Source organism: Uloborus diversus, chromosome 6 (assembly GCF_026930045.1).
Source record: "Uloborus diversus isolate 005 chromosome 6, Udiv.v.3.1, whole genome shotgun sequence".
Taxonomy (NCBI): Eukaryota; Metazoa; Arthropoda; class Arachnida; order Araneae; family Uloboridae; genus Uloborus; species Uloborus diversus.
In genome coordinates this window covers 168,020,313-168,227,641 of record NC_072736.1, presented here as the reverse complement: position 1 = coordinate 168,227,641, position 207,329 = coordinate 168,020,313, and the positions used below count along the sequence as shown (strand labels likewise).

The 207,329-nt window shown below is 33.5% G+C and overlaps 4 protein-coding genes across 4 annotated transcripts; 1 reads left to right on the top strand and 3 right to left on the bottom strand.

Moving 5' to 3' along the window:
- Positions 1-72,350: 72,350 nt before the first annotated feature.
- On the bottom strand, positions 72,351-121,397 carry LOC129225065 (TBC1 domain family member 1-like). The gene is made up of 9 exons (XM_054859613.1): positions 121,295-121,397; positions 106,852-106,998; positions 105,359-105,508; positions 102,532-102,683; positions 102,178-102,270; positions 100,682-100,841; positions 96,951-97,120; positions 82,593-82,772; positions 72,351-72,590 (listed from the first exon to the last, which is right to left on the bottom strand). Exons 1-9 carry the CDS (start codon positions 121,395-121,397, stop codon positions 72,351-72,353), a joined length of 1,395 nt encoding a protein of 464 aa, XP_054715588.1.
- A 2-nt stretch (positions 121,398-121,399) lies between these two features.
- On the bottom strand, positions 121,400-156,992 carry LOC129225075 (TBC1 domain family member 4-like). The gene is made up of 11 exons (XM_054859624.1): positions 156,499-156,992; positions 152,306-152,446; positions 150,156-150,368; positions 147,505-147,966; positions 145,460-145,564; positions 141,349-141,493; positions 136,428-136,519; positions 132,481-132,597; positions 126,702-126,782; positions 122,742-122,881; positions 121,400-121,477 (listed from the first exon to the last, which is right to left on the bottom strand). Exons 1-10 carry the CDS (start codon positions 156,871-156,873, stop codon positions 122,819-122,821), a joined length of 1,794 nt encoding a protein of 597 aa, XP_054715599.1. The 5' UTR covers positions 156,874-156,992; the 3' UTR covers positions 121,400-121,477; positions 122,742-122,818.
- A 4,688-nt stretch (positions 156,993-161,680) lies between these two features.
- On the bottom strand, positions 161,681-184,146 carry LOC129225106 (peroxiredoxin 1-like). Its single transcript, XM_054859664.1, has 6 exons — positions 184,020-184,146; positions 181,083-181,215; positions 180,893-181,009; positions 173,599-173,721; positions 171,678-171,808; positions 161,681-161,930 (listed from the first exon to the last, which is right to left on the bottom strand). The coding sequence occupies exons 2-6, from the start codon at positions 181,208-181,210 to the stop codon at positions 161,848-161,850; spliced, it is 582 nt and encodes a 193-aa protein (XP_054715639.1). The 5' UTR covers positions 181,211-181,215; positions 184,020-184,146; the 3' UTR covers positions 161,681-161,847.
- A 94-nt stretch (positions 184,147-184,240) lies between these two features.
- Positions 184,241-206,399, top strand: LOC129225107 (U6 snRNA-associated Sm-like protein LSm3). The gene is made up of 4 exons (XM_054859666.1): positions 184,241-184,444; positions 184,567-184,674; positions 193,568-193,663; positions 206,265-206,399. Exons 1-4 carry the CDS (start codon positions 184,424-184,426, stop codon positions 206,346-206,348), a joined length of 309 nt encoding a protein of 102 aa, XP_054715641.1. The 5' UTR covers positions 184,241-184,423; the 3' UTR covers positions 206,349-206,399.
- The last annotated feature ends 930 nt before the right edge of the window (positions 206,400-207,329 follow it).

Below are 207,329 nucleotides of genomic sequence, written 5' to 3'. Positions count from 1 at the left end.
GTCGAATGATGATCATTTTGCCGAATGGAACTCCAAACTTTGTCGAATGATGGTCATTTTGCCGAATGGAACTCCAAACTTTGTCGAATGATGATCATTTTGCCGAATGGAACTCCAAACTTCGTCGAATGATGGTCATTTTGCCGAATGGAGCTCCAAACTTCGTCGAATGATGATCATTTTGCCGAATGGAACTCCAAACTTCGCCGAATCGTCAAACAAAATTTGCCGAATAAGGAAATGATTGAGAGGTCATAAAGACCTCCCATCGAGGCGCCTGAGAGTCAGGTGTATTTTTTGTGCCACTGTGCAATGGGAAATAAGTTTGATTCGTTCGAACACGCTATTATACACATCATTTCTACTAAACCATTCAGTTGACAAAAAGCTTATTTAATTGACTCACACCAATTTTGCGCTGAAAAAATGACGCTCTATTCTTTAAACTTATGACATCACCTTTTACACGTTATTCGTTGTTTAATGAAATAGGCGGAGTCAGATCCGTAAATGAGCAGGGATGTGTTTGAGAGGCGATCAAGCTTTTTTTTTTTTTTTTTTTTGCAATGAATAATACATTCTTTTCCGTTTAAAAATATATATATGTGCCACGCTTTGGAGAAGAGTAATTGTTATTCTCTAAAAAAAAAACACAAACAAAAAAAAAGTGAATACATATACATAATTATCGTGAGGAAATAATTTTAAGGAAAAACCGGCGGTAACCTTGTAAACCCTGACGAAACTCGTTCTGTAAAGCACGGATCCAAATCGAGGATAATCAACTTCTAACTTCTCGGCACGTTTTGTGGTCTTCGTGATCTCTCACATCAAGAAATTAAGACATCCCTTTGTCGGTGTTAATTAAATCAAGAACAAGTCGGTTTTACTGGAGGGGTAACTCCCTGCCAAACAACTTTTGAGGGAAGCGTCTTATTCGAATCAAATTGTTTAGTGTTTGTAAGTTCTTGGCCTGGAAACCACATTCTTGTGTTTCATTTATAGTCTTTTTTTTTTTTTAATTAAGGCAACTTTTTGTTCACGTTTGAACAATTAAAAAAAATGTTAACATTGGAATCTGCATGGAAATTTAAATCTGTACAAATCCTCGTCTAGCAGGTGGATTTTCCTTTGAAAATCCTTTTGCGGAAAGGTTTTTTTTTTCCTTAGAATTTGAAGAAAAAGGCCTTTTTTTAAAAAAATTTAATTGCTTCCACGTTTTCTTCCTTCCTTTTTTTTTATTTTTTCATCAAATGAAATTATGGGCTCGGGTCTTGGGGTCTTGGGGGGGGGGGGAGGGAAGCGACGACACTGAAGCAAAAAAAAAGAAAGAAAAGAAGGAAAGAAAGAAAAAAAAAGAAATGAAGAAAGAAAAGAAGGGGGGGGGGGGGCTCCGAACAAAAGAAAACGTAAAGACTACGTAAAATTTACTCTTTTGGTATTTTCTGTTGTGGTACTTACAATAGAGCTAATTTTGTTTTAGTAAGCAGTTTTGATTCCCCCCCACTCCCCTTTTTTTCCTTCTTCTTTCCCTTTTATTTGCACCCCTCTCTTTTCTTCTTTTCCCCTTGTCTTTTCTTTTTTTCTTCTTTTTTTTTGAGCGGGGGGGGGGGGGCGGTAAGGGACCGGCGACATAACTGACAAGGGGCACGCCTTGACTCTCTGCGATTCTGATTGCAGCGCCCTCCTCCTCTCGAAATAATCGGCGAAAAAAATTTAGCTTTAGTCATAAAACTTCTAAACTTTTTTTCGTTTTCTTCAAGTATGACTTTCTTTTTCTTCATCATTGATTTAATATGAATGAATATTTTGTATGCAGTTGATCGAGAATCGACAAAAAAATCGCGATGCACGCAGAAAATGCGATATATCGCACTTCTTGGGGGAGCAACAAAAAAGTGGGATGTATATCGGAAACGTGATAAAATAGTCATTAAAAGTATCGTTTCACCTAACGTCCTATTCAGAATAGTTAAATGGTTTTTCAGTAAAATAAGAATCCAAAGCTGAAACTCGTTTGTACTGCAGCGAAAACTGATGAATTAAAAATATATTTTTCTTTTTTTTCCCCCGTTGCCAGAAATAGAATAAATAAATTTCAACGGATGGAAAACAAAAACAAATCATATCAACAATCATTATATCACAGAAAAAACCTACCCTTTGTGGAGTCGGAGTCGGGGGAATTGGACTGATTTTGAGGTAAAGAAGACGGAAGTCGGGAGTTGAAGGTTTAAAATTCCAAGAGTCGGAATCGTACACTTTTCCCCAGGGCCGATCCTAGGGTGTTGGCCGCCCGCGTGCAAAGACCTGATGTGCCGCCCCTCAAGAGTAATTTGCATATTTTGACTAATCTTTAACGTCTATATAAATCTTTCTTCAAATTTCTGTACCAAGTTCTAATTTATAAAAGAAAGGACAAAAAAAAAAAAAACGAAGAAGGTGTGAACTTATAAAAAGGAAGAAAAATTTTTATAATAAGAAACTCCTTAGGTACAATTTATATCTTTGAAGAAAGTAATAGATACCGAAATTTACTAATCTTAAAAACACATTTTATAGTCTGTCCTTCGGTGACATCAGAGGAAGGACAGAGGAGGGGGAAGCGGGGGGGGGGGGGGGGAGAGCTCCGAGATAATTATCGAAATTGGGGTATGAAAAATAGTTTTAGTTAATCTTTGGTTGTGTGTTCGGTTGCAAGGACAAAAGAGTCGAGTATATTCAGGGTGCATGGGAGAAATTTTCGAAATTGACGTCAAATACCGCAATTTTAGGAAGTTTTTCGAGACTTCAGGTAATAGTAATGTTGGAGTTCTTTCCTAAAATTCTTTCAAAATTGAAATCAGTTTGAAGCTATTTTTGTGACCATAGCGTAGGAAGGATCGGCGCTCTTCCCGAAAATTTTCCGAAACTGAAGTTTTAAACACGCAATTTTGGGTTACCTTTGTTGACGTTGCTAGAGGGAGGGAGATTCAATCGTCTCCCATCGAAAGTTTTCGAAATTGAAGTTCGCAAATTTAGGCTGTCTTTGGTGACGGTAGGATAGCGGCTTTCCTCCGTTAATTTCTCGGCACTATTGTTTCAAAAACCCAATTTTGGTTATATTTGAAAACAATAGGGGGGTACGTGAAAATATTCCGAACCGAAATATTTTTCAGAACTAAAATCCATTTTAGGCTATTTTTAGAAGGAAGGGTTTTGAGGCTCCCAAGCGGATGTTTCTAAAACCGCAATTTTATGTACTATCTTTGGTGACGTTAACGAAACTGGGACGCTTCGGCGGATCTTAACGACTGTTTTTTGATATTAATATGGGAAAAATACAATTATAGACTTTTGTCTACCTCACCTCGACGACTGATGGGTATGCCCTATCGCGGTAGAAAGTTACATAAGCCAAACAGTTCTCCTCCGGAATTTTTTAGAAATTTTTTGGAAGTCTCAAAAAGGGCCGTGGTAGCCCGATCAGTAGAGTGTCGGATTCGGGGCCGGAGGGTCCTGAGTTCGAACCTCGATGGTCGAAAATCCACCGTCGTCATTAAAGGGGACTGGGCGACGTTAAATATGCTCGTGATCTCAATGTCCTCCAAGTGAAACGATACCTCTGGGGGTGCTAGCACCAGGTAGCTATTAACTCCTGGACTAGTTCTAAATTCTCATTAACTGTTCGATCCGGTGATGGTGCTGCCATCTATCGGTATATGAAATAATGGAGGCAAGGCACTTAGTATGCAGTCCTCGACATAAATACAGTTGTAGTCAGTTGTGACTCGGAATCGGAAGTCTCAAAAACTTATTTTAGGCATTGTTTGATAACGATGGGACTAAGAGCGGGCGGGGGTTCAGTGTGCCCTCACGAACTGTTTTTTGAAACTGAAGTCAATTTCCGGCTAGTTTAGGCAGTAAGGGTTTTGTGGCTCCACGGAGCCGTCTAAAAACGAAATTTTGAGGTATAGTGATTGCATTGGGAAAAAGGAGGATCCGGGGTCCTTCCCCGAAAGTTCGTGAAACTGGTGTTTGAAAAATGCAATTTTAGTTTGTTTTTCAATAAATTAAGTGAGAGGGGATGGGATTAGAGGCCTCTGTAAAGACGCTAATTGAGACTGTCTTTGGTAGTAATCGCAAAAAGTCCATCGCAAAAATTTCGGAAAAAGAAATCCGAAAAATGTCATTAAGTAATTTTTGATGACAGTAGAAAGGACTGTCCTCTAAAAACACATTTTGGATTTTGGAGTCAGCATTTTTAGGCTATGTTTGATTAAGTTAAGGTGGAAGGGGTGAATCAAAGATTTAATAAATAATTTTAATTGTGAAGCAGAGACTTAAGATCAGTGGTTCAACCAGCGAAATTTTCCGAAATTAAAGTCCTAGAAACGCAATTTTAAGCCATCTTTAGTCTCGTCAAGGAGGCCATGGCATCCTTTTGGATCTTCGTTTTGGAGCTTCGTTTAAATTTGCTACCCGAGGCAAGAGCCCTGTCCTCCTACCTGATCTGAAACTGGGCAGTTCATTCGGGATTATAATAAGAAAAAATTGCCGTAAATGTGGGGGGTGGAAATTACAAAATTTTAGTTTGTCATTCATATGTTTGACTCTCAAAGTTGTCGCAATTTTCCACTTTCTTTCCACGCATCCAAGATTGTTGAACACAGAATTTGTTGTTTGAAATGCTTGCGAGAGTATCTAATCAGTATAGCTTTTTTTTTATAAATAAAATATGTCTTCATTGTGTTTAAGTCTATAAAAGCTTGGGGGTAAACATTAGTGGTCGCCCTCGGTGCTCCTTTTAGAAGGCACCCTTTCATGCTTCAGGAGAGGGCCATTTCCCCTGCCCTGTATCCATGCCTGATTACCGGTTCTGTCACAAATTTTGCAACCAAATGAAGCATTTGTGTAAAGAGTAAATATTAATGGTTAACAAACCAACACAATGTTCCCAAACATTCTATTTTTCTTAAACTATGCTATGCTGTCGTGAAATCGACACTTACTTTGATAATTGAACATTTAGAATTCAGCATATTTATTCGACTTATTATAAGTTATCTTGTGAGAAATTCTTGAGGAATTTTTCTTGCTTATAAGAACTACATGATGCGGTCTGCAGCCGCCCCTTGCTTTGGCCGGCCTTGTGCGGTGCACACTCTGCACACCTGCTAGGATCGGCCCTGTTTTCCCCAAAGTCCGCAACTCTGCTAGTGGCTTGAGGAGTAGGAGTCGGAATGATTTTGCGGTAAAGGAGTAGGAGTCAGAGTCAAAAGCTCTGAAATTCCCCTAGTCGGAGCCGGTCACTTTCCCTCCGACTCCGCAGTCATGGGAAAAAAACTGCTTCAGTCATCTCAAATTTAAAGCAAGAATTTATTACTTTAAATTTTTCGAGGGAGGGAGGAAAAACTCGATAGTGTATCCAAATGAGCTATTTGTCGAAGACGTAACGATAGTAACAACAACGGAATAACTCCGTGCCGTTTCGCCCCCTTTCATGCAATTGTAGTTGTTATGTATTTCTTCTCTCTTATGATTCGACTGATTTTCACCCTTCATACAGTTTTCCTGTTTTTCACATTCATACAATTTTCCGTTTTGCGTCACTCGCAGCTTCTGAATTTTTCACCTTTCCCATTTTTCACTATTCATTTAGTTTCCCTTCAGCACCCTGAAGCAAAAGTTACAAAACTTATAAAATCAGGATCGCCCAGATGGGAGGTCACTGTGACCTCTCAAAATTTTCTTTATTCGGCAAATTTTGTCTTAAGATTCAGCAAAATTATCATCCTACGGCGAAATTTGGAGGTCTATTCGGCAAAATTATCATCATTCGGCGAAATTTGGAGTTTCATTCGGCAAAATTATCATCATTTGACGAAATTCAGAGCTCCATTCCGCAAAATTACCATCATTCGACGAAGTTTGGAGTTCCATCAGGTAAAATTATCATCATTTGACAAAATTTGGAGTTTCATTCGGCAAAATTAACATCATTCGATGAAGTTTCGAGTTTCATTCGGCAAAATTATCATCATTCGATGAAGTTTCGAGTTCCATTCCGCAAAATTATCATCATTCGACGAAGTTTGGAGTTCCATTAGGTAAAATTATCATCATTCGACGAAGTTTGGAGTTCCAATAGGTAAAATTATCATCATTCGACGAAATTCAATGTTCATTCGGCAAAATTATCATCATTCGTTTAAATTTGGAGTTTGATTGGGCAAATTGAGAATTTTCGCCCTTACAAAAATTTACGATTCGAAGCGCCCCTATGTTACAAAAAAGAGAAAATTTAGTACACCTCAGCTTCTCCAACGTTATTTTTTAAATTTTGCTAAATCAATTTCATAAGAAAAAGTAACTTCATAAGTTACATGATTTATCATCATAATAAAACTTATTAAAAAAACAGCGAAAATCCCTAGTTTCGCAAGTAGCATTCTAAACCATATTGGAAACGGTAGGTAAACTGGGGAAAATAGGGGTGGAGTCGTTTGATCGATGGAGTAACAGATGGTCTGAAAAATGGAGGGAAAGTGAGCACAGATGGCAGAGCAGTCTTTAATGTTTCTAAGTTCAGTCGAAGCAGCACTTTTTTCTCTCATGAGTTTGAACATTTTATAAGAACATCTGAATATCATCATAAAAACTTGAATGGAGTAGAACAGCAGCACCCTAGTACCCGACCTTCGGCCCACGAAACTTCATCGTGTGACCCATTGTTTTCAATGATTAAAATTTGAAAAACCACGTTCGAAACCTTCCAAAACAGCGAAACCGTACACCCAGGGCCTGATTACCGCACAGGCCTACTAGGCCTGGGTCTGGGGCCCCCTCTTCCTAAGGGGCCCTAAATTACTTAAAGAACTACGCATAGCATTACAACTATACAAAAATACATACATTTTTAAAATAATAGCCTTCGGGGGGGCCTCCAAATTATTGTGGGCCTTGGGCCTCACTTTTAGTTAGTCGGGCCTTGCGTACACCGGCAGCCTCCCCCAATGCCCAAGTCACACGGAATTAAAAATCCCTTCTCTTCTTCACTACTGCTGGGATTCCCCACCACCCTTTACTTTTGTAAGGAAAATAGTCACGATTTTCCTAACTTGGAGCTAAATGTTCAGAAAGTAGTTTCTGAATACGCGCTAGTTTCAGACTACGCACTAATAGTTAGTACATTCCTTTTCCATGTTTTCCCGAGGTTACCTAGAAAAATAGTAAAATATATTTAAAGTTTATATGCATTTTAGATCGCAAAAGATTCATCTCAATATATGAGATGCGATCATTGAAAACGAGTCGATATGTGCATCGCATGACTTCCTTGTATTCCAATTTAATGTCATTTCCCCATTATTGACAATTTTAATGTGATTCAATAATTTACTCTCTAAATATAACCAACAGTGGCCAAATTGAAATCAGATTTAAAAAAAAAAAATCAGATTAAAAAATTTATTTTTTACTTGGCCAAGTTTTGTCGCCAAGTTGGCGACAAAACTTGGCAAAAAAAAACACTGGCGATATATCGCCAAGTATTCGCCAAATTATAACACCACTCGAGTTTGCATCGAAATTAACGATGATTTCCACCCAAAAAGGGGCAAAAGACCCCTTTAGAAACACTCGAATGCAACCAAAAAGGGAAGTGCACAACTGGAACTCACTAGGAGTCCGCGTACCAAATTTCAACTTTCTAGGACATATACCGTTCTTGAGTTATGCGAGATACAGACACACATACGCACGTACATACAGACGTCACGAGCAAACTCGTTGTAATTAACTCGGGAATCGTGAAAATGGATATTTCGCGTGTCTATACGTTCTTAGGTCTTAATCCACGTGTGGGCGAGTCGAAAAAAAATTTTTGGCAATTTTATGTGATTCAATAGTATCAAATTATGTGATTCAATAGATCTCTAAATATCACCAACAGTGGCCAAATTGAAACCAAATTTTAAAAAAAAAATCGCCAAATTTGCCGCTAAGTTGGCGACAAAACTTGGCGACCAAAAGACTGGCGATGTATCGCCAGGTGTCCGACAAATTATAACACCACTTGAGTTTACATCGAAATTAACAACGATTTCTCCCCAAAAGGGGGCAAAAGACCCCTTAGGAACATTCGAATACAACGAAAAGGGAAGGTGCAAAACTAGACCCCACTAGGAGTCTATGTACCAAATTTCAACTTTCTAGGACATACTGTTTTTGAGTTATGCGAGATACATACGCACATACATACGTACATACGGACGTCACGAGAAAATTCATTGTAATTAACTCGGAGCGGGTCGTCAAAATGGATATTTCGGGTGTCTGTACGTTCCTAGGCATATATCCACGTGTGGTCGGGTCGAAAAAAAATTCAACATTCATTCGGGGGTGAGAAAAATGGAAATTAAGGTCGATTTTCGAGTGAAAATTTTTTCGCGAATACAATACAGTAGTACCTCCAGTAAGGGACACCTCCAAATAAGGGACACCTCTATTTAAGGGACATTTTTTCTGGCCCCAGTCCCTTTGAATTGGGGCCTCCATGTATTTGCCTCTCAATAAGGGACACTCTATTTAAGGGACAGTTACAGAGAAAACGTAAAACAATTAGTGTATAAATGCATCATACAAAATATCGAATTTACTGGAATTTAAGAATCTAAAATTCAACTAGTTGACATTATTATCCTGTACAAATATGACGTATTGTGAAGTTCTTGCTAAAATTTGCATGCATATTTTCTCCTCTTAGTATTTTTTTCAGTAGGCTAACAGCCAAAGGATAACCAACGGTCCATGAATAGCTTCGTGTAAAGAAATTAAAAGGTGAACACTGATTGAAATTTAAGTCATATTAAATTTTAAATTCGATGAAATCGAACAAGTTCATGCACATTCATGGAATTGCTTCAAAATAATTCATGTATGTTACAAATCCATACCATTGACAAATTTTTAATTAAATTTTAATAATTAAAAGAATTACATTAAAAATTTAATTACATTTGAATTTCATTCAGTATAAATCATTTTTAGCATTTTATCTTAAATGCTAATAGTTTATGTTTAGTACGAAATCATACCGAGGTAATATAATGCATGCATCATTTCATATACCTCCGAAGAAGGGACACCTCCATTTAAGGGACAGATTTTTCGGTCCCTTTAGTGTCCCTTATTGAGAGGTTCTACTGTACTTCCTTTTTTGTAAAAGGAAGTAAAAAGGGTTGGATATCCCTGTTAAGGAACGCATTGCTGTTAAGACGATTAAAATCTAAAAATACGGAATTAAAGGATGCATATGATAATCAATGCGTTCTGTGGGTAGTGCTGTCTGAAGATGGAAAAAGTGCTCTCTTCCGTGTCTTGTAGTTGTAAGCGACATACTTCGATTTATCAAAGGTGAAAATGCTTAAGAAAGGATAAAGGAAACCAGGAAATAAAGAATGGTCTGACCAGTAATTAACACACTTAATCACAATTTCATTAACAGAAATTCATAACATCTTTAACAAACTACAGCTTATGGTTCATGTGATTAAAAATATTTTAAATTGATATGTGTTATTATTACCAAGCACGGGATTACTCTTTTTTTTAACATACCGGGTGATGAGAAAATGAGTATACATGTGAAAATTTAATGATACACGGAATAATGTATGTAGATAGGTGAAAATTGACACACATGCTTGAATTGACGTGGAGTTTTATTGTAACCACAAAAGAAAAAACAAATATTTTGAGACTTTGGCGTTGGATGTTAACTTTTACCATCCTTATTGATGTCGGTCAATCGCGGTAGACTGTTGACTTCAGGTATCTCCAGAGCCAATAATCACACGGAGTGAGATTTGGGAACCTGGGTCGCGATCATCACCAAACGACGTGCACAAGAGATTTTTCACACGTCTAGCAGTATGGGGTGGAGCGTCATCCTGCATAAAAATCCTGCGGTTTTTTTTTTTTTTTTGTTTTTTTTTCCGTGGTTACAAAAAAAAATTCCATATGATATCAAACATATGTGTCAAACTTATCTACATATACTATTGTGAATTATTTTTTCAAATGTAAACTCATTTTTTGATTACCCGGTACATAAAAAATGGTGCATGAACCTGGTAAATAAACGTATTTAACCAGTATTCAAACACCAACTTCTCTAGTCGTTTTTCTTTTAGGAATTGTATAGAAGGGGCATATGTTTAAGGACAAACATATTGCGTTCAAATTGTTCAAATCACTATCTGCAGGTACTTCATAGCCAACGGCACCCCAAACTTAAGTGTTTGGGAGGGCGGAAATTCTTAATTTGCCGAATGGGACTCCAAATGTCGCCGAATAATGATAATTTTGAAGAATCGTCAGACAAGATTTGACGAATAAAAAAAAAAATGGAAGGTCACTGTGCATGATCTTCCGTGTCCTCCCATCGGGGCGACCCTGTTCATAGCTGCAATGTATATAGCAGATTTTTAGAATCAGTTTCTAAGTGATAATAGCTATGAAAATAACAAAGTATTCGCAAATAATTTATCAAATTGTGATTTTAATATAGTAACTATTATAAATCAATGTTTGCTGATTTCGTCTCTTTCACAAAATTTAAGAGTCGATCTTCGCTTAGAAATCAAAGTTTTGACTACTAGCCTAGGTACACTAGCTGGCTTACAGGTACAGCAATGTCTTGTACCTAGAATACCCTTAAAGAACTTTAAAGCAACCTTTTATTTATTTATTTTTTTTTTTTTTCAGTGTTATAACTAATCTAAATTTCTAAGCAGAATGATGATTTCAATAGCAATACTTGCATTCCAGTTTTACGTTTTTAAACAAGTCAGTTGATTTTTTTTTTTTTTTTTTTTTTTTAGCAATCACGATTGCTTATTGTTCTCACTTGACCGTTTTTGATGTCCGTGCCTTTTTCAGCTTGGACCAGGGGCCTCTGCAGCACCACCGCCCACCGTCCTCAGCAGGCGCGGCTCCGAGCGCTGCCTCCTGGAATCAGTTTCTCCTGGTCGGTGGTGTCCATGTCCTACACGCACGCACGTTCATACACACACACGCTCATACACGCTCATACACAAGCCTTTACACATAGACACACACGCATACGTGCATACACACACGTCTACGCACACAAACAAGCCTACACATAAGCGCACACGCGCCTACACACACACACAATTATACACACGTAACCGCCCAGGACGCGGGGCAGGCTTGGGGGGGACAGGAGCCGTTTCTAGAAACTATAGCCCCCAATGAGCAGGGTCCTGTTGCAATTCGTGATTGCGAAAAACATAATTTGAATTCAAAATTTCAAAATTCAAGGTTTTTTTTTTTTTTTTTTTTTTTTTTGTGCAGTGAAAAAAAAAAAAAAAAAACAGCTTACACAGGTTCCCCTTTTCATCAAAATACTTTTTCTTACATTTTACCACCTTCTGTTTCTCTATGCGCCTTTTTGCAGTTTGTTGTTGCTATTGCAAGAGCGAAGTCAAAGTTGAGGCGCCTCGACCGGAGGTCACTGTGACCAAAATGTCCATGTTCGGCAAATTTGGAGTTCCATTCGGAAAAATTATCATCATTCGGCTAAATTAGGAGATCCATTCGGCATAGTGAGAAATTCCGCTCTCCCAAAAGTTTAAGTTTGGGGCGTCAGATGAAATTGTACGTGTTTTCATAATGACGTTTCTTTTCTTTAATGGTAACATAGAGATATTTTTGTCCCCAGTTGTATGTTGTTAAAATATCCCTACTGGATCATCAAGCATCAGGGGACGAATCACGATCACGATTTTTTTTTTTTTTTTTTGAGCAATCACGATTGCTTATTGCTTTCATTTGACTGTTTTTGGCGTCCTATGATTTTATTTTCCCACCTGGAGCGAAAACCGTCTCCAGGTTGCATCAATATCCTACACTTACACGCATACATACACAACTACACACACACACGCACACATACACACACGTATAGATACAGACACCTACACATACATACACAAACACATACACACACGCATACATACAAACACCTACACACACACACATACACACACCACTACCCACACACACATACACACACCACTACCCACACATTCATGCCTGCATGCAGACACAAACACATATGCCGACACCACACATAAACATACCCCCCCCCCCCCCCACACACACACATTCATAAGCACAACTACCCACACACTTATGCCAGCACACAGACACACATGCCTACACACACACATACACATACCCCCTACACACAAACACACATACCCCCCCCCACACACACAAACACACATGCCTACATACACACACTCGTGCATGCGAAAAACATAATTTGAATTCAAGATGTCAAAATTCAAATTAATGTTTTTTTTTTTTCCTTAATATCATCGAAACGAGTGAGCAAAGTTCATCCTTCCACACAGACCTCCGAGACCACCCGTACAAGAAAATTATGGATTGTTATGAGCAAACTCTCCCCCCCCCCCCCTCACCCCACTTGACACGAAGAAAGTTTTTGCCGCGCTAATGAGTCTGTCCATGGAAAGGAGCATGCGCCACTGATATAAAAATAAAAAGGGAAGAAAAAAAATGGTTTGAAATTATATGAGATCCTTCGAACGCACTTGAAGGAAACCAGTCTCGTCTCTTTCCCTGCCGATTAGAACATATGCAGATTCATGAAAAAGTGGATGCATATTCATGAGGCTGTGGCATAGACTAATAATAAGAATAGACCGAGCTATGGCAACCCTTTTGCTGCTCATAAACCAAACCATGTGACTGGTGGATATCCTAGCAACAGCGGGCGTTGATCGTAGCAGACGATCAGAAATAAAATAAATAGAATTGATGGAACACGGAAGAATGATCTTTTATGGAGTCCGATTTGCAAATTTGTTATTCTAAGTTGTAAATATTTTTTTAATACAGTGAGTTTTTCGTTTAGATAGTACTGTGCATTTTCTTTAGTTAATTTCAATAACTCTCTAAGCAATTAAAGATGCAAGTGCCCAAAAAGAATCGGCAAACGGTAAGATTTTTACCTACAATTTCAATTTAAGATACCGATTAGTACATTTTTGCGTTAACGCAAAACGTTTACTCCATTACATTCACGCCAACGCTGACGTAGCAGTTCCGAATGAAATAAAAGTTACTGAAAACTGTGATCAAAAACTAATTACTAATGTCAAAATATTGCATAACTAAAAGAAAACCAGTTCAATCTCTGCACCTGGAAAAAAATTATAATGAAAGCATATTACGTCTTAAAATACATGTCGAGTGCCAAACTATAGATAATCCTGCCATCTAGCAACCATGCTGCCAAAGTTTTCGCCAAGCCTCCCACCAGTCACATGATGTATCCATGAACCAATTTTTTCATCAGCGAGTCTGGGAAAGCTCGGTCTACTCTTATTATTAGTCTATGGGCTGTGGTAAGAAAAAGAAGAAAGATTGGAGTTAAAGTTGAAGTTAAAAGAAGCCGAGTTTTAAATCATGTTTTACAGCCTGAAAAAAATTATCTGTTTTGTGGCATGTCCCGGACTGAAATTTATTCGAACATGTACATGAGTTATCGTGGTGGAAAATTAACTGAGTTTAGGATTCAACTACAGCCGAGCCCGATAAGTGGAATAGCGAATTAGCCGAGAAAAATTATTCTAACAAACGCGACATTCCTTTATCCGGGATCAGCATACCACCGCCCATAATGTTTCAAGTTACAGTTTAGCAAGAAAGCTGTTACGAATTACTTCACGACAGGCATATCTAATTTAAAAGCAATTTGTTAGTTGAAAGTTGGAGACACTAATTTAGAAATTAAATTTAAAAAAATGAACTAATTTCATAAAAAAACACATCTTACACTCAATTTTAGGAAAGATATTACAAAATTACTCTTTTGAATACCAAAGAAGTCTTGTATTTTGCACTGTTAACTGTTCTATATATGCATCAAATCTGTCAGTAGTTCAAATCTTTTTTAAAAAATTTAATGGATTTGAAACTTAAGATTAAGAAGCAGTCAAGAGATCAGAGCTGCCACTAAGTTATGGTCCCAAAAGTAGTCGTTTTAGTAGCCTCTTATAAGAAAAAGTCTGCAAAATAGTGGCCAAAGAAGGAAAATAGCATTTAAAATAGCCTCCTATTATTTTTAAAAGTGTATAAACATTAAATCAGACATGTCTCAGCTGCATGGTGCATCCCCCCCCCAAAAAAAACAAGAGCCCCATAAAGGAAAAAATATACCTCAAAACACCCCCCCCCCCCAAAAAAAAAAAGTTTCCAATGGCTCCCCAAGGTGTGCACCCCTGCTTATTTCAATGATAAGAATGAAAGTTATGCACTCATTAGAGATATTTAAAAATCAGTGAAAACATCATGACAGCCGGCAATTACTTTTTTGAAATGTCTCACAACATAAAAGTGAAAAAAGGTTAAAAAAAAAAAATACCAGCCACTTTTCTCCTTACAAACTTTTATATTAAAAAAAAATCACCAAACTCTGTTATTAAATATGTTTTTGTCTTAATTTTGGCTAAAATATTCGTCATCCGTCATAGTCGCCAACTCTTCAAAATAGTCAATACTCGCTTTTTTAGTCGCCAGTGTCAACCCTGAGAGATTAAGCAAGAGTGACATTTTATTATGCATGTAACATTTTGTAAAATATCGTCCTACTGCTTTTTTTAAAAAATGATTGTTAAAAGATGTGGCATCATGCACAATGTTAACGTTTCATTTGAACAAACGAATACAATGCCATTTTACAATTCTTGAAATACTTCGATTGCTTTTTGGATTCAAAAAAAAAAGAGAGCGGAAAAAAAAAAAAAAAACAAAGTCATTTAGTTCTGCGGGAAAATATTTTCTTTCCCACGGATTTTCGTGAAAAATAAGAATAAGGCGAATAAAAATTTCAAATGACTTCAAAACACTGTGTTCCATAAATGTTAGTTCTAATAATTAAACATACAATTTCGTTATTGATAGAAATCTTTCGCTAGATGTAAGCCCACGCGCAATTTGGGTTTTCCGGGGCGTAGCCAGGCTAAATAATGACTCATTCTCTTTATTCAGCATTAGTTTGTGATTAGAAACATGAAACAAAGAGAAGCTTTTTGTTAAAAGAAGAAAAATTTGCTGAAAATAAATGCAGGATTCGATTTTTTAAAGCCATTCATTTCGGTCAGAGGCTTATTTGACCAAATAAACTAGATATTAACCTTTACTTATTCTCTTCAAAATATATTATTAAACGTTAAGAATTTACCGGTTTTACATTTAAAAAATATATTTGAAATTTTTTTTAAGATTATTTTTTCAAGCACTTATACGTTTCTTAATAATTGAGTTTCAATTTAAGAGGAACTATCGACGAATGAGAGTGTCGATACGTTATCGACAGTAGCGCAGCCAGAAAGTCCTTTTGAGTGAAGATTTTGATCATAACAGCTCTGACATCTGTATATTACGATTGGCAATAAGTGTTGAGACAAAAGGTTCTGGGGTGTTGCCCCCCCCCCCCCCACCGTGGCCGTGCCACTGGCTATCGATTCCGATTATATAGACTAAGAGCTGGCTGGCTACGTAAAAAAGTGATTATAAGGTACATTTAGAAAAAGTTCATGAGAAGAGACCTCTTATACAGCCAATTAATTACCGCCCTGTCGGCCAGGCAGGGGGGTGTAGTCAAATAAAGCAAGTTTTCTGCAGATGTTTTTCAGATTTTTGCAGGTGTTTTTTAATGCTGATTCAATAACATTAATTACATTGACGCAGTTATATACGCCCGTATCAGAATGTGTTTCAGCAGACTGCGACGCAGATCAAGAACCAAAAAAATAGTCTGCAAGATAAACCGACATTAGATTAATCGTAAAACTGAAATCGACACCAAGAAGTTTTCAAAGAAAACTAGTATGTTGTGGCCATCACGAAACTTTCTTCTATATTTTTCTTTTTTTTTTTTCTGATCCCTCCCCATGCTTGACGAGGAAGCAATATTCCCAACAAAAACAAAATTACGCATGCAAAAACTTGACGACTATCCCAATGTCTGAATTATTGCAAGAGCAAAGCAAAGAGCGAAAATTGAAAGTTATTTTAAAAGCCTTGCTTGAATTAATTACAAATATTTTATTTGTTAACAAACATAAGATGGCAACAGTTAAAAATTTTAAATCATTGAGATAATATTTCCTATTATTTCCATACAATTAAAATCACGAGAAATACGCAGACGACAATCTATTACGATTTATCTTTCTTATTGTTGCATTAATAAAGCTATTTTTATTCAAAAAAAAAAAAAAAAATCAACACCTCCTTTAGCGATTGGCGTCAAAATTGAACCAAAGCCTGTTTACATATGGATTCACATATATTCCAAATTTCAACCAGAACGTAGCATTACTTCTTGAGATAGGGCACTCACAATGGAAAAAAAGAACGGGCGATTGCGCTACCCCCTTTTTAGCTGTTGACACCAAAATAAAATCAGTTCTTATACCCACTAAGGGCTACTTGCCGATAAATTTTTCTTTCATTCCGTTCATTATTTCTTGAGATACAGCAGTCACAATTGACGACAAAAAACGTTCTATAGCTCAACCCCCGTTTGAGTTATTGACACCAAAATTGAATCAACACCTGTTCCTGTTAATGGCAACATATGGACCAAATTTTGTTTGATTCCGCCAGTTACTTCCTGAGGAATAGCAAGCAACTCAAAAAACGTCCCATTGCTCCACCCCCTTGGAGGAATTCGCGCCAAAAACCAATGGGCACAAGTTCACATAGGGGCACATATGTGTACCAAATTTCGTTCGATTTCATGCGGTAGTTTTTGCTGTAGAGCGGTCACAAAAAACTGGTCACACACAGACGTGACACACACATATACACACGCGGACACACATACACACAGACAGACAGACATTTTCCAAAAATGGTCGAAATGCACACCTCGAAACATTCAAATCCGTCAAAATTCGAAATTCGAAAATTTGCACGAATCCAATACTTTCTTCTATATATTAGATATAGAAGAAAGTAAAAAAAACTGCTAATGACTGGGGGATGGCACAAACTGCAGAACTGAAGCTTTCAGACGATGGGGGGGGGGGATTTTAGAGGGTGCTGATCTCCTTTTAGGGGTGTTCCTCGGGGGGTAGGAACATAGCGTTTGACGGAGGTACGGCATCGCCTTCAGGGCAGCCTTGGATACAATATACTTTGGCAATATGCCCTTGATTCCCGCCCCCCCCCCCCCTCGAAAATTGGAATGACGCGTTTAACTTTTTCTCATCTTGCACAGTTGGTGAACATAGTCAGGGATTCCTAACCCCCTAAGAGCAAAGGCCTCGCCCTCCAAATATCGCGAAGACACTCCAAAAGCGAAAGTTCCTCACCCAGGGCCTGATTAACGCACGGTCCGGCGGGTCCACGGACCTGGGCACCACAAATTTAGGGGCACCAAAATAACCTAGCCTAAATTCACTTACTTACTTCCTTTTTTTTAAAGCTCATTTTACTTTTTCTCAACTTTAAGGGAGGGGGGGGGCTCAAAATTTTTTAAAAATCACCTCAAAAACTCATAAAGTTAAAAAAAATTCGCGTAAAGAAGTCGTTCTCTCTTAGCTCTGGAATTTAAAAAAAAATTACTCGGATGACATAGATGAACATTTTCCAGAAGAATTAACACACTTTCAAATTTTTGCAAAAGGTAACCCTTCTACTGGAGAATGTTTTAAAAGGATAAGATCAGTAAACATTACACCTACATTTCCGAATGTGGATTCACTCCTGCAGCTTCTTCTTACCTTGCCTATCAGCAGCTGTTCCAGTGAATGTTTCTTTTCATTTTTGAAAAGAATCGAAAATTATTTGAGAAGCTGCGTTTCTCAGGATAATTTATACAGGTGTTTTCCTTATTGACCATTGAAAATTCTGTGACATCAAACATAGATTTCGATTATTTGATCGACACATTTGCCTCTGTTAAAGTCAGAAAGAAGCCTTTTTAAAGCTTGATGTCAGAATTAGTAAGATTTTTTTTTTCAGTTTTTAATTGTTTTTTAACTCTTTTTCGCCTTAAGAGGCAATTTTAACTGTGATTAGTTTGGTGACTATCAAGTGTTTGGTATTCAAATCCGAGGTTTCCTTTTAAATGTAGTAATGTTCCTTTAAAATGTAGTTTCTAGTATATTAGGCTACTAGTATGAAACATTGACTTTAAAATTGTACGGATTTTCTCATGGTTGGGGGGGGGGCACCAAATTCTACTCAGGACCTGGACACCAGTTTGGCTTGATCGGGCCCTGTCCTCACCCCAAACAAATTTTAAAATACCCCTCAAAACAGTCCCCTCCCTTAAAAATTCCAATGACGCAGTCTGCGAATTGACCCCCTCCCCCTAGGTTGGCACCCCTGACATAGTACAATCACCGTACTGAACTCAAAATTTATGCGTTCAAAATAATCCAGGAGTGACAATCCATTTTAGAGCTTTTGACTCCGATTCTTGGAATTTTCTACTTTCGACTCCCGACTCCTTTATCCCAAAATCAGCCCGACTCCGATTCCACAGCCCTGTTTTTATCTACAAATATCTCCTATATATAAGGTTGACAGACGTCCCGGATTGATCGGGACTGTCCGGGTTTTTAAACAAAATCCCTGTGTCCCGGCCAGATTTACTTCACGTCCCGAAAAAAGATAAATTTGATTACAAATGACCAAAAAGGTCCATAAATAGTTAACTGTGAATGATTATGTCTAACGTAATATAAAATGAAGTCTAAAAAAGGGTCTGTTTGTTTCAACGCACAAAACTCGAGAACTACCCGGCCGATTTCGCTGAAATTTTCACAGTATCTTTCTTTCGGCACCGGAAAGGTTTGCAGACCGGTTCGGAAAAAAATTCGACGAGTAGTTCTTTTTTTATTAAAATTTAGACCCAATTTTCACATAAATTCCCAAATATGGGGGTGAAAAATTATTTGCATATATTAATATTACATATTGTTGGAAAGGGTAGAATTTTCCGCGTTTTACCCATTTTGTGTCAATGCTCTAACTTAATTACGGCGGGAGTTATTTGCGTTTTTAGCTCGAATTTTTTTACGCTTAACTGAAATTTAGTTACTACTTTCTTCATTAAATTTATCAACGAAAAGTGAAGGAATTGTCCCACAGTTTTCTTTTTGACATCATTGGAAAGAGCTGCTTTTTTTACTCCAAATCTAACTTGACCTACGGTCGAAAGTTTAACCCTCTACCCCCATTAGAAAAAAAGTTACAAGCGAATTAAATGAAGTTCAAAAATCTGTTCTCTATTCAAGTTTTAAACCATTTTATTTTGCGTTTCCACGGTAACGCTTTCTGAATCCATTGTTGATTTAGATCTTTCTCATTTTCAATTCTTAAACTTGTTTTATTTTGTGTTTCCATGGTTACGCTTTTTAAATCCATCTTTCTCATTTCATTTTAATTTCTCAAAAGTATTTTAATATCTGTCGTCATTGTTTAGAGGAGAAATTTTGCATGATGTTTTTTTTTTCCTTTATTCAAAAGCCTGATTGTTGAATATACGTCACTTGACACAATATTTATTTTCAAAGTAGACCGGGCAAAGCCGGGCAACGCAGCTAGTTTAGGATAATTACTTTATCATTTCTATGATTGACTTGTAAAATTAATACCGGATTAGCTTGCGAGGATTTTTACAAGATTAAAACCAAAAAAGACTCTAATAAAGTCTTATAAAATGAAAAGTACATCTAAATATTGTTAATTTTTTATCCCTCAATCAAAGTGTTTTTTCTAACTGAAATAAATTGTAAATATTTACATCTCGGAAGTGAAAAGTACAAATTTTATCTGCTTATTTCCAGGGCCCGATCAAGCCAAACTGGTGCCCAGGTCCTGAGTAGAATTTGGTGCCCCTCCCCATGAGAAAATCCGCGCAATTTTAAAGTCAATGTTTCATACTAGAAACTACATTTTAAAGGAACATTACTACATTTAAAAAAGGAAACCTGGGATTTGAATACCAAACACTTGATAGTCACCAAACTAATCACAGTTAAAATTGCCTCTTAAGGCGAAAAAGAGTTGAAAAACAATTTAAAACTGCAAAACAAAAAAATCTTACTAATTCTGACAGCGAGCTTTAAAAAGGCTTCTTTCTGGCTTTAACAGAGGCAAATATGTCGGTCAAATAATCGAAATCTATGTTTGATGTCACAGAATTTTCAATGGTCAATAAGGAAAACACCTGTAAATTATCCTGAGAAATGCAGCTTCTCAAATGATTTTTGATTCTTTTCAAAATTGAAAAAGAACGTTCACTGGAACAGCTGCTGATAGGCAAGGTAAGAAGAAACTGCAAGGGTGAATCCACATTCGGAAATGTATGTGTAATGTTTAGTGATCTTATCCTTTTAAAACATTCTCCAGGAGAAGGGTTACGTTTGCAAAAATTTGAAAATGTGTTAATTCTTCTGGAAAATGTTCATCTATGTCATCCGAGTATTTTTTTTTGAAATTCCAGAGCTAAGGAACAACGGCTTCTTTACGCGAAATTTTTTTAACTTTATGAGTTTTTGAGCTGATTTTTAAAAAATTTTGAGCCCCTTCTCACTTAAAGTTGAGAAAAAATAAAATAAGCTTCTTTTTTTTTAAAAAAGGAAGTAAGTAAATGAATTCAGGCTAGGCCATTTTGGTGCCCCTAAATTTGTGGTGCCCAGGTCCGCGGACCCGCCGGACCGTGCGTTAATCAGGCCCTGCTTATTTCATTTTTTCTTATCCCTGTTTTAGGTTCATAATTAGTAACCATTAATTCATAGCATTGAGAATAAGCTGTGCTATAAAACGCTCCAAAAATCACCCAGGGGTGTCGGGTGTGTACCCCTTTGAATACTAACAACGCGGGGGGGGGGGGGGCATTTTAGTGTTCTGGTTGAACATTTCAGAAATCTGGCACGCCTACCTATCACGTTCTTTATTTTTGTCAGGGTTTGAAAATATCATGATATTATCGAAAATATCCCATATTTTGATAAATATCGGATATTTTGATATATGTATATCCGATATTTTCAATCAGCACAAACTAAAGTCTTCAAAATAGTAAATGCATCCTCAAATTGCACTTTATTTTCGTACATTATTATTACAATATGTAGACTTAAAATTAAGGTTTTTCTCATTATTTACATCTAATATTTCATTTTTCATTTTTGTCAGTTTTTATGAAGTTAATTTAGCATTAGCTGTTTTACTCATTTTTCTTCTGTTAGCTACTTTTACACTGTTTTATTGATTCAGAAATAAAAAATATGCATTATTTGATGCACAGCACAGTCATAAGACATTTTCTTTTTTTTTTTCTGACCAACGTTTAATATTTAATTAGGCACTTTTACTATCACTTAAAATTGTTACATAACTAATAATAAAAATGAATATAAAACAAAAAAGAAATATTACATTACTTTGCTGCATTAATGATGTATTAATACATCATAAAAATATAGTGCGTAACTTTTTGTTTATTTAAAATAATAAATGAATAATATTATTATGATCCATATAATTTTATATTGGAAATACTGTGGTTGAAAAATAAATATCGAAAATATCAAAATAACATGATATTTTCAAAATAAATATCGGAAATATATCATGATACATAGAGTGGCTCCCAAAAGTGTTCGTACACTTTGAAATTTTTTACCAAAACCAAAATAACGCGAAACTGAATTCGAATATGAAGTTCAATATTTTTTCACATCATTCCTATGTCATTTTAAATAAAACCCTGTAGGTTTTTTTTTTTTTTTTTTTTTTTAATATTGACGGATCTTCTTTTTGAAATGGACCAAAAAACGAAGAGACAGAGAAATAATACGCCACAAAAGTCATCGTACACTCAAATATTTTCGAATAAATTCATGATTAAAATTATCATAAGTCGTATTTTTTTATTATTTTTGCATTGTGTTGTTCCTTAAAAGTCATTTGGCTTTGTTTATTTATTCCTTAATATTGTGCTTATTACTTTAAAATGGCTAATATTCGTAAAAAACCCCAAACACCATTCAAAATTTGAATTTTTTCCTCACAGTAGCAGTAAATTGGTTTGAAATGTCTCTAAATTAGTTGATTTATTCCATTCTATAGTAGAGTGCTTGATAAAAGGCTTTAAAGAAAAGAATCGGACCGAAAACAAGGTGAGAAAAGGTCAACCGGCAGAGTTGACCAAACGTGATCGGAGATTAAAACATTTATGAAAAATACACATTTGAGTGCTGTAAAAGTTCCTGCGGAGTTAAATGAAAATTTTTACATTTAATTTTCACCCAAAATTATTCGCCAAGTTTTCTTATTAGCTGGATTAAATGGGACCTCTTCCCGCAGAAATTTTCTTGGCCGTGCGAAAAACAGAAAGCTTACGCTTATCGTCGCAAAATCAATGATAAATAAGGTCAAAATGTTTCGGGATTACGTCTTACTTACAGTTAAAAATGAATTCAACATTTTTGGTTGAAATGTTGTATAATTGTAAATAGAAAAAAGAATAGGAAGTTAATCTTAAGAACTAAGTTGGACCTGTTAATCAGGACGGAGAAGGTGTTCTTGTGTGAGGATGCATATCAGCATCAGGACTTAGTAGTTCGGAATTTTTTGATGAAATAGTAAATCATGTTGTTCATTTAAATACTTTAAAAACCAATTTTAAACTCTTAGCCAAAAATTTGGTTATCGGAAACAACTTTGTTTTTTATCAAGATAACGGGAAGAAGCACACGGGTTTCAACGTTTGCGTCTAGTGCCTCAAAAATTGTCCTAAAAAGTTTAGAAAATACCTCTTCAGTCTCCAGATTTGAACTTAATGTAACATATTTAGAGATGTTTGGAGGCTAGATTACGAAAATACGGCTTTGAAACAAAAATAGAGCTAGAAACAGTAAGACTCGAAATGTAGTAAAACACTTACTCAGAAATTACGCAAAAAAAAAAAAAGAGAAGAAAGAAAGAAAGAAAGAAAAAAGAATGAAATCTATTCCCATACAAAGGTGTTGTTGATACTGCATGATATTCTACTAAATATTTAATTAGTAAAAAGTTAGATTATTCAATATTGTATAGACATTTGTTAAAGTGCACGAAGACTTTTGTGAGATAAAATTTCCGGCACTTTTTGGTTTTTTAAAAATTAAATTTAAATATTTTTTTTTTTAATGTCATGTAGTTTTGTTGAAAATTGATCATAGATCTTATAATTAAATACCCGTTCCGATTCCGAAATTTTAATTCTAACCAATGGATTAGGGTCCTATTTCATTGAAAGTAGTAGGTGTGCGAACACTTTTGGGAGCCACTGTATCATGATATATATCGACGAACCTTGATTTTTGTAGATAACGACTTGTAAAGCCGCAATCCACAAAATTTGTTGCACGATTGTTTGTTTCCAAATTTCACAAATGGAGTCCAGTTGCTCATCCCAGGACGTGTTTCCATTAATTTCCTTCTTGATGGTGTAACTGAGCACTTCCTGGGTCAAATAGCATCATCAATGGCTGAATTTCCTTGTTTGCGGCTAAGTTTTCTTCTTATGCCTGGATGGTTTTCACAAGTGTAATGATGATGTTAAACAACAGACGGGAAAGAAAAGTCCGAATTATGTTCTTGTTTTTAAATTTTGACTTAACTAATATTTCTTAATTGGTAGTTTTTTTTTTTTTTTCTTTTCTTTTTTTTTCCCGCCCTCTTCTTCGATTTCATATTTTTTCTCCGTTGTGTTGTAGGTAGTTTGGCGCACACAAGGGGAGGGTCCAGGGGGTGCGGACCCCTCCCATTGCCCTTGAGTTTTTTTGTTTGATTATAATTCTTTGTATGCAGTACGTAAAATACCAAGCAAACGTATCAATAATTTCAGATTTAGTATAAATGAAAAAAATAAATTTTTTTTTTCTTTTTTCCCCTGCAGCCTCGCACTGTATGTGAACATAAATTGTTCTAGAATGATGATTTTGCTTCGCTGTTTTTACTTTTAATTATGAGAAAAGTAAATACTTTCATTTTTGTGCTTTCTGGTATTTTAATTAAGTATTTGTTACTAAAAAATTAATTTTAATGCTAAGTAATAATTCAATACTTTGTAAAATGTTTTTTGTTCCCGAAAATGGATAAAATCAAAAGAACATGTTTGGATGCGTGTTGGAGTTAAATATGAGAATGTGGACCTTCGATCCTGGACCCCCTCTTTGAAAAATTCATGTGTGCGTCACTGGTTACCCTACATAAAATCTTGTGTTTTCTAGTATTTCAATAATGGCATATTATTACTGTTTGATATTTTAAACCGCGACCTTCCTCGAATTTGCGCATGCGTCAGGTTGCTTCTGATTTTATCAAAATAGGGGAGATATTGATAAGAGAGATAACGAATGTGAGAGGATTTATTTTGTATTTTATTTATTTTTTCTTTTTTGTTTGGTTTTGTTTTCCGTTGGATTCGTTTATTAAAGGTGTTGGTTTGAGTTGAGGCCTTTTTTTTTTAAATTTATTCCTCTTCCTTATCAGTAAGGCAGAAAAGCTGCCATGTTGCATTTTCTTAATAAAACTCTCACCCCTTTTTAAAATAGAACCGTTCAACGGTGCTAGTCGCGGCTTTCGAGGTCGGACAGTATTAATGTTTTAAAATTATTATGTCGTTATAAATAATTAAAATGTAAGAAAATTATTAATGATTTATTTCATTATTAATGCCAATTATTGAATCAAAATTTTGCTTTTTATTGTTTTTTGTACCCGACAATCGACAAAATTAAATGAATATGTTTGGCGGCGTATTGGAGTATGGTTTGAGAACGGGACTTTAAACCTGGACCCTCCCCTTGAAAAATTCCTGTGTGCGCCACTGAGTTATTATAATGTCTTTCTTTATTACTTTTTTCTGCCTTTACGTTTCCATTTCATGTTTCATTTTGTATGCTTGTTTTACCTTTTTGTTGTTTTCTAACATCTTTCTGTTTTCCCGAATTATGTTTATTCTTCCTTTCGCTAAATGAGACAGGTTCGTAGCAAAAATTTTTCTAACATGAAATTTATTGCTAATTTATTAGTGAGCGGTTTCATTTTGACAGCAAAATGTAATTTATGGATCTTTTTACAGAAATTTACCTTTAACCTTCAAAATTTTCGACTTTCTGGAAAAAATAAATGTTATGCATATTTTAATTCTGAACAATTTGATACCTTATATACTACCATACGACAAAAACTTTTCAAGTTATCGTAAAAATGCGTTAACTTTCCCCATAGAGATTTATGTTAATAGCAGCTGTTTAAGCCTCTTTTTCTCAGGTACCGGTTTCTTCGGTTTTCTCGTTTTGCGCGCATGATATCTCAGAAAGTTTCTTATATATTTCCATAAAACTTTTTATACATGTTTTTCCGGTATATATTTATGATCTGAACCTAAATTTTAAAAATGAAAGGTAATACTAAAAAATATATATTTTTTTGCCCAAAATTTTGGAAATTTTTGATTATGACTTGTAAAATTTCAAAAAATAAATAAATAATTTTTAAACAATTAAACAAATTTAGGTTCAGGTCATAAATATAAACCAGACAAACAAGTATGAAAAGTTTTACGGAAATATATAAGAAGCTTTCTGAGATATTATGCGCGCAAAATGAGAAAACCGAAGAAACCGGCATCTGAGCAAAAGAGGCTTAAACAGCTGCTGTTAACATAAATCTCTATGGGGAAAGTTTACGCATTTTTACGATAACTTGAAAAGTTTTTGTCGTATGGTAGTAAATAAGGTATCAAATTGTTCAGAATTAAAATATGCATAACATATATTTTTTCCAGAAAGTCGAAAATTTTGAAGGTTAAAGGTCCTTAGACCCCTAAGGGTTCTCTCTGGGAGGGAATCATGCAATAATTCTGGCTTTGAGTTCCATTTTGTCTTGTTTGGCTTTTGTCAATTGCTTATTTTAATATTTAAGCTGTCTGCTGTCCATTTTCATTGCTTTTACTGGATGTCTTTACACCTAGAAGCTCACACCTTTGAATTGAAAATGGGATTCCTTGAAACCTCGAAACACGTGTACTCTGGTAATCTGTTTATTTATACTGAACAACGTTGGATATTTCCTGTTATTCCTCGGCACAAAGGTATTTATTTATTGCTTAATCTCAGAAGATGTTTAAAATAATAGGTAAAATAAAATAATTCAGGACCTTCATTTGAAAATTTAAAACAATATTTAGTGGGCAAACAAAAAAATAAATAAATAAATAAATCAGAAAGGCATTTTATATTAAACTAGGCAGTCTGTGCCTTATGTCAAACCCAGATCAGTCATCTTTAAACATTGTCGGCTCATAGAACTCTTAGAATTATAAATTTTGTTCAGCAAGTCCTATCCCATCTTTAGAAAATTACGTCATAAAATAATATTCAATCATCATTTACCTTTTAATGCAAAAAAACTTCGATTGACTCTGCCCAGCTTTTTTTCGTCCGCCAATCGACACAGTGGCTTAAACAGAATACACTTGCTCTCAATTTAGAAAAAAAAAGTGTTTTTATATTTTTAACCTCAAAGGGTTAAATGCATATTGGTGTAGCAGGTGATCTGCTGCTCTAATTATCTAGCTACCCAATAGATGGCGTTATTTAAACTATCTCTAAAACACATTTGAATTCAGTGGCGACATCTGTTGTATAACTAGAGCGGTAGACCGCCTGCTACACAGATACCGATTAATGATTTGTAATGGTCTGAAACCTTATTTCATCTCTATTCTCATCTGTGAATCCGATCGCTCCTTGTTGGTTGAATCACTCTGGTTTGGCATCACTAACTTAGATTTTGATAGAATTTGGGACAGAGATAGAGTTTGTGAAGACGGAAAACATCAATCTTTTTAAGAAAATACATCAGCTCGTTTGGAAAATACAGCACTAATATGAACAAATTTGCAAAAATTAGTCAAAAAATATTGATGACTCAAATATTTTAATAAAATCAAAATTGAAATTGGTTTTTTTCAAGTGGCGCTTTGAAAAATTTCAGATTTTTTTTTTTAAGTTTAAATGATATCATTAATGATATCCTACTTTTTTAAACAAATTTGACACCCTCTCCCTGAGTCACACTTCGCCGTACTCTCTCCCCCCACCCCTTGTCACATGTCACGCTGTTTTTCATAAGCACATTGGTATTTGAAAAATGAGTGATGTCATACTGCCGTGCTAAGCACAGATGTGGTATCTGCAGTAGAGCTCAAAATGAGAAATCGACGATTAAAGTTTTACAACTCATTTCTTTGATTTATGACTTAATTAAATGCTCAACTTGCGGTAGTTGCTCCGTAAATATATTATCTAAAAACTGTAAGAGAGTATTTTTGTAAAATTCTTAATTTAAAATTAATAAATGTAGTTACGATACATTTTCTTTTCAAAACCTTTTCATATACTAAGCTATTTTCACCGTAAGTGACAATTACTAAGCATTTTTAGGGGTATCTGCAAAGATACGACAAAAATAGCTTAGTAAAACGTGCTCAAGGTATCATTAAATAATACTGAAAACATCTGCTTTCTTTGGAGTTAGCTGTTTCGCTTTATTTTGTTAATGCAAATCTAACAGAATCAACCTTATGAAAGATACCATTTTCAAAACTCCGGACAGTTAAAACTGTAATCCATAACAATTTTCTGTTTTTATATTCAAAGAATGTGTTTTTTATAATGTTTTATTTTCTAGTGTTATAATAAACTGCTACATTATTAAATATGCTGCTTTACTAAGGCATAAAAGTCGTATCTACAAAAAATACTAAGGAAAAAAGTGGTAACTGCGCAGATACCACTTTAAAGGCTTAGTATTTGTCACTTACGTTCAAAAATTGCCTTAACAAACTAAGCAAATTTGCAGTTACGACTTTTTTCTTAAAGCTTTTTTTAATACTTCGCGTTCACAAATCGCCAAAAAACTTGAGATTTAGGTAAATTAAATTACTAACGACCACCTGGTGACAATAACTCAATTTTGATAAAATGTACAGATACCACATCTGTGCTTAGCACGGCAGCATACTTCTTGTGACCCCTCCCTCCCCATAGGGACAAACTATCACAACTTCACGACGCCCCCCCCCCCCCCCCCCCCCCCCCCCCCCCCCCGCCGCCAAAAAAGCCTGACATCATTTGTGGACTGCACTCCAGTACTGAAATGGTTCTATGAATTTAAAAGTGGAACCACGATGGGTCGTGTTAAAATATTTCATTCATTAAAATATTATTATCTGTTAATTTCTAATCATCTATCTTAGCTGGCTTTACACGGACAAAACGAAATCAACACCAACCTATAAAAATACATAATAAGCCTATGTACAGCCCCCTGCTGGACAGACGAAGCGTGTAATCTAATCACATGGGTTGGATACTGCAACAAAAAGGGTGCCTCACAGGAAATGCAAACGAGGAGGGGAACGTGAACACCCTAGAACACCCCCAGTCGGTGGGTTCTTCGTGATTAAAAGCGCTGGGGTGGGGAGACGACAGATTTATCCCCATGGTAGGTGCGGTTCGGGTCCAAATTCCAAGAAGTCTCTTGTTTTGTCTCTTTCGGTCGGGAATTTTCGACCATCTGCATTTTTCTAGTCGCGAAAGACGGATAGATGTTTCTAATTTCAGCTTCAACACTGAATTTGCATGGGAGCTCACGCAGGGATGCACGGAACTTAAATTTTTGGGAAGGGGGAAATTCTCAATTGGACGAATGGAACTCAACATTTTGCCGAATGATAAAAAAAGGGTATTCCATGTGTCCCAAAATATACCGAATCAGTGGACAAATTTTGCCAAATCAGAAATTTTTTCGGAGGTCACAGTGCCCTCCCGTGACCTCTCATGAGGACATGGACGCCACCGCCCAGAAGTGGATTCCGGGGGACAGTGCTCAGGACGGTGGGGATAGATGTTTCTAATTTCAGCTTCAACACTGAATTTGCATGGGAGCTCACGCAGGGATGCACGGAACTTAAATTTTTGGGAAGGGGGAAATTCTCAATTGGACGAATGGAACTCAACATTTTGCCGAATGATAAAAAAAAGGGTATTCAATGTGTCTCAAAATATACCGAATCAGTGGACAAATTTTGCCAAATTAGAAATTTTTTCGGAGGTCACAGTGCCCTCCCGTGACCTCTCATGAGGACATGGACGCCACCGCCCAGAAGCGGATTCCGGGGGACAGTGCTCAGGACCAGAGGATGCAGAGGCCGGCGGGCGTTGGTACTGCCCCTGGTCCAAGCTGAAAAAGGAACCGGACATCAAAGACGGTCAAATGAGAACAATAAGCAATCGTGATTGCTCAAAAAAACACGTCTTGTTTTTCAGCTTCCTGCATTGTTCTTATATGGGATACTGAACATAAAAAAAAAAAAGAAAGTAGGATGTCAAATTTTATAAATTGTTGAGTACATATTTTAGCAAGAAATTTCAAATTTCTCAATTTTTCCGAGTGGAAATAAACCAGTCGGGAAAAACTCCCCCCCCCCCCTCATCCATGATTTTTTTTCTTTTTCTTTTCTGACCATTTCCATCCCATTTTTTGAGCAATCCTGAATTGCTTATTATCTTCACTTGGCCGAAGTTGATGTTGCTCTGATTTATCTGATTACCATGATCATGGTTGTTTTTAATATTTCTTTAGATAGCGAAAGTTTCGTCGTCATACTTACAAATCGTCTACGGTTTGATTTTATTCATATTTTTTTCAGGGCTTAACTAATGCAGACTTGATATTTAAAAAAAAAGCGCTTTCCGGGGAAAAAAAAAACACCTTACACCTATATAAATGAACTTAAACTACAAAACTTCATCTAAATACCAAATTTCCAGATCACTGACTCTTATCATTTTAGAATGATAAGAAAAAAAAATACGTGACGTTATGCACTATAATAATCTTTAAGATAAGTGAACTGTTTGATATAAGCCATAAAAGCTTTATCTCTATCACCTTCACCCCATATCCTAGTCACCATTTCTTATTTTATGGCTATGCCTGGAATAACTTATTCTAGAAAATCACCAGTCATAACATGGCGGGTGCGAATTTCCTTGTCATTTCCGGAAAAATTCCATTTGTAGAAACAAGAAACCCAACGAGCAGGGTCCTATCGCGATTCGTGATTGCGAAAAACATCATTTGAATTCAAGACGTCAAAATTCAAATGAATGCCAGATGTCATCAGTTTTTCATTTTTGGGGGTGATGAAGGTTCTGTTTCAACATCACTCGGAAATAAAGCTATAAACTTTTAAGTTGGCATTCGGCGATTTAGCCTCAGTTTGGCGAGATTCTCGTCCCATATAACTAGGCTTGCCAGATTTCTGAAATGTTCAATCAGGACGCCGGAAGCCCCCCCCCCCTCCCCGCGTCGCTAGTATTCAAAAGGGTACAATCTTGTTGCTGATTTTTGGAGTCTTTTATAGGGCAGTTTATTCTCAATGCTATGAATAAATGAACCTAAAACAGGAGTAATAAAAAATGACACAAACAGATAAAATTGGAACATTTAACTTTTTAGCTGTAAATATTTACAATTTATTTTAGTTCGAAAAAACACTTTGAATGAGGAATAAAAAATTGAACAATATTTAGATAGACTTTTCATTTTGTAGAACTTTTTTAGAATCTTTTTTGGTTTCAATCTTGTTGTAAAAATCCTCACAAGCTAATCCGGTATTAATTTTACAAGTCAATCATTCAAATGATAAAGTAATTATCCTAAACTAGCTGCGTTGCCTGGCTTTGCCCGGTCTACATTGAAAATAAACATTGTGTCAAGTGACGTATATTCAACAATCAGGCTTTTAAAAAAAAGAAAAAAAAGAAAAAACATCAAGCAAAATTTCTCTTCCAAACAATGATGACAGATATTAAAATACTTTTGAGAAATTAAAATAAAATGAGAAAGATGGATTTAAAAAGCGTAACCATGGAAACACAAAATAAAATAAGTTTAAGAATTGAAAATGAGAAAGATGGAAATGAACAATGGATTCAGAAAACGTTACCGTGGAAACGCAAAATAAAATGGTTTAAAACTTGAATAGAAAACAAATTTTTGAACTTCATTTAATTCGCTTGTATTTTTTTTGCTTTTTTTTTTTTTTTTTTTGTAAATGATGAAGTAATTATCCTAAATAATCCTTCACAGTTTATTATTTTTAGACCGTTTTGGTTATTTGTAATCAAATTTGTCTTTTTCCGAGACGTGAAGTAAACCGGCCGGGACACAGAGATTTTGTATGCAAACCGGGACTGTCCCGGTCAAACCAGGACGTCTGGCAAGCCTACGTGTCTGTAAAACAATCTTTTCTGCATACCTTTGAAGCATCGAAGGACTACTAGCACTTCAAATGCATGGCAAACTTCACTGAAGATTTTTCTTCACAATTTAATCAATGGCTAATGTGTTTAACTTATTTAAATTATGAAATTACAGTAACATTAAACTTCACCATAATATTTTTTTTTTGAAATTAAATTTTAAAATTATTAATAATTTTTAAATAATTCATACTAATTAATATTTATTAATATTTTTTTTTAATTATCAATAATTTTTAAAAATAATAATTTTTTTTTCAACGTTTGCAATGGGGTCGTTTCCAAAATTTTAAAAGTATTTTTTTTCTGAAAGAGCATGCTTAAAAACATAGGATCTGACCATTTTTTAAATAATTTGATTAACTTTAATATTTTTAAAAAACTACTTAAATCGGTGCGCTTTCATTGTTTAAGCTTCTGTCGTGTGACGTCACAAATGATGAAATGCCATTTAGTGTTGCCATTCACAGCTCAAATTATTAAACTCGCATCTTTACTCACGTGTATTGGCAACGATAGGGTTGATAGCAAGCGTAGAGAGCAATTTTAATTCGCTTCTTGATTATCATAACGTGGAAACGCGGTGAAAAATGCGCCAAAGGACATCATTTGTGACGTCATCAAGACCACGTCTTGTTTTCAAAATCAGACATTTTAAAAAAATTAATTAAAAAATAACTGTTGGGAAAATTAAAGTATTTTCTGGGTCCATGTTATATTTTTTTTTTTACTCATTCTATCCATTTCAGTGACTAAAAGTAGTAGTTTTGACTGAAGGAAACAGCCCCATTATTTGTTGAAAGCATACTACAATTCCCATTTCGGGGACTTGATATTACCTGAAATAGAATCTTAGTTGATCTTTGAAATCGACAGTATTACACTGAGCATCGGTCGGACCGACTAAAACGAATATACCTTCGGTTATAACGTATATTATTCAATTAAAGGGGTATTTTAATGTGCGGGAAAAGATTTTACCTTACCAAACTGATAACACTTGTCGTTGAAACGTAATAATAAGTTACTTAAAAGTAGTAATGAATGTTAATGCAAAAAAGTTTTTGAAATGGGATCAATAAATAACAAAACACTATAAAACTAAACAAACAGAAGAAATTTAAAAACTACCCCTAGTCTACTTAAATTTCAAAATAAGTTAAAGTAAATAAAAATAAATAAATAAACATGTAATCTTCAATGCAAAAAATAAAGAGAAATTCAAAAAGCACTTTTGTATCTAGTTTCAGAATGGAAAGCACAACATTAAAATATCAAAGTTCTGGACTGCTTTAACCCGAGTCATTGTGAAAACAATTATTCCAAATCGATAAAATACACGAACATTGTAGCTACGCAGAATGGAGCTTCGAATCGACTTTGAAAAAATAACTAAACATGCAGTCTTTATACCAAAAAAAAAAAATTTAAATTAATTTGAATTTTGACATCTTGAATTCAAATTATGTTTTTCGCAATCACGAGTGTGTGTATGTAGGCGTGTGTGTTTGTGTGTGTGGGGGGTATGTGTGTTTGTGTGTAGGGGTATGTGTATGTGTGTGTAGGCATGTGTGTTTGTGTCTGTGTGCTGGCATACGTGTGTGGGTAGTTGTGTATATGAATGTGTGTGTGGGGGAGGGGTATATGTATGTGTGTGTAGGCATATGTGTTTGTGTCTGTGTGCAGGCATGAATGTGTGGGTAGTTGTGTGTGTATGTGTGTGTGTGTAGGACATGGACGCAACCTGGAGACGGCTTTCGCTATAGGAGCAGCATCGTGAGGAGCCCGTCGACAGTGATGGTGCGGAGGGTGGCGGTGGGAAAAATCAAAAGACGCCAAAAACAGTCAAGTGAGAACAATAAGCAATCGTGATTGCTCAAAAAAAAAAAAAAAAAAAAAACATTCAAAAGTACCTGTTAATCTTCTTTTAGAACAAAAAGCAAGAAATTAAAATATAAAATTTTTGGACATTTTAACTCAAAATATGCATTGAAAGAATTTCAAAATTCAACCAGATTAATTACTTACAAGGGACCTTCGAACCATTTTTTTAATAAAATAATTATATAGACAAAAAGTAAAAAAAACAAGAAATTTAAAAACTACCTCTAATCTACTTAAATTCTAAAATAAGTAAAATTCAAAAAAATAAAATAAAATAAATAAACATTTAATCTTCAATGAAAAAAATAAAAAGAAATTCAAAAAACACTTTTGTATCTATAGTTTCAGAACAGAAAGCACAGCATTAAATACCTGAACTGCTTCAACCCGAATCATCATAAAAACAATTATTCGATTCAATCAAATCGATTAAATACCAACATTTTAATTACGCGGAGTGGATCTTCGAACCGACTTTTAAAAAACAAATAAACATGCAGTCATTATACAAAGAAAACATTCAAAAATACCCATTCATCTTCTTTTAGAACAAAAAGCAAAAATTAAACTAGGACATTTCTTTGAACATTTTAACTCTAAATATGTATTATCAAAACAGTTCCAAATTGAAAGAATTCCAAAACTTAGCCAGGATCATTACGCAGAAGAGAGCTTCGAACTATTTATTTTTTAAAACAAAAGATAGCAACAAAAAATACATAAACAAAAGAAATTTAAAAACCACCCCTTGTCTACTTAAATTCAAAAATGAGTGTATTTTACTAATTCAAAATATAAATAAACCTTTAATCTTTTATAGAAAACAAAAAGAGAGAAAGAAATTCAAAAACCACCCCTTGTGTGTCTACGTAAATTCCAAAATAAGTATTTTATTAATTAAAAATATAAATAAACCTTTAATTTTTAATACAAAAAAAAAAGGAAAGAATGAAAGAAATTCAAAAAGCACCATCAAAAATCTATTTTAGAACAGAAAGCATAACATTAGAATACGAAAGTTCTGGGGTACTCTAACCCCAAACATTATCAAAATAATAATTCCAAATCGAAAGAATCCCAAAATTCTAACTACGCCGAATGGATCTTCGAGCCGGCTTTCGCGCCAAAATGCAAAACAAATCGCGCTGTAAATCACGCCTGTAAGCTACCGTATCCTCAACAACACAAGAAGCCGAGTTTTAGCACAGATACGAGCCTGTAAAAGGGAACAGCTATAGAAGATGCGTTTTCTTACCTTGATTGGACGTCCATTGGTGTGTTTGGAAGAAGCTCGGTGTGCGACCTTGACACCACAGCCATATTGATTACCCGGCCACACCCAACATCCGGGCTACCGGTGGCTTCTAATTAGATACGACTCCCGCGCTTATACTCCGGATGTTCTTTTTTGTCCCTCCTCGATGGAAATTAAGATCCCGGGAGGGATTGATGTCGTAAACCAATTAGGCTACTTTAAAATGGCCAATTTTCTATGATTTATTTTAAAGGTCGTGCGTGAAATCGAGTGGAGTTGTGTGGAATGTTGAAAATATATTCATCTGTTACAGCTGAATTCTTATGAAGTTGTATAGTTCCATTTTTCTGGAAATTAAATACCTGAGCATTCAGTAATTCAGGCATTTAGGGTACTTTTGATCACTGCACTTCATATAGTTTTAACTACGCCACTCCTAGTGTTATTGTATTTATTGGCGTAAAACTGACGAAGTACAACTAAACTTTTAAATATTTATCCAAAATTAGGAAATATTGTATCCTGCGTAGAGCATGGAAATGCAGTTGCCCCCCCCCCCCCCCTCCTTTTTCTAAAATAAAAAAGAGAGAGAGAGAGAGAAATTTCAAAAAATTGATTAATCGAGCCAGGTTCAAATCTGCGCCATTGGGTGTAAGAGACCAGTGCCTAAACTACTGATTCTGTAAAATTTTAGTAGAAAACTGATATGGTAACTTTGTCAGCGGAGTATAGAATTGGGCTTGCTACAATTTGTTTTAAAGTCATGCTGCAAAACATGAAAAGTGATGCAAAGTTAGCCCGCATGGCTCTGACTGAACGTAATGTATCTTGTATCTATGCCATTTAGCATTGCCAAACTACTTTCTGCGGGATTGACCACAACAGTCCTTACATGTACAGTCGGACCTCCATATATCGAAGTAGCAAATTGCCGGAAAAAAATTCGATATATAGAAACGATCTTATTTTATCATAAAAAATCTCTTAAAACATTAAAATTAAAGCTAATTTTCGGGCATGAAACTCAATTTCTAATTTATACAAGCATAGGATTAAACGAAAGTTAATAACTGAAAAATTTACAGAAATTACACTTTTGTGCCTTCATACATCTTTATTCTTCGGAAGTTCAACTTGATTGGCAACATGAGGGGATTTTCGTTTTGACAATGTAATCGAGAGAAAAGTAAAAAATCAATCTATTTAACTTGAATGATTTTTACTGAAGCTAAAAAGACTAGGAATGATAATCGACAGACAAAAAGGATTACTTGAAACTGATTTTACAGTGTTACTGGTTGCAACTAAGATTTGAAATAAACTTGAGGGAATTTAAGAACTCCAGAACGAAACAACGACCCATTTACACAGCCCTCAAACCCAGATTTCTTATGAGTTTCTTAGCAACCTTTAGTAAACATAATTTTCTCCCCTAACCTTCATTTTTCATGAGACAAACAGTCTAAAGTGGAAAAAAAAATCTACGAATGTCTCGAAAAAAATTTCGATATAAAGAGATTTTTTTCGATATATAGAAACAATTTTTCTATGTAATGAACATTGAAATGTGCTGGGATTTCGATATATAGAAAAATTTCGATATGTGGAAGTTCGATATATGGAGGCTCGACTGTATATAGACTACCGTACTAAGATTGGTGTAGTTTTAAAAATCATAAGTTCTGGAGGATCCTCCCTCCCCTATCACTGCGGACCTGATCTATTTCGCTTGGATATTATGTCGTAAAGGGTGTGTTGGAACATTTTCGTTCGAAGGTCTTCTCTAAACAGTAAAACAAAAGCAAATTTAAGATAAATTACTTTTTAAAAAAATGAATTTTTGGCATCTTCAATTCAAATTATGCTTTCCGTAATCACGAGTGTGTTTATGTGTGTGTGTATGTAGGTGTGTGTGAGTAGTAAAAACATGGGGCTACGGCGCCGTGGAGTTACTCCGACCACGCCCACCCTACCGACTCCACAGGGTGGATGTGGTCGGAGTAACTCCACAGCTTTGTGGAGGGGTGTTTTTTGTAAATTTTCACATACGTCATAGTCATCCAATAATATGTTAAATTTAGCTTTATTGAAAATGTACCAAGAGATGGTGTACTTAATTTAAAAAAAAAAAAAAAATCATCTGCTGAAGCGACGCTTATCAGTATTACTTCACTTTCATTATTTATTTAAGGTGTTTCAATAAAGCTTTTTATTTTTAAATACTTTCTACGATTGCGTTTAATGCATTACACTCACGATTTTAAATGAACTCTGTTGTTATCTCACGCATTTAGGCATTTTCATCGAATAATAGAACTTAGTAAATATTCAACACAATTGATTTACAGAATATTGTTCCGCGAATTTAACGTTTGTTTTTTTTCATTCACACTTATTTAAAGTTACGAATATCTCGTTTAATATTTTGAAAACAATTATTTCAGCATTTGGCATTTTTCAGAACATTTCACAGTTCATTTTCGTATGCATTATTATGAAACAAAGATTTTAAAAATAAATAAGAATACAACATAACATTTATTGGACAAGCTATTCAAGAAGCAAGTTCATATACAAATCATTAATCAACTATTCCTACATATTACCTTTTCCCTTAGAATTTTTCATTACATATGATAGAGAATTTATTTCGCTTATGCATCATTGCAAATGTTGATATAAAGAAATATATATATTTATACTCTTAATCTTTTAAATTCAGAAAAAAATATCCAACATATGTTTTTACATATAGATGAATCAAATCTTTTAACGATACTTTTAATCACTATTTTTTTTTACTTTTCAGGAACTTAGAGTTCCAACGAATGCAATCTCAGTCTCTGATATTTAACGTTTTATTAAAAGAAAATAAATCGTAATTGAAATTGTGATATTAATTTTAATTCATAGAAATTATCCAACAAGCAGATTTATACTTGTATATTGTAACCATAAATACGAGTTTTCTTACATTACCGCATAGGTTTAACTTTTATCTGTTTTATTATCCTGGTTATTGTAATTGCTTACTATATTGATTATCTATACGCTATGAAATTGTAGAGAACATTCAGGAATATTTCAAATTGACCCACTGAGTTAAAACAATCACTACTTTTGTCATTAAAACATAAATGTACGAATGCTAAAGAGGTTTAAGTATTAATTTGCAAAGATTAGGAACAATTAATTTACAGAAAACATTAAGAAAATTAACAAAAAAGTTCTAAAAATGTTAAACAGGAATGTTTATTGAATAGTTCACTGTTTCACGCAAGGGAAATCATGCAAAAGTTTGCTAAATTTGGAAAATCAACATCAGTCAAATGATAAAGTAATGAATTCTTAGGGATTTTATAATTTCTATCCTTCCATAATACGCTAGAAAGTACAAACATACATACCTTGTTACATCATCACATACCTAAAGTTTTAGAAAATTAAATCAGAAAAAATTATAAACTTCCACGTGGAAAAAACTTGAAAACAAAAAAACTTATAAACTAGAAAGCTTACTAGCATAAAATCTTAAAAAACTTATAAAACTGGCATATCTTCACTTGCTAAAAATTCTTTTTTTAAATAACATTCTTGAAACTTATAAATTTTGAACTTTCAGTTACAATATACAAATTTTAGAACTTTATAAAGTTAAAAAATAAATGCAAATAAATAAAAATAACTTGCAAACTTCGAAACAGAAAATCTTACAAGCCCTAAAATTTTGAAAACAGTAAAGTGAATTGTTTTTTGAAAAACTAACAAACTGTTAAATAAAAAATAAGAGGAAAAAAAAACTTTTTGAAAACTTCAAAGGAAAAAATCTTTTGAATTTTGAGACACAAAGCAAGCGAACTTAAAAACCTTTAAAATTTTAAAACGACAGAAACAACGAAACAGAAAACTTAGTGGGGAAAAAATGTTTTGAAAACTTAACAGGGAAAAACTAAAAATTTTAAAAACGGAAAAACTTGCGAACTTGAAAAAATTGGAAACAGAAAAAAATGAAAAACAACAATACAGGGGAAAAAAACTTAAAACTTTTTTCACAAAAAAAATAAAGCTTGAAACTCCTCATTAACTTAAAAAACGTATTTCATGACAAAATTTTAAACTCTTATTAAGCTTCGAAAAAACTTTAGCTTCGAAACAGAATAAACTTCAGATTTGAAACGGAAAATATTCGAGACTATATAAACTTGAAAACACCGAAGCAGAAAAACTTTATAAACTGGAAAAAGTATATGAACAGAAAAAATTAAAATAGAATTACATACAAATTTTGCAAACAGAAAATAATCTTGGAAATTAAAAAAGAAAAATTGAAACGGAAAAAAACTAGAAAAGACAACAAAAACCTAAAAAAGAAAAAATATATATATTTTTTTAAAAAAAACGTAATAACTTTAAAGATTTCTCAGATACTTAAAGACATATTCCTTCATAAACTTAGAGAGAGAGAAAAACTGTTACAACGAAACAGAAAATCTTGTACAGTCTAAAATTTTGAGACAAAAAACCCTGAAAATAATTAAAAACCTAAAAATAGAGAAAAATTCAAACCTCTTAGAAGAAAAGAAAAATATATAAAGTCGAAAATGAATGTCTTGAAAACCTTGAAAGTAGAAAAATTCGAAAAACTATGCATAGGAGTATTATAAAAATTAAAAAACTTGGAGAAAAAAGCATGAAAACTTAAAAACATAAAATATTTAATAATGGAAATAAAACTACCATTCAAACAAGAAGTATGAATTCTTGTAAACTTGAAATTTTAGGCTGTACAAGATTTTCTGTTTCGTTGTAACAGTTTTTCTCTCTCTAAGTTTATGAAGGAATATGTCTTCAAGTATCAGAGAAATCTTTAAAGTTATTACGTTTTTTTTTTTTTTTATAAATATTATTATTTTTTTCTTTTTTAGGTTTTTGTTGTTTTTTCTAGTTTTTTCCGTTTCAATTTTTCTTTTTTAATTTCCAAGATTATTTTCTGTTTGAAAAATTTGTATGTAGTTCTATTTTAATTTTTTCTGCTCATATACTTTTTCCAGTTTATAAAGTTTTTCTGCTTCGGTGTTTTCAAGTTTATATAGTCTCGAATATTTTCCGTTTCAAATCTGAAGTTTATTCTGTTTCGAAGCTAAAGTTTTTTCGAAGCTTAATAAGAGTTTCAAATTTTGTCATGAAATACGTTTTTTAAGTTAATGAGGAGTTTCAAGTTTTATTTTTTTGTGAAAAAAGTTTTAAGTTTTTTTTTTCCCCTGTATTGTTGTTTTTCATTTTTTTCTGTTTCCAATTTTTTCAAGTTCGCAAGTTTTTCCGTTTTAAAAATTTTTAGTTTTTCCCTGTTAAGTTTTCAAAACATTTTTTCCCCACTAAGTTTTCTGTTTCGTTGTTTCTGTCGTTTTAAAATTTTAAAGGTTTTTAAGTTCGCTTGCTTTGTGTCTCAAAATTCAAAAGATTTTTTCCTTTGAAGTTTTCAAAAAGTTTTTTTTTTCCCCTTATTTTTTATTTTACAGTTTGTTAGTTTTTCTCAAAAAACAATTCACTTTACTGTTTTCAAAATTTTAGGGCTTGTAAGATTTTCTGTTTCGAAGTTTGCAAGTTATTTTTATTTATTTGCATTTATTTTTTAACTTTATAAAGTTCTAAAATTTGTATATTTGTAACTGAAAGTTCAAAATTTATAAGTTTCAAGAATGTTATTTAAAAAAAAAATTTTGAAAAAAAAATAGAACCGACTTCAAAATTGCTCTAAAAAGTGAAAAATAATTTTATTCTTTAAACACCATCGATAATACTTTTAAACATAATTTTTGAAGTTGGCGCAAAAAAGATCGATAAAATCATTCACAGCCATAACTCAACTACAAGTATAAATTTAACCACGTCTAGTTTCTTCACTACCACATGCATTACGCATTGATGACAGCATATTTGAGTAACGATATAAATGTTTCGTTCCTAAGTTTGGATGATTTTTTGATAAAAATATGAACGAAGCATGGTTACAATGGATTTTACTTTTTGTTTTTGCGCCAACTTCAAAAATTATGTTTAAAAGTATTATCGATGGTGTTTAAAGAATAAAATTATTTTTCACTTTTTAGAGCAATTTTGAAGTCGGTTCTATTTTTTTTTCAAAATTTTTTTATTTCATTCTTTTTAGTGTAAATGTAGATATTTCAGTAAAAGTAAGAAGTTGCCTAGTAAGAAGTGCGGCTCTATATCACTGTATTGCTTTAGAAAAGCCTTTATTCAAAATTATCATTACAATTACTATTAATGTTACAGTTATATGGCACCAAACTTTTATAACAATGAGTTTCATATTGTCGCGTAGATGAAGATAGCGAAGACAATGTGAAAGCCAAATGAAGCGAATACTCGTTAGTCTCAACTCGAGATCTTTATTCAGAACCACGAATGAACGTTATATCTCCTTATATACAACTTGAAAAAGTACTGGAACTTTCCAGACTTGAAAAGATACAGAAATTAATAGAACATTCGAGAAAATACGGAAAACAGTAGAAACGAAATTTTAGTAAAATTCACTTTGTCCTAGTCGGGATTTGAACCCGGGTTGCTCGTGTGGGAGACGAGAATTCTACCACTGAGCCACCGTTATCCACGGATGAAAAGTGCGAACTTCGCTACAATATCATTTTAATCATTTAATAGGGAAATTTACTGTTTTTTGCCCATAACTTTTTTTCTAAAGAACAAATATGGTCAAACAAAGTAATGGGACCTAAGTTGAGCCATCCTCTATCCATTAAAAAAAGAATCATCAAAATCGGTTCACTAGGTGAGACGCTATGAGTGGACAAACAAAAAAAAAACATACATACGGTACGAACTGATAACCGCCTCCTTTTTGAAGTCGGTTAAAAAAGAATTTTTAGCAAGTGAAGATATGCCAGTTTTATAAGTTTTTTAAGATTTTATGCTAGTAAGCTTTCTAGTTTATAAGTTTTTTTGTTTCCAAGTTTTTTCCACGTGGAAGTTTATAATTTTTTTCTGATTTAATTTTCTAAAACTTTAGGTACGTGATGATGTAACAAGGTATGTACGTTTGTATTTTCTAGCGTATTATGGAAGGATAGAAATTATAAAATCCCTAAGAATTCATTACTTTATCATTTGACTGATGTTGATTTTTCAAATTTAGCAAACTTTTGCATGATTTCCCTTGCGTGAAACAGTGAACTATTCAATAAACATTCCTGTTTAACATTTTTAGAACTTTTTTGTTAATTTTCTTAATGTTTTCTGTAAATTAATTGTTCCTAATCTTTGCAAATTAATACTTAAACCTCTTTAGCATTATGTTTTAATGACAAAAGTAGTGATTGTTTTAACTCAGTGGGTCAATTTGAAATATTCCTGAATGTTCTCTTCAATTTCATAGCGTATAGATAATCAATATAGTAAGCAATTACAATAGCCAGGATAATAAAACAGATAAAAGTTAAACCTATGCGGTAATGTAAGAAAACTCGTATTTATGGTTACAATATACAAGTATAAATCTGCTTGTTGGATAATTTCTATGAATTAAAATTAATATCACAATTTCAATTACGATTTATTTTCTTTTAATAAAACGTTAAATATCAGAGACTGAGATTGCATTCGTTGGAACTCTAAGTTCCTGAAAAGTAAAAAAAAAATAGTGATTAAAAGTATCGTTAAAAGATTTGATTCATCTATATGTAAAAACATATGTTGGATATTTTTTTCTGAATTTAAAAGATTAAGAGTATAAATATATATATTTCTTTATATCAACATTTGCAATGATGCATAAGCGAAATAAATTCTCTATCATATGTAATGAAAAATTCTAAGGGAAAAGGTAATATGTAGGAATAGTTGATTAATGATTTGTATATGAACTTGCTTCTTGAATAGCTTGTCCAATAAATGTTATGTTGTATTCTTATTTATTTTTAAAATCTTTGTTTCATAATAATGCATACGAAAATGAACTGTGAAATGTTCTGAAAAATGCCAAATGCTGAAATAATTGTTTTCAAAATATTAAACGAGATATTCGTAACTTTAAATAAGTGTGAATGAAAAAAAAAACAAACGTTAAATTCGCGGAACAATATTCTGTAAATCAATTGTGTTGAATATTTACTAAGTTCTATTATTCGATGAAAATGCCTAAATGCGTGAGATAACAACAGAGTTCATTTAAAATCGTGAGTGTAATGCATTAAACGCAATCGTAGAAAGTATTTAAAAATAAAAAGCTTTATTGAAACACCTTAAATAAATAATGAAAGTGAAGTAATACTGATAAGCGTCGCTTCAGCAGATGATTTTTTTTTTTTTTTTTTAAATTAAGTACACCATCTCTTGGTACATTTTCAATAAAGCTAAATTTAACATATTATTGGATGACGTATGTGAAAATTTACAAAAAACACCCCTCCACAAAGCTCGTAGTAGTAGAAACATGGGGACTACGGCGCTGTGGAGTTACTCCGACCACATCCACCCTGTGGAGTCGGTAGGGTGGGCGTGGTCGGAGTAACTCCACGGCGCCGTAGCCCCAAGTTTCTACTACTTGTGTGTGTATGTAGGTGTGTGTGTGTAACTGGGTTTGTGTAGACTTGAGTGTGCGTATGTAGTCGTATGTATAAGCAGGGCCGGCTCTAGTAGTTCTGCCGCCCCAGGCGATATTGACAAGTGCCTCTCCCTCCCCCCATTGAATAATAATATAAAATAATAATATATTAATGACATAAAAATAATAGTAAAGTGCTTAAAATAAAAGTGAGTTTCTAGTTAAATTCCAAACTAGTACATCTTTTAAATTATCTTTTTTTAACATTTAAGTAGTGCATCTTATGGACTGAAATAAATATTAATATTTTCAAAAGAGTTTTAAACCACGCAATTTTCCGCCTCTAAAATTAAATTTGATTTCTAGTTAAATTTCGAACTATATATTTTGCATATCCAAGCAATGGTACACACCTTAAACCATTTTTTAGCATTGAAGCAGTGAACCTGACGGCGCTGAAACAGATACTCATGCTTTAAAAAAAATGTTAAACTTTGAAATTCGCCGCCCCTAAACTCTGCCGCCTACCCTAGGAGTCGGGCCTGTGTGCAGATGTATGTGTTGTGTGTGTATGTCTGTAGGCGTGCTTGTGTGTACGATATGAACGCCACCGCCCAGGAGGAGTGGATTCCGGTGGACAGTGCAACTGACGGAGGCCCAGGACCATAGGAGCCGCACCTGAAGACTGGAGATAATGGTGCTCGCATCATAGGACCCCGGGGGCAAGAATTAAAAGACGCGGACGGACGCTGACATCATTCAACGGTCATGTGAAAACAATAAGCAATTCGTAATCGCTCAAAAAAAAAAAAAACCTCTAATTATGTCTGTTTTGATGCAGAGAATTTTCAGCTGTTAAAGTGAATTATTGGTACGTATCCAAAATTTTCACATTACATTTTTTTTGTTGAAGCAAGACATGGAACTGTGGGGTACAAGGAATGTGGTAAAATTCTTTTAGATTTCTATTGCAAAGAAATTGAGAAAACTTTTTCGAATTTTGCCGAGAAGATTTCCTCTCTCTCTAATTCTGCTCTCAAAAATCGAAAGATATTTTCTTTGCAGTCCATTGCAACTCGATTGTGGCCATGGGAACATATTCTCTACATTCTTCAAGATAAAGAAAGTTCCACGCAGTAGGGTCATTAAGGTATCTGAGAAGACATCTGTGTCGAAAAAAAGAACGAAACAAACAAACAAACCCCCTTCAGAATCTGCCCTTCCCTGAGCTGTTCATCACTCATTTCCAGACACACCCTGCAGTTGAGCACCAAACCTAGACGCATAAAGTAAGCACGTCTTTTTAATGATGAGCGTCGGCCCATCCCTGCCCCCCGGTTACGGTTACAGACGACCGGCTTCTGGAGTTACCCCCGAGAGGAGGAAGTCGGGGGACAGTCAACTAATTCAGTCGAGTGAGACAGAACTGGTTCCACCAGAGAGTTCACTGAGGAGGTGCCACAGATGATGAGTCTGCTGGATGATCTTGGATTTCATTAATTGGGATTCCGTGTAGATTTTTTTTTTTTTCAGTTTATAAAGAGAGTTTTTTCTCTACCTTAAATAAGCAGTGGTTTTCAAAGGCAGGAGGAAAATGAAAAACAAATCTATTTTGCGGTTTTTAAATTCATTCTGCATTTGTGGCTCGCCATGGGTGGTCCGTAGATTCATTCGAAAGGGGTTGTTTCCTTCAGTCAAAAGTAGTACTTTTTGTCACTGAAATTGATAGAATAAGCAAAAAAAAAAAAGAAAAAAGAAAGAAAGAAAAATTAATTTGAATTTTGTCATCTCGAATTCAAATTATGTTTTTCGCAATCACGAGCGTGTGTGTGTATGTAGGCGTGTGTGTTTGTGTGTGGGTGGGGGTATGTGTGTGTAGGGGGTATGTGTCTGTGTGTGTAGGCATGTGTGTTTGTGTCTGTGTGCAAGCATGAGTGTGTGGGTAGTTGTGTGTATGTGAGTGTGTAGGTGTGTGTGTGTGTGGGGGGTATGTGTCTGTGTGTGTAGGCATGTGTGTTTGTGTCTGTGTGCAAGCATGAGTGTGTGGGTAGTTGTATGTATGTGAGTGTGTAGGTGTGTGTGTGTGTTTGTGTATGTGCGTAGGTGTATCTATGACTGTGTTTGTGTGTGTAGGTGTATATATGTATATCTGTGTGTGTGTGTAGGTGTATATATGTATATCTGTGTGTGTGTGTAGGTGCGTGTAGGTATGCGTGTAAGTGTAGGATATTGACACAACCTGGAGACGGTTTTCGCTATAGGAGCAGCATCGTGAGGAGCCGGTAGACGGTGATGCTGCGGAGGGTGGCGGGAGGAAAATAAAATCATAGGACATCAAAACAGTCAAATGAAAGCAATAAGCAATCGTGATTGCTCAAAAAAAAAAAAACATGGATCCAGAAAATACTTTCATTTTCCCAACAATCATTTTTTGATGAACTTTTTAAAATGTCCGATTTTTCAAACAAGGCGTGGTCTTGAGGACGTCACAAATGATGCTCTTTGGCGCATCTCTCTACCGCGTTTCCAATCAAGAAGCGAAAGACATTAAACCCAATACATTAAAATTGTGGCATCTGAAACGACGTATCACTCTTAATTTCTGTCTGTTTGATTTGATTTTTGTAATAAAGAAATTCTAAATCTATCTCAGAAGAAATACTACCTATACTTAGTGTTTCTTTTTTTTAATAGTAATGTTCCCTTTAATTTGTAATGGTTAATTTAATTAAGTTCAATTAACTCTACAAGTATCTATCAACTCTAATGACAGGAGTTTGCACTAAAAATTGGTCCAGGAAAAGGATCCGCCGGCTTTTCAGTTTAGGAAGCTTTACGGAATTCCAAAGTATATGTAATTTCTCGCCGACTGATTCTCTCTCCGAGAAGTGCTTTATCACCCGTTTTGGATTTTCATATATATTTTTGTATTGTTGACATTCGACTATTTTGACTACTATCTTTGCCGATTACGATCAGTGATTCAGCAGAAAGAAAAATCCCCATTTCTCCCCTATAAAGGTAGGGGAGACTGGGGATACTTGATTCCCACTTTTGTTTTCAATTTTTTTCTCTGCTGCAAATTATCAGTTTTTTTTTTTTTTTTTTTTTTTTTTTTAAGTACGTGAGCAAAGATAATTTTCCCCTCTATCTGACAGTATTTTTTTAGTTGAGATTAAACAGATAGTTTTGGTACAATAATTTTTTTTTAACAATTTCATAAAGGGATCATGTATCCCCACATCAAGGGATACATGATCTCTTCATGAGGGATACTTGATCCCACAAAGAAAATACATACTTTTCATTAGATCAGCAATTTACTTATGGATTTTAGTTTCGTAGATAATGCTTCTAAAAAATAACGCTATTTCTAATTTTCTTTAATAGATTGTAATAATGTGAACACAAAAAAACATTGTTTAAAATTCCACTTAGACATTTGTAAAAAAAATGTATACAACTTTAAGGAACTTATGATGCTTTTGAGCAGTTACTTATTCTCCAGTAAAGTTGTGAAAAACAAAATATATTTTATAAATAAAACTAACAATTTTTTTTAAAGTAGCGTAGCGAAGCTAAAATTACAGCAAGTAAAAAAAGTAGGGTGACTAGCACAAAAATCAACTTATTTGCTTCTTGTCTTGCAATCATAAAATTAAGAGTTATATCAATTGAATTAATTTTAAAAAAGAGGGAAGAAAAATGTAAGTATTGGTGTACTTATAAAAAAAGTTTATTTTCCCTTGACACATTCAGACCAGGGTTGCCAGACGTCCCGGATTTCAAGGGACAGTCCCGTATTTTGAAAAATTGTCCCGCGTCCCGGGGAACTTCCATACGGGATGGCTAAAGTCCCGTATTCTAACTAATAACAATATTTATCAAAACGAGACATTATTTTAAGGGAAACTAGTATGTTGTGGCCATCACGAAACTTTCTTCTATATTTTTCCTTTTTCTGATCCCTCCCCATGCTTGACGAGGAAGCAATATTCCTAACAAAAACAAAATTACACATGCAAAAACTTGACAACCATCCCAATGTCTGAATTATTGCAAAAGCAAAGCAAAGAGCGAAAATTGAAAGTTTTTTTAAAAGCCTTGCTTGAATTAATTACAAATATTTTATTTGTTAACAAACATAAGATGGCAACAGTTAAAAATTTTAAATCATTGAGATAATATTTCCGATCATTTCCATACAATTAAAATCACGAGAAATACGCAGACGACAATCTATTACGATTTATCTTTCTTATTGTTGCATTAATTAAACTATTTTTATTCGCAAAAAAAAAAAAAAAAAAAATCAACACCTCTTGGAGCGATTTGAGTCAAAATTGAACCAAAGCCTGTTTACGTATGGATTCACATATATTCCAAATTTCAACCAGAACGTAGCATTACTTCTTGAGATAGGGCACTCACAATGGAAAAAAAAGAACGGGCCGATTGCGCTACCCCCTTTTTAGCTGTTGACACCAAAATAAAATCAGCTCTTATACCCACTAAGGGCTACTTGTCAAAAATTTTTGTTTGATTCCGTTCGTTATTTCTTGAGATACAGCAGTCACAATTGACGACAAAAAACGTTCTATAACTCAACCCCCGTTTGAGCTATTGACACCAAAATTGAATCAGCACCTGCTCCTGTTAGGGGCAACATATGGACCAAATTTTGTTTGATTCCGCCAGTTACTTCCTGAGGAATAGCAAGCACGCGTAACTCAAAAAACGTCCCATTGCTCCACCCCCCTTGGAGGAATTCGCGCCAAAAACCAATGGCACAAGTTCACATAGGGGCACATATGTGTACCAAATTTCGTTCCATTTCATGCGGTAGTTTTTGCTGTAGAGCGGCCACAAAAAACTGGTCACACACAGACGTGACACACACACACACATACACACACACAGACAGACAGACATTTTCCAAAAATAGTCGAAATGGACTCGGCACACCTCAAAACGTTCGAATCCGTCAAATCTCGAAATTCGAAAATTTGCACGAATCCAATACTTTCTTCTATATATTAGATATAGAAGAAAGTAAAAATTAAGTAAAGCAAAAAATGTGGAATAAAGAGTAAAAAGAAAAGCATGTGGCAGCAAACACAAAAAAATTATTTTCGTTTCAATTTGGCTTTTGTTTTAACATATGCGGCAGACCATGAGTAACCAAATGATTACTTCCTATTTGCTCATTGACTAATGTTGGAAATATACCTCTGCGCATGCGTCGGCAATCGCAATGAAAACGATTTTTATACTTTGATCGGCGACCTTTTGTAAGGTTTAATGCTTTGATACGATTGGATTTTGCAGATTTTTCATGAAGAAACGTTCTACGTCGGAAAGCACCCCTTAAAAGTACACCATATCCAGTAATTGCCCTCAACCTTAAAAAAATATCCCTCCCCCCCCCCTTTCACTCCTAGAAGCCTGTCCCGTATTTACTGTTCTAAAATCTGGCAACCCTGATTCAGACGATCATTTCCTGAGCTAAAACAAAATGGCTGAAAAAAAAAAAACAAAGTGTTGCCAGTTTTTAAGTACAGTATACCTTTAACATAATTGTCAGGTTTCAAATCTCTACTTAATGATTTTGGTACAGTTTTGGCTGTGGGATCATGTATCCCTAGGGATCAAGTACCCCCCAGTCTCCCCTACCTGTTAATATTGATTTCCTGCAAGGATATTCTCTATGCCAGGGTTTCTCAAGCTGAGTGCCGCGACACACTTGGGTGCCGTGGGAAGAGATGAGGTGTGCCACGAAGTGTCCATAGTATCAATAAGTATTTAAGCTGGGTGTGCGAAATAAAGTCATTTTCACCAATAATTTCATCTCCTCGTTGGTGTAGCACAGTAAAAATTTGCTAGATCGTGACTTCATCGTCATCAGAAACATTAACTGATGATAAAGTGTTATCAACAAGCAGTTTCTAATTACCAAGCAACCCTGATTACTGCTCTGTGTTCCGTAGTGAACTAATAGCCATTGATGAAGCCCTAGACTCTCTGGAGCTTTTTCACCACGGAACCGAAATTTGGATTCTATCCGATAGCAGAAGTGCAATACAGCACCTGACCCGATGGCAAAGTGTGAGAGATAGTGTAGGAGTTACAATACTTAACAAACTAAAACAACTTTCCTTCTCTCATCAAATTCACATGCAGTGGATCCCTTCCCATGTGGAAATAGAGGATAATGAGATCGTGGATACCTTGGCGAAAGCCGGTGCTGCTGAGGTCTCAGAGCCAACGGCATCACTCACCTTTCAGGGGATCCACTCAAAGATTAAACACAGGGATAATATCACTTGGATTGTCCATCCAGAACACCATTGGTACAGATGTTCACGACCTGGTGGCTCCCTGACCCCTGGGTTTGACAGACAGCAACAGACAACTCTTGCCCGTTTCCGTAGTGGACATCTTAAAACTTTAAAATTTTCGGAGGGGTCGAAGACCTTTCAGACTTGTTCCAAGTGTTCCGTTGAGCAGCCCTCGCCTGACCATATACTGTCGTGCCTGGGGCTCTCCAGGAGGGATCTGACTGAAGACCCAGTGACGGTGTTGGATTTTTTGAGGGTAAACAAACTCATGGACCTGGTCTAGCTCTGCTGACCATGGGGGCATGCAACAACAACAATTACGAAGCAACAGAAACAAGGTAAGAAAAGTTATTACAGAAGAGTGAGGTCAAAACTACCTGACCTTATTTTCAGTAAGTTTCGTTTCTACGTGGATCACTGATGGTTATTAGTATGGAAAAAAGTTAATTATTGTTCTTGAAGACTAGTGTTCCTAACAAAGCTAAACTGTCTTTGCTTGTTCAAACTTCCGGAAAACATTATTAAAACTTAAATTTTCCCTTGTTTATTTTTTTCTCTCAGTTTTTGTGAGTCATCTGATGACCATGCAAAAGAGCTGGAGCCAACTCAAACACAAGATAATAGGTTATGAACCTCTGGGTGATCTTGTTACTCGACGTTAAATCCCGGTTATCACAAATTTGCCATTTCAACCATAGACTAATAATAAGAGTAGACCGAGCTATGGCAACCCTTTGGCTGCTCATAAACCAAACCATGTGACTGGTGGATATCCTAGCAACAGCGGGCGTTAATCGTAGCAGACGATCAACGCCAGCGCGAAATAAAATAAATTGAATTGATGGAACACGGAAGAATGATCTTTTATGGAGTCCGATTTGTAAATTTGTTATTCTAAGTTGTAAATATTTTGTTAATATAGTGAGTTTTTCGTTAAAATAGTATTGTGCATTTTCTTTAGTCAATTTCAATAACTCTCTAAGCAATAAAAGATGCAAGCGACCAAGAAGAATCGGCAAACGGTAAGATTTTTACCTACAGTTTCAATTTAAGATACCGATTAGTACATTTTTGCGTTAACGCAAAACGTTTACGCCATTTCGTTCACGCCAACGCTGACAGCTCCAAATGAAATAAAAGTTACCGAAAACTGATCAAAAACTATTACTAATGTCAAAATAATACATAACTAAAAGAAAAACAGTTCAATCTCTACACCTGGAAGTTTTTTTTAATGAAAACACATTGTCTTAAAATACATGTCGAGTGCCAAACTATAGATAATGCTGCCATCTAGCAACCATGCTGCCAAAGTCTTCGCCAAGCCCTTCCACTAGTCACATGATACATCTCTGAACCAATTTTCTTCATCAGCAAGAATGAGAAAGCTCGGTCTACTCTTATTATTAGTCTATGATTTCAACTGCGCTTGCGCGCGGACTTAGCTTTTTGGGCTTTCTGTTTTAAGATTTCGTTTGTTTGTTTATATTTAGGCTGAGCGAGAGTCCAACCAAATTAATGAATGCGTTAGAATATTTTCACAGCGATTTCGTGATATATTATATGAAACTACGGATATGAATAACTGATAATCTTAATAGAAAAGTGACACTTCAATATTTATTAGTTTGGAAACATTTATTTACCATAAATGTAAAATACGTTGTGTACTTCAAAAATGATTGGGGATATTAGTACAGAAATCCGTCTTTTGCGGATATTTTACGTTAGGCGTAAATAACTTAGTATTATACATTTTTATTTAGAAGTGATGCTGCAATTCTAGTACGCTCTTCTGAGGTTAAAAATTTGGTCCTGAAAAGGGACAGACAAATCAGACACCGAATCCATTAATAATTAAGACGCAAAATTCAATCTTTACCGAGGCCTAAAAACTAAATCAGAGAAAACTTTGGGATTTCTAATTTTTATCTGTTGCTATCTCATATTTATTACCAAACTTAAAATGTTTGTAATTAATTTTAGCAAGATTTTTGAAATCAGCTAAGTCCGCGCGCAAGCGCAGTTGAAATGGCAAATTTGTGATAACCGGGATTTAACGTCGAGTGATCTTGTTTGGTGCACGTACCTAAAAAATGGCGATGGACTGGGGTGCCGTGAGAAAGTTCTAATTCTTCAAAGGGTGCCGCAAGTCGAAAGAGTTCGAGAACCCCTGCTCTACACTACACAATAAGCATAATTTACATATTTCTAAATTACGCTGTTTCACTCACCACTCCAGTTTTTCGGAACTCTAAAGAGAAACGTGTTATGGTTTTGGGATTTTTCAAATGCGCGTGTATATATTTATATCGCCGACATTCAAATATTTTGACTAATGTCTGTGCTAATCACTGATACAGTACTAAGAGAATTTTAATTTCCCTCTATAAAGGTGCCTGTCAATCATGTTTTGCTGCGAGGGTACTTTCTATGCAGCAAAGCATGACTTACAGATTTCTTAATTGCGGTTTTTCACTCAACGCTCCGGTTTTTTTTATCTCTAAGTGATATGTTTTATGGGTTTGGGATCCTCGAAACATTAGTATACATTTTTTGTATTTGTGACAGCCGACTATTTTGATAACCGTCTTTGCCGGCCAGTAGTTAGTCACCAAGATAAAGCCCAATTTATTCATCTCCTGTAAAGATGCCTGTAAATCGTTATTTCCAGCGAGGGTACTTTTTATGCAGCAAAGCACAATATACAAAATGTTTTTTCACTCACTGTTTTTTTTTTTTTTTTGGATCTTTAAGTGAAATGTTTTATGGGTTTGAAATTCTAAAAAAAAAAAAGTACATATTTTTGTATTCTTGACATTTGACTCTTTTGACTACTGTCTTTGCCGATCTGTGTTTTAAAAAGGCCAATTTTCCCCCTCTAAATATTGATTTCGTGCTGGGGCACTTTCTATGCAATAAAGCATAGTTCATGGATTTCTGAACCATGTTATTGAAAAACACATCTTCAGTATTTTCGGAAAAGAGATGTGTTTTAAGGGTTTAATAATATCAGAGTTTAAATTTAAAAAAAAAAAAAAAAAAAAAAAAAAAAAAAAAAAAAAAAAAAAACGCAGTTTTATTGCTGACATTTTGATTTTCGATAAAAAGAAAAGTTTTATTTTTTCACTATAAAGATGCCTGTACAATTGATTTCCAACGTAGGTACTTCCCATGCTGTAAAGCAGGGCTTCCCGAACCGAACTGTTTAGCCAGCGAACCCCTTTCATAGGCCAATCATACAGTAGTCCTGTCATTAGAGTAAACAGATACTTGTAGTTAATTGAGCTTAATTAAACTAACCATTCATAATTAGAAGGGAACATTACTACAGTAAAACCTGTAAAGTTGACCACCCTTGTAAGTTGACCACCTGTCTATGTTGACCGCTTTTGTTAGGAACGGAATTAGCCCTATCTCATATAATGAAAAAAACCTCTGTAACTTGACCACCTCTCTATCTTGACCACCTGTCCATCTTGACCACTAATGTATGCCAAATTCGGTCCGGAGTATTATAAAAAAAAACTTTGTAAGTTGACCACTTGGTTTATTTTATAAAACTTTTTTCAGCATATTATTTTGTTTTATTATTTATTTATTTATTTATAATAATAATAATAATAATAATAATAATATATATATATATATATATATATATATATATATATATATATATATATATATTTTTTTTTTGATAGCTTTCAAAGAATGTTTTTAATGCTTTCATGACATACTAGCATTTTACTAACTAAACAGCAGCATAAAGCTTATGCTGCTCTTTATTCTCCAAACTTGTTTTTCATTTGTTGTTCTATTTGAGATTGCTTTTTGTACTCTGTTCAATGAAAATAGGTGTTAGTAGAAAAGTTCAAAATCTTTTCTTTCGGTTGCAATATGTTGTGGCAACAAAGGAATTCTTCTAAAAAGAGCAGGCCCGGATCTATACATTTTGGCCCCCCCCCCTGCAACAAAATATATAGATCCCCTCCCTAGGGGCCAGCAGTGTCTATTTGTAAAGCGAATAAGCCTTAGTGCTAGTTTTTTTTTTTTTTTCTATTTTTTCTTCAATTTTCAGGGCCGTTAGCCCCTTCAAGGACGCCGGCCCCTCGCACTGCGGGTATGCAGATCTGGACTTGCTAATGAGTAAAGTCACATGTTTCTGGTGCAAGGAATTAAGAGATAGGACCTTTTAATTTTGCCTTTATGAAATAGGAGAGTCGAGCTTGTTGCTCTTTGTGCTATAAGTTTTACATAAAAAGGCTTCAAAAAGAAAGTTAGTGGAACTTGAGATTAATAAAAAGTATGAAATATTAAAAATATTTGAAAATGGAGAAAGCCAGAGAAAATTAGCTGGCATATATGGAATTTCGAAAACTACAGTGTCTAATATAGTTAAAAACAAGGGGAAAATAGCAAAAGTATTTGAATAGTATTTTTAATTATTGTTTCACTTTCAATAATGTTAAATAATGAAAGCGGAGTTGAACGGAAAGAGTAAGGGTGAATTCCCCAAAAAAATGAATACATGGTGCACGAAATAAAAAAAAAAATATCGCCCTTTATAGGTTGACCACCTGTCTAAGTTGACCGCCAAAGTACTGCACCGCGAGTGGTCAACTTAAACAGGTTTCACTGTACCTCTTTTATCAGCCACAGGCTGGAGACGGCAGCGCCTTCTATAATTTATATATAACTTGTCTTCTATTTTTTAGTACTGCTCCTTCAAACGGCAAAAATAATCGCTTAACGATTTTTGTTCGATTTGAGTAACAACTTTCTCACTGACTACTTATGTAAAAGTGCATTTTTTACAAGATTTTCCTTGTTGGTATAAACTACATATTACGACCTTCCAATGGAAAGGCGAAAACTTGTCATTGATTGATTTCTTTGTATGCAAATGTTAAATGATTTTTGTGTTAAGTTTTTTTTTTCCCCCACAGCTCATAGCAATTGAATGTCTTGTCGGAACTTCAAGGCTGAAAGTTATATAAGTTATTCAAAAGTATTCTTCGGAAACGAATTAAAAATGAAAATACCACAGACAGAAAGAAACAAAAATACATCGAGGTTAAAACAAATCCAACAGTTCTGACGCAGTTCGATAAAATCAACAACACCACACCAGAAACAGTATCTAGTTTAGTGTTGATTTAATGGTTTAGCTCGTTTGTTTGGTAGATTTTTTTTTTTTTTTTCAGTTTAACGAAACAACTTACTTAATGGATTGCTTTACATAAAAACTGAACATTAAATACAAAATTTCAAAAATATTGATTTTGGTACGACATTTGACGAGGAACAAATAAACGCTTTGTTGTTTTGACCAGCTTGGTGAAAAACTTTGAAAATGAGCCGTGACATATCTGTAAAGGGAAAAGTGCCACCCTTATCACCCTTTTTTCATGCTTTTGATAGCTTACGAGGTTTCTTCTTTTTATTTTGGCTGAAATTGATCCTTTCAATTTAATACAATGCGAACATAACTTTGAAAAGATTTATGTGATACGATGCATTAAGAATTTGGGTTTTAAAAGTTTTTTTTTTTCTTCCAATTATCAATTTAATGAACGTACCACGAAACCAATACTACAAAAATACTTTGTTCTCATATCTGTTCAATGACAAAGAAAAAATTTCAATGGTTGAAATTTCTGTCCGGGGATGGGTTGGTAAACAACATTCCTGACATGTGTCACAACAGTCTTAACATACACAGACTGGCAATATCACCAAGGGTTTTGCGGGTTTAATTCTTAATCTCCACTGATCGCTGCACCCCTGATTGTTGACATATAAAGTCGATCTGAATGGTAGACAACTTGGTGGGTCCCACTCTAGAGCTTGTTTGGTAGCGAAAATGGAATGCTCTTTCATCGACGAGGGCACGATACTCAATCCCAGGACTCATGAAGCAGTGAGAAGAGCGGATTTCTTTATATTTTGAGTTTCAGGGGGGGGGGTGTTTTGAGGGATGTTTTTCTGATTGGGGAGGGGGTCTACGCGATATTTAAGGGGGTGTGTCCTTGATCTTAGGGGGCTGGGCACTCCTGAATACAGCCTGTAAGGCAGCACTTCCCAGGGTTGGAATTCAAGGGTCTTGCCCCAGTATTTCCCTAACTATTTCAAGCCGTAGCACTTTTAAGAGCTAAAATTTTCTCCCGGCACCCAAGATAGATAAAAAACAGAGGAGATAGACAGATATATATAGAGAGAGATACATATTCATCATGTTTGCATATTTGTATGATTTTGTGGAAAAAACCCGGCGGGTATACAGAAACAGGTTTCACTTTCATTACTTGTTAGCAGAAATAAAGCCCCTGTACTTTTAAGATAGAAAATGGTGCCATTCTATTATTTTTTTTTGAAGTAAAATATCTGACATCAGGTGTGATTTTCATAAGAACAATAACATTTTTTGTTTCATTAACAACAACACTTTGATGCCATGGACACTTTGTGGCACCCTACGCCTCTCCCTATGGTACCCTGGGTACCGCGGCCCCCACTTTGGAAAATCCTATTTTGTCCCAAAGCAGAAGAGTTTTTCCCATCATGTGTACTAGTTATCTCCAAATTTTAACCCTAGCACTTGCACCTCCATTTGCTTCTAGAAGCTTCACATCTTCAAAACGGAATGGGAACCAGAAAAGAAAAATTCGACGGGCGTGTGCCACTTTCTACTAAACTTGAACCTGGGTACATTTGTCGCCGTGAGAGAACGACCCGAAAGCTGGTCCACACACAGAAATATCGTCAACACTACTCTCCGACGAGATCTTCTTTTCGTTTTTGGAAGTCGACCTCAAACCTCCCATAATCGGCATGCAAAGGAACAACCAGCTGCTAAGACACACCCAACATACCGACGAGAAGATCGTCTTAATGACAGAGGACAACTCCCTGACTGCCAGCGGAGAAGACACACGGATGAATCTGCTCAAGGCAAGTCTTGTTCCACTTTTCTCTCGATTCAACACGATCGAGTCGTGTTAGAACACAGGTTGAAGATTGCCTCAGAGGATGAACCCTTTCAGAGCATCACTAATCGATTAGGTCCGAAGGAAGGAATTGAAAGCTTCGATTCGATTCGCTGATTAGTTTTTGCCATTTTAATGGCGCGACTAGATCTCAGGGGGACCGGAAAATAATGTTTTTTTTTTTCAAGCAAATAACTTTTTTACCAAGTCTGTTTGTTTTTTTTCTTAATGATGTAATTACCTTCTCGTTGACAACATTCTTTCGCCATCCAATAAGCAAATTTCTAATCCCGTAGCAATAAAAACCAACTGATTTAGGAGCAAAATGTCTGGAGATTGCATTTTGGATATTAGTCAAATTTTTAAAGCTTTAGTCAGTTAGTGAGGTGCTGATCAAGGGCGGATCCAGAAAATGTTCAAGGAGGGGGCTATTGTTTTTTACATTTTACTCTTTGGAACTTCTAAAACTTTCAAAGGAGTGTCCTGAGCCCCATCGCTTTACCCTTATATAATTAAAGGTGTTCTACAGTTGCGTTTCTTTCCATAAATATCCAGGGTGACCCTTGGAACCTGTCCATAATATCATCTAAGTTCGTCTAAAATTGAGATTTTGGACCTTCAATTTCGAAAAAAATCCTGAAGAAAGTTCTGGTTTCATATCCCCAGAGTAATAAGAGATGGGCGACGATTCCATTTCCAAGACTTCAATACCGGAAGAATTCCGAGGATGAGCTAACTTTCTTCTAATACCATCGAAGATTATGTAAAATTGAATTTTAATTTTTTTTGAATCGTTTTAATCGTTTTTTGAATTTTAATATCGAATATATACCTGAAGAAAGTTCATGTATCTCGGCTCAAGGAGGGGGCGATCGCCCCCCCCCCTGTATCTGTCCCTGGGTGCTGTAGCGATGGGAACGAAGGGAACTCAGACATTGCTATATCGGGGGAATATATTCTACCTGGTTCTCATCAGAAAAGGCGCGATTCCGATACATAATTAATCAAAACCCCATTGCTCAAACCAAACCCTGGAAAAATTAATGAATATTGGTGGGCTGCCTCACCCACCATACTCACCAGATATTGCATCACCTTAATTCCCTTTTTTTTTTTCAATCTCTGTGTGGCAAAACAACACGAAAGTTTGATTGATATCCGAATGCCAGCTTCAGATGTTTCGCTCCAAAACCTATTGATTTTTATCTATCCTGGATAGAAAATTGTTACGCTACATGGCAAAATGTTGTCGATAATGAAGAAAATTCCATCATTAAATAAAACCTGATAAAAATTTGTTTTAAAAACAAGTCTTTTCGGTACCCCTAACATCTAGCCTGCAGCAAAATTAGTGAAATCTTGAATTTTTACCATTGCTTTTGTTTAAAAGGGTAAACTTACCGTTCTTTAGTAAAAACATTTTAAACTCTATCCCACAAAAGGATACGAATCACAAGTATCTACGACATACTCCTCATTAATTGTTTTCTAAAGCTTAATTTTGAGAATAGTGGCAAATGTGGGTGGAGGTAATGTTACTACACCCGCGACATCCTTAACTGACACGTGCCCCGCGTGGTGCTAATTGAGTAACGGCTGCGTGCATGGGCGTTGCCAAGATTCACGCTAAGGAGGGGCAAGGAGAGGCGCAAGACAGTTTTAGAGGTCCACCCTCCCTCGGTGCCGGATATTTGATTTTTCCGAGGCGAGGCAGCGTCTGCCGCCCTTACCTAACTTCCTTCACGTTTCTATACCGAGTTCCAATAGGCGGGGGGGGGGGGGGGGGGGGTTTGGAATCGGGGGTATTTGTAAGACGTTAGAAGAATCTAATACTAGGAAGTTATGTGCAATTCATTGCTTTCAGGGAAACATGTATCAAAAGTTGCACTAGTTCTAGAAATGCAATTTTAAGCTGTAAAAATTAATTTTAAGCAGAAAAAACGGAGGTCAGTGGTGCAGCGAGGGGGGGGGCAATGCAGCACCCAGAGGCTTTGTTTTTAACATTGTTGCAAATCCTAATCTGTGTATGCAGGAAGACATGTGGGCAAAAGCGCCCATATGGGGGGGGGCAAGTGGGGCTCAAGCCCCCCCCCTAGAATTTAGAAATTCCTTGCTTTTAGTACTTTTTTCTTTGCAAAAACGTAAAAGCATTTCTTCTTCAGCCGTTAATGAATAAGTTATTAAAAATGTCAAATTAGACAAAATGGAACAATAGACGGTGGAGCTCGTAAAGTTGCGGGTTGAAAAATCAAAGGATTATACGTCCCGGTTTTTTTTTTTTAATTATTCTTTTTAACGGGAGTAGAAACACCTCCTATTCCATCTCAGAGCAGTGGCGCAGCCAGCAGCCACGGGAGGGGTTTTGGGGTTAGAACCCCTCCTAGAACTCGAACACTTTCATTTCCTCCGTACAAATCAAGGGAAAAAAACAGCATTTCAACTTTTCCAAGAGTGACAGATTCAAAAACAGATTTAACTACTTTAAATGATCGGGAAGCAGAAACAAATTGCTTTCCAATTCTTAAACATACCATTTATATTTCATGATAAGCACCTCTATGGGTATAAGAGAGCTGAAATGGAGCACAATAAAGAGCAACGTGGTATGGTCAACACTTCCAGCACTAAACAAATCCTTTTTAGGGGTTCCTTCGTATTTCTCATTGAAATATGAAAACCGTTATTGGTTTGCATTTGACGTTCAAAAAGAAATTGATGTATCTGAAGACGAAAGAGGAAATTTTCAATTTTCAAAACCCCTCCGATAAAAATTTTCTGGCTGCGCCACTGTCTCAGAGGATCAAGCTGTCACGTATGCATGAAAAATGTTCGCCAAACTTTCATTCAAAAATAATTGTTGATTATACACAAGTAAACTCATAAAAATCAAACCCAAGCCACGGACATTACGCCGAATAAAAAATTAATACCTGCAAGAAAAAATAAACTGAAATAGTTCCGATTAAATGCACAAATGCTTGCCTGTTCCAGGTTACAAGTGCTTTTGTAACATGAGAGACGACTCTTAACAAGTGTTCTTCTTATAACCTTAACAAGGGAACTTTTATGTGCGAAAGAAGTATTAAAACACATAATGAACTTTCAAGCTACAGAAACTACTAGTCGGATTGATTATTCAAGTTTCCAGTCGGTAAATTTTCATTCCTCCACAAGCATTTTCAATGTGTATTTGAAGTAAATTTTACATTTCCAATTGTGCTTGCAAAGCATGTTTTTTTTTTTTTTTTTTTTTTTTTTTTTTTTTTTTTTTGAGCAATCAAAGAGATTGTTATTAAGCCTGACGTTTATATTTCCTGCCGTGTTGAATTCTGTTGAATTTGCAACAATCCGCAAGTGACAAGATGCGCAGTTCCCAGTTCGCTTTTCATGCCGATTACCTTTTTACGCCAAGAAAAAAAGCCTTCGGCGACTGCTTGAATAAATTCAGCGGCAATATTTATCAATCTATTTGCGTCCACCAAAAAATATGTTAATAAAACATTTCTATCGATATTAAATAAAACATTTCAGCTTATCTCTCTCTATCTTATCCATCTATAATGCATATCTGTCAGTCTAGATCTCTATTTTAACCTAATCTCCGATTCTATTCCATAACAAAAAAAAAAAAAAAAAAAAAACGTGCGGTTTATCTATTTAATTAAAATAGAAAAAAAAAATGCTGTCTCTGTGTCTACCGAAAAATATGTACGGAAATAGTTTTCAAAAGAAAAAAAATCATTGCTTTTATTGAAGTAAAATCTGTAAATATTTAATCCAAAACAAATATAAAAAAAGTCCGTGGGGTGGGGTGACAAAAGAAAGAAATGAAATCCCTAAAAAGAAAAGGTGAAAATATGAGAAAAAAGCAAGCGAATCCAGTTAGATCACGTGGGAGTGACTTCAGGGCCGACGAGAGTCTATATCAGCCTAGTCGGAAACTAGGGGCCCGGCCCTTGAAGGGGACTGATTTGGGGCTAAGAGTACAAGTTGTGCAAATTTCATAAATTTTATGGGGGAGGGGGGAAGGGGGGGGGCTAGAAACCACAGTGACATGGGCCCGCCTTGGCTCTCGGCAACTTTGAGTGCCATCATGGAAAGATCCAGAATCGTTTTCGGCAATGCTTGTGTCTTGTTTCGCGCTTAAAAAATTGTAAAAAAAAATAATTAATTTGAATTTTGACATCTTGAATTCAAATTATGTTTCTCGCAATCACGAGTGTGTGTATGTAGGCGTGTGTTTGTGTGTACGGGTTATGTGTATGTGTGTGTAGGCATGTGTGTTTGTGTCGGTGGTGGGGTGTAGGCATATGTGTTTGTGTCTGTGTGCAGGCATGAATGTGTGGGTAGTTGTGTGTATGTGTGGGTGTCTGTATGTATGCGTGTGTGTATGTGTGTGTGTATGTGTTTGTGTGCGTGCATGTGTGTAGTGTATGTATGCGTGTGTGTGTAGGACATGGATGCAACCTGGAGACGGCTTTCGCTAGAGGAGCAGCATCGTGAGGTCGACGGTGACGCTGCGGAGGGTGGCGGTAGGAAAAATCAAAGGAACGTCAAAAACAGTCAAGTGAGAACAATAAGCAATCGTAATTGCTCAAAAAAAAACCACTATTAATATATTTTATATAACTTTAATATTTCGAAAGAGGGCGAAATGTTTTCGCTATTATATTAGTTAAGAAAACAAGGCTTTTATACTTTTCACGGAAATGAACTCACGGAATGAGTTCAGAAAAAAATAATAAAGACAGGAAAAATGCGTAATAAAGGTTTTTCAAAAATCATAAAAAATATACAAAATGGCTCTATCATCGAAGTTTTTTTCCCCATCATAATTGAATCTAAATTTCCTACACTCGAATGAAAAAAAATATTTCCGTGATGCAATTTGTCCGGCGTCAGTGGGGTAAAACATGCTAAAAATTTCCAAAAATCTCACATTAAATAACTTTACACATTAAAAAACCTAAAAAAACTTTTTTTTCTAATTAACTTGTACAAAATCGAGCTCTGAGGTTCACAATAAGATAGGTCATAAAAATGCATGGTTTATTTTCAATTCGGAACGTCCATTTTCCTATGTATTTACAAATTTTGAGTTGTTTGGGAAAGCAATTTTAGCTACGAGGAAAACACAATTTACATACAATTCCGGGATTCCATTCAAAAACTCCAAATACAAATGCTTAAAATTTTTGTTCTAATACCATTCAAATGTTTCCTTATAACACTCTTTATGATTAATAACATCCTTTTACAGATTTTAGTTCGCGCATAAGCCGTAAGGTTTCGTGAAATTAACCAAAACTCAATTTTTTTGCTTTTTTTGCACATTGCAATATTTCTTCCTTTATAGTCCAGTTAGAACTTTTTCCGTAATAAATGTGCACTCTGCAGTTTTTTGATGGAAATGCAACTACATTTTATCATATCAACAACCCAGCACCCACCACAAGGAGGGCGTTGCATTTTGTGTTTCATCCTGCACTTCCCATCCACCGAGCCAAGTTATTTACTTATTAACAATTACTATATGACTTTACACACGCTTCTATTTTTGAATACAGGTTGGAAGTTGGACTCTGACTCATTTTTTGGAATTTTTGTTGTTGTTGTTGTTATTATTTAGTATTAAGGAAGCCCCTACAATTTTTTTTAAAAAAATCTTACGTTGTTTATGATAATACGATTTATCATGTTAGAATAACTATTTTCTTTTCTGATTTTAATGCAACAACACAACTGTAGTTCAGAATCTTGTAATGAATTTTGGAAACTTGGAAATTAGGATCAGACTTCATGCAAAGAAATAAATGTCATTCAAAAATGGCACTGGATGAGTTGGATCCACTGCCTTCGCATTATTAGCATGGCGTTCTAAACAACTCAGCTAAGGAACTCGGACTCGAATGATATACATTAACATAATGTGTAAAAAAGTATCAAAATAAACAGAAAAAGATGACAATTTCTGAAAAATATTTTTAAAAAGAAATATTGTGATTTACCATGTAGAAATCAATATCTTCTTTTCCGATTTTAATATACAACATAACTGTGGTTCAAAATCTTGTAGATAGTTCAAACATTATACATTCATGAAAATTTGAAGTAGAATTCTACAGAATAAAATAAGTCATTCAAAAATGATTTTCTGACCCAACGGGGATTGAACTAATGACCTTTGTGTTACTCTCCCAACGCTCTAACCAACTGAGTTAATAAGGCTTTCCTCGCGGGATGCTATACATTAAAGCAATACTTAATAAAAACAAAATAAGTTGATTTTTTCGAAAAACTGCCACAATGTGGAGTTTTATTTTTAGCCAAAAGCAGTGAAAAAAATCTTCAAAATGATGCCTTACTTATGAAGTTTGATGAATCATTACGGAAGTTATGGGCCCCCCCCCCCCCACAAAAAAAAAAAAAAAATATATATATATATATATATATATATATATATACATTTGGGAAATAATATACATGATTTTTCCATTTCATTTCATAGCCCTACATTACCCTACTTTTTCAAACTTGAAATCAAGTTAAAGAGACAAAGCAAAACTGTTGGAAATTCATAAATACAGTGCTGGTAAAAAAATTGCATCACCTTCGCATTTTCACAACAACGGGATTATGTGAGAAATTTTGGTCGACCGATTAACGATGAATGTATGTGAAATTCTGCAAAACTTATAAAATAAACAACAGCAGGAATCCGATAATTGTTCACGTAGAATGGGGCTGTTTCCGGGCCAAGGCAGACTACTGACCCCATGCTCATTTTTCCATTTCTGAACCTGCGTGTGAGTTTAGAGAAAAAAAAATTACTTAACCCCATGTCAATTTAAGTCTAATGGCAGGTTAAAGGTTTTTAAATTGTTACTTACCAGTTTTGCCCTATGGCACGGAGCAGAATCATCCTGGAAAGTGACGTTTGGCACTGAAGTAAAGTGATCTCGGACAGTAGGAAGCAATTTCTCCTCCAAAATGCCAATATACACCTGAGCGTTTACTGTTCCTTGCACAAGGTGAAGCCCACCAACTCCTTGATCGGAAATGCATCCCCAAATCATCTGGGATACGGGATGCTTGACTGTGTGTTGAATGCAGTCGGGATGATATTCCTCTCCATTGCGGCGCGGGTTATAAAATTTTTTTATACCACCACTGTAATGAAGTAAGGCATCATGCTTGTAACCACACGGTAAACGCAATTCAGAAACATTTCCTGGAAAGTAATGGGCAGCTAATGTGTCCAATTTCTGCCAGCAACATATCTCATCAAGAACAACGGGAATGTTTCCTGCTAAAAGTCAAAACCTTGCTGAAATTATCCTTCAAACTCTCTAAATAATACAGAAATCTCTAAATAGTACTCCCTGGTTAAAGCCGGTTATGGTAATAGAACATTCAAAGAAAGCTTTAAAGGTTTTAAGTAATAGCTTGGCGCCCCCTCTGATTTACCAATAAAGCTCCAAAAACATTTCTGAAAACGTGGCCAAAGCTAAGACAGAATTGCAATAAGTACCATGCATCTCATTTGCACGCAATTCTTGCAAAGAAGGGGAATCTAAAGATTTATTCGCTCACATTGGGAGCAGAGTTAATCTGGATGGGCCATAATCAAGCTGAAGCCGATACACTTAATAATTAATGATCAGTTAATCTTTAAACTGGTAGCTAAAAATATTTTCCACAACAGTGAAAAGTCTGCATTTGTGCAACGTGTAAGCAACCCAGGACACTTTTGACAAAGATACTTAATTTTCACAAGAAATTTGTTAAAACATGTAAAATCCTGAAATGTTCCATTGGATATAACAAATACGGTTGGCTCTCTGTTTAACGACTTTCAAGGGACCACAAAAAATTGTCCTTAAATAGAATGCTTTTAACACTAAAGTGGTCCATCTGGGACCATGAAAAGCCGTCCTTAAATAGAGAAAGTCGTTAAATAGAGCATCGTTAAACAGAGAGCCAACTGTAATCAGTGATGTTTCAGAATTTTTTTCATGTAAATCTAGTTGTTTGTTCAATTTCGTCAGTCAGCTATGCTCCACAGACAACTAATTTTTCTATGTTCATAATACATTTATTTTTGCAATATATCTATTTCTTTACATCATATTTTACACGCTATGATTCATAACAAAATAATAATTATTTTCAAATTTACGAAAATAGTGAAGAAATAATGCATCTTCGTACACATTACAAACATTACACTGACTGAAGATATCGATGTTATTCAAAATTAATTGGTTCTGACTGTTTATGCATACAACACAATATTACGTTGCAAAGCATAATATATTTCTACAATTAAAAATTGAAAATATACTGCAGAACTGCTATAAACTGATTCCCAAGAAGCAGACATACAGTGAGGAAGAATTTAGTTAGAGTTCTAGTCAACTCTCTGAATTATTGAGAACAAACAGTGAACAGTTCTTGAGGTAAGAACTTGAGGGGGGGGGGGGATGGAGAATGGGGTTAAGTAGTCGAGGCTTCAGGAGCATAGGGAATTAAATAAACCAAGTTTTAAAATATTACTTTTTCGAATGAGGCTTCCAAAAAATGACGATTCTTTAGCAAAGTCTCCAATTGCCAAGGAATTTCCGCAGTTGCTACAGAAATTGGTCTAATTCAAGATGGTTAAATGCTAAAAATAATTTGGAAATACCGGCACTACAATGATTTGAAATTTTATTTTATCCATAGTTGGAAAAGTTTTTTTTTTTTTTTTTTTTTTTTTTTTTTTTTAAGGTCCCAGTCGTGTTTATATTATGCCAGTTGTAGTACGGTAAGTGCTAGGGATGTCTGGAAGGTCAATGTTGGAGGGTATGCGTTGGGATACATTTTAAGATCATTATTAGCTTTTATTATCCTTGTGCTGCCGTTGGTTGGGGGGGGGGGAGGTTGTAATGATCGGGATTATCAATAGATCTATTTCTAACAAATCTAAGAAGGTTCTTCTGCCCTTATATAGGAGTTTAGTAAGACCTCATTTGGAGTATGCTGTTCAGTTTTGGTCGCCTTATCTGAAGAAAGATATTTTTGTATTGGAAAGGGTTCAAAGAAGGGTAACTAAATTAGTAAGGGGACTCTCCGATTCAGATTATGATACCAGACTTAATAGGCTTAACATGTATAGCCTGGAGCAAAGGAGAGTCAGAGGGGACATGATTCGATCAATTAAATTTATCAAAATGAAAGATGTTAATGGGTTAAATTTTTGCATTGAAAGCAGGACGAGGGGTCATTCTTTTAAGCTATTCAAATCTCAGGCTAACCTGGAAATACAGAAAAACTACTACTTTAGTAGGGTCGTGGGCACTTGGAACAGCTTACGGGAAGAGGTGGTAATGAGCAAGGGGGTGGATAGCTTTAAGAGGGCTATTGATCTTCATTGGGGACTAATAAATTGACTAGGACCAGCCTAGCTGGACCAAGAGCCTGTTGCTGGTCGTCACACTTGCATTTGTATTGCCAAAAACAAAAATTAAAAACGGTAATTATAAAGTTAATTTTATTAACAAAGTTAACAAATTAACCATAAACTTCAGTAAGCACAAATGTGTGAATTTATGATGTTTGAAACTTTTTAAATGACACATTTTTTCAAAGCTTTCTTTAACTTGCGTCATCAGCTTAAAAGCGTTTTTAAAAACTTCTTAATTTCTAAATTCTTTCCAAAACATGAATGTCTGCTACTTGGTAGATTCATTTGAAAAAAAAAAAAAAACACTATATAGTGTTTTTTACTTTAGGTAACTTTGTAAAATACAACAAATTTAGACCACATACTTATGAATTAATTGCATGTAGCTGTTTCAAGTCTTGTGCTTTAAATGTTTTTTCCAAAAATATAACTTGTCACACTCGTTTTAAAAATTGAAAAGCGAAGAAATAACAGGATCTTTCCCAGCTTCAATGGTGCAGAACAGCGTCATAATATGGATAGATTCTTAGTTCCAATTCAAATCTTCCATTTACACTGCTTTTTCATGAACATTGGTAAATGCTTTCCACATATATTTACAAAATTCAACAACATACATCATTTTTCTATGTTAGTCACATAAGCACAAATGTGTTATTTTAAATATCAAATCCAACAGAAAATTTTCATTGTTCTGTACAATCTGGACTTTGCATTTACACAATTTATGCAACAACAAATTGTGATTCACATTTTAAAAAATTAAATAAAAAAATTTTACAGAACAAAAAAAAAGGTTGAAAGTATAAAAGTTTAAAATATAAAATTAAAATCCTTACCTTGAACGAACAAGTCTCATTGTTTGTTTCTTAAATAATGTACAACTTTGAATATTTTTACCAATAGGAACAAAGATATACAAATGGGTGAGAGAGTATATAAAATTAAATAAATATGCTCACATGCAAAAAAATCATAACGATGTAATTTGAAATATAATGGAAAGGAAATGTAGAGAAGAAAATGTTTTCAATAAAACAGGATGAAAATAATGCTGAATATTCAAAGGAAATTTTTTGTTTAATTCCTTAAACAAATGTCGAGGTTTGACCAATATAAATACCAAATGACAAAAACAAGTATTAAAAATCAGAACAACCATTGACAAAAAAATAAATAAATAAATAAGTAAATAAAATAAAACAACAGGAATATACAAAAAAAAAAGAAAAATCTTCAACATATGGCAATATTTAGAAAATAGAGAAATTTGCCATGCATCCAACAGAATGAAGCAAACTGGAAATATTTTTTATCCTATCAAATCTTTAAATATCAAATCAAACACTGAATTAAGAATGTTTCAACTATAAATTTCAACGTTTTAACCAACTGCTAACTGTAGTTAAGGGAAAAACCCACAAAATTAAGTCATTATGGCAATAGAAAATTATAAAACAGAATTTAGCTATAAATCTAGTTAATATGTAATACTGTTTTTAAGGCAAACTATGAAGTTTTTAGGGTTGTGCAATTACAAAACTATATTTCCCCCTCCGAAAATACTATAAGAAGATTGGATATCAACAGTAATATGAAAAAAACTTTCCCAGTATGATAAAAAATACTAAAATATTATCTGCATCATTTTGTTGGCTAACAAACTCAATATACCTTCCTGCATTTCAGCTGATAAATGCTTTGGTTTCTTGAAAATATTGTGAATGAAATTCTGCTAAATAAGTACTTTTTTTAGAAAGGTAATAACGATAAGCATTACTCTTCTGATGCCCTTTTTTTGAAAATTAAAGAGAAAATTATCACAGATATTTTCATTTTGATTGCACCAGATTCCTTTTACTTAAAGTACGAATAATGGAAACAAATTTTCAGTACATTTTTTTTTTAAATAGTAAGGTAACAACATTCAAGGTATTAAAAAAATATATGTTACAAAACATTCTACAAAATAACAATAATTGTGAATATTATTACAAATACAGTACACCCTCGTTTTACGCGGGGGGGGGGGGGTTACGTGGTTTCGATTATACGCGGTTTCAGTTTGACGACTTTATTTTATTTTCCGCAGATGAGTTTCGGTTTCACATGGATGCGGCAATGCAAACAGAAAACATTTTCCCCTCTTACAAAATCCAAACTCTTAAAGATTGCAGAATACACATAATCAACTGCATTTTGGCTTGCTAATCATTGGGCTTGAGCCATTGGAGACATTTTATGTGATGGGTTAAAGAACTCTTTCCGGAAGTAAAGTTATTAAACTCACACAGTTCAGAACTCACTGGAAGAAGAGCTTTTAGGAGTGACAAAAGACGACAAAAACCAACGAGGATACCCACATCGGTGCAGTGGCGTAGCTAGACCCGACTTTCGTTACTTCTTTTTATATATATATATATATATATATATATATATATATATATATATATATATATATATGTGTGTGTGTGTGTGTGTGTGTACTTGCTTGGAATTTTTTCCTTTTCTTCTTTTTTTTTCTTTCTCTTCTCTCTTCTTTTTCTCTTTTTTTTGAGACTAACTTTTCGGGGGGGGGGGGTTTGTCCCCAAAAACCCCCCCTTAGCTACGCCCCTGCATCGGTGACACACAACCAAAAACGTTCACATTGAAAATTTGGAGCCACTCCTAGACAATAGAAATGATCTTCCTGATTTGTTACTGAAGGAAGATTCTATCATGGAAATGACGCAAGTGATGATGGATGCGTTAATGCTCTGCAAAGAGCTATAGAGAAAAATTCTTAATGACTGCCAAAAGACTATCGTAGCCAGCTCCTCTTTATAAACAGGACACGAAATTAGTTTATGTTTTCTTTATGCATGTTGCGCATAGAAATCGATATAAGTACACATTAAACTTATTACAAATAGTCATCACTAGAATGAAGTATTTTGTTATCCAAACCCCTATTTTAACACTAGTATTAGGTCTCAATTTAAGCGGTTTTTGATTTAAGCGGCATTTCCGTGGAATGTAACCCCCCCCCCCCGTAAAACGAGGGTCTACTGTAATTTTTTTAAATGCAAAAAAATAAGTACATATTTTAAAAAATATTTTCGAGCAATGAAAAAATATTTCAGAGTTATTTCTCTATTCCCGCTTTTCACTGTAAAACATGAGATTAATTTATTTTGTATTTACATTAATGAAAGGGATTAGTCAAAATATTATTTTCAATAATTAAATTTTCATTTAAATTAGAATAGATGTAGTAACAAAAATATTCCTTTCAGTTTCCTGCACACAGAAAAACCACTCTTCATATATGTATTCTGCAAAATAAGCGTAAAGACTAGAAAGAAAAGAGAAAAGTCTACAACAGACTAGTTCATTATGAAGACATACATAACATTTAAATAAATAAATAAAATTACTGACCTTAAAATTAGCTTGAGAAAAGTATTAAGGCAAACTCATCATTTTGAGGGGATAAAAATAATCTGCAAGCAATAGACTCGTGTCAATTCAAATTTCACTTAGCTCCAATAACATATCTATCTGAAGCAGGGTTCAAAAATATCATGATATTTTCGAAAATATCCGATATTTTCAATCAGCACAAACTAAAGTCTTCAAAATAGTAAATGCACATCTTCAAATCACTCTTTATTTTCTTATATTATTATTACTATATGTCGATTCAAAATTAAAGTTGTTTTAAAATAATTATACCTAATATTTTATTTTACATTTTAATCTATTTTAATGGAGTTAATTTAGCATCAGCTGTTTTACTAATTTCTCTTGTGTTAGCTACTTTTACACAGTATTATTATTCAGAAGTAAAAAATATGCCAGGGGTCTGGCCAGAGGATATTTGGGTCCGTTAACGGACCCTTCACAAAAATCCGATAAATCAAAACGGACCTTTCACAAAATCCCGATCAAACAAAACGGACCTTTCACAAAATCTCGATCAAACAAAACGGACCCTTCACAAAATTCTGATAAACAAGATCGGAAATTGTTTATTGAAAGAGAAAAGCGCATTTCAATACTATCTGTGTATTAATAGACAGATAGGGAAAAATATGATCTCTTCAGATAGGGTTACCAACTTCAAAATTATCACCACTTAGCGTCTGGCGTTGAACCTTTATGACTTGATTAGAAAATATTCTTATTTTACCAGCTTGTCAATATTTGCGTTTTTGCGGTGCGGTGCGATTTTTAATTGTTATTTTGGGAGAAAATTATATGGGTTTTGATTTTTCGATGCTAACAAGGATGATTAACTTTAAATAAACTCTTTTAATTACCGTTTTTTTTTTTTTTTAGATGTCTACATTTTGAAAAATGCAATCTTTTAACATCCGATATAAGAATCATATTTTGTTCTTTTTTCAAGCTAACTTCGCTTTATTAGGATGCAAATAAATGAAAAGTCTCTTTATTTCTGTTGGAACTCTCATTTCAAGTTTTTAAAGCAAAATTCCATTTTCTGTTGTGAGTCAAAAATTAAAATGCTGAATAGATGGTTTATTTTATTTTATTTATTTATTTATTTATTTATTTTTTTTTTTTTTGCGTCAACTGTGTCCACAGATATTAATGAAATGTTTATCATAGGACTCTAAAATGCAATTTTAAAATAATTTTATCAAAAATATTTTTTTTACAATTTATATTACAATTTAATACAGTTTTTATACTTTTGATGCCTTCACTTTAAGAATTGCGATCTCTTTGCATCTGCTATGGGAATCCGATTTTTCGAATTTTTGATGTTTATTACGCTTTGTTAAGAGGTAAACAATTAAAATATCTTCTTATTTTTGTTAAAATCACGGAATTTATAAGTTTTAAACGAAATTCTGTGCTTTTTAAGAGTCTTGGGTCAAAAAGTTAAATGCTGAACCCTATTCTGAATTTTATTTTATTTATTTATTTTTTTGTTACAGTTGTTTTAAATACTGTACAGAAATATTTCTAGTATAATTTAACATAATGTAGAATGGTAGATAAATATTGATACTTGAGAGAGCAATGTCACCCCCCCCCCCGGCAAACATCAGATAAACACTCCACAAAAAAAAAAAAAAAAAATTCAAAATTATTCGATTTTTCACAAAATTAATTCATTTTTCACAAAATTATTTCATTTTTCACAAAAAACGGACCCTGTGAAAAATCCTGGACAGACCCCTGTATGCAGTAGTTGATGCATAGTCAAAAGACATTTTTTTTCCCTGACCAATGTTTAATACTTAATGAGGGACTTTCAATATAAATCAAAATTGTTACAAATCATTTTATGAATATAAAATGAAAAGGAATATTATATTAATTTGTTATATTAATGATGTATTAATACATCATAAAAATATAGTGTATAACTTTTTGGTTATTTTTAACAACCAAATGAACAACATTACTATGATTAATAAAAATTTTATATTGAAAATACCGTAGTTGAAAAAATAAATATCCAAAATATCAAAATATCATATTTTCAAAATAAATATCAGATATATATTGTGATATACATCGTGATATATATCAACTGATATATATTGGTGAACCCTGATCTGAAGAAAATATTGTTTACAAGAGCGGATCCAGCATTTGGTTTTCGAGGGGGGTCGTAGTTAGAAGGGGGAGGGGGCCAAAGTAAAGGCATAAATAGGGTGTCTGGACAATTTTTTTTTATAAATAAATGTCCTCAAAATGCAGTAGGCTATATTTGATCGCTTAAGGGGTGGAGGTGGGCCGGGGGGGGGGGTTACCCTCTCCCCCTTTGGATCCACTCTTGCATTGCTAATTAAGTTACTAAAAATTATTCTTAACATTTCATTGGAAAAAAAAAGAGAAAATAAAAGTCTAACATTTCAAAAATCTAAAAATTTTAGATTTAAGAAAAACAAAAGAAAAATCAATAAAATAATAAATAAATAAATGAAGACAAGATTTTTCAGCCACAGCTGGACTAAACTTTTAGTCTCGCTCTGGTAAAAAGATGCGTGATGTTGAACGCGTTCATTTATGTTTGGGTTGAGAGAAGAGAAATATTGCACAATGTGCCAATAATCGTTATCAGCAATGCAAAGTCTTAGTTTGAGAGAAGAAAAATATTGCACAATGCCAATAATCGTTATCAGCAATGCAAAGTCTTAGTTTGAAAGAAAAAAAAAAGCAGTGCCCTTTCTCACTGCTATTTCAAAAATAGAATCATTTAAACTTCAGCCGATCGGAAGTCAACTTATCGAAGCCAGACTACACCCCTGCAGATATGAAATCAAATCAACAAGTCCATTGCATGTCCAGGACGAAAACAAACTCATAGAATGTATTTAAATAGTTTCACTACTGTATATTTGATACTTATAGAGTCGGAAAAAAAGACTAAACTCAAATTCATGCATCTAAATTAATCTTTTAAAAGTTTGGTAGCATTTGTCTCTAACGTCGAGGGCGAATCGATATCTTTCCCAGGCGTAGATGCAGACGTGGATTCCAGATAGTCCAATCGTTTTCTGAGAACGTTAACGCTGTGGTGCAAGGCGTCTCTCTCGTCTTGAAGCGTTCGAACATGAGATTCAAGTTTTCGGATTGTGCTTTGGTAGGTTGTAACAGAAGCTTCTAATTTGCTCACTGTGTTTAGAGCAACCTAAAAATTTTAAGTTGACAAAATTATTTACTTTAAATGTAATAATTAAGCAACATTTTCAACAACAACAACAAAAAAAAAAAAATGGTGTGTCGTAAAGACACATGATATTTGACATTTGACACCCCCAGAGACCACCCGCACCTACCAATTGCTCGGTTTATCGGTTTTAAAGGCTCAGATAAATCTGAGCAAGTGGGTCTCTGAGGAACTTTATTTAAATATATAAAAAATTACATTATTGTCAGTTACAACTTTGACTTGCTATTGACAAAAATTCTGGTAATTTAACATCAATATATGTAAAGAAGTAGACAAAAACAATGCCAGGGTTCATACTCTATTCAGATGAAAAAATTCGATGACTTTTCCAAGACTTTTTCATGACTGCATAAAAATTTTCATGACCTTTTTACATGGAGAGAATAGTACACTATTTAATATCAAATTTGCTAATTTTTGGCAATGAGCATTAGCTAAACTTCTATTTGAATGCCACTACCTCATAAAAGTACTTACTCATGTATGAAAAAAAATCAGTGTACACCTAAAAACCTGAACTATTATTATGTCTTTATCATATAAATTTAAGTAAAAAAAATACAGTGAAAGCAATACAATGATGATTAAATGTCTAAAAAATTTTTTGTAAAAGGGCAGAATGATAATGAATGGGAGAAAGGTTAAATGAGTCATTACTAAGTTTCAATAAATTTGCTTCAAAAGTTGCATTTTAGTGTCAACAGTGCATTTAACCATCCATTTGGTTCTTTTTTTTAAAGCAAACCTACATTCTTCAGTAAACTTATGTTTTTAAACCAGATATTTATTTTTAAAAAAACATTCAGTAGCGAATACATCGTCTGATTCAAATGTACTTGTTTACTTATTTGCACATTTTCAAATGCATATAAATTAATAAATTCAGAAATTCCAGAACATAGTGTTGGATTCTTGACATTGAACCTAGTAGTGGGTCGCATGGATTAGTCTTGCAGGCCATATGTTGGGCACTACTGTTTTACAGTATTAGAATTCCCCTATTTTTACTTTCTTCTATATATTAGATATATATTGGATTCGTGCAAATTTTCGAATTTCGAATTTTGACGGATTCGAACGTTTTGAGGTGTGCTGAGTCCATTTCGACTATTTTTGGAAAATGTCAGTCTGTCTGTGTGTGTGTATGTATGTATGTGTGTGTGTACGTATGTGTGTGTGTGTGTGTGTGTCACGTCTGTGTGTGACCAGTTTTTTGTGGTCGCTCTACAGCAAAAACTACCGCATGAAATCGAACGAAATTTGGTACACATATGTGCTCCTATGTGAACTTGTGCCCATTGGTTTTTGGCGCGAATTCCTCTAAGGGGGGTGGAGCAATGGGACGTTTTTTGAGTTACGCGTGATTGCTATTCCTCAGGAAGTAACTGGCGGAATCAAACAAAATTTGGTCCATATGTTGCCAGTAACAGGAACAGGTGCTGATTCAATTTTGGTGTCAATAACTCAAACGCGGGTTGAGCTATAGAACATTTTTTGTCGTCAATTGTGACTGCTGTATCTCAAGAAATAATGAACGGAATGAAAGAAAAATTTATCGGCAAGTAGCCCTTAGTGGGTATAAGAGCTGATTTTATTTTGGTGTCAACAGCTAAAAAGGGGGGGTAGCGCAATCGCCCGTTCTTTTTTTCCATTGTGAGTGCCCTATCTCAAGAAGTAATGCTACGTTCTGGTTGAAATTTGGAATATATGTGAATCCATATGTAAGCAGGCTTTGGTTCAATTTTGGCGCCAATCGCACCAAGAGGTGCTGATTTATTTTTATTGTCATTATTTTTTTAGCGAATAAAAATAGCTTTATTAATGCAACAATAAGAAAGACAAATCGTAATAGATTGTCGTCTGCGTATTTCTCGTGATTTTAATTGTATGGAAATGATAGGAAATATTATCTCAATGATTTAAAATTTTTAACTGTTGCCATCTTATGTTTGTTAACAAGTGAAATATTTGTAATTAATTCAAGCAAGGCTTTTAAAATAACTTTCAATTTTCGCTCTTTGCTTTGCTTTTGCAATAATTCAGACATCGGGATGGTCGTCAAGTTTTTGCATGTGTAATTTCGTTTTTGTTGGGAATATTGCTTCCTCGTCAAGCATGGGGAGGGATCAGGAAAAAAAAAGAAAAATATAGAAGAAAGTTTCGTGATGGCCACAACATACTAGTTGTATTATATCACCTGACTAAAGATCTTAATTTTCTAAAACTTTCAAAAAATTGAGATAAACTGATAAATTTAGTAAGTAAGTTTTTACAAGTGATGGAAACAAACTTGGATGCAATTGAGTTGGGTTTTTAGTGGGTGTGGCAAAATCAAGAACGTACAAGTTCCCTACTATAGAATATAAAATATAAGAAGTGTTTAAAATAATGGTAAATACGAAATGTGAGTGATATCCAAGCACTAAAATCACATTGGGAAAAAAAGATGAGCGGCTGCTACAGAAGTGGATGTAATGAGATTTCAAAATTCAGATTTGTTTTTGGGATCGTTCAATTTTCCAGTTTTAATAGCTTTTATGTGTGCAATACTGTTAAATAACTCAAGATTTCTAATGTTCTTTCAGCTACTGTTACTTTCTCTTAGACCAGGACATTTTTCCATGACTTTTAATAAATTTCTATGACTTTGAATGAAAATTTCAATTTTTCATGACTTTTCCAGGTCTGAAATTTGCTTATTTTTTTCCCCATGACTTTCCAGGATTTCCATGACCCGTACGAACCCTGAATGCATAAAAGATCTACAATAATACAATAAAACATAATACTACAAAAGAGAGTTGTTACTTTACAGAAGATAACGTGTTGAAGTCTAGAGAAAAAAACTAAATTTGGTAGAGTTACGGTAACCGGGTCGCGTTGGCGTATTTTTTTTAAAAACTGCCAAATTTGGCACCTACGACTCAAGTAAACAAAGTACTACAATGCAAACAAAGGAAATCATCCAATGTGAGTTGACCCAAAGAAAAGGGGCGGAGCTTCGGATTGCTCAAACTATCACCTTGGTAACTACAACTGTTTTTTTTTCTCTGATCGCAACCGTAAAGAAAAAAAAAAGCATTTAAATTCTTTTTTCCTTTTTAAAATATTGAAAAAAAGAAAGAAACAAATGATTAAGCCTATTTTTTTTATAGAACTGTGTCACTTTTCTTATTTTGAAATTACGTTTGCAGAAAATACAAATGAGAGGTAATTTTTTTTCAAGATGCTAGCATGAAACGTGGGAATATAAAGCTCAAATCTACAGAGATGAATTTTTGAGACAGTAAAAGAAACGGGTTTAGGATTCGATACTAACAATAGCGAAATGATGGAATTTGACTTTTTTTTTTTCAGTGGAAAGTAAATAAGCAAGCTTGTACAAGAAAGCTAAAGTACAACGTATGACAAAAATGTGAAAAATTTTAAAATAAACATTTGCCGATAATGCTCTTTACGTTCCCATTGCAGTAATATTAAACTCATTTTTTCCTCTAATTTGATACATATTTGAAATAAAAAAAAATATTTAGAAGCGGATGTGTAGGAAAAGAAGTAAAGTATCATGATGTATTTGAACGAAAAGGTTCATGACGTGTATGGTGTTACTTTTTATCAACATGTTTAATTTCCTAAGGAGCATTACAATGAAACATAAGTTTCGATCGAAATTTTACAACAATAAAATTTGGATAGAACACGACATTAGTCTGAAATAATCTGAGAAAAAGCCATTAAAAACACCTACTGTGTAATTAAGACTTAAAAAAAATCTACTAAATAAGTTAAATCACATCAAAAGATCTATTCAGAGAACGTTATCATAACTGAAATTGAAATTCTAACTTACTGAATTAGTTATTACGATAATTAATAAATTTTAAGTTTGAGCTAGAATAATAAAACATGAAGGAAATAACTTACTGCGAACGCATTCCAAAAAAGTATCCAAAAGGTATGAATAACTAATTTTTAATTCTAAAACTTAAAAAAGTTAAAATGACAAACATTTCGCGATGTAAAATTTCACAAAATGTTTCGAAGATCTAAAAATTGAAAAAGCACAAAATGTTTCGAAGATCTAAAAATTGAAAAAGCACAGTATGCTGCCAATTTTCAGAAGAAAAAAACCTTTGAGAAAATTAAAAATATTATTCTATGGAATTGAAAAAAAAGATTTATTGGACAAATAAATTACAATTTCGTAAAGGTGAATTCTGAAATGGTTGATTGGCCAAACGAATAGTGAATCAGGGTTACCGAAATTGCTCCGTCGCCAAGGTAAGTTAGCGGGTTGCCGGAATGAAATATTTATCACCGCGACCCGGTTACCGTAATTCTACCCTAAATTTAAACGATATTAACTATTGAAAATAGATAAAATATATGTATTAGTCAACACCTTGAAACAAGAAAATGAAAGTTTCACATGATAGAAGTGAAATTTTCATTGTTTTCTTACACTATAAACTGTCACTTCAATTGCATGTTTTCTCTCACGCCATGCTTCTGCTCTTTCTGCACCACTTAGGCATATTTGCAATAAAATTGTGTATTTTAATGAAGAAAGTAGATTATAAACAACGAGAAAACCAAACAATACTCAAAATCCGCTTTTTAACTGTTGCCAAACACAATGAAAAATAAGTTATTATAAAGTTGATTTTGTTAAAAAAAAGTTACCAAACTATTTTCAAGGCAGAACTTGAGCAATGTGGATTGCACTTTTAAACTGATGACTTGACTTAAATCAGAAATCTTCAAAAACCTGTAGTATTTAAGAATGCTCAAAATCCAAATTTATGCTTGCTCGAGCTCAGGCTTGAAATTAATTTGTCAAATATATTAACAAAACTGACTTTATATTTATTGTTATTTTTCATTGTTTATGGCAACAATTAAAACTGGAAGTATTTTAACTTTAATTACTATCAATTTTCATTACTTTTGGCAACAATTAAGAAACAGCTACGTCACTTCTGTCACACAAGAAGGTTATGGATCAGAATTTCAAATCCCTCATATAAAAAGTTTCACTTCAAAAATATTTTTTTTAAAAAATTAATTTCAACACAGTAAACAACAGCAAAAAGGAACAACATAAATTGAAACATTGTTATACAAGCAATTTGGTAAGTCATTTTGGCATAAATTTTAGATCTTCTTGGACAGACATTATACTGCTGTGCTTAACACAAAAGTCGTACCTGCAGCTGAGCTCAAAATGAGAAATTAAAGTTTTTTGCCTCCATACACTTGACTCAGATGCCATGTTTTAAGAATTTTTTTAAAATTATTTTCATTCAGGAATGATCATAAATCTCTGGATTTAGGTAAATTATGTTACAAAGAGTCACCTGGTGACTGTAACTCAATTTTGATAAAATTATCTGATACCATATCTGTACTTAGCACGGCAGCATAAACAAACACAATCAATGTGAATTATGACAAGTAACTAAAATTAAAAATTTTAAAAACCCGACTTAGTCCCAAATGTAGAATCAAGAGGGACAATTTAAAATCCTTTTAAAAGTCTTATACTATTGAAAATCAATTACAGGTATTTTATTTGTTAACAAATAGAAACTGGCAGCAGATACAAATTTTAAATCATTGCGTTTTCTTTTCTTGTCGGCCAACAATGAATTTGGTTACCAATCGCGTGAATAAAGGCTTAGCCGTATTTAAAATTGCAAAAAACCTTTTAGAGGTTTTACACTAATATCTTTGTTAATTAGTATCACCCAAAGACGCAACCTAGCTAAGAACAGTCTCGATCAACTCTCCTTTCTAACAAGAATTTTTTTTTCAAAATCGGTCCACCCCTTTAGGCGCTAGAGTGCCACAGACAGATACACAGTCAGGTCAAACTTATAACCCCTTTCCTTTGTGTGTTGGGGTTCATAAAAGATGTGAGTATATGAGGCAGTGAAAATCAAAGGGATTTAAGGGGTCTAAGGACCTTTAATCTTCAGAATTTTCGATTTTCTGGGAAAAAATATATGCTATGCACAGTTTAATTCTGAACAATTTGATACCTTATTTATTACTATACGCCAAAAACTTTTTGAGTTATTGTAAAAATGCGTAAACTTTCCCCGTAGAGATTTATGTTAACAGCAGCTGTTTAAGCCTCTTTTTCTCAGGTGCCGCTTTCTTCGGTTTTCTCGTTTTGCGCGCATGATATCTCATAAAGTTTCTTATATATTTCCGTAAAACTTTTCATGCATGTTTGACTGATACATCTTAACGATCTGAACCTAAATTTCAACTAAAAAATTAAAGCTAATATTTAAAAATAAATATTTTTTTACCCAAAATTTTGGGAATTTTCGATACTAACTTACCAAATTTCAAAAAAATAAATACATAATTTAAAAAAAATAAATAAATTTAGGTTCAGGTCATAAATATAAACCAGGTAAACATACATTAAAAGTTTTACGGACATATATATAAGAAACTTTCTGAGATATCATGCGCGCAAAACGAGAAAACCGAAGAAAGCGGCACCTGAGAAAAAGAGACTTAAACAGCTGCTGTTAACATAAATCTCTACGGGGAAAGTTTACGCATTTTTACAATAACTCAAAAAGTTTTTGGCGTATAGTAATAAATAAGGTATCAAATTGTTCAGAATTAAACTGTGCATAGCATATATTTTTTCCCAGAAAATCGAAAATTTTGAAGTTTAAAGGTCCTTAGACCCCTTAAGTGGACATTTTTATGTTTTGAGCAAAAGTTGTGCAAAGTTCCAACTATAGGTAGGCCTTTATTGAAATACTAGCAAATGTACCCGGCGTTGCCTGGGTCAGTAATAATTGTAAGAAACAATCGCTACTTTCTTTCGTTTTCTGTTTTAACTGAAAGAACTCAAAACAGACCGCTTTGACGTGATTAAAAATCGAGCTTCTTCCTTACCCATAAAAGTAAAATAGCAATAAGTGTAAAGAACCAACGAATATTCATTCAGAAGCGAAAGCACGAATTTAAGCATATTAAAATTTTGAAGAATTTCCAAAATATGAACTAACAAAAACAAAGATCACTAAAAAAACCGTGCGCGTGCTTCATTTAATTAAATAGTACACACACGCACACAAAAGAAAAAAAAAAAAGCTCCCTACTATAAGCTTTAACTCTGAACTAAAGCTCTCCTACCCTCAGGGTGCGAAAAGTAGAGTTTCCAAATGTTTAAATGACTTTAAACTCATGTTTGCTCCGAAGATGCCTTGATTCAAAATTTTCATTATGATAACTTTTAATATTGCTGTTATTAGGCTACGAATTTTTGTAACAATGGCTTTTATGTTTAATCACATAAAAGCTATTACAGAAGAGTAAAGAAATTACATAGAGAGGCCCTGCTATACTAAGAAATTGAAGCCGGAAGTTGCACCACTGTATCCAAAGATCCTTAGCTTCTTGCTAAGTATTTTATGATACATCTTGATTCCAAACATTCCATTACTGAATCTCAATTGGTTGTTAATTTAAACTTAGATATTGTTGCAAGTTTATGGAGCGTTTTGAAAATCACGTTTTTGAAATTGCATTAATACATGAATTAAAATGCAAACCAATCCGCCAGCTACTTTATACGGTCTCTTTGTGAGATTGGTGAAAACTATACTCGCGAAGCGATCACGTTATCATAACCCCGCTAATCATTGCACCGCTGTATCCCACAATTCCGGCTTCAATTTAATCTCCTTTTTACCATAGACTATGTATATTTCTTTACTCTACATATGGTAATGTAGCTATCTATGGTGAAAAAATGGTTAAAATCCCTAGAGTAGTTTTGACGTTTACCCCGGACATCCGGACAGAGATTAGACCTTTATGTATAAAGATAAGGATGCAACTCCTAAGAAAGCTATAAATGTCATGCTTGCTCCAGAGAGGCCTTGATTAGAAATTTACATTACGATTAGTTTTAATATTGCTGTTGTTAGGCAACGAATTTTCCTAACAATGGATTTTATATTTAATCATTGAATGGGGAAATTACAGAAATTTTCTGCTTTCCACCATAACTTTTGAAAACTAAGTTTTTAAGGAACAAATTATAGCCTAAGTTGTTCCCCGATTCTGTAGCTATCTATGGTGAAAAAATGGCTAAAATCCCTCCAGTAGTTTTGACGTTTACCCCGGACATCCGGACAGAGATTAGACCTTTATGTATCAAGATTTTTAAATCATGCTGCCAGACCTCTAAACAGATGAGTTTCTCCAACCACTTGTATTAGTTACCTTCAAATTTTTAATTTTGGCACTTAAACTCTTTGCTTGTTTTACATAGATTTATGATATTGATGGTTTTTTTTTAAATGGTTTAAATCTTTGGCAATTTAAATTGAATATCATGCAATAATTGAAAAAAAAAATGTAATGTAATTCATGGCATTGAAAAATACAAAGTTTACATATATATATTGTAAGAGTAATCAAAGAACAAAATATGCAATTAATTCATCATATGGTAGGTGTTTTGGTACAATTCAAAATTTTTTCGTCTTGAATAGAATAAGTAACTGAAGTCGGAACATTTTAAAACGGTCTGCCCATTTCCCGATATGCAGAACTTAAAGAAGGAATTAAAATTAAATTGGATGATTTATTCCCCAACTCCAATATGTAACTCCCTCAGTTTGAGAGGAGGAAGAAAAGTTTCCTCACATAAAATATCAAAAATTACCCATTTAAATATCTGTGATCCATGGGCGCCCAGATGCAAAGTTGAAAGGGGGGCTCAACTATTTTCCCCGAGGTTTAGCTGGATATTTTCCATGTGGAAACCGATTTCAGGGCAGATTAGAGTCATTGAAATCTGACATTTTTAATAACTTATTCATTAATGGCTGGAGAAGAAATGTTTTTACATTTTTGCAAAGCAAAAAGTACTAAAAGCAAAGAAGTTCTAATTTAAAAGGGGGGGCTTGAGCCCCCCCTTGCCTCCCTATATGGGCGCCCTTGCTGTGATCCCTTTACACCGAAGAAAATACAAAATATGCATGATATGATATCATAACACAAATAACTAAGTAGTAATTTAAAGAATTAGAAATACAGTACACCCTCGTTTCACGCAAGGGTTTATGTTCCACAGAAATGCCTCGTAAATCAAAACCACGTAAATTAAGACTTAATAGCAGTGTTAAAATAGGGGTTAGGTTCCACAGATGGGGGGAAAAAAAAACTTCATTGTAGTGGTAGATAAATATTTATAATAAGTTTAATGTGTATTTATTCCGATAAATATGCACAACGTGTACTCGGAAAACATGAATTAATTCAGTGTTGATAAAAAAAAGAGCTGGTTATCATAGTCTTTTGGCAGTCAATAATTATTTTATGTAGTTCTTTGTGGGGCATTAATGCATCCATGATCACTTGCATCATTTCCATGATAGAATCTTCCTTCACTAACAAATCAGAAAGATCATTTCTATTGTCTAGGAATGGCTCAAAATTTTCAATGTGAACGTTTTTGGTTGTGTGTCACCGATGTCGGTATCCTCGTTGGTTTTGGCCTCCTTTGTCACTCCTATAAGCTCTTTTTCCAGTGAGTTCTGAACTGTGTGAGTTTAATGACTTTACTTCTGATGGAAAAAGCTCTGGAACCCATCGCATAAAATGTCTCCACTGGCCCAAGCTCGATGATTAGCACGCAAAATGCAGTTGATTATGCGTAATCTGCAATCTTTAGGAGTTTGGATTGTGAAAGAGGGGAAAATTTTATCTGTTTGCAGTGCTGCATCCGCGTAAAACCGAAACTCATCCGTGTAAATTAAAATAAAGGTGTCAAATCTTAAACTGCGTATAATTAAATCCGTGTAAAATAAACCCACGTGAAACGAGGAACTACTGTACAACAAATTAAAATGCAAAGTACTAATGCTAAAAATTTAGGATATGCGAGGATGGAGTGGTAGATGGGGTTTGATCAAGTACCTGTAATTGGTCAGCAAGTTCCAGGTTGCTTTTTTCAAGCTCCTTATTCTCACTTTCTACTTGATTTCGAATGGATGACACTTGATCGGAGTCGGCATTATATTCCGACATCTCTTCCTTCAACACCATGTATTCTATTTGATATGTTTGGAGGGAATTTTCAATGTCCAGTGACAGAACCTGTTGAAATTAATGAAAATGAAAATAAACAACTCAAGTCAGTAAGGAAGCAATTTTGTTTTGATTTTCAAGTTGTATAAATGTTCCCTTCAATACATCGAAGCGAGACAAGTGTTAATAGAACATGAAAAATAGTGCAATTTACTGACTTGAATGTAGTTTTGCCTCAACCCTAGCCCAAGGATGGGACCTTATTGCTTACACCTAAAACATTGTACTTCCCAAACTAATATGATTATTAGTATTTCAGATTTTCCGAAATATGAAAAGTATTTTATACAGGGTGATTACAACTAGTCCCATTTTAAAAATGCAGCAAAAAGAAGGACTACTGTCAGAACAACTTTGAATCTGAACTGAATGTAGGAGAATGTGGGGCAAAGTGAAATAGTTAAGATGATTGAGCTTTTTCAAAAAAAAAAAAAAAAAAAAAAAGAAAGAAATTAAATTCATTTTGAAATTTACAGTACACAAAGAAAGAACATTATATTTTACAATGAAACTTGCGGTGAAACTTTAATTTTTGTTTTTGGCAGTAAATTTTTGTCTTCAAAAAAAAAAAGTGGAAAACTTTCACTTTCTTTTTTCAAGGGGCAAAGTGAAAAATTAAATATTTTTCTAATGAAATATTTTCTACTCAATAAAAAAAAAAATTACATCAAATGAATCAGTAAATAAACTTATAAACATCATTATTTTGTTATATCAAAAACAATTTTTGAGTTGCAACAAATTATTACAATATGAGCATCCATTTTTGGAAATTGCCCATATTGTCATATGCTTTAATTTTCGGCGGCATTTTTTTCCTGACTGGAATGTACTTCATGTGATACTACATAGTTAAAATATTACCAGATACTTGGAGCTAAAAGCAGAGTAAATATTTAACCATTTCACTTTGCCCCATATTCCCTTAATTGAAGAAGGGAAAAATGGAATGGAATAAGAAAAATTACACATGCAAAAACTTGACGACTATCCCAATGTCTGAATTATTGCAAAAGCAAAGCAAAGAGCGAAAATTGAAAGTTATTTTAAAAGCCTTGCTTGAATTAATTACAAATATTTTATTTGTTAACAAACATAAGATGGCAACAGTTAAAAATTTTAAATCATTGAGATAATATTTCCTATCATTTCCATACAATTAAAATCACGAGAAATATGCAGACGACAATCTATTACGATTTATCTTTCTTATTGTTGCATTAATAAAGCTATTTTTATTCGCAAAAAAAAAAAAAAAAAAAAAAAAAAATCAACACCTCTTGGAGCGATTGGCGTCAAAATTGAACCGAAGCCTGTTTACATATGGATTCACATATATTCCAAATTTCAACCAGAATGTAGCATTACTTCTTGAGATAGGGCACTCAAAATGGAAAAAAAAGAACGGGTGATTGCACTACCCCCCTTTTAGCTGTTGACACAAAAATAAAATCAGTTCTTATCCCCACTAAGGGCTACTTGCCGATAAATTTTTCTTTCATTCCGTTCATTATTTCTTGAGATACAGCAGTCACAATTGACGAAAAAAAACGTTCTATAGCTCACCCTCCGTTTGAGTTATTGACACCAAAATTGAATCAGCACCTGTTCCTGTTAATACCAACATATGGACCAAATTTTGTTTGATTCCGCCAGTTACTTCCTGAGGAATTTGAATAGCAAGCACACGTAACTCAAGAAACGTCCCATTGCTCCACCCCCCTTCGAGGAATTCGCGGCAAAAACTAATGGGCACAAGTTCACGTACGGGCACATATGTTAGGGGGGTTGTATAGGGGCTAGTTTTTGCTGTAGAGCGGCCACAAAAAACTGGTCACACACAGACGTGACACACACACACACACACACACAGACAGACAGACATTTTCCAAAAATAGTCGAAATGAACTCAGCACACCTCAAAACGTTCGAATCCGTCAAAATTCGAAATTCGAAAATTTGCACGAATCCAATACTTTCTTCTATATATTAGATATAGAAGAAAGTAAAAATAAGTTCTAAAGCATATGAGTCTTTGAATGAAGTATCATACTCTGCGGGTGAAGATCCTTTACCAGAATGACCGCAGTGCAGAAGCAGTTTTAAAAGAGATTCCAGTCATTATAGAGTATGGCTGTGGTCCGATGCATGCCGAGGGTCTGAAGAAAAAGATTAAGAAATTCAAAGAGACAAGTTCGTTTGATGTGAAATCTGGAAGAAGAAGAAAATGAATTGTTTTCGTGTCATCAGTAGATGTGGCCACAGCATTACAGCAGTGGCGCAGCCACGGGAGGGGTTTTGGGGTTAAAACCCCTCCCAGAACACAAGGACATTCATTTCCTCCGTTAAAGTCAAGGGAAAAGAGCAGAGTATTTGAGCTTTTCCAAGCGGAATAAGTTTCAACAAAATATCTTACTGCTTTTAATGATTGGGAAGCAGTCAGAAATTACTTTTCAATTCTCAAATATAGAAGTTATATTTCATGATGAGCACCCTATGTCCCCACTGGTATAAGATAGCTAAAATCGTGTCAATTAAGCCAATGGTCCCTCAGCATGTCCATCACTGAACAAATCCTTTTTAGGGAAATCTACAAAGAGGAAGCCTACAGAGAGAGAGATAGAGAGAGAGAGAGCTACCGTACTAGATTTTCTGAGGCTCTTTACCAATTCTCATCAAAAGATCGAAACCGTTATTAGCTAGCATTTGACATTCATAAAGATATGAATGTATCTGAAGAGGAGGTTTTAAATGATCTTGCGCAAAAAAAAAAAAAAAAAAAAAAAAAAAAAAAAAAAAAAAACACACAGAAAACTCAAAAAAACACCAACAATGAATATAAGATTAAAATAAAACTAATGATTAATATTCTGTGCTTTTCCTCACTTTCTTCGCTTCATAGTGATATCAATACGAATTATCAATTGTTTTTGAGCAAGTACTTTGAATGAATAATTACTAATCTATAGAAACTCTTTGATATTGAATAATTACCCATTGTAAATGAATGGGAAAGAAAGCAACAATTTTCGATTTTAAAAACCCCTCCCAGAAAAATTTTGTCGCTGCGCCACTGCATTACAGGAATGACATTCTTCTTATGCCATACCTTCCTTCCTAAAGTATATTTAGTTTAAATTAGAAGTTGTTCTGATCAGTAGTTCACTTTATAAAGCACAACAATTGCAGACACTGAATCTTAATATATGAAAATGGAGTTTGGTAAATTTGTTCCCTAAGATCTCAGAAACTACCCGGTAGATTTGGCTGAAACTTTCACCGTTTGTTCAGTTTGGTACTGGGAAGGTTTATAGACCAGTTCGAAAAAAAATCCGATTGATAGTTCCCTTTTTATTCCAATTTTAGTCCCAATTTTCGCATAAATGCCCCAATTGGGGGGTGGAAAAAAACGTGCACACATTCACATTATATGTCCATCGAAAGCGCCAATTTTTCTGCTGAAGATAGCATCTGTTCGAAGTTTCTAAGTTGTATAAAAAACGAGTTATGAGCTTTTTTGTTCCCTGTTCGAAGGCTTTCATCAACCCAAGTCATTATTTAGTGTGTCATCTCAACTCCCAAGAATTGTTGAATATTTTTGCGTTTCGTCTGACTTTTTGAGGCTTTTCTCAAGTCAAATCTTAAAGTAACGTTTTTCCACAAGATTGGCTAAAAATAAATGGATTTGGCTGATCATTTTACTTTTAAACGGAACTTATGTAATTAATGGTTTATTATTATTATTACTAGCATTCCCGTACCCAGCATTGCTCGGGTAATGGAATTAGCAGGGGTTAACAGTGCTTTGGTGCACCTAGTAGCTGTATAAAATAGTTAAATAAAGGAGATTAAACTGGCTCCTCGCCAGATGATAGGTACACCTTCTACACATGGGTCAATCCATTCAGGGTCTATGGATGGGTGCGCTCGACCATTTTCAATTTTTCTGAAACTCATATCCCTAAAAGCTGCATATGAAAGATCTTTAAAACCACTTTTATTTTTTCTCTAAAGTGGACATCATATTTTTTTAGAGGTCATTAAAAGTGGTTTTCGTAGTCAAAAATGGGACTTTTAGACCCTCGAATTTTGCCAAAATTTTTGAATTACATTTATGGCAGTTAATTTTACACTTTGGTGTTAAAGTGCAGAAGATCTTACATGAAGAAGAAGTCTTACATGCTGAGTTATGTGGCTGTAACTTAATACAGTAAAACCTCGCTACAACGCTATCCGATACAATGATAATCCCTCCACTAGGATAATATTTCATGGTCCCGGTGAACTCCCAAAGAAGTTAATGTTATCCTCCTCTCAATATTGTGATATTCTCTACAGCAATAAACTCCTGTAAAACTATTTTTTTTTATTTAATTTCAACCCATCTATATTGCGATAATTTGGTTCTCAAACAATGAAAAATATTCTATTTTATCAACTTTTTCATTTTTGTCCGACAAGAGAAGACTTACTGCTTATTGTATACTTATTCCTTTTCATCACTGTAAGAATTATTAAAGATGGTGGGTTGTAGTACAACAAATTAAAAATTCCATTTTCAAATCTATAATAATTGAAGTCATTCCTAAGACTGATTTTTTAAATAAGTAAATTTAGTTCAAAGATATTATTTTACACCTTTACGTATGCTTATTTTAGTACCACAAATCAAATCTGTGGAATGTTGATATAACATTTTTAAATAATTTAAGCATATTTGAGAAACAATGGGGACAAGCCAAAAGAGTGACTTTCTGGTTAGTAAAAAAAAATTAGTACAAAATAAATGAGCTATTGTTTTAGTAGGGATAAAATAACATCAGAAAACTTATTTTTAACTATCAAAAAAAAAAAAAAAAACTAGATCAAACAATCCCTGAATTATTCTCCTGGAGACATAATATTGTTAGGATTTTGGAGAATACATTTATGCCTGTGGGTAGTGCATATACCATAATATTAAAATTAAAAAATCCCTATTATATTCCCAATATACGTAGGCCCTCGATAAAACAATATGTACAGTTGATTTTTTGCAAACAAATAATGAAAAGAGAAGTACAACTTAAGTTGGTCACCTTATGACATGCGTTACTATAGTGGATTTACGAAAAATATAAACTTTGGTTTCCAAAAGACTTTTAATACGTGTAACGAAATCAAGAGGGCGCCATCGACTTGGCTGAATAGTGGAGGGATGATGGAACCCTGGACCCCTGTTGGGGCGAGATAAAAAGGGGAGAGTCGAAAAAACTTGCTTGGAGAGTGAGAGTGGAGAGGACGAGCGAAAGGAGGCTGGAAGGTACAGCTGAAAAGGTTGCTTCGAGGCGAAGAAATGAGCCTTCTGAAATCGTTGAGTGCCATGTTTCCCGGAACCCCTGAAAGTTTCCCCTCCTCTACCTGATGATGAAATGTGGAAATGAATTATGCCCTCGAGAGAATTCACGATATTACTCATATTGACTAGGCAAAACTTTCACGAGATTTGTTGATCCACGGGGCCCCGCCATTACGAAGGATGCAGCGAACGAACAGTAAGTGTTTGTCATATTATTGGTGACCAATTTGTTCCTATCATGCTAAGGCTATGATATAATTGAATTTTGTCAATGTGTAAGGTTTCATGTAATTCCAATAGATTTATGTTAATTAAACTTTTCCTTGTAATCTACGAAAGTGTAATGTTTCACTATGCCACGTGGTTTTTATTCTTTAGGAAAAATAGTGATATATTTGAGTAGCATGTGTTACGATAATTAAGAATAAATTTGGATTTTAGCTCAATTTGGATTTTTACTGTACGATGCAATTAGATTGCGGATCGCCACCACGTGACGCCATTTGGCTCTGTCTGGTAAATTGGCTTGTTTATGATTAAGGAAATATTTATGAACTGGGTTATCGGACTGGATAACACGAAAGCTATACGATCATAAAATTTAATTACGGAGTTAAGTGTTATTTTGCTTTTTTTTTGGTTGATAACAGAAGCAAACAGTCCGTACAAATATATCCTCTACAACAATATATTTCTTTGGTCCCCAAAATATCGTTGTAGCGAGGTTTTACTGTAATTAAAATAATGGCAACAGGTTAAAGTTCAAGGTCAAATGTAAATATTTTACTCATTTCAAAGAGTGAGCGTAGGGGACAGAAACACAAAATGAAATACGGCACAAACTAACTACTGGAACCATGCTAATAAGAATATGTAACTGTTTCTGTGTGTTTTTTTACACTTTACAGATTAGTTCCTCAAAAATCGGAAAACTTACAAAAACAACATTTTTAGACCCCTGTAAACCAAAAGAGGATGGAATTAAAGGTAAAATTTCTTGGCCAATTGAATATTCCATTCAATTACTATACATGCAGTGGCGGATACAGCCGGTGGGCAATCAGGCATTTGCCTGGTGGGTTGGTCTACAAACAACAACAACAACAACAACAACAGCCTACAAACAACAACAGCCTACAGACAACAACAGCCGGGGGGATGCTACACCACATCAGTTTTTCAGAAATGGGGCTGCCAATTTCATTTTAGTAATGCAATAAAAAACAGGAAAACGTTGGCAGTATTAAAAAGTTAAAATACCTTTGCCCAATTGTCAGTTTTAGTTACGACTGACAATTCACATTTACTTTACTTATGAAGGACAATTAACAACTGCAGGGTTCATACACTTTTGGTTAAAAAAAGTTCCCTGACTTTTCCAGGTTTTCCAGGTTGTTTTTTAGAAAATTCCAGGTTACTCGCTTCATTCAAAATTTAAGTTTAAATAGTAATATTTTCAAAATAATTAAAATTGTTTAAAGTAGCAATGCAGAAGAACTAAAACTTCTCCCCTTAGATTTAAAAAAAAAAAAACTGAGAATTTTTTTCCCTTTGTTTTGTCTGTTAAAATTTTAAGTTTTTTTTTAAACATTTTGTTCAAAATTGTTTTAATTTGTTTACTATTTGTTGAAAACAGAGTACTTTCAACTTATTTTAGCATTTCTTTGATGTCACGCGTAATATTATAGCGTTTTGCTGTAGTCCTGCAGCAACCTTTTAGCATCCACTTTTGATTTACAATACTTCCTTTTATTTTCTTATTAGTAGGTTACACAAAACATATTGAGCAAAATGCAAAGCTAAATTTCAGTATAAAATATGATTAACTTGTTGCATCGATCGGCATACATTATAGTGCATAGTAACAAAAATCAACATCCGCCGATCTTTAAGCCAATGCCAATAATCTTTTTTTTTTTTTTTTTTCACATATTAAAGGACACTTACATTAAAATTTCAAATTTTCTTTTCCAGAAAGTAATAGTCAATTTTCAAAAATTCATAACTTTTTGCACATTTAATGTTATTTTCAATAGTACACATGATATAAACATCCAATTCTGTTTCTGGAAGTTTAAGTCTACTTCCATTGTGCAAACGATCAAATATGGCGACAAAGTGAAAAATTTAAAATAATAAGTAGATTTTTGGATTTGTAGCATAAAAGTAGTAATAAATAGCTAATAATCCTTAAAAAACTACAATAAAAGCAAAATAGTCAGTATTTAGCACATAAGAGTCTAAATCAATTAAAACAAAAAAATGTTAAAAAGATTACATTTTGCATTTTTCCAGAAAATAATTACAAATTATCCGGAAAAAAAGGCACAATTTGTGTTGTTTTCAATAGTTTGCATTGCAATCAACATCCAATGCCGTTTTCGGGAACTTAGGCACTTAAAAAGTCGTGTGTACTTCCATCTTGGGAATGACCAAATATGGCGACTATGCCCAAAAATAAGAAATAACTTTTTTAATTTGTCGCATGAAGACTATTAAAAAATAAAAAATCTTCATGAAACTACAATTCATTGAAAAATTTTTATCACATTTGCGTCCGAGGCAGTGAGGATCGATAAGATTAAGTTTTAAGAACAAAATTTTTCATTTCTCAAGAAAATTATTTTAAATAATAATAATAACAGAAAAACAATTTGCAGACCATTTTCTGTTATTTTCATCAGTTTTCAATTAAAGAAAACAACCAATTCTGCTTTTTTTTTAGAAACTTAGGCATTTTAGGATCGTATCTACTTCCATCTTGTGAGTGACCAAAGATGGCGACTACGTTTCACACGTAGCTGAAATGATTTTCCGATCAAAGAAGAAAAAAAAAACGACTTTTCCCGATCGACCCTCCCATCTACAGGTTGTGCTTCCGAAGCAGTAAATTGTCTTCTCAACTGTTGAGTTTGTGCATAATTCCTGTTCACCTGATTTTTTTCCCCTGGGGAACTACTGAGAGCCAAAAATGGCGGCTGCTGAAGATTTTTTGGATCGCCACTTTTTTCATTGCTTTAAAATTGTTACAATTTTTTTTTAAATACATCGATAAAAATGAAGATTAGATCTCATAAAACCAAATTCCCTGGGAAAAAATTGGGAAAAGAAAAATTTTGGGGACACATTTGGAAAATTCCCTGACATTTTTGACTATGTCATTTTCCATGATAATTCCAAGTTTTCCCGGAGCGTACGAACCCTGAACCGAATAGAATGTTGTGGCAACCCATCTAAAACTTTAGGCAGTAGAAAGAAATGCGTTCCCCTCACTGACTCCATGTAAGAAAATCTTCGCTCTTTTGGCGCATTTTTCGTTGTGAAAAAAAAACGTTCCTTTTTCGATCGCAGTTTTTAAGTGCCAGCGTCGGTTTAGATAAAAATTTACAATTTTTTTTGTGAAATTACAATAAAAACGAAGACTAGATCTCATAATACTTAATTCCTTGTGAAAAAAATGGAAAAAAATTTTTGATGGACAAAATTTGAAAACTCCCTGACTTTTCCCTGACATTTTTGACAGTGTCATTTTCCCTGACAATTCCCGGTTTTCCCGGAATTCCCGGAGCGTACGAACCCTGAACTGTTATGAATTGTATTTAATACAGGGTTCATACACTTTTGGTTAAAAAAAGTTCCCTGACTTTTCCAGGTTTTCCAGGTTGTTTTTTAGAAAATTCCAGGTTACTCGCTTCATTCAAAATTTAAGTTTAAATAGTAATATTTTCAAAATAATTAAAATTGTTTAAAGTAGCAATGCAGAAGAACTGAAACTTCTACCCTTAGATTTAAAAAAAAAAAAAAAAAAACTTGGATTTTTTTTTCCTTTGTTTTCTCTGTCAAAACTTTAATTTTTTTTTAAACATTTTGTTCAAAATTGTTTTAATTTGTTTACTATTTGTTGAAAACAGAGTACTTTCACCTTATTTTAGCGTTTCTTTGATGTCACGCGTAATATTATAGCCTTTTGCTGTAGTCCTGCAGCAATCTTTTAGCATCCGCTTTTGGTTTACAATACTTCTTTTATTTTCTTATTAGTAGGTTACACAAAACATATTGAGCAAAATGCAAAGCTAAATTTCAGTATAAAATATGATTAACTTGTTGCATCGATCGGCATACATTATAGTGCATAGTAACAAAAATCAACATCCGCCGATCTTTAAGCCAATGCCAATAATCTTTTTTTTTTTTTTTTTTCACATATTAAAGGACACTTACATTAAAATTTCAAATTTTCTTTTCCAGAAAGTAATAGTCAATTTTCAAAAATTCATAACTTTTTGCACATTTAATGTTATTTTCAATAGTACACATGATATAAACATCCAATTCTGTTTCTGGAAGTTTAAGTCTACTTCCATTGCGAAAACGATCAAATATGGCGACAAAGTGAAAAATTTAAAATAATAAGTAGATTTTTGGATTTGTAGTATAAAAGTAGTAATGAATAATTAATAATCCTTAAAAAATTACAATAAAAGCAAAATAGTCAGTATTTAGCACATAAGAGTCTAAATCAATTAAAACAAAAAATGTTATGAAGATTAAATTTTGTATTTTTCCAGAAAATAATTACAAATTATCCGAAAAAAAGGCACAATTTGTGTTGTTTTCAATAGTTTGCATTGCAATTAACATCCAATGCCGTTTTCGGGAACTTAGGCACTTAGAAAGTTTTGTGTACTTCCATCTTGGGAATGACCAAATATGGTGGCTATGCATAAAAATAATAAATAACTTTTTTAATTTGTCGCATGAAGACAATTAAAAAATAATAAATCTTCATGAAACTACAAGTCATTGAAAAGTTTTTATCACATTTGCGTCCAAGGCAGTGAGGATATAATCTTATCCTTCTGTTTTAAGAACAAAATTTTTCATTTCTCAAGAAAATTATTTTAAATAATAATAATAATAGAAAAACAATTTGCAGACCATTTTTTGTTACTTTCATCAGTTTTCAATTAAAGAAAACATCCAATTCTGCTTTGCTTTTAGAAACTTAGGCATTTTAGGATCGTATCTACTTAAATCTTGTGAATGACCAAAGATGGCGACTACGTTTCACACGTAGCTAAAATGATTTTCCGATCAAAAAAAAAAAAAAAAAAACGATTTTCCCCGATCGACCTTCCCATCTACAGGTTGTGCTTCCGAAGCAGTAAATTGTCTTCTCTCCTGTTGAGTTTGTGCATAATTCCTGTTCACCTGATTTTTTTTTTTCCTTGGGAACTACTGAGAGTCAAAAATGGCGGCTGCTGAAGATTTTTTGGGTCGCCACTTTTTTCATTGCTTTAAAATTGTTACAATTTGTTTTAAATACATCGATAAAAATGAAGATTAGATCTCATAAAACAAAATTCCCTGGGAAAAAATTGGGAAAAGAAAAATTTTGGGGACACATTTGGAAAATTCCCTGATATTTTTGACTTTGTCATTTTCCCTGATAATTCCAAGTTCTTCCGGAGCGTACGAACCCTGAAACGAACAGAATGTTGTGGCAACCCATCTAAACCTTTAGGCAGTAGAAAGAAATGCGTTCCCCACACTGACTCCATGCAAGAAAATCTTCCCTTCTTTTGGCGCATTTTTCATTGTGAAAAAAAACGTTCATTTTTCGATTGCTGTTTTTAAGTGCCAGCGTCAGTTTAGATAAAAATTTACAATTTTTTTCGTGAAATCACAGTAAAAACGAAGACTAGATCTCATGGTACTTAATTCCTTGGGAAAAAAAGGAAAAAAAATTTTGGAGGACAAAATTTGAAAACTCCCTGACTTTTCCCTGACATTTTTGACAGTGTAATTTTCCCTGACAATTCCCGGTTTTCCCGGAATTCCCGGAGCGTACGAACCCTGTAATAGCAATTGCAATAAAAGTGACATTTTTAAATAAAATTTTAACATAAAATGCAATCTTAAAACACAATTTAGAGCTATATTATTAAGACTATTCAAGTAAAGACCTCCGAAATGTGCGTTTCTAACGCTTTTTACGAAAAATGAAGCATTCAGTTTCCCTCAGTATCCCTCGAAGGGTTCAAATCCACAGTTTAAGACCCTTAGTTAAGACAGTTAAATTTGAAAGTGATTAGATTTAAAAAGAAATAAAAACATGGGTCTGAGGGGTCGCCAACAAACCTACCCTTTCTACCATTTACCTTTCCTATTTTTTTTAATAAAAAATATCATCCTGAAAATCAGAGTTCAAGTGGAGAAAAATACACAGGCCCCCCGAAATATGGTTTATCTAGGAGAAAATTAAAATACAGCGAGAGAGATTGGAAATATTGAAATAAATAGTCACACCAGTGTTCTAAGTGTTTGAATGCAAAACAAACCTTGATCAGGAGATGAAGAAGATTATGAAATTAAAATAAAATGTAGAGTGAAAATAAAGGCCTAAGGTTATTTAAGGTCACCAAAGCATCAGGTCAGTTCAAAAAAAGTTTTTTTTTACCTGCGGCCGCAGATGGCTTGCATTTCAAGCAAATAAAAATACCAGGCTGGAAATTGAAAATTTAATATGGAAAATCTAAGTCTAAACGGTTTTGAAAGAGAAAACTGTAGGATGGTGATTCTTTTTTTTATCAGTAGTTAAAATAAATAGATAAATAAATATTGGGGCGTAGCCAAAAGAGGGGAGGGGAGAGGGATCCAAAAGCTTATATCTTCCTTTTTTAGTCACCACAGCTAGCCTAAAGTGCGTTCTTAAAACTTTTTTCTTAAACTAAAGTGCATTCTTAAAAATTCTCGGAAAAACGCCCTTAGTTTAACGTCATAAAAGATGGCCCACAACAGCGTAATTGGGATTTCAGCTTCGAAAAACTTCGAGGAGAGCATTTCCGGTGCAACCTACCTAGAAACTTCCCCTCCCCATCATTGAAGAGCGTCAAAAATCAGGGTCGAAAAAATTTCGGAAGTCCCTTGAACATTTTTCCATAACATCATCGAAGATTGTCTAAAATTACCTTTCTTAAGCTTCAATCTTAAAAAAAAAAAAAAAACTTTATGAGATTGTCTAAAATTACCTTTCTTAAGCTTCAATCTTAAAAAAAAAAAAACTTTATATCTTTCACTAACCTCATCTTTTCACATTAAATATAACCCCTCTCTTTTTCCTTCCGAAAATCTTCGCATAGCTTTCTTTCATCCTCATGAGAATAAATTAATACACACCCTCTTTTCACTCTTATCCAAAGGGGGTTAGCTTGTTTAGGGTTTTAAAATTTAAATTATGAACTCGTGTAATAAAAAATTACTGGTGTTTCTAAAATTTAATAAACTGTTTTGTTTTTAGTCCCCTTCTCCCCCTCACCCCGAGAACATAGTGATTCACATTGTCTATGTTTGGTTTAACATAATTATTTTCATTTGGTGCCAATTTTTTGTTTTTATGCCATTTATCTCGCAGCTTTATAATTATAATCATTCTGAACTTTTAATAAATTGTAATGTACTTCTTATTGTGTTTTGTAACATTTAAATTATAATTGTGACAGGTAACGGGAGTCTCTAAGGTGTATGTATATGCATAACAACACCAAAGACCGTCTACAGTGTTGCGTTCATAGAATTTAGCTTTGAAAGTTCACCATCGATCTTCTATTTTTATTAACATTACGAAAGATATTTAAAACACCGTTTCTGAATCTACAGTATCAAAAAATTTGAAGGAAACCCCCCCCCCTCGTCATCATCGGTAAAGCATGTCAGAAAACTCGGTTTTAATGCTTCAATTTTTGAAAAAATCTAGGGAGAGCCCCGTCATTACTCCTCCTCCTAAAATCATAGGAGGTCAGTTAAAGTTTCGTTTTTGGAACTTAACTTTTGAACAACTTTCTATGCCCTAGTTTTTATCAAAGAAATCTTAGAATCACGCTCTTAAGACTTCATTTTAAGCAAATTCTTGGTGGATGCTGCTCGAATTTCTCCTTTCACTAACATCGCTCAAAATCTTCTAAAACAGCGTTTTCAGAGAATTTCTTGGATGCCATCTTCCTAACATAATTGAGAAAAATATAAAAATTCAATTTTAGAGTTTCACTTCCAAAAAATTTCAGAGGAGGGCCTTCGAACTTCCGCTCTCCCTACGTCACTAAAGATCATCTAAAATTGCTTTTTTTAAGACTAAAATTTTAAAAAAATTCCAGGGGGAGAAACCCCTGGACCCCTTATTTCTGATCTAATGTTAAACTTACAATTAGGTTTATATTGCTAATATTTAATGCAATGACTCCCATAAGCAAAGAAAATAAATCTACTCTCTTTCTCTCTGTGACTTGCTGCATGTGTTTGACAAAATTAAGGGGTCAACCCGCCTCCCTAATAACCTTTCTATTCTAACAAAAGTTATGTTAGAAGATATTATTACCGAAATAATCAATGAGATGCTCCAATCATTTAAAAATATTTAAATAGACTATTTTACCCCCCCCCCCCCTTTTTTTTTTACAAACCAAGATTTAGCTTATCTTGTATCAATTGTTCACCATTAAAACACAGAAAGGATCCGTTCCGTTAATTTTTTTTAAAAAGTATTTAATTTTTACGAATGATTTCTTCATATTTAAGGGATATCGTTTCCCAATTGTTTGGTAAAAATTAGTATTAGGAGCTATGGGGCCACGACATCCTTTATGCCAGGGCCGATTTTTTTAACCAATCCGCCACTGTATACATGGTATGTATATTGTTTTGTGTATTTGGTTTGTAAAAAAGATACAGGTCTTTGAAATTAAAGCAAACCATCAAACACAATAAAACCATGAAAATATGAGTGGGAAAGTTAAAAATCAGGAAATTGTGGCTCAAAAATACTCTAAATGACCGTAACACAAAACACTTACTTGATCGAGAACTTTTTCCATTCCAACATGCCCACTGGAGGGCAGAGTCGTCTTTAAAAAGGATACTACAGACTCGAAACTGTTACACTTGAGAATCTGGGCTTGGTGAGTCTTTAACAGCAGGGCAGAGACTTTGAATAAAACAGAAATACCCTGAAGAAACAGCATGTCTAAGAGAGAGAGAGAGAGAAAATGAAAATGGATACTCCTGTTTTTAAAAAATCAAATCAGCGTGTCTATTCTATTTCGGCCTTCAACTACCCTGACCATTCCATACTGTTAACATGCTATTTCCAGGATTCAAACTACATGTTTTTAAAAATATCACTGAAAAAATACAAAATGCTTCTATATGTAGTACAGTAGAATAATTTTATAACGTCAACCTGTATAACGCAATTCTCTATAAACCACACAACTTTTCAAAAGTAAACAATAAGTTTTGAAGTTTAAAAAATCCCTCAGTTTTGCTTTGCAAACATGAAAATTGTTAGGAAAATTAAATTTTGAATCAGTTTTTCATCTTTTCATCTTAATTCAAAGCTTTTAAATGAAAATTAGCATTCACAGTAAAATGGAAATACCAGATGGTTCTTGAAAATGCAGCTCTTATGCAAACCATGAAGCTAGCAGAAGTGCAAGATATTTCACTTTCTTGTAACAAAGAAACATATTTATTTGTGAATGACTCATTGTATAATTAGTGCTTTAATACTCACAGGGGCGTAGCTAAGGGGGGGGGGTTTGGGGACAACCCCCCCCCCGAAAAGTTAGTCTCAAAAAAAAAGAGAAAAAGAAGAGAGAAGAAAAAGAAAGAAAAAAAGAAGAAAAGGAAAAAATTCCAAGCGATTATATATATATATATATATATATATATATATATATATATATATATATATATACATACATACATACATATATATATATATATATATATATATATATACATACATACATATATATATATATATCTATATATATATATATACTATATATATATATATATATATACATACATACATACATATATATATATATATATATATATATATATATATATATATATATATATATACATACATACATATATATATATATATCTATATATATATATATATATATATATGTATATATATAAGAAGTAACCCCCCCCCCCCCCGAAAGTCGGGTCTAGCTACGCCACTGAATACTCACTACAGATAAAATTCATTCTGATGAGCTAATATATAGATATATTTCGAATATTAGTTTTAAAATTTGTGAAATGACCTATATAACGCCAAAACCAGTATAACACAAAAACTCTGGTCCCAAGGTGCGCATTATAATGGTCTCCACTGTATTTCTCATTGATTTATTCCAATCTTTACGTTCCTTTGAATTGATTTATTACCAAATTCTATTTATGTAATAATATTATACTTTTTAAATTTTATTTTTTAATATTTATAGTACAGTGTAACCCCGATTTAACGATTGTCAAGGGACTCAAAAAAGTTATTGTTAAATCACAGATATTGTTAAATCAAGGAGCATAGACACTCAATGCAGTCAAATTCGGACCAGTGAAATGTATCCTTAAATTGAGGAAATCGTTAAATTGGGTATCCTTAAATCAAAGTTACACTGTATTTGAATACAACAGTAACTGAAAAATAAAAGTTCTTACAAAAAAAAAAAAATTACAATACTATGAGCTGACGAAAGAAAATAATTAATATCAGGACCCTGAATCTACACATTCCGTCAGACTAGTGATAGAAAACACACTAAGCAGGATAACATAAAATAAACAAGGTATAACGCTGTGGTACAGGTAAAAATCTTAGCATATCATTTAAAATTTGATGCTTCCCCAATGAACTTGTGGAAGAAATTTTAAGATTTTTTTTTTTCTTGGATATAATTTCACTAATTGCATGTTCTATACAGTAAAACCTGTCTACAACGATACTGTTGAGACCTAAAAAAATATCGTAATAGACAGGTTATCGTTATAGACAGTTTGATCATTCATGCTGACATTTTGCTGGGGCCAAAAAAAAAAAAAAAAAAAATATTGTTACAGACAGGTTACCGTCAGTCTTGCATAATATAGACGAACGCGCGAACGGCGTTCGCAGAAAATTTTTGGCTTCGCAGAAATTTTTTTTCAAACTGATAACGTTCATTAAAAAAAAAAAAAAAGATTTTTTTTTTTTTTTTGAAGGGAATTTTTAAGAAAATCCCAGAATTTATTTCTGTTAAAGCCTTTCTCCAAAAGCCTTTTAAAGCACTTGTGTAAAAAAAAAATAATGGTTTTGGCAGTTTTCTTCAGTTGGTGAAAAATAAGCAATGTTATTGTAAAAAAAAAAAAAATAAATGATTTAAAGCACTTTTTTTTGTCTCTTTCATATTTGAATATAAATTTAATTTTTAATTCAAGGGTGAGTTAGGCAAAATTATTATTTGCAGAAAATTTTCCGGTTAGGATTTATGTTCGCAGAAAGCTTTTCGTTTTATCTAAGTCTGGTTACCGTTATAGACAGTATCCTTACACACAGGTTTCACTGTACTAATAATTTTTTGTAGCTTTCCTTCTTGGTTTGCATTAGCAAAATAAAATTTGATTTAGAGTTTTTATACTTTGGCAATAAAAACAATCAGACAGAACAGACTGAATGCCAGAAAGGCTTCAAATACTGTAAAACCTGTCTACAGCAATATTGTTGGGACCTAAAAAAATATTGTTATAGATAGGTTATTGTTATAGACAGCTTGATTATTTATGCTGCCATTTTGCTGGGACCAAGGAAAATATTGTTATAGACAGCTTTCACTATAGTTAAGAAACAAATTAATCTTTGAAAAAAAGACGTAGAAGAAAAGTTTATGAGTCTTGTAGAGGAAATATAAGTTTGATCTGTTTTAAGAAAAAGGTACAAAGCAGATTTCCTATAAAAAAAAAAAAAAGGGAAATGCGGAACATTTCAACATTAACCAGTATAGCAATTTTTACGGACCAACAGAAAATGAAGTCGGAAACGGGATAACGTATGAAACAATGCAAAATAAAGGTTCCACGGTGCAATCAATGAAGCCAAATCATAACTTAATAAAGTTTAAAAATTCAAACAAAACTCAAACATTTTTTAAATAAAATAAAAATGCAAACATATGTAGATATTGCACAAAATAAAAAAATTTCTATTAAAACATGTTCTTATATTTTCTTAAGGGGGGGGGGGAGGAGGAGAAAGAGAGAGAGAAAGAAAGAAAATAGATTCAAATAGCTTATTCAGTAAAGTTCAAGTACAATACATGACAAAAATGTAAAAAATTAAACAATAATTTGAAAAAGGGAAAAAATTAAACAATAATTTGAAAAGGGGTAGATACTGCGCTTTACCATCCCATGTTAGCATAATCAAACGGGAAAGTATAATCCACGGCAGTACACATTAAATGAAAAAACTCATCTGTCTGAATTATCTCTATATTTAATTCAAAAACCGATTATTTAATGCTTTTCAACTTTATCTTGTTCCCTCTGACTCTGTATCAAAATTTATCAAAAAATAAATAAATAAATAAATAAATAAAATAAATAACAGAACTTCCTCAATAGACTGCAGAAAATACAAGACAATGAAAAGAGAACTGAAGAAATAACTTAAAAATCAGAAGGCAGAACAAAAACTATACTAATAAAGAAAATATCAATGCTAAATCAAAAACTGGCAAATATTCACCTAATAAGCGAGCCACAAATCCTATCGGGAAGTGGGAGGCGAAGATGGTAAGGAACCAAGGAGCAGCATACAGTGTAGGAGATACATCAAGTTTATCAAACAACTCGTGAATTTCAGGAACAGTGGTTTGTATAAGTCGAGACAATTGATACATTTGAACCTAAAAATAAATACCATTCAACAAATATAATAATTTTAGCAGTGAATAAATGAAGTTAAAAATATTTAAAAAATGTATCTTTGTAGTTGGAGATGAAAAAAAGTTATAGTATGAACTCTTTTTTTTTTTTTAAATATAGCAAAACATGCATTGAGAAAATGCAGTAGAATAAAAATGAATCATGAATGAAAATAATAATGCTAATAATTTACATAATTCTATTCCTCAATACTAAAAGGAAGCTGTAGCTTCAATATATGATGATCTAATATTTGGAAATATCTTTTTCATTTTTAGTTGCAAGACTATTGTCTGCAATGGATCTGATTTCCATTTTTTGCAGCGGTAAAATATTACTAATTGATTGCATTCATTCATATGTTTCTTTCTTTTTTTTTTTGCAGACTCTACCATAACCACCAGATTTCATGTGAGGTGCCAAGTGAACATAATCTCTCCATCCAGGAGTGGATCTACAAGGGGTTATTTTGGAGGTCATGACCCCCCCCCCCAACCTAATTTGTGTTTGGTGCCTTATATTTCGGAAAATTTTCCCTAGGGCTCTTATTTGTGCTCAAAAATTTCCCTCTGACCCCCTCCCCTTCCGATAATGAACCCTTTCGAAACCTGAATCCTTCCTTGCGCCTCCCCCCTACACATCGAAAATATTTTTCTAGTTTGTCTAAAAGCAGTTTTTATGAGCTCTTAAAATAAGTGCAACGTAAGATAGCACTATTATATTATTTTACAGAAAATGGAAGGGAAACCACTTATTCTGATAAAATAAGAAAAGTAATAAATGATTCTCTTTAAAAAGGGAGAGAGATTGTATACTACTAGAAAATTTCCAAGGGCTCAGAGCGAATAATTTTCCGAATGAATTAGCATTTAAAATGCATTCTTATTTTAAAAAGTATTAACAAAAACTCATTTGCCCCCATTGCACAATTATACAAAGAGAGGGGCTGTCCATAAATGTCACTTTTTTTCAACATTTCGGCCCCCCTCCCCCTTTTTTCACAAAGTGTCAGACCTCCCTCCCCCTCCCTTTGTCACATGTCATGCTACTTTTCATAAACACGCTCTTATATAAAAAAAAGTGTGATGTCACACTTCTTGTTACCCTCCCCCCCCCCCCACAAAAAAAACGTGACAAAATTTGTGGCCTGCCTCAAACACCATTTTATCTATTTTCTATGGAAAAGCTAAACAAATAGATAGAATAATCAAAATATTACATTAAAGTCAATTAGACACACACACTGAAGCTTGATATTTTTCCTTAACATAATATTAGAAATATAAAGCATCAAAGGAAGTTTGGGGGGATAAATACCTGTAATGCTGCCATATCAGACTTATATTGATTTCTTAATCCTAAAGTGAACATAACATGTTTCATAGCTTGAAAGCTTTTTTCTTCATCCATCTAAACAAAAAAAACGAAAAATACTTCAAATAAATAGCCAGAGCAAAAAAGAAGTCATAGTTCAATAGTTAAAATGAAAACATGCTTATCGATACATAAAAACAAAACCAACTTCTTTCTAACAAAACTGACCAAAAATATACATTTACACTACATTTTTAAAATAAAAATCAATTTAAGTTATTTAAATAATGTTTGAAATAAGAAAAATATTTTGAGATTTACTTTTAAACACATTTATTCAAAAGGATGAAACCTTACGTGAAGCAACAAGATGCCACCAAGAAAACTAAGGCCTTGGCAATATCCAACTTCTTCATCAACCACAGAATATGCTTTAAGAAGGCTAAATAACGATAACTGACCAGTTCCTAAAACTTGTTTAAAGTATGGATGTCCAGGGTAAGTACGACCTGAAAAAAGAAACTTGTTTGAATATTGAATTAAGCAACACAACTCTTACAAAAAATTGAGTTTCTGCTTTACCCATATCAAGCTAAAAGGCTAGGTCTGCTTAGGTGAGCGGAACCTTAAAGCTGATTTTTTTTTTTTTTTTTTTTTAAACAGGGCAATTGAACTTTGGCGTAATTATTGATTAAATGAAGTTCTCAAAAAAAAAAACTTGGGACACTGCTTTAAAAAATCGGGACGGATGGCAACAGTAAACTCCCTCTTCCTATTCAAAGCTCCAGTTTAATTTTCATGAAATAATAACATGAGAAAAATATAAACACACACTTATAAAGTCAGTTCCTCTTTCTTTAAGCACATGAATCAATCAATTTTTTATACTATTGTTGGTTTTGAACTTAGAAAAGTGGAGGGGCACAGCCCCTTTACTTTTGAAATTAAGGAGGCAGTTGCTCCTTTCTCCCCCCCCCCCCTCTCCCTAGGTACGAGCCACCTATGCATTAAGTTAAATAGCACATCACATGTTTTGTGCTATACGAGTAAATTTATTTTAAAAATATTTGTTGTAATAAAGTGGGAAAGATTTTTCGGTGCAAAAATTATACAGCTACTAGCTGCATCTCGCCCGGCTTTGCACCGTCTACCTCGAAAATAAAAGTTATGTCAAGTGATGCGTGTTTAACAATCAGGCTTGAACAAAAAGAAAAAAATAATAATAAAAATTAGTTTGAATTTTGACCTCTTGAATTCAAATTATGTTTTTCGCAATCACAAGTGTGTGTATGTAGGCGTGTGTGTTTGTGCGTGGGGTATGTGTGTTTGTGTGTAGGAGGTGTGTGTGTGTAGGCATGTGTGTTTGTGTCTGTGTGCTGGCATAAGTGTGTGGGTAGTTGGTGTGTATGAATGTGTGTGGGGGGATGTGTATGTGAGTGTAGGCATGTGTGTTTGTGTCTGTGTGCGGGCATGGATGTGTGGGTAGTTGTGTGTATGTGTGTGTATGTTTTTGTGTGTGTGTAGGTGTGTGTGCATGTGTTTGTGTATGTAGGTGTATGTGTGTATGTGTTTGTGTATGTGTGTGTATGTGTTTGTGTGTGTGTGTGTGTGTGCGTGCGTGTGTGTAGTTGTGTATGTATGCGCGTGTGGGTAGGACATGAATGCAACCTGGAGATGGCTTTCGCTATAGGAGCAGCATCGTGAGGTCGACGGTGATGCTGCAGAGGGTGGTGGTGGGAAAATAAAATCAAAGGACCTCAAAAACAGTCAAGTGAGAACAATAAGCAATCGTGATTGCTCAAAAAAAACTTTTGAACACAGAAAATGAAAAAAATCTGAATTTGAAAATATTTCTTCATTGAGGGAGGTGAATTTTTCAGCGTTGCCATCAAACTAGGATAATCTAATAATTTTGATGTCATACAATAGGATTTTTTCTGTTCTTTCCAAATGTATTTACCTTTTGTACAGCGGATTAATATCTTTTGTTTGTGTGTTTATGTGTGTGTGTGTGCAGGGTATGCGTGTTTGTGTGTAGGGGGGTATGTGTATGTGTGTAGCCATGTGTGTTTGTGTGCAGGTATGAGTGTGTGGGTAGTTGTGTGTATGAGTGTTTGTGTGTGCGGGGGAATGTGTATGTCTATGTAGGCATATGTGTTCATGTCTGTGTGCAGGCATAAGTGTGTGGGTAGTTGTGTGTAGGTGTCTGTATGTATGCATGTGTGTGTGTATGTTTTTGAGTGTGTGTATGTGTTTGGGAGAGTGTATGTGTTTGTGTGCATGTACGTGCATGTATGTATGCGTGTAAGTGTAGGATAGTGTAGTGTAGCGTCGTGAGGCGGCCGGTCGACGGTGGTGCTGCAGAAGAAGGCCGGGGGGGGGGGGGGTCAAAAGACATCATTCAACAGTCAAATGAAAGCAATAAGCAATTCGTGATTGCTCAAAAAAATCAGCAACATTTTGCGGTAGATTACGGAAAAATAACCAAAAAGGAAACATTTTAAATTCTCCGATTTCAGGAAAAGCCTCAAAACAAAAGTGAAAATTTTATTTGTTCATATTTGAGGAAAAAATGGCAACAGATATTTTTTCTCAATGATTTTCTTCACCGCTACACATTTTAATAAAAGCATTGTTACGGAAAGTTGAGATGAAGCACTGAATAATAATTTGAATGGAGGAAAGATTTCGAAAAATAGGGATTTTATGTCGAAACCTAAGTGTCATAATTAAGTTTTTAATTGATATCTCCGCTAATTATTATCGGAGGAGTATGTTAAATTGCCAAACATAAAGACGGGAAGATTAGGAATCTATCGATACCTGGCTCGATAGTCAGTTCATTGGCATTAGGGAGAAGTAACTTGGACATACATAGTTACTTACATTCAAGTGCGCCTATATAGGGGGGGGGAGGGGGGCTCGAGCCCCCTTTGAAATTAGAACTTCCTTGCTTTTAGTACTTTTTTCTTTGCAAAAATGTAAAAACATTTCTTCTATAGCCATTAATGAATAAGTTATTAAAAATGTCAAATTTAATGACTCTAATCTGTCCTGAAATCGTTTTCTACGGGGAAAATATTTGACCCCCCCCCCCCCCGTGCAACTTTGCACACATCGCTCGGTTTTTAATTATATAAGATTAAAACGTGATGCAGCTCTGTACCATGAATCTAAACGTTACCTATGTCAATTAAAATTGCATGTTGATATGGGGTCAACTTCCTCAACAGCTCTACATAAGGAGTGTCATCAACTGGAGTATGCTTTCTTGAAGAACAATACTTTTTAATGAGAAACAACCAAGCTTCACCTCGCTTTTGTCTTGGTATACCTGGAATTCAAAGGTCATTTAGATACATTTTTATTTTGAAATTAATTAATATAAATTATTAAATAAGTACAGAATTGCAAATTATATGACTTCGCCTTTGACCATCCCAACAAAAACAAATCTTTGCACCTTAAAATAGAAAATAAGTCATGAAATCATTCAGCAAAATAATAAATATTATGGTAGTGATGTTCCGGATACCCGTATCCATATACGCGGATATCCGAGGAAAAATAAAGATCTGTATCCGCATCCATATCTATTACTTTTTTAAAGATCTTAAACAGATCTTTTCCTATTCTAAAAATTCTTAAATATTTGAATAAAATACTCGTATATTCTGTTTAAATTAGGTTTTATTCCCTATTTAAATTGTAAGGCATCATTTCAGAAGCCAATGGCCCCCTGAGACATTTTTTTTTTAATTTTTAATTTTTAGTTTAATATTAGTTTTTGTTATTGATTTGGAGTTTCTGTCATTATTCATTTTTTTTTTTTTTTTTTTGGAATCCTTCAAAAAAAGGAGACAAAATTCTCCATTTACTGTTTGTAAAGGCGTTCCCGGCTCTGTTATTCTGTCAGTCAGAGTAATTTGGGTGGAATGGAGCAGCTTTACACTCTTGCTCTTGTATCCAACATCTACCGAGCAAGCTAGAAATAGTTTTTCATTCTATTTAAGCATTAATGCAGCGCTGACCCATTCCTACCAACTCTCCCTCAACTTTAATGGAGATTTCTTTAAAGAGTAAATCATAGTCTTTATTATATTTTCGCCATAGAGGACATTTTTTGAAGAAACAGTGTTATTATTATGACAAGAATACCTTCTGTAATAAATTTTACACTTGGATAGTTGAATTGGGCAACAAAAAAAAAAAAAAAGAGATCCGTATCCGCAGATCTACTTTTTTAACGATCCGGCACATCACTATATTATGGCACATAATTATTATTTATATTATGGTTATTACTTCAAGTATTGTGGAAAAACACCAGTTGTATATTTTCATCAAATGCACAAAAATATTCTATTACAGTTAAAATCTCGACTATTTTAGCTTACAGAAACTGGAACTGCTAATATCTCCAATATAAGAAATTTCAGTTAACAGAAACTAAAAAAAGTTGTTATGCTATTAAAAATTAACATCTTTTACAATAAAAAATAAACATACATAAAGATATGTTTCACAGCTCGACAATGATATCTACCACTTAGTAAATACTTTTTTTTTAAAAATTATACATTGAATATTGAAAGATGCATTTTCAAAATAACACAAATCTCAAGAAACATTTTTTTTTTACAACTAGAATAATAATAACAATGATTAAAACAGTACCATATTTAACTGCTGCTTCTAAACTTTCATAGTCAATATCTGTGGAGTTAAATATGGCATCCCATTTTAACAAAGCATCATTTGGACAGGGACATATGACTTCATAATCAAGCTTAATATGTTTCTCCAGCATTTTGTCTTGCTTCACTAGAAAGACAATGAATTTGTTGAGCATTACAAGAACAAAATTAACATAAGTTATTCATAGCATGTTCACAACATCATTTGTACATAAAGCATACAACCAAACTCGCTTATAACGAACCCTGGAGCTCTTTTACAGTAAACTTCTGATTATCCGCGGCGGGCGGTTTATCCGCAGGGTGGATTAACAGCGACCTTTCTCACATTCAAAATAAATAAATATCGGAGATGATTGACTGAATGTAGATAAATGTACACATTTTAACTTGACGAGAGCAAAATTTATTTCTAGACATTCCTACGAGGCATGTTTTTAAAGTAAGTACCGTTTTGATATAAAAAAAGAACGAGTACAGATAGAGCAAAGAAATTTATTGCACAAAAATCTACCATCCTTACGCTATTTTTCGACATTGCTCCCGTGATTTTCCAAGCATTTGTCATAGCGTGGTACAGGTTTTTGTATACCTATTCATAGAAAATTGCCGCCTGTGTAGTCAGCCATGGGGTAACATGTTCTCTGAGCTCATTATTGCTGTTGTGCCACAGACCACCTACGAAAGACTTTAGATGCCGAAACAAATGAAAGATGTTGCGAGCGAGGTGAGGGCAGACCAGAGGATGTTCAAAAACGCCCCAGCCAAAGCCCTGTAAGAGTCCTCATGGTTGACTAAACGGGCGGTAACTTTGTACGAATAGGTATACAAAAACCTGCACCACGCTATGACAAATGCTTGGAAAATCACGGCAGCAATGTCGAAAAATAGCGTAAGGGTGGTAGATTTTTGTGCACTAAATTACTTAGCTCTATCTGTACTCGTTCTTTTTTTTATATCAAAACGGAACTTACTTTAAAAACACGCCTCGTACTTCTTTCTTTCCCTTCCCTTCCAGTAGAATCAAATCTTCCATGGTAACCGAAACCTGACTACTTGAAACCTGATTTTTAAATTTACACTACTTACTACTTTAAACCTACATTACTTAATAACCCGTTCGGGACGAACCACGCGTCTTTGCGACAGGTGGTTCTTCAGAGATGAAAAACGCATCCGTACGTTACGGTAAGTAGTAAGTAGTAAGTAGTGATGTTCCGGATATCCGTATCCGTATCCGTATCCGCGGATATCCGAGGGAAAATAAAGATCTGTATCCGTATCCGCTACTTTTTTGACGGATCTGAAACGGATCTTTTCTATTCTAAAAATTCTTAAATATTTGAATAAAAAGACTCTTAAATTCCGTTTAAATTAAGTTTTATTCCCTATTTAAATTATAAGGTATCATTTCAGAAGCTAATTTGTACCCCCCGTTGCAAAAAGAAACGAGTAATAAGTTTTAAAAGCGTATCTGTGTGTCTATTCGTGGCATCGAACCGATTTTGATAGTTATTTTTTCGTTCAAAAGGTGACTTGATCGAAAGTGTTCTTAGCTTGGCCTCGTTTTTGCAGATCTTTAATTACTAGAAATTTTAATACTTAACTTTTTTCAGAATTACGGTAGTAAAAACTTACCCGTGCGTTTAAAAATATTGGTCTCAAATTAAAAGAACAAAGTTTTCTGCGTTTGATATTTGTTTGGAACTTCCAAGTTATATACAGTAAAAGGTATAATTTTGTTAAGGAAATTTTAAATGTAATTCAAAGCCTTTATACGCTTGATCAGTAGCTATTTCACAGTCGGATAAGGAGAAAAAGCTCAACGATTTAAAATTTCTATCCACTGTCAGTTCATATTTGTTAACAATGTGTGTTCCGACCCGCGAAATTAATCTCAATATCAGGTCGGCCCTCTGGGACACTTTTTTTTTTAAATTTTTAGTTTAATATTAGTTTCTGTTATGTTCATATTGGTTTTTCTCGGCATTCTTCAAAAAAAGTGAGACTAAGTTCTCTATTTACTGTTTGTAAAGGTGTTCCCGGCTCTGTTATTCTGTCGGTCGGAGTAAGTTGGGTAGATTGTGTCAGTGCTGCATTTATGCTGAAATAAAATGCGAAAAAATATTTCTAGTCTGTCCAGTAGCAGCTTTACACTCTTGCTCCTGTATTCTACATCTACCGAGCAAGCTAGAAATTATTTTTCACATTCTATTTAAACATTGATGCAGCATTGACCCGTTCGTTCCAACCCTCCCTCAATTTTGGCAGAGATTTCTTTAAAGAGAGTAAATCATTGTCTTGATTATATTTTTGCCGTAGATGACATTTTTTGAATAAGCAATGTTATTATTCTGACGGGAATACCTTCCGTAACAAATTAAACACTTGTATAGTAGAATTAGGTAAAAAAATATTGAGATCCGTATCCATATCCGCGGATCTTGACACTAATGATCCGGATCCGTATCCGCGGATCTACTTTTTTGACGATCCGGCACATCACTAGTAGTAAGCAGCCCGCCTAACGACGCTTTTCTGCGTTTTCGATTTGGAAGGAAATGTTTACTGTTAGATGGCGTTACTTATCCATGTTCCGTTCAAATGATTGCTCTCCTGCATTAGTATTTCTCTCTGACGTCAGAATGGGGTCTGTCAAGTGTCTGTGATTTGCTGGATTTCGTGAGAGAAAATATAAACATGTGATCGCAAGTGAGAAGGGAAACGTATACTCATTTTGAAGAGGCTCTTTCTATTTTCGGTTCCATTGGGATTGGAAGGGGAGACATTCTAGCAAGGGGTTTTACTTTTATGTTCATTTGGTAGCCATGGTGAACACGTTTTATCTTTCCGAGGAGGAAATATCTTAATTTACGACTGATCCATCTATGGATCTTTTGGGTCACATTGAAACAACTATAAATTATTTTTGTTGGAGTTCTTCATACAGTAGTTACTTTCAAAAATCACACGCTGAAAAAGAAGGCAAAGAACTTAGACGGAGATGTGTCATTTGGTAAAAGCAGAATAAAAGACGTAACACTGCGTATGAGTGTAAAATGCTCAAAGCGCATTTATCTGTGCTTTGAAATTTTTCATGCGGCTTTAAAATATTAATTGTTACAATATTCTTCAAGTATTTCATAATATTAAGCGCAAATATTTTTCCTGTTTTGCAGAAAATATATTGTTCAATTTTGGTACTTTTAGTTGTTGTAAAAAACAATATATTTTGCATTTTTATTGTTAAATATCAATTATTTTCATCCAATTTTTTGTTATGATTGAAATTTTGATATATTTTATCATACATTAAAAAATGGCTTCATTTCTGCTTAAAGTATACATTTTATCCATTATTATGTATGCGCACTTTCCGAAATTGCGTATTAGGCTTAGCGGGAGAAATTGCCCCGGCCTGTGCGCACAGTCCGCGTGTAACTGTTGGGGAGAATTTCTAATCTAATAATATCTCCCCAATGTTTCTTTGATACTAGCAGAGTGAGTTCGGAAATAAGACTTCACAAACTATTTCTAACTTTCATGAAGTTTATTTAAACAATAATGTAAATAGTTAAAACACGCTGTAAATGATAAAAATAAATACTAAGAACATACACCACATGCTACTTTTGCATGAGAATCCACATGCTACTTTTGCATGAGATAACTAAGACTGCAATGCAAACTGCATGACTATTTGATAGACATAGTATGTCAATCTAAGTGAAGGTTTATTATCATTTTGTTAGTTAGATAACATTTTACATATTTGCAGTTTTCATATCATTGTTCCTTAACGAACGCTAGAATCCGTGACGTAACTAGTCTTGGAATAGAGAACGGCACGTGTAGTGGGCGTTGCCCATGACGTGACTAATTTAACGTGAACATGTGACGTCACGTGCACACGCTTCGGGCTTGGCCACTGAAGATCACGATCATGTAGCATTGAAGTGAAGATATGCTAATGAGAGTCTGAATATAAGCAAAGCTGTTATCAGTTGATCTCTCTCTCACTTCTTGCACAGCCTAGACGCGTTGGCTCATGTCAGGCAAAGCCAACTTGCTGTCTGTTCAGCAAGCTTAGGCTGTTAGCCTTTTTTTTTGTTTAATTGAAGTAGTATGACGTTTGTCCATTGAAGACTTCGTTCCTCATGAACGATAGTCGGGTCAATTGATAATACTTATTAGTCTAGGTCAACGGGGTATTTGCAATAATGATATACTTATCCTTATTTACTTTTTGTCAAAGCCATATACTTTGTTTTTTATCTTTTAATAAATTAATTGATGTTTAATGAGCTATTCGTCTTCAATTATACTGATTCACGAACTCCAATTTCACTCTGCTAGATGTATTACGTTGTTTGGGCAAGAGTTAGTTTCAATCATACCTTCCCATCCAACAATATCTTCTATATTAACTTTAACTTCGATGAAGTACTTCGGGATTAATTAAGGATAAAAACTTCGATGAAGTAAACCCATTGGGAAATAAGCTAAGTCCAGCTCACCATTTCTAATAAAGTGCGAACGGCACGAACAAGCAAGTTCGAATACTGATCGAGCGACCGCCTACATCAACGAGAGATGATCAAAGAGAGAAAGAACATAAGCCGCGAGCAGTTTAAATATCCCCCCCGGCTCATTAGCATATCCGAGTCACGTCAACGGACACACATCACTGCTATCGTTAAGCACACGTGCCATCAGATTCCTTCTAGAAGCATCCATGTGACGTCATCCACAACGGAGTTCCCGCCAAAGGTGGACGAAAGTGAAACAAACATTCGGTCGATTCGACCGACGTGAATGAGTGCTGCTAAGAGTCTTTTACCCCAGTCATGCAGAATGATTGGTAATCTTTACTAATAATAAAGCTGAAAGTCTCTCTGTCCGGAGGATGTCTGGATGTCTGTAGGATGTCTGTGACGCGCATAGCGCCTAGACTGTTCTGCCGATTTTCATGAAATTTGGCACAAAGTTAGTATGTAGCATGGGGGTGTGCACCTCGAAGCGGTTTTTCGAAAATTCGATGTGGTTCTTTTTCTATTCCAATTTTAAGAACAAAATTTCTATTCCAATTTTAAGAAAAAAATATCATAAGATGGACGAATAAATTACGAAATTATCATAACGTGGAACCGTAACGTGGGCACAAGCCAATTGGCGAGAAAATTCACTACACATCATTTGTAAATATACAGGCGAACCAAAAGACCTTTTAATTTGCTATTACGGGCGAAGCCGAGCGGGTACCACTAGTACATTATAAGTAAGGAAAAACATTCTTTTACTATTGGTGTTGTGAGGTGATGAGATAGGATTATTGACTGTTGTTATTAACAGGCATTTATGCCTAACAGTAACAGCTGCCGTCCTGAGGGAGCGCTATCTTCTGCGGACTGCCGTCCCCAACGGGTTAATTATTTAGATCTACAGGACTTACGTGCTCAATTGAGTGTCCGAACCAGTCTTGTTCGGAAATTTTTTTATATATCTTGATCTGTTTCAGTTCATCTGCTTGCACCATTTGGTCTTGTATGTGTGCAATCCATTTGTGATAATGAGCAATCTTTTTTATAGATTTGCATACATTTTTTATACACAGATATCATTTTAGCTAAAGTTTAAATGTATACCAGTTATTTTGTGTTATAGAACTTTTTAAAGCTATTGCGTACACTTATGTCATTTTTTACTTACTTTGAGGATTATCTGCAAATTTGGTTATCTGCGATTATCGTGCCAACCTATTCCGTGAATAATCGAGAGTTTACTGTAGGTGCAAGTGGAAAATGAATTTTTTTTCTCATTAAATTCATTTTTCACTTTTCATTACTAAAAACACTAGTAGCTCCAAAACATGCGTCCTATTTTCATTGCAAATTTTTAATGGATAAAATAACAATCATTTTCAATTTCAATAACGATCATATTTGCCTCACAGTGAGATATCTTACAACAGTGAGCAGGGGTGCCCACAGGGGGGGATTATGGCGCAAGTTGCGCCATCAAAATTTTGGGGGGGGATTTTTTTCACAGAAGTTTTGTTTTTCTTTAGAACATGTAACTTATGATTTTTTGAAGGAAAATATATTTTAACTTATTCAACAAGAAGTAGATGCATAAATATAATACTCTTTACACGTAATCTTTCCAAAATTTAATGACTGTGTCTCTTTTTGAATAAAGGGAACATCAGAGACGGAATGGCGTTAGTGTCCGTTTCAAAGTTGGATCAGACTATTTGCTTTCTTCTTAATTTATTGTAAATTTTCTGGCAGTAGCAATTCTGCAAGATGAATACGTGTGACAGTGATGAGAGGGAGAGAGATCAAAAATAAATATGAAATAAAAAGTTTTTCTCTATTTATTTATTGTTTGTAATAATTCTGACCACTATGCTCTAGTCCAGAGGTTCCCAACCGGTGGTTCGCGAACCCCCAGGGGTTCGCGAGGTGTAAGAAGGGGGTTCGCGAAAATTTCGATGCAATGGCGGATTTTTCCTAGTTTGGTAAAAAAATTATAAAATATTCAATTTGCACACATAGTTACTAAATTTTTAATTTGAAAACGCGCCAGACTCTTGTATTAAGCTCAAAAAAAAAAAAAAAAAAATCTTTCAGCGGTTTTATAATCTTGGTTAAAAAGAAATTTTCTCATTTTTTTTTTCGATAGACAACAAAAAGAGATATCCTTCCTTCTTTATTGCGAGGCGCCATGCAGAAACGTTGTATTAAGCTGTGGCGGGGGTCATGATGACCTTAAAAAGGCGCCATCGCGTGGAGTCAATCAAACAATATACATAATATACATATGTCGAAAAAAATTAAGAATTCTCAAACAATGCATCATAGGGGTATTATTTCTAATCTGGTTGAAATATAACTCGGGAATTTCCGTCGAATTCAGTCATCGAATAGCAGACATGACAGCAAAACGCTCCAAACTTAAAATTTATTACTGGATTTTACCCATCTGTTCGTTTTCAAAAATATATAACATCAGCATGCTCATAGTTCTGGGGAAATAGTTGTTAACAGACGTATTTAGAGATACTTTAGAGATGCTTGAAAACAAGTGATTTTGTTTGCAGTTGGTTTTGCTACATGAACTTGCTACTCTGTTTGTGAAGTTATAATCGTGTTGGTAATTTTTATGATTTAATAACTTTCTGCTGTTATGGATCGATGGTTGAAAACTGGTAGTTTGGTTGAGCGACAAATGGACAAGCAGTCAATCGATCAACCCTCAACATCAGCAGTAACTTTCGAATCAACACAGGATATTGAAATAGATAGCTGTAATGAACTGCCGCCTCCCCCGACTAAACAGAAAAGTGAACTAGGGGAGAAAAAAGGAAAAAAGCGAAAATATGACAGTGACTATTTATAAATGGGCTTTTATTTTACTGGAGAAGAGTCTGAACCTAGACCGCTTTGTCTTCTCTGCAATGCAACGAAGTTCTAGCGAACAGCAGTTTGAAACCGTCGCTTCTGAGAAGACACCTCGAAACAAAGCATCCGACACACAAGGACAAACCTATCGAATATTTTAAAAGAAAATTGGAATATAATAAAAAGTGTAGCGTCTCTACGTTCCTGTTAGAATCCAACGAAGATAGTAAAATGGCTCTTGAAGCTTCATATCGAGTCAGTTATAGATTTGCAAGACCTGGACAGCCACATACAATTGCAGAAAATTTAATTGGACCGTGTGCTAAAGATATTGTTAAGTGTATGCTGGGAGAAAAGTCAGCAAAAAAATTGACCTGGTTCCTCTATCAAACAACACAACATCACGCAGAATTACTGATTTGGCAAGTAATGTGGAGAAAGAACTTGTGAATAGAATAAAAGAGAATAATTTTGCGATCCGGCTTGATGAGTCGACTGATGTAGCAAACGCTGCAATATTATTTGTCTATGTTAGGTATATTTTTAATGATACAATTAAAGAAGATGTACTATTTGCAAAACCTTTGAAAACCAACACAACTGGAGAAGCAATTTTCGAACTGGTCAACAGTTACTTTGAAGAAAATGGAATAGATTGGTCTTTGTGTGTGGGTGTGTGCACGGATGGTGCAAAATCAATGACAGGAAAATTTGTTGGCTTTGTGGTGCGAGTAAAGAAGATTAACGAGAAAATTGAATGGATTCATTGCTGCATTCATAGACAAGCATTAGCATGTAAGCGTATTCCCGCAGAATTATCCGCTACTTTGAATGATGCGGTAAAAATTGTAAATTTCATAAAATCACGTGTCACAAACTGCCGTCTATTTCACGCGCTTTGTGAGGAATTGAGAAGCCTTCATGTTACTTTACTTCTTCACACAGAAGTTAGATGGCTTTCCCGTGGCAAAATTTTGACACGCTTATTTGAATTGAAGTCAGAAGTCCAAGCATTTTTTGTTGATCATCCATTTCACTTGTCCACTTGCATATTCGATCCTCTTTGGATGCAAAGGCTTGCATATTTAGCTGACATCTTTTCAAAATTAAATGAATTAAATCTATCCTTGCAAGGTGCAGTTGTTAATATTTTCGTTGTGTATGATAAAATTGAAGCTATGGTAAAAAAATTGAATTTCTGGATCCAATGCCTGGAAATGGGTGAGTTTTCTTGTTTCACTTCTCTTAGTAGTTTTTTATCAGAAAACTCAATGAAACTTGATGAAAGCGTTAAAAGAAATGTATGTGAACATCTGCAACATCTTGAACTAACTTTTGACGAGTATTTTCCTAATAGGCGTAACGTCCCTCTCTCAAACGCAATCCTTTTGAAGGAAATCCATGCTTAGAGAACACCCTGACATTACCTGAAAAGGAAATGCTCATCGAGTTATCCTGTGATAATTCATTGAAAACTACCTTTAAAGAGCTCTCGTTAATTGACTTCTGGCTCAGTGTAAGAAATGACTATACCGTTTTGTCTAAAAAAGCAATTCGAATTTTATTACCATTTTGTACAACATATCTGTGCGAGAAAGGATTTTCCTCCTATACTTATCTCAAAGATAAATACCGAAGCAGATTGAATGCAGAGCCTGATTTAAGACTCAAACTGTCAGACATTGAACCAAACTTTCAGTTTCTTTGTTCCGTCAAACAATCACAAATATCGCATTAAGGATTTTTTCCCCAATTTAAAGTATGCTTAAAAAAAATAGTTGGTTTATAAAACTTCTTGTTTATAATTTTTCTTGTAGATGTAGTTTTAACTTTTTACTAATGTTTGCACTTAATGATATTTTACAATTATATTTTTGTTTATTGCAATCAAATGCTGCAAAAAATGGAAAGCAAACATGCTGTTTTTTTTATTGTTTTTTACATGTTACTAATTTCAACATCAGGGGGTTCGCGAACTTTTTTGCCTGTTCCAAGGGGTTCGCAAAGAGAAAAAGGTTGGGAACCGCTGCTCTAGTCTTTCATTGATTCATTTGCACCTTGACAATCGTTAAGAACTAGTTTTGAAGTTTGCGAATAACGTATTTTAAATCCCTCCAATCGACAATTACTACATTTTCTTCATGAACTAGCTTAAGTTTATGTAGAATTTTTCATTTCACTTTACTGTCACCTTCTCTACCATTATTAAACTGATTGTTTCAATTTATCATTAGATAATTTTCATTAAAACTCAGTGTTGTTGGTTTTCGCTGATGGAAGCAGAACAGTCTGTTCTTAAGGTGTTTTAATTACTTTTCGTAAATCATTTTTACTTTCTTCTTTATCTTCACAGAAGGATATTTAATTCGTTAAAATCAGTGGCGTATATATATTAAAATTTTGGAGGGGTCGATATGACCAGAGACTTAGCCCCCCCCCCTCTTTTCCCCCTTTTTTACAATCTAAAATTATTGGAAGGCTGTTGTGCCAGCTCTACAATTTTCCGGAGGTGGATAAATTTTTCCGAGGTCATAAAGAAAGGAAGAAAGGGGAGGTTTTAACTCCCTCCGGAACGTTTTTCAAAATTGAAGTTACCATCCGAAATTTCAAATTGAATTCAATTCTATGCCATCTCAGGAAAGGAAGGGTTCGAGGAAGGCGACCCACCCCTCAGAGGTTTTCGATTTCTCAGTTTAAAAACTTAAGTTCTGGTTCAAATTTTCTTAACTGGAAACATAAAGGCGCTTTCAGCCCATCTTTGGTTGTAAAGTTAGAGCAATGGTGTTAGTTTGTAAACCTTCCTCCGGAATTGCTTTGGAATTGATGTCCTAAAAATGTATTTTATGCTCTTTTAATGGCGTTAAGAAAAGGAATCAGGAGCTGCCTCCCGTAAATTTGATTACATTGAAGTTTTTAAAAACGCAAATATTATGACTCGTTGAAAGGGTAGGGTGCTCTCTCTCGGAACTTTTTCGAAATTAAAGGCCTAAAAATGAATTTTTAGTCTATGTTTGGTAATGTTAGGGAAAGGAAAAAGATTTAAGAGCTCTCCTGAAAATAAATTTTATTGGCGTTGAGGCTAAAAATTGCTATTTTAAATTGTCTTAAATGATGTTAGGGAAAATGGGGAGAAATTCGGGATATATACATAAAATATATATAAAAACATATTTGGAAATTATCTTTGAATGCGTTGGAAACAGGTGACGACAGGGGAGTAATCTCTACCAAAACTTAATGAATTTTAAATTCCTTAAATGCGATTTTAGACTACTGACTAAATTATTGAAGAAGACGCGGGTAGATGAGCTCTCTCTCCCTAAATTTTTCGGAAAATGAAGCTGTAAAAATGGAATTTCTAGTTATCTTTGGTGACATTGGGGAGGACAATGGGGATCAGATGCTCTGACATGGAAATTTTCCATAACTAAAAATCTAAAAGTGAATTCTAAGATCTCTTTAGTCTCTTGAAGGGGGTCAATGACCCATTTTTGCTTCCTTGCTTGGAGCCGCACTTAAATTTGTTGCCCTCTAAAATTTCCACCCGAGGTACTGGCCCCGAATTTCTGCCACAAAACCGACGCAGCGGCAGAGCATCTTTTTTTTTTTCATTTCACCACTGATGAAGAAATAAAAAGCTGCGGACCACCTTTATCTCGGCTGCTCTCTCCTCTTGCAAATTTCTGTTCTTTTTTCACTTTTTTTTGAGCTAAATGCTGGGAATTCATTTGAATAATCACCAACAAAATTATGTTTATTTTTGAAAAATTCTTGATTTTGGGAGGGACCCGGGCCCCCTGAGCCCACCCCTTACATAAGACCTTGGTTAAAATTCTCGAGTTCTAATTTTTCATGTGTGCTGAATAGCTGAATCCATTTTTGAGGATTTCCGAAAAATATCTGTCACAGAGTATTTGTGTGTGATCCACCTTCTTCGGCTATGCGATTTCAATTTTGGAAAACTTCCAGGAGAGCTCCCCCACTCTAACGCCCGTCTTTATCATCAAGAGTAATCTAAAACTGCCATTCTAGAACTGAAATTCTGAAAAATGTATAGGAGAGAGCCTCTGATTCTCCCCCCTCTCTCCTTAACACAATCAAAGATACTCTTAGAATTGCGTTTTTGGAGTATCAATTTCGAAACCTGCCGGGGGAATGGCACCAAAATTTACCTTCTACTAACATTATCAAGATCTATCAAAACTGCGTTTTTTAAACTACAAGCTCGCAAATTTAAGTGGAGCGCATAGGCGGATTTAGAACCAAGTCCTAGGGGGGGGGGGCAAGATTTTTTTTTTTTTAGTTGTATTGATTACAACTGGCTGGATTTAGACTCTACGTGTCCCTAAGCCATTTCAGGTTTTTGGTCTCTTTAGTAGACAGGACAACTTTTCTGTCGGTGACAAAAAAAAATGCCATTTTTTAAAGCCTCCTACTCCCCACTATACTTTAAACATAAGGTCTAAGGTCGAATAGAATATCCCCAATTTTAAGGGGTCCGGGGGTTTCTCCCCCAGGAAAGTTTTTGTAAAACAAATATAAAATTCTGCTTTTTGAAGCTTTATAAGAGATAATTGGAAGTACAAAAATGTCGGAAACAAATAGCAAAATATTCTTTTGAAAATTACGATAATACACAATAAAAATTGTTTTCGGGTTGACAAATCAATGACAGCAGTCCTCGGAGAGAAAAATCGAGAAAGAAGAGAAGATTATGCATCGTTATTCGCTTACATTGGTTGTCGGTTCAATTTAATTAGTTTTTGATCTTGCCTCCAACCCACCCACAAATAGAACAATGAATTAAATACAAAATGATCAATAGTAAAAAATGCTTTAAAAGAAATGATGTATACATATAGGTAAAACAAGAGGGCAATGTGCTACCTATTTGTACAATTCATAATTTATACACTTGATAAGAAATAAAATTGAAGCACACTTTGCTTAGGAATTTCAAAGACTCATCTATAATACGTTTCAAGGACTCAAGAACAATTAAAATTATTAAAGGCACTTCATTTGCCCTTTCCAGTCCCTGAAATTTAGTACTAGATTGTACAGTTTTCTATTTTAAATTTAAAAAGAAAAAAAAAATAGATTTCTCATTACAACAACTTTTTTTTTCAATTAAAAGCAGTGCAAAAAACGAAAAAATAAAATAAAATAAAATAAAATAAAATAAATAGAGGTAGTGTTTTTCTCCCCCTGCGCTGATGAGATTAACAATATGCAGTAGATGCAAAGCAATACAAAAGAATTTCCAAAATTACTGCATTTGGGAAACAGCAATATATGAAACATGTGAGTCACAAAAATTTATTTCAAGTAATGTGTTACAGAAATGTGAGAACCATGAGTTTTTTTTTTTTTTTTTTTTTTTTACATTTTTGATGCAGAATGTGGCAAGGAGCTAAATTTGACACATATCGACATTTCTCCCCTTACCCCCTCTCATATGTTATAAATTAAGTTTATGGTTTGTAGACACACCTTTAACAAATTTTCAAGGTTTTCAAGCACTTTAAAAAGAAATTTATTTTTTCAAGTACTTTTCTTTTTTTTTTAAGAACAAATGATGAAATTTTCGGGAGTTGGGGGCCTTCAACAAAACGGTTGCCCTAAACTATAGCTAGTTTAGTTTATAGGTAAATCCGGTTTTTCTTTTAAATCTTTGTTTCAGTTTCTAATTTGTTGAAACAATAGTTGATTATTTTAAGTATTTTCAACTGATTACATAGCTTGTTCAGCTGATATTTTTACTCATGTACTTGCCCTAATGTTTTTCAATTCAAAGTAGTCGTTTTCAACACATTTCGGCAACCCGGTGACAGCTTTACTCTTTTGTAATACAGTGTACGGTTCCCCCCCCCCCCCCCCATCAGAGAAGGACAGTCGCTATTCTCTACATCTTCACTTCTGAACTATTCAAAAAAAAAAAAAAAAAATCGTGATTTTTTCTTTTATGATTTTGGAAGATGTGTTGTTACCATGTATCGAGTCCTCCCAAGACTGGGGGCGGCATTGCCCCCTCTCGCCCCCCTCCATAAATCCACCCATGGTGGAGCGCCCCTCTGCCTTCCTCCACTCTCGTCGACATTGTTAAAGATCGTCTGAAATTTGACTTTCAGGGCTTCAATTTCGAGAAAATTCCGGGAGAGCTTCCGAAAACTCTTTTTCTTAACCTCACAAAGGTCGGATACAATTGCAATTTTAGAGGATCAGTTTCAGAAAACTGCCTGTCTCCTAACCATAGCGTAAAACAGTGTTTTTAAAACTTAAAGCGCGAAAATTTTCCCGGGGCGAGTCCCCGAATCGCTTTTTCCCCTAACTTTACCACAGATAGTCTAAAACTGTGTTTTTAGAATTACATTTTTAAAAACTTATCGGAGGAGAGCCCCGAACCCGTCCCCTCTCTCTAACACAACGGTAGACTATCTACAATTGCGTTTTTGAAGTTTCAATATTGAAAAATTACCGGGAAGGGGCCACCGAACCTTTTATCCCTCTAACATCACCGGAGATCGCCTAAAACTGATTTTAAAACTACAATTTCGAAAATTTCCCGGGGGAGAAACCCCCGGACCCCCTAGCTAAGTGACTATTATATTTCCGTTTCAAGGTTCATATTCAATACATCTAGTAATGAGTCCATCCGAAAACAGAAAGTTGAATCCACTCTCCTTGTAATTATTCATGCATTTGCAAAATAAATAAATAAGGTGTAGCGAAACTCAGGGGTATCCAAAACTTGTTTACTCAAGGTCCACGTTGTAAATTTTGGGAAGGCGAGGCGGAACAATCCAACAATATTTCAGTTCAAATGGTATTTGTTAGCGTTACCCCCCCCCCCCCAAAAAAAAAAACCCCTATGGATTTGACTGGAAATATAGACACTCTAAAAACTGTTATGTTTAACCAGATTCGAAAGCGAGATCATTTTTGGGGGGGAATTTGCGCCATTGAGCTTGGGGGGGATGGGCACCCCTGACAGTGAGGTGTTTGCTCATCATATCTTACTGTTGCCCTGAGAGGATGTGATATCAATTTCATAAGAAGTTGTATGCTCACTTTTAAGTTTTTTCTGTTCTCTCTCCAGACGAATGAGCATAATTTGCTCCATGATAGCTTTTTTCCACAAAGCCTTTAAATGGGAAGACGAGTGTTTTGGAGGTTCTATTCTTCTCTCTTGGACTACTTCTCCTGCAACAAACATTTTACGGCATTACCAAAACAGTGTAAAACAAAGGAAGAAAAAAAATAAAAATAATAATAATAAAACAAACATTAGGTGACATTTTTAAAATAACAATATTTTCTCACTTGGCAAAATTCAGAAACCCTAATGGGTTTTAAAATTTTAGTATAGTATAAATACCACATATCGCAGCTTGAAAAGAATAGTAGCACAACTCAAAAAAAAAAAACTTTTTCAGAAGACCAGTTTTTAAATTGTTGCAATTTGTAATTTATTGTTGTTTCATTCATAACAATTCCTAATTATTGTAATGCAAACCCCTTACAAATTGTTAATACGATTCTTTTTTTTTTTATTTCATGCAGTTTTTTTATAGCATTTTAAGGTTCCAAAAAACTTGAATAAAATTTAGGTAAAATAAGGTTTTAATCAAAGTTGCCATCGATTAGCAACTTTGCAATCTACAATTTGTGTCTTTATTCCATATAAAAGATCATTTTTCAAAAATTATTATCAATAATAAATCTCATTTTCTGTATTTTTTGAGTTGTGTCACTATTCTTTTCAAGCAACAATAAAACCAAAAAAAAAAAAAAAAAAAATTTTAGCTATTATGAAATACACCTTCAAATGCAAATAAAGAACCTCAAATCAAATGGAACCTTGGTGTTTTGTGACTGTTTTTCAAGACTCCACTGTATAAAACAAGGCCACAAAACAGCAACACATACTATGTACCATCTTAAGCCAGTTTTCTATTTATTTCAGAAACTGCTTGAAATCAAATTTTTGAAAGTCAGATGCAATGAACTGAGTTCACCTGAGTTCTGAACTCTCAATTACAATTCAAGCAAATTATTAGTACCTTAGAGAGGGATGCTCTGCAGTTGGTGTGTCAAAGCCAGCCTGAAGTACTATAAAAGTTTTATGGTGCAAAGCACATGAACTTCAACAAACTAGATGCAGGATAACAAATCATGCAACTGGACCATAATGTTACACTTACAATGAAAAGAGCAGTTACATTTTCTTTTATAGGAAATACTTAGTGTAGAACAGAAAATGGATATTTATTATGATTAATAGCTATTGCACCAACTGCAGAGCACACTTCTAAAGTACTAATAATTTGCTTGAATTGTAATAAATAGAACTCAAAACAAATACAATAATAAAAGCATATTTTTAATTATAATCACCAGCAATGGTAATAATGTAAATCATTATTCATATGGTTGGCATTATAAATAGGATTACTAATTTATTTACCAAATATAGTATCTTTGGAATAAGAACTCTGTACTCTTTTAAACAGCAGTTTCCGCCATGACCCTTTGTGACCTGCGTTATGTTGTTCCTTTATTTCTTTTAATGGATGAGTACTCTTTTTGGATCCAACCCTTAAAAATCTGAAAGCATGTTCAAAACATTTTAGAGGACAAATTAAATTACAATCACAAAAACCAAACTGAAAAACTATGAAGCAAAAATGCCTTACAATCATATTAAAATAATTCAAAATGAAACATATGAACCAAAAAACTGAATACAATGATTAAGCTTCAAAACTGTACAAAAATAATAATACTGATACATATAACATATTTTTATAGCAAGAAAGTAGCCCATGCAGGATTCCAATAACAATCAAAGTTGAACACAAGTTCTTCTGAAGAATCAGGCATCGAATCATTGGAAACAATAAAACATGCAAATAATAAAATCTAAACTTGCCAAAAACGCAAACTAATAAGCAAATATGTGATATTCACAAACACAACCAAAGAAAAACAAAAGCCAAGTTAACTTGATGACTTTACTGGAGGTTAGTTTCGGAAAATTTCAATTTCTCATTCTGGGAGTTAACTTCATGCAAACTTCAAAGGGCAGGAAGCAAAACAAGGAGGAAAGACAAAACAACAGGCCTGCAGATGAACCTCCCTTTCACTTACATGTTCCTCAAAGGAGAGGCCTTAAATGAAGTTCTCGGAAGCTCGTTAATCTTCACATCAGAAGCCGCCATTACATTTTCTTTACTCGACGAAGGCATTTGCTGCTCTCCTTGATGCAAATCCCACAAAACGGCAGCGGTATCACTCAAAGAACGCTCTGTCCCGGTCCGAAGTCCAGTGTCCTTCGCCTTCTTTTCGGTTAGCACATCACTCGGCGTCAAATCCACCAATGGCGGCGTTTTTTGCCGAAAATGGTCTCTGCTTCTCGTGCCTGAATCCGGTATCTCCTTTTCCGCTTCGATAATGGGCATGTCGCTAAAGTTTTTGATTGATGACTGTAATTCTTTAGCAGTTTGAAAAGTTTTTTTGTCCCCAAAAGGTTTAGCACCAACCGGTAAAGAATAGGCTTTAGTAAGAGGAGCATCCTTAGATAAAGAAAGGAAAGTAAAGAACAAAATAGCAAAGAGAGACAAGAATGTTTTGATTTAGAAGAAAAGACAGGAGATTATCAGACAAAATTTTGCCACTAAATACCAATAACCACAATGATTACTTTATTCATACTGAGAACTAAGACATAAAAGTACAGTAGGCTCTCTGTTTAACGACTCTCTATTTAACGACTTTCTCTATTTAACACTAGAAAGACGGAAGCGGTCATTTTGACTGCAAACGATTTTCAAATGCTCATATTTGCTGCGTTTAATTTTCAAACTCTTTTTCCTTCATTGACTTTTCCTAACTATTTATTAAGATCTTACAACAGTAATTTTTTCCCTTTAGGATTATTATTATAGTCGCTATAAATGTTTATACCTAGAAAGACTGACTACGGTCATTTTGACCGCTAAGTGAACCTTTCTTTATGCATTCGTTTTCTTCTTTTTTTCTCTTATCAGTTGTGTGTACTATGGACTATTGTTAGTTGTCAGGTGAGTAATGTTCTTTTGAGTTTGAGTAGTATCTGCTGGGTCAGGTTTAATTCTTTGAACTGTTAGGAAAATGCGAAACACCTGCTGGTTTCATGGTTTCAGTTTTCTGCTAGCTACACACTACACAGGGGGCAAAGTTGAGAAAGGTAAATTTGAAAAGCATGTGACTGGACACGTGAAATTACTTTGGGTCTAAAAAGAAGTAAATATAAACAGGTGAATTCCAAAAATGTTTGCTGTAATTGTTTTGTGCACCAAAACATGTGCTTTGCTTGAAGCATCGACGTTTATTTTCTTCAGTGATAATGAAGTGCTCAGTCACATAATTATCTTTATGATGTCGAGAAGAACCGTTGACAAGCAAAAGTTATAGGAACATTAATTCCTGAAACTGTTGCAGATTTATCTAAAATAGATTATGGTTCGAATGAACAGTCGGACTCTTATCTGAAGAAAAACATAATCCTAGCGATGAGAATAGTTAGCTTTCATGAGATTATTGCAAATATTTTTCAGAGCCGAGATTTTCAGAAAAGGATTGTCCTTCTGAGTTAGAATCAGAAGAAACCTCACTAATAAAAACTGATGATTAATATATAAAAAGCAGTGAAAGAAAAGGGGAAAAGGGCACGACGCCGAAAAAAAGGGGAAAATTTCAAAAACATAAAAATCAAATATTTCTCTAATTTCCTCCAAGTCACGTCACCGATCAATATTTCCTGCATGTAAATAAGTATCTACCTCAGGAAAAAGATTAAAATTGTGTGAAATGAAACTATGCGGAAATAAATCTATGAGCATTTGTTCTGATTGCCAAAAAAAAAAACTGATAATGGCTAATATACAGGCGACTTGATAACATAAGTATTTCAAAATACTATAAAAGATAGTAATGTACGGTATTTTGCTTTATTTAGATATTTTTTACACCAAATACATGCATGGTTGATTATAGTACTTGTTAGTTATTACATGCTAACAAATTTTCCTCTTTTTTGTGCAAATTTGCTCTGTATCAATGCCAATTGTGTAAAGCATGTATTTGACTTGATCGAACATAAAATTAAAAAAAAAGCTATCTGAGACTTATTTGCAGACTATATTACGATTAAATTGTTAAATCAAATTCAGACATGTCAAACAAATCTTTTCTATTGTTAAAAATCCCGAAAGGAGGAAATTTCCAATCTTTTCAGTATGGCGGTCAAAGTGACCGCTGCTAGTCTTTCTAGTTATACGCAAAACGCCGTCTTTCTAGTGTTAAAGACGGCTTTTCACGGTCCCAGATGGTCCACTATAGTGTTAAAAGCATTCTATTTAAGGACGCTTTCTACTTAAGGACGATTTTTTGTGGTCCCTTGAAAGTCGTTAAACAGAGAGTCAACTGTATATTGTTGTAAATAAAGCAGTAACAAATAATGCATCATTTATGTTAGAATATCCCTTCATGCATGTAAAAGGTCCCTTGGGTATTCGCTTGGCATTGAATGCCCTCGGCGATATTAAAATCCCTAGTGCAATTTTGCATCAAAGAGAGCCCAGGTGTCTCCATCTGGTGGGAAACTGGGCATCAAAATTATCTGTGCCGTTGACATCTGTGCGTTAATGGTGGCACATGAAAGACTGGATGCCATATGGGGCGATCACTCTAGGTCCGCAAAAGGCTAAACAGCCTAACGCAGCCCCATCAGAAGGGAAAAAATGTTAGAATATTACTGTATTAAAAATGTAAATATCTCAACAAAAATTTTGACCTTTTTCACAAAATGTCATTTGAAGCAGGATAATAAATTAGCCTTTACTCAGCCTTGTTTAAAAAAAAAAAAAAATGGTGATAATTTTAATCACTTATCTTAGACTCTTATAAGTAGCAAGTAGTTAACTATAAATTAATTATTTTTTCTTTTAAAATGAACAACAAATAGAACTCGCAAAAAAAAAAAAATCTATTTGCGACGAATAAAGGTAAACTTATAAATTTTGTGGAATTTAAAATATTACTCACATGAAAAATAACAACTTCGGACAATTGTGGATTTCAGCATTAATTGTCATTACATTATCCTAAGATAGGCCTGAAACCATAGGTTGGGGAACAGTAAGCAAATTATGGCCATTTAGGAGTGTTTTTCTTTTTTTTTAATTCTACAAAAAGGGTAGCTCGGTTACCAAATTACTTTGCTAAAACGAATTTACTCTTGAAATTTTATATGAATAAGCTTCAAATTTGAAAATATTTAATGGCTGTAAAGTCAAAAGTTCATTTTAAATAGTCAAACTCTAATAAGTGAAAAACATTTTCAAAAACCAACAAGACAGAAAACTTTATTTAACTATTATCTTACCTTGAAAACTGAATCAAATGTTGATGGGAAGGTCTTCTTTGCCATCGATGTAATGCTTGTAAGAGGCGACATAGCTCTTTTCTGAAATATCAATACATTAGTTCATTGGAACTCTTCAGAAAAATCATTACTTTTATAACATTTACAGAATTATCAGGATGAAATAGCTGTTTCAAACTACTACAGTCAAGAATTTCAATGGAGTAACTGAATAAAAATGATGCTGAACTTTTAAATTAGTAAAAATTATGGAAGCATGGGACATCCAATAGCTGTCCGGTATTCAGCGTACCTAACAAGTTCTCCTTCCATAATTCCTCAAAGTAAATAACCCCTAAGAACTCTTTCGATCTACACTTATTCCGGAACCATTTAAAACATTAAATATGATGTCCGGTGCAGACTTATTTATTCAGAAATTATTGAAGGAAACAAAACATATTGAGTTTTTTAAAGAAATTTAAGTGGTCTCAAATAAATCAAAAGAAATTTGTACACACACAAAAATCTGAATTAAAATTTAAACTCTGGAAAAATTTAAAAAATATGCTGTTTTTAAATATTGCATTATCCCTACAGATGAAAAACAGCATGTTTGTTAAAGTTAATGTTTGTAATCATTAAATTTAACAAACTTTTTTAGTTTTGTTTAAGGAACAAAACAGCAATAATATTTTAGTACTTATAATAGATGGTTTTCAATTTACTGGTAATGTGAAATAATGCTTCTTCAAGTAGTCATGCAAATAATATAAAATAATCAAGGGAAGGGGGGGGGGCGTATGAAAAAAGTAGATACACATTTACATCACATGTCATGTATAAACTATATTTTTGAGGACTTCACCAAACAGAGACAAAAATATGCAACTAATTTCAAATAAATTTCAACTTTAGTTGTTAATGTCACATAACTGCAGTTCTTTAGTTTCTAGACTTTGATTAAAAAAAGTTAAACATTAGTTAGTGCACATAAATAATATTGCATAGTATGCTTCAATAAATAAAACTAAGTTAATTATGGTTGAACCTTGTTAATTTGAACATGCTTAAATTGGGTGAGTGCTAAGACAAACAACTATTCTGATCGGATTCCTCATCCTAGAGTTTGTTTCTCTGACAAGACAAACTACAGCTAGGACGAGTTGACTTTCGAGGTCCCATTGATTTTGTTTTAATGAGGTTCAACTGTATTGTAAAACTAAACAAAACATAGAACTGATTTGGCAAATAAGTTTGAGGATAAAAGAATTCTTAACAACATATCATAATTTCAAAGAATTAAACCTTTAAAAAACCATAAGTTTAATTCAAAATCTGTTTACCTAAAAATATTTCCAAGATTATAGGATAAAAGAGTTTTTTACCACTGCTACAATCAGCTATTGACCGGAAAAGTTTTCACGATAGGCATCATTTTTAATGATAATTTTGTCAAAGAAAATATGCAAATAAATAAAATCAAGCATAGTAACTAGGGGCAAAATTTAGAAAAGCTGCATAACTTTGATGAAAATTAAGAACCTAAACACATTTTTCCAAAAAATAAAGATCAATAACGACCATACCAAAGTTGTGAATTTGAGGATTGACGATGCAGATTTTCAATAAAGAGATACTGAACACCTTTTTTATTTAACAACAAAATTTATTAAGTGTGAGCTTTGAAAGAGGCTAAATGACGAGGTCAAATGTCCATTATGTAATCACACAACAACATTTGCAACAATTTCTTGAAACTTTTCTTTTTTTTTTAAAACTTTTTGCTGGAAAATGTTATGGCAGAGTCGGCAGACATGTGAAATATGAAATCAAATTCTACTTGAATAATCACAAAAACTTTGTCAATATAATTTTGATAAAAAATTAATTAAACTAAAATCACAAAACATTATTTCAATTTAAAGAAACTTTAAAACATGCCATCCAGGCATTCGAGTAGCATTGAAAAAGATCGAAGAGGCCAAGAATCACTTCATCGCAGTTTCATAACTTGAATCGCTACTGCGATTGCTCACTTGTATCCCTAGTTTGGCCGTAATGTGGGTTCAAAGTTTCTAGTTTACCTTCAGAAAAGCAATGATTTTCCCTTTGAAATGAACCTTTTTTTTTACTCTTTTCTTGATTTTGCATCGCAGTATTGCTCAACTGAAAAAATGCATTCACAGTATAAAATAAATTTCACCGCCTATACGTTATACTAACAAGAGATGTGACAGATGTTAGGAGAGCAAACACTGTTGCCTGAGTTTCAAATTCCAAAGCAAACACAATTGCAGTTCCGGTGCCAAACAAGCAAATTTAGACCCTCCTTGCAGCCGAACTAGAGCCTATGCACTCAAACTATTTTACCTGGGCTCATATCTAGTGCGAATTGACCTAAATCCAGAAGTTTATCCAGATTTGTGACTCTCAAGTTTTTGCTGTCTGAACCACACTGATTTGCAGGATTCCAGAATTACAATGGCGTTTTCATTGGAATTTGAAACTTTGGGACATTATCTACTCTTCCAAGACATTCAGTTGTCTGTTGTCAGAGCAACGAAAGGGGGAGGGGGGAGATGTATTCTATGTTGTGAATGCATTTAGTCAGAGCCGTGTCCAAGGGGAGGGTTTTAGGGGTTAAACCCCTCCCATTGGAGAAAAATAATAAGTCAAATGAAGAAAATGTATGCTTGACTTTTATAAATTTTTATGTGAAAGTTCGTGTGCAACGCTTCTTTAAAGTTCTTCGATTCCGCAATTTCGTTTTCTGCAATTTGCGTCTGTCAGATCTTTATCAACTGGAATAATATTTTAAAGAAACTGGTGGAAGAACCGCTCAATGATTTGTCAATACAAAGTCTTAACTGCGTTAATATTTCTAAAGGAGGTTATGATGAATTTGGCATACATGTTGCAGCTATGAAAATCCATTGATGATTCAGTTTGGAAACATAATTTGCATCTGCAATAAGCTCTTTTTTGTTTAGTTTATTAAGAATCTGTAGACATTTATTAATGCTCATTGCAATATACCACACTGTAAATAGAGTTGATTAAAAAGAAGCAAAAGGTTTTTTTAAGAAACAAGCAAGATTCGATTAAAAAGTAACTGTAAAATGAAGGTATACTGCAGTCACTTGTACAGCAAGAATTATCCTTCGGACGTGGGGAGGGGTTACAACAGTCTTTACAGGTGTAGAAATGCCATTTTGGGATTGGCAATTCAGGGTAAAACTAAAGTTTGTGAGGGATTCCACCCCCCCCCACCCCTCGGGTAAGGAAGAATTAGCTTTAAAACCCCTCCCTTTATGAAAACCTGGACACGGGCTTGCATTTAGTTGGCTCATACTGCATTGAAAATGGAAAGAAAACGGTAAAAGAGTTCAATTTCAAAGAAAAAAAATTGCTTTTCTGGACTCAAATACCAAATTTGGAGCCCCCTTGCAACTAAACTAGGGGCTGCAGTCAAATCGCTTCACCTGGGCTCACATCTAGTGCAAACTGACCTAAATCCACAATTCTATCCGGATCTGCGACCCTCAAGGTCGCGCCGTTTGGTAGTAAGATGGGGAAGTAAGTGGTTCATGGACCTATTCTTTTCTTTTCCGCTACCACAGGTATTCTAAAGTTGTGTTTTCATAACTTCGATTTCGCAATAATTCCAGAACAATGCTTCAAAAACCCTCTCTTTAACATCATCGAAAGTTGTCTAAAATTACATTCGTTTTGGATTGTCAATTTCGAAAAATTACTTGTATCTTATCCTTGTGAAATGGTCTACTTTGTAACTTAAATTTTCGAAACATCTGGGGGAAAGCCTCAAAACATTACCGAAGATCTCCTAAAATTGCTATTCTGAAACTTTAATTTCGAAAAGTTTCCGGGAGAGTGTTTCAAATCCCATTCGTTCCCGTAACATCATCAAAAGGCAGCCTACCGTTTAGTTTTTTAGCACTTCAATTTCAAAACATTGCCAGTGCAGAGTCCCTCAAGGGAGGGGCGATCGCCCCCACTGCCCCTCTCTTGTATCCAGTGGCGGATCCAGCCGATTGTTTTGGGAGGGGCCATCCGAAATTTTTGAACAAACTCCCCAGGGCCGAATTTAGTTCCATGCCGACCCTAGGCAAATTTGAAATCTGCCACCCCCCCCCCTAAAAGAAGCAAAATATCCTTGACTCAAAAAACCGTAAAAAAGTGTTCTCCAAATTCAAACTTTCAAACTTATGAAGAAATGATGGCGTTTCACATTTTGAGTTGCCCCGTTGAAATGATCACAGTGATCTCCCACAAAATTTTTTATTCGGTAAATTTTGCTGACGTTTTGGCAAATACCATGATTGAAAAACATTTGACTTTCATAAGATGAGGGAAAGTAAAAATTATTAAATTACAAGAAAAATTGTCTCTGTGGAAAATGAAAGAATGCTAATATTTTACTTTCAAGAATAACAATTTAATTAAAAAAATATTTATTATAATAGCAAATTTGCCACCCCCTGAAAAGTTTGGCGCCCTAGGCAGCTGCCTACTCTGCCTATTGGGAAATTGGGCAAGGATAACTCCCCAGAAATTTTATTAACATGAAGTCTTAAAAACTCAATTTTCGGGGTATCGAGACATGAGGTGAGAGGGTGGATTTAGGAATCTCCCTCGAAAATGTTTCAAAATTTAAATTTCCGAGTAATTTTTGAAAATTCGGAAACTAAAAACGCTTTTTGTCTATTTTCGATGATGTATGGAGAAAAGTCAGGTTTCGGGCGTTGGCCCCAAAATACTTTTTGAAAATAAAGCTTAGAAACCAAAATATTCTGTCATTATACATTGAGAAGTTAGAAGAGGAGGGATGCTCTTCTAGCTCTTCAGTTGTCCAGCCTAAAAATGCACCTTTAGGTAATGTTTACTTACATTAAAGGAAGTGTGAAGGTGCTTAGAATCCTTCATTCCTGGAAATATTTTGCATTTGAGACTCTACAAATTTGATTTTTAACTATATTTATACATATTTTGGAAAGGGATGGAAGATTCGTGAGCTCCTCCAAAAAACCTCCTTTTAAAGCTATTATCACGATATAAACTAGAGAGGGAGGGGGTCTTATCAAAACTCGTTTGTAATTGAAGTCCCAAAAAATTCATTTAAGTTGCTTTTAAGCAAGTTAAGTGATAAGGGCTGGATAAGCTAATTTCCGTTGACATTTTTTCCAAATAAAAGACTTAAAATGCAATTATTTCCTACACATCAAGGCATTTGTGAAAGGGCATGGGAAAAGGGGTCCTCCCCCTAGTTGAAGGTTCTCCCCCTCGAAATTGAAGCCATAAAAACAAAAATTTAGGCTCTCTTTGGTCTTGTGAACAATAGGTACACTCTGAGAACCGCAATGTTTAGAGATCGTCCAAGTGTCTGTAGTTAAAATCAAGAAATGACGTAAAAGATGGAGAAAATTTTTGGAAAAAAAGTTTTGTTTTGAGGATAGGGATATAATTTATCTCCCAATTAAGGCCTATACTTCTTTTTCAGTAAAATACATGTGTTAAATTTTGTTATCTTCTCATAATATTTTTTTTTCCTTAAAAAAATTACTACAATCATAAGGCTTTGGGAGGGGCCATGGCCCCCATGGCCCCCCTCTAGATCCGCCCCTGCTTGTATCCGTCCTTGGTAGATGCCAAACCAAATTTAGTTTTAAAAAATATTTACACGGAGGACAGGAGGCACATGACCAGGAATGTTACCTCAGTTCCAACAATTTTTAAATAAAAGAAAATAAATAAATAATTGCATAAGTGAAATTCTTACATCTTTTTTATCCTTAGACACTGAATGAGTGTGCTTCATTTGTTTTTGCTCACACAATGCTCGTAAAAGAGTCATAAACACAATATTTTGTTCTGCTGAGCTCCGAACAACTATGTCCTAAATTAAAAATAACATTTTTAATACTGAGAATATTTCACACAAGCTAATTAATACATCACAATATCAAAGAATTAAACATATCAGGGTTGGCTTTCTGCCGGCAGAAACTAGATTTTGCCGTGCCAGTGGCAGAAACTGGTTATAACCGGTAAAAAACGGCAGAAACTTAAAAGTGTCTTTAATAACTTAAGTAACTTCTAAATGATGTTTGTTTAAGTAAACTAAAAAGTTGAACTTCATTTCATCATTTTAAAAAATAAAATCCTATGCTAGTTCCCTTGATTTAGTTCGGAAAGGGAACTTTTATATTTGGATTAATCTACCAAAGGACGAAAGACCATATCGGTGCTTATGAAAGAGGAGTGACATACAGAATTAAACAGGCACTACTGATTGCAATTTGCTCGTTTACAGGAATCATCTAAATTGCTTGTGATTGAAATTATCATGTTCTTCAAGAAGAGAGTGCCAGGACATTACTTGCCAATATTGACGTCGATTTTGTACCTAATGTCACAGCTTTGCAAAACAAGCCCCATTTCTCAAAACTTATTTTTCCAGTCAAATTTTTCCCACTACCCCAGTTACTGCATGGTGGACCAGTTAGAAAAAACATACAATAGATGAAAGTTTCACGAATATTGCTTGTTCCTCGATGCATTGCCTGCTAGCTCTTCTGTTGCAAGCATATTCTAAAGTTTCTCATTTGTGCATATTAAATCGAGAAACTGTTTAGATTTTAGAAACCACCTTTTCTAAAAGGCAAGTGCAGGGTCCAAACAATGTAGCATTTGATTTTGAATTGTGATAATATTGTAATTCTCTCAATTGTGCTTTGGTTAGCAAATTAATATTTTTTCCATGCATTTCTATTGTATGTCAATATTTTTTTTTTTTTTTTTTTTGTCATTTTGTGAGTTTTTGCCAGTTTCTGCCACAAATGTGGCAGAAAGTGGTTTTTGCCATGCCGGTTTTAACCGGTTTCTACCAGTGGTTTTAACCACCTCGGCAGAAACTTGCCAACCCTGAAACATATAGAAAACCATAAGTTTAATTTAAAATCGCTTTACTTAAAACATTTTCAAAGGCTAAAATGCTTAATTCTATCAAATTCTAAGATGTTCAAAGAATAAAGGCATATTCAAGTAATAATTTAAAAATCTAGCACAAGAGATTGTGCTATGTTATTGAAAATGCACCTCATGAAAAGAAATTCATGATTTATTTAGTTCAGCAATAACATTTTAAGCCAAATTGAATTTTCTACCATTTCAAAAATATAATTTAGATAACTTATAGTTGTTTTCTTTATACAAATATAACATATAAAACAACAGACAAAAATAATAAATACAGTAAAACCTGTCTACAACGATACTGTTGCGACCTAAAAAAAATATTGTTATAGACAGGTTATTGTTAGAGACATTTTGACTATTTATGCTGACACTTTGCTGGGACCAAGGAAAATATCGTTATAGACAGGTTTATTGTTATAGACAGTATTGGTATACACAGGTTTCACTGTAGTGTCTGGAAACGGGCGAATATGGGGCTATGTAAAACAATAAAATGCTTAACAGGCTTTGCAGTGCCATCTATCTGGCAATATTTTAACTATGTCATTAGACATGTAGTTGATCCCAGTAAGAAAACAGATGTGTTTAAAGATTAAGATAATGATAAAGCAAGCTGTTTTCCAAATCTGATACTTAAATTTAATAATTTGTACAGTGGGGGACTGGGGGGGGCAAACTGGGCTCCTTGCCCTGAGCGCTAATGCCCAAGAGGCAGCAAATTCAACCTATTTCTATGGTTCCCCTGCCTCCCCCCCCCCATTGAAACCAGATATAAACACTTGAAAAAAAATGGGTAAGAGTGGTGGTTATGAGTTTTTGCTCCCTTTTAAACTATAAAGTATTCAAATTCCTGTTATTAACAATAAAAATATTATTAAGACCTACTGACTTTTAGTGCAGTATTTAATTATTTATTTAGGTATGTTTTCATTTTAAATGTAAAAACGCAATTTGTTAAGTGCATTCAGGAAAAAAGTGATGTACAGTCAAACCCCGTTAACACGAACTCGCTTAATGTAAAATTTCGCTTAGCGCAAAGTAAATGCCACTCCCCATCAGATAAAGCTTCAAATTATTGTTAAATCAATCGCTTAACACGAAGAGGATTTAGACGAATTCCCACATAAGACAAAGAAAATTTCAAGGTCATGAATAAAAAAGGGAGAAGAAAAAAAAAACCCATCCTTTTACATGAAATTACTTTCAAATGTTAAAAGATTTGTACTTGAACGCAAGCGACATGGATGGCAGCGAGAAAATCTCTCCTTGTTGTAGGAAAATCGTGAAAATCTCATTGCTTCAAGAAAAAACGAATTTTAGCTGTGGACTATGCTTACACTAAATGAGCTTAGATGAACAGTGAAATATTTACCAAGTGGCTGATAAACCTAAATTTAAAATTTCATCGTGAAAAAAGAAAAAATTGTCAGATGCCGCAAAACTATTCTGCCCATGTAGAGGTTTAAGGTCTAAAATCGATAAATTGTTTTTTTTTTTAACCCTCCAACACTGCAGTGAAAATCCAGTTTTTCAATCAGATGTTTGAAAATGCACTGTCGTAGAGAAATGCCTCGAATAGCCATTGCCTGTTTCGAATTACTTGTGTTTCTTACTCAAATTATAAATATAAATGCTTGTGTGTACATTTTTGTACAAATGTACTTTGGTTCCTATATTTTCTGAGTCACAAAAACAAAAAAACTTGTCTACTTACACAAAATCTGGTAAACGTGGAAATCGGTTAACTCAAAATTCGGTTAAAACCAAATATTTTGGCGTATTCGTCGAGTTCGTGTTAACGAGGTTTGGCTGTAGTTCATTTCAATTATTTTTTCAGTCATCTATGAAATCACTAACCTATTCATTCATAAATTAATTATTTACACATTAGTTCACTTATTTATTCATTCATTTGCTTACTTTCTTATTCATTCCATGTATTTATTGTTTCATTTATTTATTCAGTTATTCATTCATTCAGTTATTTATTAATTCAGTTGCAGAAATATTTTTTTAAAAACCAATTAGAAAATATTTCATCAGAAAACAACCTAAATATTTACTTTGCTCCAAACACGGGCAGAGCAATGATTTTCGAATTTTTATTTTTATTTAAGAGTACAAATTTTCTGCTAAAGGTGAAAAATAACATTTCAATTTAATTTGCATTATTAAATACATTGTTATCTCTTTGTGTACTGTAATTTTTTAAAGATGGACAATATCTACATTATCTTAATAATCTAAGTTTTCACTTTACCTCACATTTCCCCCTTTTTTTTTCTTTTACTACAAGAAATACATGGCAATAACTCTTTAACTAGTATCTTTTTGTTTAAAAGTAAATATACCATATTACCTGCCTCATAAATGTTGGCAATCCGTAAACTACAAACATCAATGACTTTATATCAATGCCACACAATGTCACATAATTGTAAACATACAACAATGCTTCATGAAGAAAACTTTGTTTCACAAATGCTTGGTATTTAAAAATTAAAAAAAAAAAACAGCTCCCCTTATTTTCAACCAGTTTTGACATAAAATCTTTAAAAAAAAAAAAAAAACAATATGAGGTGGACTATACAAACTTTGAATTTCAGTTCAATCAAAGAAAAAAAAAATTATAAAACAATTAGTGAGTAAAAAATGACCTCAGCAACACCAAAAATATTTTTTAAATATTTTTGACAAATTAACATTTATAATGTCTTACAAATTTAAGTGTATGTATTTCATATTTACTTGGTACTTGGACATAAGCTCTTTTTGTTCCTTTTCAGGTAGTGCTGCTATATGCATCATGAGCATGGACTGCACTTGTTCAGCACTTTCACCTGAGATTAGAAAAATAAAATCAACATTATTATTGGTGATAACTATAAAAAAAACTCAAAAAGAAAAAAAAAAACAAAAGTACATAAGAAACATATAAATGCTAACTAAAGGACCCAACAGACGTTGTTCTGTTCAAACTTCGTAAATGGAAAAGTTGAAAATAAACAAACAAATCAATAAACTATCAAGTGTTTGAACCGTTTTGTTGAAAAAAATGATTTAAGCTGCTTGGTGTCAGAATGAATATATTTATTACAACTTGATTTATCTAGTGCCCACTAAGCAGTTGCTTCATCAACTATTCTTTCTCGCATACTTGAAAGATCTTCATAGATTGTATGGTTTGTTCCATCAGCCATACCCAAAAGGATAAAAATCATCCTCCGATATTAAGTATAAAAAACTAACTACCCATGTAGAAAAATGGGAAATAACGCTGCAACGTCCCTCATACGAAAAGGAATAAAACACTCCAATGGATATTGTTTAAAAAAATGATAAAGATAAAAACAGTACCCTGAATAAGCGAAAATCACCCCCTCCCCTCCTGATGTAAAAAATAAAAACGTTCGTCAGTTAAAATGACTAAGCACTTTTTAAAAACAAAAAACAATTCTTTGCAATTTAAAATATTTCACCAAATGAACAAAAAACGAGCTGATGTGTGCATCACATGACTTCCTTTTACTCCAATTTAATGTCATTTCCCCATTATTCGCTATTTTAATGTGATTCAATATTTATTCTCTAAATATCACCAACAATGGCCAAATTGAAACCAAAAAAAAAAAAAAAAAAAACTCCGCCAAATTTGTCGCCAAGTTGGCGACAAAACTTGGCGACCAAAAGACTGGCGATATATCGCCAAGTGTCCGACAAATTATAACGCCACTTGAGTTTACATCGAAATTAACAATGATTTCCCCCCAAAAAGGTGCAAAAGACCCCCTTAGGAACATCTGAAAGCAACCAAAAGGGGAGGTGCACAACTAGACCCCACTACGAGTCTATGTACCAAATTTCAACTTTCTAGGACATACCATTTTTGAGTTATGCGAGATACATACGCACATACGCACATACATACAGACGTCACGAGAAAAGTCGTTGTAATTACCTCGGTGATGGTCAAAATGGATATTTCGCGTGTCTATACATTCTTAGGCACTTTTCCGCATGTGGTCGAATCGAAAAAAAAACTCAACATTCATTCGGGGGTGAGCAAAATGGAAATTAAGGGCGATTTTTGAGTGAAAATTTTTTCGCGAATACAATACTTCCTTTTTTGTAAAAGGAAGTAAAAAACAATAAATTACCTTAACAGCAGGGGCGGCATTTCAGCATTTTATTTGGGGGGTCGAGTTTCTTAAATATGAATTATCTTGGTATAGAACAAAACACATATTGGCTAACGGCAATTAATCATGATATGGGGAGAAATTGTACAGTTAGAGCCCCAGAAATGATATTTGTTGATGGGAGATTTTTTTTTTTTCAAAAATAGTATGTATTTTTAAAGAGTATCTATGAAAGCATACGATGCATTGAGCAGCTGAAATGGGTTTCTAGAAGAAGAAAGTGATGAACACTCATTAAATAGACACACTTAAAATATGAGGGTAACAATGAATGTAAAATACTAAGGCATTTTCCTGTGAAAATCATACAACCGCACCACTGCACGGGCCTCTCATAACTATTGTTACACAGAGCACACAAGAACGAGATATTTAGCCTATATGAGGAAATTGCGTCTTTCGTCAAAATTAACCACGATTCTTCATCTTTTTTTTTTTTTTTTTTTGTTCTGAAAAAGCAGGTAAAGGCTTGATGACTTTCTAATAATTTAAAATACGGAAAACACTTGCTCTTGTCTGGAAATATGTCGAGTTTCATCAACCATTACGGAGAACCAGCAAGGTTGTTTTTCTTGAACATTGATTGAACATTGAGGAAATTACGTCTTTAGTTAAACTGATGAAGAATCATGGTTAATTTTTTTCTGTTCTGAAAAGGCCAGTAAAGGCTTGATACATTTCTAATAATTTAAAAAACGGAAAACAATTGCTCATGTCTGCAAATGTGTCGAGTTTTCATCAACCATTACAAAGAACCAGCAACATTGTTTTTCTTGAACGTTAATTTGGGATTTATGTAAATTGAATGTGCTCATTTTTTTTATCATTCCTCTCAAAAAATTTGGGGGTGCGAGCGCCCCCTCTCGACCCCCCTATTTGCCGCCCCTGCTTAACAGTAGTAAACAAATAATCACGCAACTGTATTGTTATGGCCAATGTCGCCAAGCCACCACATTCCTGTAATCCAGCCGATCAGTGAGTGAAGCAAACTCCGACCGATTAACAATCCCATCTTTTGAACGAAAACTTCATATATCTGCCTAATTTGTTCTTTCCACCAAAGCTAAAAATCTTCCGTGGCACTGATCTTGTGTGTACGGAACTACCCTGTTATAATTTATCTGGATGAAAATAAAATTTGTTTCGTCTTCAAATTCCACCATCTTTTCCTTTAATAATGTACTGATTAGTTTGATAATCCTTAAAGTATTCCTGCCATTGGTGCCAAAACTCAGATGGATTTGAACCGAGAAACAAATGTTGTTATGTACGGTACTATCCGATCATTTGGTTAGGAAAACCTAAAGCACCGATCCGGTCACATTGTCTTTGGTTTAACTACGACGAAAAATATGCATTTTGCGTGAACCTAGTGAAAGAAACCCGATTTCTTCCAGTACTTTACTTTAAAATACATCACTGGACCTAAAATCGTTCCTTTCAAGAAATGAAGGCTTCACTCCCTCTCTCTCTACGTTTTACCTATTCTCAATCGACATATCACAATAGGAAATTTCATTACAAAAAGCAGAGCTGGCTTCCTTATTGTCCTTTGGCAACGGGTTAAATATTTATTTCAGTTCTCGCTCAACAATAGGTTAAAATAAATATTTATCCTTTGGGAGATATAACCATCCAATGTTTAAATAAATTAATAAATTAACAAAAACATTTCCGATTCGATCCATCTTGCTTCGAAACCATGCTTGCCACAACTTAATTACACACAAAAAATTTGATCAAAATCGGTCCAGCCGTTTAAAAGCCTTATGGTGACAAACGCCTGCACAGAAGATTTTTATATATTAACATATACAGTCGACGCTCGATATAACGACCATCTCCGTCCCAGAGAAAAAGGTCTTTATAACGAGTGGTCGTTATAAGAGGTATAAATTTTAAAAATGTACACCGTCATCATGCATGCCCAAGTAAATGCCCAAATGTTTTTTTTAGAAAAGTAGTGTGCAAAATATTATGACAGAATATTAAACAAGTTTTAAAGTAGAAAATATAGGGAGGAAAATGTTACACACTTTCAGATCTACTACTACTACTACTACCACAACAATTTCTGAAGATAAAACCAGAAACAGAGGTCTGCCTTTTTAGCAGACGTGATTTTCTCAAAACATTATTTTCTGTTTCAGATATAGGTGATTAATTGTGTTTCTCTTGCTTTCCAAAGAAACATTTAAAAGTCCCTCGAGAACCCCAAATCTTTAAAAATACTAGATTCAAACACCAAACTACCAATACATCTGTCAACTCCCTTTTCTTAGGAATCTGGAATTTTCTCGATTTTTCCTCCCATTATTTTTTCTGTGCTAGCTGTGGTGAATGGTAATCCCCCCCCCCCACCCATCTTAAAGTTGGATTTGACATTGAAAACTTCAGGCAGATGTCTGTAAACAATAATCAATGTCATTTTAAGCTACAAATTTGTTTTATTGGAAAGAACACAAGAAATAGCGTCCGCTGATTCGGTCGCTGTATTGGATTAGACGATACAGAACGGTCGTTATAACGAAAGTAAATTAACATAGAGTTTATAGAGACAAAGTTGGGACTTCTACCACTGGTCGTTATAATGGGACGGTCTTTATAATGTGTGGTCGTTATAATGAGCGTCGACTGTACAAAGTATCAGTGTCAGAATACCGTCAGCAATGTAAGGGGTGGGGGGGATTCTGTACAGACTTTTAATTTTCAGAGTTCTCTTTAAAACCTTCCCCTCCCCCCTGCCATTATTTAAACTAAAAAAACATTCTATTCAAGAAATATCTTGCAAAAATTGACATACTGTTTATTCATTTTTAAGAACATCTAAAACATTTCTTACAGAAAATTTAGTTTCCAGCAGAGGATTTATAGTGTGTCTTCCCCTTCCTCCATTACAATAACAAACTCAGGAAGCAATATTAAATTGGACCTTTATAATGTTCTCAAAAAATAAAGTAATTTTGAGAAGCAGAAAATAACCAAACTGTGTGGCTATTATTCACTTTTAATTATTTATGATTGAGAAAACTATGAGCTGGTTAAGCTTAAATTTGATTTTACTACACTCGAACAATGAATGTAATGAATTTCTTGTGCGAAAGTGATGGATATTTTCATGTAGCCCCCGCCATTTTGCTGATGCCATGAAATTTTCTTTCTCCTGTTTTCCCCTTTTGCGAAATTTAGGGATTTTCAGACCCAAATCTGCGTACCCACAGCGTTGGGGGAGGGGGGAATACGTCCTGAAGGGGCCCAACAGTTAAGAAATTGAAAAAGATAAACAAGCATTACGACTTATTAATGTTACAAATTTTCACTGCTGGCCTTTGGGGATTTTGTTGCTGGACAGATTTTGCCCTACAGATTTTGTTGCTGGGGGGCCCAAAATTTATAGATCTGAGTCTGGGAAGCAATAGAAATATAACTGGTAAGAAATAAAGAAGACTATATAAAATAATATGAAATACCTTCTGTATCTGAACAAAGGCGATGAAACCAGTGCATTGGACAGGTATCACAAAATTTAAATACTTTGGATGTTGTTCTTTTCTCTTGTGAGGCAGTTACAGCACATTGAAATGATTGCTTCAAAGTTTTCATAATTTCACACACCTAATATAAGATAAAATAAATATGATGAACACAATAAAAATTTACAGTATTAAGAATAAAAACAATTTTATAATTTGTAGTAAACAAGTAAAAGGGGGGAAAAGGGGGTCAAAAGTTTTACCTCAGCCTTCAACAATGTTGAACACTTTTGCCCTTCATATTTAACTATGTCCAATATTTCATGGTAGCAGGGGTGCTCATCCCCCCCCCAAGTTCAATGGCACAAATCCCCCCCCCCCCCCAATTTTTTTCAATCCTCTTTCCTTTTTTTTATTTTTTCTCTCTCTTTTCTTAAATTTATTATTTTTTAAAATATTTTTTTAAATATTTTTTATTTATTTGTTTTTAATTATTTTATTAGAAAGGTTCGGTGCTTCGCCAATGACATACACACACACTAAATAAATAAATAAAATACAAACAAAATAAAATAAAGTAAATAATTTAAATTAAAAGTAAATTAATAAATAAATTTAAATAAATAAATTTTTAAAAAATTAAAAAATCTCGCCCAAAAATTTTGATGGTGCAACTTGCCCCATAATCCCCCCCCCCTGTGGGCACCCCTGCATGGTAGTGCTACAATTATTCTGTGCCTTAGAACAACAGCAACAATCAATGTTAGATTCAAACAAATTTAAGTTTGTAATTGGGAAAAACAACAACCTATGTCAGATTTCGGCCAAATTTAATTCTGTATGTCGAAACAACGCCAACCAATGTCAGATTTGATCAAATTTAATCTGATAGTGGTTGTTGTTGTTCCAAGGTACAGAATTAGAGATGGATAAAATCTGGCATTGGTTGTTGCTGCTCTGAAGTATAAATATACGATTTGATACTACAGAGGACAAAAAATTAAGATAAAAGTTTCTAATGATTGTCAGCACTTTCAAGACTGACTTCTGAAACCTCTCAAGAACAGAGACTCGTGAAACTTTCCACAATGTCATATTAGTTTCAGAAATTTTAAAGTTCGGATAGATATTGCTTTAGACTGCGTATGAAGATATCATGAAAACATTTGCAGGAATATTTGGAGAGTATTTCATACTATAAAATTTTAATGTAATCCTAATGAGTAGTTCATTAATAATTTAACTAAACCCACTTGCAAATAACTGTATGCACTTTTATTTATTGTAAAAACAATTATTTTTACAAGCTCAAATTTCGGAGAAATGAAAATATTAGTGATTTTGCGAGCTGAAAATTCCACCACAAAAATATATTTTGTAAGGCTTTTACTTTTGCTTTTACAATATTTAAGCTTATTGGTAAAAGTGGATGTATTGATGTTTGGATCATTTAGATTTATTTGGTACATGAGCTTTCTCTACAAATATGAAATCTACTAGTCATTACATATTTTGCGTATACTACAACTTTATAATTGTTTGCTGTACCTTCTAGGAGATATATGGAGTGCTCAAATGGGAAAAAAAACTTGATCTTACTCAGATCCTTCTTTGATTTGTTGGTCTATTGAATTATATTTGAAAAAGATCTAATTCAGGGGTAGAAGTGATCGACTTGTCACATTATAGGACATTTCCCACAAAAAATATAGGACAAATATAGGACACATTATACGAATAATTTTGCTATGAAAAAATAAATAATACATATCATATATTATTTAGTTATTCTTATCAATGATTTTGTGTAAAAAAAAAAACCTCAAACAATATTATAACTTACATCTGAAATGACTTTCCTGTAGTTGAAAGAATAATTTTTGAAAAAGCAAAGTGTACTTTATAGACTAAATAACCAAACAAAATTTGAGCAAAGATAATTTTATTATTTCTTCCTCACTCGTGACCCAAGTACTAATTCCACTGTTCTTTGATTTTATATCTAAACTGAACCCTTTAGTACTTGTATTAAGAACAAACAGAGCTTGAGAAGGATCCTTCTGACGTTTTTCAGTTTTCTTTATGCTTGAATGTTTCAGCATGCTGCCTCCATTGCGAAAATCCACTATTGCTTATAGGCACTCAACAGTTGCAAAAATGGCAAGAAGCGGTAAAATCAGCTTTTCCTTTAGTGCAAAATTTGTACTATTAATGTCCTCCTGGTTGAACCACTCCACACGAAATTTTGTTAAGCGATGCGATTTCGCCTTTATAATTCCACTTATTACAACAAACTACGTTTTAACATCATAAGGACTAACATTCCACGATCCCAAAATTCCACAAAAAGAAAAGATTGCAAAAAGAATTAGAACATTCCGATCAGAAAATGCACTAAACACAAAAATATACCAATAAAAACGAAAACCATGATGGAAAACAAAAGAAACGGCTGTTGCCCCCCCCCCCCCCCAAACGCAAAATTCTAAAACCAACTTCAGACTTAGTTCTCGAAACTCCACCCACTATAGTGACGTCACATTGCTGTAGCCAATGAGCGAAGATGCCTTTTGCAGGATTTAGTCAGTTTCGTTTTTTAATTTCAAATTCGTTTGGGGTCGTACTTTCAGTAATATTTCAGCGAAAAATCCGATGTCAGAAAGTTTATTTTCTGTTCTTTTTAAAAGATATATAGGGTAAAAAATTGGAATATAGGAAATATAGGACATTTTCGAAAAATATAGGAAATATAGAACATTTTCGAAAAATATAGGAAATATAGGACGGTTTTGATGCTTTTTTTGAAAATATAGGATATATAGGACTACTTCTACCCCTGCTAATTTTTCAATCACTAAAAATACCGAAAAAAAGTTTTAATTGTAAAATTATTTTTCAAAAAATAAGCTTCAAACATGCAGCAATAATGATGTAAAACTACTGGTGAACTGCAAAACATTTAAGCTCAATTTTCATTTATTTTTCCGTTTGAATTTTTGAAAATAAATAGTTTACTTAGTTTACTTTACTAAGAAATAAAGAATCTAAAACCCATTTTTTTAAAGCTAGTAGTTAAATATATATATATATATATATATATATATATATATATATATATATAATGAGAAAATAAAATATTAATTTAAAGTACTTAATAATTAACTTGCCAGGCATTCCCAGATATATTACCGCCAAAATTTCAGGATAGGCTACTAATATTAAAAAAAACCTGAATTGGTGAAATTTGCAACATCTTCAGATTTTTTTAAAATTTTACCCTAGAAAATTCAATGCTTTTTGTATTTCATTGATGTTTTAAATGTCCTAAGTTAATTCTTTAGACCAATTTTATTTTGTAAAATCTTCATTAACTTAAGACACTGCTGAAAACTAATGACAATTCTTATGAGTCTCTTGAATCAACTCAGATGCAAATGACTTTAAATTTTCGAATAAGCGCAGCAACATTCGAAGTGTAAGAGTCCTTCATCTACACAATTAGACATATATGGAGGGTTAAAAATAATGCTAAACACAAAATTAAAAATGACGAAACAGTAGAATAACATTTTAAAGAAAAATGAGCAAGTATTATAGAAGGCAGATGTAATCAGATTTCGAAATGCATGAAAAATGGGGACTGACGCATAAAAACGTAAGAAACGGCCAAAATGCATAACTTTTGCACCATATCCGTAAAATTTGATTAATATGCATGTTCTTGAACCCAAAATCCATGGCCAGTTGTCAGTTTCCATGAATTTTCAGCATTTTTTGCTGAAAATCATGATTTTCCATGACCATTTTTGAAAATAGTCAAAATCCAAGACTTTCCCTGACTTTCCAGGTATGCGGACACCCTGTGTTTAATTTTTAAGCAGACTTGAAGTTTGTAAAACATACTTTAACACATTTTTATTGCAAATAAGATTTTGAAGATAAATTGTGTCTCAAATATATACGCAAATTATAAAAAAATTACCCCATTTTTATCATCATAAACAAACAAATTGCAGAACAAAAACAATTATCAATTTCTGTACATTAAGTATTTACACAAATTACTCATCATACAAGTACTTGTAATAATTAGTTATGAAGCACTCACTATTTTTGCTGATTGGCACTGGAAAATATAACCAACAAAAGTATCCATTCCAGTCATTGTAGTCTCTCGACATATAATTCCAAAGTGTTCTGGAAACTCTTCACCCTAAAAAAAAAATTGTTTGAAACTGAAAAAAGCATTCTAAGCAATGTATCAACATGAATAGCTCTATATTTGGTTTTGATAAATAAACTTTTGCAAAAATATGAGCAGTGTATGATCATGCTGGTTATGGGATTAACTAGATCTGATGATTTTCTTCAGATATAATTTTTAAAAGGTTGAATAAGAAGTAAAATGTATTCACAGTGCAAATAATATCTATTTTTTATTCGAAAATTGCAGGGAGAAAAATGCTTAAAAGCTGTATGGTATTTTTTTCTAAAGAATTGGATCACGATGTTCAGTTCAGTAAAATACTTAAATATATTTATCATTTGATTTTCATATATATATATATATATATATATATATATATATATATATATATATATATATATATATATATATCCAAAGAAAATGTCACATTTGAAAATGTACAATTTTTGCTGAAGCATATAAAAATAAAAACTCTTTTTAGAAAAGAGATAAAAATAATCAGCAAAAAAAATTGAAATTTTTTCTGACACATTGAAGTTTTTGCAATCAAGAATTGCAGTCACATTTTTAAAACAGTTCTTTATTTTTAGGAAACATTCCTTTTTTCTTTTGAAATTTCTATGCTTAAGAATTGACTAATGTACGTTTCTTAATGTTATAATCTTGAATAAATTTATATTTTTTATTCATGCCAAATATCATACAAAAAGAACTTTAATCTAAGTCATAACGGTTTTAAATTTATATCCCAGTACATGAAGCAATCTTCAGAAAATAAATTATCAATGTAGTAAAAAAAATTGAGCACTTATGATGATATATAAAAGATAATTTTTCAAAAATTGCTATATATATTTTTAAAAAAAGAAAAAAAACTTTTCATTTTAAAGTAGACAAAATGAAAGTGGAAAACATATTCTAGATTAGTTTTCTTGATTCTAATTGGTATAAGAAATTTTTAAGTTAGATATAGTTCAAAGGATAGTCATTCATACTGTATCTAAACATTTAAAGCAAAAGCATTTCAAGTAAAATACAAACTGAAACAAATTGCCAAAAAAGATAGGCATGACTAATTTTGAAATGAAATATATGGTTGTCACCTGCAAGACAAAGTCTGCATTTCCGTAGAAAAGCCCAGCAAATAAAATAGTTTTTGAAGTCAAAGGACTTATTAACCCTTTAAGCAGTTTACCCGTACAGTGTACGTGCTACTCCAAATTGGCCTCATCTGGTTTGCCCGTACGGCGTACGGGCATCAATATTTTCTCCTTTCCTTTTCTGGTTTGCCCGCATTTTTCATTATTGAAAGAGACTATTTAGTATTATTATTTTTCAACAGATGGCGTGGCTTGTCCATGTAAATGAAATGCTTTTCATACGGGTTTTTATGTGTAGCGGGAACTTTTCATTGAAATTTTTGTACGACTGTATGCCGTGCTTGTGAATCTTATGGAAATTATGGATGGAATAGACGACGAAAATACTTTCTTGTTAGATGATGAACTACATTTTGATACAGATACAGATACTTCCTCTAATTATTTGGATTATTCCTCAGATGATTCGTGCGGTGAGCTCAGCTCTAATGAAGATTTGAGTTCTGCAAGAATTTTTACCGAAGTTGATGTGAAAAATCCACCTGTTCCGTGTCCTCGATTTCGATTTTCTGGTATTCCCTCTGTGCACGTACAATTTGACGACACTTCTGATGATCTACAATTTTATGAAACATTCATTGATTTTTCACTCATGAGTAAAATTGTGGAAGAGACAAATAAATATGCTAAACAGAGCAATAAAAAAATATGCCTTTTTTCGAAGCATTTCTGGTAAAATAATTGACCGCTCAAAGGGTTAATAAAAAGAAAAAGAACCTATATACAAAAGTATTCCATTAACAACACAAATGATTTGTTTAATTTAAATTCAAAGACATTATCTACCTGAGAACAGTGAGATATACTGTGAAATTCTTTGAGGAACAGCAACTCTTTCTTATCCGTGCTGATCAGTCGAACATCCGACGGACTCACGAGAAACAACATCGTTCTATTGTCATGCTGGTGATCATCGGTCAGCGAATGAGAAGAGTCCTCTTGGGTGAGTGGGAAACCTAGCGAGCATTCTAGAAACGTCTTGGCATTCATTGGTGGCAACGATGTCTGTCTGTGCAGACTGCCGTCCTCAATCACTGAAGAAAACTGCTCGGTGTTGAAGAAGAGAGTCTGGATGTCGTGAACGAGGGCTTCACGGCTCGATGTGTCCAAACTCTGGGAATGGGTGATGAGCGAAGCCGTAACGGGAGGGGATAAGCAAAATGGACTTTTTTCTTGAGCGCCATGGCCTCCATCGCTGGACACCCTATGACGAGGGTTGCTTTTCTGATTTTTGTCTGGTTCAGTATCCTAGAAAATAATTTGAATGCATGTTACTTTTCCGAACAGCCACATACAAGTGTTATTTAATATTAAGTACAGTCAACTTTCCATAACTAGAAGCCTTATTACTTGAATATTTATTTATTGCGAAGTTTTCATACAGTTCCAAAATAATTTCCGATGAATGGGATCATTTTGAAATCTTTGTTGATGTGAACTGAGCGAAAATGAAAGATTACTGTCTGACCACGGATTGTATGGAAAGATAAACATCCGTTTTACAGCCAGAAATGGACAAATCTATTATTTTTAGCAATGTCAGCTTTTGCAGAAGCAGAGTCTCATTCAAATAAGCGGAATACACGCATCAAATTTTTACTTTTACCCCTCATTCAGATAGATTTGTCTCATCTGGACGTTTGAAAATTCCATGCAATCCGTGGTTGGACAGTACATGAATATTGAGGAAAATGTAAGTACGAGTGAATCCTAGGAAGCGATTGTGCGAGCTGTTCGTGAATCACCTACTTGTGCAGGTTCTGATGAAGATAATAATGAAGAATCCTTACCATATCACCAACTAATCAGTAAGTATTAGATTCACAAATATTTTACTGAGTACCTGGAGAATTCTAAAAATGTGGGGATAATGTGATGTTGATGCATTTAAAAAATACAAGCAGTCAAAAATTAGTTCCTTTAAGAAATGTATGTTAGAAAATTTTATTCTTTGTAAAGATATTTTTATGGTGTTTTAATAATGAATTCCTGAAAAGGGAAATAAAAATTATTCTTCAAAAGGCTTGGAAAAGAGGTTACGATAACTCGAAGGTTTTAGCCGGTCTCTTGGGACTTCGAGTTATTGGGAGTTGACTCTATCAAGATTAATGCTTAGTAAAAATACTGTATAATGCAAAAATTTCACCCACATGCTTTATTTTTAAAAAACAAAAGTTGCAAATTGTGTACAGGTCTCACTCAAAGAACTATGGCAAAGCATATAAGGAGTGCTATAGTTGCAAGGTCCTTTACGGCGGGAGCTTTTCTTGAGAAGGACAGACCGTAATGCAGTATCAATTTTTGGTGTTGTTGAAAAATAATGTAGATTTACTTTAAATTAGTTTCAATCCACCTCTTCTTTGAAGAAAAAAATGTAATTAAAGCAGGCTGAGCGAAATCTGAACAACAAAATTGAATTTCGAACTTTATTGAATGACAAAATACCAGTATACACCAGCTAATGAGAATTTAAAAAACAACAATGCTACCTCCAAATTCGCTAAATCATCAGCTACAATTTCACAAAAAAGGAAAACTTTGGGAGGTCACAGTGACCTGCCCTGACCTCTCATCTAGGCCCCCTGAACTACTGGCTTGTGCTACAATTCATCCATTGTAGAGTTGAGCTCTTAATTTGCGGTTCTCAGATAAGCAGGCTTAGACAAAATGAAAAGCTTTCCGTGAACACAAACCCTAACTGGAAAATTTTCTGCAAATAATTATTTTGCCTAACTCACCCTTGAATATAGAATTAAATTTATATTCAAATATGAAAGAGGCCAAAAAAAGTGCTTTAAATCATTTTTTTTTTTTTTTACAATAACATATAGTTTGTGCTTATTTTTCACCAACTGAAGAAAGCTGACAAAACCATTTTTTTTTCACGCATGTGCTTTAAACGGCTTTTAGGGAAAGGCTTTAACAGAAATAAACTGGGATTTCTTTTTTTTTTAAATTAACGTCAGTAGTTTGAAAAAAATTCTGCAGAGCCAAATATTTTCTGCGAACAGCGTTTGCGTGTTCGTCTATATTACGCAAGACTGCAGATAAGTATGGAGAAAGCAGTAATAACAGAAATTCTGATACTGATGAGTGATGATGTGTTGAACTGTATCTAATTAAAACATTTTTTAGTCTGGGACATTTTATCAGTTTTAAATAACAATTCATTGAAGCAAATTCTAACAATATTTAATACAAAAACAAAAGTTTAAAAAATGAATTGTTAAAGTTTTTTTTTTTTGAAATTCTTCAAAATGTGAAGGTGTCTTTCTTTTACTTCAAGCTTTTTTGTTGTTTCCCTACATGCACGACATAATGAGGGGTTACTGTAATAATTCCAAAATAATTCACAAAGATTATACAAAAAAAAAAAAAAAAAAATCAAAAGTAGCTTAGGTTGCTTTATCTATAACCATATTATTATAAAAACTTACTTTAACAGAAAGCAATGGATGTGGGATACTGTTTGCTTTATTCGAAGACCAGTCTGCCACATTCTTATCTTGCTCGGATAGAATGTTTTTGAAATTTCTCGACTCGATATCTTTAGTGAGGTCCCTAATTTCGGAGTCTGGACTTTCTTTAGAAGCAATGATCTTTTTCACTGAATCATCTACAAATCTTTGAGGCCCTCTTTTCTGTGTTACCTAAATAGATATTAAAAAAAAAAAATAATAATTGAAGGAAGTAATACAAATACAAAGATGGCTTTATTCGAGTCAAATTAGAATCCAGCGATACGCCACAATGTAAAACTTAAGACCGAAAATTGGCAAGAGTAAAATAGTTCAACTAGCACGCCAAACTATATTTTATAGTAATCAATGTGATTACAGTTTGAGAGCTTAAAAATATTAAAATTTATTTAGCAATTTCTTTTGTTTCGAGGTTTGAATTATGTCGGCTGTTTCAAGCTACACTTACGTTTTTAAAATTTAGGTTTAGTTATTGACTAAGTAGAGAATTATCTTCTTTTTTAAATTTTTTTACTGGAAAAGAAATGCTTTTATTACTTATTCTATGTAAGAATTAATTCATATGGAAGCAAATTTTTGCAAATAATAACTTCTAATATTTTTCCCTCCATATATGGAGAATCACGATGTTATTCAATTTTGACGCTATATTCATTAAATTCAAAGCATGTACGAAACTTTAAAGTATAGTTTATTGTTAAAATGATCTTAAGCAGTGTGTAAGCTATACAAAACGCCTACTTTTAAGTGATATTACATCAAATTTTTATTTTTGATGAAATTATTGTAACTTTTCCCAGTTTTTATGCAATAATGGTCAACTTCAAGGCACAGGCGACCCCTCAAGATATTTTTTTCTATTGAAATCCTTTAGCATGACTAAATATCTTTAAAAAAGGCGACTTTTCCACACTAATACTTAACATTTATCAGATTTTGATTTTTTTTCACTCCACCCTATATTGCATAGTTAAAAAAAAATCTTACTCCCATGAGCACTAAATAACCAAAGTCAGAAAAGAAGTCTATCAACAAATTCATCCATGGAGCTAAAAAATAGCTATATCTCAGGAATAAAACTTTTTTCAAGGAAAAAACATAACAATTTGGGAGTACCGAATACTGGTACATGTTACCTACCAAATTTCATCAAAATCAAAAATGGAGCAACACAGTCCATTTGTTGATTTAATATGGAATGAACCATCCATCAAGAGGAGGTTTTAAATGACCTCCCAAGAAAACCACACATTAAAACAAAGGTAATGACAGATATAGTCTGATCCTCCCCTTTTCTTTGTTTTAAAGTCATTATGATATCAATAAAAATTGTTAAAAGTGGTATAAATAATTGCTAAACCATAGAAACTGATATTTAATAATATTTTGCTCATTAGAAATGAATAAGAAGGAAATCAATAATTTTCGATTTTGAAAACCTCACCCATAAACATAGTCTGGCTGCACCAGTGGTAACATCAACTAATAAAAGGCTAGAACCAGGCCTAGATCTATAAATTTTGTGCCCCCCTGCAACAAAAGTTGTAGGGCCCCTCCCCAGAGTCCAGCCGTGTATATTTGCAATGATAATGGGTCTTAGTGTGAGCTTTTTTTTTTTTCAATTTTCTTTTTAATTTCTTGTACGATTGGGCCCATTAACGATGTGCCCCCCCCTCGCACTGCAGGGTCTGCGGGTGCACAGATCCGGGCCCGGGCCTGCTTAGAACAGTCTCAGCAGCTTGCTAAATGTCAAATTGCAATAAAACCAATGCAAATTAACGAAAAAAAAACTGAGCTCTATAACACTAATACAAATAAGAGAGCATAGTAATACAGTTATAGGATAGTAATATATTTTGTGGAAAAATTTGTTTAACAATCAAAACTTTGAGTCTCAAAGCCATATGCATACAAAACGAAAAAAAAAAAAAGACAACAGCAACAAAAAACCAAGAATTTATTAAATTAAATAATCAATATGTTACACTTGAAGTTAAATAAAAATATGGAGGTAAAAAACATAAAATAAGGGGGATAGCATTAAATTAATTTTTGTGAAATAAAATTTCTGGGTGCAATAACAAAGATAATAAAAACATAAGTTATACCTTAATTTTACCAACATATAACACTTCATACTGTTGACATTGTTTACATTGGATGGCATCAAATGGTGAGTCTTCTTTTGTCTTAATTCCTAAATAGGATTCTTGGATGGAATCCTTTAGCACACTAAACAGTTGAAAGACCTGAATGAAACATAAACAAAATATGAATAAGATACAAAGGACTTTTTAAAACTATATCATAATCTGTTTAAGGCTTTCAGGGCCGGCGTCAATATGGGGAGATAACATTTCCGAGCTTATTGGCCGACCGCAACATCAAATTTAAAGACACAGAAATCTTGGCTACAACATCTCATTACTTTGCCCGTCTTCATCGCAAAGCTATAGAAATTTTCAAACATCCCTTTAATTTCAACAGAAAAGAGGAGAATTTCAATTTACCAAAAACATGGCACCCTACCCTTAGATCCGCTCGCCACAACAGTCAAAAACATACTGTGGTCCCATCCAATCAGAAACCGGCAGCCACCACGGCTTGTGAATCCCATCCAATCAGGTACCAGGATCTTGAATCTCATCCAATCAGGAGCCTTATTCCACCAGCGGCTTGAGAACGCCTCCCAATCAGGACCAGCAGCCCAGCAGCAGTTTACTTAAATACCGGAGCCACCGAAGCCAGGAATCAGTCTCACCAAACTCAAACCACTGATGATGGCTGCAGCAAAGCAAGCCGAAACGTCTGGAATTTCTACTCCAATTAGACCACGACCAATAAGCCCGGAAATGTTATCTCCCTATATATCAATCACTAGAAAATATGTATAAAAAAAAACATCACAGGCCAACAAAAAACAGGAATTACATAAAACAAAATACTTTATTAAGTACATCAACAATTAGTTCTTTTTACATTGATGAAACATAATGCATAGATGTGAAGTTACTTAAACATTTAAAAAAGAAAAAAAGTTTTATACCAGTTACTATCACATTTGATATGATTAAGCAATGTTTAAAAACTTTTTTGAACTTCAAAAAAGCATTAAAAATTAAATTATCATTGATTTTAATGAACTTATTAAAAGGATGAAAACACAGCATTACTGCTATGTTTTCATTTAATTTAACAGGAAAAGCCAGGGCCGGATTTGGAAGTGTGGAGGCCCTGGGGCAACAAAGGAATGGAGGCCCCTAATCAGGGTTCGAAAAGATCATCATATTTTCGAAAATATCCGACACTTTGATATATATATCCGAATATTTTGATACATATGTATATATCCGATATTTTCGACCCGTGAAAGTTGGGATATTTTGTAAAAATTTTATTGTGGGGGCCCCTTTGTTGTGGAGGCCCCAGGGCAGAAGCCCCGCCTGCCCTCCCCTAAATCCGGCCCTGGGGCAAGCTAGAAATTATTAAAAAATGTTTCATTTTTAACTGGGTCCAGTTCAGATTCAATAAAATTAACTATCTTTTCCCCACAAATGATTTCATATTATGATTTCAAGATTGAAAAATGATCTCAATATATAGCACTTTATAAAGATGCATAATAAACCACTTTTCTAACTTAGCAAATTAACTCGGCTTCAAATGGGATCAATTAGTGACTTTTTCTCATCAATCAATGAAAAATGAATCAATGTACCTTCTATGAACCTGAAGAGTATGTGTATTAAATTTGAACTCCATAGTACTAAATGGCAAGATTTTTTAACGAACAGTTTTGAAATCAAAACACAAAGTGTAAAAGTTGTTTTGGCTCATTTTCCACACACACACAAACAAACAAACAAAAAAAAAAAAAAAAAATCTCAACCTGACCATCTCAGAATCTTATGAAAACTTTCAGAAATCTTATGGCTCGACTTCTTTATACATAATTTTCAAAAAAAAAATCTATCATTCTGTTAAATCAATCCATCCATTAATCAAAAATTAATGGATGAGCAGTTAATTTTTGAGAATCATTAAAAAGAACTTATTTTAACTTCCCGATAGTGGTGCTTTAAAATGTTAATAACTCAAGTTATATGGGAATTTATATGGGTGGGGGGAGGGGCACAATTTTTTAAGTTCATCAGGGGCACCAGTCCCCATAGGTAGGCTACTGATTGCAAGAAACCTCAAAACCTATCCAACCACTGGTTCTTGCAACAATGATTTTTTTTTCTTCTTTTTTTGATCTCTCAACTGCGCCCTGACCTTTTGAATGTTTTCCCAATTTCATTGATTGTTTTAATAGCTTTATTTTTAACTAGCAAAAATACCCGGTGTTGCCTAGGTCAGTAATAATTGTGAGAAACAATTGCTACTTTCATTCGTTTTCTGTTTTAACTGAAAAAATTCAAAACACTCCGCTTTGATGTGATGTAAAATCAAGCTTCTGCCTTCAATAAAAGTGAAATAGCAATAATATAAAGAACGAAACAGTATTCATTAAAAACGAAAGCAGGATGTTTAAGCAAACACAAATTTGAACAATTTTCAAAATATGCAATTAAACTTCAATTGCTTAAAAAGATTTATCAGTTATTTATTTTTTCCTTTTTTGAACATAGTCATTAATCTTATAGCATAATCTTCTATGTAGGCTTGCCAGACATCTCAGTTTCCCTGACAAAATCCTGGTGTCCCGGTCGGTTTACTTCACATCCCGGTAAAATAGAAAATTGATTACAGATGACCAAAAAAGTCAAAAATTAATTAACTATGAAGGATTAATTAAAATAATAACTTTGTCATTTCTGTAGCTCAGAGCCAGACTGACAAAGTCCAAAAATCGCAATTTCCCATTTATTACTCCATTGTATGTAGAATTCTTGTCCCTGTCAAGCCATACAAACATAATTCTAAAAAAAAAATAAATTAAAAAAAAAAAAAAAACCTCTGTAATTATTTACCAATGTTAAAATAGCGCGTGTCCAATCCTTTGCTTGCGCCAACAAATGTTTTCCCTTTCTCCTGCAAAGTAGCGATTATGTGACTTACGTTAGTCTGGCTCTGAGGTACCGATTTGTAACACTGACTTGTAAAACTAATATTGGATTAACTTGTAAGGATTTTTACAGCAAGGTTAAAAACAAAAAAGATTTTCTAAAAAGGTCCTAGCCAATGCAAAGAACCTGTAAATATTTTTGCCAAATACTGAGATACTTTTGATGATCATAAAATGATGTTAAACATTTTTATCCAAAATGTTGCCAATATAAGTACAGTGAAGCATCGTTTATACGTTTCTCTTTTATACGTTTTTATCAATTATACATTTTTAAAATTGGTCCCTGCAGAGTCTAATACACATTAACCTATACCTATTATACGTTTTTTCATTTGTACGCTTTTTTCATACAGTCCCTTCAAAAACATATAAACGGTGCTTCACTGTAAAATTTGGCGATTGCTTGAAATTGGCAAAAAGACAAATTAATGGAAGTTTCTGTGTTGTTTATAGATTTGCCTAATTTAGTTGTCGGATTATTTTACATTTCAACAAAAGTTTTAAAGATTCCTATAATGGCGATATTTTGGTTACATGGTGAAAACTGAGATAACAGTATTACGTAGTTTTTACGACAGTTGAAAAAATTACCAAATGCCTCAAACTATTGAGTTATTTCCTCAAAAAAATTTGGAGACATTCCTGCTGGTCGATTAGATAATGAGTAAGTGTTCAATCAGCGCAACTAAATAAAAAAAAAAACCATTAACTGCATTAAAGTTAAATTAAAACAGAAAATAATCAGCCAAATCCATTTGTTATTAGCCAATGTTGTGCGAAAATGTTACTTTAAGATTGGATTTGAGAAAAGCCTTGAATAGTCAGACAAAAAGCAAAAACATTCAACAATACCCCCGCCCCCCCTCCATAACAGGATGAAAACTACCCTATATGTTATTCTGATGCATAAGCTATATTCAATAAATTACCACCCATTAGCCAGGGCTAAAGCAAAAATGCTATATTATTGTAAAGTTTTATCAAAATCCATTCAATAGTTTTTGCGTGAAAGAGTAACCAACAGCCATACATCCATTGCAGACAAACTTTTGCGTATATAATAGTAGTAAGATTATCTTGACCAATGACCATCATTGGTCAAGCCGTTCACAAAATATTAAATATACACGCCTTTCAAACATGATAAAATCGTTAGTTAGAGATGGTAATTTTTTTTAACAACTGAGCAAAAAATGGTTAAACTATAAGACAATATTAAAAGTTACTCACAGCAAGTTCATCACTAGCTTGAAACGCATGGCATAACGAAACATCGGAACTTTCTCGGGTCAAATAAGCAAAACATCTTGGGGACTCAGCCAATTGATTAAATTTTGTAATCGAACCAAATTTGTGTTCAAATACTAAGCGTCCATATTTAACGTGTACCGCTTTGATAGAGCATTCTGTGATTGACAAAAAGACTGTTTCCGATTTTGGAGATCCAAGTCTTTGTATTTCTGCTATGATCCATGGAAGCATAGGCTGAGTGTGCCATCGTTCGACGATAGCTCGGCCGTAATATCGAGCAATAAACGTTTTCTGATATTTGGAAGATAATTCTACATCAGAATCTTGTAACCTGCTATACTCAACTTTCGGCATTTTAAAGGATTTAATTTTAATATTCCAAGCATACGTTCGCTTGTGAGTTACGACCCTTGAATGTCAAGGTCAAAAAAGTTTGACTGCCGATTTCACATGAAGCAAAACTGTTTTCTCACTATATTCAAACGATTTCACAGAAAGCCTACATATCGTATTTCATCGTTAGCAAACATTACAGAGGTTTTTTTTTTAATTCTCAAGCAATAGCACTCAGCTGTTCAAAAACGTAAACAAAACATCACTGGGTAAGAGGAAGTTTAGATGTTTTCTGCATATGGAGCAGTTTGACTAGGCTTGCGTTCGACGAAGCTTACCGGTCCTGCGGTAAGCAACCGGTTACAACCGCAGCGTTCTATCATCTATCGGTTACCTCACCGGTTGCCATTTTAAGCTGTTGATTGGTTGATTGGAGCACGTGATCATAAGCTGTCACGTGATCAACTAACCGGTCCAGCTCGTCGAACGTAAGCTAGAGTTCGCAAGTCATTAGGTAGTCCCAATACTGTTTAATAGCTAATTATTAAATAAATAACCGGAAATAAATACATTAAGGCCAGTTATTTGGGGAAGGGAATCACGGCTCTTTAAAATAACGCATGTCCGTTAATAAGTGCCTTTGGGAAGATTTAAATGGATCCGGATTCGGGGGGAGGGCAGGCGCGGATACCGAGGGGGGGGGGTATGACCCCCGTCCCCCTTAAGTGACCAAGGATAGCCTAAAGCTGGGTTTTGAAGGTCCTCTATTTCGAAAAAATTGCCCACGACTCCCCATTTTTGTTCAATAAAAATACTTATGCCCTCCCCCCTCCGGAAATGACCCCCCCCCAAAACCAGTCTCTGGATTCGCCCTTGGGAGAGGGGCACACAACGGTTCTTATGTATGTATACTGGGGTTTGAAAACATGACTTTAAGACAAAGTCTGTGGGCAAGGCCAGAAAAATATGCTTGTTCCTGTGCGTCCGTAGACCTGGTCACCGCACAAGAAACTCCAAAATCAAAATAGGGTATTTTTTTCTTCCTTCCCTTTTTTTGAAACTACTACTACTTTTTGAAAATGGACGCATTTTCTTGTAAGAGGGGCACCAAATTTTTCTAGGATCTGGGCATCATTTTGGTTTGATCGGAACCTGGCTCTAAGCGGGACTTAGTCGTCGAGCGTACGTGATAGGAAAATAATTTTCATAAGTAGTGAATTTTCTGTTGCTTCGAACGCCATTTGGGAGACCCAAGCCCCATTCACATAAGGTGCAACTCTTGAGAAAGTGAGGCCTCAAAAGGCTTTAATAGATGGCAGCAGCATCTCCACTCCACAATTAAGTTCTGAAGAGGAAGGAAACTGTAAATGAGCGAACGCTGCTGATATAGGAAATATGGGAGCAACTGCGAGGAATGGTGCAAATTCAGAGAACTATTTTTTGTGGATAGGGGGGGGAGGCAAAAAAAAAAAACACTTGCACCCTTTCAGAAAGAAACAAAACAAAAATATTATAATAATGATAAGAAACAAGAAAATCAGGACAATCTGCATTTAATTAACAACCTTTGCATTTTTTTTTCCCCTGAAGTCAAGTTATCACATTACAAACAAATCCTACCTTCCACTATTTATTTGCGTTTTAACTGGTTTCGGATGGGTCCCTGAAGACAGCTGTTTTATTTTTTTTCCAGACTAGTAACTGCACAATCCCTAGTCCAGCACCCTCAGAAGTATTGATTCACTTGTAGGCCTTTTTGACTACAGCATATTCAACATGCCCCAGTCATCAATAACGGAATCGGAGGATCTCCGATGCCAGCAGGGTATCAAACCCGGGACCCTTCGTTTACAAGTCTGATGCCTTACCAATCAATCCACCACGGCCTGCAATCAATTGTCAGACAATTACTGTTCTTATCTCTTACTGACAGGATTTTATTTTCTTAATTCCAACTGCTAGATTTTATCCTGATCTTTTTAGACAAAGCTTTCAAAAACAGACTAAAACTGAAAAGGAGGGTGCGATAGCAGGTGCATTCGCAGCTCGAATACCTGTGGTAGTGATTCTTTCCCAACAAATTTTGAACATTTAAACACCGAAACAACAGTGTTTAAGGATTCCAGTTTGTCATTAAAATAAGACTTTCCAGCTTATTTTCAAAACACTTCCCAGTTAATTGATGTAGTGTGTGACCTTTATTATTAATATTCAAAATTCCGCATATAATATACATTGAATGTAATAAAAGCTACTTACTACATGTTCATGAAAAATCTCTTAAAATAGCTGTAACATTTAACTTGAAATAGTCTAGTTACATTGTGTCTAGTAGTAAATTTTATATCAACTGTTTTATTAATTCTTTAATTCAGCACTTTTTTTTTTGGTTCTTGCAATTGTGTTGCGAAAGTGAAAACTTTTCTTTTTTAGCTTTGCAAACACGAAATCTCATCCAAAACCTTTACCTTAACACTTCCTTTCCTTTTTTCAGAACTTTTTTTTGCGTTAAAGTCCATGACAAAACGGTGTGTTGCTCTAGTCATTGCAGAACAATTCAACATTTCTTCAGAAATCTCAAATGATCCACACAACCTTCTGACACCTAAATCTAGTCCTTAATGCTACCTATGAGGCATCTTGTAAATTTTCAACCAGCATGTCTTTGAATGACAAAATTCACTTTCAACTGCAGCATTTCCACGAGAAAAAACTATTTTGATGCTAAAATAAATTTTAAGGAATCAAAGGCAGTTGCTTTCAAGCAAGCAACCACATTCAGTCTGGTTTTAAGTGCCAGGTGATTACTTTTAGGTCGACCTATACCGGCTCTCAGTTTTATTCTCAACCTTACCCTTCGTTCCTTCATACAACATTTAAATGAAGAAAAGAAATACAGCAAATGTAGAAGTTAACAGTAAGGCTGAATTTTTTAAAGCTTTCAAATAATTTTAACATTTTTGCCCGCCAATACCAAAATCAATGGATTTATAATTCTGCTTAGATAAACAATTTAGCGAAAACCAAAATACGGAGAAAACAATATTTCACAATTTAAATCTAGTTCAATGTACCTCATTAGCACATTTTCCATTCAAACTTATATTTTCCCAGCATTTCAACAAAAATTCTTACAAATGGGATGTCAGAAAAAACATGGATTTTTTTTTTTTTTTGGGGGGGGGGGGGGGGTGTATTCCTACTTCGGGAATAATTTTAAAAAATTTGCACAAAATAATGGATTCAAAAATTTAGTATTTTTATTCCAATGCCTTTTTTGTTTAAATATATTTTATGCTCAATATCCCAAATGAAGAAACTGTGATAATGCAAGAAAATTCAATTTCCCTGTGCGCCAAAGTTTTATGTGCTACTTTTCTAACTAAAAATAAGCATTTACAGAGGCAGGCCCGGAACTGTAAATTCTGGACCCCCCTGCAACAAAATCTGTAGGACCCCTCCCTAGAGGTCAGCAGTGTATATTTGTAACGTTAATGTCTTCATGCTGGTTTTCCATTTTTTCTTCACTTTCTTGGACCGTTTGGAACTCTTAAGGTCTGCAGATACACAGATCTGTGCCAGTACACAGGATAGAATTATGCATAATATCCGTGGATTTAAGTTAAAATTTGAGTACATGTTTCTTTAATGTGTACTGTACACAAATATGAAATGCACCTGACAAACAGGATTTCAAGCAGGAAATTCTTTTCCTAAGAATAAAATCTAAAACTGATTTATAAAATTCACACCCTGCTAAAAATTAACTGCCGAATGATATGACTAATTTGGATAACTTTTGGAGTTTCGAAGTTAAAAATCTACTGGCAGTTGGAAAACAGAATTGTGCTTAATAGTAAAATTTTTGCACATATTTCTAAGTCTAAAAAATTATATAATGACGGCATATATTTAAAAATATTTAGCACTTTAAGTTTTGTAAGAAAATATAACTTTTAATTTAAAAAAAAATCATTTCAGAAAAAAACTTTGTTCACAGCTTCAGAACTTCCGGAAATTTTACACCTCTAGTTGTACTATTCATCTAGCATTTCCCCACAAGTAAAAAAATTTAAGCCATTTCAAATATCGGAGGACACCATGCAATCGACGAAAAACTTTCTTCAAATCCTTTACAACTGTTCATTAACATCAGATTGAATCTAGTACAGTATATCCCCGATTCAACAATAGTCAAGGGACTAGAAAATTTATCCCTGTATCAAAGATATCGTTAAATCGAGGAGCATACGCATTCAATGCAGTCAAATCTAGACCAGTAAAATGTATAATGGAGGAAATCGTTAAATCTCTCTGGAAGTTGTACTGCAATTATGTTTTTGACCACAACATAACTGATCAGAGTATGAAATATCCTGTGGCGCCATTTATGAATTTGAGCAAGAGCTGAAGAGATTTTATCGCAACGTTAATATTTCCATTTTCTTCAACAAAAGGCAAAATATCTAATTTTTTCTAATGAGAGCGTTCACAAATATTTTGCTTTTGTTACGTAGTTTTGAAAAACAAAGAAATATTTAAATACATACCAAAAAAAAAACTTTAGGCCATTTATTGATGAGATATAGGTAAAATTAGGGATCCTTAGATCCATTTTCGACCATAGCTCCATCAAAATCATCACTGTTTCATATTATATTTAAATAATATTTGTATGGGTATTCCAAACCAGTCATTTTCACTTTTTTCATCAAGCAAAAAATATCACTTCTGGAAATCGCCCAAATGTCTGCATGGCCAGTTTGCCCCTCGCCTAAAAGACTATTAAAGTTAAGAGTAACCAAATAGGATTCCAAGACAAAAATACTATGTAGATTAAAGCAACATTTTATTTTATCAATTTGATGTTACAAGATATACAATTACTTAATCCAAAAACTTAAGAGTAAAAAAATACTGGTACAGATTGAAACAATTCCCAATTAGAGCAGATGTAAATGCAACCACATCCATTTTTGATATAAATACTAACATTCAATGTTTCTTGAAATATTCTTTGCTGCCTTCAGGGTCTGGTTTCATGGTAGCATCACCAGGTTTCCAGCCAGCAGGACAAACTAAAAAATTTAAAAATCAGAATTTCATTTTCGAAATAATTTATTGGAAATTTAATGCAAAATCATAATGAATCCTGTTATAACAGTCTGCGGATCCAGCAATAAGTCCCTACAACCAACCAAAGATTTATTATATCCAAATTCTTTTTATCAATATTTTTTAGCTCATTAAGAAAGACATCACGATAGAACATAATTTACTGATAAAATTATTAACTAAATTAATAGAAAACCAATTAAATATTAAAATGGGAAAATTACTAACTTGTTATTTAAAATACCATGGAAGAAAGTGATTTTTACTTTAATACAATTGGATTTTTTACTATTAACTAGGGCTGAGCGATGTAGAAATTTCTACATCATGATGCATCAACCTTACATTGCGATGCCTCACAATATTTTTTTTTCTTTTTTTTAAAACTTGCTTGTTTGAACTGTACAATATAATATAAAGTACAAAAATTGAATATCATGCTAGATACTTAACAGATTTCAGCACCAGAAAGAAATAATAGATCAGGGCTCTCCAACATACGACCCGCGAACATATTTTGTCCAGCCCGCGGGACGTTTACAAACTTTTTTTCCGGCAGACAGTCTCGTTGAAAATATAATTGAGATATTGTCTTTAATTTCAAATAATTACTTAAAATCTTTTTACCGTTAATTTAAAGGGTTTTATATTCATTTTTTATCGTTAACTACATTGGCAGCACCCATCTCTCTTTTTGCTCTTTCCGAGAACAAATCTCATTTCTCCGCGCCACATTCTCTTGTTAGTACTCTGACATTGGGCTTTTCCTGGCCCCAGGGAAAACATGTGCTCCATTTTATAGTTCTTTGCCAGAAAAAGACTTTCTTAAAAATTTATGCTAGAGCTATGTATTCTCATTTTGCATCCACAAGTGTTAACAAACATTTTCAAAATTATGTTGAATCTAAGTATAGATTTTCTTTAACAGACAGACATTTAAAATCACTTTTAATGATCGGAACTACAAAGTTTGTCCCTAAATGGACTGAAATTTTTAGCGGTAAACAAATGCAGTCTTCGCATTAATTTTGTAACTTTTTAAATTTTTTTAAAAGCCTTACACGTGTTTTGTTCTTATTTATTTCCAAATTTTTAACCGTAATTAATTCAATAAAATAGATTTGTAATACATTGCAATCATTTTGTCTTGTATCACTCGCTCATTAGCCTTTTCAAAAAAAGAAAAAACTTCACTTTATTTTGTGACAAAGAATGCTTTTTATTTCAGTTTCCTGAGCTATTCTAAATTTTACAAGGCTCCCTATCGTTTTATTATTAGAGATTTACAGGCATTTAAAATGTAATTTAATTTAGCTAACAGCAAATATGTTTAAAGAAATATAGTAACTTAGAAGCAAGCCCAGAAATCTTCAAAAACCACCACTGAGCGCTTAATTAAAAAAATAAAAATATTCGCTATGTATGGGTGGAAGGGGGGAGGGGCTAGTGCTAAATAGACCATATGAGTAAAAATATTGCTGGACTGGCCCGCCTCGCCTCCAAAAATTTACAATGTGGCCCGCAAGTGAAAAAGGTTGGAGATCCCTGTAATAGATGAAAGTGCAAGATAGTAAAAAATATTGTAGACTTGTTTTGAGATCACAATGAGCCTATTTTTTCAATGCAAAAAGATAGGAGCATATGGAAGCTATGTAAAACATTCCACTCAAGCTCATATCTTCTTGCATTAAAAAGAGGTTCTTTGTAACCAGTAGCATTGATAGGGGCGGAAGAGGGAATTCGTGCCAGGTGACACCCAAAGTGGATTTCAGTTTATAATAAATATGATGACCTTAATTCTGAAAATTTCCACCAATATATCTTAAGTTACATTTAATCTACCAAATTTAATATAAAAGAGCTCAATATATCGGGGCGGGAGCAGTTATATGTACTTCTAAGGAAAATTTTGCATAAAATGGATTCTTAGTTTATATTTGTCTTTTAATTTAAACTTTTGTTGCTCTACAAAAATAAGAATGAGTTGTTTTTGAAAATTGTATGAATTTCAAATTAACATGAAACAGTAAAAGTTTTTTTTTTGGAGGGGGGGGGGGGGAGATCATGTGCTAGAAACTACTGCTTAAAACACAAATACAAGCCTGATATTTTTGTTGCTATTTTGCTTTTCCAATGGTTTTTTTTTTTTTTGGTTAAGTGAATGATTGTATATGATCAACTTAGTTCAATAATACATATAGCGTCAAAAGCTAAAAACCAAAGGAGGATTTCTTACATATTTTAGAGGACGTGTAGGTCTAATCCTTCACACCTTCATTGTAAAACCAAATAAGATTGAAAAACTCTTAATTTAACATTAGTGTGAAAAAACTAGAGATTAAAACAGCAACAATTGTGGATTGTCTGCACATCGGAGCAGGATCGACGCATCAGTTTAGAGAAAAATTCCAAACCGGTTTAACGATCTAGGATGCACACCGGTTTTTGGCCATGCTCTCGATGAATATCTCGGCCCTACTATCAAAAATTATCTTTTCAGAAGGAAAAATATTCTAAAATATTAGCTGCCGCTCTATTTATTTTCAAAAGTACCTAGACCCCCAATTAAAATTACTTGAAGACCTTTGCTTTAAGCTTTCTTGCGCATTGCCCTTATGCTTAACTTCAGATATAGTTTCATCTGCAAGAGCTACCAAATCGCACACTTCATCATTGGAAGATTCTGCTGAAGACATCCCTTGAAAAAAGTAGATACTATGCTTTTTCAATCGCAGCGGTATTATGGTTAGCACAATCTTAGTTGTTTTCGCTCTCCACAGTAGCTTATTTTTCATAGCGAAACACATCCTTCGGAAGACCCGAGCGTCTGGAGCAGATTTACGATGGGAGAGAAATTTTACACAATGTAAATGGAATGCCATCATTTTCAACTCTGAATAAGTTGAATAACTGAAAAATTATTATAAGGAAATGAAATTAGAGTTCACTGTAGGTGAATGTTTATTTATACCCTGTCCATTATAAGCAAATAAAACGTTACAAAAATGGGAGTTTGGAGGAGACTCCTGATAAAGTTCACTACAATGGAGTGTTGTTCACAATATCCCAGGTTCCTAATATCAGAGTTATACCAAACGACAATTCAATTCAAGAATAAAAGTATATCAAACAACTAAAGAAAAAAAAGAAAAAGGGCAGAGGTAATTTTTTGAAAAAATTAATGCTTAGATCATTTAGCTTAATAAAAATACTATAACAAAATTGAATTAAAAACGTTCCAAACTATTGCTTATATACTAGAAATTTTATGAATAGATTTGAAGCTGTCTATTGGTTTGTCATTTAAAAAAATTACATAAAAAATAATATATATGTGATATACCAGTGAGAAAATATAGTAAAACCTCATTATTTGTAAGAGTCACTGTTTGTCCAACTTCTTCAAGTAAAATTGAACTCTTCATTTGTACACTTCTTCGCTATTCAAACAGCGCCATTTGAAGGAGTTGGTGAAAAACCACAGAAATGAGCCGACAGTTAAAAACTCCAAGAACAGCCCAGAGAGTAGCAACAAGTGGTTGAACCTTTTTCAGATGAGGAAGAAAGTAGTAAAAGAAGCATTACCATAGCAGAAATTAAAGAGCCTTGTTACTACCAGGGGAAAAACACAGCAAGTGGCGAGAAAATTGCATCGTACATTGCTGTGGTCAACAAGCGCATCAACTTGTTCAACAATGTTATTAGTTGAAAACAGAACAGGTTTTTATAGAAATACCAAGCTTTTTCTGACGAAAAGAAAAACATATGAGAGAAATAACACCTGAAGGACTTATCCGATTCTTTTATGGAAGCAGACTCCCATTCTAAAATAGTAACATAAACATCCCTCTTTCACTGCCCCCTCAGTACAAGCACATATGTACATTTACTGTTTTTCATGGATTTAAATAAGCAATCATCTCTGTTCTGAAATGCATTAATTTAATTTACATTGCATCGTATGATAAAATGGGTTTCACTGAAATGTCGCGGGACAAAATGTCGCTGGTCCAAAATGTCGCCGGCCCAAAATGTCGCCGGCCCAAAATGTCGCCGGCCCAAAATGTCGCCGGCCCAAAATGTCGCCGGGCCGAAATATCGGCAGTTCAAAATGTCGGCGGGGCAAAATGTCGCCAGTCCAAAATGTCGCCAGTCTAGGAGATCGCCGGTTCAAAATTCGCTCATTCAGTTAGTAAGAAAAATGTAAATGTACAACAATGCTGTTAAACATCAAATTTGCGAATAAATAGTAACTGCCTTAAATGAATGTCTCCATTAAAAATGGAACTGAGAGAAATAAGTTTCTTGATAAATTCTAAAAACTTTCTGCCGTTTTGTTTCGTAACTGTAGGCGGTTTTTCAGCAAATAAATATAGAATACAAGCAAACGCACTTTTCATTTTTTACGTTATCTTATTTTTTGCGACTCGCTATCTACCAACTGTAAAAAATTCCGACGGCGATCAGTTCAGATGTTTGCTGCATTGTTTTGAACTTTTCTTTAAGAATAGTACGTGTGTATGTGTCCGATTTTTTGCTGCCATTCTACCTAAAAACCTGTAGTAAGAATTCGAACGCTGCCCGCGAGTATCCATGCTTTAGGGCTGAGTGGTTTTTTGCGCCAATTGGTTCAAGATAGTGGAGCAACTGAACGTTTCCATCAATATGTGTGACTGACATTTCTCAAGAATGATGCCTGGAATCAGATAAAATGTTAGGATGCAGCAGGTGGACAGATGTCGGAGCCAATAACACCAGAGGGTGGAGCAATCGAACGTTTTTTCTCTTTCTTTTTTTTTATTTGTGACTGATATATCTCAAGAAGTGATAAAAGGATTCAGACAAAATTTGGTCTACAGGTATATCTTAAATGGCGAGTTGCTTATTTATTTTTGGCTTCAATCACCCCAAAAGGATGGCGCACAGAATAATTTTCCTCGTTTTATGCGACTGCTATATCTCAAGAAATAATGCAAGGATTCATAAAAAAAGGTGGTATGCAAGTGAAACTAAACAAAAACAGGCATTGTTTCCGTTCTAAGTTGATTTTCGTTATCGTTTGCGTGAGTAAGTGTAATTAAATAAACGATGAAAAATCAACTAAATTTAAATATATCACCCAAGAGAGAGAGGAGGCTGAAAGAGAGAGAGAGGACTATTTTATATATCAGTGCTACAGGGTCGGAGGGAAAATTGCCGATTCTTAGCCTGGGAATTTTGGAGCATTCGATTCCAACTCTTTTACCCCAAAATCAGATTGACACCTTTTCCAACACTGTAAAAACAATTCAGACGCGCTGCTGGAAAAGAATGAGCTACTAATGTGTCCAACGTCTGCAAGTAACATATCTTGCAAATAACAGGCATTTTTTTCGCTAAAACTCAGTAACCTTCCTGAAAATATTCTGGCATCTTTCTGAAGAGTTCAGTAATTTCCTCGATCAAAGCCATTCGTGTGTTTGGAACCTTTAGAGAAAACTTTAGTAAGTTTAATATAATAGCTTGACACCTTCCTGCTTTTCCAAAAGAGTGCCTAAAGCATTATTGAAAACATGACCAAAGCTAAGACAGAATTGCAGGCAAGGTCCACGAATCTAACTCGAAAGCAATTCTTGCAAAGCTACTGAATCTAGATACTTATTCGCTCTTATTGGGAGCTTTGTCAATCTGGACGGGCCGTAATTGAACTAAAGCCGATAAAATTATTAAATACTCTCAGTTAACCTTTAAACTGGTAGCTTTAAGTATTTTTCACAACAGTGAGTAGTCTGCACTTGTGCAACTTGTTACAATTCAGGAAACAATTTGACAAATACACTTGATTTTCTCAGGAAGTGGATAAAAACCTGAGAAATCCTGAAATATTCCACGGAAATAATCAGTAACGTTTCGGATTTTTTTTTTTACAGTGAGCTGCGACCTTTGCCTGCGCCCTTTGAAGGAAAATGACCAACTCCGACTCTTGGAATTTCAAACCTTTGACTCCCGACTTCGACGCGTTTACTCCAAACTTAGTTCGAATCCGACTTCGAGCGTGCAGCCTTTTTCTATAAAATTGCTCTTGTTCTACCAGGGATTTTAAAGGGTTGTTGTCTGAATTTTGAAAAAAAATAATACTTACTGCTAAAACTTTGTTTAAGGTTTCAAACTTAAATGATCCTAATATCAGGTTTCTATATCTTCATTTCACATACATTATTATTGTTTTTTCTTTATCACGTTTGTTGTAAATGACAAAAACAAAGGGTACCCAACATTCGATGCTTCTGCCCCACAATTGAAAATTCCTTTAAAAGCTTTGCATATATGCTGAAATCAATTGCAAATGCTTTATTTGTTAACAAATACGACTCGAAAATGGCAAGAGATGCAAATTTGAATTCGTTATGATTTTTCCGATCACCAGCCAACAATGAAATCGCAATAAACGTGAAAAAGAATTAAGACTTCATATTAAAATGGGCTTAAAAAAGGTTATTATTCTAGCTCTATATATGGTTTGGTATTTCAAAAAGAACAATATATTAATGATGATAATCCTCATATAAATAATAACCAATGATCGAGTAACCCGCTTGTTTCAACAATGAAACTCGCGCCACGGCATGATAATTTGATATTATGTTTTCGTAATGTTTAACATTCAGGAAAAGGCTGAACTCGGTCCGGCAACTTAACAGGTTTACTGGTAAGACTGTGTCATTTCAGGGGAATGAAGAAACGAAAAAATGGTCAACAATGAACGTTACCTACTGGAGTTTAGGGTTAATCTACTGGAGTTAGGAATACAATTTCAACTATCAAAATATCACCGAACAGGCAATGGCTTCGTTCAAATGTAGAAGCAAAATTTCACCCGTCATACCTTGACGGGCGACTTTCTAGTAATAATTAAATGAATAAATTGTTCTTGAAAGGAATCGGTCTTTCGAGTAGCTAATTATTACTGCAAAAATTGTTAAATGCCAATTCAGTTTTTAATATCCCCGGTAATTAAATTTTTACAGAAAAAGAGGAAAATTTGACTAAGTTATTTATTTATTTTTTGATATCTTGCTCAATCGCCCTCTTTCTCTCTTTCCCGATCTTGAGACGATCTAAGCGAAACATTTAAATTTAATGTTTACTTAAGTACGCTATGACTCGCGCAAATAAAAAAAAATCATTTTAAAACAGAAATAATAGTTCCTGTTTCCGTTTAGTTTTACTTCCATAGCAATTTTTTTGTCTGAATCCTTGCATTTTGTCTTGAAATATAGCAGTCATATTAAATAAGAAAGAGAATTCCGTTGCACCATCCTCACGTATGTTTACGTATGCAATAATATGCAGAAAAACGTATGTTTTCCTGTATACTATTGATTTTCTAGAATATGTCTGACATTTACGAATTAAGACAGAAGACAATTTTTGAAAATTTTCAAGGAACTTACTTTGAAAGGCAATTAGCATTCTTTCGCAACTTTTATGCTGAAAACAATCGACGTACATTTAAATTTTTCGAATCACTTGAACGAGGAATTCTGGGCCGGCGAACTTTCGGACCGGCAACATTTTTTGCGACATTTTAGACCGGTGACATTTTGGGCTGGCGATATTTTAGACCGGGGACATTTTGGACCGGCAACATTTTTTGCAAGCGACATTTTAGACCGGCGACATTTTGGGCTGTTTGATTTTTAATTTAAACTTTCATAAAAAGTGAAAGAATCACTTAATTTGAAAAAAAAAAAAAGAAAAAAATACGTTTTTGCATCATGCAGAATCAATCCCTTTTCGATGTAAACATTGCATCACGTTGTGACGTCATGTGTGCGATCGGTTGCAATGACTCAGTAAAGAGAATGAACTTTTGGGTGAACCGAGTCACCAGTTCATTGTATCTTATAACCGCGAGAATTTTTTTGTAGATTGAGTTACTTTTGATTGGCAACATATCTTTAACTTTCTTGCATTGGCAACACATCTTGTGTTTTGCATATTCTTAATTTGAAAGCCATGTGAAGACTTTAAATACTTCGAGCGATCTTTTTCGCTCTCTCTCTCACCTCTCATAGCCGTAATGAGTTACACGTAGTAATTTATCGTGATGTCTGCCAGTGCTCTTTACTCCTGGCAGGGCGTAATACAACGTGATGTCAATTTTAAAGTTATAAAACGCCTTTAGGCCTATTTTGTGTGTTACGGTAATGCCTTATATTCCTTGGAATCAGCATGTTCGTAAACTGAATGTTTTCGTTGTATAATAGCGGCTAATATTTGTTTATTTTTTAAAATATTTTTTTAAATATCAATGAAGATGTTGTTCAACAACTTGAGAAATCTTTTGAAGATAATAAATACAGATTTTCCTTGAGGAAAAATGCTCCACGTGTTTTTCTTTTTCTTCAACTTCAGGCTGTGGACATGTTTTGCAAGTTCACTTCTACTAGCGGTGTAGTAAGTCTAATTTCACTACACTTAATGCTCACATGGGCAAGCGGCATTTTGGACCGGCAACATTTTGGGCTGGCGACATTTTGGACCGGCGACATTTTGTCCCACGACATTTTGGGCGTATACCGATAAAATGATTCGCCAACCAAACTGCCATTGGGAATGAATGGTGTATGAATAGCATGGTTCCACTATAGTCAAATTGCACTAAATTCATCACAGAATGTATTCCTGAAATTACACAAAATAAGTAATGACCAATATTTATCCTTATCTCTGCCAACTCCCTACTTTTTATGCATGAAGTCTTAAGATTACCACATAGCAAAAGAACAGAGGTTTGTTCATTCCCACGAGCTATGCCCAGGTTGTCTTGGCAAAAGACAACCAAATCAGCTCAAACTACTGGACTGCATCGGACACCATATTCATCCCGATGCAAGAGCAATTATTGATCATTAAATTGAACTAAATACAGTCTGGTTTTGCTAATCTGCAACCCTGAAACTACAAAATGTCTATTATCTGGGATGTTTGCTCTAACAGATTTACTTTGTAGATATAGTTGACTTTTCAGGCATGAGCAAAAATTCATACTCTAAAGAATTGACGGCAGAGTTGTGTAATGAACTCGAACGTTAATTTCTGCAAAAATAAGTGCTTCAGAAAAACATTTAAGAAGGTGCAATGTAATGAATAAAACATTAAGTAATCAAAAAAGTTATCGGAAAAATTCTATAATTGATAAAGCCTTTGGTCCAAAGCAGAGCAAACTCAAGATTGTCCCTGGTTATTTAGAGAGCTATGTGGAGGCTTTGAAAAATTAATTTCTCCATAAATAGACATGGTTGTTATTTTCTGATAAAATGTTCATTAAATCATACACTGGCATAAAAAAGCGTAATAACCGTTAAAATGCCTAAAAGTTGGCAGGTATGCAAATTACTCTTGGCCCATAATTTTCAATGCAAATTTCATATATTATTTCTATTCCAATTCATATCATTAGCTTACTAATACATTTTTCAATTTCAAAGATTTCAGGCATTCAAGCTTTCAAGTATTTGAAAATAGAATGATGAAATATTGAAAATAAAATTTTAATGAAATGGGACTGTTCAGATTAAGTGCAAAATGCTCAAAGTTGTCACGAACACTTAATTTACCAAAAATTAATAAGGCATACATATCTATCAGAAAAACTGGAAATCCATTAATAATTAATCAATGCTTACATAAAATTGAATACAGGTAAAAAAAGTTAAGTTACTTACCTTCTCCATGTTTATCAGTAAACTGGAATGCTTGAACTAAACGCAGGGTTTCATCCACAGATCGACCCACAGGTAAATCATTGATGGTAATTTGACGTAATTTACCATCTCCATCAATAATGAACAAGCCCCTGTTTAAAAGAAAAGAAAAAAGTTTGTAAGGTCTAAATATATAAAAAAGATTACTATGGACTTAGAAGATAAATTAAACACTAGCTATCAGTTAAATCATAATTATACAACAAGGGCCTTATTTCTTACAAGATTACTTTCAACCAGATATTTAAAAAAAAAGAGGACACCAAATGATTGTTCTTAAAAGCCCCTAAGATATTTTAATTAAAAAATTTATATAGTTAAAAATTTAATGACTGTAAAACTCTTTAAACTGAATACAATAAAACAATAAAAAGTTATTGGGAAGTTTCTATTGTTAACACTTTTAAAAGGGAAAAGGGGGGGAGGATTCGATTTTTGTACTGAATTTACATATCAAAGTAGCATGAAACAAAACTTACTATTAAAAACTAATCTGTTTTCTGTCAGAAGCTTCCTTCATTCAAAAATTATCCAAGTTAATCAACTAATCAAGCTAATTTTGAACAAGACATGATTCTTACAAATTTAAACACAGATAAAAATTTGCATTTTTTCGATAAAATGTGGGATTCTAAGCAGCGTTTCTTTAAAAAATTTGTTGCATGGATTTATGCATATTTGTATATATACATATTAAATGCAGGCATAAGATTGTTGAAAAGAGAAAAGAAATTCAAACAAGGAAGAAAATATGGAAATTTTAAAAAGAAAATGCCTGCCTTAAATAACTAAAGTCTCGAATTTAAATATGTTTGACATTGTTACGAGAGACCAAACTTTAAAAGATTTCCAATTATTTCAGGACCAAAGATATTGTGGCTTATTTTAACTGGAGAAAATTAAAAGACATTTCTTTCTCTTCTTATCTTATTTTCATTCCTAGTTTTTCAAAAATGTTTACCAAATTTCATGTGGGAGATTATAGCAGGTAGACAATAAAGGGAAGAGTAAATTTCATTGCTTCATTACTATAATTTAACAAAAAAAAAAATTTGGTATTAGGATTCAAAGATTTGAATTTCTTAAATCCTGATGCATATTTTACATCACTTAATATATTTTTTTTTTTTTGATTGACCAAAACTATAAATGTTTTAAATTTCAATGAAATTTTAAGATCATTATCATATCTAAATTTTACTAGAATTGAAAAGTATTAAAGTTATATTGGTTCTTTTACTATAAAAAAAAGACTTATTCTGTTCCCAAAAACATTGAATTTTTTAAAATATATATAAAGAATATAATGTTCAAAAAAATCAGTCTATACTTTGAAAACAATTGTTGATTGCCCTAAAGGCAAAAAGTGTCAAATCATAAGGTTGCCAAAAAATTGCATATTTTAAAACTTAGATTTTGTAAGTATAACAGGAAGAGAGTGAAAATAAATCCTTTCAAAAAAAATTGCCCCCCCCCTCCCCCCACCTTTTTAAATTTTGGGTTTTTCCGACTGTTTCCTTCTCTAGGGAAGCGTAAAGGTACTAAACAAAAATTTACAAACAAGTAATATAGTTTATTCAACTTTGAATTCACATAACCTTTTAGATACTCTAGCTTTCTTTAATGCAGTTTTCATCCACATACACCTCTGTGAAACTGGATTTTCTGCATTTGTTTGCATTAAGTCAAAATATCAAGCAAGTGGTGTGTAGGCTTGAATACTGATGGGTTCCCCTTTTTGGGGCACTAGCCACACGAGGTTATTAGGATTAAAATTAGTTTATCCCCATACTATAAGTGATAAAGATGATTGAAGTATAAATGATAAAGACTAAGAATCCAAGTACTAAATTATACACAGAGGCTCAAAATGTATACTTACCTAAATGTCAAACCAGCATCTTCTTTATAAACACCATAATCTTTGGAGATTTTGCAATTTTTATCAGCCAACAACGGAATGTTCATTTTACCAAGTCCACCTTCTTTACGAGGAGTGTTGATCCTATAAGTAAAAACATGTTAACATTTATCCGAGTATTAATATTTACTTTTTATCATAAAATGCATCTCCAGTGTAGAAGATCTTGCCTCAAAAGGCAAGGTTATCCAGGGGTCTGTCCAGGATTTTTTTACAGGGTCCGTTTCTTGTGAAAAATCAAATAATTTTGAGAAAAGTGAATAAATTTTGTAAAAAATCTAATAATTTCGCGAAAATTTTTTTTTTGCTAAATCTAAATTTTAGAATTTAGAGCGGGCACAAACTGCATCATTTAAACTTAAAGTAGTGTGTTTTCCTCTTCTATGTTGAGAATATCATTCTGGGGTGTTTTTCTAGTACTTGGCGGGGGGGGGGGGGGGGCATCGCTCCCTCAAGTAGCAATATTTATCTACCATTCTACATTATGTTAAATTATACTAGAAATATTTCTGTACAGCATTTAAAATAATTGTAACAAAAAAATAACAAATAAATAAAATTTAGACGAGGGTTCAGCATTTAACTTTTTGATCAAAGACACTCATAAATTCCGTGATTTTAACAAAAATAAAGAGATTTTGTTTGCTTACTTCTTAACAAAGGGTATTATACACCAAAAATTCAAAAAAATCGGAATCCCATAGCAGATGCAAAGAGATCGCAATTCTCAAAGTGAAGGCATCAAAGGTATAAAAACGGTTTTAAGAAATATTTTTGATAAAATTATTTTTAAATTGCATTTTAGAGTCCTATGATAAACATATAATTAATATCTGTGGACACTGTTAAAGCAAAAATAAAATTAAACCATTGTTTCAGCATTTTAATTTTTGACTCTTGAAAGAAAATGGAATTTTGCTTTAAAAACTTAAAGTGCGTGTTCTAACAAAAATAAACTTTTCATTTATTTGCATCCTAATAAAGCGAAGTTAGCTTGAAAAAAGAACAAAATATGATTCTTATACCGGATGTTAAAAGATTGTATTTTTCAAAATGTAGACATCTAAAGAAAACAAAAAAAAAAGGCAAGTAAAACAGTTTATTTAAAGTTAATCATCCTTGTTAGCATCGAAAAATCAAACCCATATAATTTCCTTCCAAAATAACAGTTAAACATTGCACCTCACCATAAAAACGCAAATATTGACAAGCTGGTAAAATGATGAGAATATTTTCTAATCAGTCATTATAAAGGTTTAATGCCAGATGCTAAATGGCTGCGATAATTTTAAAGTTGGTAACCCTATCTGAAGCGATCATATTTTTTCCCCCACCCTTACTACCCCTTTGCAGTTCTAAGTTCATTTCGCTGATATATATTATTGTTTATTAAATCATCAGAGGGAGGGGGGGAGAAAAGTGCTTACCAACGTCTTTTCAGAAAAGTTTACAACAACACTGCTGCTAATTAGCTCTGATAAAACAAAATTATTTAAAACCAAACTTATTTTCAGCTGTTAATTTTTTTCCAAGAAACAAACAACAAGCATTATATTTATTTGGCAGTAGCAATTTATCCCTTGCAGGAGCATCACAAGAGTGCCGATTTTTTTTTCTTTGCAAAATTAGCAGATTTTGTATAAGCTGATCCCTCTAATTTGACTTCCTCTAATTGACTCTTTCAATAAACAATTTGTGAAAGATCCGTTCTTGTTTATCAGAATTTTGTGAAGGGTCCGTTTTGGTTGATTGGGACTTAGTGAAAGGTCCATTTTGGTTGATCGGATTTTTGTGAAGGGTCCCAAATATCCTCTGGCCAGACCCCTGTTATCGCTCTGTAGTTGATCCCAGGTCACTGTAAGATTCTGGGTACTGAGAAGGCAAACTTTCTCGCAAAAAAGGTACAAGCATCACCCAAACTTTTTCAAGACTTACTCCGAAACTATTTCCAAGAAGGCAACTCATCTAAAACCTGATTCAACTCCAACGCAATGAAATAAACCATTCGTCATAATGAAAGCTCTATACTTTAGATTAGCGGCTCTCAACTTGAAGGATGTAAGAGTTTCTAGGGAAGCATTAATGTATAAAAGATAAAACAAATATTCAATTTTGTGGTCACGGGTGAATAGTAAACACGTGCCAATTCTCATAATGTGAAATGGAAAGATGTGCAAACCAACCTTAGTTTTTTTTTTTTAATTATTAAATCTCATTTATGCATCTTTGAATTTGTATGTTCTGATAATACAGTATAAATTTGATTTAACCATAACCAATTTCTTCAGTTTAATGACACATTATTTCACTGGTCTAGATTTAATGGCATTGAGTATGCTCCTCGATTTAATGTTATCCTTAATTTAACGATAGCTTTTCCGTCCCTTAACAATTGTTAAATGAAGGTTATACTTTACTTTTAAAATAACCTTTTTAGGAATGTGTCTAATTTTGTTTGTGAAATCTGGATTTAACTAGCTTCAGTTGCCTTAATTCCAGTTTTACATTTCACTATTTTAATAACTACACTAGCTGCGTGCCCGGCGTTGCACGGGCTACTTAAAAAATGAAAGAGATGTCCAATTGATGTTTTTGTATTACTCTGACATCAGTTTCTAAAGCGCTAAGGAGTAAATAAATACGCGTAATGCAAGGTTTGCAAACACCAGTAGAGCATATTTTTGGCGAAAATCTCTTTAAAGTTAATCATAGTTATCAATAACGCAAGTTATGAGTATTTTCAATTAGCACAAAAGATGAAAATATATGCATTATCAATTATAATCTGTGCTCACTTTAAACTGAATTAAATCTGATAGACCATACCTGAAACATTTGTATGTACAATTACGATCAGCTTTTTACATAAAACGACACATACTTTTTGGTTGCTTACGTGAAACTAAAGCACCAAGACTTAATAAATACCAATCAGCATTAATTTAATATCAACTCATCAGATTCGAATTAAGCTTTAGTTAAAATCCTTAAAAACAATATTTTTGTTCAACTCGGTTTCACTTAAAGAAATCCAAACAATCTTAATTTAACATGTTCTTTTAACAATACAAACTATATTTCAAAAATAGAAACAGGAAGGAAAAAGAGAGTTATTACAATTCGAAAACTCACAGATGTGACGGGAAAAAGTCCAACAAAATAAACAAAATTAGTCGCACATCCTAAATGTACCAAAATATGAGGCCTGTGAATGATAAACTTACACTACAATCAATAAACATAGCTAAAGAAACAACTTTCATATGTTGAAAGGAGTTAAGAATGTTGAATGTAAAAAATAAAAAAAGGACAGACGATAAAATAAAGGCTATATCCGAATAGAGCAACCAATTTTAAACTAATTTAAAATGAAATTCTAGATGGAAACGTTGTTTTAAGATTTGGACAGCAGCCAAAAAAATCTCTTTTGAAACAATTATTAGAATTTTACTTGCTCACGCAAATTCAAAATGGCAACAGGAAAGAAATAAAATTCCCGAATAACATTATGTTAATTAACGTTTTAATTAATATCTCCGCTAATTAAAGTCGCACAATTACGAGATTGGTCCTATTGTTTTCTTTGGGAAATTTCGAATTGATCGGTATCTCGTTTGACTCCCGATTCGCAGCGGTTCTCGAGAAGATAGATCTTCAGACAGACAGACAGACAGACGCGAACAGATTTTAATATTATAGTGGATATGAGAGGGGGCGGGTGTGACCTTATGTCACTTTCAAAGGGAGGCCATAGAGCTTGAAAACCCTGCTTAAGACTAATGATTTAGGTTTAAACAAGAGGCGAACCAAATACCATATTTTGCCCAATACAGAACATTGAGTTAAATTAACTGTAAATTTTAACTATTTTTTATCACATGCCAATTTAACATAGAAAGTGCTTATCTATTTTGTGTCGTTTGTAAAATAAATAAATTTTCACTTAACATCGTAAAATAATCTACAGCAAAAGTAATGCAATGAATGTTTGGTTCAGCCAAATACTTTAATTTTTAAGTAGCCAAACAGTAAATTAATTTAAATATTTTGCAATTGGTAAACAAACATTTTTTACAAAGAATGCAAGTTATAGTACCATAGTGCAACTAATATTCTCACAGTCGAAATTTTATTGTAAGATAAAACTAACTAGTAAAACTTAAAATTGTTTTTTAATTTTTCTTAAATCTTATGACACATTATAGAGCTATTATTACAATATTCATATTAAATATTCATAAATATCTAAAAACCATACAACAAAAAGAAAAACATTTCACAAATTATTTAAAGTGATTAATATATCTTTGTCTCAGAGCTACAGTAAGATATCTAATCCCAGAAATAACTCTAAGTTATATCTTACTGTTGTTCAGATGTGATGGATATATTAATCACCTTTTAAAAAATTTGTTAGAAAAATAATTGTTTAGAAACTGATTAATACATTTTTTAACAGTAAATAAATGTCATTTTCTACAAACATTACTATAACATAGTATGACAGTGTACAGCGTAAAAACAAATAGTTTAGAAAGTGTATAAAACCGAATGAAATTTAAAAAAAAAAGCCTTTCAGCCAATATACAGAGACGATTATGAAGAGAGGAATTCTAGGATTTTTCTCGACACAACACAAAAAAGATGAGTGAGAAAATCCTCTCCAACCACATATTTGCAATAAATAAAAAGAACATTGAATCCATATCCAAATGAAGTCAATACTTATCCCATCCTGAGAGGGTCTATCTTTTTACCCCTTACTTCCCTACACTTTCCACATCACCTGATTTGCAGCTACCTTTTGTTCTTAGGTTATTTTTGTTATTTCTATTTATCTTTTATAGGACAGAAAATGGAGAAATATGTGGCATTAAAAAAATCATTATGACCATTAATCAACCCTGCCAATTAATTAACAATCATCCAATTTGCTTATCAGCCTGCCCTAATATAAAGCACAAAAACTAATAACTAAGTATGTTTTAATTTAACTAATGGTTTTTTTTTTTTCAAATATTATAAGAAATTAATTATTTCCTTTTCTAGTAACACTGTGTTTAACTGATTATTCATTTTCCTTGAATGATTATTTTTAACAAGGTTGTTTGGTTTAAACCACGTTGTTTTAAACCAATTGGTTTTTTTAAAAAAACCATGCGTTTTTTTTAAAAAAAAATTTTTAAAGAAAAAGCCAAAAAAAATTTTTTCATTTTACAGGTTTACATTGATTTCCCCCACACATATTGAAAAATGTAAAATTCCATTTATGCTAAGTTGCAGAGATAAATACTAAAATTGCAAAGTTGCTTCTGTAAAATGTATTACAAGCTTTAATCGAAAAAAAATATTAATATATTTTTTATTTCATATATGTGCCATAAAGCAGATTTCAGTCAACTTCCATCATTATGCTTAATTTGCATGATTATTTAAGATTTACTAAGGATTGAATCTTTTATTGTAGATGCAATCCATTATATTGCTCACTCCTGTTGCAGGGGTGTGACATTTTTGCCCATTTATTTGCACTTTCCTGGAATTTTAACTTTGACTTGTAAGGTAATCAACAGTCTAACTTAATTGTTTGCACCTAAAAATTAAGATTTGTTCTGCAGGTGAACAGTCTTTGACACATTTAATCTAAAATACCATTGTTATGTGTCGAGGACTTTTCGGACACCCTGTATATGTAATGTATTCAACTCATTTCATAAATGTGTATAAATCTTTTTACAATTACATAAAATCAACTTTACACCACAATAACATATGCATAAATACATAGCAACTTTTACATTTTAAATTAATATTTTTATGTTATTTAGTACTTTGTACAAAAAGCAAGTTTTGAAGCTTTTCCAGAGCCTAATCAATTTTTGAGTTATGAATGATATCCAAATGACAAAAATATATGCACTGCACTTTTCTGAAGCTGGTTTTAGTAATGTTGAAGATTTTTAAAGACTGTTGCATTGCAATTTTCAAATTCTTTTTCCTGGCTTTCCTGGATAACGTTTTTGGCCAAAAATTTTTTCTTGAAATAGAACTTGCTACACAATTATTTGTTCTAAAGAGTTTGCATTTAATATTTTTTAAACTTCAATGCTGGATGCAAAATGTATGCCAGTAAATAAGCTGTAATTTAAGCCATGTTACACCAATTTTTGTATTTTTGATTTGGTTCTTTGTTTTAGCGATAGTCGATATCTTTTCCAAGTCTTTCCAAAATAAGAACGGAGTCGAATATAGAGCAGCACTCTTTTTTAAAACCTTGTCAGTACAACAGCAATCGATTTTTTGACTGTTCAATCATGTACTGTTGTACATTTTGCTTTACTTCAATATTTGCAACATTGTGTATATAAAAATCAGCATTATGCAAGATCAGAAAGAAAAAATATGAAAATTGTTCTTTTGAAAAGATTATGCTTAAAAATTTAACTTTATTCAATAATTATTCATAATATGTTGGTTTTATGAAGTTTTTTTCTTGGATCTTCATAATACTTTATCTTAATCCGCATCACAACCACTTCTCAAAGTATTTCGTATCATAAAGGTTCTATATATACATGCATACTAATATGTTAATCAAGTCAAACATTTCAATCAATATTTCCCCGCAGAAAGCTATTTTAATTATTTAATTTAGTTACAAGATTTTGTTCATTATCTCTTTAATTAATCAAGAAATTAGGTATAATGTGACTATTGAATAACTGTTAATTACATAGAACCTTAATTACCTTCCGAAAATTAATTGTTTTTTTCGCAAATAGTATTTAAACTAAATAAACCCGGTTTAAACCAAAAAAACCGGGTTTAAACTAAAAAAACCGGTTTTTTACCAACCCTGATTTTTAAAATAAAATATTATTTTTAAATTTGTTATACTAAAGTAATTACCTTCTATAGGTATATTATTCATAATTAAATACGCTATCACTTTATTTTAATTTAAAATATTTTATTAATGTTGGAATAAAATTTTAATTCAAATGAATTATGTAATAATTTTACACATCAAGCATATAGGAAAATCTTTGGATTTTTCATTTGGTTCATTTAGTTGAATTTCCGGCATCTGATTTTTTACAAAAAGTAGACAAAATAAAAAACTGCATTAGATGCTTTTAAATTAATAGCCATTTAATCCATAACAATTATTCTTTATCAAAATCACAAGGCATCAAAACAGATAATTCATGAATGGTAGAACTAGAGCAAAAATTCAGTAAACATTCATACACACCAGGCAAGATGACTAAAGTGACTGTCTGTAGAACAAGCTATCACTTCACAATTTATTTTACGGAATTCGTCAGCTCGTTCGGAGAAGGCAATGATTTCGGTCGGACAAACAAATGTGCTAGAAAACAAAAGCAACAGTAAATCTCTGCAGCTCTGTCGATTTACGAACTGTATGATAGTACTGTACTTACAAGTCAAGGGGATAGAAAAACAGCACAACATATTTCCCTTTATAATCTGCTAATTTTACAGTTTTGAACTGCCCATTGACAACAGCAGTGCCTTCAAAGTCAGGTGCAGGCTTGGTCAGTTCAGGCATTTTTACTGAAACAGAAAACATATTTTGAAGGAAATGAAATTTTAAAGCATGGAACAGTATCTGCTCCTCTATCAACAGAAAAGAGAAATTCTATGAGGAAATTCATTATGTCCTGCACGTAATGCCTTGTATATTTCATTAAAAATGATATTTCAAAATATTAATGAACAAATTTTTTTAGCTTAACAAATAACAAATTTAAATGATTTCTTAAACAAAAAATTTAGTCACTACCCTTTAAAATTACTTTTGAATGTGAAATATAAGAAACATCACGTGCAGGACAAAGTGTTTGCTTTTTTGTGGAATAGCCTAAAAAACTTAATCCAAAGAAAACATAGAAATAGATTTGTTAAAAAAAATTAGAAATAAAATGATACACTTCTAGAGATATTTGTCAATTTCAAATAATCTCTCAACCCTATTCTTAAAAATAAGCCAAAACAAGATAGCATTTTGTACAAGTTTATCAAAAGGTCTTATGAATCAATTTCGAAAGCTTTACTCAAACATAAAATAAATGCAGTAAACTCCAGATTATCGGCAGTCGGATTATTCCGGGGTCTTTTTACAATTTTATTAATTTTTTTAACTGCCATTAAATGTTTTTTTAACTTATGATTAGGTTACTGTTCGTTTTTAGCTTTTGCATGTGTATATTTTTTTATTCAATGTTAGTCGACGCAAAATAACAATGTTTTTAGCTATAACTTAAATGTATGTTCGAGTTTTATTCATATTTTTTAGCTATTGTATACAGTGGTATCTTTTTTTTTAGCCATTATCCACAGTTTTCGATTATCCGCGGTTACCGTGCCACTCTATTCCGCGGATAATTGGGAGTTTACAGTAGATTGTTTTAAAAGTCTCAATACATTTCATTTAGTTCCTACATTTAAAGAAGTAGATGATTTTGATTAACTGCATATTTATGTTGATTTCTTTTGACAAATTTTGTTTCTACGCTAATTTCCCTGTCAAAAGCTAAAGTCCAATTTTATATCCAGCACTAACAATGCTAAATTATCCTTGGCAGACTGGCACTATGAGCAAAGCAAAAACAGCATGCTCTCTACTGCAAAAAGCATGACATGACAATACAGTAACTCCTCATTAGGCTGTGGTGGCCTGATCTGTAAGGCATATGCTGTTCAGTTTTGGTCTCCTTATCTTAAGAAAGACATTAATGCATTGGAAAGGGTTCAAAGGCGGGCTACAAGGCTAATAAGTGGACTTTCCCACTTAGATTATAATTCCAGGCTTAGAAGGCTAAAAATGTACAGTCTTGAGCAAAGAAGAGACCGAGGGGACATGATTCTGCTGTTTAAATTTATTGAAACGAAAGATGTTACGGGGCTAAAGTTTAGCACTGAAAACAGGACAAGGGGTCATTGTTTTAAGCTATTTAAATCTCAGGCTAACATGGATATTAGGAAAAATTATTTTAGCAGGGTAGTGGAACCTTGGAACAGTTTACCGGAAGAGGTGGTAATGAGCATGGGAGTCGATAGTTTTAAGAGGGCCATTGATCTTCACTGGGGATTGTAAATTGACTTGGACCAGTCTAGCTGGGCCCAGAGCCTGTTGCTGGTCGTCACTTTTGTATTTGTATTTGCATCAAACTTGTGACCAGAGAATCCCGGGTTCGATCCCAGCAAGTCAAAGATAGATCTTCATTAATGGTGACTGGCGGATGCTAAATATGCTTGTGGTCAAAGTCCTCCACGTGAAACGATACCCTGGGGGTGCTGGACCAGGATTGCTAGGTTTCTGGTCTGGATCAAAAATACAGAGCTGTCTTTAGGGTCCCATCCAACCTGTTAAACCACAAGTAGTGGTAGGTACGGGGGACCCCTGGAATGAAATGTAACTCCATCATACTGCGCTTGTAGAGATAAAACGGCACGATATGACCGTGGCCATTTCAAGTGAATTCATTAAAAGTAAAACAAATGTGTAAACTGACAAAAAAGAGTTTATTAGCACATAAGGAAGGTTTAATAAAAAGTAGAAGTTAGTATCAGTTTCCAAATTTTCCTTAGAAACAAATACAGAAAAATTCCTTAAAAAAAATTTTTTTTTGAAGAAAAAAAATTAAAATTGCAACTTCATGCAGTAAATCAAGATGAATTAAAATTAAAATTTAAATGAAAAAATTGAAAAAACATTCAATTAAAATAATTTAACTAAAAAAAGAATGACTTTCATGAGGAATGTAATGATTTTACTTCAGTTATCTCAAATTTAATTTGGCTTTATTCACTTTTAATTTTTGGGAAATAACAAAAAGCGCGATTTTTTCGAATTATTAGCGACGGGTAGCTGTACGTAAATTCAACGAAAATATAATCGATTAATTAGCTTCAAAAACAGCTAAAGAAAATTTTAAATATTTACAAATCAATTGTAAGTTACGTCGTCCCTGCATGTCGAATTCTCAAATTCTTCTCTGAATCTCCAGTTCCATTTAAATGACCCACGAGCCGACACTCATGAAAAATCTTTGTCTACAAGGGCGCCGAAATTCAATCATAGCTTTTTCTAAAAGAGAAAGTACTCGCCATTTAAAAAAACTTTCGCTTCATTTACAAAGCTTCAACTTTCGGCAATGGTTTTGTTTAGCTAGGTAAAATATAAACAATTATATAACATATTCTACTCATTAGCGAACAAGCACAAGAACGATTTTTTGTTTTAAATTAAGACAAATAGTACGAACTTCTAAATAAAAACCAGCTTTCAAGATGCAAAAAAAAACCCTGAAAAACAACTGAATATATTCGTTTTAAGTACAGAATATACTGCTTACTTCTTAATAGCTGGAGCAAACAATAGCCAGACAATTATGCAATGAATATGAAAAGTAAAGAAAGTAAAGTAGTCGCACCGGATTTTTCAACGAAAATTGAGACATCGCGGTTTGCAGACAGTCAGACATTTCGATGAGTTAATGAAAAAAAATTTACATATGAGCTAGTTTACTTCATTCGTAAAGTTGCAAAATTTTGATATCAACCATTATAACGCCTAAGTTTTGTTAATTACTGCCTAATTGGATGAAAATATTGTTTAAATGAATCGCTGTTGTTTAAGCCTTTGTGAACAGAAATAAATAAATACCTTTCCTAAAAAGAATGGCAACAATTTTGGAAACTTGCATTTGTTTTGATTTTCCCGGTTTTCAAGTCAATTTAAATTAGTTATATTAAAATAATGGCAGATGATAATGAACAGGTGATTCATTGACATTTTACTTTATCTTAGATGATTTGCAGTGAAAGTTTTGAAAATGATTTTTTTCTCTTCCATTATTTTGAGTTTGAAATTGTTTAACTTAATTTAGAATTTTTTCCTAGGGAGCTGCGAATGCTGTTGAAGAACCTCTGGACCTAATAAGACTTAGTTTAGATGAAAGAATTTATGTTAAAATGAGAAATGAAAGAGAACTTCGTGGGAGACTGCATGTACGTAATTGTTTGGTTATTTTAGTTTTGTTTCCAACACACGTCTAAGGCATAAATATGGTTTGTTCCTTTTAAAATAACTTAGTTGTTCCGAGAAAACTGTTTTATTTAGCATCAAGTAATATAAACATACTCGAATGTTAATTCAGTTCCATAAATATTTTTGCTGTAAGTATACTTTTGGTCTCCTTATCTTAAGAAAGACATTAATGTATTGGAAAGGGTTCAAAGGCGGGCTACAAGGCTAATAAGTGGACTTTCCCACTTAGATTATGATTCCAGGCTTAGAAGGCTAAAAATGTACAGTCTTGAGCAAAGAAGAGACCGAGGGGACATGATTCAGTTGTTTAAATTTATTAAAACGAAAGATGTTACGGGGCTGAAGTTTAGCACTGAAAACAGGACAAGGGGTCATTGTTTTAAGCTATTTAAATCTCAGGCTAACATGGATATTAGGAAAAATTATTATTTTAGCAGGGTTGTGGAACCTTGGAATAGCTTACCGGAAGAGGTGGTAATGAGCAAAGGAGTAGACAGTTTTAAGAGGGCCATTGATCTTCACTGGGGATTGTAAATTGACTAGGACCAGTCTAGCTGGGCCCAGAGCCTGTTGCTGGTCGTCACATTTGTATTTGTATTAGTCATTACAATTGCCCTCTAAACCTCTTTCAACTCTTCTCACCTATGTATGTAAATTAGAAATTATAACATGTCTTTATTTTTATAGAAGTGAATTCTGGGGATATTTCGATAATTGGGAATCTGTCACGGTCGTCTCATTTTTGGCATAAATAATTTTATTTTGGTAACCCTGCTGATTTATAGTAACCCTATGTGAATAGATGTTTCCGATTTCTTTGTTTTGATTTGCAAAGAAAAATACCTCTCGCGCTGGAGCCAAAACTTGACGCCAATGAAGAAAGATCGCCAGATTCCCAATTATCGAAATATCCCCGAATTCTGGTGTAGAGTGGTTCCAGGTGCATGCACAGGAAGGGAGAAGGGACACCCTGGCCCCGAGCCTAAAGGGGCCCAATATTTTTAAACTGAGGGGTGAAATATAGGGGTAAACAATATGGAGGGGGGATCCGTAAAAGTCATTTGTGCCTGGCCCCAAAATTTCTGTGCTCTAGAGACGTACCGAGTACCCGGTAACTACTCGGTACTCGGCCAATTTGCCGAGTGCTGGGTTATTCGGCCAAATTTTGATCAGATACTCAGCCAATACCGAGTAGTTGTAAAAAATGGAATACAGTAGAATACCTTTATAACGCCGATCTATATAACGCAATTCTCTATAAACAGCACAACTTTTCGGAAGTAAACAATAGGTTTTGAAGTTTAAAAAATCCCTCTGTTTTGCATTGCAAACATAAAAATTGTTAGGCAAATTAAATTTGGAAACAGTTTTTTACCTTCCCATCATAATTCAAAGCTTTTAAATGAAAATTATTATTCATAGTAAAAAGAAAATATCAGATGACTCTTGAAAATGCAGCTGTTACGCAAAACATGAAGCTACCAGAAGTACAAGATAATTCACTTTCATTTGATTGTGAAACATATTTATTTGTGAATAACTAATTCTATAATTAGTGCTTTACTACTCATTGCTGATAAAACCCACTCTGAAGTGCTAATATATAGATATATTCTGAATATTAGTTTCAAAATTTGTGAAACGACCTATATAACGCCAAAACCTGTGTAACGCAAAAGCTCTAGTCCCAAGGTGTGCGTTATAATGGTCTTCTACTGTATTGTTAAGGCAGATTTAAGAATTAATAAAGGAGTGCAACCATATACTGCAATCATTTACAAGTCAAATTTAAATTTTGAGTATAATGAAGTTTGTTATGCTTCAATGGAGTAAATCTTTTTAATGTCCGCAAAGTTAATAAAACTTATTTATTAAAAATGGAGCAGTGTAAAAAATATGAAATTTTATATTATTATGTTTGGCGGACTAGAGCCAGGGCCATGAACAGGAGGGGGGGGAGAAGGGGCACCTGTTGGGCTGAGCCTGTAGGGGGCCCAATATTTTTTTAACTAGGCATGAAATATAGAGGTAAACAATATGGAGGGGGACCCAGAAAAGTCATTTGCGACACGGGCCCCAAAATTTCTGTGCACACCCCCGACTAGAACTAAAATAGATTGATATAATTTGTTTTAATTCCAACTTGATTAATCATACTTATTATTTATTTATTTATTTTTAATTTTGAAAATTACCTTTTTATAAAATTTTTGACACAAAATCTTTTACATAATGCGCAACTAAATTTCAGCTGGAATTTAGTTTTAAAAACTATTATATAGACATGGAGGTCTATACTACTATTCCAATAAGTTCGAAATTCATCACGTAAGTGTCGGCGGTTCTTCTTAAAACATAATTGGAACTCGATAACTCGGTACTCGGCCGAGTGGTGAAAGGCCGAATACTCGGTACTCGGCCAAAGTGCTACTCGGTACGTCTCTACTGTGCACACCCCTGAGTGGTTCCATAGGAAAACCTTAACTGGCCTGACTAATGTAAATGAAAGTAAAAGCTGAGACTATAGATTTATCGGTACAGATGTGATATACCCCCCCCCCCCCCTTGGCGAGGATAGAATTTTTAGCTCATTTCGAAAATCGCCAACGTTGGCGATAAAACTTTTTCCGGTAGCCCTAGTAACCCTGCAGAATATACCTGGGAAGTACAGATGTGAACTAATTCTTTTCGCACGTGTGTCCGTGGAGGTAGGTGCACATATGTTCCGCTCTTAGGGGGATTTTACGACGTGGTGTTGTTTCGTGCAATATACCTTACAGGAATGCTTATTTTGTGTTAGTTTAAATTCAGTAGTTATGTTTTGAAGTAAAAACATTAGAAAATGCCAGTTTCTTCAAACTTGAAGGTTAATTAAAAGTTAACTCCAACGTGGTGTGTATCTGTAACGTGCCATTGTCATATGATGTATTGTTTTAGACTGAGTGTGAATATTTATACCATATAAAAAGGTAAGTTCTTTATTTTAGAATTCAAAAAAAACCTCTCACTTCCAAAATTCTTTGTTTTTACAAATCCTTGAGGGGTTCTTGTAGTATACATAACTGTGACCATACTCCGACTGTAATGTATATTAACAGTCGGAGGGATAACTGGCGAGCCAGAGGTCTCATAGTACTTTCGTAATGAGACCGAGGCAGGGCCGAGGTCTCATTACGAAAGTACTATGAGACCGAGGGCTCGTATCTCGGAGAAATGATGAAAAAAAAATGAATGCATTCATTTCGACTTGTAATTAATACAATAATTTATTTCATTGTATTTTAATATGTTTACAAAAAACCCCGGCCCTGTACATTTTTGAAGCATATATTCGTGATGTTTTTTGTTGTGCTTTTATGTTGTTTTTATACATATTGTGTTCTGAAGTGCTTTGATCATGTTTTTTTATCTGATTTTTTCCTGTTGGCGCTAAAAAAGCATCGCTAAGAACGATGTATGACATATGTCGTCATACATCGTTTTCTTGGCGACGCTTTCTTGGCGCCAACAGGAAAAAGTCGCCAAGGGTGGGGTATATCACATCAGTTCCGATATATCTTTATATTCTACCTTGCAATTGTTATGTATTTCAGTATTTCTTCTACAAACGTTGCTTAGGGCTTCATTTTCTCAATCTCACGAGTCAAGCAGGGTTTGATTACCAAATAGGCTAACTCGGCCTAGGGACCCCTTCATGATTAAAAGTATTATTTTCACCTTTTGATTGCTTGATGTAGTTTTGCCAAGAGCTACAGTTACTGTAGATACTTTCGTATAATTCAAGAAATTTAGTACAAAAAATGAGGTTAAAAGTTAGGCGGTCAACTTATACACATGACACAATTCCCGAAAGTTTTGCCCAAATAGTTCTTGGGGGGGGGGGGGAGATACTTAAAAAACTTGAAAATTTCCCTGAATTTAGCCCAACCCTTTTAAACGGATGCTAAAGCAAGAAATATTCACTTTGCAATATACTTTTACCTGGTCTGACTGTAGAGTAACAGCTAAATAATTAAAGTAAAAGAGGGTCACGAATTTTCCCGATAGTCGGTTGCCCCCAAAGCAGAATACATTGTGATGTTCTGCAACGTAAAATCATTTGACCAAATTTGTTCTGCAAGTACTTCAAGCATTGTTCACTCAGAAACAAGATGTTTTCCATGAATAGGGATCCCAAAATCAGAATTGTTTCATACTGGAGTATGAAAGGAGAGTTTAATTCGTTTAGTACTTGGTCTTACTGCCGAAAAGCAGGGTTGGCCGGATTGGACCCAATGGGTTTTTTTGAAAAAAACCCATTTAAAAAAATCCATTACAGTAAACTCCCGATTATCGGCGGTCGGGTTATCCGCGGCTCGGATTATCCGCGGGTCCTTTCACTGTTTTTTTTTTTTTTTTTTGAAACTTGTGATTGTGTTGTTGTTCACTTTTAGATTTTACACATATTTTTTTTATTCAATGTTAGTAGATGCAATGTAGCAATGTTTTTAGTTATAATTTGAATGAATGTGTGAGTGTTATTAATATTTTTTTATCTATTGCATACACTAAGTATCGTTTTTTACCTATTATTCGTATTATCCGCGGTTTCGCTTATCCGTGGTTATCATGCCACCCTATTCCGCGGATAATCGGGAGTTTACTGTATTTAGCCCACTTTTGGGTTTTTTTTTAAAAATTTTCTGAGAAGTTTTTTAAAAAATTAATTAATTTAAATATTTTTACAATTTAAACTTATTTTTATTTGGTCTTCACCACAGACAATGGACATAAAAAAATGAATTTTGAACTTTAATGGCATTAAAAAAACACTTTAAAGATTTTAAATAAATATATTTAACTTCTTTCTTTAGCTGGTCAATAAATAACTCAAATTATCTTGACTAAGTCCTGTCACGTGTGATTTTCTCAATATTTGTAGAGTGTACAGAGTAAACTACTCTAGCTAAAAGGCTTTCATGTGAATTATATTTTCTGCAAACCAACACCTCACAAATCTCGAATAAACAAGGTATATTTTTTAGAAACTAACAGGCTTACAAATGGTGGGACAGAAAACAGAATAGGATGTACAGTATTTTCATTATCTTACGAAAAAGTTTAATATTTGTTACTCTGTACACAGAAATAGAAAAACAGGCATTATAAAATTCAAAGAAATGTCTTGATTAAGCTGGAATTCAGTAAAAAAAAGGATTTTAAAACTACTTGAGGTTCTACAGTAGTTTTGCATAACAAAATGAAATACAATAAAGTAAAATGCAAAAAAAAAAAAATGTAATTAAAAACGAACTATAGATTTTATTACTAGAGAAGTAACTTTGCCTTAACTGTTGGTAATCATGGAAACTAAAAAATCTGAAACTTCACCATTCTTGGGTTTCGTCGTCTTTTATACTTTTCTTCGGAAAACGCTGAATTTTAACTAGTTTTCCAGCTTTTTTTACCCCTAGACAATTTTTCCCTTTGTCTATATACTTACGCTACAATATGCTATGGTTAATTCCATGAATATGTGGACATAGTTGCTAATTTTTAAATTTCATTAAAACTTTTAGTTTTGGATCATAATGTGTAGGAAATAAAACAAATTTTTTGAAATTAATAAAATTCACTACTATTATTATATCTTAATATTTTTTATGAAGTGTTTTTTAGAGTCAATTCTGTGACCGAAACTACAAGCTTTATTTTCACAACTTTGATTTTTCTTTAAATTAAAAATTTGAAATGGATCCCTTTCAAAAGTTTTATTAGTCAAGAAAAGTGATTCATGAGCACTTGAAAAACATCAAAGTTATTGATAAAAAATGTTTTTGAATTTTTTAAAGGTTTTAGAATAATCATTCTGAGACCTGTAATGTCTGTCACAAAAAACATAATTTTTTTAAGTTTTAACAATTATAGGTTTATATCTTATACTTTTATTTATATTTCCTCTTATTCTGTGTTAAAAGAAACATGTCCATGTAGTTAATTTTAAAAAACCTAAAAGATTCAATTTTATAGAGGGTTTTTAAATTTGTAATGTCTGTCACATATGTAATGTCTGTCACATGTGTAATGTCTGTCACAATAGTTTATTTAAATATACAAGCATCAAATTGTAACAATTTCTAAGTTGATTTTGGCAACAACAGAACAGTTTTAGTAAACAGCTCAATACAACTCATTAGGCCTCATACTGTGAGTGTTTCAAGTTTTATGAGCATTATTTTCTGCTTAGAACTGGAAGATGATCTCGAGTAAAATCAATACAATAGATCAATACAAAGACAGACAGATGATATAATCAGACAGATACAAAAGCGCAAACAATCAAAATATTTGGAAAACCTTAAATCGAATATACCTTATGGCACACTTTTATTTCATGTTGATTTTAGTGAAAACTATGCCCATGTCTATCAAGATGAAATTCAGTCAGCTCATTGGGAAAGCACATCAACCACAATTTACACAACTATGTTATATTATCGAGAAACACCGGAGAGTGCTAATGTAAGTTCTGAACCCTATGTTGTTGTGTCCGACTATCTTAATCATGACAAATATGCTGTCATAACGGTTAATGACGTAATATTGGAACGGTTTTCTCAAAAACTCCCCCAGTTTAAAAGGAAGCATGTTGAATTTATATCTAATGGTACATCACAACATTTTAAACAAAAGTACACCATTTACGCTATGACTCAGAGTAAACTTTCAACAGCGTGGCATTTTTCAGCCACCTCCCATGGTAAAGGTTGCATCGATGGCATTGGTGGAACCATAAACCAACGTGTAAAGAGGCTAGTAGAGCTAGGACGATCGACCCAAGAACTGCTTTTGAATTTGCTGAAGCAGCAAAAAGGGTTTGTCCTGGAATAAATGTATTGTTCAGGTCAGAAAAAAACATTCAACCACTGAAAGCAGATTGGGATAATTTGTGGAGAATAGATGATGAAGAAATCAAGGGAATTCCAAATACCAGGAAAGCACACTGTTTCCGTTCTTGCTGTGAAGGGAAAATATTTTATAGTTCAATATCAGACAGCAAAAAGGGAATAATTTTTAATTTTAAAACTGGAGAATGCGTGGAAAGTTCTTTAATACCATTACCTTCAGGTAGTGAAGAATTTCAATGCGGTCAGTGGGTCAATGCAACATATGACAATGAAAAGTTTAATGGTATAATAATTAAAACAGAGGGAGAACAGTACCAAATAAAGTGTCTCATGCCAGCCAAAATAAAAGGACTATTTAAATTTGAGTCAGAAGACCATGCTGTTTGGTATAATAAAACACAAATAGTAGCGACCACAGTTGCTCCAACTTTGGTCAACTCTCGTGGGTTTTACAAACTTTAATAATGTACTTTAACACTTTTTCGTCTTCCAAATCATTTAAGTATTCAATTTGTAACATTTATTGTCATAAGAAATAAATATTTTTCATTTACTGATAGAAATTCAAATAAAAATTTTGCACGTGTAATGTCTGTCACAAAATCTTGTAATGTCTGTCACACAGTTGAAATATTTTTTAAAAAAACCCTTTTTTGAAATTTTTACTTTTTTCACTTAAATATTGTAGAAAACATTCTTTGTTTACTAACAACTTTTTTTTTAAACCCATAACATAAATCAATTCAGAGCAATTGGTTAACAACAAGGCATCGACTCATTTCCATGTCCATTTTTTGTAATGTCTGTCACAGTGCTTTATTACTTTATAACTCAAATATTTAATTCAACAAAATATTTTTTTTTATTTGTATGTAATAAGGGCATAAAAATGTCTTAGTACACCAAAATTTATTAACATATTTTAATATTTGGTACCTGAAACTAAGAAAAATAGTTGTCTGATGTAATGTCTGTCACATATGGAATTAACCCTATATGTACCCCACATTTTCCCTAAAAAAGGACAAAAAAAAAACCACATTTCTTTTAAAAAACCCAGCTTTAGTTGGGTTTTATTTAAAAAAAACCTGGGTCCATGGGCTTTATAAAAAAAAACCCCGGTTTTTGCCAACCCTGCCGAAAAAAGAGCATGAAATCAAAATTTCAGGCACACATTCTTGACAGGAAATGCAAAACCCTGCCCTATGTCTCCATTCTCTGCACCTAAAAGTGCCACCGCTTTTCCTACGCCAACCAATTAGGATTCTCCAAAAATATTTTGTATGCTTTCGTTAATGCATCAAAAGTGCAAAGATGCAAACATCCGAACCACTCTTTTTTTGGTTAATTTTACATGGCATGAGGGGCAATTAAAATAATGTTAATAAATAGATAAATTACTAAAATAACAAATAAAATGACTTTATTTTGCTACTTTGCTAGAGCATTCTTTTTTCTCTATAATGTTTCACTCATTTTAAAAATTAAAATTTTTTTTACTGTGTTAGGACTTTTTCTCATTTTTCATTATATGTTTCCACTTATTTTTAATTGTCGTGACTAATTTTTAGAATATCATTTTATTATGATTATGACCTTGTTATCCCAAAAACTTGATATCTCGAATTTTTTTTACTGTCCCTCCGACTTCGTGATAACGAGAGTATACTGTATTAGCATTTTGCTGTAATTGTGCAGTAATCTTTTAGCATCTGCTTTTGTTTTACTATATTTCTCATTATTTCTTTAATAACACACAATGCCAAGCACATTGAGCAGAAATACAGATGTATTTTTTTAGAATAAAAATGCTTTTATTTGATTGCATCAATTGGATATTTCTTCTGCTTTAAAATCGGCATTATTTTTTATGTTGTTTCAGATATATTCCAACAACCTTATACTCCTAAAGATATTTGAAACCTAACTTTAGAAACTTGTAATCAATTAATGCATGTTCTTGCAGGCTTATGACCAGCATCTAAATATGGTTCTTGGTGATGTTGAAGAAACTGTAACCACAATAGAAATAGATGAAGAAACATATGAAGAAGTTTATAGGGTAAGAATTTGGTGCATTTTATTAAAGTACCATATTTGAAAAAAAAAGAATTAATTAATAAAAAATATAGCTAAGCTTATTATAGGATTATTTATGCTATTTTTCTCAAGAAGTTTTTTTTCTGAATTTTTAAAGTGACAGGATTGCAGAATTGCCATTAGAACGGAATTGCACAATTCTTGCAAAACTTTCTGAAATCTCCCTCCAAGAAAAAAAAAAAAACATTTTCGTTATACTCCCATACAAATACAACAATACAACTTAACATTTTAATCAAGATAAAAAGTCGTATTTTGGAGTTTTCCTTAGTTATAGCGCTGGCGTAAAATATAGGGGAACGAAAAATCTATTGATTTCGTCAAAAAAAAAAAAAAAAAACAGATTTTTATAATACAGTACAATGAAACTTCTCTAAAGAAACCATTCTCAGCTCCATAAAAAAAGGGGTTGTTGAAGGAAGTTGGTCACTTTTAGAGGTCATTTTCGAACATGCGAGAAACAATAATAGCACCAATTGAAATCATATGCTGACAGTATATTAATTAAGAACATTATTATAGGAATACATTTAAATAGCGAAACTAAAATTTAATTTTCCTTTTCAAATTTTCAATACAAAGTAATTATTCTTATACCTTTTCTTTTTTTCTTTTTTTTTTTTGAAACTAATTCACTTTAAAATATGGTAAGATATTTGCCTGCTCCAGATGCTTGTTTTTTTCTGAAACAACTTTTGTTTCTAGTTTATCTTTTAGCTGCAAAAAAAAAATTAATGCAATCATTACTACAATCTAAGTTTTCAACTAGTTTTTGACATGTCACACCAAAAATCCTACCCTGCCACAACCTACATATTTTAACAATGTTTTTTTTCCTAAGTCATGACCCTCTCTTGCACATCACAATTTTAAAATAGTTAGATACTGTTTTTTTTTTTTTTTTTTTTTTTAAATTTTCAAAAAGTTTTCATGTTATTTCTATAATTATTTCATGCTTTCATAATTATTCCCAATGTTAAACCCAAAGAAAGTTAGAAAATTTACTTGTTAACAAAGTACATTCTAATACATTTTGTAACATTATCACTATGACAAAAGAACATTTTCCTTGTTAAATCTGGAACCTCATAAAAGCAAGTCCTGTATTTCATTCACTCATTAAAAATAGAGATCAATATTACAGTGCTCCCAAATGGTCCGCTTTTCCCGCCAAAGTCCGTTTTTTAGGGTAAAGTCCGCTTTAGACCGCTTTTTAACATTTTGGTCCGTTTAGTCCGCTTTTGTATTGTTTTTACTAAAAAATCAGATTTTAAAAATTTTCATTACATTAAAAAATACTGTGTGCGGACTTACTTTAAGCCCGAACACGCTGCCGCGGCGCCGTTTTTCTATTGAACTTGACTTTCTGGTATTATTTCGCTTCAGATTTACGTCATTACTCCTCTTATGGAAATCTAGCAAATGGAGAAGTTTGGGGGAAGAGTTATGACGTGAAATCAAAGCATTTTGCTACCGATATTTTTCACGGGTTCGTACGCACTTGAAAAAAATCAAGAATGTTTCATCAGTGCAATTTTCTGAACTTGTGTTCGATATGTAGCATCGCGAAAAATTACTTCCTGTGTTTGCGAGTTCAATCTTTTTGCATCTTGTTAATATTTTGATGTTTTTGACAATCAGAAGTTACTTTAACATTCATTAACTTAGATTAGCTTATTTTATGTTTAATTACAGTAGATAATAAACTTTTTTTCGGAACCATGATAACATCAAACTTTCTTGGACTAAATTGCTTGCTGGGTTTTGGGATTTCAATCTCTTTGCATCTTGTAAATATTTTGATATTTTTGGCAATCAGAAGTTATTTTGACACAATCCACCATAGATTAGCTTATTTTTTGTTTAATTTTAATATATAAGAGACTACTTTTTTTCCGAAACCATGGCAACATTGAACTTACTCGCACTTCGCGATCTTTTTGCATCTTGTTAATGTTATGATATTTTTGGCAATCGGAAGTTATTTTGACATAACACCTCCTTAGATTAGCTTATTTTTTGGTTAATTTTAATAGACAATCAATTTTTATATTTTTGGTACCATAGCATCATTGAACTTTCTCGCACTTCGCGGAAAGTGCTTGTCGTGTTTGAGATTTCAATCTTTTTGCATCTTGTTAATAATTTGATATTTTTGTCAGTCAGAAGTTATTTTGACACACTCCACCGTAGATTAGCTTATTTTTGCTTAATTTTAATAGATAAGAGACTACTTTTTTTTCAAAACCATGGCAACATTGAACTTACTCGCACTTAACGGAAAATTGCTTGTCGTGTTTGAGATTTCAATCTTTTTGCATCTTGTCAATATTTTGATATTTTTGGCAATCGGAAGTTATTTTGGCATACGCCACCATAGATTAGCTTATTTTTTGTTTAATTTTAATAGGTAATAAACTACTTTTTTTTTTCGAAACCATGGCAACATTGAACTTACTCGCACTTCGCGATCTTTTTGCATCTTGTTAATGTTATGATATTTTTGGCAATCGGAAGTTATTTTGACGTACGCCATCATAGAATAGCTTATTTTTTGTTTAATTTTAATAGATAATAAACTTTCTTATTTTTGGAACCATAGCAGCATTGCACTTACTCGAACTTCGCGAGGAATTGCTTCTTGTCTTTGAGATTTCAATCTTTTTGCATCTTGTACATATTTTGATATTTTGCGCAATCGAATGTTATTTTCACATCTGCTATCCTAGACTAGCATATTTTATGTTCAATTTTAGTCATGTTTAGTTTTAGAGAATATATATATATATATATATATATATATATATATATATATATATATATATATATATATATATATATATATATATATATATATATTTTTTTTTTTTTTTTGAAATTATGCCAACAGTGAACATACTTTGCGAAAACTTGATTCTCTTGCGCAAGATTTCAATCCTTTTGCATGTTGTAATTATTTTAATATTTTTTAAAATTGGAAGCTGTTTTGACATGTGCTACCTCAAATTTTTTTATTTAATTTTATTTTTAAAAACTAAAAATCTTTGTATTCCTATTTTTTTAAGTATTCATAATGACTATTTTCAATTTGAAAATATAGCTCTATGAACCTAAACTTACACATTTTTACATTAAGTTATCCAGTAAAAGCAGGCTCAAATTTACATTCAGTGTATTTATCGCTTAAGCAGCATTTGTATATTTTTAGGTATGGTGACTTTAATAAAAAAATTTTCTTTCTCACTAATTTTTATATGTACTTGAAGACAGTTACAATATTTTTTTGGTGCCCGAACAACTAATACATACATATGAAGAAATGATTTGGATACTTAGCATACTAATAAATGATTTGCAAACCTCTAATATTTTTGAACTTAGTCAGTTAGTAGCATAGCCAGAAATTACCTCCTGCTTTGGTGTTTGGTCATAAACTCTCATATGTATATAAACTTACCATATTTTGGCTGGAAATATGTGTAAAAACCAAGGGCTGTGGAGGGGGAGGGGGACCTCCTGGCCTCCAAACTATATCTTCTTGTTTTGCGTTACCTTATATCAAAATGAATTCTCTTTAAACTGGTTATGTGAAAAATTTTGTAAACTACTATGTACTAAGGTGTTTACAGTAATAACTGTAACTAAAAGGTCTTTATTAGGTATGCACTGATTGATCGGTCACTTGGGTGATTATTTTTAACTAGCCAGTTTTTACCTAAGTAGTAGAAAATTTATTTTACAATTAAAGTTACTCTGGAAGATGGTTAGTCACATGCTTGCTTGTCACTCCTCCCCCCCCCCCATCCAAATGTTTGTGTGAATAATATAATTCAATGGATAAGAAGTTCAGATGTACAGAAGGTGATAAGGATTTATCATTAAAGATCATTATTTTGGTTAATTAACGAATTATCTTCATGTATTTATTGCCAGGCAGCTAATTTGCCTTTTGGTGCTACCCTGGGTTTAACTATGAATGGTCCTCCCAAGGTCCTCTTTTTAATCCTAACTGGTCCTCTTTGGTCCCCTTTTTGATTCAAAGTGGTCCTCTTTTACCCTTTTCTATGGCTAAAATGTGTTGGGAGCCCTGATATTATAATCATCTGAAATATGTTTCTGATATTGAAAAGCAGTGTTTCAGACCGTTGCTACTTCAAAAATTTTGTGGAACTTTGAGCATATTGTTCACCATCAATAATATTTGCAGTTATAAAAAAAAAAAAACATTTGAGAAAATCAAAGTTTTACACATTACTACTTTCAACTGAAATACTCTCAAATACTATAGTTGAGATGTTGAGACTAACCTAACCTAACCTGGCAGCCTTGTAAAGGTCACGCAGATCCTAATCATAGCATTACGAGGCTACCAGGTCAAGTTTGCCCTAAACTATACAGTATGCAATAGTATTGACGATATTATGTTTATTGATTGGGTTTTGTTGTCTAAATGAAAAACATACAATTAAAAATAATGGCAAAAACAATACCGTATTTTCCTGCGTATAATCCTCGGATTATCTGCTAAAAAAGGCAAAGTTTATGAGGTGCGGATTATCTGTGTTTTTTTTCCCCCTTAACACCAACGTATTGAACCTCAATATTTTTACAGTCGGATTCACCGATCCATACCGTACGCCGACTGAATGTTGTTTATTTTACGAAGCATGCATGTTCTTCTTCGCTGCCTGCCTGTATGTTGGTTGTTTTACATTGCTTGAATGTTCCTCTTGGCGATTCAGGTCATGTAAAGTAAGAAAGATTGCAGTGAAATAGGTAGCCATTTGCACAAGATTAGACCTTTTGCTCATTTGTCTTGACTCTTTGTTTTTCAAGAAATTAGCGTACTATAATCAAAATTTCAAGAAGAAATCATCATATTTTAGATTATATCTCAGATTAATTTTGATTATTTCTTCAAAGTAATTACTTTTTCACGTTTTTAGTTTAGTTGCTCAAATCGTATGTTAAATTCAAACTTTATCTTTTTACATAGTATTATCCCCAGATTATACGCCGCCACGGATTATACGAAGCTCTTTTTTCTTCAGGCCGATTTTAGGACCTGCGGATTATAGGTCGCCCGCGGATAATACTCAGGAAAATACGGTAGGCTTTATATTGTACAGTAAAATTTTGAAAATGTTTCTTCTAAATTATGAAATTTTAATGATGTAATTTTTGATTACACAGTGACCTCAGCTTACGTGAATCATGTTTGTTTCATTAAAGCAAAAGTGTGTATTTATTTTTTTAACGAGGAATTCAGCATATGTTTTAAAGAACTTTATTTAATTTTTAGTCAAAGAAGATGTATCAAAACTATTTAAAAAAGCAATTACAAAGTTCAAATTTTAACTTATGTGCTTAAAAAACTGTATATGCCAGTTGATTGCTAAAAATAGGTGGTAATTAATTTAGACACACTTTTTTTGATTGTCATAAAGCTGTCTATAGTTCTCAGAATTTGCACTTTGTTGCTCCAATGTTAATGCTACTAGTTACAAAGCCTAGAGTGCAGAAGTCCTGCCATCCCAATATGTCTCTGTCTCACTGGTTCGAGAAAACTCATTAAAAGAGTGCTACTTTCTGCTTCTTTCTTTTCACTATTTACAAAAAAAAAAACACTTTGAAGGTGTTGACCTAACAATTCGTGTCTAACTTCTGTAACGAAGGTAAACTCGTAAGGTTTAGCAGATGCCTTTCTATTACACATTTCTGTAGCTATCTAGTGAATGAAATGTCAGAACTCAAATTGAAAAGCTAAATCATTTTATTTATAAAACTAATAATTAACAACTGTAAAACATAAAAACTTCTGTAACAGGGCCGATCCTAGGGTGTCGGCCGCCCGTGTGCAAAGACCTAATGTGCCGCCCCTCAAGAGTAATTTGCATATTTTGACTAATCTTTAACGTCCATATAAATTTTTCGTCAAATTTCTATACCAAGTTCTAATTAAAAAAAAAAAAAAAGAAAGCAGAAGAATGATGAACTTATAAGAAGGAAGAAAAGTTTTATAGTAAGAAACTCCTTAGGTACAATTTATATCTTTTAAGAAAGTTATAGATGCCAAAATTTTCTAGTCGTAAAAACGCATTTTATAGTCTGTCTTCGGTGACATCAGTGGAAGGATGGAGAAGGGGGGATTGCTCCGAGAAAATTATCGAAATGGCGTATGAAAAATAATTTTAGTTCATCTTTCCTTGTGTTCGGTTGCAAGGACAAAAGAGATGGCAAGGTGCATGGAGAAATTTTTGAAATTGACGTCAAATATCGCAATTTTAGGAACTTTTTCGAGACTTCAGAGGAAAGTAATGTTGGAGCTCTTTCCTAAATTTCTTTTAAAATTGAAATCAACTCGAAGTTATTTTTGGTGAGCGTAGCTTAGGAAGGTTTGCGCTCTTCCCGAAAATTTTTCGAAACTAAAGTTTGAAACACGCCATTTTGGTTTACCTTTGTTGATGTTGCTAGAGGGAGGGAGATTCAATCGTCTCCCATCGAAAGTTTTCAAAATTGAAGTTTAAAACGCAAATTTAGGCTGTCTTTGCTTACGGTAGGGGATCTGGCGGCCTTGCTCCGGGTGTTTCTCGGCACTATTGTTTCAAAAACCCATTGTTGGCTATATTTGAAAACGATAGGGGTAACGTGAAAATGTTCTGAACCGAAATATTTTTCGGAACTGAAATCCATCATGGGCTATTTTTGGGAAGGAAGGGTTTTAGAGCTCCCAAGCGGATATTTCTAAAAGTGCAATTATATATTATCTTTGGTGACGTTAACAAAACTGGGAAGCTTCGGTGGATCTTTCGGATATTTTTCGATATTAATATCTAAAAAATACAACTACAGTGAAACCTGTGTAAGTTGACCACTCGCGGTGCAGTACTTTGGCGGTCAACTTAGACAGGTGATCAACTTATAAAGGGCGGTAATAATTTATTTTATTTTACTTTTTGTTTTGGTCATTTCTTGCACCATGTATTCATTTTTTGAGGAATTCACCCTTACTCTTTCTGTTCAACTCACTTTTATTGTTTAACATTATTGAAAGTGAAACAATAATTAAAAATACTATTGAAATAATTTTGTTAGTTTTTCCTTGTTCATAACTATATTAGACACTTTAGTTTTATAAATTCCATATATGCCAGCTAATATTCTCTGGCTTTTTCCATTTTCAGTTAATTTTAATATTTCATACTTTTTATTAATCTCAAGTTCAGCTAACTTTCTTTTTGAAGCCTTTTTATGTAAAACTTATAGCACAAAGAGCAACAAGCTCGAATCTCCCAGTTCATAAAGGCAAAATCAAAATATCCTATCTCTTATCCCTTGCACCAGAAACATGTAACTTTACTCATTAGCAAGCCCAGATCTGCGTACCCGCAGTGCGATAGGCCCGCGTCCTTAAAGGGGCTAACGGCCCTAGAAATTGAAGAAAAAATAGAAAAAAAAACTAGCACTAAGACTTATTTACTTTACTAATAGACACTGCTGGTCACGAGGGAGAGGGCCTACATATTTTGTTGCAGGGGAATCAAAATGTACAAGATCTCTTTTTAGCACAATTCCTGCGTTGTCAAACTTTTCTACTGACACCTATTTTCATTGAACAGAGTACAAAAAGCAATCTCAAATAGAACAACAAATGAAAAACAAGTTTGGAGAATAAAGAGCAGCATTAAGCTTTATGCTGCTGTTTAGTTAGTAAAATGCTGTTCTGTCATCAAAGCATTAAAAGCATTCTTAGAAAGCTATGGAAAAAAATAATAATAATAAATAAATAAATAATAAAATAAAATAATTTGCTGAAGAAAGTAAAAAAAAAAATAAACCAAGTGGTCAACTTACAAAGGGTTTTTTACAGTACTCCAAACCAAATTTGGCGAACATTAGTGGTCAAGATAGACAGGTGGTCAAGATAGAGAGGTGGTCAAGTTACAGAGGTTTTCCTGCATTATATGAGATAGGACTAATTCCGTTCCTGACAAAAGCGGTCAACATAGACAGGTGGTCAACTTACAAGGGTGGTCAACTTTACAGGTTTTACTGTATTTACTTTTGTCCACCTCACCTCGACCATTGATGGGTATGCACTAGCGCCGTAAAAAGTAACATAAGCCAGGCAGTTCGAATCCGGAATTTCTTTGAAATGAAGTCCCAAAATCATATTTTAGGCATTGTTTGAGAACGCTGAAACTAAGAGCGGGCGCGGGTTCAGTGTGCCCTCACGAATTGTTTTTTGAAACTGAAGTCGATTTCAGGCTAGTTTAGGCAGGAAGGGTTCTGTGGCTCCACGGAACCGTCTAAAAACGAAATTTCGAGGTGTATAGTGATAGGGTTGGAGAAAAGGGGGTCCGGGCTCCTTCTCCGAAAGTTCTTGAAACTGATGTTTGAAAAACGCAATTTTATTTTTTTTTTCAGTACGTTAAGTGAGAGGGGGTGGGATTAGAGGCCTCTCTAAAGACGCTAATTGAGACTGTCTTTGGTAGTAATGTTTGGGAATGGATTTCGGTGCCCTCCATCGCAAAAATTTCGAAAAAGAAATCCGAAAAATGTCATTAAGCAATTTTTGATGACATTAGAAAAAGCTGTCCTCTGAAAACACATTTTGGATTTTAGAACCAACATTTTTAGGCTGTGTTTGATTAATTTAAGGTGGAAGGAGTGAATCAGAGACTTAATTGGGTCCTTAAGATCGGTGGTTCAACCAGCGAAAGTTTCCGAAATTTAAGTCCTAGAAACGCAATTTTAAGCCTTCTTTAGTCTCGTCAAGGAGGTCATGGCACCCTTTTGGAGCCACATTTAAATTTGCTTCCCGGTGCAAGAGCCCTGTCCTCCTACCTGATCAGAAACCGGGCAGTTCATTCGGGATCTTAATTAGAAAAAATTACCGTAAAGGGGGAAAATTACAAAATTTTTCAAATATGTTTGACTCCCAGGGGAGTCGCAATTTTCCACTTTCTCTCCACGCATCCACGATTATTGAACACTGAATTTGTTGTTTGAAATGCTTGCGAGAGTATCTAATCAGTATAGCTTCTTTTTTTATATATAAATAAAATATGTCTTCATTGTTTAGGTCTATAAACGTTGGGGGGGGGGAGGTAAACATTAGTGGCCGCCCTCAGTGCTCCTTTTAGAAGGCATCCTTTCATGCTTCAGGAGGGGGGCCATTTCCCTCACTTCTCCTCCCCTGTATCCATGCCTGATTAACGGTTCTGTCACAAATTTTGCAACCAAATGAAGCATGTGTGTAAAGAGCAGATATTAATGGACAATGAACCAACAAAATGTTCCCTAACATTCTATTTTTTTTAAACTATGCTATGCTGTCGGGAAATTGATACTTACGTACTTTGATAATTGAACGTTTAAAATTCAGCATATTTATTCGATTTATTATAAGTTATCTTGTGACAAATTCTTGATGAATTTTGCTTGATTATAAGAACTATATGATGCGGCCCGCGGCCGCCCCTTGCTTTGGCCGCCCTTGTGCGGTGCACAACCTGCACACCTGCTAGGATCGGCCCTGTTCTGTAAATGGTATAAACAAATATGAGGGATTTCAACACCACTCAAATCAATCTTCATGTTCCAAAAGAACATCTTTCCAAAAAAATATTTAACACCCTAACGATAATTATTCTAAAATGTTTCAAAAAATTTTAGTCCCCAAATCTCATAGAGAAATCCTAACAGCCATTTCCTAAGTTCAGGACGCCGCTTCAAAAGCGAACGATCTTATAAAAAAAAGACGACTATCCTCATTCGAAAAATGAGAAACGTGAGCAGAAGTGATTTCCTTCTCATTCCTTCCGCTTATATCCTATCCTTCACGTCACTCCACGGCACGTCACTCCGTATATGTTTACGTAAGAGCCATCTGGATCCTTCCAGAACATTCGATCTGCTCCAAACCATCGGGAGATTACAAATACAAATACAAATGTGACGACCAGCAACAGGCTCTGGGCCCAGCTAGGCTAGTCCTAGTCAGTTAATTAGTCCCCAATGAAGATCAATGGCCCTCTTAAAGCTATCCACTCCCTTGCTCCTTACCGCCTCTTCCGGTAAGCTATTCCGAGTGCCCACGACCCTGCTAAAGTAGTAGTTTTTCCTGATTTCCAAGTTAGCCTGAGATTGAAATAGCTTAAAACAATGACCCCTCGTCCTGCTTTCCCCGCATAAATTTAATCCATTTACATCTTTCATTTTGATAAATTTAAATAACTGAATCATGTCCCCTCTGACTCTCCTTTGCTCCAGGCCATACATGTTAAGCCTATTAAGTCTGGTATCATAATCTAAATCTGAGAGTCCCCTTACTAATTTAGTTACCCTTCTTTGAACCCTTTCCAATACGAAAATATCTCTCTTCAGATAAGGCGACCAAAACTGAACAGCATACTCCAAATGAGGTCTTACTAAACTCCTATATAAAGGCAGAAGAACTTTCTTAGATTTGTTTGAAATAGATCTATTGATGAACCCAAGCATTTTATGGGGTAATTACGTCACACATCTGCTCGTGCTCTGACGTCACATCCTTCTTCCTGATGAACACTTCGTTCCCAGTCGATCCGTTGTTTACACATTGCTTTCCGATGCGCGATTTGAAACAAGCGTCCTTTAAAGGGACAAGATTAACTGCTTATTCATTAATAAAGAAAAACAAGTGAGTAAATCAGGGTTGGCCGGATTGGACCCAATGGGTTTTTTTGAAAAAACCCATTTAAAAAAACCCATTATTTAGCCTACTTTTGGGTTTTTTTAAATTTTCTGAGAACTTTTTTTTTAAAAATAATTAATTTAAATACTTTTACAATTTAAACTTCTTTTTTATTTCTTCTTCACAATAGGCAATGGACATAAAAAATGAATTTTGAACTTTAATAGTATTTCTTAACTCTTAAGGGCATTAAAAAATGCTTCAAAGATTTTAAATAAATATATTTAACTTTTTTCCTTCAACTGGTCAATAAGGAACTCAAATTATCTTGACTAAGTCCTGTCACGTCAGATTTTCTCAATATTTGCAGATTGTACACAGGATACTACTTTAGCTAAAAGGCTCTCATGTGAATTATTTTCTGCAAACCAACACGTCACAAAACTCGAATAAACAAGGTATATTTTTTAGAAATTAACAGGTTTTACAAATGATCGGACAGAAAACAGAATAGGATGTACAGTAGTTTCATTATCTAACGAAAAAGTTTACTATTTCTTACTCTGTACACAGAAATAGAAAAACAGGCAACATAAAATTCAAAGAAATGTCTCGATTAAGCTGGAATTCAGTAAAAAGGGATTTAAACTAATTGAGGTTCTACAGTAGTTTTGCATAACAAAATGAAATACAATAAAGTAAAATACAAAAAAAAAATGTTGAAATTAAAAACGAACAAATAAACAATAGATTTTATCACTCGAGAAGTAACTTTGCCTTAACTGTTGGTAATCATGGAAACTAAAAAAATCTGAAACTTCACCATTCTTGAATTTTGTCGTCTTTTATACCATTCTTCAGAAAACGCTGAATTTTCCAGCTTTTTTTATCAAGACAATTTTTGTGCTTTGTCCATATACTTATGCTACAATATGAGTACCCCACCTTTCCCTAAAAAAACACAAAAAAAACCCACATTTCTTTTTAAAAAACCCAGCTTTAGTTGGGTTTTTTTGGGTTTTATTTAAAAAAACCCAAAAAACCCTGGGTCCATGGGCTTTTTTAAAAAAGCCCGGGTTTTTGCCAACCCTGGAGTAAATACTTTAACATTTAGTTTACACTTAGCTTTTAAAAATGAATTGGTGAGAATATCTCTCAAATAGACATATTGTGGCTATCAGAAGGCAAAGAAAAAAAGATTGCGCTGATTCACCGCATATTTGGGAAATGGCGAGTCACATACGCTCAATTCATTTAAGCACCGTGTTTGATTCAAATATCCGCCAATTTTTTTAATGTTAAAGCTGGGTTTTGTTCCGTCTTTTAGGATTTGATTCATTAAAGAAGTTGGTTTAATTACCTGGTGTTTATTGTATCATTTAAGCACTACTATGCACCAGTTATGTAAATTGCTTTTATGCAAGTTTTATGGAAAGAAGGAGCATTTTATTCAGATTTTTAAATTAACAATTATTAGGGCTTTTGTTGTTTTTTTCACATTTTTGAGATGTGCAGCTATTGTTGCCAGTGAGTGATTTATGAGGATTAGAAAAACTTCTTTAATTTACAATGCAATGAAGCGTTTAATTTTTACTCAGTCAAAAAACTACATTATTTGAGGAAATGAATCATTAACTCTTAAAAAATAATTAATGCCATGAAAATAGCTTCAAATATGTTTTAAATATCATGAATATTTATAAATGTAACATAATTAACGTCCAACATCTTAGTAGTGTGTTTAAACTTTTTTTTCTCCTCCAATCTGACTTTTTTAATGTACTTTTTTAAATGTCAAAAAAATCAAGAACTCTAGTTTCAATATATTATGCACGTTGAATGATTTTCACTTGCAATACAATTGAGTATTTTTCATTCCTTTCAGACAACAAAAAGAACAGTTCCCATGCTGTTTGTTAGAGGTGATGGTGTCATACTTGTATCGCCACCAGTAAGAGGAGGAATGTAGTAAACATCTATTTCATATATTTTTTGTATATTCATAATTAAAACATGATCATCACTTTTGTCTTTTTATTTATTTATGATAATGCATTTTTGAAGTCTTTTAAATGATATTTAAATGCAAAATAATAAGGAAAATTTTTTGAATATAGTTTTGCAGGTTTAAAGGAAATTCACATAATGAGTACTAGAGACGTACCGAGTACTCGGTAACTACTCGCGCGGTACTCGGCCAAATTCTGATCAGATACTCGGCCAATACCGAGTAGTTGCAAAAAATTGAATATTGTCCAAGACAGATACTAAAATTTATAAAAAAAAAGAGCAACGTTATATTCTGCAATCATTTACAATTAAAATTTATAAGTCAAATTTAAATTTTGAGAATAATGAAGTTTGTAATGCTTCAATGGAATAAATCTTTATTTTAATCTCCCCAAAGTTAATAAAACTTATTTATTAAAAATTACGCAAAAAAGGTAAGTGTAGAAAATATGGAATTTTTATATTAAAAATGGATTTTTGTTACAAACAAAAATTAGTTGTAAAAAATATAAAAAAAAGTAAAACAACATTAAAAGCACAGTGCAGGAACTCTGCAGACACGTGTTTTGGCGTTACAAGGAATTCCTTTTTCAATGCACAAAATAGAAGCTCGTAGATTTAAAGGCATCCGACAAAAGTCAGATTTTTTTGTCGAATGTCTTTACATTTAGCTCACATGTTATGCACTGAAAAAGACGTTCCTTGTAAGGGGGGGGGGGGGCAGAAACACGTGTCTGCAGTGTTTCTGCACATTTGTTTTATCTGCTTTTGAAAATTATTTATGTTTGGCGGACTAGAACTATAATTGATTGATTAATTTGTTTTAGTTCCAACTTGATTAATCATTTCTTTTATTTATTTATTTTTAATTTTAAAAATAATTTTTTTTGTAAAATTTTTGACACAAACAAAATTGTTTATATAATGCGTAATTGAATTT

Excerpts from the sequence above, each read along its gene's own strand:
- LOC129225107 (XM_054859666.1), top strand. The coding sequence starts at position 184,424 with ATGGCAGATGATAATGAACAG. Across the intron at positions 184,445-184,566 it reads TGGCAGATGATAATGAACAG|GGAGCTGCGAATGCTGTTGA; the intron begins GTGATTCATTGA and ends ATTTTTTCCTAG. Across the intron at positions 193,664-206,264 it reads CATATGAAGAAGTTTATAGG|ACAACAAAAAGAACAGTTCC; the intron begins GTAAGAATTTGG and ends CATTCCTTTCAG.
- LOC129225075 (XM_054859624.1), bottom strand. The coding sequence starts at position 156,873 with ATGCCGAAAGTTGAGTATAGCAGGTTACAAGATTCTGATGTAGAATTA. Across the intron at positions 150,369-152,305 it reads TATATGTTGGTAAAATTAAG|GTAACACAGAAAAGAGGGCC; the intron begins GTATAACTTATG and ends ATATCTATTTAG. Across the intron at positions 145,565-147,504 it reads GTATATCTCACTGTTCTCAG|GGTGAAGAGTTTCCAGAACA; the intron begins GTAGATAATGTC and ends TTTTTTTTTTAG.
- LOC129225106 (XM_054859664.1), bottom strand. The coding sequence starts at position 181,210 with ATGCCTGAACTGACCAAGCCTGCACCTGACTTTGAAGGCACTGCTGTT. Across the intron at positions 181,010-181,082 it reads TTTTTCTATCCCCTTGACTT|CACATTTGTTTGTCCGACCG; the intron begins GTAAGTACAGTA and ends TTTGTTTTCTAG. Across the intron at positions 173,722-180,892 it reads CACTTTAGTCATCTTGCCTG|GATCAACACTCCTCGTAAAG; the intron begins GTGTGTATGAAT and ends TTTTACTTATAG.
- LOC129225065 (XM_054859613.1), bottom strand. The coding sequence starts at position 121,397 with ATGGAGCAAATTATGCTCATTCGTCTGGAGAGAGAACAGAAAAAACTT. Across the intron at positions 97,121-100,681 it reads ATTTGTGGCTCGCTTATTAG|ACATGCTGTTTCTTCAGGGT; the intron begins GTGAATATTTGC and ends TCTCTCTCTTAG. Across the intron at positions 72,591-82,592 it reads AACTTGCTGACCAATTACAG|GTTGCTCTAAACACAGTGAG; the intron begins GTACTTGATCAA and ends TAAAATTTTTAG.